Source organism: Gopherus flavomarginatus, chromosome 3 (genome assembly GCF_025201925.1).
Source record: "Gopherus flavomarginatus isolate rGopFla2 chromosome 3, rGopFla2.mat.asm, whole genome shotgun sequence".
Taxonomy (NCBI): Eukaryota; Metazoa; Chordata; order Testudines; family Testudinidae; genus Gopherus; species Gopherus flavomarginatus.
The window spans coordinates 84,579,516-84,867,873 of record NC_066619.1 but is presented as its reverse complement, the minus strand read 5'-3'; the positions used below and the strand labels follow the sequence as shown (position 1 = coordinate 84,867,873).

General features: G+C 41.8%; 3 protein-coding genes across 9 annotated transcripts; 1 reads left to right on the top strand and 2 right to left on the bottom strand.

The window, feature by feature from the left end:
- Nucleotides 1-12,194: 12,194 nt before the first annotated feature.
- Nucleotides 12,195-32,833, bottom strand: DIRAS2 (DIRAS family GTPase 2). Its single transcript, XM_050946001.1, has 2 exons — nucleotides 32,478-32,833; nucleotides 12,195-17,833 (listed from the first exon to the last, which is right to left on the bottom strand). Exon 2 carries the CDS (start codon nucleotides 17,790-17,792, stop codon nucleotides 17,193-17,195), a length of 600 nt encoding a protein of 199 aa, XP_050801958.1. The 5' UTR covers nucleotides 17,793-17,833; nucleotides 32,478-32,833; the 3' UTR covers nucleotides 12,195-17,192.
- A 108,403-nt stretch (nucleotides 32,834-141,236) lies between these two features.
- Nucleotides 141,237-238,749, top strand: SYK (spleen associated tyrosine kinase). 5 transcript variants are annotated; one of them, XR_007773391.1, is made up of 15 exons: nucleotides 141,237-141,755; nucleotides 176,445-176,897; nucleotides 177,849-178,009; nucleotides 190,402-190,540; nucleotides 191,865-191,946; nucleotides 192,657-192,709; nucleotides 200,125-200,193; nucleotides 211,206-211,293; nucleotides 212,723-212,900; nucleotides 215,404-215,613; nucleotides 216,036-216,225; nucleotides 218,281-218,421; nucleotides 218,893-219,005; nucleotides 231,546-231,791; nucleotides 238,214-238,749. XR_007773391.1 is itself a non-coding variant. In XM_050945787.1 (15 exons), the coding sequence occupies exons 3-15, from the start codon at nucleotides 176,484-176,486 to the stop codon at nucleotides 231,736-231,738; spliced, it is 2,031 nt and encodes a 676-aa protein (XP_050801744.1). In that variant the 5' UTR covers nucleotides 141,237-141,755; nucleotides 176,063-176,149; nucleotides 176,445-176,483; the 3' UTR covers nucleotides 231,739-232,000. The 5 variants fall into 5 exon arrangements, 4 of the variants coding, with proteins under 4 accessions (XP_050801744.1, XP_050801743.1, XP_050801747.1 ...); XM_050945787.1 differs by lacking the exon at nucleotides 238,214-238,749 and adding an exon at nucleotides 176,063-176,149 and having other exon boundaries at nucleotides 231,546-232,000; XM_050945786.1 differs by lacking the exon at nucleotides 238,214-238,749 and having other exon boundaries at nucleotides 231,546-232,000.
- On the bottom strand, nucleotides 233,832-268,229 carry LOC127047563 (tubulin polymerization-promoting protein family member 2-like). Of its 3 annotated transcripts, XM_050945979.1 has the most exons (8): nucleotides 268,155-268,229; nucleotides 261,418-261,588; nucleotides 258,712-258,810; nucleotides 255,057-255,152; nucleotides 239,974-240,065; nucleotides 235,395-237,344; nucleotides 235,059-235,212; nucleotides 233,832-234,669 (listed from the first exon to the last, which is right to left on the bottom strand). In XM_050945979.1, the coding sequence occupies exons 6-8, from the start codon at nucleotides 235,562-235,564 to the stop codon at nucleotides 234,487-234,489; spliced, it is 507 nt and encodes a 168-aa protein (XP_050801936.1). In that variant the 5' UTR covers nucleotides 235,565-237,344; nucleotides 239,974-240,065; nucleotides 255,057-255,152; nucleotides 258,712-258,810; nucleotides 261,418-261,588; nucleotides 268,155-268,229; the 3' UTR covers nucleotides 233,832-234,486. The 3 variants fall into 3 exon arrangements, with proteins under 3 accessions (XP_050801936.1, XP_050801937.1, XP_050801935.1); XM_050945980.1 differs by lacking the exons at nucleotides 255,057-255,152; nucleotides 258,712-258,810; nucleotides 268,155-268,229 and having other exon boundaries at nucleotides 261,418-261,659; XM_050945978.1 differs by lacking the exons at nucleotides 239,974-240,065; nucleotides 255,057-255,152; nucleotides 258,712-258,810; nucleotides 261,418-261,588; nucleotides 268,155-268,229 and adding an exon at nucleotides 245,262-245,618 and having other exon boundaries at nucleotides 235,395-235,571.
- Between the last annotated feature and the right edge of the window lie 20,129 nt (nucleotides 268,230-288,358).

The window sequence follows — 288,358 nt, the reverse complement described above, 5'->3', positions numbered from 1 at the left end:
TGTGAGCCTGATCAAAACCCCACTGAACTCAATGGGAGTCTTTTTGTTTATTTCAGTTGGCGTTGGCTTGGACCCTATTTCATCCAAACCAGACTGCTTATCTCTCTCTGGTATGACTCTGATTTACAACTCTGAAAATCACTCTGATTTACAACGTCACTCTAATAAATTATGGATTTTTTTCTAAATTCTCTTATGGAATTAACATTTATACTCTTGAAGCAAAGGCATGAATAGGAACATTTTTATTCTTACCCGCTACTTGCAGATAAAGGCAAAATTAATAGAAATGCCACCATTCCCTGCAGCTACCCTTTACCCCTGACTTGGATCCTACCTTTCTCATGCTGAGATGCAATTGAGTACTTTTGTCAGCTTAGTGCTGTCCCCACTGATCAAAGTTGAACAAGTCAATGAAAGCAAGGGGTGTATTTTTATGGTGTTGAATTACTGCTTCTCTAGGGACTGAAATGAAAACGCCAAATTTACTTTGCAGTCATGCAAGAAAAACTGGTCCTAAATACTCCAGCTTTCATATATCAAGGACCTCCTGTGTGAAAGTCATAATATAAAACCAACAACTGCAGAGTTTTGTGAAATAGAAAGAATCCGCTGTAAAACTGAGTTCTTTTTACACTGCAAATAATAATCAACCATCTTTGTCACATCTTACACATGATAAAAAGAACCTACGGCTCCCCTACAAAAGAGATTTCTTGAAAGAGGTTCTGTAACAATATTTATGTGCAGTGAGGAGACCCACACTCCTTGTCCTTGTGCTGTTAGTTTGTTTGTTTACAGTAGCTCCTAGAGGTCTCAACCAAGATTGGGGCTACATTTTGCTAGGTGCTATATGTTCACATAGCAACAGACTGTCCCTTCCCCAAATATAGGGGCAGCTGGTTGTTGGAGTTACTGGGGCTAAATCTTGCCAATAATGCCACTGCTGTGTAATGTGGCTGATGTACAGGTAAGGGCAGTACCACCTGTGGGCACCAGAAACTCTGGGCCAGGCTGAAACTGCTTTACCTCAGCAGGATGCAGTGCACCTGGCTGCCACCAGGGAGTCTTACTGAGAATGGAGCACATAAAGACTATTGTAGATGAGGGAAGGGGCAAGCAATACAGCAAGCAATACAAGCTTCCAGGGAACTAATTGAGATCTGAAGCAGAGTTACATGGCTGTCTGCACATGCTTCCTGCCCAAGCCCTAGAAAAGTTAAAATATAGGCAGCTCAGGATGTTCCTATTCAAATGCACTTTTTGTGTGCTATTAAATACATATTTTAATTACATTTCAAAGCATAAAATATATTCACAGGGGAAATGGTTGAGTAATACTGCCTATACAAATGACTGAGTTGCATATTTTCTGTTGAACTTCCAATTTTAATTGCCATTGAATGTGCTTTAGAACTATTTTAACATTAAATTCTCTTGCTGAAAGTTTTCTCTCTTAAACTAATTCAACTTGTAAGATCCAATAAAACAACATTGATTTCTAGCTTCTAAGGAATTGTAATTGAGTCTAAAGAAATGACACTGATAAAAGACAGTTATAAACATATATATATATATATATACCTCTCTTAAATCTGTTTAATTCATACTTTCTTGATGGTAATGGAATGCGCAGTTCTCTTTTTATTAAATAGTCTAACTTTGATGAAAAGCTTTGAGCAGCATTGTATAATTGGAACACCTTATTTGTCTAGGGCTGCAATAGCTTATTCATTGAAGGAAATGGAAATGCAGGATTATAGCAAAAAAGCAGCAGGCCCAGGGTATAAAATGAAGCTTGCACTCATGTTGGTTGCTTTTCACTCCAGCTTTCCAGTCTAGTAAAGTTTACCTGTTTTCCCCACACCCATTTTATCCCACTTTACTAATATATATCATTTACATCTTCTTTTGCTATCAGATTTTGATCCATTCTGTGCATCTCCAGGCTAAATCCATCACTGGTTTAAGTAGACATAACTCCACTAATTCTGTTTGTGGTACTGCTAAATGTGACTTATGTATGAAGAAAACCAACATTTCATCTAAGAAGATATGTTCCCTCTGTCCCTGTTGATTGTTTACCTGATAGATTCTTGTTCTTCATGTAATTTGTTCTTACTAGTAGCTACTACATCACTGCCATCACTGACAATTTTATTTGAAGCTGTCAGAGTTTCCATTACAAACTATATTTTTCATGTTTTTGTTATGACTGAGCCGTGAAAATTCACTGCAGGCTTAAATTCTTATTGTTGTTCCTCTTATTAACATCATGACATATAGAATCTGACTGAGAGGAAAGTTATGTACTTGTTTTCAAAGTAATCATCTTTTTGTTGTGTAAGAGCGGGTGAATTTTTGAAGATAATGCAAACAGAAACTATATTATGAATACCAAGAAATTAATTGGTTTTGTTCTTTCTACACTGGAAAAATGCAACACAATTATTTTATTTCTATTGTCTACATCATATTGTACACCCATCCTTGTAGGATGAAAATTTCATCTCTGTGCACAGACCAAGCATCTGTATCAGTTAAGTTCCACTTATGCCTTCAAAACAGGATCAGAGCCAAAATCAGATTTGAATTTTAAAGAAAGCAATTTGGAAAGCAATCAATGCCAAAGACAGTTATATAATCAGAAGGGATGGGGCTCTAAAACTGTTTAGTCCACCTTCCTCTCTTTGCAGGATTGTTCCCTATTGCATGTTTACTAGTGCTTGCTCCAATGTAGTTTGGAAGGTGCCAGTGATGGGCTTTCACTGCTTCCCTCTGGTATCTTTCATAACCTAATTTTTTTTGGTCAAGATAACAAAAAATTATGACATTCTGTTCAATTGTTTTTTCTTCTTTTATTTCATCCCTTTACTACAAGCTATGCCCCCTTGCACTACACTAAATAATTAATCTCCCTTCTCCCTGGTGAACATCCTTCCAGTAGTTGCAGACTGCTATCTTGTCATCCTGTAATACTTTGAATCTTTCCTATTAAATCAATTTTTTCTCCAGTTTGTCAACACTTTTTTGGTAAAGAGGTGCCCAGAACTGAATGCAGCTTCCCATACAGTTTAATGCAAGTCATACAGAAAGGTATTACTATTTTGCCGCTAAGGATATAGCTACACTGCAGTTCATGTGGTTATACCCAAGCTTTCTTTAATCTAGCTGTAATAAGAGGAGGGCCTGAGATATAAACCTTGGTATCAGAGGCCTCGTATGAGGTCTAAGGCCTGAACTAAAGTAATGGTCAAGACTTTGCTAACATAAAGCAAAGTTAAGCTGTGAGGCAGAGGCAGGTTCTGCTCATAGAAGCTGGCAAGGAAAGGGCTGATGCTGCAAAAAGAGACATAAGTAAAAGGTACTGAACGCTAGATATCAGAACATTTGGATACTTGCACATTCCACACAGATAACAAGGAACAGTCTGACCCATCCTAAAGACAGGGTCAAAAAGGTAATATGATGGATGGAGTTGTTTTGTTTGAACCAACACGTACAAGGTGAGAGGTGGCACCTTGCTACGTAGAGGGGTTGCACCTCAATATGTCAGGAGTGATGTGTAACTTGTTTGTATCTGTGTATAAGAATGCATCTGTGGGGCGGTGTCTTTGTCTGGCCTAGGGGGGCAGTGGAAAGTCCGACCACTGACTGACACAGTCCATTGTCAGGGAGCACATATGTACTAGCTAGCAGCACCTTAGCAGCACCTTGGATATCTAATTTGGGGAGCTGGAGACTGTGTTTCTCTTTGACAATAAATCTGGACTAGGTGCCTTTGTACTTTATCGGAGTCTGTGGTTGTTGGGGGTTCTCTTGGGGTCTGCTGTGCCAGTGATCTGCAGAGCTGAGGCAGCCCACAGAGGGAACACAAGCATGCAGCCGACTGATATCAACATTGAACAGAGCAGAGTACCACACCGGTGGCGTCTGACAACACTAGCCAGCTCAGGTTTCAGAGCAGTGAAGCTGTGGCAATGCAGACTTCCCCCTGAGTTCTACAAGGCCAACCAAAACCATGCGTAATTACTTAGATGACTACACTGCACTGATGCTGCTTTGGCTCCACTGCTCTGGTACCCAAGCTAGCTAGATGAAAGCTATTTCCCATATGTCTACAGGAGCTGCTGTCGCACTCCATGCTGCAGTTCCAATCTCAGTGACTGACACTTCTACTTAAACAGCCCCAAACTGCTTGGTCTCTCTTGCTGTCATATCACACTGCAAATTACTGTCTCTGTTGCTCCTAAGTCTCATTTAGCATTACATCTCCCCAGATTTCTCCCTCTCATTTAATAGCGAGCACTGGATTGAATGAAGAAGAGAGGAACTCCATTCTGTTGTGCTCCGCTGATGTTTTGAATATCTCTAGATTTGTATAATTTTTTTGTCCTCAGTGTATTCCTATCTTCTCCCAGATTATGGTTGTGTCATCCAAGTATTTCATCAGTGCACCATGTGCTTTCTTTTCTCAGTCACTAGGGTTCCATTATGGCTCTCTGGTCGAGGGATGCTCCTTCACTCCCCTCCTTATATAGCATCACCTGAGTAGGGCTCCCAGTAGCAATTATAATTGTTCAATGGCAGAGCAGACAATAACTGAGGAATGTGGGGGTGGGTGAAGAGAGTGCTGAAGGAGAACAATTGCTAAAGCTGTTCTGCAGGTGTAGTCTGCAGCCTTCCCATGCTGCTCTGTGCAGGGCATGGCCATGCTGTGAACTTTCATGTGTACTGTATTAACAAGTACATTGCACACAACCTCTTCTTCTGCCTCTCTGCTCTGCTATACTGGCAGCTTTTGGCCTCCCTGCTTTTCTCTCTTTCCCCTCCAAGAAGCAGAGAGGAAGTGATCCCAGGAATTTAGAGTACTTTTTAGTTAGGGGACAAGTGAGAAGGAAAGCAGCAGGCTCAGCTACTACATTGTTCACAGGAGGGCAGCGGGGAGGTGGTAGAGAGCTGTTGCACTCTTTGCAGGCTGGGAGGTTGTATTCCCTCTCACCATAAACCCCTCTTGTCAATAAAAAAGTAGCCGCTTAATCTGCTCCTCTCTCCAACTCCCCTCCTCTTGGAAAACAACCTTCAGCTCCTGGGCTGCTGAGCTCCTTTACTAGCATCTCTTGCTTCTTACAGAAGAAGGAGTCCAAGTTACTGAAGAGGGGGGAAGAGCATCACCAACAACCTCCACTGGGCAGTAGTACTGGAACTCTGTAGTTATGATGCAGTGGGTGACAGAACTCAGATGTTCCTCATTCTGCCATCTGTCACACATTTCAATAGCTTATTGAAAGGTACAGCTGTGCCCCTGCTGCACTCCAGCATGCAGGGTTGCTAGCTGGCTTCCCACTCCCACCCATTGTTCTCAGAGTAACCAAATAATTCCTTGTTTCTCCATGGGTGCATGGTGAGTACAGAAGCTTCTTATAGCCCCTCCTCCTCTGGCAGATCTGCACATGGTGGCTATAACTTAGCTCTTAACAATTGTATCTGAATTTAACCCTTAATAAGCCAGTGTAGAATCAACAATTGTTTTGTTGCGTCAAAGGGCTGAACTGATGACCTCATCAATTTGCAGAGGTGCCCCCAAGCATTCAACTCATAACATCTATGCATCCATTCAACATCCCCTCTCCTTCATTGCCAAGTCAGCTGGTGTTGGGGAAAGACATCCCAGGGAAATGGTGCCAGTAGTGTAAGGGGCCTACCATCAATCAAATATTGGCCCCTCCCCTGACCTGTCAGGCCCTGCTCACCTTTCACCCTAAGACCCACCCCTCTGTGTTATTACTTCCGGGGTCAAGATGGACACATGACCAGAAGCAAGGTGTTGGTATGTGACACCTCTAAGAACTCCTCCCACCATCCTCTACCAATTGGGAGGGGTTTAGGGTGACCAGATGTCCCAATATTTAACCCTGTGTCCCATGTTCCAATCAATGTACGATTGGGACACCATTTGTCCCGATATTCAGGTAAGGAGGCTAGAGGAGGGAGACGCTGACCCCATGGGTGCTCCAGGGCTGGAGCACTCACAGGGAAAAATTGCAGCCAACTTCTCCACTCCTTCCTCCTTCTCCCCCTCTCCCTGCAGCGTGCCGCATCCCTGCTCCTCCCCCCATCCCAGCACTTCCCACTTCCTAACAGCTATTTTGCAGCACTTAGCACTTTCCAGGAGGGACGGGGAGGAGCGAGGTTGTGGCGCGCTCAGGGGAGGAGGTGGAGAAGAGGCGGGTCAGAGATGGGGGAGGCGCAGGGGCAGGAAGAGGTGGAGGGTGGCGAGCACCCACTCAGCAGAGGGGAAGTCGGCACTGTAGGGGTGAGTGGTGGGCAGGGGGGTGAAGAGGTGAGCGGCAGGCGGGCGAGCAAGTGGGAAGGGAGATGAGCAGTGGCTAGGGGACTGAGGAGGTATGCAGCAAGCCAGCACCAGGCCAGGGGATGAGGAAGGACGTTGGCGGGGGGTGGAGTGGGGAGGGGGTGGGACCTGGGCCAGAGTGGGAGAGGAGCCTAAGAGGAACGGGGGTGGACTGTGGGTGGGGCTGATGGCACCCCAATGTGTCCTGACATTTTAGTGTGGTGATCTGGTCACCCTAGGTGGGTTTTCTCCAAGAGGATATTTGACCAATTGGGAGAAGTTCTGGGGTGGGGTGATCTGTTCAGAAGTAAGTCATCTCGTTCCAAGAATGTATGTTTTAGAAATTGTGGAAATGCTGAGAGGAAACATGGACTTCCCACCCCTGTGAGAACTTTGGAATTTGTTTTAGCTCTGAGGGCCTTCAGCCACCTGCAGAGAAATCAGTACAGAGGAGGAGGGAGTGGCCAAGGGGAGCCCTTTGCCCAGGCATTGATGGATACACCAGAACCTGACCCTGAAACACAACCACATGTAAGGAAAACCAATGAGCATGATGGGCTCTTGTCGTCCACCCCCTGGAGGAGGAAGGCAACTTCATCTTGTGGGAGTCATTGGCAGATAAGGTGAATGGAAAAGATGTTGCTCAGGTAAATGAATGATTAAGAAGTGGCAGTCGAGGATGAGGTGTAATGGGGTAGGAACCAAGCTGGAGTTGCTTAAATCTAAAAAAAACAGATGTGGACTTACAATTGTTTCTTCTCTGAAAATCTCTCGACAGCTCAGCTATGCCTACTGGTACCACCCCCAGATCTGAGCAAGCTGCAGTGCATGACCAGTTCCTTGCTGGTATAGTGACAGCCACAGAGTGATCATGGGAACAGGTACAAAATAAAGTTCTCAGTCAGCATGGGAAATAGGGCAGTTAGAAACAAATTTTAGCCCCCTTCCAGCCCCCCATCTCCTGCCTCTTAATTAATCAACTTCCCAGGAAAGAAATAACAATACTTTCAAAAGACCTAGTATTTTCAGCTACATTCACTATCTTATTTTTCTCTACCTTGCTCCTATGTAAGTTACTGATTTGAAGCAGACCAAGACTGGTCCCTTAAGGATAATTATGTCAGTTATGATGGGGATGTGAGGGGGGTGCCAATTCCATTCTTGTCTCTTTTGTAATTTCTAACAAGTTGATAATTGATGTCTCCAATTAGAATTGGAAGGTAGGCAGTTTTCATGTTGAATGTCGTCAAAGTTTTGTTGCTGTCAGACCACATGCATATATCTTTTGTCTGTTCAAAATTAAATAGATTCTATATAAATGGCTTATATAAATGGCTCCATGTGGATGGGTGCTTTACAGAAATAGCAATAAATAAATTGGGTAGCAGGCCATTTAAGAGATGTTGGGTCTAGCTGTGATTAGTCAGCTGCATCCGAGCTGAGGCCAAGGATCAGGTGAGAGCTTGAAGATTGCCTAGTCCTAATAAAAGACAACAAGTAAATCAGCTGAGTGGTGAGAATGAATTAACTAGCCCACCAACTTCTTCCTGAAAAGAAAAGGACTGAATCCTGTGGCTGGAGAGCCTGGTTTTTGTGCATGTGCAATGGCTTACAGTCCCCTTTTGTAATCATTTTTGTATGCTGACTATAACTCCCTGAGTAAATAACGCTTCCTCTTACTTATAGCACATATGATGTCATTTTCTTATCATCAGCAAACATTAGTGCAGTTTGGTCTGATGACTGACTATTGATTCCCCCCTCCCCCTTGAAAATAAAGTCAGCATCTTGATCTGCTCTCAGTGCTTCCTGAGGAAATAGTCATTGTAAGTAAAAATCTTTAACTGAGGGCATTGACCTTTTCTACTTATTTATTTATATCCTTTTACTGCTACCCAAGTCCCTGTCATATTATGGGCTGGTGGTTAGGAACCAGAGGGCTACTAGGGGCTAGATTTTAAAAGGTGCCTAGTACGATTTACAAAAAACCCTAAGCATGTTAAGCACCACTGAACTAGGCACTTATATACTTAAATACCGTTGAAAATCTCACTTTAGTTGACTAGCAGCAGGCATTGCACCAAATGAGGAAGGAAAGCGACAGTGGTGGCCAGTAATAGTGACAAAAAACTTGCAGGTTGCCTGTGCTGCTTCTGTCATTCTAATTATAGTGCTGGCTGGGGTGCTTTAAAGGCAAGGGTAGGAAAATGCTGAGCAGTGAGGTACTTAGGAGCTCATATAAAAGCTAGAGATAGAAGAGCAGGTGCAGCTGGAGCTCATGCATATGTTGTCGTGAATGGTATTGTGATATGATCTTAGTCTTTCTCAGGATAATCTAGCTGTGGATCATCTGTAGAGGAAGCCCCTCTCCTCCAGATCCTCCTATGTATGGACAAGAATATTTGCCACATCCTCTGCACTCAAAATGGCACTTTCAGTTCCTGACATCCAGTTTTTTCCAGTCAAACTGTGAAAATTATTTGGAATTATTTTTGTGTATCAGTTTTCTCTAATCTTTCATTCTGTGAAGTGCCAGCTGGTGAGGCGAAAGCTGTGCTGGGGAGGGGCGTATTAGACCTGTCCTGCAGCATCTGAATGAAGCCTAAATCTATCTTATTGGAAGACAAGAAATCTTTTTACTTCCACTTCTACTATGAGTTCTTCATTTGTTCATTATATGCAATGACGGACCAGTGCAAACACTTAATACAGCAGGGGCATGGTGATCTTTCAGAAAACCCTTTTGTACACAGGCTGGTATAGTTATCTGGCTGCACCCTTAAAAGCTTGCCATTTAGATATTGTGTTGATGGACTGGATAGATACATAGCTAATAAGGAGATGCTGATAAATACCTAATGTTAAGAATGATAGATAGTGACAAGAAAAAATAGAAAATTATGTATTAAATAAATGCACTTAACAGATTAGAAAATAGCATGCTTATGTATATGGAATGTCAGTGGGATACAGTTATGACAGCAATTAATTAAATGAGACATTTAAATATCAATGTTCATGCTGTTTGCAATGAGGATAGAGCATGGTGGATTGATTTAAAACAAAGCAATTTAAGTCACCAATTTTGATCACGATTTAAATCAACAAGCGGGAAATCTTGATTTAAATAATTGATTTTAAACGTGTTTTGTATTTGTACTTTTTAGTGTTTTCCTAAAAAGAGGTTGCTTCTCATTGGTTAGTAATGATTTAAACATGTTGATTTTGCCTTTATCCTAAATTTGGTGCTGCCCTTTGCTAACCAGAAGGAGACATTACAGCTACACACATTTATTTAAGCAATTATATAGCTTAACTCACATTTATCAAGATTCTTAATGTTTACATTTTTTGTGTTAGAAAATGGTGAATCTTGTATAGATGGTCATTAATGTTTTACTTGTGATTGGGGTCAAGATCTGTTTGGACAGAAATTCAAAATCAATTAGAAATGCGCAAACCAGCATTTTAAAGTTGTTAAATAAAATTACTATAAATGTGCCTAATACATAAGGAAAAAAGTTTAGCAAAATATATTTGGTATTTAAAGCTAACTAATTTACAAAGGAAGTATTAACTGTAGTTAATGAATTGAACTGATTGTTCCTGGTCAGCAAGTCATTCAAGATTTTAGAACTAGTAGATCTCATCCTCTCATATTCAGTTGTTAGTCATAGATTGGAAGAGGAAAATAAGCTTTCTTGTTTTTTCAACTCCCAAGAAGTTTCTTAACTTTGAGCCAGTCAGAGAACTGACTTAGTTGAATCAAATGAAATGAAGAAAATATTTTCTCTGCTTCCGCAGAAGAGGATACTGCTATTAAAATCTGGTGTCATTCTTCAAAAATTCTGGTTCCAGGCGATTAGCCAGTGACTTTTACAAGTTCAATGGTTTGACTTTCTTTAAAAAGTGGCAGGAAACATGTACTGCTTGCTTATTATTTTATATTTAATTTAAATAATAATACATTTAGCCCTTAACATAAGTTGGAAATTCCAAATTTAATTTTAAATATTTTTAAATGAACTTGTATTTCATTAGAACAAGGAGTACTTGTGGCACCTCAGAGACCAACCAGACAGTATGCAAAAGAATAAATGGACACAAATCAGACGTCAAGAATTTTAACATTCAAAAACCAGTTGAAGAACACTTCAACCTCCCTGATCACTAGAGACCTCAAAGTTGCAATACTCCAACAAAAAAACTTCAAAAACAGACTCCAATGAGAAACTGCAGAATTGGAATTAATTTGCAAACTGGAGACCATTAAATTAGGCTTGAATAAAGACTGGGAGTGGATGGGTCATTACACAAAATAAAACCTATTTCCCCATGCAAATTTTCCCCCTACTGTTACTCAGACCTTCTTGTCAACTGTTGGAAATGGGCCATCCTGATAATCACTACAAAAGTTTTTTTTTCTCCTGCTGATTATAGCCCATCTTAACTAATTACTCTTGTTATAGTTAGTATGGCAACACCCATTTTTTCATGTCCTCTGTGTATATATATCTTCCTACTGTATTTTTCCACTGCATGCATTCAGTGAAGTCAGTTTTAGCCCATGAAAGCTTGTGATCTAATAAATGTGTTAGTCTCCAAGGTGCCACAAGTACTCCTCATTCTTTTTGCTGATACAGACTAACATGACTACCACTCTGAAACTTGTATTTAATTGAAATTTTAAAATTGATTTTTTTAAATTCGATGTTATCCATCCTAGAGCAGTGTGTACTCACACAAGGAGTATATGGTTTGACAGGAAATTAGAGTGGTAAATGGTGACAGAAATGAGAGATTGGTAGGTATATGAAATATGGTTGCGCATCGAAACACTGTGGAACAAGCCTACTACATTGTGGGTGTTATCAGAAGCAGATATTAATAAGTAAGAATTTTAGAGATGATCCTTTCCTAAGGATAAAATCATTTTAGCTTCCTTTCAAAAGTAATTCACAGTGGTGTGATTTTTTCACCTTCAAAACTCAGCACTTGAACAACACATCAGCTGTGCATTTTTGTTTACTGTTTTAAAATTGACACCTACACTTTAATCCTTTTGTCTTTTGTGTACTAATGAACCCTTGTAAACAAACAAAATTCATATTTAAATAATAAATATCTCTCATGAGGTAACTTAAGTGTTGGACTTCAAAGCAAGCATATTACTCTAATAAATAAAATAAGAAAATGCTGCAAATGCACTGTACTGTAATTCATGCCACTAAAAAGTGATGTGGTTATATTTTCTTTGCCATGCCACGTTTCTTGGCACGGGGGGGGAGTACCATTACATAAGACTGGAGGAGTAATAGTAGCATCCATATTATATGTCTCAAAATTGCACACAGTCACTGGACATATGACTGATATTATGCAGGAAAGCCTTACGAGATGATTGAATGTAAAAAAGTTTCCAGAATTGCTCTGCTTTTAGATGGCCTGGAGAGTGGCTCATTGAAGTCCACACAACCTGATCGGGCTATATGTAGGAAGTTAGTTGCTTAGAAATTATAGATCTGTCATTGTAAGAGGGAAAACTTTGGAGCAAATACCAGAGGCAGAGGGAGTTTAGGACATGGGAAGAGAACAGGGAGGGAAGTAAGAGAGCAGTCACATGGTCATTGGCACCTAATGCACATAGAATAGTAGCCCTTATTCAGACATTTTCCAGAAGTCTGATTTGTACAGCTACAAATTTGGGGAAATTGCCAAATATTTGTATAAATCAATTTTGCATCAGGGAATTTTGCACTGCCCATTCTCAAGAAAAATTCATTCAAACTATGAATGAACCAAATCTATCAAAGTTAATAAAGAAGGCTATTTTCCAAGCATGTATTTGTAATTTAAAACTTTATTTTGTCTGGCTTATATTCAGAACATCACTGGAAACATAGAAACTTGTAGTTCAAATGACTTTATATTGGTAGTTTTGAATAAAATATATTAGACAATGAAATGGCAATAAATACATTTGGATGATAACTATATATCTTAATATCTCACATACATATATAAAATTCATGCTTTGTGAATAGTTGACTTGTTCATATCATGTTTTCACGGTGCTGAAATTCACTTTAGGTCTTACAGGTCTTGAATATGCTCAGGGTGGGTCTTATTGGACCAGCTTCTGTTGGAGTGATAGACAAGTATTTGAGATTACACAGAGCTCTTTTTCAGGTCTGGGAAAGGTACTCAAAGTGACAAAGCTAAATACAAGATGGAACAGATTGTTTAGCATAAGTAAACAACACACATTTAAAGGGACCATTCAAGGTGAAGTGGCCCATTAATCTCTCCAGCCATATGGGAAGGAGGGAGGAGGGTTAAAATGGGTTATAGATTGCTGTAATAAGCAATAAACCCCCTCCTACTGTACAACTCTAGTTGTCACCTACCACCTCACACTGGAATCCATATGAAGTATCATCAGACAGTTACATCCCATAGTCAATGGGGATCACATCCTGAAAGAAATCTTTCCTGAACCCACTCTTCTGGCCTTCAAAAAACCCTGCAACCTCTCCAAACTCATTATCAGAAGCAAGCTCCCTACAGACCAGGACACACCAACTCAAAGCAGCACCAGAACCTAATAGAACCTAAGCAAAACCTGTAGACAGCTATCCACTGTTACGATGATCAACACTCTCCACAACACACCTTTCAAGATCCATGGGTCCTACAAATATTTATCACAATATGTGGTGTACCTCATCCAGTGCACTAAGTGCCCCAATAACAACTATGTGGGTGAAACAAGACAATCACTATGCTGTAGAATGAACTCACATAGAAAAATGATAAAAGACAAAAACACCATAGCAACTGTGAGTGAACACTTTTCACAAATCGATCACTGTATATCTGACCTCTCAGTCTCATCCTCAAAGGAAATCTGCACAACTCCTTCAAAAGATGAGTCTGGGAGTTTAAATTTATAACTTTGCTAGATACCAAAAATCACAGACTAAGTAGAGACACTGCCTTCATGGCTTATTACAACAATCTATAACCTACTTAACCTTCTGCCCCCACTCCCACAGCTTTTTTTCTTTCCTACCTAAGACTGGAGGAGTGCTAAGGGGCCATTTTACCTTGAAGGGGTCCCTTGAAATGTATCTTTGCTACTTATGCTAAATAATCTTTTTCACCTTGTATATAGCTGGGTTATATTTCCCAAACCTGAAGAAGAGCTCTGTATAAGCTCGAAAGCTTATCGTTCTCACCAACAGAAATTTGTCCAATCAAAGATATTACTCACCCACCTTATCTCTCTAATATCCCGGGACCAACAAAGTTACAATACTGCATTCAATATGCTCTGTTGTTTATGTACATTTTCAGAGAGCTTCTGTATATTGGAATCACATTACAAAGGAAAACAGAAAATATAACAAAGCTATTTTCTCTTTATTTCCCCTATTATTTTTTTGGTTGTTTTATAAAGAAAAAGAACATCTGTATCAGTAATAGCAAAACAAATATTTTTGACCAACTCACAGATATGAAAATTCTAGTATAAACTGTAATGGCAATGCAAGATTATAAAATATGTTATTTTAGAGTCAGTGGTCCATGAATAATATTGCTTCTATACTATACTATGCTTTAATACATGCAAGTGCATGAAATAAATCATGGCTTATAATATTGTTGGAGAGGAATCAACTGGGAATCAAAGGAAATGATCCTTAAGCCTAACAGAAACAGGTTTTACTTGTTTTATTTCTACTCTCACTGCAGAACTGCTAATCTCTGGCTACGTCTTCACTACCCGCCGTATCGGCAGTTAGCAATCCATTTCTCGGGGATCGATATATCGCGTCTCATCTAGACGCGATATATCGATCCCCGAACACGCTCCTGTCGATTCCAGAACTCCACCAGAGTGAGCGGTGGTAGCGGAGTCGACAGCGGGAGCTGTGGACGTCAATCCCGCGCCATGAGGATGGTAGGTAATTCAATCTAAGATACTTCGACTTCAGCTACATTATTCACGTAGCTGAAGTTTTGTATCTTAGATCGATCCCCTCCCCTAGCGTAGACCAGCCCTCTGTTCGCCACTGAAGTCAAGGATGGTATTTGGTCCAATAATATTAATATGGTCATATCCTTTGATGAATAACTTCATCAAAGTAAAAGCAAGTAAGTAATATTGTAATAAGGCTCTTTGTCTTTAAGGTGATTTTTTAGTTTGTTTCTATACAGTTGTCATATAAATGTAGCATGCCAGAAAATGTTCTCAGACACAATAGTGCCTTTGACACATATTCACAATGTCTAATAGCATCAACTGGAGTTCAATTACCACACAGTTGAGCTCTGTCTATGGCCCATTTTTTAATTTGTTGCTGGCTGCAACAATATTTCTTAAACATAGTCATTCTTTTATTTTCCATTTTTGTTAATGAACTCCAAAATTAGGAAGATGAGAATCTTTAACCACTTAAACTATTGGCTTACAAACATAGTAAACATCTATGTAATTTCCACTAAATATACCACTGATAAATGCATCACATCACTGTTCTTCAAATACTGTTGTTTTTTTCAATAGCCTGTCTGAGAGAGAATCCACTCAGCAATATAAAACAATCCCAGAATCCTTTATATGTTTAGGAATTGTTTAAGATGGTCAATTGACTAGAGAAACCTGAATTTCATTTTAATGTTAATATGAAAAGGTGAAGGAAGAGTCTAAGCCTGTTATACTCACTCCAGTTTTCTCATTTCTTTTCCTTATTCAGTCATATGTGATTATTTTAAGGATTAAAAAGAAAAACTGGCTCAGTAGCTCCTAGAGCTTGGAATTAGCAGCAGAGTTACAATTCTCTAGATCTGTTGCAATTAAATCAGAGGGTGAAATCCTGGCCGCACTGAAGTCGGTGAGAGTTTTGCCATTGATTTTAGTGGAGCCAAGATTTTGCCTAGAGAGAATTACAACAGTTAAGTTCTCTCTTTGAGAAAAGCAGTGCTGGCAGCTAGCCTGCTACAATCCGTTTCTACCCATGCTATCCAGTAAGCGGTTGCATTTCTATTTGGAAGTTGGAAGGTAAACAATAAATCACTTTAAGAACAACAAGGTAATTATTTCTAAAGTGAATACTGCATTTAAACTGCTCTTATAAGACATTTATTATGTAACATGCATGCTAATTTTCCTAGTACCTGACTGCATTTTCCAATAATATGCTTTTGACATATACATTTGCGAAAAATATAGTGAACACTTTTTGTTTTAAAGCAGAAAGGTGCAAACTGTAGAATATACAATTTCATATCCTTTAAAAAAGTTAATGTGCTTTTTTTGTCTTTGTTTTGCTGTTAATTGGTAGGATATAGAGCAAATCATTCATGTTGTGTATTAAAAAAAAACTTCGGAGAGATTTCAAAATAACTCACATTAAATACACTTTTTCTCCATCTTGGACTGCAAAAAAGCAGTTTCTCTTGTATAAATAAATAAATAAATAAGGTCTTAAGCTGTTTTCTCTATTGTGAACCTAGTATTGCATTGTAACTCACTTTTTGACTGAACTGTTAATGTGCCAAATCCTGTCGTCTTTACTTAGGCAAGTCTTCTATTAATTCCACTAGAGACGGGGCCAATAAAAGTTTTCTCTAAGTAAAAACTGCCAGATATGGTTCCCTGAATAGTCTCAGTTGTTCAGACCACAAATTTATATAATAAATATACCCCCTTTTGCCAATTTAAAGGCAATAAATCTAATTGTTTACTGTATGTTTATCATAAGATGCAGGCAAAATTCTAATTCAGATGCAGTAATTATACAGAAGTTTGATTTGGCAAATCTGGAAATATGAGCAAAATCATTCTCCTCCGTCTCTCACACACCTGCCTGCAACTTCATAGACAATCTGTTCATTTACCAGTCATATTGTGCTCTTATCAGCAATGTTTGAACTGAATAATTTCTACAGAGGCCTTTGTAGAGGGAGTCCAGAGTATGTCTCCCTGGGGGAAAATGTTTCTGTATCTGCACACCGTATGATATAAACTGTCATGCTCCAAAGGCAAGTATTTGCTCTTTGGAAATATCTTGGGGCCAGAGGTACAAGCCATCCCTGGAAATGATGGTTTAGCTGGGCCCAGAGAGGAGGATCTCCAGCTGACCCGAGGAGATTTTCCTCCCTCCCCACCCTTCAGTTCAAACACTGCTCATCAGCATAATACTAAGGAGGGACATAATATGGTAAGAGGAGAGAATCAATATCACATTTAGCTGCATAACCCCTTTATTTCCCCCAAATGTACAATAGTTCATAAATTGGTAGCTCCAGGGTTATCTTCTTCTCCACACCCTCCAACCCTGAATAGTCAGCACGAAGACTTGTACGGAAAAATATTTGTGTTATCTCCAGTGTCCTTGAAGGCTATGATAAGTTATCCAACATGCATTTATACATTCTAGATTTCTTCACTGGCATTTCTTTCTCTTCTAAATCTGCATTATGTAGATACATCACCTTCCATTACAGTTATATGCAAACAGCATAAGTAATTGGCATCCAATCCTTCCATAGTGAAGGATATTGTTAATAAGGTATTAATTTGTTTTCTTCTATTTGCTTTAAAATTAGAAATCCTTTCCTATTTTTTTCATTCTTGGTTTTATTTTCTAACTATGATTTGAGTTTTTGGGAGGTTTTTTTCATAGCAAACAACAAACTCCTCTTTTAAAAAAAATCTATTGTATTTCTTTCATAACAGCTACTAATAAATAGGGTTTCACATGGTTCCTCATTGTCTATAGCTTTCACGTTGTGTTCTATGAGACTACATGGTTGCTTCATAACAGTGCAATTTTCACATGACCACACATTTGCCTTTCAGCTTCTCTTTCCTTTTCTGCTGTTTGCTTTTTTTACCATCAATTTGTAAACTTACAGTCCTGCGTTTCTCTAGGTTTAGCAGCTCTTGGAATAGCTCTTTCACATTATGGTTCAACTTGGCAGAAGTCTCCATAAAGGCACACTTCCACTTCTTGGCCATGGCTTCTCCGTCACTGCTCTCCACCTCTCGGTTTTGGTTTTCATCACTTTTATTCCCCACTAGCATAATTGGAATGCTTTCCACATCCCCTTTAATCTGACAGATTTGTTCATAGATGGGTTTGAGTTCCTCCAAGGACTGTCGGCTGGTGATTGAAAAAACCAAAATGAAAGCATGTCCTTTGGAAATAGACAGACGCTGCATGGCTGGAAACTGATGGCTCCCTGTAGTGTCGGTAATCTGCAAAGTACATATGCTCTTATCACAGCTGATCACCTGCCTGTAGGTGTCTTCAATGGTAGGAATGTAGCTCTCTTTGAAAGTGCCTTTCACGAACCTCAAGACCAAGGAACTTTTGCCAACTCCTCCAGCTCCAAACACCACCACCCTGTAATCATTGCTTTGCTCAGGCATGCTTTTCACTGTATGTAATGCTCAGCTAGGGGGAAAAAAACCTAGGAAGGAAAATGTAACAAAATATTAATACAGCTTTTCATGGGGAAGATGCTTTGTAACTTCTATGGTAAGAGACATGAGAAAATGACTGAAGTAATGGCATATTAATAATACATAATGACTCAAAAGGACTGATCATGGGTTATAGAGCAATTCATCTCAACACAGTTTCTAGATGACAACTCAGTGCAGGTTGATAATGGATGAAAATTACTGCTATTTTGTGCTTAACTGGTGGCCTTTGTAAATTGAATGCATAACTTTAAGTCCAGTTACTAGTGGGAAAATGTACATAGCCCAAAAAATACCCATCCATTTGACATCCTTGTTGACAGTCTGTCTACCAAGAGACTGAATTGGCTAGGGAGATGGTGCTACACTCTCACCCATAGAAGACATAGTTCAGGTCATTGTTGAAACATATTGATGGGGAGATCAGTATGTGCTAACTTATCCTTCTGCCCATGCTATACCTCTTCTATGGATAGAGAATTTGTTTCCAGTGTTGTACAATTCATACCTTTCAGAAGCAAAACTTAAAACTAATGGATAAGTGCTAATATTTCATTGGTAGCACTAAGTGTTTCATAGTCTGTCTTTGGGGGTTTTCACCACTTTGGTTTTATCTCAAAAATATTGTTTTATTTCCTAAATGAGCATGCTCATTTATAATTCAAGAGGGAAACTCTAGTTTTTTATTCTGATTTTTTTTATTGCACATTGTAATTTTTGCATGCTAATATTTGTCTACATTTACCAGAAAAGAGATTTCTGCGTCTTCATAGAACTTGGAAAAGAATCATATTGTGAAATCTATCAAAGGGATGATAATGCACGGTATACTTGGTAGTAATTTCTCTGTCAACCTTGAAGTTCAGCAGGTTCAGCAAGATTACCTGTCTCCAAAAATCTCTCCCTAAGCAATTAACTATGAATCTGGTCATAATAATAAATAATAAATAATAATAATAATAATAATGTATTCCATGTGTAAAGAGGTATCCAAGGTTCTGTTAACTAAGGTAGTTCCAGAATTAGAGAAAGTTTGGCTATAATCAGGGGTTTATCTAAGGGCTAAATCTTGCTGACTTTGGAACTGACACAGTACTCATTTATAAAAAATGGAAAAATTCCCATTCACTTCAATGGGTGTTTGTCAGGCCAGGAATGATACAAAACATCTCTGCATTTCAGTGAGACTTATGCAGGCATAAGGGCTGACAATTTGGACCTTAAAAGAGGAAGCAAAGAAGAAAGGAAAGCTAGTTCATAGTTTAATTGAGTTTAAGGCCAGAAAGGGACGCTTAGATCGTGTAGTCTGACATCCTGTGTATTAAAGGCCATTAAATTTCACCCAGTTACCTCTGTGAAGAGCCCAATAACTTGTTTGACTAAAGCATGTAATCCAGAAAGGCATGCCTCTAAGACATCAGGAGATGGAGAATTTGCTCCTTATTTCCAATTTGAATGTCTGGCTTCAGTTACCATCATTGGTTTTTGTTATCCCTTTGATCAAAAAATTGAAGAGCTCTTTTGGTACTTGGTATTTTCTCCCTTGAAAGTACTTAAACACTGTAGACAAGTCACCTCTCAGTCGTCTCTCTGATAAACTAAACAGATGGAGTGCCTTAAGCCTCTCACTGTCAGGTACTTTTTCCAGCTCTCAAATCATGTTTTAGTTTTTTTCACCCTCTCCAATTTTTCAACATCATTTTAAAAAATATATGCTGTTCTGGTATCCCCAGTATTCTAGTATTGGTCTCACCAACTTCACACACAGAGGTAAAATCGCCTCCCTATTCCTACTCTCTACTCCCTTGTTTATATATCAAAAGATTGCATTAGCCCTGTTTGCCACAGCATTGCATTGGGAGCTCATGTTGAATTGCTTGCCCACTCTGATCCATAACTCCTTTTCAGAGTCACAGCCTTCCTAGATACAGTCCCCCATTTTGTAGATCTGGCCTGCATTCTTTGTTCCTATATCACTGAGCCTATTACAGTCCCTCTGGAACACTAGAACCTTCACCCCCATTTGATGATGATTGGCAACTATTTTTCTGATATCTGTCAGCTATCCAGTTCTTAATACATTTAACATGTGCTTTATTGATATTTTATTGTTCCAATTTTTAAATCAGAATGTTGTGTGATCCTAAGTCAAATGTATTAAGAAAGTCTGTTTATTACATCTACACAATTACCTTTATTTACCAAATTTGTAATATCAAAGAATGAAAACACGTTTGTTTGAAAAGACCCATTTCTATAAAACCAGGTTGACTGGTATTAATTATATTCCTCTCCTTTAATTCTTTATTAGTCAAAATCCCGCATCAGCTCTTCCACTGATGTTAGACTAACAAGCCTTTAGGGATTCAAGACATCTTGTTTTCCCTTTTTTAATAGTGGCAAAATGATAGCACACTTCCAGTCCTCTGGTATTTCCCCATGTATTTTATTAAAAATTAACATCCGTGGGCCAGAGACCTCCTCAGCCAGTTCTTTTAGGACTCTGAGGTGCAAATTATCTGGGTCTGCTGATTTTTAAAATGTTTATCCTTAGTAGATGTTGTCATTTAACATCCTCCTTGGTTACTAATGGACTGGAAAGTACAAATGTGATCCAAGCACATTATCCTCCTCCTGCTTTCCAAATACAGAACAGAAATATTTATTGGACACTTCTTCTGTGTCTGGATCATTATTAACAGTTACACAATATCCATTTAGTAATGGACCTATACTATTTCTAAGATTTCTTGTGTTCCTAATATACTTTAAAAATCTCCTTATGTTCTTACTCCTGTTAGCTATGGATTTTTCCCTGATAAAAAAAAATTGGGTTTGTTTAGTCTGGAAAAGAGAAGACTGAGAGGGGACATAACAGTTTTCAAATACATAAAAGGTTGTTACAAGGAGGACAGAGAAAAATTATTATTCTTAACTGCTGAGGATAGGACAAGAAGCAATGGGCTTCAATTGCAGCAAGGGAGGTTTAGGTTGGACATTAGGAAAATCTTCCTAACTGTCAGGGTGCTTAAGCACTGGAATAAATTGCCAAGAAGATTGTGGAATCTTCAGCATTGGAGATTTTTAAGAGCAGGTTAGACAAACACCTGTCAGGGATGGTCTAGATAATACTTAGTCCTGCCTGGAGTGCAGGAGACTGGACTAGATAAGATCTCAAAGTCCCTTCCAGTCCCATGATTCTACGTCTTCATCTTATTTTATCAAATTATCTATACTTCATAACTTCTCATTTACATTGATTGCTATTCATTTCCCGTTTTTCTGTGTGTTATATATTGCTTTTTGATTTCTAATTACTGCCTTCACATTTCCACTGAACCAGGGTGGGCTTTCAGTCAATGTTGTCTTCTTTCTTGATTGTGGAATTGTGGATTTGGGGCCAGTTAGAACTCCTGTTTTCAATGTTCATTAATATTTTCCTCCTAATCAGTTTTTCTCATATTTTTCCTCAGCTTTGGGAAATTAGCCCTTTTGGAGCTATCTGTGTGTGTATACTATATAAAATGTGTGTGTTACTGGTTGGAAGTGTCCTCTGTTTGCCCATATTGAATGTAATCAGGTGATGATCACTGGGTCCTAGGCAACCATAAACTTCTAGTACAGTGATTAATTCACTTCCATTTTGTCATAATGAGTTTAGCCCTATTCATCAGTTTCCAAATAGAATTTTAGAGATGGAATTATATAAAAGGTGTGCTTAGTGAATAACTTTGCTTTCATAGTCTTTCTGATCTAAATGGAGACTAAAGAAGACAGAGAAATTTTGCCTCAGTGGTAGGACGGCTACAGAGTGGTTGCATGTTTGAGGAATAGGCAGCCCAGAAAGTACAAGATGATTACAAGGATTGTTCTTGACCATGAAATAAAATGTAAATTACACATTAGTCAGACATGCAGATACACTTGCTGAGACACAAATGCAGGTAGCTGAGAGAAATCAAAGACCATTCTGGGTATACACCTGTCATATTGAGTTGCATGCCTAAAACAAGCACATATGTCACTAACCGGGCAAGCACTTCTGCTTGCCAGCACCGTAATATTTTCAGAAGGTGGCACTTTCAGGGCCGGTGCAACCATTTAGGCAACCTAGGCGGTTGCCTAGGGTGCTGATATTTGGGGGGCGCCATTTTCTTCAGCAGCGACCGTGGTGGCCAGATCTTCGGCTGCCCCGGTCCCCGCTGGCATTTAGACAGAGCTGGGGCAGGGTAGCATGCCTGCAGCAAGTAAGGGAGAAGTGAAGCAGCCACAGTGTGCTTGGGGAGGGGGCAGGAGAAGTGAAGCAGTGAAGGCATGCTCGGGGTGCTTGTGCTCGTGTGTGGAGCAGGGGTGAGCTGGGGCAGTGAAAGGTGCCTCAGGGCAGAGATTGGGGAGTGGGAAGCTTGCGGCACCAATCATCTTAGGCGCCACAAGCCTGGGAGGTGGGAGAAGTGAAGCAGCGAAGGCATGCTCGGGGTGCTCGTGCGTGGAGCAGGGGTGAGCTGGGGCAGTGGGGGGTGCCTCAGGGCGGAGGGCGGGGAGCTGTCGCAAGGGAGGCGCCTCAGGTCAGAGAGGGGGAGCTGCCGTGGGGACAGCGCCTCAGGGTGGGGCCGCAGCAGGGGGCAGGGTGCAAGGTGGAAGTTTCGCCTAGGGCGCGAAACATCCTTGCACCTGCCATGGGCACTTCAGTGGATGTAAATAAGTAACCAGATTCTGCAAGCACTCTGCAAATGGAATTCTTATTGGCTTCTCCTGTTCTGTAGTCTGCACTCACATGAGTCATCCCATAGTCAATGAAGGCAAAGGTACTATTGACTCCTTTTTAGTGCCTAAGAATCTAAACCAAAGTAAACACCTACATTGGAGCACAAACATATGGGTGGATCTGAAGCGTGTGGCCTTTATCGTGCTAGTGAAAATAGATCTACATATTTGTGCACGTAATTGTATGCTTAATTGAACCTAACTGTACATTTATTATTTTAATGTAGCCATATCTGGATAGTGTCTTTTGGCTGCATTAATATCCCTTAGAAAAAAAGTCTAGCTGACAGGTTAAGACAGAAAGGTAAGGAAAAGATACAGCAAATGGCCAAAACGATCTTAAAGTGGACCTCACTTGTGAGCAGTCATAAGCAGAGGTTTTCATGACCATTTGGTTATTAAACAGGCAAAAATTGACCATATTTATCAGTGAACAAAAATTTCCATGACAAAAATGATATTTTTCTGCCCGTTTTCATGGCAAAACAGTGAATTTTTAAAAAATGTTGCTCCAGGTGGAAACACACTCTTAAAGGGAAAATGAAAATAGTTGGTTTTTTTCTTGTAACCCAAAGATTCCGTGCCTGTCAAAAGTATCTTTAATTCTAGTGGTGGATAAAAAAATGTTTTGTAAATATATGGAGCCTAATCCTCAGTAGGTTTAAAATTGTCATAGCACCACTGAAGTCAAACCACCACTCCACTGCCAATTCATACCAGCTGAGGGTCTGGCAGAGGGATTGTTCATGCCATTTTTATCAGCAGAAAGAATATCTTCACAGTGCTCATGGCAATGCAGTTGTATGTTAAAGCAGAAACTCAGCCAGGAGAAAATATTAACTCAAAATAACTTCTCATAGACTCATAGACTTCTGTCTTTCTTCAGAGCATTTAAGTACAATACAAAGCTACTAGCAAAGTCACATCAGGTTGAAACATGGTGTGTAGAGTGCAAGACCTAATGAAAGTAATTAAAATTCTCTCATACATTCAGTTAGCCTGAAAAAACAGAAAACAAAATTGTTGTCTGAGTGTTTTGTCATATTCAGCTCCTGCTTTGATTAGTTACTGTGGCAAATTGCCTTGTTTTTATAATTGTTTTTTGTTAATCCATATATTGATTTAAAGTTTTTCTCCATGATGGCAACTCCATGCTCTCCAGGATGCTATTGGACAATGAATGTTAAGGTCTTTAAAAAAGTCTCTTTTATTTATTATTAATATACCTTTGCAAAGTGTAGGTTTTGTATGTATTTGAACTGTTTTGGAGCTAACTTTCTTTATAGTAAGGGAGGGGAATCTCCTGGTGTCTGACATTAAGTGTAACAAAATCCTTCATGTGGTGATGTGAAGAGGGACTTCAAAGCTATGGTATGATTGTGCTTTGGTCAGATCATTTAAGTGGTGCAAAAAAATCATTAAGCCAATTGACCTGTGATTTCTCTGGGTTTTCTTAATGCCTGCTGTGCAATATAGAATTTAGAATGAAATATATTCCAGGAACCTCTTAACAGTATTGCTGTGCATTCTCTTTGCCTGCAGCTATTCTACCTTATGCTGTCAGATCTCACAAGCTAGTAAGCAGGATCAGCAAGAGGATTGAAAACCTCTAGATGCAGCAGGAAAGGGAACCGGTGACTTGTTAGGTGTCCTTTGAGCCAGTAGAGAATGACAGCATGGTGATAGGGGCACAATTTTTGGAGATGTCATCTTTCAGATCAGATGTAAAACAAAAACCCTGGTCATTAAAGATCCTCTGGTACTTTTCATAAGTACAGTTGTCAACCCCTATGTTCTCACCAATTCCAGCTTGAGTAATTACATTCTTCTGAGATATATTAATGCATGATTGGGATAACCACTGCAGCAGTGCTGATGTTTGGGTGGAAGGAGCATGTGGTTAGGCACCCTGGGAATGGGTGGATTAGTATCTTTAAAAAATGCATTAGGCTTTAGAGCTTTGCCATTGGTCAATATTTGTTCATTTGTCTTTTAAAAAGTGATAGGAGACCTCCCAAGCATATTTGTTTATGCAGGCACTCCTATGTATTTTTCAATGGGCTATGGAAAATACATAGGAGTGTTAGTGTTCAGCTAAATTAAAGCTAGAGAATTCTACATTATTATCTTTAAGAATAATGGGCATGTTGTTTGATCAACTAATACCAAATCTTCTTTGTGTGTCCCAGAATTTAACAGCCTTTGTTATTCTTGTTGGTGTATCATGGAGAGGGGGTAATGGTCAGATAGTTGGTGCCCACAAAGTATTGAGGTTCTATAAATAAAGAGAGAGTCTGTTCAAGTGATTTAGGTCCCAGGTCAGCAAAGCATTTAAGCAATTGCAAAAGTGCTTTTCTGCATAGATATGGAGATAAGTATGTGCTTACAAGTACTTTGTGAAATCAGAGCTATCACTTAGTCTGATTGAACATTGCTCCTGAATACTGGGTATAGGGCATGCATGTAGCAAAAAAGCTGTCGAGAGTGAAAAAAATATAATTAAAAAGAAAATCAGTGATTTTTGTCTAGGTCATTGGGTGCAGCAATTAAAAATTATGTGGTTATTTCTGAATATGCTGGGTCATGTTGACCGAATGGTGTTCTATTATTGGACACTGGAAAGATCATCATTAATTTGGGTTTAGAATTGCTTTGAAGTAGTCACTGGAAAAATACCAAGTGTGTGGGATGAGGAAGGGAGTTATTAATTGGAGCACTAATTGGGTGGAGGTTTGTAGACCTTTTGTTCAGGGACCATGAGCAAAAGCAGGATTAGGGTTGGTTAGGGTTCATGATGAAAGGTAGTTACAATCAAATTGACTAACTGGCTTGTGTGTGAATCCAGTCAGGTGGTAGTAGAATAATCTGGTTTCACAGTGCACAGCACTAGTTTCTATACAGGGAAATCAAAATGATAAGGCTCTGGGCCCAAACATTCCATTTTCTGTCTGGGATGCTCTCTTCAATAATTTTTGCTTAGTTTTTGAGAATAAGTGATGTCTTCTACTCCACATATTTTATAAGATGCACAAACTCAAACTACTCAGAAGGCTTACCTATGTTCTGAACTGCACACAATGCAAATTGAAAGGAAGGGGGTACAAAAGTTGCTTAAAGCTCACTTGTGAACTTTACTGATTTATGCGGCATTGGTCCTCCTGTATTAAATTAGAGAAGCCAAAGGGTTGATAACAGGCCTATGGGGTCACAACCACAGGTAGAAATATATGTATTTTGCAGGAGATTGGACTAGATGAGCATAATTGCTTTAAATAAAACCTATGAACTGGAGTGGCCACACACACTCTTGTTCAGTTACCACCCATCTTCCTTGCTCTGATACCAGCAGGAAAGGGGAGAGAATAAAGCCACCAGAGCATGTCTCTTGAACTGGGATGATCTTTTCAGGCTGGATACACTGGCTTTATAGCGGATTTCATCCACAATGCAAAATACAGAGGTAATTCTGTAATGAAGAATCTGTCCCAAAATTTGCAAATAAAACAGTGACTTTAATATTGAAAGTATGTTTTTTAGGAACAGGAGTCCTACACTGCTGTCTCAAAGACAAATGAGCATTTAAAGGAGGCAGATCCCAGCAGCTATATCATTCATTGATTACAGAAGCTATGCTCTGATTTTGCAAAGTAACTGGCATGTTTTCAATGAGCAGTCATTAATTTCTATGTTTTTCAAGGTTAAAATATCCACAGAACAACCAATTCTAATTCATGACATTTCTCCTGAGGTTAGTTTAGTTGTGTAGAAAAAAAAGTTTGCACCTGTATGATTAAAAAAAGGTTTAAATAATATTCCAAATTAGTGTCTTTAAAATTGTTTGAACACCTATGAAGTATTGTACAGAAGACATTTTCTGGGTGTGATCCCTCAGTAAAATGAAAAAATTGATATTGTTATAATAATAAAATCTTGACTAGTTATTAACCCAGGACAATGTCATTTGTGGTTATTGCTGTTACTTGTATTACCATAGCACCTAGGCGCCGCAGTCATGGACCAGGACCTCACTGTGTTAGGAGCTGTAAAACCACAGAACGAAAAGACAGTCCCTTCCCCAAAGAGCTTACAACCTAAGTGTAAGAAAAGAGACAACAAACGGAGAGAGATGGAAATACAAGGAAACAAAGATGATATTGGTCAGCATAATAGTCTGTGGTCTCAGCATACCAGCAGCCTATTTGTTGGCAATTTTTTATAGGCATTAAGGCAGAGGAGAGTTTTAAGGAGGGTTGGGAGGGAGGATAATGAGGTAGATTTATGGATGTTTATGGGGAGCACCTCCTAAGCATGAGGGGTAGTGTGAGAGAAAATATGAAGGTGATTGTTTGAAAGTGGGCAATAGAGGCTGGCCTTGTGGGCTGACCAGAGGTAGGAGTCAACATCTTGATGGTGAATCAGAGATGATTGGGGTGAGGCCATGCAGCGTCTTGAAAGTGAAGATAAGCAGCTTTTGGTTGATGTGATAGAGAAAAGGGAGCCAATGGAGGGATTCAAAGAGGACTGACATGGTCAAAGCAACAGGGTAGGAAAATGATTTTTGCTCCAACATTCTGGATGAATGGGAGTGGAGCAAGATAATGTTTGTCAAGGCCAAAGAGAAACATGTATCAGTAATTGAAACTCAAGATGATTATAGCCTGGAGAAGAGTTTTAGCTGTGTGGATGGATAGTAAAGGCCATATCTTAGAGATCTTATCCTGAAAGAATTGGCAAGATTTAGACACAGTCTGGATGTAAAGACCAAGAGAGAGGTCCAAGTCAAAGATGATATCCATGTTATGAGCATGAGACTTAAAGATAAGGACATGTTTAAGTGCTTTGTTAGATTGTGACCAGAGTGCACTGTGCATTGGAGGATTGAGCACTAGAGAACTGCATATGTAAATATGAATGGATTTCATAAAATGACAAAACCAAAAGGCAAACTAATATTATCCAGAATAATGAGTACCAGTCAAATATCTGTTTAACAAACCCCCATGTTAATTTTTAGTTTCTGAAGCTGGTAAATTTAAAAAAAAAAGATCTTTAATAGTTTTGGTTCTGAATTAGCAAGGTAGTTAAACTCAGGCTTCACTTTAACCACATGAGAAGTCCTATTGATTTAGTGGAATTACTCCTATTCTTAAAGTTACACACACATTTAAGTACCATGCTGAATCAGCACTTTAGTTCTTTAAACATTTAGGGCTAAATCCTGCTTGCCTTTCTCTCAGGAGTAGTTCCAATTAAACTGAAGTTGAGGTAAGTGAACAGGATTTGGCCCTTACAAAATCAAATACAATGCTGTTAAATTTATTTATATATGCCAGTCTGTCAAATCCTACAATCTTTATTCAGTCAGAGTAAGGACTGCAAGATTAGATTTTAGGCCCTGATCCTGCAAACACTTATGAGTATGTATAACTTTTCTGCATATAGACAAATTGACTAGTGTGAGACAAACACCAAATATTGTGAAACTCATGATAAAATCACAAGAATTAGCAACTATTTACTGTTTTATTTATATATATATATATACACTTCAGACTACTTTCTTTTCCTTAGAGGGAATAACAGAAAAACTACAAAAGTTTTGTTTATTCTAACTGCACAGTCCTTTAGTCTTGAATAGCTTAATTTTACTGTTATGACAAAAACCTATTGCTCCAAATCTTCAAAGGAAGCAGAATAGTTAGAGATAGGACTACAGGATTTGGCTCATTCTTATGAAAAACTATAACAATTTTTTTCTTCTATTGCTAGGAAGATAGTGATGACTATCATGAACACTCGGCCAGATTCTGATACCTTTACTCATGTTGAATAGAACCTTACTCCAGAATAGTCCCATTAAAGTCAATTATACTATCTGTGTAATAAAGTATTGGAACCTGGCCTATTGTCTTTAATATCTGAATTTCACAAGATAAAACCCCTTTACCAAACAATCAATGCAGTGATTTAAACTACATTTTGAAGCGGTTTGTAAAATAAGGATTTAATATAAGATCTGGGTATAGTTTGTGGACTGTTGTATAGCAATAATGGGTTTCTGAAGGGGTTTCTAATTGTTCATATAAATCTATTCTCTGCCAGACTGCAGGAGTGAACAGGCAAAGCTGAATTTGTTTTATAAGTTTATATTTTTCTTTACTTTAAAGTAAACACTTTCAACATTTATTTTCAAAACCCACAACTTTTCCTTTTGGCATCTCTTGAATTTCAGAGGACTGAAAACTATTTGTTTACTAAAAATAAAAGAATAATAAAATTCTGTTAGTTTAAACTTTGAGTAGTTTCTCTGTGTTTCAGGTAAATACTGTATATGTATGTTTCATTATATTTTTTCTCATTTCAGCCAATGTTACAAGAAAGAAGACACATGAATTAAGAGCAAAACAGTATCATTAAGACTAAATGAAAAGTAAATATAAATAAGTAAATTAAATACAATCAAACATACTTATATATAAAAAAAATTTTCCCAGTCATTTTCTGTTGAAGTTTTCAATGTTTAGTTGAAGAAATTTGGCAGATTTTAAGGAGACCATCTTTCTCCATTGGGGCTTATTTTTAATATAGCAATATTTCAGTTATCAGCTGTAGCCGATATTTGATTGTGGAAATTACCAATTTTTTCAAATAAGATAAAAACCTAGTTAGACTTGCCTGGAGAAGAAAAAGATACAACTACATTATTTTATTTTATTTATATCTCAACTGTGCATGACACTGAATTTTAAGTCAGAGTTACTGGACATTAAATGGAAGCACCTTGTACAACCCAGAAATGGATTTGCCTTTTGCATGCTGTTGCCTTGCTGCACAGCCATCTTAAAGCAGGAATACAAAAGGATGCAAGCATTTCAGTGCCACTGATCCAGTCTCAACCAGAAACTATCCCATTAGCTGCAATCACTATTAGGTAGGCAGCATTTCACTGCTTCAGGGTTTGGCAGCACTCCCACCCCTTAGGAAATCTGGGAGATTGATCTCTGTTACATCAGTTTTCCTCTGATGTTACATTCATTTGCTCCAGAGGAGCTGCTGATGACTTTCATTGTGTGAGAGGAAAATTAGAGTCTTCACGTCACTAGTATAAATCTCTTCTTCCTCATTTTAAGATGCTGATGAATTTTGCTCTTCTCTTTTTCTTTACATCCTGTTCAAGCGTTGTACAAGATCTGGGAAAGGGATTATTGTTTGGATTTTTTTTAATAATCTCAAACAGAAAATAGGTCAAGGTTCAATTTAGATTTAAAGACATGTTCTCACCTGGAAGTTCTTATTTGCTGTCTTTCCAGTAATTAGAGTAACATAATTTAATTGGTCCCTAGTTCCATGTGAAACTTTGATATAACCCCAGAAAAAAGCTGTTTGCTGATCCCATTTTTTTTCTTGCTAAGCTGAAACTGAAGATAACCAAATAAACTGAATTTGTTTTTTAAAAGGTGACATTTTGCTGTGGACAGGGTGCCTTTTACTAGAATGTGTCTTTAAAAAGAAAGAGGAAGAGGGGGAAAACGTCCACATTTCTAACATCATGTAACAGCCTTCAGAAATGCACAGTGGTTGTTTTTCCTCATGGATCTAGTCTGTAACATTGATGCTTGCTTGATTAAAGCACCATGAAAAGTATTAAAAGAAAAAAATCTGGAGAATCGAATAGCATGTCAATATACGGTAAAGGCAGTAAACTGTTGGACCAAATCTTCTGATGTGAGTGCAGTTCCGACTGAAGTGTGTAAATGCTGTGATGCACATATGCAAATTGGGGGTGAAGTGCACAAATGTGTACATTGATTTTAGAAGTTTTGCCCCTAATGCAAAAACATTCTTGGAGATGCACAGCAAAATACAACAAATACAGTATAATAAAATGATGCTCCTTTTGAATTATAAACACACACAATGAAGGGTCTTGTTAAAAATAAACTGGTGGGGAGCGAATAAATAGAGACCCTCAAATGATCATAGTAAAATCATATTTGAACAAGAAAATAGTGAGGTGCTTTTTAAAAGGGTGCTGGGAGGAAAACGAAAGAGACTTCAGTGGGGAATGCATTCCACATCATACCACAACAAAATTGTGATCATCTGCTATCTTTGCACACAATGGTGGGACCTTCAAAGGGTCAGATGTGTCTGAGCACAAATTGTTGTCACACAAAGCTCAATGAGCAGACTGGTCTTGAATGTATAGCCAGAGCCAATAGCAGCAAAAGCTTTAAAAACAAGCAGTACCAATTCATATTTGAATCCACTACTTTAAAGAATAGAAATGAAAAGAATGCAAGTGAGATGTAATATAATCATGGTAGTTCAAACTGGTGAGCAGTCATGCTACTGAACAAATTCCAAATGCTGGTGCATCTTTGAGAGGTCTTTCTTTGAAGAGATTATTACAGTGGCTGAGCCTCAGGGTCACAAAGGCATGCATTTCTGCTATTAGACCATCTTGGAATAAACAAAGTGCAGCAAAGCTGGGGGAAAATCACTTCGGTTCTTGGCTTTCAATGCAGAGGACATGATTAAAAGTGATACCAAGGTTCTTAATCTTTGTGGCCACACGCCTACACAAATAGGGACACAAAGAAGAGACCTCTTGCTATCAACAACATCTACTGAACAGTAAGACTTCTGTCTTCCTAGGGTTGAGGACAAAAATAGCTGGAAGTATCATTCAAATGCTTTTCCAGACTTTAGGATTCTATAGGGCAACAGATTTACAGCTGAACCACTGAAATTCTGTGGTTAGAAATGACCACATGCAATGGGAGATAGGATGGAATCTTGTAGTGTCACTCATTTAACAATCCTTAGCAATGACACATCTGTCAATCCCCAAGGACTGACTAATAAAATGCAGTAAATGTAACTGGAATCCTGGGTGGCAGTTCCCTACATCCCAGAAAAAGTCATCAATCAGTGACGAAACACCAAAATAGCCACTTGACCCAAATCTACGAACTGTAGGATCTATAAATACTTTTGATTCAGTGCAATCTGTAAACTCTGGCAAAAGTAGCCATAAAGATCAACCATAAAAGTTTCATTTATAGTGATATCTGTGTGTGTGTGTGTGCAGTGTGCATACATGGACTATATATATATATAGGCAAATAAATATTTACTTCATATAATTTGTGCGTGTGTGTGTGTTTAAAAAATACTTTTAAGAATATTACTTAAGTCTTGTTGCTCTGTCCTGAGCTTTCACACCATTGCGATTGTGTACTTCAGCATATACAACAGCCCACATCTTACAGAGGAAACAGCAATAAGACTAAAGTGAGCTGTTGAGTAAAAATAAAAAGAGTCAGCCTGCAACAGGAATACTCGCGAGTTGTCTAAAATTTAGTTCTATTACTTTAGAAAAAGAGAAAATCTTTTTATTATTTGATTCATACTCAACATTTCCCCCTCCTCGTTTCCATCATATATGGATAAATGTCTTCATCAATATCTTTTTAACCAATGGGTTGAATAAGTGTAAATGAGGGCAGAATTTAGCCCATCATATCTGAAAGAAAATCTTTTTAAAATGTTGTTACAAAGCTGTTACTGATATCCCAGTACACTAAGAAATCTTTTTCCACAGATGGCCAGTACTCTTGTCACCAGCTCTGGTCTTTTTTCCCCAACCATTACTTATAACATAACATGTCATCTGCATGAGACATACAGTTAGGACAAAATCTTGCAATCTTCACTCACGCAAAATTCCCATTGACTTCAGTGGGACTTTTGCCTGAGGAAGGACTGCTGGATTTGGCTAAGAAAAAAAAATTCACCTACTGTTAATACATAGCTAATGTTTCTTATACAATGCTGAGTAGAAAAATGATTTAAGAAGCTTACCTGAGAAGGAATACAACTCCGTCAAATGCTCTTCAGTTTTTGCCTGTCATTGTACCAGTAGTACAGCCTTTCTGTTGTGGGTTTTCTCCAAGAGAAAGCTGTCTGTTTTTAAATAAAGGAGCTGTAACTCAGCTGGCTGCTTCTCTCTTGTGTCTTGTTGGTTGTTGCTGTCTGATCCTTGTTCTGCTGCCTGTGCTCTTGTTGTTCTGGTCCTAGTCTAGTCTCTCTCTCTCTGGGTGCCTGGGACGTGGTTAATGCTTTTGTTGACTTGGTTGCAATCTCCCTCCAGACGCACACACATTCTCTGCTCTCAGAGATGAACTGACTTCAGCTTCTGCTGCTGCTGGTACCTAAATGGCGACTGCAAAGCTCATCTAAGCTTTTAAGTGCCACCTACTGAGTAACTGTGGAACATATATATGTTTTCAAGGGCTGGAATTTTCTGGTCACTTTACCAACTGCAATGTTATTTGTACAATTAGTCTTGCATTTCATTATTTTAGTTCCTCCAAACATTTAGTATTCTGTCATTTTAAAACTGTATGTATTCATTTGTGCACAAACACCTCCCTGTCTCTAAGTAGCTAAATATAGAGCAAGCACTTTCCTTTTAGCTTTATAAAGCTCGCCAAGCTATGCTTGGACTTGTCCTCAGCTGGTGTAAATCAGTGTAGCACAATTCAGGTCACGTGAGCTGTGCTGATCTACATCAGGTGAGGAACTGGCCACTTATGGCAAAGCTTTATTGGAAAAATGCAATAAAATAATTTATTGTAAATGAACCAAAATCACTTTTTGGTCTAATGAACTAACTCAGCCTTGCAAAATTCCACTCACCTGAAGCAAGTGAGGTTTTTTGCTTGTTTGTTATTGTGATTTTTGGGGGAAGAGTTAAATAGTTTCATTTTTCTTTATGAATAGTCACCATATTAAAATGAATGAATAGATTTTAGGCCTGCACTGGTAAATCTTCATGATTAGTTGTGAAAATCTGATCTAAAGGCTATCACTCTCTTTCACTTCTATACTAATAAAATGCCCATTTTAGCATTCAGAAGAGCTTTTTGTTCAGGGCCAAATCCCAGGATCCATTGCAAAAGCCACCAAAAAGCAGGCTGTCTGTGCAGTTTAGGGGGTACGAATCTCTCCATAACCGAGCGGCAGGGCTTGGAGCATCAGTATATTCTATCCCCAACCCTTCATTCAGAGCTTGTGATATGTAGGTGTGCAAAGTCTTTTAAGAACTGGCCCTGTGCCCATCCCTCCAATGAATGATGCCTGTGAATGCGCCGCTGTGAAGCACTGGTTCTGCAGGGTGCAGGTGGTGCTAAGTACACTGGAGCAGCCTTTCTGTGCTGTGTCTGCCCCTCACAATGGGTCTGCAGGTGTTTAGTTTTCAGGCCTTGCATGCCTGCTAAAGGGGGCAAGAGGTAAACATACTGTGGCTGCACTAGCTGGTCAGATGTTTGGAATTCAATGACACATTTATTTCATGAGGTTTTGTTTTGCTTAGTTTCAGCATGACTCCATGATTAATCTTAATGGGCACCAGCTGAACACAGATATGAAAGGTTTTTCCAGTAGATGTGTGTGTCATAGTAAAAATTTAACCAGATTATGATCATTTTAATGTGTCTAGAGGAAGCAATCTGCACCGGATATAAGGTTTGTACAGATAACTTCCTACCTCCTTCCCCCACCTGCTTCCCGACAAGAGATTGTGACTCTGAGCCCCTGTGGTATTAGAATAACCATCTCAGCAATAAGCACCCTTCCATACCTAAGTGTCGTACTCTAGGAGCTTTATAATACAGTGAGTCAACCTGGACTTTCAGTTCCACTGGTGCAATCCCACCACAGTTTGAGAGTGGAATTTGGTCCTGTATGATTGAATCAGACAGAGAATTGCACAGTACTTCTCCGGATTCAGCTTGGCTATTTCTATATTGGCATGCAGGCACAACCTGTAATAAATAATTTTCCAGCTTACATATCTGAATTGTGATCCTGCTGTCATTGAAATCAATGGGAATTTGGCCATTCACTTCAAAGGGAGAAAGAGCAGGAGCAGGCCCTTCATGAGCTCTGACTTTCTGTGAGTTTTTTGCACATTCAAACTTCATTCACGGCTTGGAGATTTAACTGTTGAACTAAGTTTCAGCGGATTTTTTTTCTAATCAGAGTCATTTGCTTTGAAGAAAATGTCCTTTTTTTTAGATTTCCATTCTTTTCAATTTATTTCATGTCCAAAATATTCCCTTGGTCAATGTGTGTGATTCTCCCCTACCCAAAAAACTAATCTTTCCTTTGGAGATGATTGATAAGTCCCTATACTGATATGCATGGGTTCTTGTCCTGGAATCCTTGCTCAGGCTACATCCCTATTGAAATTATTAGGAGATTTGCATGTATATACATAGGCCATTAATCTTTGTACTGAAAGGGATACCATGTGTGACAAGGTGTCCATCCCACACAAACCCTGAGTGTATTAATGTGGACCAGAAAGGGCCAATTAATTTTATATGATGCAGCTGGAGGGAAGCCAGGGATTGATAAGCACTAATTGCACATGGAACTCAGCTGGGGAAGGAGCTGGAATAGGGAATATAAAAGCCAGGAAGTGACAGCAGAAAGAGCTACTGGTACAAGAATATGTAGCTTAGGGCAGGAAAGAATATATAAGGAGAACAGATGAAAATGTAGTGCTTATAGGCAAAAATAAATTTATAACATTTATGATAGAATTGATTAATTGCGCTTTATGGACAAGGAAGATTATAAAAATAAAAATTCTAATGAAAGCAGCAGCAAAGTATTTGCATATAGGCAATCTCTCAATAGACCGCATTCAATGCAATTTTGAATGGACGTAATAGTGTTGTTTAAACATCATGATTCTAACAGCTTTTTGCTAGAATGCACATAGTTTAATAAGACATGGTCAGGAATTTAAAGAAAACTGTTTTTGAAATGGAAGACAAACTTGACATGATGTATGTACAAGAAACATGGTTAGTGAGAAAACGTAGTTTAGACTTCCAGGATATGATGAATCAGACGTGATAGAGAAATAACAAGAGGAGGAGGGCTCTGTATATTTATAAAGAAAAGGTCTTTGTTAAGTTGAAATAGATGTATAGAACTTAAGTGTTGAGTACAACATTGTTGAGATTCCTCTGCAGAATAATAGTACCTTTATACGAGTTTATATTGTTTACAACCCATGTGAAAAACTAGACAATCCAGAGTTGGAGGCGTTAGTTAAGGATGTCAAAGGCCCATGTATTATTTGTGAAGACTTTAATAACCATAATAAATTGTAGGGAAGCAGGAAAACTGATTCTAATGGCAAACAGTTCATTGGCATGCATAAGCTGGTAATGCTCAATAGTGGAGCACCTACTAGCTTTAATTAGGTGGATGGATGGAACCTTTTCATGTTTAGATCAGAGAATTGCAACAAGCAATACAGCAAGTAAATACAGCTGGGAAATCTATAAAGAAAATGGAATGGGAAATGATCACTTCTCTATGCTAATTACATATCATGGCCAAGGTAATGTTGAAAACACTGAAGGAATTCATACCTGGAGCCTTAGAAAAGCAACTGGGGACTCTTAAGACTAAGTGTGCTGAGTATCTAAGTACCAATTGCATAAGTGATAATTTAGAGGAATTTCATGATAATATAATAAAGGGAGTTGTAGCAGCAATCAACCTAGCTATAAGCAAGATGTCAAATTGCCACAAACTCAGAAATCCAGATTCCTCATGGAATTAATATCGTAAAGAAAGAAATAAGGTATACAAACAATCAAAAAGTACAGTGAATAGCAAGGATTTAATGAGCTATAAAAGATGAAAAGCAGTGGCACAAAGAATTATTTAAAAGGCAAAGAAAGAGTTGGAGGAAATATTGTGGGAAAATGGACAAAGATTTCAACACTTGAAATATATATAAACAAGTTAAAAGAATAAAATGGTATATGGAGTTAAAACAAATTTATATCTGGTCCTATAGTAAATGATAAGGTTGAAAACTCTAACTTAAGAAAAGCAGACATTTTAGCAAGAGTTCCAAAAAGATAGTAGTGACACAAATCAAAGTAAAGAGTTTTGTGAACAAAAAAAGTATGTTTGCTGAAGAAAACTGAGCCCTTACAGGAGTGGGTAGAATATAAGATGATGTACTGAATGAAAATTGCAGCATACAGGAACTCAGAAAGGCTATAGACAAAAGTAAAAATGTAGCCCAAGGTAAAGAGAGCATATGTAATGCAATGCTTAAGCTCCTACCAGCATTTTAATGAAATTATATGACAAAAGATAGGGAAAAGCATACTACTCACAGTATGGAAGCAAGCAGTGGATATACCAATAGGAAAACCTGGCAAATTATGTGTAAGATTTGATGCATATAGACTTATTACCCTCACACAATGTGTGGGCAAAATTATGGAAAGAATCATAAATGAGAGATAAGTAGCATAGTAGGAAAAATGAAATTATAAACTGTGTACCAAATGGTTTCAGGAAAGGAAGAGGCACAGTTGATCATATTGTAAGAGTAGAAAGAGAAATACAAAAATCCATGAGGAACAGAGAGTTTGATAGCTATCTTTTGGGATTTTGAAAAAGCATATATGTCATTGTATGGAAGGAAGGCTTGCTGTACAAACTAGCTGCAACTGAATAAGAGGAAGAATGTTCTGGTGTGTAAGAGACTTCTGAAGTGGTGGAACCATAAAAGACAGGGTGGGGGCAATTTTGTCTAATATTTATAAACTTACCAATGATACTCCAAGGGGGAGTGTTGTCAGCCCAAGCCTGTTTAACATGGTTAATGGTGCCCCAGAGAACATACGGGCCGGAACAGGTATTACCCTATTGCAGATGATCGGTATGCAGACCAATGCACTCAGGGGGAATTCAGAATGGGAAAATACTCAGGGATTGAAATTCTCACTGGCTAAAACAAAAGGAATTATCTTCACAAAAAGAAAGATTGGGAAAGAAAACAACTTATATCTTTATATAGAAAAAAGGCAGATAGTTCAAAATTTTACATTCTTAGGAATTGTGTTTAATAACAAACTATCTTAGAAGGGTCACATAGATAATATCAAGACTAAATGTAAAGATAGGATGAATCTACTTAAAAGTATTGCAGGAAGAACTGGAGTGCACAGAAGAACTTGTTGCTGATGCTGTATAGGACATCAATAAGATTAGCTATAAATTATGCATGCCAAGTCTTTAATTCAGCTTCTAAATCAACAATTATAAAATCAGAGCCAAACCAAGCCCAAGCTCTGCAAATCACATGTGGAATAAGTATTATGACACCATTTTGTGTGCTGCAGGTAGCAACTGGAGAAATGGCTAGAAATTTAAGGATGAAAGTGTTAGATTTAATCTTTTGGGCTATGGCTAATAGAAATGGTGAAGATGAGCACTATACAAGAATTGTTGGGAATTAAGTAAACAAGAAGTAACTGGGTGCCACGAATTCCTGCATGGTATCAGAGTCAACAGGTGGGTAAAATATTTGGGTGAAAATGAAGGACTGAAAGAAATTAAAATCTTTATTAATGGAAAATCAAACTATAGCTAGACAGTTGTCTCTCTAGTTGTGGATTTGGAATTATGTGATTAAATAAAGGGAAGAACAGGACCGTCAAATATGATTAAGATTTATGAGCTATACATGGCAAATAAGGTCAGCATTGTCAAAACTACACTGATGGCTCCAGAGATGATGACATAAGTAGAGTGGGAATGGCCTTTTGTATCCTTGAATTTGGAATTAAGAGATCTATGAAGCTATCTAATTTTGTGGTCATTATGACGGCTGAATTGATAGGCATACCACTGGCACTGACCTAGATAAGGTACGTCCAGCTGTGACTGCTATCCTATCTGACTCTTTATCAGGCATAACGGTAATCAGAAAGGGAGCCTCAGAAAGCCAGAATGACTTAATCAATGAAATACTGTTCTTAACTACAGAGATAGTACAATTAGGTGTCCAATACAGTAACAGTGTGGATTCCAGTGCATGTCAGGATACCAGGCAATGAAATGGCAGATGCAAAAAATGCCTTAAAAAATGAGGGTGCTGATGCAGAGATCCTTCTGAGTAAATAGAACTTAAGAAGCAATGGCAAGAACTTTGGACCAAGGTTCTATGAATTATGTCCTAAACTGGAGGATAATGGTATACGTAATACATATGAGAAAGGAAGTGAAGTGAACTATATTTAGAGTGCTAATAAGTCACTGTGACCTGAACAGTTACTTTTATTTACTAAATAAGCACAAAGATAGGTTGCATGACACATGAAAAGTCCAAGAAACAGTTGAGCAGCTGCTGTGGCAATGAAGGGAGCAAGATTCTTTATGAAAAATAGAGATGCCTTACAGTGAAAGTGTATAGCCTGAAAGTATTGATGAGAGTACTGGGAAGGTGGGGTTGCATTTAAATAGCATTACTTTGCTTTTTTAAGGATCCAGGACTGCATGAGAGAATATAGATTTTTACATAGGTGGTCATAGCATCACAGGCTGAGGAACTGTGTCATCCTATGATAGGAAAAGAAAAAGAAGAGGCTGCAGGAGGACATCTGCAGTCACGCCATAGAGGGAAAAGGAGTTGGCTAGACCAAGGAGGAGAGTAAGCCCTGGGGCCCTGTCTTGCATTAGGTAGTCTTACAAGAGAGCTAGAGCAGTGAATCAGATAGGGGAATGGAAGACACTCTGGGGGAAAACCCAGCAATAGGACAAAAGAGAGAGGTAGTGTAGGGAGGAGCTCAAGCAACAGCAGCAGGATCTGAGACTGAGCATACCTAGCTTCCTAGTCATAGGGTCCCAGGGCTGGAACCTGGAATAGCAGGAGGGCCTGGGTTGCCCTACCAGCAACAGTAAAAGTGGCCCAGGACCTGGAGACATGCAATAGAAGATAATCTGAGGAAGCATCCGGACAGTTTGTACAATGGGACTTTATTATCATGGAAGGGTGGAACTCTATAGTGACTTGGCCAGAGGGTCAAGTCATGAAGAGGGAGTGTCCCAATTCATGGAGGGAGAAAAGGGCCATAACATGAGCAACCAATAGCTAGGGGGGACCAGATGAGGTGACAGCTAATTTGCAGACCAAGACACAAGAAGGCACACCTGCAGTGAGTAGAACACCTGCATACTATGTGATAACATTTATCTATTGGTTCCTTGCAGGGGAGTAAGGAGCCACAGTGGGCCAAATTCTGCTCTCAGTCATACTCATGCAGTCCCACTGAATTTGGGGGAGGTTGCTGAGGTCTCTAGGAGGACAGAACTAGCTCAGTGTTTGTAAAGAACATTCAGAATCTCAGGCACACATCACCACATAATTAAAAATACTTCATTAGTATAAATGTCCTATAGCAAATGTCACAAACCTAAATCCTGGTCAGCAGCATACAAGCTGGTAGTCAGGATGGAGGGTAGGAATTCTCCCTCTAGTTTGTGGTGCAGGCTGGACTGGTCTGAATGGCTCCACATGCTCTTTGTGTGGACATGGAAGACCAGGTCTGCATAGCTGCAAAGAGAGCCTGTGTGCTCACAGTGTCTGGATTTGCTCCTTAATGCCTAACCTAAAGCCTTTTTAAAAATTTACTAAGACTATAGGAAAGGTGAAGGGAACAGCTGCCTTCTTCACTCTAGTGCACAGTGTGTGTGTGTTTTTTTTTAATTCATGCTTCATATAACACTGACCTAGTTCTGTTATTCATTTTAAAGAATACCCCAAAAGGCACCAAGCAATATTGCTGTGAAATTTTAAAATATGTACACGTACATCTCATTCATTTCCAGTTGACAGGGATGCTTTAGGAGGCAGAGACACAAAGCCCTGGAAGAATCTTACTATAAAAAGCTTCATACAGAGAGGAAGTCTTACACAATCTGTGTAATCACTGTGCTGCTGAAAGCATAAACATTATACTCCTGATTTAGAGAGAGATCTCAGGGAACAAGTGACCTGCTTAGAAAAATGTGGGCTGTCTAAAACCTGTGCACACATTTAGAGAGTCAAACATGCAAGGTCCTGGTAAAAGAGAGAACTTCTTGGTCAACACTGAATCCATGTTATGTGTACGCTATGTAAAAAATGAGCATATATCTCCAGCTATCTCTTGGGATCACAATAGATAGAGCTTGAAAACAACCATTAAATCATTTGTCTGCCTAGTAAGGACAAAATTCCCACATAGAAGAGGCATCAGATATCAAATTTTACATTCAGTTTTGTCTTGGGTGAGTGCATGAGGGAGAAGAATAGAGTACAGAAAGCTACACTGCCCTCACCAGCTCTATGCTGCTAGCCTAGCTCCTTAGGAGCTGACAGAGTTGCCATTGGTGCTCAGAGCACTAGTAAATACGTCGAGCGATACTCCACTGGGGCCTGATTTAAACCTATTGAAGTCAATAGAAATGCCCTATTGACTTGGAGGGGCTTTGAATCTGTCCCATGAGTTCCTAAGCAGGCTTCATTTTCTCCCCAATTCATTCCTGCTAATATTTAGTATCAGACTTTGGGGAGTGTGTACATTGTTCATTATTGCTATTGCTGTTTTACTTTATTATGTATCTGTATAGCTCACACAGAGTGTTAGACCCTTCACAGACAAGTAGGAAGATTGTAGCCCCGATTCTCTGGTCTGGCTAATCTGCCTTTGGCCCAGGGCCTAAGCAGATGTTGGGATTTTATGGCCCCTTTTTGGTTTGCCAGTTTTGAGGCTGGCCCATGTGCAAGAAATCATTATCTGCCATTTGTAAGGCATCTTTTTTCTGTCCTTTTTGTATTTGCATTTGCTGTGATTTGTGGAAAACAAAAGCCACTTAGAGCTTAATACTCTAAATCTCAAAAGTAAAATCATTATTAAGCAGATTATTAGCCATGCTGCAGCTGCCTTCTGCTGATACGGTAGCATAGGGCTGTCATAGCTTCTTTTATACTCCCCCCCATCCCTCCTTGACCATTGTAAGGAACATGCCTGAAAAAAAGAAAGCATCTCCAGGCCAACTCTGCACTCCAGTGGTCAATAGCTGTTGGAAAAATCTTTGGGTAGCCATCTACTGTAGAACAGTCCTGAGGCTGCCGTACTTTATACCATGGATCAGATGCACATGTGATCTGAAGAACTGTAGATGGGGTTGGTGCATGACCTGAGTAGAAGTTGACTTCTAATCCTTGCCTTTTGTCAGTTTTCCCATCTGTAAAACATGAATAATACCTGCTTTACAGGATTGTTTAGTCTGATCCTGCAAGGTGCTGAGTGATCTCAACTTTTTCTTAAGTGAACATAAGGTGAGGGACACACTTAGGCAACGTCGAGCATTTTGTCAATCAGGCGAGGAGTTTGTACTTTCTTTTTATTGTTTATACAGTGCTTTGAACATGTAAAGCCCTATGTAAGTGTGGAATATTAAGTCACTATTACTTCTACTTTAAAAAATGTCATTTTCTAAGATGTATTACTTTGATCTCAGATCAGACTGTATTATAATATATTAACATGCATTAGAACAGTGGATAGCTTATTATTTAAATACATTACACAACATCAGAGGTATTAAACCAGTCTGATTACAAATTCATACTTGGGTGTGTGTTGAGCTTTATAAAAAAGGCACTTGAAAAATGTATAAATGCCACAGAATGATGGACCAAATTCATCTTACGTATAACTCAGGGGAGCTAGATTGAGTTCTCCTTTGCATTAGCATTTACTCCAGAATAACTGTTGACTGGAGTTCCTGGGATAGATTTTATCCAGTGTGTTTTTATATGCAGTATAACAACCTGATTGACAACCAGATACTTGCCGAAATGCCAATGTCTCTTTGGAAGAGATAGACAGACATCATCTCTGTCAGAGAAATGGCACATTAATATGTCATTGATAAGCTTTTAAAAACTATTACTAATAAAGGTACAAGCTCTTTAATTCACCAACCATGCAACAACCAATTCTAACTCCCTTCCACTGAACAGTATCTTACTCTGCAAATAGTCCCATTGAAGTCAGAGGCTGTGCTCATGGAAGAAAGTACCACTCAACATGAATCGGGTTGTCAGAACCTGGTCCTAAATAAGTAGACTTACACATGGCATATTACCAGCAGGTACATTTTCAAAACAAAGTGGCTGTTCCTGAAAACTGACTATGTGTGCAACTCCCATGGAAATTAGAGGGAGTTAGTAGATCAGAGGGCTTAAAGGATCACATTCAAAATAACTGAGAATTTTCTCCTCCTGATCCAAATCTCATTGAAGTAAATGGAAAGACTACCTTTGATTTCAGTGGGCTTTCAATCAGGAGAAGAAAATTCTGTTACTTTATGCTACTCACACTACTTGCCCAGACCTGTAATATGACATTTGTGTTGCAGTTGTGACTGGTATGAATTGATGAAGACTAGTAATTGGAGAACTTGCTGGTTGATTGTTTCATTGACTGTACTGATTAGAACCAAAAACCTCCAAATTTTGGGACGGATCATATATGGGTCTTTAGGAAATGGGCAGGCACAAGGAGCATTTTTATCACTAATCTCCCACACAAGAGCTGGACAGAACCACAAGGCCTGATTCTGCACCATTAAGGGTTACAGGAACTTTGCTATTGAGTTCAGTGGAAGCAGGACTAGGGCTATCATCCACTCTTGAGTGTAGGGACTGCTCCCTGCTTGTACCTTCTGAGGCATTAGATACCATAAAGGTGATGAGGAAGAGACAGAGTCATGGCTCAATCATCACTACACTGGCCTGCAGAGCTGGCCAAATGCACAGGGGAGAGCTTGCTGCCTCCCTGAAGAGATGTGGCAGTGGGAATACTCCGCTTGTGGTAACTGTGCTGCCCTGTAGCCCAGTGTCTCATAGTGCACTTGTTGGGATGCTGAGGCTTTGCACAACCATCATCACAGGGTGATGGCTAAAAATCACAATAGAATCCTTTAGGTATATATGTAAGAGAATCAGCAGTTGGATTTCTATTTTGGCAAAACCCACATATTGTCTTTATTCCTAACCCTTGGTCAAATTTGTGACAATACAGAAATAAAATAAGGTATTTCTTGCTGAGCTTTGTATCCATTACATTTTACTGTGAAGTGAAGAGAAGTTTCTGAATAGAGCCTACTGCCATTTTTTTTTAACATACAGATTTCAGAACTTATAATAAACAGTAACCAAACCATATTATAAAGCAGCTCATTTTGTAAGGAGCCTACAAAGAATTGGTTTGTGTTCCTTTCATCTCCTGAGGTCTGCATTATTAAAGAAAGAAAAAAGATTGTTTGATATTAGTAGATTATTAGAAAGAGGCTATTTAAATTTGCTTACTTTGCTATAAGACCTGAACTTCACTGCTGTATGACACAGTGGCTCACCATAACTATATGGATATTGTAAATATCTGATCCATTAGGAGCCCTCTTTTACCAGTATTTCTTAATTTATACAAGCATTGGGCAATGGATGATATTTTGAAAACAGTAGAATAGAATAGGAGCAGGAGCAGGCTCCTAATTTGCAAACCAAATATTCTACATGAAAAGGCTTATGCAGCATTCAACAATTTATAAAGCATAGTTGCCTAGTAAGGCAAAAGTCTGAGAGAAGCCACACCAGTGGACTTTACACTGGAAGGTTAATTAACTTGAGGCCTGATCCAGGAAACACGTGGATAATAGCAAGCATATACGTAGTCGGCTTAATGAGACTACTTGTGTGAGCAAATCTGTGTGCATAAGTGTATTTGTGCATAAGGTGTTAGATGTTGGTAGAAAATAGAAGAAGCAAATTTCAGAGTTGAAGGTTCTAAAATGCTCTAGTTATTGTCATAATACAGTTTTTGTTTTTCTTTATCAGCTTTCTTCAACCATTTTACATCATGTTCATTCTTAAGATCATTTCTACAAAATGAGGCAGTCTGTTTTTAATTTGCTATTAAACAGAATCTCTGCAGAAGACGACCCTTGTCTCAAGGATGCTGTCCTATAGTTAATCAATGCCAAATAAGGTTCTGAGTTAGATTCTTTTGCTTTCTTCAGTAGCTTTATTACTTTTACGCTATTCTCTGCTAGACCATTTGACTCACTGTAATATGCTTGAACTACTAGTCTATTGCACATTTTTTGAATGTGCAAATATGCAAATTGTGGACGGCTGTCTGACATTACCACTGCAGGAATACCATGTCCAGTAGATATTGATTTAATGCATGCTAGTAAATGCTTTGCTGTGATATTTTCCATTAAAGCAATCTCTGCAAAGTGTGAGTAATAGTCTAAAATCAAAGCCTAATCTTTGCCAGTATAATAGAATAAATCAATAACAACGTTTATATCAGGCTTCTAAAGCTTCCTGATGTACCAGCATAGGTGCCTTTGCAGACTTAGTCTGGCATTTTTGCCATGTTTTACATTTCTTAACTGTTGTTTTCCATATCCTCATTCATTTGAGGTCAATTCAACCTATCTCTGATCCTTCTTTTGCATTTTTCAATTCCTAAATGTCCTTCATGAATTCTAATAAGCATGTCAGGCTGTAACACTTTGGGAACAATTGATCTTTTCCTGATAAGCAAAATGCCATCAATCACAGAAAGTTCTTTGCAATGAAAATATGGACTAGGTATATTTTGGTGTCCAGGCCAACCAACAGTTATAAGTTTGATCACTCTTTGCAATGTCTCACCTTGTGCTATGGCTGCTGCAAACGCATTGCAGGTTTTGTCAGAGACTGGGTAGTTTTTCTTTAATAGGTTCACAGGCAACTATATCAGATTCTGAATAATTTTCTGCTACAGTATTATGAAAAGCTATAGCCAGAATGTCCGCAACCTCTAAACCCCTTCCTGGTTTATATTCTGTTTGCAAATCCATATAACTTCAACTGAAAAAAAGTCTTTCTATTGAGGTGGATATTAAAGGCTTATGGCCTGTTTCAGCAATAACTGGTTGCCCATAGGCGAACACATGAAATTTCTTGCAACCATGCACCGAAGCTAAGCCTCCTACTCAATTTGTGCATATTGACAATCAGTTTTAGTGAGTGCCCTGCAAGCATATGCCACTGGTTTCCAGTGTTCATCATACATTTGTAGTAAAGTTGCCCCTATGTCTTCCTTTGAGGCATTTGTGGACAGCTTAGTCTGCCTCTTGCAATCATAAAATCTAAGACAGGAGCCCACTTAATTAGCTGTTTCAGGTTTTCAAATTCCTTGTGTAGATTGGCATCCCATGACTATTGATAATCTTTGTGCCAGAGTGCTCTAAGATTGCTGGTTTTAGCAGCCAAATTAGGTACAAACATCCCATAAATCTGATTATTCCTAAGAATCCGTGAACTCCTCCATTGACTACTGCGAGGTGAAGTGTTTGTAATTGTTTTAATTCTGTTGGGATTTATTTGGACTCCCTGTTCTGTAAGTTTTTCTCCCGGGTATGTGATATCTTGGTCTGCACATTTTCATTTCTGCTTTTTTTTTAAATTTTAATCTTGGCCCTATTCCTTTCTAATGCTCTCTGTAACCTGTAGTCATGTTCTTCTACTGTCCTTCCCCATATTAGAATGTTATCAAAATATCTTAGCTCCTTCTATATCTTCAACTATGTGTGGCACTATCCTATGATATACCTCTGGTGCAGATCTTAACCTGAATGGCAGTCTGGAAAAGCAGTATCTATCATATGGTGTATTAAAATTACATAAACTTGTGCTACTCATCTAAGGGGATTTACCAAAATTCTGCTGATGAATCCATCCAATGTGGAGAAATATTTAGCACCAGACATTTCTCCAAAAATTTCTTCCCTAGTGGACATGGGAAAATGTGCTCTTTTGACATATTTGTTTAGTTCTTTCAAGTCTAAGCATAACCTGAGGGTTCCATCTTTCTTTTCTACAATTGCTAATGACTAAACACATTCTGTAGGTGCTTCTACTTTCTTGATTATCTTTAGTGCCACTAATCTATCTAGTTTGTCTTTTGGGCTTTTTTCTCAAAGCTAAAGGAACATTCTTAGGACAGTTAGGCTCTGACAATTCACTTTGATATTCTGTTGGCAATAGTCCTATGACCTTATAGACATCCTGAAACTGCTCCTCAATACCTGAGTCCCCTTGTCCCTCTAATGAGTATAGTCTCTGTATAAACCTAGAGCTTGACCTGTTTTCAAGCCCAGTATAGGCATGGGTTTTTCTCCTGGCATAATTACAGAATTTTTATTTCAATCTTATCTTTTAACAGCAGCTTTAGTTTACATGTACCCAGAGTAGAAAGGAGCTCTCCACTGTGAGCCCTTAACTTTACCTATTGTCAGTCCACCCAGTTTTTTTCATTTTTTCATTCAAATATATTCTGCTACCACATTTGCTTGAAGTCTCAAAGGTCCCAAAAGTTCCATTCTTTTCCAATCATTTGGTACAGTTGCTTCATTTAAAGCTCCTTAACAAAATGCTAACACGGTTCTCCTCCTGCTACACAGCATGCATACATTGTTTCTTTTTGTCCACCTGCAGTTCCTAATTGCACAGTCTTGCAAAATGATTGAATTCATTGTACTTGTTGCAACATTGCCCAAAGGCTGGCTAATGCTGAAGTTAGTTTGCTTCCACATTGTGTGCAATTCTTTATGTTGTCCTCAACAAACTCCTTATTTGTAAACTCACTTTTTGCATTTCTGCTCTGCACTGCCTTTGTGCTTTCTCTTTGCATTCAGGGTTTGTGAGTCTGTCCATCAGAGCAGTGTCTTGTTTTCAATCCATAAGTATCAATCTATTCTAGATAACCTCTGCTGCTTGGCATATTCTTACTGCCTTGCCAGGTTCAAAGCTGAATCTTCCAACAGTCTTTTTCTAATCTTTGGATCTTGAAAACCCATCACAATTTGATCTCTGATTATTGAATCTGTGAGCTGTCCATTATTACATGTTTGATTCAGCAGTGTGAGAGCCGACATAAATTCTTCAAATGACCCTCCCCTCTGAGTTCTCCTGTGAAATTTGTATCTTTCAAAAGTTTCTTGTCTTTGGCATTTAGTAGTCTTCAAACTTCTGCATTACCATCTTTTAGCATGCCTTGCTCTGCCTGACAGCTGCATTCTGTAATAAACATCTACTGCTTCCTGCCCCACAGTAATTTTACAAAGATAGCTACCTTCTGCTTGTCTTCTTTTTCATCTAAGCCACTCACAGGCCGAATCTCTGTTCAAATGTCTTCCAGTTATCTGCTTCATTCCCAGATAACTTCAACTCCAGTGGAGCTCTCAGCTGCTCCCCTTTCCTTATCCCTGTTGTCTGTCCGCAATCACTCTTGTCAGTCTACTCCTGGCACCATGTAGTGTTTGGGAGTCTGCATAAGGAGACTCAGAATATATTGTTTATTATAGGTCCAGCTCAGCAGCTCAGAGTGATGTTACTGCCTAGGTGGCTGTATCTGAACTGCTCACAGCTTCCCCTAATGCAGGGGCAGGCAAACTTTTTGGTCTGAGAGCTACATCAAGTTTCGTTAATTGTATGGAGGGCTAGTTAGGGGATGGGGTGATGGCCCGGCCCCCACTTCCTATCTGCCCCCCTGGACTCCTGCCCCATCCAACCCCTTCCTCTCATTCCTGACTTGCCCCCCTAGGGACCCCGCCCCATCCAACCACCCCTTCTCTCTGTCCCCTGGCTGCCACCGGAACCCCTGCCCCTGACTGCCCCCTGCAGCCCCATCCAAATCCCCCTCCTTTCTGACTGCCCCCCCTCCTGGGGCCCCTATCCACACCCGTGCCCACTGACCACCACCTGAACCTCCCTGCCCTCTATCCAATCCCCCCTGCTCCCTGCCCGCTTACTGCGCAGCCTGAAGCATGGGTGGCTAGCGGCAATACAGCCACAACACCTTGCTGGAGCCAGCCATGCCGCTGCCGCCACCACCACCACCACCACCACCATGCAGCACAGAGACCGGGTCAGGCCGGGCTCTGCAGCTGCACTGCCCCAGGAGCTCATAGCCTTGCTGCCCAGAGCATTGAGACTCCCCAAATCCTGCCCCCTCAGCTTTTCAGTGAAACCACACCAATTCCATAGTAGGCAGGGAGGGCAGGATTTGATCTTGTGTGCAAATATGTTGCTACCAATCAACCCAGTTGCTGAATTAGGAATCTAATACAAAATTGCCTTAAAAACATGTCCTTCCCTTGTTCACTGTCATCCATTATAGTGCTGAAATCATCTACTTCACCCTCCACAGCCCATTTTGTCAACCTTTCACTTTATCTGTTCAACCCTCATCAGCAGTTTTGCAGACAGAGGTCTTATATCTCTCTGGCAGTGTTTTAACAAGTAGTGCTCCCTCACCTTGCCAAGAATAGCCCAGGATTTAACATTCTTTTGCTGCTGCTGTGAGAAACACTGACTCTCTTTTTTTAGCTGATTAACACTCACATTCTGCATTAGCAGACATGTTTTAAATAGCAGAACAGAATGCAATAACCAGCTGCATGCTTTTTTAGCAATACTGCTGACTCAGCTAGAATTTCCCCAGAGGCTCTTGGGATGCAAAGGTTAGAGTGGCAGCTCTGCCACTTTTCTGTGGGATGAACTGAACACTCTCCTCTCCCTCCCCTATGTCAGCCAATGAGTCTAGCTCTGCTTATCAATGTGAAGGCTAGGCAGATCGATATTCCAGCCTTGTTTGAGGAGGCTAGCACTAGCAATGGCAACAACCATCAGATATCCTTGCTTCCAGGGCCACAAGGAGTCTTTCCCCACCCATTGGAGCTCCTGTGAAGGGATCAACCACAATCTGGCCCAAAATGTGTTAACTGCAAATGTTACAGCTGATTAACAAGGACAAGCTGGTAAATAATTGATGGATAGGAAAAAGCCTGCCTGCTAACTATGGTAGGTCCCTTTTAGATCATATCTTGCTGCCATTTGTTTTTATGCAAATGTAACCCTTCTGCCCCTCTGAGTTGGCAGCAACAAGGGCCAGGTTCAGTATCCAGGGGTTCCGTTTTAATAACACCATGTATAACTGGCTCGAGCCCCCACCCAGTGACCTGGGACACTTACATACCACACCCTCCTGGGCGCCTCTAGGAGGCAATACTTCCCCTCTCGCAAGCACAGAGTCTGGGTGTAGCAAAATCCTTTTAATAAAGGAAGGAAACAATGCGGCATCCCACTGGAGAAACACCACAAACAGGATTATAACACAAACCATAAACAAAACCCACCTCCAAGTACATCTGGCAATGTCCTTTTCCCCTTAGGATCTTAAGTCCAATTACCCCAAAGTCCAACAACTCATAAGTCTCTGGTCAGTGCCACCCCAGAATTCAAGAGTTTATCTGCAGAGTTTTACTCCCCCAGCCTGGGTGGAAATGGGGGGGCAGTCCACACAGGATGTTAAGGGGCACCTTACGTGGGCCAGGGCCAACTGTTCCGCCTCTCCATGGAGTTCTGCTGCAGCCTTCACCACAACTCGCTCCACCACACCAGCTGGGCCGTTCCTCCAGCCGTCCCTGCAAACCGCTTCACTCCGCTCACTGTGCCATTGGCTGCTCCAACATGCTGCAAACTGCTCCGCTCTGCTAGCCGCTTAACGATAGGTCTTCAGGCTTCCCCACTGGTTAACACAGCACTCAGTACTTTCAGCTCTTCATAGGGGAGCCCTGGTGCTGGTGCACCATTGGCCCAACATGAATTCAACTCAGCAGTCTCTAGATGGATTCCTAATGGAATCAAAATTAGCTCTACTCTTTTTAACATTGGAGAGAGGAGGATGTGCAGTTGGTGTTCCAGGTCCTCAAAGGGGGCCCATACCATCAGATACACACACCAGTCCCCAACCTCTGTCCATTCATGGGGTTTTGGAACCCATGTCCCATGTTCAGCAAGTACCACTCAACTGAGGTTGAGTCATCTCTGTCACAAAGCAGTCCCACAGCTCCCCATTCACACAATCAGGGTGACAAACTTTTTTTTCTCCTGCCCCAATAACAGAGAAATTGGGGATCCCAGAGCTGTTAAAATAACTATCCCAGTCTGCTGTGGGCTTATGCTAAGTGGGGGGTGGATGCCAATGCAAATACTCGAAATCTCTTTCCACACTCTTACAATTCACCACCAGATGTCAGGGGAGCGCTCATCCTGACTCTGCTTACACAAAATTTCCATGTGCATCGCAATGGCAGGATAGAGCCCTTTGAGTGTATCTAAATCCCTGGTTTGTCAGTGTAACCCTTCAGCTATTGCCATTACAACATTTTTCATTCTGTTAAAGTCACTGATATTTTTTCTCTTTGGAGGCCTTTTCTGGCCACCTACAGCATTTAAAACCTTCAGCTCAGATGCTCCCTTCCATTCAGAAGTAAGAGAGATGAAGCATGTTAGTCACATAAAACAAAGAGGTGTCATCATGGAGGGAGAAGTCCTGATATGCCTTATTGCCTTTTCCTGAATTGTCACCTGCACCATCTAACATATTTTGGGCACTAATTATTTTATAGGCAGGCGATGCAGTTAAAACCTTCACTATGGTTGCAGAGATATTTTAGGCATATGGAATCTTTCTGAAAACATCAGAAGTCAATGCAAGTCCATTGCAACTCATAATCAACATATGCCAGCAGAGGTCAAACTTACTGACATTGCGAGCCACATACAACAATCTTAAGAAGTTTGAGAGCTGGGGCTCGGGGCTTTAGCCCTGTGGGGAGGGGTTTCAGGGCTTCAACCCCATGGGAAGCACCTTCCTGGGCTTAGCGCTCAGCCCCACTCCTGCTGAATTGTTGAGCTCCAGCAGGAACACCCTGTGGTGCTTAAGCCCTGAGACCCCCCTGCTCCCGGCAGAGGTGATGCATGGGGGGCATGTGGGGTCACATGCCACCCCCGAGAGTTTTGACAGGGTTTGCTGGCCCTGCTTGGTCACATAGTGCTGTCAAGTCCCTTCCCTGCATGGCAGCTGCTGGAGCCGGCAAGCTGGGAGCTTGGACGTGGGAATGGGCAGTGGCAAACAGCTGGGGAGCTGCAGGGAGGGGCCACTGAGGGTAAGGTGGGAGTGTACCTGAGGGAGTGTGACACCTTTAAATTATGCACTCTCCACGCTCCACGGGCACAAGTCATCTCTGGCAGAAGCCCTTAGCCCCACCACAGGGCAGAATCCCTGAGCTCCCCCTCCACCCCCCAGTCTAGTAGGTGAGAATGCAGGAGGCCTAGGGGGCTCCGCAAGTTGCACTTTAACTTTAAAAGAGATGCATGTGGCTCCTGAGCCACAGTTTGGCCACCCTGCGCTCTGTCCAGTGTGTCTATCCATCATGTAATTCACACAGCTTGATTTCCTGTTTTGCTGTCTCTCTGGCTGAGTCTAAAACAAATCATGTGCAATCAACAAACCTCTTATGGGCATTGATCTTCCTGAGAACATCAACTAGTCTCTCTAATTATGATATCTGAGCCACATACCAAAACTAAATGGCAATGCTCACAAAGGTGTCCTAACAAGCTAAGCGTGCAGCAATAAAAGGGTAGACTGTTTAGTGTGCTTTACACAATTCAAAGCCACTCAAGGGTGCTTTTATTTTTCTAAATGATTCTAGCAGACGTGCATGGAAAGCAATTTTCTGAAGGGCATTTTTAAGATAAGTATGGCTTCTTGTCAGCAGCAGCAGCACCTCTGTTTTGCATACGCATTTGGAAGAGGGTGGAAACCATCATTTACCCTTCTGAAAAAACATTCTGGGTAGATGACAATATCCATCTCTTTTTGGAATATTGCTCAAACTTTCATAGATTGTGGGCCAAAGTTGCAGGTACCCCATAAAGAGAAATTTATCACCAAATAATAATAATACCTCCTACATAGCACCTTTCATCAGTAGATTTCAAACTAAGGTAAGTGCCTGAATCCTCATTTTGCAAACTGAAGCACAAATGTGAAGTGACTGGCTCAAGGTCACCCAGCAGGCCAATGGCAGAGCCAGGAATAGAAGCCAGCTCTCCTGAATACTAGTCTAGCATTCTGGCCATGAGGCCACACTGCATAGCTATTCTCTATAACACTATAACTGCGGAACCTGGGGTGGGATTTTAAAAAGTACCTAAGTGACTTAAAGGCACAGGTCTCATTTAATCTCAATAGGATTTTTGCCTCTCAGTTACTTAGGATCAGATTTACAAAAGTATTCAGGTGCCTAAAAATGCAGATAGGCATCTAGCGGGATTTACAAAAACATAGATATTTTTGTAAGTCACAATAGGTTCTTATCTGTATCTTTAGACACCAGACTGCATTGAAAATCTGGCCCTGGACACTTATGAAAATCCCACCTTTATTGTCCACAATCATATTCTATTTTCATACATTCCAAGGCCAAAAGGAGCCATTGTGATCATCCAGTCAGATCTCCTGCATAACACAGGCCACAGAATGTCTCCAGAATAATTCCTAGAGCACATCTTAGAAAAACATCTGAACTTGATGTAAAAATTGTCAGTGACAGAGACACCATCAGGACCCTTGGTAAATTGTTCCAATGGTTAATAACTGTCACTACTAAGAAGTTATGCCTCACTTCCGGTCTGAATTTGTCTAGCTTCAGCCTTCAGACTTTGGATTGTGTTATACATTTCTCTGCTAGATTGAAGAGCCCATTATTAAATATTTGTTTACCATATAGGTACTTATAGACTGTACTCAACTCATTCCTCGACCTTCTCTTTGTTATACTCAAGGAGCTCAATCTATTTAGTTTATGAGTATCAGGCATGTTTTCTATCCCTGTAACCAGTCTTGTTGTCTCTTCACTGAACCCTCTCCACTCTGCCAACATCTTTCTTGAATTGTGACTGCAAAACTGGACACACCATTCCAGCAATGATTATACAGGTGCCAAATACAAAGGTAAAATCACCTCTCCACTCCTGCTCAAGATTCACTTTTTATGCATCCAGTGATTGTATTAGACCTTTTAGCTACAGCACTGAAGTGGGAACTTAGGATCAGCTGATTACTCACCCTATTTCCCAAATCTTTTTCAGTCACTGCATCCCTGAACACAGTCTCTCATCCTGTGAGTATGACCCACATTCTTTGTTCTTAGATGTATACATTCACATTTAACCATATTACAATGCAGATAGTTTGCTCGCAACCGGCTTACTAAGTGATCCAGATCACTCTTTATCAGTGACCTGCCCTCCTCATTATTTACCACTCCTCCAATTTTTATGTCATCTGCAAACTTCCTAAATGATGATTTTATGTTTTCTTCTATATCATTAATGAAAATGTTGAATAGGGCAGGGCCTAGAACTGACCCCTGTGGGATCCCCTAGAAACATACCCACTTAATGATGATTCCCCATTTACAGTTACATTTTGAGACTTGTCAATTAGCCATCTTTTAATCCATTTAACTCGTGTTGTGTTAACTTTATATCTTTCTAGTTTTTTAATCAAAATGTCATGCAGTATCAAGTCAAATGCCTTACAGTAGTCTGTTACATCAACACTATTATCTTTATCACCCAAATTTGATCTCTTTTTTTGGATGAGATTACAAGTTAATTTGACAGGTCTATTTTCCAGAAAGCCATGTTGATTGGCATTAATTACATTACCCTTGCTTAATTCTTTATTAATCAAGTCGTATATCAGCTGCTCTATTATCTTGCCAAGGACAGATATCAGACTGATATAATCACCAGGGTCATCTCTTTTAAAATCTTTGCACAACATTAGACTCATAGACTCATAGACTCATAGGTCAGAAGGGACCAATCTGATCATCTAGTCTGACCTCCTGCACAAGGCAGGCCACAGAACCCCACCCATCCAATTTTATAACAACCCCTATCCCAGGACCGAGTTATTGAAATCCTCAAAATGGTTTGAAGACCTCAAGCTGCAGAGACGCCACCAGCAAGCGACCCGTGCCCCACGCTGCAGGGGAAGGCGAAAAACCTCCAGGGCACCTGCCAATCCGCCCTGGAGGAAAATTCCTTCCCGACCCCAAATATGGCGATCAGCTAAACCCTGAGCATGTGGGCAAGAGTCACCAGCTAGCACCCAAGAAGGAATTCTCCGCACCAACTCAGTACCCATCGCATGCAACATCTCCCCGCAGACCATTGAGCAGACCTGTCTGGTGGTAATTCAAGATCAATTGCCCAAATTAACGATCCTATCATAACATCCCCTCCATATACTTATCAAGCTTTATCTTAAAGCCAGGAAAGTCTTTTGCCCCTACTACTTCCCTCGGAAGGCTATTCCAGAACTTCACTCCCCTAATGGTCAGAAACCTTCGTCTAATTTCAAGTCTAAACTTCCTAATATCCAGTTTATACCCATTCGTCCTCGTGTCTACATTAGTGCTAAACTTAAATAATTCCTCTCCCTCCCTAACGTTAACCCCCTTGATATATTTATATAGGGCGAGCATATCCCCCCTCAGCCTTCTTTTGGCCAGGCTAAACAAGCCAAGCTCTTTGAGTCTCCTTTCATAAGGCAGTTTTTTCCATTCCTCGGATCATCCTCGTAGCCCGTCTCTGAACCTGTTCCAGTTTGAATTCATCCTTCTTGAACATGGGACACCAGAACTGCACACAGTATTCCAGATGGGGTCTCACCAACGCCGTATACAACGGTACTAACACATCCTTATCCTTGCAGGAAATACCCCGCCTGATGCATCCCAAAATCGCATTTGCTTTTTTAACAGCCGTATCACATTGGCGACTCATAGTCATCCTGCTATCAACCAGTACCCCAAGGTCCTTCTCTTCCTCCGTCGCTTCCAACTGATGCGCCCCCAACGTATATCCAAAGTTCTTATTATTAATTCCTAAATGCATGACCTTACACTTTTCACTATTGTATTTCATCCTATTTCTATTACTCCAGTTTACAAGGTGGTTCAGATCTTCCTGAATAGTATCCCTGTCCTTCTCCGTGTTAGCAATACCCCCCAGCTTCGTGTCATCCGCAAACTTTATTAGCACATTCCCGCTCTTTGTGCCAAGGTCAGTAATAAAAAGGTTAAATAAGATCGGTCCCAAAACCGATCCTTGAGGGACTCCACTGGTGACCTCCTTCCAGTCCGACAGTTCACCTTTCAATACGACCCTCTGGAGTCTCCCCTTTAACCAGTTCCTTATCCACCTTACAACTTTCATATTCACTCCCAGCTTTTCCAATTTAACTAACAGCTCCGTGTGCAGAACCGTGTCGAACGCCTTACTGAAATCTAGGTAAATTATATCTACTGCATTTCCTTTATCTAAGTAATCCGTCACCTTCTCAAAGAAGGAGATCAGATTGGTTTGGCACGATCTACCTTTAGTAAATCCGTGTTGCAATTCGTCACAATTACCATTGACCTCTATGTCCTTAACTACTTTCTCCCTTAAAATTTTTTCCAAGACCTTACATACTACAGACGTCAAGCTAACAGGCCTATAATTACCCGGATCACTCTTATTCCCTTTCTTAAAAATAGGAACTACATTAGCAATCCTCCAGTCATACGGCACAACCCCCGCGTTTATCGATCGCCTAAAAATTCTCGCTAACGGGCTCGCAATTTCACGCGCCAGTTCCTTTAATATCCTCGGGTGGAGATTGTCCGGGCCCTCCGACTTCGTCCCATCGAGCTGTTCAAGTACAGCCTCTACCTCAGTTGCAGTAATATCCACTTCCATATCCACATTCCCGTTTATCATCCCTCCATCGTCGCAAGGTTCCTCACTAGTCTTATTAAAAACCGAGGCAAAGTACTTGTTTAGATGTTGGGCCATGCCTAGGTTATCCTTAACCTCCATTCCATCCTCAGTGTATAGCGGCCCCACTTCTTCTTTCTTTGTTTTCTTCCTATTTATGTGGCTGTAGAACCTTTTACTATTGGTTTTGATTCCCTTTGCAAGTTCCAGTTCAATGTGGCTTTTAGCCTTCCTCACTTTATTCCTACATGTTCTGACCTCAGCAAGGTAGCTTTCTTTACTGATCCTGCCTTCCTTCCACTCCCTGTAAGCTTTCTGCTTTTGTCTAATCCCCTCTCTGAGTTGCTTGCTCATCCAGTTTGGCCTACAACTCCTGCCCATGGTTCTTTTCCCCTTTCTCGGGATGCAGGCTTCCGACAGTCTCCGCAGCTGTGACTTAAAGTAATTCCAGGCCTCCTCCACATTTAAATCCACTAATTCCTCCGTCCAATCCACTTCCCTAACTAATTTCCTTAACTCTTCAAAATTAGCCCTCGAGAAGTCAAAAACCCTAATCGCAGATCTACATTTGTTTATCCTTCCATCTAGTTTGAACTGAATCAGCTCATGATCACTCGAACCAAGGTTGTCCCCTACCACCATTTCTTCTATGAGGTCCTCACTGCTCACCAACACCAAGTCTAAAATGGCATCCCCTCTTGTAGGTGCTTCAACTACTTGATGAAGAAATCCATCCGCTGTCACATCCAGAAAAATCTGACCCCTATTATTCGTGCAAGTACTCGTCCTCCAGTCTATATCCGGGAAGTTGAAGTCCCCCATAATCACACATTTCCCCTTTGTGTTTACTTCATTAAAGACATTAAAGAGGTCTCTATCCATATCCCAATCCGATCCCGGCGGTCTGTAGCACACCCCAAGCACTATCTCAGGGGAAGCTTTAGTTGCTTTTTTACCCAGCGTGATTTTTGCCCAGACGGACTCTGTCTTATCCATTCCATCGCATCTTATTTCACTACATTTAATTTCATCATTGATGTACAATGCTACTCCACCACCTTTGCCTTTCTTCTTGTCTTTTCTGAACAGCACATAGCCTTCAATACCCGTGCTCCAGTCATGAGTACTATTCCACCAGGTTTCGGTAATCCCTATAATATCCGGCTTCATTTCCTGCACAAGTAACTCCAGTTCCTCCATCTTGTTACCTAGGCTCCTCGCATTAGTGTACAAACCTTTTAATTTTCGGTGTTTGGTGTCAGTGACATTATTTCCCCCGTCGTGCACAAACTTTCTACCACTAGCATCACCCGTTACTCTGGTTTCTACTCCACTATTCCTCCTTGGATCAAATCTTGGGGCCGCAAGGGTATCCCCGCTCACTTTGTTTACTTCCCTCTCCAGGTTATATTCCGGCGTGGAGATCTCCCGAACATTTCCCAACCATCTCCCCCAACTTTCTAGTTTAAAGCCCTCTTGATGAGGTTGGCGAGCCTCCATCCTAGAATTCTATTTCCCTCCTTGCTGAGATGAAGTCCATCCTGAGCAAACAGTTGTCTATCCGTAAATGCTTCCGAGTGACTGTACATCCCAAAGCCCTCCTTATAACACCACTCCCTGAGCCATCTGTTGATCGCCATAATCTTGTCCCTCCTTCGTCGCCCCGCTCTAGGAACCGGCAGAATCCCACTGAAGATCACCTGAGCCTCGATGTCTTTAAGCCTCTTCCCCAGTCTGACATAGTCCTCCTTGATACAGTCCAGTGAGTAACTAGCCGTGTCGTTCGTTCCCACATGAAGGATAATCAACGGATTTTTTCCCGCTCCCGCTAAGATCGTATTCAGGCTCAAGTCCACATCCTGTATCTTAGCCCCCGGCAGACAGCACACTCTTCTGTTCTCCCGATCAGGTCTAGTTACAGGCCTGTCTACTCTTCTCAGTAAAGAGTCTCCAATCACGTAGACTTGCCTTTTCCTGGTGACAATGCGATTCTCTGGTCTATCCCCCACAGCAGCTGGCTGTGATTCCTCCTGATTTGTATTCGCCCTCACAATCCTCCTAGGGCTCGAACTTGATGTTGCCTCCACTGACTGCTCCCCTCCATCTGCAGGACTAGCTGCTTGCCTTTTCTTCCTTGCCGTTACTCCTTCAGCAGCCTGCTGTGTTCCATCTTCATTTCCCAACTCAGCAAACCTATTCCTGAGTTCTATTTGTCCATCGCTGGCCCGTCTTATCCTCTGTCTGGTTCTCCTAGTGACATGCTTCCACCGTCCACTTTCCTCACCCAGCAGTCCCTCCTCAGAGTCCTTAGGTCCTGCTTCTGTCCGCTCGCCTGAGCTTGTCCCCTGTGCCTCATCATGTCTGTGTTCCATCATCTGCTCAAATCCCCTTCTAAACTCAGCCAGAGTTTCCACTTGCATCTCCAGGACCCTTATCTTTTCCTCCAGCAGCTCTATCAGACGGCACTTCATGCAGATGAAACTCCTTTCAGGTGCTCCCTCTAGGACCATGTACATGCCGCAGCTGCCGCACCCAGTCATCCTCAGTGTGTCTGCACCTGCTGCCTCTGCCTCCATCGTAGCGCTGCAACTCTGTGCCTTGCAATCCACAGCTCACACCGCACCGCAAGCCACGGACAAGCGCAGGGCTGTCTCTTCCCTGGTCTGCCTTCCCGGTTCCTCTGCCTTGGTCTCCCCTGCAACCTCCCCCTGGAAACTCCCACTGAAACTCCCCTGTTAGCCGCTCTGTTCGCCGCCTCCTGTGCCGCTGCAGCTGACTGTCAACATTAACAGTCCAGTGAGCTCCTCAGCCAGCTCGTTTAAAATGTTTGGATGGTATTTGGGTCCTTTCTTTTTAGTGCTATCACACCTGTGCACTGAACCTCTATGGTGCACAGCTGGGACCACATAACTGAAAAAAATGTAAACCCTATAACCTTTATATTAAATAGGTGGTGGTGATGGGGCTGGGAAAGGAAGTTATAGGTGAGAAAGCTAACAGAGGTAAGTGAACAATATCAGACCTCTTATATGCAATTCATGCTATGGCTCTTGAGTACAAAATTTTTTTTCTTGATATACACTAAAAGTACATCAGCAATACAAAGTTGAGATACCCAGGAGCAGTTTATGAATACAGGTATCTTGGAGACACCCACACAGCTAGTTGCCTCACTCGTTTAAGCTGGAAACCAAGTTTTTCCATCTACTGTAGCATGTTAGGGATGTGATTGTAATAAAAATAGTTCCCAGTTTGAAATGTAATTGCCCCTTTGTGTTTAATTTGATTATCCATTGTTCATTTAAATTGCCCACTGTGTGGGCTGTGGGCTATATTATTGTTCAAACACAACTGGAATATATGCTATTTGCTTTTCCTACCTTATAATATCAAATAATGTAATTTTAAAAAGAAAATTTACTGAAAAAGACCCACTATACCACTAATGAAATACAGGCTAGTTACACTAAGGATACTGCAATTTTTACTACATAGTAAAATAGTAACATGTAACAACATGGATATTTTTATGGAGTTAAATGACCACTAGGAGGTGGATTGTAAGTACTAAGTTATTTCTTATAGATAACCAAACAGCCAGCTTGCTCAGTCAAGCTCACAATGTCACTGAAAGTTTTTCTTGAAAAATAATAGCTGGATTAAGTACCAGGTATCCTAAACTTTTGGTCATTAAGAATCCAAGTTGCAGTCATAACATAGATGTGAAAGGCTCTATATTCCCAGGTCCTGCCATTTTTACAATGTAAGACTTTAAAGCACTGTATTTGCTATGCCAAAAACCCCTTTATGCTGGTGTAAATTTGGCATAACTGCACTGGAACCAATGGAATTGCTCCAAAATTAAATGGTGATATCTGAGAGCAGAATTTGGCACACCGAGTCTACATAATTACTGCAAAATCATAAACATGTTAATCTAAACTATTCTTCTAGGGTCCAATTCTGCTCTTGTTTATACCCACATGCCATTGACTTCAAATACAACAGTACTTGGCGCACAGTGTAATAACACCAGTGATGAAGTGAAAATAAGAGCAGTTTTCCACCTTGTTGTTGTTCTAAGCATGAACTGAAGCACCAGCAGCTTTATTTAAGATGACAAAACTTTTATGCCTCAGTGAGACATTTTATTTCCAATCTTACAGAACATCCTAAAACTGTCTCACAGTCCACAGCTTCTGCTCTTTCCGGCACAGCTTTTGTACAGAAGGTAAGGCTGGAGACTTGGGGCCAATACTCAGCAGGTATAAATTGGCATAACTCCATTGAAGTCAAAGTTGGAGCTGGGCCAGTGCACACCAACTGAGAATCTGACCCTTTCTGTTTGCGTGTGTTTTCACTAAATGGGAGCATTCCAATCTATATAAAATGGACACAAATCAGACATCAAGAATTATAACATTCAAAAACCAGTTGGAGAACACTTCAATCTCCCTGGCCACTTGATTACAGACCTAAAAGTCGCAATATTACAACAAAAAAAAGTTCAGAAACAGACTCCAACAAGAGTTTGCTGAATTGGAGTTAAATTGCAGATTGGACACCATCAAATTAGGCTTGAATAAAGACTGGGAGTGGATGGGCCAGTACACAAAGTAAAACTATTTCCCCCCTCCGTACCCACAGTTCCTCACATGTCCTTGTCAATTTCTGGAAATGGGCCATTTTCATTACCACTACAAACATTTCTTTTTCTCTCCTGCTGATAATAGCTAAACTTAACTGATCACTTTCCTTATAGTGTGTATGGTAACACACATTGTTTCATGTTCTCTGTGTATATATATATCTTCCTACTGTATTTTCCACTGTATGCATCCAATGAAGTGGGCTGTAGCCCATGAAAGTTTATGCTCAAATAAATTTGTTAGTCTCTAAGGTGCCACAAGTACTCCTGTTCTTATTCCAATCTGTAAAGCTGTTGATTTCCTGCAACAAGGATGAGTGCTGGTATATTGCACCTGAATCAATTTTGTTGGCATAGGCAGAGAGAATTAACTTGCATTAACTGCTGCCACTTCATCCTTCTGCAAGTACATGATCTCACTAAATCTAACAAATATTCTTCCTCTGCTAAATTTGCTGAAGTTTCCCAGATAAACCTGACAACCCTATTCCATTTCTGTAGAGAAGTTAAATCTTTCCTTTTATAAAATACTCTTAGTATAACATGAATAACAAGAAGAACTATGCTGATGCATAAAAACTGGAAATAGGCAAAATGTTTGTTGAATTAAATGTTGAATGGGAAAAGAATGGCTGAAAAAGATGTGTTTAGAATTGTTTTCTAACCTGGCCTTGTTGCCTGTAGAGAATAATACAAGCTACACTACAGGAGTAGGAATGGTCGAAGATCCCTGCTGCTGTGATGCTGTACATTTTCCATTTCCAAGCAGCATAGGAGCAACTCAAGTCCCCTCACAGCCTGACTAGGGAAGTGATGCAATCCATGCATCAATTGTGCAGATACTTAGTCTATTTGTTAAGGGAGACATTCACCTAGCACCACAGAGCTGCAAAAAGCTCCCAGTTCAGTGGAGTTAGTGTGGGTATTTAGCACAGAGAGAAAGTAATTCTGGAGTAGGCATGCAGAAGGGTACTGGAACTCTTGCATTTATCGGAGCTGAGCTCTGTACCAGCTCCACGTGGAGAAAAAGTTTGAGGCATGCTGCAGAAGTATTGGGGGAATGTCTACATACACAGATGCAGTATCCACATGCTCTGATGAATAGGATAACCTGTTGCATCTCAGTGGCAGAAGCAGCAGCTGTGATGGAGCTGTATAATTCCTCTGGACCAGGTTTTTTAAAGACACATAGGTATTGCTGACTGAGTGGAGGAATATCTAACCTCTGGCTGGCCCATTGCTTAGTGGAATTTTAAGCCCTAAGTTAGGCAGCTCAGTGTCTCCTAGACCCCCTATAAAGAGCAGGGGGATAGTTAAGCACCTAAGAAAGGGATTTTCAGGAGCTGGCCAGCTGAGCTAGCCCGGAGTGAAATGCCCAGGTGAACCTGACTGATGGGCTGGAAATGGGCACCTTCCTCCACTCGGGATCCATAGCTATGACTACTCTCCTGGAGTTAGGCAGCCAGGCCAGGTCAGCCACTTAGGTACCCAATGCCTGAGCAGCCAAAACTATCATTCACTTCCTCGCTTAATACCGCTATTGTGCTTGGCCTACATTTCCCTGTGCCCCTGATTGTCTTTTGTGTGGATGTTGTGCATAGGTGCAGACTTCCTCTCTACCCTGGGGGTGCTCAACCCCTCTTTCCACCCCTTTTCCCAAGCCACCTACCCTTGCCCTGCGTCTTCCTGCTCTTGTCCTGCCTCTTCCCCACTTCTTTCTGGTCCCTCCCCAGAGTGTGCCCTGTCCCCATGGCAGGCAGGAAGTGCTGGGAAGGAGGGGAGGAGTTAATCAGTGGGCTGCCAGGAGGCAAGAGGTGTTGGTGGGAGAGGAGGAGCTTAGCTGCCAGTGGGTGCTAAGCACCCACTAATATTTTTTTGTGGGTGCTCCAGGGCTGAAGCACCCACAGAGTCGGTGCCTTGGATGCTGTGCCATTCCCCCATCACTATCCCCATCCTTGGTCTTTGTCCAGCCTCCTGCTGCAGAGTCTGAGAGATATCAGGTTTTAGGCATGCTCAGAGCATACCTACAGAATTGGGTTCTGCTAGCAAGATAGGGGGTTCTCCTTCCCAGTTTAAAAATTCTGCTTAGGAGACTTTTGAGTTTCAGCTTGAGCTATGGCTCTGAGCAGCTTGTTAACTATGGAGCATCAGCAGCATTTAGGCTGCTTTAAAAATGCCAATCAGTGGAAATGTAGGCACATTGTGGACTTAGGACATGGGTCCAAAGCACAGGATGTGGCATAAACTTCCCTGTGCACCTCATCTCTTTAGTGAAAAATATTACTCAAAAATAGCACAACAGATTTAGCATTTAGTTCGTCAAGCTGTTGCCCTTCCTTCCCAGATACAGACAGTTCAGAGTGAATCTGAGTGATTTTTATCTATCAAATAACAAAATTTCCTCAACCGGACTTGACCCTGTGGCTAAGTAAAGACAATAAAGTTACCCCTTTGCTTTCAATACAATCTTTGTTTTCCTTTTATTTAAAGGTAAAGTCTGGGCAGTTTTGCTGATTTTTTTGTGTGTGACGTTAGGTAGGTTTCATTGTACATCAAAGTTAATTATAGGTCAGTTCTACTGTACCTAAAGTAAAACTTGTACCAAGCCTTTCTGTAGTCTTCTGTCCAGATGCTCAGCTCCTTCCACCTTTTCTTCACAGTCTTTATTGCAAGCATTTTTAGTAAATAGAATGTACAGTTCTACTTCTAACAAAGGAGAAAAGCAACTATTTCTCATTGGTTGCTTTAGACCGTATTTCCTTTCTGGGAATCAGCTTTTTTGGAAATTCATCACAGAAAGCTAAGAGAATGCTGTTACCAGAATAGGTTTTCCTCTCATCTGGCCTACTAAGAATACTGCAGAGGGAAGTTCGTGCCACATCTGAGAAGTTGCCTTCTTAGAAGTGTGAAAAAAGAAACTTTTTTTGTCCGTTTCCTTTTCTGAAGCTTTTCACAGTTTAACTAGCCAATAATAGCAATCCAGAATGTCCTCTGTTGCTGCAGTTCTGAAATCCTAAAAAAACATCCTACCATATGGCAAGCCTAGGGGGAAATAAACTAAAATGAACTGACAAATTAGAAATGAAAACACTGATTCTCATTGCTTCCTCTAATTCTTCAAGGAAGGATTAGAGATAGAGAGCAACATTCAGAACAGGTGTAAGTCAATAAAACTCCATTGAAATCAATGGAATTCAAATGACTTACACGAGGAAAGAATTTGGCCCAAAGGTGACATTTCACAGATTCTTTTAAACTAGAACATAATCATTTGGGGTGATGTAGTGATTCTTTAGCCATAATTAACAGATAGAATTAGTAAGGAGAGTCTGGACCCATTACATATTACAGTCTCAGCAATCCTGGAAGATGTTCTCAAGTTAGACTCCCAAGTGTATATCAGAATAGCCTTCAGCTCTACTCTCTCTGACACTGTTATAAAAATCAAGCAGGTAAAAAAGCATATCAGGAAACTGACTTTAACCAAGAAAAGCGTGGAAATTCAGTGCTAGTGTTGAAGTCCCACTGTGGTGAGACTCAGTAACATCAGGATCTGCAAACTTGATAGTGTGTCTTTCACATCAAAAGTGATACAGTCATGCTTTGGTTTTATTTCTCATTTGTCTGAATTAGAAATAGAGACGTGCTATATTGGAATCTGTTAGTTTATTGCAGACAGTCAAAACAGGTTTGCCACTAATTCAAAAATAGTGCAGAGTTTTTGAGGTTTTTTTTTAAATCATTGGTGGCAATAAATTGAATCAGCCAGTTCATTTCTGTGTTAAGAATAATTATCTGACGTATGATTTTTGTTAGTTTCTTTTGACATACTGTGGCTTGTTTCAGTATAACTGTTCTTTCTTTTACTGTGTAAAGCACAAAATATGTGGCATGACAGAATACTTCAATATATATGGAGCAGAGCTGGAAATTCAAACTAAAATATACTGTACTATGACTCAATGTTTTGTTTTGTGTCTTGGCAGGTAATTGAGAGCAGAAGCAGCCGAGGAAAGTGGGTAGTTATTAAGCTAAGGGCAATGGGTAATTTGCTGCATACAGTCTTGTTTAAATCAAGTGGTTTATATCTATAAACAGTGTTGCAGTTCATGTTGTGAAAGCTACAAGCATAATTTACAAACAGAAAGATCTTTCGAACTTTGGGCCTTTGACTGTTTATTAATAATCTTACACATTTCAGGAAACATTCTGACACTACAATATCAACCAGGTATAGTGAGACTGTGACTATTGTTTTTGTTTTGGTGTTTTCATCCTATCCCTAGCATAGCTGAATGAACCTAATATTGTTTTCAGTGTTGTAGCCACAGGTCCCAGAATACCAGAAAGAGAAGGTGGGGGAGTTAATATCTTTTTTTGGACCAGCTTCTGGAAGGGGCAACCTTTCAAACTTTGCAGGCCTGAAGAAGAGCTCTATGAAGCTTGAAAGCTTGTCCCTTCCACCAACAAAAGTTGGTCCAATAAAAGATATCACCTGACCTACGGTGTCTCCCTAATGTTGTTGATACTCTGTTTCGCAATTGTCCCTTCATATGCTGCCTTATTATATAACACTCTGCCCTTGATCAACAAACTAGAAACCAGGACAGAACAAAGCAAACAAATTAGGCCTGCACCTCATTTATCTGTGGGAATAAGTTGCAGTTACAACAATTTTAAGGCCTGTTTATATTCTCAGAGTATTGTAAAGGGGCCTTATTTTGAATGAGAGTCATTTTCTTTCCACATGGATAACATGTAATCCCTGGAAAACACATGCAATTACTTCTAGGACCAAATTCTTCCTTCACTTCTGCCAATTAACCCCTGTTGAATGATCCAAAGTTATTCAGGGTGGAGCCTGTCCAATTTTCCTGCTTGTATATGGGTACATATCGACAGAAATGTACATGAACATGAATTCATGTACGTATGAATTAAGTGCAGATGGGTTTCTGCTCTAAAGGACAAGGCAGAGGGGCTGAAAGGCAGCTGAAATCATTGAAGCCAAAGTAGAGCTAGCAGGTGCTTCCAGCTGCACAGGAACATTAGCCTAAAGGTAAGATCTAATAGTGGAAACACTATTAGATGGGCTAAAAGACCTAATTATTCATCTTTATCTCTAGATTCTCTTCAGTTATTGTCTGGGTTGCCTAGCTGTAATTGAAGACAGAATTTAACCCAATGGGATTATGCTAGACCAGAAATCAGTGATTTGCCACATAGATTTACTTTTGTGTTAGTGATTTTTAATGTTTTTCAAATATGGGAGAATAATTTCACATATGCCTTTGCCCTTTTACAGATTTATTTACTTTATGTTTAAAAATAATCTCAAGGCCCTCCCCCATCAAATCTTATAAAACAAGGATATTTACTGAGATACCAATAAATGTGACAGAACTGTATTGCCCCAAAACAGTTAATTTAGAATTTGTGGGAGTGACTATCTTTTATTATTGCAGCTATCCAAAGCATGATATTGAGCTGCTAATAATTAGCACTTCACATACTCAAAGCTATGTACAATCACTAACTTCTTAATCTTCACAGCCTCCCTATCCCCTTTTTTAAATTCAAGGGAAACTGAGACAGTTCAATGAAGGGATTTAGCCAACACTCCTAATGCCTTGTTTATTCATTGAATGCATACTGACTCTTGGCTCTTTGAGAACCTCAAACATAATAATGATCACTGAGGCTGTGTTAACTACTGGTTCCACATCAGTGCTGCGTATCTCTGTACTGTGTTTTTGCATATTCAATTCCCACAGGTCAGTCAGCAAAAAAGCAAAATTTTGAAAGGCTGGTTCATCCTTTTGAAAGGCTGGTTGAAAATTATCAAGAAAATACAATTAGCACAGATCCTACAGCCTTTTTATCCTGTTAGAGTACGATGATGCAGTGGATAAAAATACCTTGCAAAGCTTTTTAGGCTTAAAACAGTGTAACAAAATTGATATAATTAAATTTTAACCAAGTCACTTATTGCCAACCATGTACTACTGAAATCTGGTCACATGAGAGTGCTTTTAGGAACTGAAACCTACATAAACTAACAGAGATGTTTAATTTCCTGATGGTCTGTAAATCTGTTTGCCAAAAAGAGCTGTACATAAATCGAACATATTCAAGCTATGTCTAAGTATTTTTAGGATCAAAGGAAAGCAGAGATCATGGCCTCATAATCATGCTATATTGAAACGTAGTATTGAGTGCTATAGGATGGATTGCTCTAGGGCTGAACAGCTCTAGATGTACATGGCCTGGAAGAGCATAGGATGTCATAATTAACTCTGAAGAAGGTGCTGATTTTTAATTTAAAACTTTTAAATAAATTTAAATAAAACTAATTTATTTGCATGGCAAACTTTCATACAAAACATATCTTTTGAACATAAATATTAGTAAATCTAAAGGCATATGGCATTTTACATTTAAAACAATGCTATACCATGAAGAATGACTCCTTAAAAGTAGTATTGTGGGGCTGCTTCTCGGTGACTGCAGGCCACACTAATTTGCTCAGTTTACCAGAAAGACACTTTTTCCTAGTAGTCAGCCTTGAAAAGTCAGGTAGGAATTGGGAAATCAAACTGTGCTCTTTCCTGCACTTATTTTATTACCAGTAGCCTGCCTCAGCTGAGATGTATTATCTGTATACTTCTAGACTTGAAAAACTGTTGTTAACATGTATCAGATACCCTCCTCATCCCATATTAAATCAACCTTGTCTTGCTGGTTGTAATTAAACTGGACAAATTAGTGACAGGGATATTTTGTTGCATAAGAAAAGGATTATGTGGTACTGAAAATGTATTAAGGTGGCAAAACAAAATTCAGCAATTACAATTTTACGGATTAATTTACCTTCTATTTTCTAAACATTCTTCTTATCTCTTAATCATAAAATATTCTTCTGATTATTGTACAATAATGAAGATTAGCAGTCTCCATTATCAAGTACATAACCAGGGATGAATGAGATATACAAAACACCATCCTTGAACTAAATGTTGAAGAGTTTAAAATCCAGATCAAGACATGAAAAATTAGCACTTTTGCAACAGTTCCTTTTACACACAAAAAAATCAAGCTGACAAAGTGTCAGATCTGAAGATATTAATCACCACTCTTTGTCAGAGTCTTTCGTTTTCAAAACCACTTTGTTATATTTATACAATAAAAGGTCAACTGTAATCTGGTAAAAATACAACCAGTTTTGTTCAGATGCCAAAGTGTATCCTTCTAAAATGTTAAAGAACAGTCATTAATATGTGATGGAACAAGCCAATCTTTAGCTCACCTGCTTCTTAGTCAATCTTAAAGGGAAAGAGCAGAAGTGAAATCTGCAAAAGGAATGAAAGTAGCTTTAATTATTTCCATATATCATGGAGGCCTGCTGTTGCTATTAGTATTTAATACTTCTATTATGATAATGCCCAGAGCCCAGAATAGCCATTATTATATTTGATGCTGTACAGAGAGGTAAACATTCCCCAAAAGAGATAGTATCTAAAAAGCTATATTTTGTTCTGAAATGGTGTATTTAGCAGCAAGATGGATTTCTGAAAGTCACACTCCAGTTACCAAAGCTGATGGTGTCTGGTTCCTGGTTAGAAAACTAGCTAATCACAAAATTTTTGCATCTGCAACAAAAGTTTAATATAACTGACATCCAGCTCATTTGAACCCATCTGTACACCACCAGAGGATTTCTTTGCGTCAGGTGAATCCCCAGCTACTCCTTGGATGGGGCATAAAGAAATCTAGCTTATATATGTGTCCAATCACATAATTCATTTTCAACCTAGACCTCTGGTTCCAAGAATTATTCACTTTTCCTGTTTCCCATGGTGTTTGAGTTCTCTAATGCAGCTTTCCCTGCTGATTCTATGGCTATTATTAAAATGCAAACAATAGGTAAGTGGCATCACTCGGAGAGGTTTCTGAGATCTCATCAGTGGCTCTTAGAATTGTTATTCACACTTCATTATCCATCACTAGGCTATTCATTTAAACCTCGTCTACCCCTCAGGGATCATGCCTGGCCATGACTTGACAGATATCAAATATTAGACCCCTATCTGCATTTATCAGTGCTAGAGCTTTACAGTGCCTGCCTGGCTGTTAAGGTCCACATAGGTTGCAGATGTGAATGACACAAGGGGTGGAATTCAAGTTTTCATAAGAAATCAGAAGTTGGTATCACTGCTTTTCCAGGGCTCTAATCCGTTGAAGGAGGACCTCAAAAAGGAAAACCAAAGTGCTTTCATAGTCCCCAAAACTTTTCATCCTAGAGGCACTGAATGCAGACCCATTCTTCAGTACACAGCTCTGTTAATAACTCTTCAACATTCTCTTTTTTTCTTCAGTGGAAAGGGAGCATAGAACATTGAACCCTCAGCACTAGTTCAGCTTTCCAGCAGAAAGAAGGAAATGTTAATGAACCTCGCTTCCTCAATGATTATTAGCTGTATGGGGAAATGTAGTTTGTAAAGGCATTTCTCTGTTTTCGACCTCCAGATCAGTAGCCTTGAGTGATTCCAATCCTATGGTTCTATGATTTTTAGAGGAAGTTCTGTTGCTCCTATTTCTCTGCTCTTCTTGCTGGATCAGTCCCAGTGAGTCTGCAATTCATTGTTCCAATGAATGTGGTGATATCCCAGGAGACTACGCTATATTCAGTGGCATACCTTCAGAGAGGGCTGCCTCTGACTAATGTTCAATTCCTGGTCCTGCTTTTGCCTAGGCCTTGGACTCAAATGTATTTAGAGGACAAGCACAAAGATGAATGTGTGTGTTTTTGTATCACACTTATGCCTGATGGCACAGATATACAGCACAGCAGAAGTTGTGGAGGCTGTGAAATAGTGCTCTGATCTTCCCTCAATGAACTGAATGAGCCAAATGCTTTACTCAGTTACATAAGTAGAATTTGCTCATTCTGTAGGGATTGCATTACATCAGAACAACCAGCTAACCACTCTGGTGGAAGTTGCATTGCTGACCTTTACATATGAATGCTCTCTATATTATCAAAACAAATTGTTTTAATCACTTTTCATGACATCTATTTTGTGAAGTTCAAATGGATTAATTTTGTATCAAACCATGATGTCGACGTTTCAATCAAAATTGTTTTAAAAATCAAGGAGAACACACTATTTATCTTGAATTTCAATTAGACTTATACAGTAGGTGCTGCAAAGAGCTTTATTACCTCAGATTTCAGAGAAAAATTGAGAGTTTGTTCTCTAATTAAGTTTAGCGTTAAGAAATTACTTTTATTAATGGCTGGCTTGTTTGTTTACACTGCTGAAAGGTGGAGTTATTTATCCATGAGGTCTTAAAATAATTGGAATGAATGAAACAGCTGAAAAATATGTTTTAGTAGTCAATGAATCATAGGCCTCTCTGAATTTGAAGGCATTGAATTACCATTTATGTTTCAATGTAGTTAGATAGTAGTTATCAAAAAAAAGTTCACATTTCTCTCTCCTTTTATATTTGGCTGAATTTGGGTATTTGGGGTATTTCCTGCTGTTAGAATAGTAAAGTTGTGAAATAAAATAAAAAAACCCAGCACACTTCAACAGGAAAGTAGCAACTGGAAACAGAAGGGAAAGACTGGCCATATGGCAACCCTAGACTCCTACCGATGGTAAGAAGTGAGCGTAACATGTAGGACTGTGAGTGCCAGTGAGTACAGCAGTGTGCAAGCGGTTTTGCTAATATAGCTTATGTTGCTCACGGAACTGGTGTAAGCTATACTGGCAAAAGCACTTTTTCTGCTGGTATAAGTTGTATCTCCAGTAAGGATTGCTGGTATAGCCAAGTGTAGTGATATTGGTAAAATTTATCTAGTGTAGACCTGGACTAAGTGGAGCAACATACACCAATAGTTAGGTAAGCTGTGAGATGGTACATATACACCCTTTATGCATGGTGCAGCCCCAAGAGAGGTTCAATCTGCCTGAGGCACAGTGTCCTCAGTGCTCCTGAAGCAATGAAGTTCCACACTTCCCATCACACAGTGCAATGGCATATGTTCCACAATCTAGATCTGAGCAAATACTGAACAGTAGAGAGGTAAATATTAGAGGATTTTTTTTTCAGTGGCACCAACTATATGAACATTTTTCGCCTGATCCCAGTAGACACCATAGGTTTTGTACATAACTTTCTGTACTTCCATATTACATAGTCCTAGAAACATATATTTTGCTGTCACTTGTGTATGAAGCAGACAGTGAGTAAATATGATGGGGAGTGTTAGGAACCTTTGTGGTACAATACTATTATGTTTTATAAGTGTGCTTGCTTGTCGTCTATTGTCTGGCCATTGTTGCATAGCTGTTGAAAGAGCACTTGTTAAGCATGTGTAGACATGCAAAAACTGCACCCCTAAAATCTTGGGGGTTTTTCCAGCAGTGTAACCAAAGTCCCTATGACAACTGTTAAATCATTAGAGCTGGTCAGGAACCAGAATTTTCATGCTGCAGGAATTTTGACATTTGAAATATTTTTTTCATTATGAATCAAAACAAAAAGCTGAAATTTCAAAATTTCCCATGATATAAAATATCTGAAAAATTTTGATTGGGGACTATGGAAATGTTTCATTTCAGCAGTGCTGATCAACACAGTCGTTTCAATTAATTTCATTTTGCCTATTATATTGAAATATTAATTTTAAGATTACATTATATTTATATATTGTATTTATGTACCTATAATATATACGGCATCTCATTTAATGCAATATGAAAGTCAAAACAAAATGAATTGAACCAACAGTATTAAAATTAATTTTTGACATTGTTGTAACAAAATGTTTTGACTCTTGCCCATCTAAAAATATTGTCATAATCCATGTTCCCGCAAAACATTTCAATTTTGATGAAACTGTATTTTCGACAGGAAGCAGTTCTATTAACAATTTTTCAACAAGCTCTATTAATAATGCCATGATTATATAGGTGTTATTTTGCACCCTCATGTGCACTTTGGAAACTTAGCCCTTAGTTCCATTTCCCTTCCTCCCACTGAGAGAGAGGAGTTCCAGAGTACATTAGACCCCCTTCCCTATCACACTTCTTGGGATAAAAGAAAGGATTTAACAACAAGGCAATGTTACAATGGATTGATATTACATCAGGATTTGACAAGATGATTACTTTGTGCCCGTGTGCTGTTCCATCTAATTATAAAAGGGCTTTTAACTGTTGGGGAGTAAGTATCAATGAGACAGAGCTCTTCAGAAATCCTCTATTTTGTGATTCTGAAATAACTGTGTTGTTGAGTAAGCCTGACTTGAACTTCCTTGATTAGGAAAAACTTGATGAAAATTAGAATGCAAATCCATTTAAATCAACATCTACATGATGACACTCATCTACAGTAATTGTCTAGGATTAATCATTTAATAATATTTCTAAATTACCACCAATGAAACTCTTATTCTTTCTTTTATTTTATAGTGGAGATGTGCAAAATATGTTGATTCTGAGTAAATTAACCTTGGATGCCTTTATTTGCTCATGTCAAGAAGGTAAGTGTCTGTAACTAAATCAATAACAGTCAGGGCTCCTGTGATGAGGTATATAAACCCCACACTGGGATACCAGGGCCCAGGTGGCTCTGCCCTGCTGCACCTGCAGAGCCTATGCCAGCTGGAGGAAGAGCTTAAAAGGGAGTAAGACAGCTGAGAAGAGGGCAGACAAGATAGTAGCAGAGACTTATATTGGGAGTTCCTGAATAAGGATCCAGCTAGACTCCTGGCTGCATTGGAGAGGGCTACAAGTAGGGTGACCAGACAGCAAATGTGAAAAATCGGGAATGGGGGTGGGGGGTAATAGGAGCCTATATAGGAAAAAAACCCAAAAGTCGGGACTGTCCCTATAAAATCAGGACATCTGGTCACCTTAGCTATAAGCAGCAGCTAACCCAAACCCTAGAGGAGGAACTATCCCTTCCCTAGAACTAGGGAACCATTCACTCCATCTTTTGGTGGATCATTTGTGAGATTTCTGATCAGACCCTGGACTGGGTGGTAAATGGTAGAAAGTGGCTTGGGAGGCAGCCCTGAAGAGCCTGTAGGTATCTGAAATTGCTGCATCTTGGAGGACCCTAGACCAGAGCTCACTGGTGAGGTTGGGCCTGGGCTCTTCTCTGAATTCCCCCATTCTGCAAAGGGTGCACAAATTCCTTCCCTCCTGGAGCTAAGTGGAACAGATACACTGTGAGAGGTTAGGACGCACAGCCCATAGAGATCTTGACATGGGCTGAAGACTTTTGTGGGGAATATTGGACTTACATATATATTTTTGGACTCCCTTATTCCTGTGCCCTCAGAAGGGGGAAGACTGAACTGGTGACTTGGCCAGAGAGCCAAATCAGTATCTACTGAAAAGGAGATCACCATTGCACTGGAGTGACCACCAGCAAGGGACGCTAGAGATGGCGGAGAATCATGACCCACGTACCTAACCAGTATGTGGTACCATTGTTAAGCACAGCCTGGCACAGCTCCAATTAATATTTCCTTCAAAATTTTCTTATATCAACAACCTTCTTGACAAAAGTTTTTCGATAAATTGAAACAGATTAGGCACTGGTTAGAGTTAGATGAAGGCAAATAATATCAAAACAGATACTTGAAGCCATAGACTACAGTAGTTGCTCATGTGTTTATTTTGGAATATACTATGCATACAGATAAAGGAAAATGAACTGTATAGATTCAAATAAATAGTTTGGTTTAGATAAATAGAACATCTGACCCTCTGCTCCTTTTCAATGTAGTAGTTAATAATTGGTATAGTATGTGGAGAGGGGGGAAAAGGTCAGATTAGAGTTTAAGGAGAAGAGACAGTATGAATGATCAGATTGTTTTTGTACACAACATCAGGGACCTAATGAAGATACTTGAATAGACAGGAGAGACATGAAATTTGGACTCTGGCTCCAAATTGCAGATGCAGCAGTTAAAACAGACAGGGAAGATGAGGACAGTCAGGAGTTACAAAGGGGATTCTGGCTGGTGAGAGAAGGGGAATAACAATAATGGAATTTCTTGCTGGCTTTCCCTAGTGCAGATCTTCTATTATATTTTAGGCTCATTTTTTATTGTAAACCAAATGTGCACTTGTTCTCCACCCACAAAACTCCTTGTGTGATTTTTGTTGCTCACGAAAATCAAAAACTAGTTGCATGGCCTGGTGCATAAGCTATCCCCACACAGCTCTGCCAGTACATCGCAGTCCCAATTACAACACCTCCTCTGTGCCTATCCTGAGCCTCTTGAGCAGAAACTGTTAGTCATGCCATATTGCGTGGGGAATTCGTGATCTGAGAAAACAAAGCTATAAACTAGAATGAGATGATCAAATGCATTTTCACTTATGAGCTATAATGAGCTCCAAACTGAGGACTTTAGAAGTGCAAAACTAGTGTGTGAATATACTGCCCTGCCTGGAGTCTCTTACATCTTTTATTTTTGGCTACTTAAAAAGCTTGTTGATATCTTGCCATCAATTTATTTCAAGAGCTCAGCTCTCAAGTGAGTTATGAGTCCTCTACTCCACTCAGGTGGCAAAAGTAGCTGTAATCTATACACATATTCCCAGCAGAGAATTCCTCAGGCAGAACTCTCTGCCTAGGGTAACTATGTTAGATCTCACACCCACCAGTGTAGGGATATGTTGAGGAGATGATGGTGGGGAGTTCTGCTATGGCAATCCTCCACTCTCACGACAAGGACCATCTGTCAGTGGCAAAAATTAGAGTTGCTGGGCAAGTCTAAGAGGAGACTTGAGTATGAGAGAGTTGTAACCTGCTCCTTTATTGTCCTCCTTCATCTCCCTGATAGCTGACTGGAGTTCTGGTGCAAGATAGGATCTGGACTAACATAGCTAAAACTGAACAATCTGTTTGTCTGATCTATTTAGGTACGTATAAAGCCCTCTTCAACTTGGTATCTGAGTGTCTGAGATTCCAACTTCCTCCACTCCCTCATTCTCTCTCACTATAGCTACCTTCACCACCATCAACTCTGTCTCTCAAGTCTGTACAGATCTTTGATTTCTCCCTCCTCCTTTGTTTCTCACATCCAGATTGAGGATCCTATTGCGTCTTACCCACAACATCTCCAAAATCTGATCTTTTCACTACTCCACATCAGCAAAAATTCTCATCCAATGCCCTTATCATTTCACATCTTGAAAATTGCAGCCTCTTCAGACCATTCAAAATGTTGCCATTAAGATCTTGTTGTTTTGCCCCTTGATCTGACAACCTTTGAATTACAGCATCTTTGCTGTGTCAAGTTTAAGCTTCCCCTCAATTTCAAGGCCTTACATAATTACTCCCCCTCCCATTATTATTTGGATTACTTATGTCTCTGTTGTGCAAGACACAAATAAGAGAAATGGACCCTCAAAGACTTTTCAGTCTAAGAAATCTTACTCTTAGCTGACTTTGGTTTTTTGCGTTGCCCCTTTGGAACTGCTGGTGGAGCAGAAGGAATATTCTTGATAACTATTAATGATGGGACACTAGATGGGGAGGACTTTGAGTTACTACATAGAATTCTTTCCCAGTTGTCTGGCTGGTGGGTCTTGCCCACGTGCTCAGGGTCTAACTGATCACCATATTTGAGGTCACGAAGAAATTTCCCCCCAGGTCAGATTGGCAAAGATCCTGGGGGTTTTTTGTTTTGGTTTTTTGGTTTTTGGTTTTTTGTTTTGCATTCCTCTGCAGCAAGGAGCACAGGTCACTTGCAGCTTTAAACTAGTGTATATAGTGGATTCTCTGTTACTTGAAGTCTTTAATGACTTAGCCAGAGGTTATGAATCAATTACAACAGTGGGTGGGCAAGGTGCTGTGAGCACCAACAGAAACAGTAATAATACAAGAGGAATGGTAAAAATAAAAACCTGGGAAACATTGGGAGAACTGTGGGTGTAACTCAGGCTGAATCCTATGGGGAGATAGGAGAGGCTATAAATGTGAATTGCTCACAGCCAGTTATGCTGCACTTTCTGTCACTTAAATTTACTGACAGATGGCTTATGAAGGTTTTTCAAAATAAAAGTGCCCTCTGATATTGTGATATTGTGTTTGCAGTTGCAAGTTAAAAGGCCCATTCACCCTCAGTTGCTCAGGTCCAGAGCCAATGAGTAAGGCTAGCTGTGCATTCTTGCTATACATATTTAGTTAGAAATTATTCTGTGTGTACTCCTGTACTTAAGACTTCAACCTTGGGTATCGGGACCCGTTCCTTTCTTCCAGCTGTAGTAAAAATCTCCTAAAGTACTGGATAAGAGTACAAGTGGGTAAGAACATATCAGGTGCCAGGTACCATTGAATGTAAAGTCTGTAATGCTTTAGTACTGGCCTTTAATATTATGTGACAACAGGTACTCTACAAGGTGAAACTGGAAGAGTTCATTGATATTTTGAATGCTAAACGGTCATCAGACTTTGAATATGACTCTAATTCAGCAGTATGGCTTCACTGTTACAATATGGTTGCAGTTCTTTAAAATCAAGGTACAGTAAGTTTCAGAGAAAGAACTCTGCAGAACTACTGTGATAAACTCTGATAAAAGTAACATACTGCCTATGAAAAAGACAAAGATTTATTTGATTTGTACATTGAAATATTTTTATAAGAAATGGTTATTAAAAACTGTTTGACAGCATTGCACAGCTTGTACATTGAAATGAACAGTATGTGGCTTGTATTTCAGAAGCTGAGACAACCCAAAAGCTCATTCCAGGTGAAATCAGCAAAAGCAGAGAATCATAACTATTTTGCTAATCTGTATTTTATATTTCCTACAATACACCATGCCATCTGCTGGAAAAAGAAAATAAAGGAGCATGGAATTGCACTACCCTCTACAGGACATAGAGGGTAAATCAAAATGCACACAGTTTTATGACCATGAACTATCCATTTTCTAACAATATGGTAAAGCCAAAAGTTAGGTAAAACTCAATGGAAATTCACTTTATGTAAAATTGTGGCATTTAGCCCAATATCTTTGTAGTGATGTCATAAGAGTTTAAAATAAAATACAAAACCAAAGGTATACATTGAAAATTGCTAAAGCAGTTTTTGGTGGATTTTAAGTAGAAATTTTTGTTTGTCAAAATAAACAAATAGCCAACTCATACATACAGTAATAGGCATGAACTGAAGTCTAATGGCTATGTATACCAATCTGGGGAGAGGGCCTAGGGGCTAGGCTACAGAGGCAGAGCCCTGGTTGGAGTGGGGCCTGTAGCCTAGTGGCCCAGGCTGCCATAATCCAGTCCTGCCTTGAACAGCATTTGCAGAGCTTAGCTGATGGATACAGAAATAGTACTAGCTGGGCTGCTACCAAAAATCAGTATTGAGAGACCTCAGAGAGCAATTCTCAAGGCTGCCTCTTAAAGGGAAAGTTCCCCTCCAGACTTATGGAGACTGCTGGAAGTGACACTAGGTGATGGAAGTATAGTCTTTAATAGTGGGACTCTCAGCCATCCTTAAAGGGGCAATAGATTTCAGCTGGAGATATCATTAACCCATAGTGAGACCACAAAAGGTCAGAAGTGGATAAGCCCAGTGACACAAGATTGGTGCTCAGAAAGGTTGTGGCTAATGGGTCTTCTGTAGGAGAGTTTCCAAAAGCACAGATTCATGGTGCTATCAGAAACAGCTGTCAAAGGAGAACCCCAGTTGGAAGCAGACATCACCAGAATACCAGATGTCCTCCCAAATTTGGCCTGTAAGGCCAGAAACACACATGCATATATGTACTCACTCTTACAGGTGATTAGGCTTTGATAAGTAGCAGGCGTTAGAAGTAATAGTTTATAAACTTGACAGGAAATTATGCTGTTGGGGTGAACAACTGACACAAGCTGTGTAGCTTAAACTTTCTAAGATGAAGATGTTGGTTAGCAATAGATAATGGGATTTTCTTGGCTTTCAGACAGTCACCTTTCCAAGTTCATCCATTCATCTCTCAGCTGGAAGAAACATACAAACTGGGGAGGCTATAGGGATAGGTATATGGGGCGGGAGAAGGGAAAGAAATTTTTGCATTGAATGATGATGTTGGCTGTGCTTCATCTGTATGATCTTGTAGAATTCCATAAGTATTTGAAGCATCATCCACCTATATTTGTTGCAATTGCTGTGTCGATATACAGCACTTGTAATTGACAATTACAGGCTGAGTTGCCTAAACGTCTACCATATGGCAAGATGTGACTGTTTCAGAATTTCTTGTTTGTACAGATTAGCTTTATCTTATTTTGTCCAAACTGTTTCTTTCTCAGTCCCAGCTGCCACATTTGATTGATAAAATAATAGCTTATAGAGGTTTACTGAGGAGAACTGCACTACTGTGTCATAAAAGCTCTCAGCCTTATTGGCATTTCTGAGGCAATCTTGTTCATACTAGAGCATATTTACAGAATGATCTGCTGCAGTGAGAGGACAGCTATCATCTGTCGGAGCCTCTTGTAATCATCCTATAGAACAAGTGGAAGTGTCAGCAGGGTGTTCTAGTCTGAAAGGGAATCCTGCTTATCACATATCAGAGGGGTAGCTGTGTTAGTCTGGATCTGTAGAAAGCAACAATGAGTCCTGTGGCACCTTAAAGACTAACCGATGTATTGGAGCATAAGCTTTTGTGGGTGAATACCCACTTTGTCAGATGCATGTAATGGAAATTTCCAGAGGCAGGTATAAATATGCAGGCAAGAATCAGTCTGGAGATATCTAGGTTAGTTCAATCAGGGAGGGTGAGGCCCTCCTCTAGCAGTTGAGGTGTGAACACCAAGGGAGGAGAAACTGCTTTTATAGTTGGCTAGCCATTCACAGTCTTTGTTTAATCCTTAGCTGATGGTGTCAAATTTGCAAATGAACTGAAGCTAACCAGTTTCTCTTTGAATTCTGGTCCTGAAGTTTTTTTGCTGTAAGATGACTACCTTTACATCTGCTATTGTGTGGCCAGGAAGGTTGAAATGTTCTTCTACAGGTTTTTGTATATTGCCATTCCTAATCTCTGACTTGTGTCCATTTATCCTCTTATGTAGGGACTGTCCAGTTTGGTCGATGTACATAGCAGAGGGGCATTGCTGGCACATGAGGGCATATATAACATTGGTGGACGTGCAGGTGAATGAACTAGTGACGATGTAGCTGATCTGGTTAGGTCCTGTGATGGTGTCGCTGGTGTAGATATGTGGGCAGAATTGGCATCGGGGTTTGTTGCATGGATTGGTTCCTGAGTTAGAGTTGTTATGGTGCTATGTGTGGTTGCTGGTGAGAATATGCTTAAGGTTGGCAGGTTGTCTGTGGGCGAGGACTGGCCTGCCACCCAAGGTCTGTGAAAGCGAGGGATCGTTGTCCAGGATGGGTTGTAGATCACTGATGATGCATTGGAGAGGTTTAAGCTGAGGACTGTAGGTGATGGTCAGTGGAGTTCTGTTGGTTTCTTTCTTGGGCTTGTCTTGTAGCAGGAGGCTTCTGGGTACATGTCTGACTCTGTTGATTTGTTTCCTTATTTTCTCGTGTGGGTATCGTAGTTTTGAGAATGCTTGGTGAAGATCTTGTAGGTGTTGGTCTCTGTTTGTGGGGTTGGAGCAAATGCGGTTGTACCTCAGTGCTTGGCTGTAGACGATTGATCATGTGATGTGTCCAGGGTGAACGCTGGAGGCATGATGGTAAGCATAGCAGTCGGTGGGTTTATGGTATAGGGTGTTTTTAACTTGACCATCACTTATTTGTACTATGGTGTCTAGGAAGTGGACCTCCTATGTAGATTGGTCCAGGCTGAAGTTGATGGTGGGATGGAAGCTGTTGAAATCATGGTGGAATTCTCCCAGAGTTTCCTTCCCATGGGTCCAGATAATGAAGATGTCATCAATGTAGCATAGGTAGAGACGGGACATGAGTGGATGAGAGCTGAGGAAGCGTTGTTCCAGGTCAGCCATAAAAATGTTGGCATATTGTGGGGCCATGTGGGTGCCCATGGTTGTGCCACTGGTGTGGAGGTATATATTGTCACCAAATTTGAAATAACTGTGCATGAGGATAAAGTCACAGACCTCAGCAACAAGTTGTGCTGTGTCATCATCAGGGATACTGTTCCTGACAGCTTATATTCCACCTGTGTGTAGGATGTTTGTGTAGAGAGGCTCCACATCCATGGTGGCTAGGATGGTGTTCTCTGGAAAATCACCAATGCGTTGTAGTTTTCTCAGGAAATCAGTGGTGTCACAGAGATAGCTGGGAGTGCTGGTGGCATAGGGTCTGAGTAGAGAGACCACATATCTGGATAGTGCTTCAGTGAGTGCCAATTCCAGAGATGATGAGGCATCCAGGATTTCCAGGTTTGTGGATCTTGGGTAGTAGATAGAATAACTCCAGTCAGGGCTCTAAGGGTGTGTTGATTTGTTCCTGTGTTAGTGTGGAGAGTGTCCTGAGTAGATGGTGCAGTTTCTTAGTATATTCCTCAGTGAGATCTGAAGAAAGTGACCTGTAGAATTTGGTATTGGAGAGTTGTCTGGCAGTCTCCTTCTGGTAGTTAGACCTGTTCATGATGACAACAACACCTCCTTTGTCAGTCTTTTTTATTATAATGTCAGGGTTGTGTATGAGGCTGTGGATGGCATTGCGTTCTGCACAACTTAAGTTATGAGGCAAGCAATATTGTTTTCCCCAATTTCTGCCTGTGCATGTCAGCGGAAGCATTTTATGCATAGGTCCAGACTGTCATTTTGACCCTCAGTAGGAGTCCATGTGGAGTTCTTCTTCTTGTGCTGTTGGTGCAAGGGTAACTGTTTACCACTGCACTGTTCAGTGTTATCTTGAAAGTATTCTTTGAGTCAGAGGCTTATCACAGCAGTTGACTATGTGAGCTTCTACACTTTCCAGATTAATGAATGTTTGTGTAGGTGACTATTGTACCCTGTCATTCTGTGTTGACTAAATGCAAACCTCTTTTAGCAAATACAAAGGAAAGGAGAGCACGGTGTTCTGTCCAATCTTCCCTCTGCTGTTTCAAGACATTTTCCCTGAGCTTCTCTCTGAATAAACTCAGACTACAAAAAATACATAAAATGTGTATGACTATATTGGTCATGAATGGTGCTAGGCTGACAGTCCCAGAGAATTAAGTCTTCCATTTATTCACAGATCAGTACAGCATGGGCTATGACAAATTTAAGTTTCTCGGTACTGTTTCTCATGCCAGCCCATTTCTGAGGTCAAAATAATTCAGTCCCAATGCCCCTCAGTCTTTGGTCTCTCTGCTGAGACTGTCAAGAAAGGTACCAACTAAAACCGATTGAGGAGGTTTTGGCTTTCATTTTGTAGATACTCGGCCATTGGTAAATGGACAAAGAACTCCACATAAGCCATCAAACAGCAATCAGATAGTACCAGTGTTTTGCCATCCACCCATTTAGGCTGAATTTGAACAAATGTCCTAGGGATGTTGGCCTCCTTTTCAAGTTTAGACATGTCTATGTTTTAGCAGTACATACAAATCAATGAGACACTAAATCAGTATAATCAAAATGTTTCTTACCCACGTTTACTTGATATATATGTACATTATCTCTTGTAGCTTGAATTTCTGGGAGTGAATTGTTCATATAACGGTATGCAACTGAATCACTTTGGTGCTAGCACTGTTTTTATTTGGCATCAAGTAGATGAAGAAAGAAGGTGCACTGACTGCTTAAGCACATTCTTACAAGAGCTGTGGAAGGGCACCCCTTCTGCCTTGCCGAACTTAGCGCTCCCTCTTCTGATCTGGACAAGGCCTGGGGTAAATCAGCCCCCTACTCTGGAGTGTCTGTCTTCCCTCTTCGTGGTTTGTTTCTCAGAGCCTTCTCAGTAGGCCTTGGGGCGGGACTGAGGAGTGCTCCTCTGCCAAACAAAGGGGAAAAGTCTATAACACATTGAAACAAAAGGGGATTACATTTCCCTGGACCCACACTGGGGCACGTGTGGTCCTGTCACTGGCCCCAGGGTGTCAGTCCTTCCCCTAAACAGGCACTGGGTTTTGGGTGTCTTCCCTATGGTGTGGAGTCTCTCACGCCGGAGAAAACCTATCTCTCTGCTGCCTCTAGCCTTGCAGCAGTTTGTCTCTCACCATCTCACCAGGAGAGAGAGTTTAACAGGTTTCAGGCAGCCCTTAATTGGACTCAGGTGTCCCTAATTGACCTGAAGTAACCCCTTCTCAGCTTGTAGGAAAATGGGCCTTTAGCATTCTAGGGCTAACATACCTGTTTTCCCAACGCCTCCTGCAGCCGTCTGGCCTGACTTTGTCACAGAGGAAATAGGTTACAAAATGTGTGAACAGAGACTGCTCCAGGCCCCAGCATGCCAAGCATGTGCTTGGGGCGGCAAGCCGCAGGGGGCACTTTGCCGGCGCCGCCACGGTGGCAGGCAGGCTGCCTTTGGCGGCTTGCCTGCAGAGGGTCCGCTGGTCCCGCGGCTTTGGTGGACCTCCCTCAGGTGTGCCTGTGGGCTGTCCGCTGAAGCTGCGGGACCAGCAGACCCTCTGTAGGCAAGCCACCAAAGGCAGCCTGCCTGCCGTGCTTGGGGCAGCAAAATGCCTAGAGCCACCCCTGTGTGTGAATGAAAGAAATTACTGTAATAATTTATCTCACTTTTCAACTCTGGCACTTTCTACTCTTATTCTCATCCTTGAATATTTTAGGGGGCAGAGGGGAGAACAAGAAATGGAACAAAACAATTTTAAGTGGAGTTGGTAGTGCTACACAGAGTCATGGTTGCCTGACACTTTTAATTATAAGACTTGGTTGTCAGTTATTTAAAACTTTACTAAACTGTAATCATTCAGGCTGAATTTTTCCATGCCCAGTGTCTGCCTCACACTGTCATTTTAAAGAAATATATATAATTTAAGCTTCAGCTAAAATGGTTTGCCCATTCCCAAAAACGATATTAGGCAAAAATGTTTTGCCAGTCTGAGACGGTGAAGGAAAACTTTTATAACCTTTCATTCATGAGCTCAGGTGCCATCGTGCTTTGGAACAAAACCTTGAAACTCTGCAGAGTGTTTGCCCTTGTGTCAGTGGTGTGCTGTTTTCTGTGAAAATTTCCCCCCAGATTTGGATTCTAAAAGAACCCCTCAGTTGGCACATGCTCAGTAGAGATTTGTTAGACTTAAGCAGCAAAACTCGCTATGCCACCTGTGCTGAGCATACTCCATCTCAGGACTGCAGAGGCTGAGCAGGACTTGTTGCAACTGCTGGTCCAGGTTGCTGTGCTGCCAGACGCCAGAGTTGAGAGTGGGAAACTATCTGCCCTGTGGTCTCCAGATGCTGTGAAGAGGCAGTTTGGAGGATCTGAGTTTTAGAAAAGATAGCTCAAACAATAGAGGGAGATAGCAGAGAGAGTAAATTGGAACAAAGAACCTGTGGAGAAGACTGGGACAGGGTGGGCAAGGACACTGAGGGTAGATCTACATTTAAAATGCTGCAGCTATGCCACTGTAAATACTTTGATTTTAATAAGGTTTTTGACACAGTCCCACATGACATTCTCTTAAACTAGGGAAATGTGGTCTAAAAAATTATTATAAGGTGGATGCATAACTGGTTGAAAGACCATACTCAAAGAGTAGTCACCAATGGTTTTTTGTCAAAATGGGAAGGTGTATTTAGTGGGATCCCACAAGGGTTTGTTCTGGGTATGGTATTAGTCAACATTTTCATTAATGACTTGGATAATGGAATATAGAGTATGTTTATAAAATTTGACACCAAGCAGGGAGAGGTTGCAAGCAGATTAGAGGACAGAATTCCTCCAATTCAAAATGATCTTGAGAAACTGGACACTTTTTGGTCTAAATTCAAGATGATATTCAATAAAGACGAGTGCAAAATACTTCACTTAGGAAGGAAGGATTGGAATCCCAGTCACTGGAGGTTTTAAACAAAAGGTTAGACAAACTCCTGTCAGGGAAGTTCTAGTTTGGTCCTGCTTCAGTGCAGGGGGCTGGACTTGATGACTTCTTGAGGTCCCTTCCAGCCCTCCATGTCTATGATCACATACTTTTTTTCATGATCCCCTGGCTTCTTCAGTGCACGGGATCTATAGAGCTCACTTACTGAATAGCCATTCAATATTTTATTTTCTGATCATTCAATGTGTGGCCTTATTTACTGACCATCATCCAGATCCTGCTCTGAAGACAGAATTAACTTCTTCAGGACTTCTTTCTAACAGTTCACATCTGTGCTATCTGTGTGCTCCACAAACATTAATTTATTTTCACAACACTCCTGCAAGATGAGGGGAAATCATTATCTGCATTCGATTAGACTGGGAACTGAGGCACTGAGAGATGGTGTCCACTACTTTTGGGTGTCCAATCTGAGATCACTAAGATCCTTTTTTTGGCGTACTTAGCATTATATAGCACTTGCTGTGTTCAAAGTATAAATCCCATTAACGTCAGTGGCAGTTGTAAGTGCTCAGCACATCTGCAAATCCTGCTGGAGCATCTCAAGTAGGGCATCCAGAAAATGAACACACAATGACCACTGTTGTGTATTTGGTTGTCGTGGTAATAGCACCCTGTTGCTATGGCAACTGAGTTAGATTATATGGGGATAACCCAGACAGTTTGGGCTGGTTTTGGTTAGTTCAGTGCATGGAAATAAATGGCTGCTTTTAAGGTTCACAACTATCTCTCAAGTGATTTCTTCCTAAAACTACTGCCCCCAAGGATACAACAAAGTGGTGATGAGGAAGGGAGTCCTGTGCTGCCCCAGCAACAGAAGGAAGTAGAAGTCAAGGTACAAAAAAACAAAAACAAAAAAATCTTTTTGCTGTTGGAAGGGAGTGAGAACTGGCATGTTTGCACTGACTGTGAAACCTGAAACTAAAACCATGGCTACACTTACAGGGCCACTGGAACCTTTTGAGGAGACTATAGTGCAGTGGCATGTGTATACTCAGCGTTTTGAGCTTTTTGTTATTGCAAATGACATTACAGAAGAAAAGAAGATGCCAATATTCTTAAGTGTTGTAGGAGCTAAGACCTACTCCCTGCTACGCAGCTTACTACACCCTGATAAGCCAGAGACCAAATCTTACAGTGACATTTTGGAAATCCTGGGGTCCCATTTTTCTCCAAAACCATTGGTAATTGCTGGATATAGGTTCCACAAAAGAGACCAAAAAGAAGATGAAACAATTGTACAATTTGTAGCAACTTTAAAAAGGCTAGCAGAACACTGTGAATTTAAGGAGATGTTAAATGATGCCCTTCATGATAGGTTAGTGTGTGGCCTGCACAGTGAAGCTATATGGAAGTGCCTATTGACAGAGGCTCAGCTTACCTTACCAAAGGCTGTAGATATTGCAGTTGTCATGGAACTGGCTACAAAGGAACTGCAATACATCCGTGCATCCCCTAGGGTGCATAAGTTGTCACAAGAACCTACCCACAAAACTCTGGGGAGTCAGGAATGTTACCGCTGTGATAAGCCAGGTCACCATGCATCAGAATGCTGGTGTAAGGACCTGGTGTGTCAACACTGTGGCAAAAAAGGACACATTGAGTGTGCCTGTAAACAAAAGAAAAAGAGGCCTGTGGTCTGGCCAACCAAAAAGGGAAACCTGCATACCCTAGAGCAGACCCAGGATGATCAAGGTGACACCTCATTGCAAGAAGTGCCACTCCACTTTTTGTCTTTGGCAGTGGGCCCACATGAATATTGGGTAACCTCGTTGTTGAACGGCAAATCTATACGCATGGAACTGGACACCAGTGCAGCCATCTCACTGATCTCCAAGACTGTTTATAAAGAAAAGCTACAGAATCTTCCACTTAAAGCAACAAAAACTGTTCTGAAGACCTACACTGGATAAGCTGTGCCCATGTTTGGCACTATTGATGTTAAGGTGGAGCTGAATGGACAGGCTGCTAAATTGCCACTGTTTGTGATGAGAGGTAATTATCCAGCCTTAATGGGTAGGTCTTGCCTTAGAAAGATTCAGCTGAACTGGGCAGAAGTGCACTGAATGACTAAAGAAGAAACCAGTCTGACCATTATACTAAGGAGACATGCTGCTGGTTTGGGAGAGGATCTGGGAAATATGAAGGGAATCACTGTGACATTGAACATTAAACCTGACAGTCAACCAAAGTATCTGAAAGCCCGAACTGTGCCATATTCCATCAGGTAGAAAGTTGAAGCAGACCTGGAGCTCCTGGTCACCAATGGAGTACTAATACCAGTTACCCATAGCCCATGGGCGACTCTTATCATTCCAATAGTGAAAAAAGATGTCTCCCTCTGGATTTGTGATTATTTTTAAGGTCACTGTCAACCCGGTGTTGTGTGCAGAGCAATACTTGCTTCTCTGCATTGATGACCTCTTCATAGGCCTGGCTGGGGAACAAAAGTTCAGTAAGATTGATCTGAATCAAGCATATTTACAGATGTACATTGATGAAAAGTCCCAAGAGTTGTTGACTATTGTGATGCATAAGGGGCTTTATCGATACTGTCGCCTATCCTTCGGAATAACATCTGCTCCTGCCCTGTTCCAGAGGGCTATGGACCAGATCTTGTGTGGCTTGCCAGGATTTCAATGCTATTTGGATGACATCCTAGTCACTGGAAGGAATGAGGAGGATCACTTCAAGAATTTAGAGGCTACCTTACAAAGACTGGAAGAGTATGGCCTATGAGTCCGCAAAGACAAGTGTGAATTCTTTCAGCCCTCTGAATATTTGGGAGACATCATTGATGCTACAGGTCTTCATAAGGTTCCTGCAAAAGTTAAGACTATTGTGGAGGCTCCCCCACCTTGAAATGTTAGCTAGCTTCGCTCATTTCTAGGTCTATTGAACTATTATGGAAAGTTCATCTCACAGTTAGCCACACTGCTAAAACCACTTCACGAACTCCTTGGGCAGAACAAGACCTGGAAGTGGACTGAAGCCTGTGATGTTGCATTTAACAAAGATAAGGATGCATTGCTAAATTCTGAAGTTCTGACGCACTTTGATCCATCCTTACCCCTATAAGTGGCCTCTGATGCCTCCCCTTATGGAGTAGGAGCAGTCATGTCACACATTATGCCTTCGGGAGAAGAGAGACCTATTGCTTTTGCTTCACGCACTCTGAGAAAAGCAGAAACTAACTATGCCCAAGTCGAACGTGGGGCATTGGGAATCATTTTTGGAATTCAGAAGTTTCATCATTACTTGTTCAGGCAGAAGTTTACTCTTCTCACAGACCATCGACCTCTGGCTTCAATTTTTGGACCCCACACAGGCATTTCCCCCACTAGCTGCTAGTCATATGCAACGTTGGGCATTGTTGCTTTCAGCGCACACGTATGAAATCAAATATCAGAAATCCACTCTGCACGGCAATGCGGATGGTCTCTCAAGGTTGCCTTTGCCAGTCAAACATCAAGATACTGCCCAGAAATAAATCTTTCTCTTTGGACAGGTAGAGAATACACCCATCATCACTACTCAGATAAAGAAGGCAACTCATATTGACCCAGTATTGTCCCAAGTTATGGACCTGATGATGCATGGAAAATCTCGACAAACCTCTCTGGTCTCACTCTATCTTGTTACCTACATGTCCAGTAGGACAGAGTTATCGATCCAATCTGGTTGTTTGTTGTGGGGAAGACATGTCATTACCCCACCACCACTGAGATCACAGATGTTAGAACAGTTACATTCCGGTCACTGTGGAATAGTGCACATGAAGGAAATTACATGAAGCTATTTTTGGTGGCCTGGATTGGACAGTGCTATTGAAGAGAAAGCAAGAGCTTGTATGTCATATCAGGGTGTCAGGAATGCACCCCAGTGGGCGCTCCTACTCCCATGGGACTGGCCTGAAAACCCATGGCAACGTATTCATGTTGACTTTGCTGGCCCCCTTGAAGGAAGCATGTTCTTAGTGGTGGTAGATCCCATTCTAAATGGCCAGAAGTCTCTAATGCAGTCCACTACTGCAGAGAGTACTATCCAAAAACTACGGGGACTCTTGAGTCGTTTCGGTCTGCCAGAACAACTTGTGAGTGACAATGGACTGCAGTTTGTCTCTCAGGAGTTTCAAAACTTTATGAAGGCAAATGGGATACACCACATCACTTCAGCACCACATCATCCATCCACCAATGGATTAGCTGAAAGATTTGTGCAGACAATGAAACAAGCTTTGATATCGGCAAGGAGACAATTATCCATTCAAAAGCATCTGGACACCTTCTTACTAAGCTACAGAAACACACCTCATGCTACAACCAAGACATCTCCAGCCTTTTTAATGATGGGATGACAGCTGTGCACTTGCTTTGATCTGCTGAAACTTTCTGAACCCAGACAAATTGTGCAATGTCAGCAGCAATATCAAGTCATCAGGCATGCACTCAGAACAAAAGACCAAACCTTTAGCCTGGGACAGTCAGTTTTGGCTCGGAATTATATTTCTGGAGCTAAATGGGTCCCTTCCATGGTCATCGCTCAAACATGACCTGTTTCCTACACAGTCCAGACTGCAGAGAATCTGACCTGGCAACGACATGTAGATCAGCTGTTGCCAGGTCATACCAGTCCTCAGGACATATTTCCGTTGAGTTGTCTGACTTCAGCATTTCTGGCAAGACACCGAATCAAGACTCACCTGTTCCTGACTGTTATCTTCCATTACTGCTGGCGTCTGAGATACTCCCTTGCCCAGAATGAGCTGATACCACCTCCTCATCCATTCACGCTACAAACCCTGAGCCCATTGTCAAGCCTGCGCCCAAGAGGATAGACCGGAGAATTGCACCGTCACCGGGAAAAAGCAGGTCTACGTGATTGGGAACTCCTTACTGAGAAGAATAGGCAGGCCTGTAATTAGAGCTGATCCAGAGAACAGAAGGGTATGCTGTGTGCCGGGTGCTAAGATATGGTATGTAGACCTGAGGCTGAAAAGGATCCCAATGGGAACGGGAAAGAATCCGCTGATTGTCCTTCATGTGGGAATGAATGATATGGCTAGATTCTCGCTGGAATGTATCAAGGGAGACTATGCCAGGTTGGGGAAGACGCTTAAGGAAATCGAGGCTCAGGTGATCTTCAGCGGGATTCTGCCTGTTCCTAGAGAACGGCTACAAAGGTGTGACAAGATGATGGCAATCAACAGATGGCTCAGGCAGTGGTTCTATATGGAGGGCTTTGGAATGTATGGCCACTGGGAAGCATTCATGGACAGAGGACTGTTTTCTCTTGGGATGGACTTCACCTGAGTAAGGAGGGAAATAGACTTCTAGGATGGAGGCTGGCACAACTGATTAAGAGAGCTTTAAACTAGGAATTTGGGGGAGATAGTTGGGAGATGTCCAGGTAATCTCCATGTCGGAATTTAACATTGAGAGGAAAGAAAACAAAGTAAGTAAGGATACAGTTCTGGGTAGGAGAATGGACATAAGGAGGAAGAGTAGTGTAGATACCAATCTAATAGGTGATACTAGTGGTAGAATGTCTTTTCCTAATTGGGTAAAGAATGTCAGTGAAGCCAAGTGGCAAAAATTAAGATGTTTATACACTAATGTGAGAAGCCTAGGTAACAAAATGGAGGAACTAGAGCTATTGGTGCAGGAAGTGAAACCAGACATTATAGGGATAACAGAAACATGGTGGAATAGTAGTCATGACTGGAGTACAGGTATTGAATGGTATGTGCTGTTTAGGACAGACAGAAATAAAGGCAAAAGTAGTGGAGTAGCATTGTGTATCAATGATAAGGTAGATTGTAAAGAAATAAGAAGCGATGGAATGGATAAGACAGTCTGTCTGGGTAAAAATCACATTGGGAAAGAAAGCTACTAGAGCCTCCCCTGAGATAGTGCTTGGGGTGTGCTACAGACCACCGGGGATCCGATTTGGATATGGATAGAGACCTCTTTAATATTTTTAATGAAGTAAACACTAATGGGAATTGTGTGATCATGGGGAGACTTTAACTTCCCAGATATAGACTGAAGGACAAGTGCTAGTAATAATAATAGGGCTCAGATCTTTCTGGATGCGATAGCAAGTAGTTGAAGAACCAACAAGAGGGGATGCCATTTTAGATTTGGTTTTGGTGAGTAGTGAGGACCTCATAGAAGAAATGGTTGTAGGGGACAACCTTGGTTCGAGTGATCATAAGCTAATTCAGTTCAAACTAGATGGAAGGATAAACAAAAATAGATCTGGGACTAGGGTTTTTTATTTCAAAAGGGAAAACTTTAAAGAATTAAGGAAATTAATTAGGGAAGTGGATTGGATTGAAGAACATGTGGATCTAAAGGCAGAGAAGGCCTGGAATTACTTCAAGTCAAAGTTGCAGAAACTATCAGAAGCCTGCATCCCAAGAAAGGGGGAAAAATTCATAGGCAGGAGTTGTAGACCAAGCAGGATGAGCAAGCATCTCAGAGAGGTGATTAAGAAAAAGCAGAAAGCCTACAAGGAATGGATAATGGGAGTGATCAGCAAGGAAAGCTACCTTATTGAGGTCAGAACATGTAGGGATAAAGTGAGAAAGGCCAAAAGCCATGTAGAGTTGGACCTTGCAAAGGGAATTAAAACCAATAGTAAGAGGTTCTATAGCCATATAAATAAGAAAACAAAGAAAGAAGTGGGACTGCTAAACCCTGAGGATGGAGTGGATGTTAAGGATAATCTAGGCATGGCCCAATGTCTAAACAAATACTTTGGCTCAATCTTTAATGAGGCTAACGAGGAGCTTAGGGATAATGGTAGGATGACAAATGGGAATGAGAATATGGAGGTAGATATTACCACATCTGAGGTAGAAGCCAAACTCAAACAGCTTAATGGGATGAAATCGGAGGGCCTAGATAATCTTCATCCAAGAATATTAAAGGAACTGGCACATGAAATTGCAAGTCCATTAGCAAGAATTTTTAATGAATCAGTAAACTCAGAGGTTGTACAGTACGACTGGAGAATTGCTAATATAGTTCCTATTTTTAAGAAAGGCAAAAAAAAGTGATCTGGGTAACTATAGGCCTGTTAGTTTGACATCTGTAGTATGTGAGGTCTTGGAAAAAATTTTGAAGGCAAAAGAAGATAAGGACATTGAGGTCAATGGTAATTGGGACAAAATACAACATGGTTTTACAAAAGGTAGATCGTGCCAAACCAACCTGATCTCCTTCTTTGAGAAGGTAACAGATTTTTTTAACAAAGGAAATGCAGTGGATCTAATTTACCTCGATTTCAGTAAGGCATTTGATATGGTTCCACATGTGGAATTATTAGTTAAATTGGAGAAGTTGGGGATCAATATGAAAATTGAAAGGTGGATAAGGAACTGGTTAAAAGGGAGACTACAGCGGATCATACTGAAAGGTGAACTGTCAGGCTGGAAGGAGGTTACTAGTGGAGTTCCTCAGAGATCAGTTTTGGGACCAATCTTATTTAATCTTTATATTACTGACCTTGGCACAAAAAATGGGAATGTGCTAATAAAGTCTGCGGATGACACAAAGCTGGGAGGTATTGCTAACACAGAGAAGGACTGGGATGTCATACAGGAAGATCTGGATGACTTTGTAAACTGGAGTAATAATAATAGGAGGAAATGTAATAGTGAAAAGTGCAAGGTCATGCATTTAGGGATTAATAACAAGAATTTTGGTTATAAATTGGGGACACATCAGTTGGAAGTAACAGAGACGGAGAAGGACCTCGGAGTATTGGTTGATCACAGGATGACTATGAACTGCCAATGTGATATGGCCATTAAAAAAGCTAATGCGGTTTTGGGATGCATCAGTCGAGGTATTTCCAGTAAAGATAAGGAGGTGTTAGTACTGTTATACATGGCACTGGTGACACCTCATCAAGGTGTGCAGTTCTGGTCCCCCATATTTAAGAAGGATGAATTCAAACTGGAACAGGTACAGAGAAGGGCTACTAAGATGATCCGAAGAATGGAAAACCTGTCTTATGAAAGGAGACTCAAAGAGCTTGGCTTGGTTAGCCTAACCAAAAGAAGGCTGAGGGGAGATATGATTGCCCTCTATAAATATATCAGAGGAATAAATACCAGGGAGGGAGGGGAATTATTTAAGCTCAGTACCAATGTGGACACAAGAACAAATGGATATAAACTGGCCATCAGGAAGTTTAGACTTGAAATTAGATGAAGGTTTCTAACTATCAGAGGAGTGAAGTCTGGAACAGCCTTCCAAGGGGAGAAGTGGGGGCAAAAGACACTTGGCTTCAAGAGTAAGCTTGATAAGTTTATGGAGGGGATGTTATGATGGGATAGCCTAATTTTGGCAATTAATTCACCTTTGATTATTAGCAGGTAAATATGCCTAATGCTCTGTGATGAGATGTGAGTTACTACAGAGAATTCTTTCCTGGTTCTGGCTGGTGAGTCTTACCCACATGCTCAGGGTTTAACTGATCGCCATATTTGGGGTCAGGAAGGAATTTTCCTCCAGGGAAGACTGGCAGAGGCCCTGGGGGTTTTTTGTCTTCCTCTGTAGCATGGGGCCCGGGTCACTTGCTGGAGGATTCTCTGCACCTTGAGGTCTTCAAACCATGACTTGAAAACTTCAATAACTCAGACATAGGTTAGGGGTTTGTTACAGGAGTGGGTGGGTGAGATTTTGTGGCCTGCATTGTGCAGGAGGTCAGACTAGATGATCATAATGGTCCCTTCTGACCTTTAAGTCTATGAGTCTATTACTGCTGGCGGCTGAGATACCCCCCCCTTGCCCAGAACCAGCTGATGCCACATCCTCACCCATTCACGCTACAAACCCTGAGCCCATTGTCAGTCCTGCGCCCAAAGTACTTTCAGGTGCAACAACACCAGAAATTCACGGTAATCCACCTAGAGACAGAAGACCTCCTCAATGGCTGGATCTTTAGCTAGAGCGAACCCATAGTTATGGGGCAGAATAATCCCTGGAGTTTAGCTGGGAATGGAGACAGTCTACCCTCCTTCTCTAGTTTAGTGTTTGTTTTAATTAGGGGATGTTCTTATTAAGGGGGGAGGAATATGTTGTGTATTTGGTTATTGTAGTAGTAGCACCTTGTTGTTGCTATGGCAACTGAGTTAGCTTATTAGAGGATAGCCCAGTTTTGGCTGGTTTTGATTACTTCAGTGCATGGAAATAAATTGCTGCTTTTAAGGTTCACAGCTCTCTGTGTCTCAAGTGATTTCTTCCTAAAACTACTGCCCCCAAGGATACAACAACCACCTGTGAAAAGTTTGGGTTAAGTGACTTGTCTAGCATCACATAGGAAATAGAGAGAGGATCAAGTTGTCCAGTGTGTCATTCAACAGGGTCTGGGGAGCAGGAGCTGTGGGAGGGCACTTTTGGGGGCCCCGCAGTCCCAGAGTGGCCCGGGGGATTAGTGGGGGGCCGGGAGCAGCCTGCTCTGCTTCCCTTGGCCCAGCCCCATCCGTGTCACTCAGGGGAGGGGGCTTGGTGGAAGGGATCCCTCCCTGCACTTACCAGCAGCAGCAGAAGCAGAGCAGCTCGGCCCCAGCCTGCCCCACTCTGCCAGCTCCCAGATGCAGTGCTCCGCTTCCCGCCATAGGTGAGTACGGGGAGGCATCCTTTCCTCAACCTCCCCACAGTGACCTGCGGCAGGAAGCAGAGCGATGCGGCCCCATCCCACTCCTCTTTCCTTGCCCCGGCCCCAATTGTGTTGTTGGGGGGCGGCTGGGGAAAGGTCCTGCACTCACCTGCCCGGTGGGAAGTGGAGCACCACAGCTGGTAGCTGGCAGAGTAGAGCTGGCTGGGGCTGGGCTGCAGGGCTGCCCAGAGGATTCAGGGGGCTGGGGCAAAGCAATTTTGGGGGCCCCTTCCATAAAAAAGTTGCAATACTATAGAATACTATATTCTCATGGCAAGCCTTGTAAGGCCCAGGGCCTGGGGCAAATTGCCCCACTTGCTCCCCCCTCTGGGCAGCCCTGCTGGGCTGCTCAGCTTCCCACCACTGGTGAGTGCGGGGAGGTTGGGGAAAAGACGCTCTCTGCACTCACTGGCAGCGGGTAGCAAAGCAGCCCAGCTCCAGCCAGCTCCATTCCACCAGCTCCCAGCTGTGGTGCTCCACTTCCTGTCACAGGTGAGTGCAAGACCAATCCCCAGCTGCCCCCCAGCGACACAGCTGGGACAAGGGCAAGGAAAGCGAAGTGGGCTGGGGCAGCGCTGCCTGCCTGAGATACCCGTCTCCTTAATGCTCCTCCCCTCCCACAGTGGACAGCTGGGTTGCTCATCTCACCAGGTGGGCTCCCCAGGCTCTCCCTAGGCTGGCTGGCTTCCCAAGCACTCTCCTTGCAGTTATTCCTTATACATTCTTCTAGTTTTAAAAGACAGTGAATAAATTGGGTAAAAATAAAGCAATTTTGCTGCAAATTTTGTAGCGTACATTAGCATGGGTTCTTAATATAAAACAATTAAATTAAAAAAAATATATTTGCAGTTGGGTCTGCAGTGAACATGAAACTGCTTTGGAGCTGAATAAATGTACAGTGTGCACTGCTGTTAATCCTGAGAATGTAACAATCTGTTCACACTAGCATACTATGTTCTAGGGGTGAATGGTGCATCTTGCTTGCAGTTCTATCCTAAAATCCTGCAGATGCAAATTATTTTATTCTTCAGCATCTGTTTATTAACCTTTTCTTTTTTGGTCTCTAAATTTCATATTCTTTTAATTACTTTGAAAGCTACAGAATGGACGAGTAAGAGAATATAATCTAGGACAATGGGGTCAGTTTGCAGTATTATAAATATAACCTTTTGAAATTCAGAGCAGTCTATTCTCCTTTAGATATGAGGGGGGACATCAGAGTTAGTGAGTCTGTAGCTATGTAGTCTAGTTGTTAGAACACTGAACAGTGTGTTAAAAATGGGCTCTAGGCTTGTCAAAACCTGGCTGTGAGACCTTGGACAAGTGACTTACGCTAGCAGTTTTAAAGGACCCTAATGGAGTTAGGCACCCAACTCATTTTTAAATCATGAGATTTGGGCACCTAGACCCAAATTAAGAGGTATTCAAGTGCCTAGAGATTCATGTAAGTGCCTCGTGGGATTTTCAAACACACCTAGGCACTTAAGTCTGAGTTAGGCACTTGAAAATTCTACTATGTACCTAAATACTTCTAAAAATATAGCATCTAGTTCCCTTAAACTCCTTTGAAAAGCCCTGCCTCTCTGCTTCTGTTTCCCTAATTCTAAAATGAGAATAATAAAAATAACACTTACACACCTTTGTAGAGCCCTTTCAGATAAAAAGCACTATGTGAATGAAAAGTGTCATTACTAAGCACAGAATGTAACAACACTTCCCCATGTTAGGGACCAAACTAAAAAATGCAAATCTAGATTTTTAAATAACCCCAAAGTCCAGGGCTGTTCACGTTCATCTTTAATTTGTGTGTATGTATCACCCTTTTATTAACAAAAACAAGTGTTGAAGCATTTCTGTCTAAACCCCTTTGGAGGTTCTCGCTCTCTCTTGCAGGTTTGCAGCAGTGCTGTGCTGAGGACATAAGCACACAGGAAAGGATATCCTCACATGTGGTTAAGCTAGCTGGACATACCATAGACTGTGTTACTTCCTTTCTCATCAGGGCCTTCTGCAGCCATATAACTCTTTTAAACCTAGACTGATATTTTCTCTTGGACTCGCTTAATCCCTTTTATTGCTTATCTGTGCCAACAAACCACAAACTGCATCTTTTGATGCATGTCCCTTTATCATACACAGCAAAGAAAGCAGTTCTGTGTGTCTGAGGTACTTGTATGATCCTCATGATTAAGCACCTCATAATCTTCAATGTATTTACCTCACAACTCCCTGTGAAGTAGGAAAGTAGTAGTATCCTCATTTTATAGAGGAGGAACTGAAACACAGAAACTAAATGAATTGCTCAAGATCACACAGGAAATCTGTGGTGGACCAGAGAATTTAATGTGGGTCACCTGAGTCCCAATCTAGCATCCTAACCACCATCATTCCTCCCTGTTTCAAAATACTAGGGCTTCATCACTGAGTGAAACAATAGCAGCAGAAGAAGAATGCCATTGCTGAGAATGAAAGAGGAATGAAGGAGGAAAGGGATTCAATGTTTGTTCCTTTCCCTTCCAGCACAGTGCTGCATGTTATATTTCAGCAGGTCAGATTGCCAGTGGATGGCAGATGTCATTTGCCCATTCATATTGCAATCAACTACTGTCCCAGTCTGAAAGGGCAAAACCTGATATTCCTTATGGTACCATTAATGTTGGTTATCATTTGACTAACAGAGAGAGTTAGAGAGAGCCCTTCCTTCTGAGGTCTAGTGCTGTATTTCATATCTGAACAACTTGTTCTTACTGAAAGCAGCACAGTTAATTTTTTTAATATTTCTTATAGAAACAAGAGCTAGCATTATTGTCCTGTTACAGGTAGTAGAGATGGCTGTTCTAATCTCCTATATTACAGTCAAAGGCTCCATGGAAATCAGGAGAAACCCCACTGAAGTCACAGTAGCTACACTTGTATAAAACCAATGTAAGTGAGATCAGAATCAGGCCTATTTTTGTTTCCTATTCAATGGGCACATTAGTGGAGCTATGAGACTTGCAGCAGTTTTGGTTCTTAGGGAGTTAAGGAGATGTTTTATGCATGGGTTTGCACCTCCTTTGAGTGAAACTCTTCTGCAGTTTCAGATTTTAGTCAATTTCCCCAGCACTCATGCAGCGAATAAAGAAAAATTTCACCCAGTACCTGACTCCAGTTCAAGGTTCACTCAGTATTTTTTAACTTTGTTGTATTTGGGTCATGTTTTGAGCTTGAAATGACTCTTTCCTAGCTCCACTCTGGAGCCCTGTAGAGATAGAGCAAGAGTTAAAGATGTGCAAAGTTTTCTCCATTGCTATTTATAACCACACAAGCAAGCCAAGACTAATCTCTAGTGCTAAAGAAAAAGGAAAAGCACCATCTTTCTAACTCCAGCTCTCTCTCTTTCATATGCACCAAACAGTTGAGTTGGCTGGATATACAGGGGAAATAATTCCTCCCAAAGCTCCCCTACCTACTGCCAACAGCAACCTATGCCTTGAAGGCACACAGCCCTAAATGATTTAGTCTGATAAAAGCTTAAAGTGTGTGCATGGAAATGACAGAGAAAAGCATGTTATAATTTACCATTTTTCTGTCCTCCTGTCTTTCTCTCTCACTTGCTTTTATGGTGCGGAAGAAAAAGCAAGCAGTGAAATGAACTAAAATTTCAGAGGATAGTAACATTTGACTGGAATTAAAGTTTGGCCTTCTTTAAAACATCTCTTTAAAAAAAGACACACTGTACACATTGTCCCTTTGGGAAGAATCTCAGTGACTCATCAAATATGACTAAATGAATGACTCTGTATAATCAGCATACACACCAGAACAGGCTTCTGACAGATTAACAAAGTACATTTTTCTGCCCCTCCCACAAATTGTAGGCATGTGTGGATTCGTACAATATTTAATGGTAGGGGAAACCCAACAAACCAGTTCCAGTGAAACATTATTATTGATACCACTCTCATCTCCTCTCATTCATCTTCTTTAAAACTTAAACAGTTCTAATCTTTTCATTGCTTCCAAGTCTCTAATCATTTTTGTTACCAATCTTTGAACGTCTGCTGTTTCTACAACTTTTTTTCTTTTAGAGATAGTCACCAGATCTGAAAACAGTATTTGCAGTGAAGATATATTGTTGAATTATATAATGGGGCTAGTACTATTTTCAGTGTTATTTTTTTCTCATTCTTCATGCATCCTAACAGTTTGCTTGCTTGACTTCTGATGCTTATTGAGTAAAAGTTTTCATTGGGCAGTCCACAATCACACCTAGGTTTCTTTCCTCAGTGGTAACGCTAAATTTAGATCCCTGCAATATGCATGAGTAGTTGAAATGGTTTCTTACAAAGTGTACTATCTGGCAATTGTCAACAGAACATTTCTAATGTCATTAATAGAGGAGAGTGGCCTAGTGTTCAGCACACTGGACTGGGACCCAGGGGCCTGAGTTCTATTTCTGGCTCTGCCACTGGCCCACTGGGTGACATTGGGCAAGTCACTTCACCTCTCCATGTCTCAATTTCCCCATCTGTAAAGTGAGGATAATGATACTGACCTCCTTTGTAAAACAATTTGATTTCTATTGATGAAAAACTAAGCATTATTTTTATCATGATACAAATTCAACTCTGTTAGGTCCTTCTCATTCTCCTTGCAGTCTTCTGCAATTCTGATAATTCAAAATAACTTCGTTTCATCTGCAGATTTGTCACTTTATTGTTCATGCTTGTTTTTCAAGCACTGAAATGTACCTTATACAACACCAGTTCTAGGAAGTAGAAAACTGGCTTAACCAGCCCCTTGAGGATTGTCCTAGCATAGGGGAATTCCCAAATGGAATAGGGCCAAGAAAATTAGCTCTATGCCACCTCCTTGCCATGCCCTAACATAAGAGGAATGACTGAGAGAAAAGGGGCATGGCTGGAATGCCTCTGTACTCAGGTAATCCCCAGTTAGTGGAATGGTTTCTTGGTCCCCAAGGCTGCTCTACATTGTTCTGTGAGACCAGACCAGCCACCAGGAGTCTGAGGATCAGGAAGCCTTCACAGCTCCTATTCTAAACAGGGCTAGGTGCAGCATAGGGACCTGAGAATCTTGCCCCCAGTATGTTGGAAAAACCCACTGTTTACCTTGTGACCTGTTGAAAACTGATTATTTAATCTTTATTTTCTGTTTTTTAACCAACTTCTAATCAATGACTCCATAACTGCTTAGTTTTCTTAATAGCTTCTTGTTAGGGGCTTTGTCACAGACTTTTAAAGTCCAAGTATCTACTAGTTCCCCTTTATGTACATTTTTTTAAAATTCTAATAGATTAGAGGCAGATAAACTCTGCTTGTTTGTCTTTATCATATCTTGTTTCTTCCTATTATTTCACTCATTAATCTCAATATGCACCATATTTTGATCTTGTTTCAAATAGTCTTATAATTGCTAGGAGTCAAACTGACAACTAGAAATAGGGATAGTGGACAAGCAGAGAAATAAAATAGGGACTGGCCCAAACTTTTGCCCCAACTTTGAACAAACCTACTCCTGACACTTTCTAAGATCAATAAGGTTTGGATAAATATACTTGAAGTTAGTCAAGAATGTTGTATGTTTTAAATTATCATAATTGTATGCAGTCAAAATAATGTAAACATACACTTAGCATTAGTTCTGAACCCTTTCTATTCTATCTTGGTAAGTAAAAAATATGGGATTTTCAATCACGTTATACAGCAAGCGAGATTGCCTCTGATGTGTTTTCCTCCACACTATCAATTCACATCAGCAAATCTATATATATCCAAAGCAAGCATAATGCTAAAAAAGTTTGTGGATGACAAAGCTGGGAGGTATTGCCAGTACAGAGAAGGACAGGGATATCACACAGGAAGATCTGGATGACCTTGTAAACTGGAGTAATAGTAACAAGATGAAATGTAATAGTGAAAAGTGCAAGGTCATGCATTTAGGGATTAATAACAAGAATTTTTGTTATAAGCTGGAGACGCATCAGTTGGAAGTAACAGAGGAGAAGGACCTCGGAGTATTGGTTGATCACAGGATGACTATGAGCCGCCAATGTGATATGACCGTGAAAAAAGCTATGTGATCTTGGGATGCATCAGGGGAGGTATTTCCAGTAGAGATGAGGAGGTATTATACAAGGCACTGGTGAGACCTCATCTAGAATACTGTGTGTGGTTCTGGTCTCCCATGTTTAAGAAGGATGAATTCAAACTGGAACAAGTACAGAGAAGGGCTGCTAGGATGATCCGAGGAATGGAAAACCTGTCTTATGAAAGGAGACTCAAAGAGCTTGGCTAACCAAAAGAAGGATGAGGGGAGATATGATTGCCCTCTATAAATATATCAGAGGAATAAGTACCAGGGAGGGAGGGGAATTATTTAAGCTCAGTACCAATGTGGACAAAGAACAAATGGATATAAACTGGCCATCAGGAAGTTTAGACTTGAAATTAGATGAAGGTTTCTAACTATCAGAGGAGTGAAGTCTGGAACAGCCTTCCAAGGGGAGAAGTGGGGGCAAAAGACATATCTGGCTTCAAGACTAAGCTTGATAAGTTTATGGAGGGGATATTATGATGGGATAGCCTAATTTTGGCAATTAATTGGTCTTTGACTATTAGCAGTAAATATGCCCAATGGCCTGCGATGGGATGTTAGATGGAGTGGGATCTGAGTTATTACAGAGAATTCTTTCCTGGGTGTCTGGCTGGTGAGTCTTGCATGCTCAGGGTTTAGCTGATCGCCATATTTGGGGTCGTGAAGGAATTTTCCTCCAGGGCACATTGGCAGAGACCCTGGAGGGTTTTCACCTTCCTCTGCAGCGTGGGGCACAGGTCACTTGCTGGAGGATTCTCTGCACCTTGAAGTCTTTAAATGATTTGAGGACTTCAAAAGCTCAGACATAGATTAGGGTTTTGATACAAGAGTGGGTGAGTGAGATTCTGTGGCCTGCATTGTGCAGGAGGTCTAACTAGATGATCATAATGGTTCCATCTGATCTTAAAGTCTATGATTCTATAATCAACAGGCTTTCACACTGATACAGTTAAATTGCCTATCTATCTTAGCAGGCTGGGGAATCATTTTTTGTTTTTCCTCACTTTAATTCTTGTTTAACAGCATTTCATTTTCCTTTTAGACTGTCACCATTGTGGCCCCTTCACATCCAGCTATATGTAGATGAAATCCCAATAGCAACATAAAAAGTTAGTACTTGTACTGTATGAAATCTCTTAGGGCCTGATACTTATTTACAGTTAGACTCTTTTATACTGCTCAGGCAGCATAAAGAAACCTTAGTGTAAATGAGAATCCATTCATTACTCTTTGCTGCTTGTGATCTAAGTCCAAAACTCAGTTTATTCTGACTCTAATACAGCACACTTGTTTTTGTGCAACAATGTCCCTTTCAGGCTATCAGCTTTTAATTTTCTCCAATGTTGTTTACTGTTGTTGTACTAGCAGTGACTTACTGCTTCTTTTGGTAGTTAATAACTCTCAACTGCCATATATATAGAACAGGATGTGATGGAATTCAATACATTTTATTTAAATTTTCTTTTCCTTATCAAAATGAGTCGCTTCTCTCTTCCTCTGTAACCTCAATGGAGCACAATCCTGCTGACATTTACTACTGGCATACAGCTTCCTCCCATGAGTTGTTTCTTTGACTTAAATGGGGCTAGTCACCACAATAAGTGCTACACCAGATATTTTCACGTTCAAAATGAAATATTTCAAGGTTTCATTTAAAAAATTACCTAATCTCTTCTTTAAAATTCTTCATAAAAAAAAAAGACACCCCAAACCAAATTGTCTTGTTTCAGGTTGAACAACAATAGCTTTATCTCACCCAAAACAAACTTTTTGGTTTTGCCAGAAAGCCAAAAAATAAATTATTTGCACAGCTCTAATGAAAGGGCAGGAGAGTGTTGAGGGTGGAGGAAGCCCCTGTACTTGAGCAGCAGAAAGGAGCTGAGGAGATAAATGAGGAGCAGCCCTTTAATGGGAGGAGGGGGAGATGTCCAAAGGAAGCCCTGCTTGTGTGCAGTAGCAGCTCCTAGGGAAGCACAGGAAACTCAGTTTGGAGTAGGAGAAGCCATGGGGAGCAGCAGCAGAGCCACCGGGGGGGGGAGGAGTGGAAAATTTTGCCCCAGGCACCGTAGGGGCCCCCACGAGTTTTTTGGGGCCCCCAGAGGGGGGTCCTTCACTTGCTCCAGGAGCTCCAGAAAACTCTCGCGGGGCCCGGGCCTCCGGAACTTCTTCTACTCTGAGTCTGCCGCAGCGGGGGGTCCTTCCGCTCCGGGGTGGAAGGACCCCTCGCCGGTGAATTACCGCCAAAGCGGGGGGCCCCCGCCGCCAAAGACCCCAGGCCCCCTGTATCCTTTGGACGGTGCTGAGGGAGGGTGCACTTGACCCAGCTATCAGCAGGGCCTCCCAGAGGATTCCGGGGGCCTGGGGCCGTCGGCGGCAGGCGATACTAGTGGACCTCCTGCAGGCGTGCCTGCGGAGGGTCCGCTGGTCCCGCGGCTCCGGTGGAGCATCCGCAGGCATGCCCGCGGGACCGGCAAGCGGCAGGGCGCCCCCTGCGAGGCGAAATGTCTAGAGCTGGCCCTGTTTGGCGGCGGGGGGGCCCCACTGCGGGTCTTCGGGGCACTTCGGCAGTGAGTCTTGGAACGGAAGGGCCCCCCGCTGCCGAATTACCGCCGAAGACCAGGTTGCACTTCAGTGGCAGGTCCCGCTTCGGCGGTAATTCACTGGTGAGGGGTCCTTCCGCCCTGGAGTGGAAGGACCCCCCCGCCGGCAAAGACCGGGAGCGGAAGAAGCTCCAGGGCCTGGCCCCGCAAGAGTTTTCCGGGCCCCCTGGAGCGAGTGAAGGACCCCGCTCCAGGGGCCCCGAAAAACTCGTGGGGGTCCCTGCGGAGCCTGGGGCCTGGGGCAAATTGCCCCTCTTGCCCCCCCCCGGGCTGCCCTGGCTATCAGGAGCTATACTGTCTGGCACACAAGAATGAATTTAGTCTAGACTGAGCACATACAAAGGAGTCAGCTGCGGGGAAGGAGAGAACATGCAAATCTGCTGGGAATGCATATGCGCACACACTTAAAGCGGGGAAGATTGCTTGTAAATATATTGTGGAGACGTGCTGGATACATGGAATTGTAATTGATTTTAGGTTGGAGGGTGTGAATGCAGGCTAATCTGATTTTGCAGGGGCATAGATAGGCTGGTTACAAATGCGTTTAATTGGTGTGTTTTTGGCAGGGCATGCAAACTTGACTGGTAGGGAAAGAACATCAAACTAGCCTCTCCTTACATAACCATCTTCTGCACCAACCATCCACAACTACCGGTGTTGGGAAAAAATAATCTAGTAAAGGGTGAAGAGGAAAAGGGGGTAGAGATCCGTGTGGTCTGTTACAGTGGAAAGACTAATTATTACACTGTTCATATTTTTTTCATATGGAAGACCAGTGAACTTGAGATTCATCAGTGTATTTAAGTGTGTTCCGAACTTCAGTGAGATGGGTCTCATGCTTAAGTACTTTCTGGAATTGGAGTTTTAAGGATGAACAATTACAGAGTTGGAGTTGGTTTGGTTTGGGGTTTGTTTTTGTTTATATAGGTGTTTAATAGAAATCACTACTGTTGGAGGCTCTCATTTTGCATGATATAATATTTTATTTATAAGCAATATATACCTATGATGTCATAAATAAGAATAAACAAATAGTAGACTGACATAAATATAGTGTAACAATACAGTAAAATGATCTGAATATATTTCCACAATGCACAAATAGAATAAATAGTAGCAACAGCTTTTAAAATTCCACTGCATCTCATTTTACATCATGTATAAAATATTAATTTATTTCAGTATTTTTTAAAAGGTTGGTATTTTAATATCTACACTTCTTTGTGAGTTTGTCCTATAGCTGAAAACTTTCTAATTCCACTTGGATTCTCTTGCCAGCACTGAACTGCTTCTCTGCTAGGAAATAATTGATATCTCTTCACTTTCATCCCGGTGAGCTGAAAGTCCTTTCTTCCTTCCTGGTTAGAGAGTCCCACCTTCCATCATTGCAACAAAACATGTCTCCAGATGCCCAGCTGGCTGATGAGTCTATGTTGGACTCTCTGAATGGAACTCCCGTCTCAGGTAGTTTGGGAGAGATTTTTGCAAAAGCAGCAGGAAATATGTTGGAAGATTTCTTGGATTGTCAGCGACACTCAGAACTTGAGAACCTGTTGGTGCCACCTGAAATCTCTCTTTGTTCTGACATTAGAGAAAAATTATCCACACTTCTTTGTTTGAAAGCTGTTCCAGTTCACATGTATTATGCTCTTTAACTGTGGTTATACTGCATGTTACAGTTCAGAGGTGAGATTTGATCAGAGAAGAATCAGAGGGATAGCCGTGTTAGTCTGGATCTGTAAAAGCAGCAAAGAAGCCTGTGGCACCTTATAGACTAACAGACATTTTGGACCATGAGCTTTCGTGCGTGAATACCACGATCAGAGAAGTGTTGAACCATAGAAATATATAGCAAAGACATAATGTCAACAATGTTTAAGGTCCAACCCTTTCTTTTAAAATTCTTAATTGTCTTGTAACTATTTTGCATCAATATCCTTCATTTTTCATTTTAAACACTAAGTAAATGAACAGAATATTATCACATAAAATGTACTTTATGCAGTTGGAATTCCATAATAGAGTGAATGTATTGCATAATACGTCAAGCCTTATGGAGTGTTAGATATGACTGTAGGAAGAATCAACAGAGAGGAGGGATTCCACTGCATCCTCCTGGTTTAACTTCAGTAGTTGCAGCATCCAGAGCTGAAATGAAATAGGAAATAGTTGAAACACAAAGGGAAAAAAATATAATTTCTATTGAATTGATCTCAATAAATTAAATGAAAATATCTTTTCCACACATAAGCTTGCAAGTCATTTAGTATGTAAATATTTTTAAAAGTCTCTAGGAAACTTCTGAAACCTTGGAATACTAGAAATAGTTCTCATGGGGACAGATTAATTAATAGCATTGATGATAATCATAGAAAAACACTACATATGTCAAAGTTAGAGTACTTTTTGGTGTGTTAGGGCGGAAAGTATCATTATCTGTTGATCAAAATGCTGGTGAGGTGCCTGAGGATTCCACATATGTGTACTTTGTTGCTTTTTACAGATCCAGACTAACATGTCTACCCCTCTGATATAAAATATCCAGCTGTAAAAATTATACTAATGTTAGGTTATTATCTCCAGGGAAAAGCTTGGTACTGTACCTTAGTTACTAAGGCTTCTAGTGAGTTTGTCAATCAGTACAAAACATCTGGGTATTTCCATGCGAATGGTCTCGCAGGCACACAGGCTGTATTGCTTTTCTTTCAGGAAAGCATCTATCCCCTGAAAGTATTGTTTCACTCTCCGACTGGTGTGCTGGAGGTCCTCACTTTGTGGGTTGATTAAATCTTTCTCTATCTATGCTCTCAAACATGCCTCCAGCCGCTGAATTTGCTGGTAAAGTCCATTTTGGAACCTGACTATAGAAGTCCCATCCCAGGTACTTTGAGTGAGGTTTTTGCTAAAGATGTTGAAGATCTCTTGGAGGATCTCTTGGATTGCCACCTTGGCATTCTCCTTCTGGAACAGTGGGAGTTGGGAAACTTCCTGGGTGGGCTTGAAACTGCCCTTTCATGTATTCATTGTGAGGGGAAATTTCCACTCATTTTCTTCTGAAGCTCCAAGCTCTCTTTGTTCACTTTATTCTGCTGGAAGAGATTTCAGTGGAGAAGAGCAGTATGAGGCAAACATGCAGCAAACACCTGGAGGTCATGATGATGTCTATACAGTCCTTTTCTTTGTGTGGAACCTTGTGCCTGGAGTTTGTTGAGGGTCCTATGTAGATTGTTGTGTCTTTCCTTCATGTCTCTGAATTTAAGTATTTGGTTGGAGAATGTTTCTTTGATCATTTTCTGTTTACAATATTTTCCTTCTTGGAGGTTTCAGAGTTTTTCTTTCTGTTTTTCTTGCTGTTTTCTAGTTTTTACTACGTTTTCTCCTTTTTTGTGAAAGTGACCACCTGTGACAGTACACAACCCTGTTAACTCATGTTGGATCCACACACATAAAGCCTTTTTATCATACATTAATTTTTTTAATTTAAGAAGACCATCCACAATTCCAAAATGGTACGGAAAAGACCTCCAGTTCATCAGCCAGTGCACTTCTTATTCATAAACTCCTTCATATAAGAGACAGAAATCATTTAGAAATATTTAAAGGTTGCTAGACATGGAGGAAGTAAATATGGGAGGAAAGGGTTAGTCCTGCCAAAAATATTGGCAAATCTCAACTTTAATCATTTCTTCCAATTTAGAAGGCACATTTAAAATGTAGACAGCACAAACCATCTGTATTTTCCTTCTGTGAAACCACAGGAGCTAGAATGCTCTGAGAAAATGAAACCTTAACTCATTGTTTATTTCCAGGTCTTTATGTACATACTGTAGCTGTATCAGAGGGGTAGCCGTGTTAGTCTGGATCTGTAAAAGCAGCAAAGAATCCTGTGGCACCTTATAGACTAACAGACGTTTTGCAGCATGAGCTTTCGTGGGTGAATACCCACTTCGTCAGATGCATGTAGCGGAAATTTCCAGGGGCAGGTATATATATGCAGGCAAGCTAGAGATAATGAGGTTAGTTCAGTCAGGGAGGATGAGGCCCTGTTCTAGCAGCTGAGGTGTGAAAACCAAGGGAGGAGAAACTGGTTTTGTAGTTGGCAAGCCATTCACAGTCTTTGTTTAATCCTGAGCTGATGGTGTCAAATTTGCAGATGAACTGAAGCTCAGCAGTTTCTCTTTGAAGTCTGGTCCTGAAGTTTTTTTGCTGCAGGATGGCTACCTTAAGGTCTGCTATAGTGTGGCCAGGGAGGTTGAAGTGTTCTCCTACAGGTTTTTGTATATTGCCATTCCTAATATCTGATTTGTGTCCATTTATCCTTTTCTGTAGCGACTGTCCAGTTTGGCCGATGTACATAGCAGAGGGGTATTGCTGGCATATGAGGGCGTACATTGGTGGACGTGCAGGTGAATGAACCGGTGATGGTATGGCTGATCTGGTTAGGTCCTGTGATGGTGTCGCTGGTGTAGATATGTGGGCAGAGTTGGCATCGAGGTTTGTTGCATGGATTGGTTCCTGAGCTAGAGTTCCTATGGTGCGGTATGCTGTTACTGGTGAGAATATGTTTCAGGTAGGCAGGTTACCTGTGGGCGAGGACTGGCCTGCCACCCAAGGCCTGTGAAAGTGTGGGATCGTTGTCCAGGATGGGTTGTAGATCCCTGATGATATGTTGGAGGGGTTTTAGCTGGGGACTGTATGTGATGGCCAGTGGAGTCCTGTTGATGTCTTTCTTGGGTTTGTCTTGCAGTAGGAGGCTTCTGGGTACACGTCTGGCTCTGTTGATCTGTTTCCTTATTTCCTCGTGCGGGTATTGTAGTTTTGAGAATGCTTGGTGGAGATTTTGTGGGTGTTGGTCTCTGTCTGAGGGGTTAGAGCAGATGCGATTGTACCTCAGTGCTTGGCTGTAGACAATGGATTGTGTGATGTGCCCGGGATGGAAGCTGGAGGCATGAAGGCATGAACCTACCGACTGCTATGCCTATCTTCATGCCTCCAGCTTCCATCCCGGGCACATCACACAATCCATTGTCTACAGCCAAGCACTGAGGTACAATCTCATCAGCCATACCATCACCGGTTCATTCACCTGCACGTCCACCAATGTAATATATGCCATTATATGCCAGCAATGCCCCTCTGCTATGTACATCGGCCAAACTGGACTGTCACTACGGAAAAGGATAAACGGACACAAATCAGATATTAGGAATGGCAGTATACAAAAACCTGTAGGAGAACACTTCAACCTCCCTGGCCACACTATAGCAGACCTTAAGGTGGCCATCCTGCAGCAATTTCCCCCCTCAGCAGGTCATCCAAGTTTGGGAAATATAGAAAAACCATGATGCTACTACTGGCAGGATGGCTGTAATGGAACCACACTGATAGGGACCAGAAGGCATGTCTGACTAGGCCCTAGAAGTAATGCAGCCACTCAGGTGCTCTGTGTGGAAAGATTTTGTGTTCTGTGCCGAAACCATCGCATCATCTATTTTTATGATGAAAGCGTGGCAAACTATTTCCTCCTGCCTGCTAGTGAGATGATAAGGGTGAGCTTAAGTGGGGATGTATTAGTTGTGTTTTCCTCCCTTTTTATCTACCTTTAGTTGGCTTTCCCACAAGAAGACCTAAAGTCATAGATGACGGATAACATCACTTAGCTCATAAGTACATTAAAAGATTCTTCTACATAGCACAGCTTAAAAACAATGTGATGGAATGATTGTCAGAAGGTTCTCCTCTGCACTCTAGGGGTAATGAAGAAGTTAGACTTTGAAGAAGAGTTTGTATGGCTCCCAGGTGCAATATGACTAGGTCAAGGCCCCACTCCAGCCACTCCCCATAATTGAGGTTCCGTTTCAGCATGTAGCTTTGGATATTCGCAGAGGAAAGCTCTACATACTGACTTGCTTGGCCGCAAAGCCAGAGCTATTGCTGCCTCTGACCAACAGTTTCATAAAGATGTGTTCAGCTATTGAGGGTCTAATCCTCCCAGAAGAAATGGAACATTTTCATGGTGTGATGTTCTGTACCTCCACCACTCAGGCAGTGCAGCTCCCCTCCCACTCTTAGAGCCATAACTGAGTCTCATATGTATATATTTGTTATAACATTGCATTGGCAATGAAGCATGCATTGAAGCATCACTTTATATTGCACATGCTACATTATACATGTACATTATACTTAAGATCATATTTCCTTTTGTAAAGATGTAACCACCTTATGTAAAATTGAGCAAAATGCTTAAAACAGTTCAGGCACATTATGTGAGGAAAATATACACACTGAAAATGTGTTGCAGTTACAGAAGTCTTTCCCAGGCCTATGTCCTTCAGTCCTGCATCTCAGGATATAGGATACTCTAGATCTGCTATAAGCTGTACAATTATACAATGTAAATAGATGAAGTGGTCTTGCTTTTCTTGGGCAAGACCTCATAAGATCAGATGACATGTTCTTCAATTTTGCTCAGTTTTGCTGTGTAAAAGAATGGAAGCTGGCACCTCCTAGAGTAGAAAACCTCCTAAACATTTTAGAAACTAATTAACCACTATATTAAGTCACACGTGCTGCCCTACCCTCTGTTTATAAACAAAAGCAGAATATAAGCAGAATAGCTGTACTGTGCTGAGAGCAGGGTATGTGCTGGGAAGTCTCTATGCCCCTTGGACTCTTTCGTGCCTTTCTCTGCAACAGAATGGAGGGCTGCAGGTATAGCCACTAGGCAGGTCTGTGCTGCAGTAGGTGACCACAAATGTATGAGGTGTACAGGAACCCCATTTGTCTGTACCACAAGAGCACCAGTGCAGCTATTCCATGCCAACCCAGCAGGCTAAGGGGTAAAAGTTTTTTTAGCTTTGTTGAGTGGTGGCACCATTTGGCCCCATGTGTTCTGTATTTCTTGCCTCATTTTCTTGCTAAGGATATTTGCATACCATAATCTTCCCCTTTCTCTGACCTCCTAACTTCCATAGCAAGTTGTTTCTGATGTCATAACCAGTGGTGATATGTGGTAGATAAGCAGCAGTAGATGAACTTAAGATGTACAGTGTTTAGCAGGTTTTCAAGCTTAAGAAAAAAGCTTGTGTTGATTTGTTTTTAATCCTTATTTACAACCTTTTACCAAAATTTTCAAATGTATTTGAACACATTGGATTAGAATGAACAATCCTGGATCCTTGGATAATTAGGGTAGTTTAATGACTAATAGCAATGGAAACCAAGTGCTTCACCTAACAAAAGCAATAACTTGGGAGTTATCAGGACTAGGCAGATACAGGGCCAGAATAAGGTGTAGTGATCCTTTCCCCAAGTACAGTGTATATATATAGTGCTCAAGATAATGTTAAAAGATGCAGTCCAGATACCCCACACTACTACATTGCCCAAGGAAATGTGGTTCACAAACAAGGGGGCAAAGCTATGCACTAGCTAATGCATTCCAAGTTGCTAATACATAGTCGTCATCTTCTGCATAGAATGTATGTGTGTGGCCATGAACCAAATGCTGCTTGTTTGACTAATGGCAAAATTGTCAATTCCATATCCATGCCATCTTATTTTATCCTTTTGTCTGACCACTTTTCCTTGCCTAACTCTAAAGCAAAGGTCAAGCGAGTGCATGCTAGCTGTTCTGAAGCACCAAGGCAAATCAGTTTGATGTCAAAACTGCAAAACCAATATGGAGTGAGGCTAACTCAGATAGGATCCCATAGTTTATTGCATTTGATAATGTGCTACACAGGATTGAAAATGGTGGTATATTACACTATAATACAAACAAGTAGCATCATGGTTTTTCTTTATTTCCCAAACTTGGATGACCTGCTGAGGGGGGAAATTGCTCTAATGAAAACACTAGAGATTAGCATATAAAATGTAGACACTTTACTCTGACAGAATGGGCAAGAAAAATATTAGCCCAGCCAAAGCATAGAAGCAACCTGATGTAACCTCTCTTCAGGCAGGCCATCTTAACTCTTCACTTTTACATACTATCTTCAGAGGCTTTATGTAAACTCCCCATCAGTAATGACTAAACTGGGAAAAAGCATAAGATAGAAAAAACAGATGTAGATCATCCAAATAGACTGTTGTTGCCATATTCTGTTGGCATCTATAGGAAACCAAGAAAGTCAGCAAGCCCAGGGGTGGCACCAACTCTTTTCATGAAAAAAAAAATCCCATTTTTAGACCTGCTCATAAGATTTTGGCTACTTTATAACTGGACCCGGAGGAAGCACACCTACTGATTTTTGGATTTGTTTTCGATTCTTAATCGTGGAGGAAATTCATATCCCACCTGTCAAAAAACACAGAAAGTGAAATACATATTTTTCCTGTGGTGGTTTCTTTTCACAATTTTTAGTGTCTTTTTTCTTCATGTTCATCCCTGTATATTTATACAAGGCGCCCAGTTTACTGTTCCACCATTTTTGTTTTGGGGAGGATGTTTTCTCCATTCCACTTGACACTATAATGTTTATTGTCCTGCTATATGGGGAGATTTCAGATTTCAGAATCGGTAAAGTACCTTAAACCACTATTGCTTATTGCTAAGAGCAGCCAAGTCAGCAGGCCATAAAGTAGCCATGCAACAGCCTTAGCTTGACCAAGGCAGGAGGGAAGGGGGATTTGGGTGCCACAGAAAGGGCAGCTTGAACTTGTGTCCTTCCTGATAAGAATTGTGTTGAAGTTGCTGGTACATGCATTTTAGAAGAGTAGGATGTGCCCTCAGGAATGTCTATTAGGACCTCAAGGCTGCAAACCCTGGGAAAAACCCACACCTGGTTAATCAGTAATCAGAAGAAAACCTCTTGCTTGACCACTGAAACTGCTTGCTTAACAAATTTTCTTTAAGGAACATGTCATTGTGTTACTAATGTATAAAATAAGGGGAAAAGTTTGAGGTAGTGGGACTCTTCAGGATGGGACTCTCCCTCTGGATGCATCTTATGTTCCCCACCGGCAGACGGGCTGCTGCTTAGCTTTAAGTGAAAGCACTCTTGTGTTGTCCTGGTTCTGCCAGCTATCTATTGGTCGGACGGCTGTGTCCCCCTAGATTTATTTCCTGACACCACCTCACACAGAGTAAAAGTTACCAAGAGTTTTGGGTTGAAAGAACCCTGGGTAACACTGCCCCCATCATAAAAACTGTTTCACAAAGCTAGAGATTTTCTAAAATGCCAAACACTGTTGGGCTGTCCAGTCCATAAATACCTTTTAGAAAATAACAGATCTTCAAACTAGGTCTAAATAATTATCTTCTGTATTTTCCTTACACCTACTGTTCATCTAACAATTATGGCACCACAATAAAATTCATGGCATATTTCCCACATCATTTCTTCTCTTTTTCCTCTCTCTTGGTCTGTGTCAAGCTTGCCTGTACTTTTTCTTTATGGACAGCTTCATCTCCCTGTTAGACCAAAACTGTGCTAGATAACCTGTAAGGGCCATCAAATAAACCCCTTTAATTCTAATTTCCCTGGAGGGACTTTCCAACCTTGGGGAACTTTTTGGCTAAAAGACAAGCTCATCTTGACCTATATTCATCTGAACGTCTGACAACGTGGCAACCCTTCAACACAACTCCTTACACAAAAGAACAATTTCATACTTAGCGGGGTGATTGTTTTCAATTACTGGACTGTGTATTCATGCTGGTGATGGTCAAATGCACAGATATTTACTGCATGTATGCGACTGACATTTGCAAAATAATAAAATGTTAAACTATCTTCTATGTTGAAATGTTATGACTTTCAAAAAGATATGCTAAATATATGAATCAGAATGCATCAATTCTCCCCATGTACAAATCTGTATGGTGTAAATCTGCTCCTTGAACACCTGTCAGATACTTCTTTGTATAATGTATGAGAAAATGTAAGTGCACTGATATGACACACAGGCTCACAACACAGACTGACGTACAAGCAGAAGGACATAAATAGACAAGGCAGAGATGCTATAGTTGTTACCTAAACACAAAAACTTACATACGGTAAAGAACCACCACAGGGTATTCAAAGGTGATTCCAAGTCACAGGAGTGACGTTTTTCATGCTCAAACTCACAGAGTAAAACATACTCTTCAGTCTAGATTTGTTTTCATTCAGGTCAAGGAAAAACATCAAAGAAAGGGCTTAACCCTGAGAGACACTAACTGCTTCCTGCAAGGTCCTGAGCACCCTGATCTCCCACTGAACTAGTGGGTGCTCAGCACATCTCAGAATTGGGCCCAAAGACTGAACAAATAGAAATTTTCCACGACAGAGAAAACACAGTGACTGTAACATGCTGCATCTTAAGGACAAGATGGCAGCTGCATTAGACAGGGAGAAAATCTACTTTTAAAAGTGTAGTATTTAGAAACAGCCTTTAATTTACATTGCTAAGTGTAGAAAGAATAGTTAGACATAATAGGCAAGATTCTGCCCCCTCTACTCACACTGAGTAATACCTCACTCTCCTAACTCTGATTTCAATGGGGGTTGCTTGTGGGGTATTGTACAAGTCAACATAAGGGTGGCAGAGTCTGGCCCAACGTGAGAACAATGGGCCAGTTCCTCAGCTCATGGAATGCAGCATGGCACCATTGGCTGGCCCAATATCATTAGAAGAATCAGGAGTAGAAGTCAGTTACAGAGATTGGTGTAAGAGGGTCAGAGCCAGAGCCTGACAATAAAATTCATATATATATATGGAGAGAGAGAGAGAGAGATCAACAGTCAGAGATCATCCAGAGCTCTGAGATAATAATAGAGAGCCCCTGACTAAGCCAGCCCTGATTACAGAATGGGCTCCACCTGAGAGAAATTAGGTGATTTCAGGTTTAACTACTGAGTGGGCCCAGCTGAGGAAGGGCTGGAGGAAAGAAAATGCTGGGAGTCAGAAGATGCCTGCAGGGTTTTGGGTGAACAAGGAGGCACCTGGGATAACCAGGGAACAGATCTGGAGACCTAGAAGGGAAGGAAAGAGGTGAGGAAGGAAGGAAATAGCGCAGGAAAAACTGCAATATGGGTAAAGGATTTGATGTAGCTGTGCAGTACAGGGCCCTGGGCTGTAACCCAGAATTGAGATTGGGACTGGATTCCCCTACCAGCCCCAAGGAAGTGGTGTACAAGGGTAGCTGAGCCCAGCAAGGGTGCTACAGGCTGAATGTGACCTTGCTGAAGAAGAGCTGTGGAGAGGGTGGAAGCTTTTTATTTCTGTTAGTTTTGGTCTTTAGTTTGGATAGCTGACCCTGGAAGGAATGGGTTAAAGACTGTGCCCTGGCTAGAGGGATGAATTATCTGAAAGAAACCACCACAGCCCCAGAGTGATAACTGACAAGGGCTGCTACCCCACAAGGAAACTGTGATGCCATGCCTGGCCATGAAGAAGTGCACTGTGGTGAGTAAACCCTGTTACTATGCTTTTTTCTTACTTTACTTTAACTGCAGCATGTCTGAAACAACTATATTTTTGTAGTTTTCCTTGTCCACTGTCTCTTTTTCTACATCTCATGGCAAGCGCTGTATCTCAGCCCTAGTCTACATCCAGCTCCTACTTCCTTCCAAGGCGGTCTCACTGATGATAGCACCTTTGGCAAACAGTAAATGACTGACTGTCCTTGGCCACTTTGATATTGTGTAAGTACATGTGCTGCCAGACCCCTATCTGCAGAAGGGGTTCTTTCAGCAGCAAATTAATATGAAGTGATTTACTTTTGTCCATATTGGATCCAAGGTAAAGGGAGTGGGGGGAATAACTGCAGGTTCCACTTACATTTGAAATTTTTATTTCCATATTCCAAAAGTCCTTTGGAAGAAATTTTCATACAAAGTGAAATCAAAGATTGCCTACTTGAAATTTCTTTTTTGGATGGGATAAGTATTGCTGGTAAGATTTGAATTTACTTAGCTCCTGGCCTAGCCCAAATGTGGTGTCTTTTTTTATATTTTTTTATTCTACATAGATTGTGCTGCCTTGGAACAACAAATAAACTCCAAACTAGAAAAGGCACATTCTGTGCATTAAGGGCTGGCTTCCTCTCCCCTTTACTTTCATTGAGCAATACTTATTTTCCACAAGTCGTCCCCCTGACTTCAGTGGGAAACTTTACAAATAAGATACTAAAAGTGTGTGCTGTAGCAGCATTGATCCCTTGTTGCCATGTTTTCAAGAACTCAATTCCCATTTGGGTGCTTTAATGAAGTGGCCAGACTTTCAAAAGTGCTCCATACCTGCCTGCTCCCACCATTGTAGCCATTTGAAAATCTGATGCTAAATATTTGTCAGTGCCCTAATTATGTTCGTCAAAGGCAGACAGAAGTGGGATCTTTTATGGTAGAACAGTTCTGAGACATAGCTCAGGGTAATAGAACAGACTTGATGCTGCAATTCAGCTAATTAAAATGATTTTAGTCATTTTTTGAACTACATTTCCCAGGATTATTTCAGCCTAAGAGCAGAACTCTTCCTCTTCCCAGGTATAAATGCCAAGCCCTGGAAAGTCTTGATAGAGGGTCTTAAACAGCATAGTGTAGAGACCATCCAACCAGGTACGCATATATGTCTAAATGACTCCAATTCATTAGCCCCAATTTAGCTACTCCCTCCAAAAACTGTGTACTTTAAATTTTCCTGTAATTGTATGCTTTCTTAAATATTCCTTTTTTTTACCAGTTCACTACCAGTTTGAGGTCATGACCTGCATGGTTCAGGATTGCTTGTGTGTTTGTCACTCTCAACATGCTGGATAGCAAAAAGAAGGAAGGGGGTGGGGGTGAAGCAGAACATATCCATGCAGACATCAGTTCATTTCTATGCATGCATGTGCCTATTCCATACACCCACGGGAACCTGAGATCACCTGACTCATTTGCTCACTGGCATAACAAGCTGTGATTCCCCAAACGAGAAAATAAACCCAAATAAAGGATCATATCCCCCCCCCCATCTAATTCACAAAATAGAAGCACTAGGTAATTGTGCAACTGGTGCTATGTCCAGCTGCTGCAGAGTATGTATCTACCCTAGCCATGAGTAAAACCACCATCCCCATAGTACTTTATATAGGTGGCCAATGCCATTATTAAAAAAACAAAACTAAGAAGAATTGTTCATTGCTGTATAGAAATGAGCCCTATGGAGTGCATTGTGTATTTATGGAATGGAACACATTTTGAGGTTTGACCCATTGTCCTCTGTTGGGAGCAGGCCTTCAAGGATATCCTAGCATTTTATTTTGTAAAATATATGGGCTCTTCCTGATCTCCAGCAGAGGGATGCTCCTCAGACAAGGGATCTCAGCTCCAGAGGGAAGTGTAGCTTGACCAGTGGGTTGTTGTTTTTTCCCCTCCAAGCTCTGTCAGTCGTATTCTTTTGTGTGGATTGGTATGTTCTTGAAGGGTTGCACAGAGCCCCTGATCCAGCTCCCATTATTGGAGCTTTATAGATTATGGCTAGGACCTCAAAGCAAATCCTGCACTGCGGAGACACTGCAGTGCATTGAACATGGCCTAATAAGCTGTTGCCAAGGTAATGCTGTCAGGAGTAGTTCCAGCATGCTGTACCAGTTGAAGCTTCATCTAGATTGGGCTGATTGAGGAAGTAGAGCGGATGGTAAAGGCATGTATTGCTGCAGCCAGGACTTCATCTGGGATGGGCAGCGGGATTGTTTCCTGCTTCTGTTATGCATACCTGGAAGTATAAAACAAATCAGTTTCTTTACTGATTGTTTTCCCCTCAATTTAACATACACATGATAACTTGTTGTAGGGAGTTAGGACAACTCACCTTGATGGTGTCCCTTCTTGGCATGCAAATATTTTATTTATAAAGGTAGATATTTTTGTTACTGACCTTCTGGGAAGGACTAATGGACAGGCAGTAGATACTGAAAAGGTGGAGCCAGTATTTCAAAGTCAGTAAATAAATTACCTATCTGCTTCAGAAGTACATTTTAGTTTCCTCTTTGAGTGCTAGTTAACAGATCTTTAATGGCCAAACCTCAGCATTTGCACAAAGTCTTATGCAAATCCAGAAACTACATGTAACTGACCAATTTGCCATGCACATAAATCTGCCTACAAATGTGGAGGAAGCCTTTAAGGAGGCCTGTTAAACATTTGGCCCTGAGATTCATACAAGAAAGGTAGAAATGTAAAAGTTGTTCCACTTATTTGTAGCAGAGTGCTTCTGTAATGTCCATGTCCAGCATACTTTCATGTGCCTTTATGATGACAGTTAAGGGACTGGGTAAATCTGTTTTAAATTGCAAAATCTGTTGGATAGAGGGATGGTGTCCATAGCCTCTTGTCAAGGTTCCTTCCCCACTCTGAACTTTAGGGTACAGATGTGGGGACCTGCATGGACACTTCTAAGCTTAATTACCAGCTTAGGTCTGGTATCGCTGCCACCATCCAGATCCTCTGTCTGGAACACCCCCTTTCCTCCCAAAACCTTCCCCTCCCAGGGTAGCCTTGAAAAACTTCCCCAATTCCCTGGTGAACACAGATCCAAACCCCTTGGATCTTAAAACACGGAGAAATTAACCATCCCCCCTCCTTTCTCCCACCAACTCCTGGTGGATCCAGATCCAACCCCCTTGGATCTAAAAACAAGGAAAAATCAATCAGGTATTAAGAAAAAGGCTTTTAATTAAAGAAAGGAAAGGTAAAGGAAAGCCTCTGGGAGAGTTTAGCATACCAGCTGCTCACAGACAACAGATTCAAAGCACAAAGGATGTTCCCTTGGGCAAAACCTTAGTACACCAATGAAAATATCCAAATACCCAATTTGATTCAACTTCTAATTGCACAAGACAGGTTACAAAGAGATAAACATAAACCTATTTATCCCTTTCTAAAACTTACTACTCTGATAAGAGGCTGGTTCCTTGATCTTTTTCACTCCGGCTGAATTTGAGACTCTAAACAAAGGAAAACTTCCCTCCTTCCTTTTGAAACATCTTGTTCCTCCATTGGTTCATCTGGTCAGGTGTCAGCTAGGCTAGGTGAACTTCTTAACCCTTTACAGGTAAAAGAGGCATTAACCCTTAACTATCTGTTTATGACACCTCTGTTTGCCTGAAGCTGGGAATAGGCAATAGGGATAGATTACGTGATGATTACCTATTCTCTTCATTTCCTCTGAGGCACCTGGCCATTAGCCACTGTTGGAAGACAGGATACTGGGCTAGATGGACCTCTGGTCTGACCCAGTATGGCCATTCTTATGCTGAATAAGTTTCATAAAGATGTGTTCAGCTATTGAGGCTCTTATTGTCCCACAAGAAATGTAACATTTTCATGGACTCTCTGTCCGCAAGGGTTTCACTACATAGTTTGCCTTATTCAGCTGCTTGATGACCTTAAAGGGTCCATCCCAGGCAGCCCATAATTTGCTCTTTCTGACAGGAATGAGAACTGTCACCTGGTCCCTGGTAGCATAGGAGAGGGCACCTATTTGCTTCCCATGGGCCTAGGGTAAATTCTCCCTGGCCAAGTCCATGAGCTCAGTGAGCTTTTCCAGGAAAGTGAGTACATTATTCCACCTCTGATTTTCCATCAGGGGAGGCCTTCCCCTCCCATTCGTCCCTCAGCAAGTGCAGAGGTGCCCTCACTCTCCTCCCATACAGCAACTCAAAAGGAGAGTATCAGAGGGATAGCCGTGTCAGTCTGGATCTCTAAAAGCAGCAAAGAATCCTGTGGCACCTTACAGACTAACAGACATTTTGGAGCATGAGCTTTCGTGGGTGAATACCCACTTCGTCAGATGCATGTAGTGGAAATTTCCAGGGGCAGGTATATGTATGCAGGTAAGCTAGAGATAATGAGGTTAGTTCAATCAGGGAGGATGAGGCCCTGTTCTAGCAGCTGAGGTGTGAAAACCAAGGGAGGAGAAACTGGTTTTGTAGTTGGCAAGCCATTCACAGTCTTTGTTTAATCCTGAGCTGATGGTGTCAAATTTGCAGATGAACTGAAGCTCAGCAGTTTCTCTTTGAAGTCTGGTCCTGAAGTTTTTTTGCTGCAGGATGGCCACCTTAAGGTCTGCTATAGTGTGGCCAGGGAGGTTGAAGTGTTCTCCTACAGGTTTTTGTATACTGCCATTCCTAATATCTGATTTGTGTCCGTATATCCTTTTCCATAGCGACTGTCCAGTTTGGCCGATGTACATAGCAGAGGGGTATTGCTGGCATATATTACATTGGTGGACGTGCAGGTGAATGAACCGGTGATGGTATGGCTGATCTGGTTAGGTTCTGTGATGGTGTCGCTGGTGTAGATATGTGGGCAGAGTTGGCATCGAGGTTTGTTGCATGGATTGGTTCCTGAGCTAGAGTTCCTATGGTGCGGTGTGCAGTTACTGGTGAGAATATGTTTCAGGTTGGCAGGTGCCTTTGGGCGAGGACTGGCCTGCCACCCAAGGCCTGTGAAAGTGTGGGATCATTGTCCAGGATGGGTTGTAGATCCCTGATGATACGTTGGAGGGGTTTTAGCTGGGGACTGTATGTGATGGCCAGTGGAGTCCTGTTGGTTTCTTTCTTGGGTTTGTCTTGCAGTAGGAGGCTTCTGGGTACACGTCTGGCTCTGTTGATCTGTTTCCTTATTTCCTCGTGTGGGTATTGTAGTTTTGAGAATGCTTGGTGGAGATTTTGTGGGTGTTGGTCTCTGTCTGAGGGGTTAGAGCAGATGCGATTGTACCTCAGTGCTTGGCTGTAGACAATGGATTGTGTGATGTGCCCGGGATGGAAGCTGGAGGCATGAAGGTAGGCATAGCGGTCGGTAGGTTTTCGGTATAGGGTTGGTGTTAATGTGACCATCACTTATTTGCACCGTGGTGTCCAGGAAGTGGACCTCCTGTGTAGATTGGTCCAGGCTGAGGTTGATGGTGGGGTGGAAGCTGTTGAAATCGTGGTGGAATTTTTCCAGAGTCTCCTTCCCATGGGTCCAGATGATGAAGATGTCATCAATGTAGCATAGGTAGAGAAGGGGCGTGAGTGGACGAGATCCGAGAAAGCATTGTTCCAGGTCGGCCATAAAAATATTGGCATATTGTGGGGCCATGCGGGTGCCCATAGCGGTGCCACTGATCTGGAGATATATATATATTTATCCGCCGACTGCCATTATGAACGCAAATACACATTCTTTGAATGGGTCCAACTAAAATTCGAAACTGATCGACAGACAACTGATGTAGCCAATAGCATTATGATGTATCATAATGACTTCACGGTTTTGTCAGTAAAACCGACATGGATTGTGGAATAGCATCAATAAATGTCACTTACCTAGTTATACCTTACATTTTTTTGCCACTTTTAGGGGCCCCCTTCCTTGCGGGGCCCCCTCCGGTCGGAGGGTACGGAGGGAGCTCGCTACGCCTCTGGGTGGGGTAAATACTTGTCCCAGCCCTGTGGGTGCTGGTTCCTAAAGGTTTCCAGCATCATCATTAGGGTTCATTGAATCTCTTCACCAGCCCGTTGGACTGAGGGTGATATGCTTGAAGTCCAGGTGTGTCAGACTCCATGCTTCTCCCACAAGCACTGGAGCAGAGTTGACATGAAATTGGAGCCCTGGTCTGTAAGGACCTCCTTGGGGAACCCCACTCTGCTGAATAGAGGACAAGGCTGTAGCCTTAGGACAGTGAGTAGCAAAATCTACCACCACCAGAATGTATTCTTTCCCTGTCCGACTTGCTTTGCTGAGGGGGCCACCTTCTGGAAAGGCTCTTCTATGATGTGCTGGGGCCCCAAAGCTGCTTTCCCCTTGTTCCAGGCTTTCCCCACCCTCTGGACGGCATCAAACATCCTGGGCCAGTTAAAGTTCTGTAGCAGCCTCTGCCTGCTGTGCTGGATTTCCTGGTGTCCCGAGAGAGGGAGATTGTGGGCCAGGTACAGTAGCCTGTGGCAGTACTTCTGGGGGACCACTAGCTGTCTCCTGATCCCCCCACGGTTCCACTTCTCCTTGGGAAGCCCATTCCCGGTACAGGAATCCCTTCTCCCTATGACATTATTGACATGAGCTGGGACCGTATAGATCGTTGTTGCAACCAAAGTCCTGTAGTGGCACCAAATCTTATATAAAGGGGGTCAAATAGGGTATCTAAGACAAAGTTATGGTTTGCTGGTTATGCTATCTGTATATGTGTATCATTTTTGTGGTTGAAGTTATGAATATTGGCTCTATACTGTCTGTATTTCAAACATCTGTTATGCTTCTGGGTGACACTCCAGACAATTTGGTGTCAGCTCTGCCTAGCCTGCTTGATGGCCCATTAAGGACGATCAGCTATATAAGTGACCCACTGAGAGAAGGCAGATATGCCTTGTGATTCAAAAAAGTATGCAGGGACTTGTCCATGTGACTCCAAACTCCATTTTGCTGTAATTCTCCACAGTAAGAACAAAGCGGTGTTCTTACACCTGGAAAAGACTATATAAAAGGCGGCTGTCTTATCTCCATCTTGTCTTCAGTCCTGCTTCTTACCTCTGGAGGGACTTTGCTACAAACAGAAGCTCTAAACAAAGGACTGATGACCTATCCCAGCTGGGGATGTACTCCAGAGACTTGATTTGAACCTGCACTTTATTCTATCACTGCTGCAAGCCTGAACCAAGAACTTTGCCATTACTGTATGTAATTGATTCCATTTAACCAATTCTATCTCTCATCTATATCTTTTTCCTTTTATGAATAATCCTTTAAATTTTAGATTCTAAAGGATTGGCAACAGCATGATTTGTGGGTAAGATCTGATTTTGTATATTGATATGGGTCTGGGGGTTGGTCCTTTGGGATCAAGAGGACTTTTTTTTCTTTCTGGGGTGTTGGTTTTCATAACCATTTGTCCCCATAAAAAGTGGCACTGGTGGTGGTACTGGGAAACTGGAGTGTCTAAGGGAATTGCTTGTGTGACTTGTGGTTAGCCAGTGGGGTAAAACCAAAGTCCTCTCTGTCAGGCTGGTTGGGTTTGCCTTAGAGGTAGAAAACCCCCAGCCTTGGGCTGTAACTGCCCTGTTTTAAGCAGTTTGTCCTGAATTGGCACTCTCAGTTGGGTCTCGCTAGAACCAGCATCGTAACACTCGCACAGGAATCTTTCCCAGCAGCCTTCCCCCAGGAGTTTTGCCATGCTGTGGCCAGCAAGTTCCCTTAGCTTCTCTCAGAAGGGATCCTTCTGCAGCTCAGCCTGGAATTCAGCGGCTGGGAAAGGAATGGGGACCTGCTCCCTCTCAGTGGCTGGGTCTGAGGCCGCAGACCCACCAAGTCCTGTCCCTGGTGACTCCTTTCCCACCAGGGTAGGGACCTGTACCCCCAGCAGGGCATTGCCCCTGGTGTCAGGGCAGAGTGCCCTTCACTGGCTCTGGCTACAGGAGATGACTATGGCGCTCTGGGGGCTGCCAGGTCACCCCCCATCAGCCCCTCAGTTGGGAATTGATGGTGCAGCCTCACATCCTTTGGGCGTCTCCTTGACCCCTCATTTCAGATGTACCCTTGCCATGGGTACCTTAACTGGAGGTCCGCACATGGCTGTCAGGGTTAGGTAGGTGTTGGGCACCACTTGGTTTGGGGCCACCACCTCAGGCCGGCCAGCATCACTTCAGCACCCGTGTCCCACTACCCAGTGACCTGCATTCCATCCACTTCCAGGGAAATGAGGCACTTGCTCCTCACAGGAGGCCCCACACCCACCCTGTACACTGAGAACTTTTGAATCCAGAGCATTGAGCCTCCCTGAGGAGCTGGCCTGGGAGACTTCTCTCTCTTGGGCCATTGCTAAACTGCCAGCCCCTCCTGCCTGGGGAGCCAACCCCTCCTCTGGCCGGATTACCACCAATTAACCCTATGAGGGCTCGGTTTGCTCATCCTGTCCCTGAGCTTTTGGCACCAGGCCCATCCGTGGCCCCTCTGCTCACAGTAATTACATCTCAGGTCCTGTCGGTCCCCTGAGGCCAGTCGGTCAGCTCTGGTATTGGCTGTGCCTCTCGGAAGGGATTTATCTGACAATCCCTTGAGGAAAGCCCCTGGGTGATCCCCTTTCTGCACCAATATGGGCCTGTCCCCCTGGGATTCCATTCCGTATCCCGACCTGCTGTCTACAAACTCATCAGCCAGCAGCCCTGTGTGGCGCAGGTCCTTCAGCCTCTTGTCCACAAACCACATCCTCAGGTGAGTGGGACAGAGTTCATATAGTCGCTCCAGCCCCATTAGTTGAATCATGTCTTCCTGGTCTGGGCTCTGGCCCCAGCCCCATTCACCCACTTGCGGGTGTATTTCCCACATCCGCGTGGCTAGTTCCAGATAGGTCTTCCCCTGGGTCTTCTGCACACTCAGGAACCTTTTCCTGTACACCTTGGGGGTCAGCTCAAACTTGCGCAACAGGGCTTGTTTGAACAGCTCATAGTCCCCTGCTTCCACCTCATCCATCTGGCTGAACATCTCTGTGGCTTTGGGACTCAGTAAAGCGGTGAGATGCCAAAGCCTGTCTGCAATGTGCACCAGGCTGACCCTGCAGGCCTTCTCAAAGGCAGGGAGGAAGGCATCTGTATCATCACCTTCCCTAAACTGAGGCAACCAACTCAGCTCCACCAACGGGGAACTCAGTCAGGAAGATCCCCTGCTGGTCGGGTAGGTGAATTCTGGGGCTGCCTAACTTCTCCCAGCCTCTCTTGTGGCCCCAGCTGACTCAGGAGCTGGCCCCTTAGAGCGATAATTCTCTTCCAACTGGGCAATTAGCTGAGCCCTGGTGAATTTTTCAATGCGCAGCCCTCTCTCTCTCCATGCTGTTCCTAACAGGTCATGGACTTACAAGCCTGTGCGCTCTCAGCTCCCCACAAGCCCTGGGAGGAACCCCTTCAGTGCGACAGCCCTTCTTGGGGGTCCACTCTCGGGGGTTAAGCTGCACCTCTCGGAGCCTTCAGCATGCACATCTCTTGCTAAACCTCCTTTGTTCTACTGCTCCCCAGTCACTTACTGCAGGATGCTCTGTCCACGGGCCTTTGCGGCCAGCGGCGGGCCCGGCCCGCCAATGGCCGCAAAAAATCATTAATATGTTAGCTGATATCAACAGCTGATTTATTTTTCTTTTCTTTTAATTTCTCAGCTCTTCTCCAGAGCGGGAGGGAAAGGGCTTGAGGGTATCCTACGGGAAGGTATTCCGAATTGTGCCTTCTGGGCTCTCACAGGCGTTCTGCACTTGAGTGGTGGCAGCATTTACCAATCCAAGGTCAAACTGCCAGAGTGGGGAATCAGCCTTGACGTGGTTGCAGAGCAGTGGGATCATTTTGAACCAGAAGCACAGAGCTCAAGATTTTCAAAGGACACATTTTTTCCTTTTGGTAGCCTGCAAAGCCAGGGAGTCTTTTTTTTTCTTTTCCTTTCTTTTCCTCCTGGGTGGGAGCAGACATGCAGAGGGTTCAGCCTGCAAAGCCAGGGAGTCCAACAAGCAGTTTATTTTGTTTTAGATTTTTTTTTTCAGAAGAATTCAGTATTGTTCCTGGTTAGTAACTGACTGACAGGGGCCTGAATTTTAAGGGGAGAGGGGGAAGTTGATAAGCCTAATTCAAATGGCCTATTCCTAGTCTCATCATTAACATGAAATTTTGTTTGTGATGTACATCCAAGAATGAAGTTAGTCTGGACGCACATACAGGTAATGAGATGGGGTCGGAGGGATCACAAACCTGATAAAAAATGCATGTGAGCACAGGCTTCATATTGAGGGGCAGTGTATTGTGGGTAGGTGCTGGATACATACGCTCTTCCCCCATCAAAATCAAATCAGGTTTGTATGTGAGTGCACACAAACCAGATTGATGGGGTATGGGCAGGCTAATTGCAAACTAATTTAATTGGGGCATGTTAAGGGCTGCATGCAATCTGGATTATTAGGGAGGAGGGCACCAATCTAGCCTCTTCCAACACAACCATCTCCTACATTACACATCCACAACAAGAAGTCTTTTGAGGGGAAATGTAACCTGATGAAAGAGAGAGGAAGAAAAGGAGGCCCCGTTCAGGTGTGGTGTGTGGTCTGTTTGAATGGAAAGTCTAATTATCATTCAGTAATTTATTTTTAATATGGAAGTACTGCAAACTGGGACACTTAGTCATCAATGTATTTATATATGTTCCCAACTGGAAGCACTAACATCAGTGGACTGGGTCATATACTTTGTTAGTCACATGCATATGTACTCTGTGGAACTGGGGCTTTAAGGCTGAACAATTACAGATTTTTTTCTGTTCTCTTTCTTCATTCATTCATTTATTCATTCATTTATTTTTTTGGTTAAATAGGTATTTAATACAAACCACTACCAGTATAGGTTGCCATTTTGTATAAAATAATACTTTATTTATAAATAATAAATATCTTTGTAAAATACATAAATAAGAGCAATAAATAAATTGACTTCCATAAATACCCTGTTACAAATAAATAGTAGCAACATCTCTTAAAATTCCACTGCATCTCATTTCACCTGCTGTATAAAATATCAATAGATTTCAGATAGTACTTCCAAATACTTTGGTTTCCAAACTTCTTTGAGTTTGTCCTATAATTGAAAATTTTCTAATTCCACTTGGATTCTCTTGCCAGCACTGAGGCTGAACTGCTTCTCTGTTAGGAAATAATTGCTATCTCTTCATTTTCATCCTCATAAGCTCTAGGTTATAGAATATCAGGGTTGGAAGGGACCTCAGGAGGTCATCTAGTCCAACCCCCTACTCAAAGGTGGACTAATCCCCAGACAGATTTTTGCCCCAGATCCCTAAATGGCCCCCTCAAGAATTGAGCTCATAATGCTGGGTTTAACAGGCCAATGTTCAAACCACTAAACTATCCTTCCCCCCAGGACCTTTCTTCCTGGTCAGAGAATCCCATTTCCTATCATCGCAACCAAACATGTTTCCAGATGCCCAACTTGCTGATGAGTCTAGGTTGGAATCTCTGAATGAAAGTCCCACTTCAGGTAGCTTAGGAGAGATTTTTTGCAAAAGTAGCAGGAAATGTTTCATAAGATTTTCTTGATTGTCACCTGGGCATTTTCCTTCAGGGACACTCAGGGCTTGAGAATCTCTTGGGACCACCCAAAATCTCTCTCTTCATTCTAACATTATAGCATTTTTCTTTGGAAGTTGTTCTGGTTCACATTTGTTCTGCTGTTATACTGCATGTTAGGGTTCAGAGATGAGATTCGATCAGAGAAGAGTTGAAGCACATACATATACAGCAAACATATAATGTCAGCAATGTTAAAGGACCAATCCTTTCTTTTAAAATTCTTAATTTTTTTAAAATTGTCGTAACTTTTTTGCATCGATATCCTTCATTCATAATGGTTTTCAAGTACATAAAAGGTTACTGCAAGGAGGTAGGAGGGATAAAAATTGTTCTCCTTAACCTCTGAGGACAGGACAAGAAGCAAAGGACCTAAATTGGAGGAGGGGTGGTTTAGACTAGATATTAGGACAATCTTCCTAACTGTCAGGGTGGTAAAGCACTGGAATAAATTGCAGAAGGAGGTTGTGGAATCTCCGTCATTGGAGATTTTTAAAAGTAGGTTAGATAATATTTAGTCCTGCCATGAGGGGACTGGACTAGATCTCTTGAGGTCCCTTCCAGTCCTCTGATTCTATGATTTTGCATTTTAAACACTGAGTAAATGAACAGAATATTATCACATAAAATGTAATTTGTGCAGTTGGAATTTCATAATAGGGAGTCAATTGCATAATACAAGGTCAAGCATTATGGAGTGTTACAAGTCACTGGGAATAATCAGCAGAGAGGAGGGATTCCACTGCATCCTTCTGTTTTAACCTCAGTAGTTGCAGCATCTGGAGCTGAAATGAAATGGGAACTGGTTGAAACACAAAAGGGAAAAAAACAATTTCCATTGTATTAATCTCAATTACTTAAATGAAAATATTTCTTCACATCAGAATCTCATAAGTCTTTTAGTATGTTGTTCATATTTTTTATAAATGGATCGAGGAAGCTTCCCAAGCCTTGGAATACAAGATATAGTTCTCATGAGGACAGATGAATGAACAGAGAAATGATAATCCTAGAAATACACTACATATGTAACTGTCAGAGTACTTGGGCAGAGGTGCGAGGGGGAATATCACTACCTGATGACCAAAGTGCTGGTGAGGTAAATAAGGATTCCAGATGTGTACTTTGTTGCATGGTCTGCCAATTACCTATTGCATAACAGCACCTAATAGGTAGGAGATTGTGAAGATATACAAAAATAAATAATAGTAGAAACACAGAAAAATAAATCCATGTCCTTGAAAATCCATTTCTAGTACAGGACAAGAAGAGCCTAAAGCTGCTGCTATGGAAATCAGTTGCTATTTGGCCACTGATCCTATAGAAGAAGGATCAGGTCCTATATAAGCAGAGGTATAAAATATCCACTATCTCTGTTCAGCTGTATAATTGACACTAATGTTAACAGCCAAGCTCCATCCTCTTTAGAATCCCCTTCAAGTAGCTGAAGGTTGCTTTCAAATCCCCTCTCACTCTTCTCTTCTGCAGACTAAACAAGCCCCATTCCCTCAGCCTCTCCTCGTAAGTCATGTGCTCCAGCCCCCTGATCAATTTTGTTGCTCTCTGTGGGACTCTCCAATTTGTCCATACACTTTCTGTAGTGAGGGGCCCAAACTGGATGCAGTACTCCAGATGTGGCCTCACCAGTGCCGAATAGAAGGGAATAATACTTCCCTCAATCTGCTGGCAATGCTCCTACTAATGCAGCCCAACATGCCATTAGACTTCTTGGCAACAAGAGCACACTGACTCATATCCAGCTTCTTGTCCACTATAATCCCCAGGTCCTTTTCTGCAGAACTGCTGCTTAGTCAGTCAGTTCCCAGCCTGTGGTGGTGCATTGGATTCTTCTGTCCTAAGGGCAGGACTCTGCACTTGTCCTTATTGAACCTCATCAGATTTCTTTTGGCTCAATCCTCCAATTTGTTCAGGTTACTCTGGACCCTATCCTTACCCTCCAGCATATCTGCCTTTCCCTGCCAGCTTAATGTTATCTGCAAACTTGCTGAGGGTGCAATCCATCCCATCTTCCGGATCACTAATAAAGATGTTGAACAAAACCAAAGTCCTGCTTTGTATTTTTATCAGGCATGTCCCTTTGGTTGTAATAATTCAAAGAATTTTTTTTAAATCAGAATCCCTGTTCACCAGTTTTACTGGTTCCTTCTCTTTTAACTTTTGCTTTCCCCTTGGCGTAGGCAGGGAAACCCTTCTCCTTTGTTTAAACCTTTTCATTTCCTGTGGTCACGTTTCATTTTCTGGTTCTCTTTCCCTAGCACAGACTGTGCTGGATTTTTCTATCATGTCAGGAAAATGTGTTTTCATTCAAAAAGAGAACTATTTTCACTGGCATTAGAAAGGAAAAATCACGTGAAGAAATCATGAAAACATTTCTGTGTATATTAATTTCGTTAGTGCCTCCCAACTATTCCTGCACTTTTTGTAAAAAATTTCAGATTTTTGCATCAGCTACATGAACATTTCTGTAAAGCAGAGAAAGTAGACTTACCAGAGCCCCCAGATTGCCATGGGCTATGCTTCCCAATTTCTGGTTACTTTCCAGGAGTGTTGGGGATGTGTATTCCACACCAGGGTGAAGTCTAGGGGAAGATGCTGAGGAGAGGGAAATAAGTCGTGTGAATATGATGGCAGGCTAAGGTAACAAAGTAAGCACAGAAGCCAAATCATCTTTTTCAGTAAATCTGTATGATAAGACACCCTCCCACACACTCTGCCCACGGCCCCACCTCCACCTGCCCACTTCCCACAAGCTTCCACCCCTGCCCCGCCTCTTCCTGCCTATGCTTCTCCCCAGGTCCTGCCCTCACTCCTTCCCCAGACCCCTGCCCTGCCCCTTCCCATCCTCACACCACCCCTTCTCTGCCTCTTCCCAACCACTTCTGCTCCTCCCCCTTCCCAGCACCTCCTGCACACCATGGAACAGCTGATTGTGGTGGGTGGGAGGTGTTGGGAGGGAGAGGGAGGAACTGATCAGCAGGGCTGCTGGCAGATGGGAGGCACAGGGGGAAAGGGAGGGAGCTGGCTGCCGATGCGTGCTAAGCACCCACAATTTTTTTTTTCAGCCCTGGAGCACCTATGGAGCTGGCGCCTATGGTAACAGCAATTCAGGGGTGCTGGAACAATTTTTATAGTGGGGGATGCTGAAAGCCATTGAACAAAAGTGTGAACCCCATATATGATGGAAACCATGCATTCGCTTCCTAATATTACTTCAAGCTGGGCACCCCAGTGCCCCTACTTCCAGCTCCCCTGCAGCATGTATGCAAACAGCTAGTCTATTGTTTGAGGAAAGTTAATTACAAAGTGCTCAGGGCCTGCTGCAGAGGATCCGTGCAGGGATAGAGCCATCTACATGTGACTCTTACCTGTTCCACATGGAAGCGAGATGAGGGGCCAGTGAGTAAGATGCTTTTGAACATACTTCCCTCTTGGGTTGTTCTTCATACAGTTACGATCCACGTGGGGGGCTTTTAGCAAGCAGACACACATTGGGCTCTGGCAGTTAGTTCGCAAGGTCAGCGGCACAAAAATTACGATATGTGGAAAGACCTTGTGTTCCATACAGAAACCAGAGCCTCATCTGTTTCTCTGATGAAGGCCGGAGATAAGCATGTCACTATTTCCTCCCGCTGACCAACGGAAGTCATCAAATGACTCCGTAAAGAAATAAATTGATTCTTCCATGTAGCACAGCTTAAAAACAGTGTGATGGAACGATTGTCAGGAGGTTCCCCTCTGCACCGTAGAGGTAATGAATTCAACAGACTTTGACGAAGAACTTGTATGGCTCCCACATGCTCTGTTACTGCCACATACCACCAGAGAAAGGGATACATTTTGGAGGTTGTAAACCAATCCGTTTATAATCCTAGACTTGTTTATACAGTCTATTTTATTTTTTTTTGCTCTCATTTTCATGTCATTGTGTTTTATCAGTATAACCTGTAGGCTTCAGCTCCACCAAAGAATGAATGAAGGCAGAGAGACTTGAGCAGGAAAGATCTACTACCACTGATAGGCACAGCTACTGAAAAAGCCTACACCATAAGAAAGAATAGGCATTTATTTGAAGAGTTAACTCCTTGTACATGCCTCTAAACCAGCAGGTCCCAAATTGAGGTTCATGTATCAGTGGTGGCACATGAAGGACCTGATGTTGGTCTTCAGTGAACTGGCTGATCCCACATTCCTAGTACTGAAATTACTATAAATGCATTCCTAGTACTACTTTTCTTTGTAAGCATTTGCTGTACCTGGCACGAAGGTGTTACCTGATCTCGATTAGGTGGGGAAATGGTCCACAGAACAATTTTTGTAAGATTAGGCCCACATCATAAACTGTTTTAGAATCACAGAGGAAAGACAAGCAAAGGCTTCTGCAGTGGCACCATCTATTGAGTTTGAATGTACAGAGGCTCCTATTAGCAACTCCGTATTTTCGGCTGCATGATAAAAGGGATTTCCAGTAGGGAATATGTTCTTATTTTTTCCCTAAAGACAGATTGACAATCATTGTGAGAATTCACACACAATTTGTTTTTATATTATTTGAACATTTACTGTAGTGGCTGTTTGATTTCTTTTAAAAGCTTTTAAATAAGAAATTGCTGGATTTAGTGTCTGGCTTAAATTTGTCCTAGGCAGTGCTAGGATTGCCCAGTAGCGCTTCAGAATACTATCTACGTACCCAGATTTGGCAGAGAGGTAGATCCTCACTAGGCCTTGTCATGGTACAATTCCCCACTTTGAACCTTAGCGTCCAAAAGATGGGGTACAAGCATGAATTCCTCTAAGCTCAATTACCAGCTTAGAACCTGTAGCGCTGCCACCAACCAGGAATTCCAGTGCCTGGTACACTCTGGTCCCCACAAAACCTTGCCCAGGGACCCCCAAGACCCAGACCCTCTGGATCTTAACACAAGGAAAGTAAACCCTTTCCCTCACCGTTGCCTCTCCCAGGCTTCCCCTCCCTGGGTTACCCCGGAAGATCACTGTGTGATTCAAACTCCTTGAATCACAAAACGGAGAGGACAATTCACCTTCCTCCCTCCTTCTCTTTCCCCCTCCCAGACTCTTCCTGAGAGAAAGTAATCCTGGCACAGAGAGAAATCAGCCTCTCTCTCCCTCTTCCCTCCTTTCTCCCCACCAATTCCCTGGTGAATCCAGACCCAGTCCCCTGGGGTCTCACCAGAATAAAAAAAAAACAAACAATCAGGTTCTTAAACAAGAAACTCTTTTAATTAAAGAAAGAAAAAAACAGTAAAAGTTATCTTTGTAAATTTAAAATGTAATAGGTACAGGGTCTTTCAGCTATAGACACTGGGAACACTCTCCCAGCCTAAGTATACAAGTACAAATTAAAATCTTTTCAGCAAAATACCAATTTGAACTCCTTTCAGCCAAATACACATTTGAACTTCTTCCAACCAAATACACATTTGCAAATAAAGAAAACAACCATAAGCCTAACTCGCTTTATCTACCTAGTACTTACTAGTCTGAACTTATAAGAGCCTGTATTGGAGAGAAACTTGGTTGCACGTCTGATCCCTCTGAGCCCCCAGAGTGAACAACAACCAAAACTAACAGCACAGCACAAAAACTTCCCTCCCTCAAGATTTGAAAGTATCCTGTCCTCTGATTGGTCCTCTGGTCAGGTGACAGCCAGGCTTACTGAACTTGTTAACCCTCTACAGTCAGAGATATAAAGTACTTCTGTGCTATTAACTCTTACTTATCTGTTTATGACACGCTCCCCAAATCGCTGACAGTGTGGAACCACACTGGCAGTGATTTCTCCCTAGAACTCTAGAATAAACAGATTAATAAACACATGCACCCTTGCATATGCTACTAATTATGTACAACTACAAGATTCTTCACATTGCAAGGACAATTTTTAACCAGTTAATTCTGGGAAACTTTCACGAGAGAGTGCATCAGCTACTTTGTTTGAAGCTCCTGAAATGTGTTGAACTTCAAAATCAAAATCTTGGAGAGCTAGACTCCATCGAAGCAGTTTTTTGTTGTTTCCCTTGGCAGTATGAAGCCATTTTAGCGCAGCATGGTCGGTCTGAAGCTGGAACCGCCGTCCCCAAACATAGGGGCGCAGTTTTTCCAGGGCGTACACAATGGCATAGCACTCCTTTTCACTGACTGACCAGTGACTTTCCCTCTCAGACAGTTTTTTGCTGAGGAATATGACAGGATGGAAGTTGTGATCCAGTCCTTCCTGCATGAGAACTGCTCCCACACCACACTCAGATGCGTCAGTGGTCACCAGGAATGGTCTGTCAAAGTCCGGGGCCCTTAGCACAGGGTCAGACATGAGCGTTGCCTTAAGCTGGGTAAAGGCCTTCTGACACTCATCAGTCCACTTAACTGCATTTGGTTGGGTCTTTTTGGTCAGGTCGGTCAGTGGGGCAGTGATTTGGCTGTAGTGTGGTACAAATCGCCTGTAATACCCAGCCAAGCCTAAGAAGGATTGGACCTGTTTTTTGGACTTTGGGACAGGCCACTTTTGGATAGCCTCCACCTTGGCCTGTAGGGGGTTTATGGTTCCTCAACCCACCTGGTGTCCCAGGTAAGTCTATTTTGGCCTATTTGACATTTTTTGGCCTTAACAGTTAGTCCTGCCTGCCTGATGCGTTCAAAGACCTTTTCCAAGTGTTCTAGGTGTTCGGGCCATGATTCCGAAAAAATGGCCACATCATCGAGGTAAGCAACGGCATATTCTCCCAGTCCTGCTAGTAGACCATCTACCAGCCTGGAAGGTGGCAGGTGCATTTCGCAGCCCGAAAGGAAGCACATTAAATTCATACACCCCTGCGTGGGTGATGAATGCTGACTTTTCCTTGGCAGGTTCATCTAACGGTACTTGCCAGTACCCCTTGGTTAAGTCTATTGTAGATATGAATTGGGCACGTCCCAACTTTTCCAATAGCTCATTGGTGCGTGGCATTGGATAGTTGTCTGGACGAGTTACCGCATTTAGCTTACGGTAGTCCACGCAAAAGCGTATTTCCCCATCTGGTTTGGGTACCAGAACCACTGGAGATGCCCATGCACTGGTAGATGAGCGGATTATACCTATCTGTAGCATGTTTCGGATCTCCCATTCTATAGCAGCTTGGGCATGAGGAGACACCCGGTAGGATGGGGTTCTAACTGGGTGAGCATTACCTGTGTCAATGGAGTGGTATGCCCGTTCAGTCCGTCCTGGGGTGGCTGAGAACAATGGGGCAAAGCTAGTGCACAGCTCCTTGATCTGTTGCCACTGCAGATGTTCCAGGATTGTGGAGAGGTTCACCTCTTCCACGCCACCGTCACTTTTCCCCTCGTAGTAGACACCGTCAGGCCACTCAGCATCATCTCCTTCCGGGGCTGTAAACTGACAAACCTGTAAGTCTCTGGAATAAAAGGGCTTGAGAGAATTAAAGTGGTACACTCTGGGCTTTAGGGAGGAATTGGGAAATGCTATGAGGTAGTTAACAGCTCCCAGGAGCTCTTGGACCTTGAATGGCCCTTCCCATGATGCTTCCATCTTATGGGCCTGTTGTGCCTTCAAGACCATAACCTGGTCTCCTACCTTGAAGGAACGTTCTCTGGTATGTCTATCATACCAGGCCTTTTGCTCTTTTTGAGCATCCTTTAGGTTTTCTTTAGCAAGGGCTAAAGAGTGTCGGAGGGTGTTTTGTAGGTTGCTTACAAAATCCAGAATGTTAGTTCCTGGAGAGGGTGTAAACCCCTCCCATTGCTGCTTCACCAACTGTAATGGCCCTTTAACCTCGTGGCCATACACAAGCTCAAATGGTGAGAACCCTAAACTGGGATGTGGTACAGCCCTGTAGGCAAACAGCAACTGCTGCAACACTAGGTCCCAGTCATTGGAATGTTCATTCACAAATTTATGTATCATGGCCCCCAAAGTTCCATTAAACCTCTCCACCAGGCCATTGGTTTGATGGTGGTACGGGGTGGCAACCAAGTGATTCACCCCATGAGTTTCCCACAGTTCTTTCATGGTCCCTGCAAGAAAATTTGTCCCTGAATCCGTAAGGATATCGGAGGGCCAACCTACCCTGGCAAAAATGTCTATTAGGACACAGTTTTAGCCCTAGTGTTGCCTAGAGCTGCTGCTCCCGGCCATCGGATAGCAAAGTCCACGAAAGTCATTATGTACTGCTTTCCTCTGGGGGTCTTTTTTGGGAAAAGACCCAGAATATCCACAGCTACTTGCTGAAATGGGACCTTTATTATGGGGAGTGGTTGGAGAGGGGCCTTGACCTGGTCTTGGGGCTTTCCCACTCTTTGGCATACCTCACAAGACTGGACGTACTTGGCAACATCCTTGCCCATCCCCTCCCAGTGGAAGGACTTCCCCAGTCTGTCTTTGGTTCTGTTCACCCCAGCATGGCCACTGGGATGATCATGGGCTAAGCTTAAGAGCTTCCCTCAGTACTTAGTTGGAACCACCAACTGTTTTTGCGGATGCCAGTCTTCCCAGTGTCCACCAGAAAGAGTCTCCTTATATAAAAGCCCTTGTTCTATAACAAACCGGGATCGGTTAGAAGAGCTGAGAGGTGGTGGGGCGCTCCGTGCCACCGCCCAAGCTTTCTGAAGGCTGTCATCTGCTTCCTGCTCAGTCTGGAACTGTTTCCTGGAGGCTGGAGACACCAGTTCTTCCTTAGACTGTGGACTTGGGCTTGGTCCTTCAGGAAGCAATGTAGGTGATGGGGTTGTTTTTGTGGCTGGTGAACCGCTCTCCGCTGGTGCACCAGGTGGTATTTCAGGCTCTGGCTGAGCCTCTTGGGTATGGTGGTCTGCTGCTTCTGCCAGTTCAGGCTCATTGACGCCCTCTGGCGTTGGGGTTGAAGATGCTTTTGCAAGCGCTGGTGTCAGTGCTGGCAATGGTTCTGGTGCTGGTTGCGTTTCCAGGTCCGGGTCTGGGATTGGAGGTACTGTGGCTGTTTCAGTCGTTGGCAGGGGATCCGGGTCCACTACCTCTGTCTGCGTCTCTGCGAACACAGACGGGGCCCCTATGGATGGCTCAGGAACAGGGATGGGTCTGGAAGCTTGCCTGGCTTGGCTGCGTGTAACCATTCCCACACTCTTGGCCCAGTTTACCTGGTTGGCCAAGTCTTCCCCCAGTAGCATGGGGATGGGATAATTGTCGTAGACTGCAAAAGTCCACATTCCTGACCAGCCTTTGTACTGGACAGGCAGTTCAGCTGTGGGCAAGTCTACACCTTGTGACATGAAGGGGTAAATTGTCACTTGGGCCTTTGGGTTGATGAATTTGGGGTCCACTAAGGATTGGTGGATAGCTGAGACTTGTGCCCCCGTGTCTCTCCATGCGATAACCTTCTTTCCGCCCACTCTCAAAATTTCCTTTTGCTCCGAGGGTATTTGAGAGGCATCTGGGCCTGGGGATCTTTGGTGTGATGGTGGTGTAATGAACTGCATTCAGTTGGGGTTCTCGGGGCAGTTGGCCTTTATATGTCTCAGTTCATTACACTTAAAGCATCGCCCAGCTGACTGGTCACTGAGCCGAGGTGGGTTACTGGAGATTGGTGAGGTGAGAGAATAGGGCGTTGGCGGCTTTCCTTGGGTTGTAGGTGGGGGTCCTGGGTTGCCCTCGGTGATAGGGTTTATTGTCTGTGTACCCCCTGGGGTAGTCGCTCCCCTTGACAGTAGCTTTTTTCTTTTCTGCCACTTCCATCCATTTGGCTCCAATCTCCCCCGCCTCAGTTACCGTTTTGGGCTTCCCATCTAGGATGTACCTTTCTATTTCTTCAGGAACACCATCTAAGAACTGCTCCATTTGTATCAGGAGGTGCAGCTAGTCCATATTGTTAACCTTTGTTCCTGATATCCAGGCTTCATAATTCTTTGCAATGTGGTAGGCGTGTCGGGGGAATGACACATCTGGTTTCCATTTTAGGGCTCTGAACCACCGACAGGCATGTTCAGGTGTTATCCCCATTCTGTATCTGGCCTTGGTTTGAAAAAGTTTATAATAGTTCATTTTCTCCTTAGGCATTTCAGCTGCCACCTCTGCTAAGGGTCCACTGAGCAGTGGCCTCAATTCTACCATGTACTGGTCTTCAGAGATGCTGTACCCAAGGCAGGCTCTTTCAAAATTTTCTAAGAAGGCCTCAGTGTCATCACCTGCCTTGTAAGTGGGAAATTTCTTGTGCTGTGGAACAATTATTGGCGAAGGGTTGTTAGGATTGGCTGGGTTCTGTTGCTTAGCCTTTTCTAATTCCAGGGCCTGCCGGTGGGTTTCCCTCAGGAATTCCAACTCTCTCCTGTGGGCAGCCTCCTTTTCTCTTTCTCTTAGCTCCATCTCTTTTTGTTTTATTTCTTGTTCTTGGTTTTTTTTTTTTTTTCCATTTCTCATTGGTGGGCTGCCTGTTTGATCTGTTCTGTATCCAGTTTTGCCTTGGAAGTCATGGTTCCTGTTTTCTTGGGTTGGGGGGCCCTCTGTTGGTTTACTGTCTGAATTACTGTTCCTCTGTTGCTAAGCAACGGAGGCTTTCTAACAAGCTTTCCCGAATAAAATATTTTGAATCTATAAGAGCCTGTATCGGAGAGATTGGAGAGAAACCTGGTTGCACATCTGATCCCTCTGAGCCCCCAGAGTGAACAACAACCAAAACTAACAGCACAGCACAAAAACTTCCCTCCCTCAAGATTTGAAAGTATCCTGTCCTCTGATTGGTCCTCTGGTCAGGTGACAGCCAGGCTTACTGAACTTGTTAACCCTTTACAGTCAAAGAGATATAAAGTACTTCTGTGCTATTAACTCTTACTTATCTGTTTATGACAGGCCTGGTCTAATGGCCAGGGCTGGCTGCAGGCACCAGCCCTTCAAGCATGTGCTTGGGGCAGCACTTTCTAAGGAGCGACACTCCACCCTCCCTTTTTTATTTTTATTTTTTATTTTTTTTGCTTGGGGTGACATTGCCGGGAGCCGGCCCTAGTGCAGCCACTCGCCCTGTCAGTGCGCCAGCCGGGATCCACACCCGCTGCCCAGCCCGGCAGCATCCTGCACAGCCCACTCAGGGAAACGCTGCGCCGCTCTGGGGAGACTCAGAGCGGCAGCGGCAGCAGGACCCCTCCTCCCTCCCTGCATCCAGGGCCCCGCCTCCCTCCCTCCCCGGCTCCTTACACATTCCGGGAGTCCCTCTCACCGAGCCTGGGTTGCGGTGGTGGCAAAAGGGGCTCCCAGACTGTGTGAGGAGCCAGGGAGGGAGGGAGGCGGGATCCCCTGGAGTCAGGGCCGCCCGGGGGGGAGCAAGTGGGGCCATTTTCCCCAGGCCCTGCAAGAGCCCCCACGAGTATGTCGGAGGCTCCCCCCCACCTCTGTATTTCCCCCATCCCCCGGTGTCTCAGCTGGTAAGAGGGCAGGAACTCAGGCCCCACTGGAGACACCACAGTGCTGCAGTGCTGTCCAGGAGAGGGGGTAAGCGGCATGGTAAGGGGCCGGGGCAGAGCTGGGCACCCCCCAACCCCATCCCCCCCAGCTCCGCCCCCCAGCTCCGAGCCCAGCCCCTCTGAGCCGGGCACTCCCTGACTCCATCCCCCCCACAGCCCTGATCCCCAGCTCTGAGACCAGCCCCTCTGAGCCGGACACCACCCGAACCCATCCTCCTCACAGCCCTGACCCCAGCTCCGAGCCCAGCCCCTCTGAGCCGGGCACCCCTCCAACCCCATCCTCTCCACAGCCCTGAGCCCAGACCCTGTGAGCCGGGCACCCCCCAACCCAGAGCCCAGCTCCCCACCCAGCCCTAGGCAACAACAGCACCACCCCCAGGCAGCTCATTAGCAGCAGCCATCACCATCACCCAGCAACAGCCCATTATGTAATTGCAAATGTATACATACCATAAAAGCATTTAATGTTTTTAAATAATGTATGTAGTGTGTTTTCAAATTATTACAAATTAATTTTTGAATGTATTTCACTAGTTATTTTTTACATTTCCAAATGTTGCTATAGTATTGCAACTTTTTTTTATGGAAGGGGCCCCTGAAATTGCTTTATCCCAGGCCCCCTGAATCCTCTGCACGGCCCTGAGCAGCAGCAACTCCAGAAGAAATGGGAAGAACAGAAGACCAGCTCAAGACAATGCTAGAAGTGGGGTCTGGGCAAATGAGGACACTGATGCTACTCCCATTATACTTGTATGTATTGAAGACAGGTTCTCTTCTCTAAAAAGCTCCACATTCTTGGCCAGGCTTATGTGGCTTCAGCGCTCAAGGTAGTGAATGAGGCTCAGCTTGCTGTGAGTTATCTCAAAGTGAAGAGCTGAGCAGGTGTTCTCTGAACTGTCTCAGCATTCCTATGGGGGTGTCTCCCAAGCTAGGGCCCACTGCTGTCATAAGTGGTACAGCCTGAAGGAATCAGCCCTGAGAGCTATGGTCTAATTGGATCAGATTGCAAGAACAGAGGATTTTGGGGACTTCCTCCTGCAGATGAAATCTAATGAGAAATACAAACGAATTACTGATTATGTTATACTGGTGTCCCCTTTGTGCATTCACATTGAACTAGTTGGTCACAGATTCCTAACCTCTATCAAATACTTTCAGAAGCACCATGCATATTGTGTTTTCTTTAGCCAGCTAGGCACTTTTCACAAAGACAAATGATTTGAATTGACTGATAGCTGGCATCCTTTGCACAGAGTATAATAGTACATAGTAGAAAGAGTTTGTTGGTTAACAAATTTGAAGATTTTCCACTCCACCCATGAAAAAGTCAATATATTTGTGTCTGAGGTACATCTTTACATTTATTTGCATTAAGTCTCATGTGAAATGCTAACAATGATTTTAAAAAATCGAAGGGGGGAAAAATGTAGACAGCCTCATAGAATTAAAATTTCCTTTGCTTGAATCTTCCTATATTGCTCATACATAACCTGGGATCATGCTGTACCATATATTTCAATGGGGATTTCTGCTTAAAAGCTAATGGTACAATATGCCCCCTGATCTTGATAATGGTTTTCAAAAGCCATTTTAACCAGATTATGCTTCATTCACAGAGGGAGGGTGGGACTGTGCCATTCAAAGTTACGATCAGGTTTTTTTAAATGGTTTCTTGGAATAGCTTTATTTATTTATTTATTTATTTTATTGGTATAGTTTAGGCAGAGCCTATGGGTAATGGGCCTACATCACAGTGAGTGCCAGAAGATTGCCCAATAGGAAAGAACCAGAAGCAGTGGTATACTGTTCAGATAAATACCTTAATTAGTATAGTTAGGACTGGAGTGGGCAAACTTTTTGGCCTGAGGGCTGCATCGGGTTTTGGAAATTGTATGGAGGGCTGGTTAGAGGAGGGGGTCATGGCCCAGCCCCTATCTGCCCCCCCCCGGACTCCTGCCCCATCCAACCATCCCTTCTCCCTGTCCCCTGACAGCCCCTGGAACCCCTGCCCTTGACTTTCACCTGCTGCCCCATCCAACCCCTCCTCCTTCCTAGCTGCCCCCATTCATTCAACTCCCTATTCCCCCCCCAATCACCCCGCCCCCTATCCACACCCCTGACCACCACCCCAAACTCCCCTGCCTCTATCCAACCCTCCCTGCCCCCTTACCGTGATGCCTGGAGCACCAGTGGCTGGCGGTGCTACAGTCATGCTGCCACCACCACGCAGCTCAGAGCACCGGATCAGGGCGTGGCTCTGCAGCTGCGCTGCCCCAGGAGCTCACAGCCCTGCCACCTAGAGCATTGTGCCTGCAGCGGGGTGAGCTGAGGCTATGGGGGAGGAGGAACAGCGGGGGAGGGGCTGGGGGCTAGCCTCCCAGGCCAGGAGCTCGGGGGTCATGAAGGGTGGTCCCGTGGGCTGGATGTGGCCCACCCCTGAGTTAGGAGATGCCAGAATTTAGAACTTTCAGGCTCGAAGGTTTGTAAGGTTTTTCTTCCATGTTGTGATAAGAAAAGAGTAAGTAGATTCCTATATAGAAAATAAGAATCTGTTCCCTCACTAGCAAGTGTGAAAGGTTGAAGAAACCTCTGAGCTTCCCAAGTAGCTTTCACCAGCAAGAAGGTTACTGTTAGAGAGTGATCTGAATAGCCTAGTTAAATGATCGCCACTAAATGCAAGGTAATACATCTGGGAAACAAGGAATGCAGGCTACACTTTCAGGCGGGGAGGTTGTCTTGGAAAGCAGTGACTCGGAGAAGGACTTTGGGAGTCATTGTATACAATGCCTGAGCATGAACTCAGTATAATACTAATGCAATCTTTAGATGTATAAAAAGGGGGATGAAGTAGGGAAATGATCTTGCTCTGTATACAGCATTGGTAAATCACTACTGAAAAACTGTGTCCAGTTCTGGTACTCCCATTTCAGGAAGGATATGGAAACACTGTAGAGAGTTCAAAGGAAGGCCACAAAAGAGATCTAAAGGTTGGAAATCAAGCCTCACATTACAAATTTTGAAGAGTTCAACCTATTCAGCTTATCACAGAGAAGGTTGAGAGGTGACTTAATCAATGTGTCTAGGCACTTACACATAAAACATATCTGATAGTGGGTGTGCTTTATTCTTGTTGACAAAGGCGTAACAAATTCAAGGCCTAGAAGCTGAAGTTAGACAAATTCAGCGTTGAAATAAGGTACAATTTCTTAGCTCTGCGGATAATTAAACATTGGCATAGCTCACCCAAAGAGGTGATGGACTCACCATTGCTTGGAGTTCTCAACACAAGAGTAGACAGTTTTAAAAGATATGATTTAATTCAGTTCCGCAATACCATTGCTTAGTCAGTTATTCCCCATTTGGGATTTTTATTTTCTTAGTGCAGTACTTTGAACTTGTCTTTATTAAATTTCATTGATTTCAGACCAATTCTCCAATGTATCAAGGTCACTTTGAATTCTAATCTTGCAAAATATTTGCAATTCCTCCTACCTTTGTCATTTTCAAATTTTTATAAGTGTACTCCATTTCATTATTAATGCAAATATTGAATAGTAACAAACAGCCCCCAATGTACCCCATAATTACTCTTTGGGTACACTTTTCCAAATAGTTGTGCACTCATGTTATAATAATTTCATGTAGACCACATACAACACACACTGAATATGAATCAACAACATGATGCAGTTGCATAAAAGGCTAAAATCATTCTGGGATGTCAGAATAGGAGTGTCATTTGTAAGACCCAGGAGGTAATTGTTCCACTCTACTTGGCACTAGTGAAGCCTCAGCTGGAGTATCATATCCTGTTTTTGGCACCACACCACACCTTCAGAAAGCTGTGAACACTCTGGAGAGAGTCCAGAGGAAAGTAACAAAAAGAATAAGAGGTTTGGAAAACAGGAAAGACTGAAAGAATAGGGCATGTTTCTTCTAGAGTAGAAGAGGTTGGGGATGGACACCTGCTGAGAATCTTCAGATAGGTTAAGGGCAGTTATGAAGAGGCTGGTTATCAACTGCTTTCCATGCCCACTGAAGGTAAGATGAGGGAATGGGCTGGATGTCCAGTAAAAGAGAGTTAGATTTGACATTAGGGAACACTTTCTAAGGATAAGGCTAGGTAAGCACAGGAAAAGGTTATCTCAGGAGATGGTGGAATCCCTCTCACTGGAGGTTTCTAAGAACAAGTTAGACAGCTGTCAGGGATAGTCTAGGTTTATTTGGCCTTGCCTCAGCCAAGGGGGCTGGACTTTATAACCTCTCCAAGTCACTTCCAGTCATTTTTTAAATTTTTTTTTCCTATGAAACCCAATGTGGGCGGGTTCCCTTGAACTCTTTTGGACCAGAAAGGAAAGTGGGAAGGATTATTTTGCACATCCCTAATGAAACTGGCCTGGGGGAAAGGCAAGAGTGAGAGGTGTGGAATTGTGGGAAGTGTTTCACAGGGACGGATCAGAGGCTGCAGACAGGAAAGGGAGAAGAAGACAGCTGCGGCAAAGCCACCCGACGCCGAGCTGGTGCATCCTGGCTGGGGAAGCCGGTGGCCTCCCTGAACTTGTCAAGGCTGTTAAGCAAATGAAGGGGGGAGCAGCTGCGGTCCTGCCCAATAAGGAAGTGTGTGAGCTGAAACCAGGCTAGGAGGAAGTAGCCGAGGCTGCCGCAGAAAATGAGGAAGCGAAGGTTTCGCTGAACGCAGGTTCGGGAGGCAGCGCGCTGGAGCCGAGCCGGGACCCCCGCAGTAGGGCAACAGCGGCTGCTGCCTCCGCCCCTCCCCGCTGCTCCTGGGCTGGGGGTGTCCCCCTAGGGGACCCGCCCCGCTGAGGTGTGGACGCTCCGGCAGCCTCGCCGGAGGGCTCAGCCGCAGCTTGCCTCGCTCAGCCGGGGAAGGGCGCCGCACCCGGGGAGGTTTCCCTCCCCTTGGCCAGGATCCCCGCGGATTGACAGCCCGCGGCGCTCCCCGTTCGCCGTGCCTAGGTAAGCGCTGCTGGCTGCGGCAGGTGAGGGAGCCCTGGGCGGGACGCGCTGGCAGGGGCACGCTCGGGAGTCCGGTTGGCTCCGACAGCAAAGACAGGCTTGTCCCTTTTGTGGCCCTGCAGCTAGACCGCCACTAGCTGATCTGAGGGCGGGGAAGCTTCGCGGCTAGGCTGGGCTGCAATTGTCAGTAACCCCTTAGCAAAGGGACACGTACGGGATGAGCAAACCCAGCGCACGGATCGGTTTCTTCCGCCTTCGCTTTCAAGGTGTTTTTTAACTAACTGCCCGTCGCATCTCCTTACACCCTTTCGATACAGCTTGGGAGGTTATTTTGCCCCGTTCCAAGCACGTTGGGTTGCATCAAGTAACAGCATTTAGTAGAGAGGGGCCGCAGGTTGCAAAATTCAGTCATGCCCCCCAGCCCCTCGCGCACCAACGTCTGAGGTGTTCAAATCTGCAGTTTTGTTTGCGCTCATCCCTAAAATAACATTTAAATTTCCTTCACACCTAAAAGCCAAGTTTGCCCAACTAGGTTTCTTTGTCACATCTCCTGCTTATTTTTTATGTATAATTTTGAAAAACAGTGGAGTAAATGATACAGGGAAAAATACCAGGCAAATCAAAAATACAAATTAGGCAGTCAAATAAAATTATTACTGACACTTTTAAAAAAAAATACTTAATAAATTCGTAAGGAAACAAATTAACACCAAAAAGCAATATAAGGAGGCATATGCCACAAAACTGCTTACTATGAAAACAAATGAAATGTACCAGTTTGAAAGCAAACAAAAAAAACTCTGTAAATTACAGCTGTCTTTAAAATCAACACAAACCAGTATTTAAGTACATGAGCATAGTTAGATACATGAATGTAAAAATGATTTGTTCATTAAACATAAAAAACAATGCTCACGGTTTGCATGGGATGAAGTTACAGGGATGCTAAATACAATATATTAATTCAGGGTTTTAAAGCCTAACAATTTTTTTTGGTCAAATGTCTTTGATTTTTTTCCAAGAAAAAAATTGCAGAATATTATTAGACACACTGAAATGAGTTGGATGCAGTCACCACTTTTTATTTCAGTTTTACACAAGTGAAACTCCATTGACTTTAATAGAGTCACAGTAACATAAAACTTGAGGAGTATAGCAAGTGGTATGTCAGGCCAATTTTGGGGCCAATCCAGCATTTCTTTCTTAGGCACGAATACTACTGACTTCAGTGGATCAGGATCAAGCCCAAAATCACATTTGCTAATTTGGTTTAATTATAAGGTAACTTTGGAAAGCATCTCCCTCTTTTGACAATCTTTTTCCCATAATTCAACAAGCCATTTACATTTTCACTCATAATTTTTGTTAATATCCTTTATTTTGGGCTTTGTCTTGCAAGCCATCCATGTACAAAGTATTTTAATGTGCTGGACCTTTGGACCCAAATGTGAAGTCTGATCCACATGCATTGACCCTGCACAGATCTGATAAGAAGATCAGGGCCATTAACTGTTACAGCCTGAGAGCACTCAGAGTGGGTACTTTTACAGGAACTATGACGCTTTCCTTTCTCAGCCATTCGTTAAGCTTAAGCTTCCTTATTTCTGCATTTATCAGTCTTGAAACATGAGTGTTTTTATTTTCTGACAGTTTTTTTGTGGAGAGGAAGGTTAGGAGGAAGGCCTCATCTTGAATAGATAAAACAACTTGGAATAAATGGTCTTTAAACCATTTTAGGAAGATCATAATGACTAAACTAATTAATATTTGCTCTTATTTTCATGTTCAGTTGAAGAAATCATTAAAATCCATAATTATATTTTATAAAGCTTTCAGGTTTTGTTTCTACTAAAAATATTAAAGCCCAGCAAAATCAAAGATGTAAATTTTACTCAGTTACATTTCTATTTTTAAGTCAACATGGTTGTACTAATGTAACTGAGAGCAGAATTTGATCTAAAGTTGGTGGGGGAGTTATTTTTGGAAGCAGTTAATAGGTGTCTTTTTAAAAGTACTAGGAGCCAAAAAAAAAAAAAGCTTACGAGCGGTACGAACGTTATAATGTTTTTAACTTTAGTGACTACACTATAACGGCACTGATGCATTTGATTCCTTTTTTCTCTTTGCATTTGCTATGTAAGTGTCTACTCTTGCTCCCAGTATAGTCAATGGTAAAACTGCTGTTGAAGTCAGAGGATGCAAGTTTTAGAATTTTTTTTAAGGCAAATAAAATTGTTCTTTTCCCTTCCAAATGCTGATATGATATACTGCATTGAGATGAAACTTGGCAATGATATTCATGTTGTATGAGTCTGATGCTGTTTGAGAATATTTGTTAATTTTGATTTTTGTAAGTATGCCTAATTAGTTGATCTACAGACTGATTCAAAACCTAATAAAGTTATTAGAAAGACTCCCACTGTTGTCACTGGGCTTTGGATCAGGCCCTAGATGCAGAGGAACACAGGGAGTGACTAAGCCAAATACTTCCTCCATTTGCACTCGTTTAAATTCAGAGTAACCCCAGTGAAGTAAAGAAAATTAATCTAGCTACTATCGTAACTGAGAGAGCAAAATTTGGCCCTTAGAAAATATGTGACTGTTAATGGTATATTATAGATCAATTTCCCTCATTTGAGTGAAGTAACTTCGCTAATAGCAATGGAATATTCCATATTTACACACTGGTGTAACTGAGCAAAGAACTGAGCCCTGCATAATTAATTAGCCAAGGGTTTCAATGAGGCTTCTCAAGTACTTTGTGAATTGGGGCCAAAGTGCTTAAAACCTCTCAGGATCAGGCCCTAGAAACTTATCTCATCAGGTCTAGCTCAAATGATCATTTATTCAGTTTTGCCCTGATCCTGTAATATCTTATCAGTGTGAGTTGTTGATCCCATGTAAGTCAATGGATCTAGTTGTGTGAGTAAAGACTTCTCGCACATGGACGAGCGTTTGCAGAGTCAAGTCCTTTAGTTGTAAACTGAAAAATATTGTAATAAGAAAAGATATTTCACATTACAACTCCTATTTTCATTTGAAATAGCAAGAACCTCTTTTAAAAAGTCTCACCTTACAGTTATTGAAAATCCTCTCTTCTCTTTTGGAATATGAGTAGTCCCACTGATTACTCCCATAAGTAAAGACAAATTTATGTGATTAAGCTTTGCAGGATCAGACCCTGCACGATATCTACATAGTGGAACACTTGAGGAATACCCTGAGCAATTATTACTGGCTTTGTTAGTATTATAATTTTGGAAATGCAAATAGATATTTTGTTGTAAAGGTATAGTTAAAATTACTGAAATAAAATGTGGAAGTTAAGCTTCCAACAACATTAACTTGCTCATATTATGTATGTTTTTATTATTTACACCTTACAACACAAAGAAGATATGCATTTAATGAGGGGAGAAAAGCAAAGACAAAATACTGTGTGTACTTTATAGCTGAATTAATGTTATGCTTGGACCTCTCATTTTTGCATTCCCAGACTTTTTCTAATTTTAAGTGAGCAATTGCAACAATTCATTATCGTGATGTTTTAACCTTAGTGGAAACTAAAATTCGCCTTCTTGGGGGTAAATCCACTAAGAGTATATGAGGCATTCTTGTTGCAGGGAGATGCAAGTTATGCTTCTTTAGGGCAGAGAGATCAATCCAGATCTCACTATAATATTATGGAGAAATATACATACATTTGATACAAAATATCACCTACTGCAGTGGAATGAAGTTACATTATAAAGTTGTTAGCTTTTCTTTTGATTATTGTTCACATTCCAAAGTTAAAAATAGGCTATAACTTCCTGTCCATATAGTCAAATTGACTAGATGAGCGCTGCAAAAAAGCATAGAGAAGAAAAAGCGTTTTAACTTTATGGTTTGCATTTTTGTGTAACTGCACGTGATTTCATTTGGCTTGCATTTTACCGCTGTATGTTTGTATCCTTTTGCAAAGCAGTGAGATTTGTACTATTGCAATATGAAAATTCAGCCTGTTGTAGTGAAGCAGCTCTTAGATTGGTAATGCAGCTTACCCTGTCACAAACCCCCAGTGTGGGTGGAGATAGGTTGGGGAAGCAGGTGCAATAATGGCAGGAAGTGTAAGAATAAAAAGTGTACCAGGGAAATAAGTATTATAGAATTGTACAAATACTTAAGGATTATAAAGCACAGAAGCATTTCCTAAACCTTTAAAAAAACTGCATTAAAACCTTTGCCTCACAGTACAGATTCATCACAATTAGCAGTGCTTTCTTTCCTCCACACATACACATTCTTTTTTAATCCCCTTGGTTACATGTTGTTTTAAGTTGCTGGGGTAAGTGAGATAAGACTACGATCAAGATCCATATTCTGACCTCATCTACACAGTCGTTTGGAAGTCAGTGGAGTTCCTCTCCACTTAAAATTATGTAACTGAAAGCAGATTCAGACTTTAAGGTAGTTAATTTAAAATTACACCACTGAGTAAAGAAATCAGATTCTGCTCTCATTTACACACATTTAAATCAAGAGGGACTCCATTGACTTTGATGAAATTACTGTGGAAAATGATGTCACAGAGGAAAACTGCGGGGCTGCCCAGAGGATTCAGGGTGCCTGGGGCAAAGCAATTTCAGGAGCCCCTTCCATAAAAAAAAAAGTTGCAATACTATAGAATACTATATTCTCGTGGGGGCCCCTGTGGCACCCAAGGCAAATTGCCCCACTTCCCCCCGCCCCCGGCAGCCCTGGGAAAAATACATATTTAAAAACCTTCCGCATCTTGGCACAAACCCAGTTTTGAGAGAACTTCTTTTCAAGTCACCTTTACAATGTATCACTAGTTCTCAGCATCAGCTAGTGCTAAAAGGCACTAAAGCTCATAAAAGGGTTGGACAAATATTTTCCGCCAAAACTCTTTTTGGATTGAAAACTAGGGGTTTTTAAAAAGCAGGAAAAAATCATGGACAATATCTGCTTTCCTTTAAAATTTGTTTTTGTTTTTGTTTTTAATTGAAAAGCTGAAATTAGTCTGCCAAAACACGAACATGGTTTGTGGTTTCAGAAGTGTGTGGCCAAATATTTGCTGCTTGCTGTGTTTGTTTAAAGAGACAATAAAAAAATTCTGCTTGAAAAAAAATTCAAAACTTTTGAACCACCTCAGCTTGTGACCAAACGCCTGAGCCCATCCAGTCCAGAGATTTTTCCAGGTTTCTGATACTCTGCTGACTTCCTTGACTCATATCTGTCTCCATAACTTTTTAAAGCTCAAGTGCTTCATTTAGCTTAGAACACAAGAACGGCCATGCTGGGTCAGACCAAATGTCCATCCAGCCCAGTATCCTGTCTACCGACAGTGGCCCATGCCAAGTGCCCCAGAAGGAATGAACCTAACAGGTAATGATCAAATGATCTCTCTCCTGCCATCTATCTCCACCCTCTGACAAACAGAGGCTAGGGACACCATTCCTTACCCATCCTGGCTAATAGCCATTAATAGACTTAACCTCCATGAGTGTATCTGTTTCCTAGAGACTGGCTCAATGGGGTCCCTCACAAACTGGAGACAGTTACTGTGGGTTTGTCTTTAGTATAGCTTATGTACATACTCCATGAACTGAGCATTTGAGCTTGTTCCAGAATCTGGGACGAGCTTATGTTGTGAAAACTGAAATGCTCAAAATAGCACATGCATGTGAATGGACACAGGGTGCTAAAATTAAATTAACCCAGGGTTTCTCAAACTGGGGGTCAGGACCCCTTTGGTGGTCACAAGATGTCAGCCTCCACCTCAAACCCTGCTTTGCCTCCAGCATTTATAATAGTGTTAAATATATTAATAGGTGTTTTTAATTTATAAGGAGGGTCACACTCAGAGGTTTGTTATGTGAAAGGGGTCACCAGTACAAAAGTTTGAGAACCACTGAATTAACCCCTCTGGAGCCTTGGGGAATCCAGGGGATGGGAGGATGGTCTCCCTTGGTAGGATTGGGAAGGAGGTAGGCGGTGTAGGATATTGCTATTCTCATGTGACCCCCCCCCCCCCCAAAGGAAAAGATAACAGCTTGGCTCTTTGTGTTAAATAGCTGTCTACAAGCCTCAAACTGCTGAATGAACTTTAGCGTAGGGAAGGCTTTGCCTCCCCAAACAGGGCCTGGCCCTGCCCCCAATCTGACCCCCATCCACTTCCTGCCCCCCAACTGCCCCCCTCAGAATCCCCAACCCATCCTGCTCCTTGTCCCCTCACCACCACCCCTAGACTCCTCAACCACCACCTCAGGACCCCACCCCTCCCCGTGTTCCCTGACTGCCCCAACCCCTATCCACCCCCACCCCCCGCCGAGTCCTGACAAACCCCTGGAATGTCCATGATCCAACCCCCCATTCCCCATCCCCTGACCACTCTCCCAGAACCTCTGCCCACTCCCTGTGCCCTGACTGTCCCCGTGGACTCCCTGCCCCTTATCCAACCCCCCTGGCCCCGGCCCCCTGCCATGCTGCTTACCCCTGCCTCCCAGTGCTCCTGGATCCTCAGCTCACCGCATCCAGGAGCAGCCCTGCCCCCTTACCATGCAGCTCCAAGCGGGGAGGAGCTCAGTCTCTGCCTGAGCCATGCTGCTTTAGCTCTGTCCAGGGCTTCTCCTGAACGCGGTGCACTGAGGCGCCGGGGGATGGGGGAAAGCAGAGGCGGGGCTTGGGCTGGAGCATTCACGTGGGGGCCCCTGCAGGGCCTGGGGCAAATTGCCCCACTTGCCCCCCCCCCCAGGCAGCCCTGGGAAACTGACTCTCTAGAGTTACTTTTAATTTAAATTAGTGAATTGAGAGTAGAATTTGGCACAAAGTACAGATGGTTTTTCAAAGTTGTACTATATTCTGATATAGCAACATTTAAATTAAAAATCCAGTGTGGGAGTTTTATCTGTAAAGATCAGGAAAATGTGCAGTAGTTTGATTTGCACTCACCAGTGCAGGTACAGGATCTTCGAGCTCTTGTGCATTTCAGTACTCCCACTTTTGAAAATGTGGCCCTTGATCATTGGTGTGTGAACTGAGACCGTTTATTTCACTCAATTAAAAGGATGATTTTGATATGGTGGGAAGAACTTTTGAATAGAAAATCTCCTCCAACATCTAAGCCTTGTTACATATGATACATTTCGAAGAAGATAACAGGCAATTAATGCAGTATGTGCTTGAGTTAAAAGGAGAAATTTTACTGCACATCAAAGCAGATATGTGAATTCAATAGGATGCCTTTTGCTAGGAGGTCTGTAAAACAGATAGCAGCATGTGGCAATTATTTTTGTAAATCAGATAACTAGGTTAGCTTTCTTTTAGATCAAGGGAATGTCTAATACATTGACAGGAAATATGTCATTTTTATCCAAACTATGACCAATTGTTGTTTAAAATAGAGTCCTGGTCTGAGGTTGTCAGGGTGGCAGGAAGCCATATATGGATAAAGTGATTGGTAAAGAGAGAACTTTTGGAGTGGCAGGTAAATCTTTTATTCTCAGTTCTGATGGGGGCTTTGTGTATCGTGCAATGCCTGGGTAAACTGGACTTGATGAGTGGACAGAAAGAAGAGTAACGGTCTGATGGACATAAAAATCCCCACAGAAGTGATACAGAAAAATGTGCCAAAAGAGGAGGGCACAGTTTCCACTATAGTATCCACTGGATACTTTTGTGTGTAGCAGCAACAGTAGGCATGAATGCTGTTTAGTAGAGGCATCCCATGCCCAACAAAAGGCAAATGGCCATAACATCAGTACTCTAGAAGCAAATTTCTATATTGACTTTTTTCTGGCAAGTGTCAAGCTGCACTGACAGTGAAGTCAGCAAGTAACCAGACCTGGTGTTCCAGCAACTCTCATTGACCTCAGGGGCAGGCAACCAAAAGAACTATTATAAGCCCAGGAGAAAAAAAAAGCAAGAGACCAGTCAATCAGTGGTGAAGATGTTCTGAGTGGCATGGATTAGAGGATGAGGAAACAAGAGCAGCTTGGAAAACAAGAGCAACTGATATCATAGATATTAGCGAATATTTTAGAAGCTATAGGGATATGGAGATCTAACGGGTGTCAGGTAATCATAATACTCTGATCCAGATCCAGCAGCTAGGATATAATGAACCTCAGTGGTACCAGTATTAGTCATTCTTCCATACCTGATGTAGTGGGCACTGTACAGTCATTTACATTCAGATCACTTTGCAATACAATAGCTAATATTGCTGAAAAGTCAGCACAAGAGAACATTTTTGGCTACCAAATATTTTCCCAATCTGGCTGCAGCTTTTAGCAACAGCAATACAAAAACTAGAGACAAATTGCCCATTGGCCCAGAACACTTTGGGGCCAGGTGCATCCTCTTTCTGTCGAGACTGAGAAAGGGGCCTTTATCAAGAGAAATTTTCCTCCCATTGTGAGACTATTTTTGATTTGCCTCATAAAGTAAAGCAAATAAATTTCAGCAGTTTTAGCTGAGCTTTTTGTTCTGTGGATACAGAATAGTGTCTGGAGGACACAAAGCTAGATCTTCTCTAGAATAGCTTAGACTAGTGGCACACTGAAGTATTAGGAGTGGTTAGAAGCCTTTTATTCCACAACATGTCCTTCAGATCTGTGTCCTGGTTGGTTGAAGGCCAGCCAGGAAGAACTGGCTCCACTGTTGGAGGAAAGTGTAAATGCCTCTTTTAGGGAGGCGGGTTGCTAGCTTCTCTTACGGAAGCCATTATGTGGGCTTTGCTTAAGAAACCAATCCTTAACGTTCACAATCTGACTGTTAGCCAGTATAACATCCTCTATTAGCAACATTTTTATTATTTTTTTTTCTTTGGCTCTTTCTTGGTGGAACCTTTTTCTTTGGGTCTGAACTTGTCTGCCAGCATGACTGTCTGCATGGACATAGGGGAACTGTAAATCACATCCTTCTAAACCAGTGAGGGTTAATCTCACCTGTTTCCTGTTGATACCTTAATCTTAGAAAAATTAGACTAACTCAGTATACTTCAGCAAAGTTTACCAGGAACATTGATGGAGAAGCTTTTCAGTGTACTTTAATCCTTTCTGTCCTAGGATATGAGAAGGCAGACTAATTTGTTTGTCAAAGTCCTATTTTAGTTTTGCATTTACTTTTAAATAAAATACTGCAAATTGTGTTTATCAGTATAGATTTTGTGTCCAGTGACATCTGTCTGAATGACGAAAGGGCCTGATTCTACCACTTGTATTTGCATTGAGTTGCATCTTAGTCGAATATGACTATTCACAGAGCAAGGTAATTCTCAGTGTAAGAACAGTAAAATGGGCCCAAAATGAGTAAAGTGCCCATTTAAATGCCTGTCTAGTTTAGTATTAATCTCACTTGATGTGGTCTGAGAGACTACCCAAAGAAGAAAAATACACTTTAGAAAATAGTTTAACAGCAAGTTTCAGTGCAATGAATGAAATAGTGTGTGATTTAAGCCTTCTGATTTTAAGAATACATGGTTATGGTGGTTGATAATAGCTCTTTATTTAAGGTGAACACTATTATTTATGTTTAAAGTTTTTAGAACTGAATTTAAGTCTGAGATGTTCAAAGCTGAGTAGGGGAATGGGAGTCAAAATTCTTTAGGCAACTTTGAACATTTCAGCCTGAAACTACTAGTTTAAAAGATTCTGTGAAACCCTCTGCTGGGCCAGATAGGACAGTGTATTCTTATAAGGAATGCGATTGTTATTCCAACCAAATTTTTCTAAATGACCCTTGTAGCACTGAATAATTTTAAATGATTCACCACTAATTTTGCCCTTGGCCTACATTTAAATAAGGTGGTGCATGCATGTCACCCACTGTGATACCCTTCCACAATTCTTTTTCAAGTAAGCAGATGTTCAGCTTTTGCTGGAGCACCTCTCATTTTGAGGGAGGGCTTGTATTTTCTCCCATCTCCTGTTTTGTTTCTGGTGAGATCCCCCTTTCTAGGAAGCCTTAGCTTCCAGAGTTGATACATTTGAGTTCAGAGGGGTAGCCAGTCTCCTGGAGCCCATGCCAGAATGTCATAAATGGGGATGAGTCAAACCCAGTGTTTGAAGGGATGGTGTGCATACATATCCAAATTTAGGGCCTGTGCCTGGAAGATGCTGAGTCAATCCTGAATGAGGTCAAGCAGCCACAACACCAGTTGCAATCTGTGGGAGTTAAGGATGCATATCACTGTAAGGAGGTGCTCAGCATTGTGGCTATTTCTTTTGTTTGGGAATCAGGCTGAAAATCTCTGGGCAAGATTAGCCTTTCTGGAAATTGAGTGTTCCTCTCCCACAGCATTCCAGTACTTCAGATTCTTCTCCTGCATGAACCCAGGAAGCACAGGGGTACATCAAACACTTTTATTTAAAGTTAACCTCAATAAAAGATTGGGGTGTAAGTTTGATTTGTATTTTATCCTTACTGGTTTGTCATAATGGCCTCGGGATTACAATCCTGATCTCATCTAAAAGGAGAATAAGCTGCGTCACTGACATATTTACTGCCATTGCATCACTGATACTGAAAATATCCAGGGCATTGGATAGACAGTTATGGTTATTTTTAGTGTTTCTCCTTGCAAATGTACTGAGAAAGTTCTTGTTTAATTCCTAAACTGCTTTTCCCAATTCTGCAAGTTCATTTCACAGTTCACCCTGCTCTGCTGTAATGGCTTCTTTTTGTTTCTCTGTTTCTATGTTTCTCAGCTATGTTGTTTTATTTTCACTGTTTATGTGTTAGCATTTCTCTTTACTTGTATCTCTTTTCAGTTGCTGCTTTTTTTCTTTTCTGTGCTACTGTACTTTATATTTTTGATAAATTGTGCCTAAACATAAGGCATAGAAAACAGCAGAGGACAAACTTCACTTTATACCAAAGTATGACCAGAAATCAAGTGGGTTCAAACATGGCAAACCAGGCATCATTAAGCATACTAGAAGGGGTGCAAAGAGGCCATACAACAGCCAGAGAATCCAGGATAAAATCTAGTCAGCAAGATTTCTTCCTGAGGGTTCTCAGGGAGCACACACCAGTGGGGCAGTGACCCCACTCTTGAGAATGTTGCAGCATACTTCCTTCTCTACATGTAGATGGCTCTGCTGGACAGTGCAATGATGCAACTGTGGTTCTACCTCTTTTTCAAGCGACCAGTGGGCACAGGGGCATGAGAATGGAGAAGGGACTATGCTTCCCCATGGAATTCTGATTAGCCCCTTAATAAGCTGCAGAAAAGCTCCTTGTATTGTCTCTTCCTATCATGTGCAACTTCATCTGGGCTATATCTGGTCCACACAAAGTAATACACGTTGGAAAACATAATCCCAACTATACATATAAAATGATGGAGTCTAAATTAGCTGTTACCACTCAAGAAAGAGATCTTGGAGTCACTGTAAATAATTCTCTGAAAACATCCAGTCAGTGTGATGGGGCAGTAAAAAAGCGAATAGAATGTTGGGAATCATTAAGAAAGAGATAGCTAATAAGACAGAAAACATCATATTGCCTCTGTATAGATTCATGGTACACCCACATCTTGAATATGTGTGCAGATGTGGTCACCCCATCTCAAAAAAAATATATTGAAATTGGAAAAGTTCAGAAAAGGGCAACAAAAATGATTAGGGGTATGGAATGGCTGCTGTATGTGTAGAAATTAATAAGACTGGGACTCTTCCACTTGGAATAGAGATGACTAAGGGAGGATATGGAGAGATCTATAAAATCATGACTGGTGTGGAGAAGGTAAATAAGGAAGTGCTGTTTACTCCTTCTCATAACACAAGAACTGGGGGCCACCAAATGAAATTAATAGGCAGCAGGTTTAAAATAAACAAGAGTCTCTTTTTTCACACAATGCATAGTCAACCTGTGGAACTCCATGCCAGAGGATGTTGTGAAGGCCAAGACTAAAGCAGGGTTCAAAAAAGAACTAGATAAACCTGTGGAGGATAGCTCTATCAATAGCTATTAGCCAGGCTTTGCAGGAATGGTGTCCCTAGCCTGTTTGCCAGAAGCTGGGAATGGGCGACTAAGGATGGATCACTTGGTGATTACTTGTCCTGTTCATTCCCTCTGGGGCACCTGGCTTTGGTCACTGTTGGAAGACAGGATACTGGGCTAGATGGACCTTTGGTCTGACCCAGTATGGCCATTCTTATGTTTTTATGTTCATATTGTTTTTGTACAGTTCTCTATAGTGTTCTGCCTCCAAGTACTTGCTGTATCATAGAATTAAGTGTATTAAACTAAACTTGGCTTGAAAAGTTCTCTCTGGGACTATAGTATGTTACAGAGGTCAGCAGCCTTTCAGAATTGATGTGTGCCGAATCTTCATTTATTCACTCTAATTTAAGGTTTCACGTGCCAGTAATACATTTTAACATTTTTAGAAGATCTCTGTCTATAATATATAACTAAACTATTGTTGTATGTAAAGTAAATAAGGCTTTTAAAATGTTTAAGAAGCTTCATTTAAAATTAAATTTAAACGCAGAGCTCCCTGGACCCATGGCCAGGACCCGGGCAGTGTGAGTGCCACTGAAAATCAGCTCGTGTGCCAAAGATGGCACACGTGCCATAGGTTGCCTACCCTTGGTATATTATATATTCATATTCAGCCTTGGGCAAACATTTATGTCTTTGTTATTTAAAATCTTAAAATATGAATTTATGGCACAAATGCTCACTATGGGTTTAAATGAGGTTTTCAATCAGACCCAGTCTGTCTGAACTTGCCCTTTTTGAAGTCAGTGGTAGCTCTGCCTATGATTTTGACCAGAGCAAAATTAGGCCCATAATTGTATATATGTTCTCAGACTTTACAATATGCATGTAATTATGGTCATTACATTATATAGTATTATTATTCAGTGTATGAAATTAACAATTTTAGAAAACTTTTTTTTTCTACAGTGGAACTGAATTCATAACAAAAAATGGACACAAGGTAACATAAAAATCCTTGCTTGCATATACTGTAATTTAGTTCAATAATTCTTTAAGCATTAAAGGTTGGCTGTTGGTGCCATGAACTGATTATATAACTGTGCTCCCCAATACAGGCTTTGTCAGTATTGTCAGCTTGATAATAGAATAAGAGTTAATAAACATTATTACTATTCTGTAATTGTGAACACACATCAGTTGGAGTCAATAGGAGTTCTGTGTGTGCAAGTAGAGGCAGATCCTGTTCCTTTTCCACCCCATTTACTCAAGCTGTGCACTGGGTCTAGTATCAAACCCATTACACATCTCTGTGGTGCTGGCATGTTTGGTATACTTGTTTAGTTGTCAGTGCACAGGAAAATCTCATTCATGTGCAAGTATTGAGGAGTAGCCAGTCTACAGGACAGTCCACCAGAAATAACTCAAATGATTTGAATTCAGCATTAGCAAATCCCCATTAAATCCTAATTTTTGAAGCTGACAGAGAGTGGGTACCATGCATTGAAAATCAGTTTGCCTATAAGGGATCATCCTTCTATCCAAATGATACAATTTGTGTCACAGATGAAATGTTTGACTTCATAGAGGGCATCTTTCTGCCAGAGGCACTGGCTGCTTCATGGCAGCATAAGTATTCTCTAGGCAGGTGGCAAAAGGATGATTTAATAACCACTAAATATGTGATTTGTTTTTAAAAAGGCAGAAGTAATATTTTAAACTAAATGTAAAAGGAAATGTAGGTCCCTACTCCCGCCCCACTGAAAAAAGATATAATCAAGGGGACACTCATGTGAGGCACAAATGCCAGGCAATTTTTCAATAACTTATTTTACTTAAAGAACCTGATTAGGATGACATGATTTTCAAACCAACACCTGTCAAAGGGTTGTGGGAGATGGGAAGAGTCCAACAGTCATGGTCTTGTTGGGGAGGTGAAGATTCAAGTAGAAGAATTTTGGGATCAAAGGGGTGGGGGAGGTTCTGCTCCTCTCTCTCCTCTCCCCAGCCTCAGCACAGAAGCACTAGGAGTGGCACTGAAGCAGCTTTATAAATGTCAAAACCAGTCCCATTTTTTATAACCCAAACTGGGATGCCAGGAGAGCTCTTAAAAAAAAGATGGGAAATTCTTGTTTTTTTCAAGGTATCTACTCACCCTATTGGTGAGAGGGTCAGTGCTGACAACTCTTCTGATATCTGCTATTTCTTTTTAAATTTCCATCTCCTGGAGTCATCTGATTGCATGAGAATCTCAACTTTCACTTAAAATAAAAAGGAAGTTTCTGGCCCACATGCTTGCAGAGAAAAGTTTAACAATGTGAACCCAAAAGGCTCAAAGACCAGAAGGCAAAAACAAAAGAAACCATTTTCTTTAACATATCATTATTTTTAAGCCAATTTCAAGGTTACCTTAAACCCGTTCCTGCCTGCTCTCAATGATGTCCATGGCAAAGGTCCCATTGTTATCAATAAAGAGGAGCTTTGGGTCCAAGATATAACTAGTGGTTCTAAGATAGGGTGACCAGATGTCCTGATTTTTTTTTATAAGGACAGTCCCAATACTTGGGGGTTTTTCTTATATAGGCTCCTTTAACCCCTCACCCCCGTCTCGATTTTTCACACTTGCTGTCTGGTAACCTTGTTCAAAGGTCTCCTTCTGTATAAGAGTCAGCATATGGTATGTCCTGTTCTCCGATCAAAACTTAATTAAATTGGAGTTATGTTTAAGATTCCACATCAGTATCTTACCTGATTTTTTTTAAAGGCTTATAGAAACATTTACAGCTTAGAAACAACCACAAGAAAACCAGGCAATTCAAAGTTAAGGGCAAATGTAATGAAACTCAGCTACTTTAAAATGTGAAAATGCACAGGAAGGGTACCTCACAAAAAAAATGGAGGCAGAGTAAGTGTTGAGGCAAAATGGAACTTGCTGTAAGGGTTATCGATAGACTTCCAGAATGTAACAATCAGAGGTGCAAAGGACAACATGCTGTGCAATAAGGAAAGATTTTGGTACCAAAGAAAGGAGTATCTTAGAGTTTGAAGTACAATCAAAGGCAGAGACAAATAAAGAGTAATTAGACATTTGCAATAGAAGTTAAGCGATACTGGAGTCAGAAACAACAGCATAGTACTTAAAGTGATCAAAGAGGATGGAAGTGGTCGGGAGCTATGTTGGGTCAAGAGTAAGATCTCTATCTACCACCTAATAAAGGCAGCTTTATTGCCAGTGAGAGCAAGGAAACCAGACTTTGGGCGGGCGGGGTGGGGGGAGGGGTGACAGTGACTGCAGGCTATGAGGTGAGTGGAGAAGCGTTGGGTGAAGTCTGCAAACATACTGCCTTAGGCTTTCATACATAATGCTGTCAGCCCTCCAAGGAAAGCCCAGTGTACGAAATGTATTGTGGATCCTATGGAGGTCACTCTTTCCCCTGAATCAGTACTGAACTATGTTCCAGCATGATGTTAAGGGGCATTGTGAGGAAGTGCCATCTGTTGGATGAGATATAAAATCAAACTCTTGACCACTTGTGATCATTAAGGATCCCAGGGATTTTGTGTAATGAATAGAAAAATTAGTTTGCATGGCTGAGTTTCAATTACTCTCCTGAACTGTATGTTATTAAACAGGTACTATGTTCTTCAACTTCTGGATAATTGCCCCTTTTTCGTTTCCTTGGGCTTATTGTAAATAAAACCTCACTTTTACAGTAGACAATGAAAACAATGGGAATCCTGAATGAAATTAACAATATAATCTAAATGCCTAGGCACAAAAAAGTTACTAGCAATCATATGTCATGTGTCAAAAATATAAAGATGAGAAATGAGAATTGACTTACTGATATTTGAAATCCATCATACTTGTTAAAAATACTGTAAAAATGTAAGTTTTTGCTTTCAAAGTGGAAAAAAATAAGTATGGATTTATAGCACCTCTGTAACTACCGCAATTTACAACAAATTTACAACAGCATCAAAGGTAGTATTAAAAAATTCTATGGACTAGATATTAACCTCAATCCACACACAACTCACAGATACAGATATCTAATGGCTAGAAATATTTGGACATTATTATCCTTGTGTGTTATACATATTATATTGCGGGTGCTCCCTTGCATACTAATCTTATTACACTTTTTCTGTCTATGGATCAAGGGCAGTTTATGGACTTTAATGCATTAACCAGGTTGTTCTGATGTGAGGCCAGAGTGATGTGTAATACACTGTATATTTCATCTTGGTCCAGATCCTCAGCTGGTGTCCGCTGACATAGTTTTATTGATTTCAACAGATGCGGATCTGGCTCCTTTTACTTACAAATAGCAAAGTGCTATCACTTCTTGTTTTTAATCTGTCACATCAGTTCACTACAGAATAGAGGCTGATGCAGAGCAGGTGTGAAACTTGCACAGCTGGATCGGCTAGTCTTAAAACTGCCACCAAGTATATATTCTCCTTTAGAAGCACGCTTAACTCCTTTTAGGATTAATGGATATTGTATAAGGAGAAAATATACATCTAGTTGTTAGACCAAAAATTGGAGTACTGTTTGCAGATTAGCTAATTTTGCTTGAAAGAATATTAACTAGGCCAAAATCCTACATATACTGACTTATCATTTAGAGTACAAAGGAATTCCTCAAAATCAGTATCTAATTCATTTGGAAGAGCAATATTGGAGGCAGTTGTGCATAAAATATTTCAGAAAAAAATTGTACACTAATGCTGTTCAAATTTCTCTTAAATATATAATCAGATAATTGTGAAAGTTTAAAGGTGTAAAAGATCTATTGAATGATGTTTTTGCTAAGTAGGCTTGTCCCTGTCAGCATATATTCATTTTGTCCAGTCTAATTTTAAATGTTCCTAACTATAAGGGTTACCAATACTTCCTTGGAAGACCATTGCAGCATGCTACATCTTGTTAGTAGAAAGTTGTGGTTTTTATTTTTTATTTAATGATATTCAGCCTACATCTTCCTTTTTCTTAATTTCATCCTGTTACTCCCAGCTGTATCCTTGTGCATTACACTAAATTCCTCTACACCCTTGTTTTTCACACTATTCCAATATTTACAGACTTTATCAAGCACACCCCCACTTTATTGCCAGTTAGCCATGTTTTTAATATTCCCTCACAATTCAGTTCCTTTACTCTGAGATTATGGTTGCAAGAGCAGACTAACTTGCTATTCCCAGGTTTCTTTCAGCATTATTGTTTCTTCTCCTTACTGATTTTCATATTATTTGTATTCTGGTAGCATCTATAGGTGCCAGACCTGTTGTGCTGGATACTATATAAACGTATCACAAAAAGGTGGTCCCTAAGTAGAAGAGGCAATAGGTGGACATAATGGGGAGGGAATGCCGACAGAGCTCCCCTACAACTTCTTCCAAATTACTCTTATCAGTGACTGTAATTAATGTGTCACTAAACTCTAGTATAATTTATGTTTTGTATTTCTGCTTTTTGGATGTGTATATGATCTCAGTCTGTGTGGAAAGACCTGCTTCCCTGATGTTATGCTGTTTACCATATGGCAGGGGTACGCAGCACTGACTGCCTTACTGGCAACTCTGCCAGCCACATGTGGTAGTACCTAATTTGCTTATATATTTACATATTTTTTAAAAAAAAAAGAAAATTAAGCCAACCTTAATATTTGCATATACATCTATCTTCTTTGCTAGATTATTGTCACAGTTACAGGGCAAGGTGGATCTTGGACTCCTTTGCTGTCCCTCTTAAGCACAGACCTCTGGTAACAGGCTTCAATTCCTTCACCTCTCATCCTGTGATTCAATCTCTTAGACTGGATCTTAGGGCTGCAGTCTTCTATTTCCCAACTCTGTTAACCTGACAGATCTAACTGTATTTGGCAGCTGCAAGAAATTTTCTTGCAGAGCCTGTGACCAGCAGCTGATTAAAGTGACTCACAATAGCTTTTTCAAAATCAGTGTATTGTTTGTTCACCCAAACAATATGACAAGCGAGCAAAGACTTAAAATAATGAAAGGCCTATAAGCCTGGGTCTTTTCCTTTCCTTGCACATTTTGGTAAGTGCCACTTAGCCCAGGTACCCCCACTTCTGGGCTGAAGGTGCGGGGGGCAGACTGCCCTGCTGCAGTTTCTCTATCCTAGGCCTGGTCTACACTACGCGTTTAAACCGAATTTAGCAGCGTTAAACCGATTTAACCTTGCACCCGTCCACTCAACGAGGCCCTTAATATCGTTATAAAGGGCTCTTTAGACCAGTTTCTGTACTCCTCCCTGACAAGAGGAGTAGCGCTGAAATTGGTATTGCCATGTCGGATTAGGGTTAGTGTGGCCGCAAATCGACGGTATTGGCCTCCGGGCGGTATCCCACAGTGAACCATTGTGACCGCTCTGGAAAGCAATCTGAACTTGAATGCACTGGCCAGGTAGACAGGAAAAGCCCCGCAAACTTTTGAATTTCATTTCCTGTTTGCCCAGCGTGGAGCTCCGGTCAGCCCAGGTGGCGATGCAGTCCCAAATCCAAAAAGAGCTCCAGCATGGACCGTACGGGAGATACTGGATCTGATTGCTGTATGGCGAGACAAATCTGTTCTATCAGAGCTCTGTTACAGAAGACGAAATGACAAAGCATTTGAAAAAATCTCCAGGCTTTGATAGACAGAGGCCACAGCAGGGACTCAGCACAGTGCAGCGTGACAAGTGTAACGGAAAGCCAAAGAATCAAATGGATGCGCGTGGAGGGAGGGAGGGGGTACTGACAACTCCAGCTATCCCACAGTACCCGCAGTCTCCGAAAAGCATTTGCTTTCTTGGCTGAGCTCCCAATGCCTGGAGGGTCAGAAACATTGTCGCCAGTAGTTCAGGGAATATGTCATCAATTTCCTCCCCCCCTCAAAGAAAAGGGGAAAAAATTGTTTCTCTCCACTTTTCAGTGTCACTGTATGTCTACTGGATGCTTCTGGTAGATGGGGTGCTGCAGCGCTAAACAGCAGCATCCTCTCCCCTTCCTTCCCCGGTGGCAGATGGTACAGTACAAAATGACTGATAGCCATCCTCGTCATCATCCTGTGAGTGGTCCTGGCTGGCCTCGGTGAGGTCGGCCCGGGGTGCCTGGGTAAAAATGGGAATGCCTCCCTGTCTTTCCTGGCAGACAGTACAAAATGCTGGGTAACCGTCCTCATCATAGCAGCTGGAGCCCGAGTTCCATCAGCCCCACCCCCTCCTTTCGTGTCTAAAGAAAAGATTCTGTACTCCCTGGACTATCATAGCAGCGAGAGGCTACCTCCCCGTCATTTTGTCTCGCTAAAAAGTCAGTGTGTGTTATTTCTGCATTCTTTATTACTTCATCACACAAATGGAGGGACACTGTCACGGTAGCCCAGGAGGGGTGTGGGAGGAGGGAAGCAATGGGTGGGGTTGTTGCAAGGAACCCCATAGAATGGCATGCAGCTCATCATTTCTGCAGGATCTCTGGGGCTCTGACACAGAGCAGCTGTGCTCTCTGGCTCTCTAGTAGACTTGCCCCATATTCTAGGCAGGACTGACTCTATTTTTAGACAAAACATAAAGAAGGGAACGACCCGGGTAGTCATTCCCATTTTTGTCCATGCGCCCCCAGCCGACCTCAGCGAGGCCAGCCAGGAGCACTCATGACAGCAGCAGACGGTACAAAATGCTTGATAACCATCATCGCCAATTTCCAATTGCAAACGGTACAAAATGATTGAAAACCGTCATCTCATCGCCAATTTACAATGGCAGACAGTGCAATAGGGATGGTAACCATCTCTGCTACCTTGCAAAGTCAAATGAATGCTGCTGTGTAGCACTGCAATACCGCCTCTGTCAGCAGCATCCAGGACACATACGGTGACAGTGACAAAAGGCAAAACAGGCTCCATGCTTGCCATGCTATGGCTTCTGCCAGGGCAATCCAGGGAAAAAGGGCGCGAAATGATTGTCTGCCGTTGCTTTCACGGAGGAAGGATTGAGTGATGACATTTACCCAGAATCACCCGCGACACTGTTTTTGCCCCATCATGCATTGGGATCTCAACCCAGAATTCCAATGGGCGAGGGAGACTGCGGGAACTATGGGATAGCTACCCACAGTGCAACGCTCCAGAAATCGACGCTAGCCTCGGTACGTGGACGCACACCGCCGAAATAATGTGATTAGTGTGGCCGCGTGCACTCAACTTCATACAATCTGTTTTACAAAACCGGTTTATGTAAAATCGGAATAATCCCGTAGTGTAGACATACCCCTAGTGTCTCTCTTGCACTATCTGCCCCAAGTAGCTGCTGCTCACTTACAAGGTTCTCCCCCTCCCAGGCAGAGGTTTTTACAGTTCTGTTTCCTTTGGATCTTAGGCCCAGCCTGGAAACATCAGCCTGCTAATCTTAAGGGAGCAAGGCCCCGGGTGGGTAAGCACTTTCCAATTAATAGCCCACTCATTTTGTTCTTAAGGACCTTTGAATTATTTTTCCTGCTTCATCCCCTTCCCCCCCCAATATCTTTTTTTATAATCATTGTTTTGTTTCCCAAGAGGCCAGTACTGGCCAGTCTAGTCACACATTCCAATAGCTAGTGCAGAATCAGATGGAGTTATCTTAACAGCTAAATCACACATTTTATGAAATTGTTACAGATTAACTCTGTTGTCCGCAATAATCGATACTGCTTGTTGTCTGAGTGACCGTGAGTAAAACACCTCACTTGATAGCTTGGTTCTCACTGTGCTGTTTCATAGGTAGGGCAGTTTAGGGGTCAAGCACTGCAGCTAGCTCTAAAGTCACACGTTATGTGTTCCTGCCCTCTGTTATGGTACTTTTTTTTTTTCCTCCTTCTCACTTTGGCCCAAATACTTTCCCCTGTGAAAAGGCTAAGGATAGGATTGTGAGATGCTTACTCATGGTGAGTAGTGCCTAATGCCATGAGTAGACCATTGAAATAAATGGGACTACTTGTGGATAAAAGGTACTACTCCATGTGAGTAAGAGTGCCAGAATCCATCCCTAAGTAAATGGGCTTTGCACAGTATAGTTCCCTGGGGACTGGGGAAGACAGATCTTCCCTGGCTCTCGTCCACATTTGCCTGTGCACGGAGTTCTGGTCTGGTGTATCTACATTGTTATGCATCCCCTGGCCATTCCCTCACACCGCTCCTAGCCTGTCCTGGCATTGCCCATTACCCCCACTCTACACTAGTCTGGATAGAATCTTGGTAGGGTGCCAAGCAATGATTTCAAGGGAAACACACTGTGCTCCTACAGTGGTTTAGGAGGAGGGGTGAGATTTGTGCCATAATCAACTTCTTAATGGATTGTTGATCCTACCACTGTGTTTGAATCCCAGAAAGAAAGGCAAGTCAGTTATGTAGGAAACCACTATACAAAGAACAAATCCAGAGAGAGAAATTGTCTAGACTGAGCTTTGCATGTGCATTTTTGTACTGGTGCATATCTATACACCATTATATCAAACGTTTAAAAATTGTCACTTGACCTGAATATTCCTAACAATTCTTGAAGAAGAATTCAGGCAAACTGAAGAAACTCTTACTGAACTCTATCAAAGTTACTATATGACCTTGCAAACTCATGTCTAATTTGTGATTCTCTGCTATAGTTATGAATAAATGGATTATAAATATTAAAGAGGCCTATAAGGATTCTTGCTGTTATTTCTGTTATGACTGAGAAATCTTCAGCTTTTGTTTAATGGAGCTTCTTATTTTTGTGTACTTTAATAATCTTTTTCATCTTCTAAAAAATTAACAACTAATGCTATGTTCCTGAGGTCAGTTCTAGTATTCTGTCTTCAGCCATTCACAGTGCAGCTGTGCAGAGTATGTAGCTGTCTCTTGGTTAAACTATGTGGCTTTTGAGTGTCCACCAGCTGCAGTGAGAAATGGAAAGGTCTGTGAGATAAACATCTAAATGCAGAAAAGCAATGCACTGGTGACGTTATGAGAGTAACCAGTCAAATCCCAATAGGGTATTTCACAGACACTGTTATAAGAAACTTCCTGTTTCAAATATTATCTACATTAAACTTATGCATTTACTCATATAGAAAGCCTGTCCAGAATATAATTTTCATGGTTTTCAGTGCTATCCAGGTTGTAGAAGATTAAGGATACTGGATTCACACTGGACCAACTTATTCAGGGGAAATATTAGTTAGCTGGAGAGAAGTGGCTGTAGAGCTGCCTGAGAGAACAAGAGCTCATGTGAATGAGCTCCTTGTGGCTTGTATTTTTCACCTCTTGACCTGTGAGTGGCCTGTCTTCCTCATTCTGTGACCATGAAATCCTTGGGAGTTTCCACAGATCTGAGTCATAATTGAATGGGGAGACAGATCGTCACATCTTGGCCTAAAGAATGGGGAGACAGATCATCACATCTTGGCCTAAAGAATGAGACATAATTTTTACCTGGGAAGAGGGTTCTCCCTGCCCCAATCTCATTTGCACAGTATTAATATTCCTCATTCTTTCCTGGCTATGCTTCTGGATGGAGCTGTCACTGAGGAGATCTAGAGCAGACCCTCATCTGATATAAATTGGCATAACTCTATTAAAGTCAGTGGAGCTATATGAATATTCAGTAGCTGAGAATCTGGCCTGTAATCCTGTAATCCTGTGGTAATTAGTACTGAGGGAGATGGCAGGGGCACTGCCCCTTGGGGAGTCCTGTGCCACAAATGAGGATAGTTCTGCACAGTGCCTACTTTCTCTAGCCATTCAATGACTGGCTCTTGCACAGGTACACAAAGCTGGGGGGAAGGCTTCTTGTACCCTCTCTTCTCCTTGTACACCTGCACTGGGCCAGTCACAGTCTGATCCTAAGTATTCACTGGGAGGTTGCAAGAAGAAAGACAAACCAAAGAAGATTCAGTGCATCCTTCAACACCATTCCCCTGAGCTCAGTTATCTCTGTTGCCATATGATATTTGAGCCAGCTGGAATTCATGACTCTGTGCTGGGAATGGGGCTGCCACAGACCCTTTTATAATACTTAATGTGCGTGATAAAAATGCTATGTAAGGGCTAGGTAATATTATTCCCAGGTCAGTGCCCAGGCAGAAGTACCCCTTCAGAAGTAGCATATAGCTGCATAGCCCAAGAGCTTCTGCTCTCCAGTAGATGAGAAGCCTGTTTGACGGCTCTTGTGAGTTGCTCTCCTTCCCGACCAAGGCGAAGAATGTTTCCTTTCTCACCTCCTTTGAAAGATGCTTCTTGATGGAATGATATAGATTTAAAAATAACTTCAAATATTCCCTCCATCCCTGCAAAAAATCCAACAAGCTAGCAAAGTCTTGTTTCGTTTGTAGGTGTAGCAGAAGAGATGAGTCCTGGTTCTGAACTTACCATATATACTTGTTCATAAGGTGAATTTTTTTAGTAAAAAAGGGAAGCACCAGAGAAAGGGGTCGGCTTATGAACAGGATATAGAGAGGGAGAGATGGGACCAGGGCCACCCAGAGGATTCAGGGGGCCTGGGGCAAAGCGGGGGATCTGCGGTGCTTGTACTCATCTGGCGGCGGTCCAGGTTTTTGACGGCGGGGGCCCTTCACTCACTTCGCGTCTTTGGCAGCACTGAAGGGCCCCCCCGATGCCGAAATGCTGCCGAAGCCAGGGCTTGTGTGGCCTGGGGCAAACTGCCTCACTTGCTTCCCCCTCCCCCGGGTGGCCTTAGGTGGGACACAGCCCCTCCTGCCAACAGAGGGGGCAATGAGAGGCAATACAGCCAGCAGAGCCAGAAGGGAAGAGACAGGGCCAGTCTCTCCGCTTCTGGCCATGCTGCTCTCCCTCCAGCCTCCAAAGCAGCTGCAGCTCTGGGGATGGCATGCTGCAGCTGTGCCGCTCGTCCCTGCCCCCCAGAGCAGGCTGTGGCCATGCCGCCCAGCTTGCCCACTGGAACATGCTGCAGCTGCGCTGTCCAGCCTGCCGGAGCAGCTCCAGCCAGGCCAGGGACATCCTCCCCAGATAAGGTGGGAAGGGATAGGATGGGGAGAGTGTGGGGGTCCTGGACTAGGGATGGGGTCATGTGGGGGGTGGTTACAGGAGTTACTCGCCTGACTCCCAGCTCCTTCCCCCGCAAAAAAATTTCCCCACCAGTTGCTGTCCCGGTCCGTCAGGGTAAGCAGCTGGTGCACTGGGACACTTTTGTTTACGTAGGTTTACCTCCGTGCCTGCGGGTGCTCGAGGTAAACAAACCATCTTGGCCCACCAGCGGCTTATCCTGATGGCCCGGAAGCCAAAGTTTGCTGACCCCTGAATTATAGGGTCAGCTTATGAAAGGGTTATAAAAATTTTCCATTTTTACTTATCCATCTTGGGAGGGTCAGCTTATAAATGAACCGGCTTTTGATCAAGTATATACGTCAGTTTCCTTTCGGTTCATACTTTTTCCCCTTCATTTGAATTCCAACTAAGTCTTTTGTTTTATCTCGGGCTTTAACCATACTGGTGAAAGTGACTTGGAGAATCTCCCATTCTTGAATTTTTATGTTTAAAATGCACCTTTTACTAAATTGTATTAAACGCACGTACTTCATTTTCTAAAAAGAAACCAATTCAGTGACTAATTTGGAGTAGGAACTATACTGTGATTGTACAGCCAATCACTTCTTTTGCCCACAACAGTTCTCATCCTCCCAGCATATAGCATCTTCACTGAAAGGAGATCTCTCTTTTATCAGATACTAAAATCAGACAGGTAAGATCTGACTAAATCCTTGGAAAAATTACCGGAGTTGAATTTTCATAGAGATGGGGTTTCATAAATTCAGAATACTGACTCCTATTTATAGCTAAAAGTATTATGAGCTAAGAAATGTCAGTAACTGAAGTACTGCAGCACTAATAGATTTGTTTATTAATCCTGTGTGTTATCTGAAATTTCTGATGGATACCAAGAAAATACTGCCTTTATTTTTATTTAATTTTAGAACACCTTTATTGATTTTAAAACAGTAACATGGTCATGGCAAATGCAGAATAAGTAAAACAAGCTGCAGTTACTTTCATCAAATAATTCTGTCACTATTCTGTATCTATGGCAATTATATGAGAGAATAAATAACAGATATTTGCTGTGTTCTGGATGTGTTTTAGTAGCCAGGCGACATTTGGACATGTTTAGCTTTTCCTGAGCCACTGTGAAAATTATCACTTAGATGTGCCTATGTGAAATCCACTGCTTTGGGATTACATGTTTTTAGTTTTTCTTGAACCTCATCTGACAGAACTGGTTTAACTAGGTTTATATTTCTTGAAGCTTACTTGGAGTTTTCAGGTCCATATGAACACAGGAATTCCAAATGAATCTTCCAGTGAAACATGTCAGTTTAGTAAGAGAGTATATGTGGGGGGCTCGGCCCCAGAATAAAGTAAAGAGCGTTTCACGAATAGTAGCAGAACAAAAGGACCATTTCCGAGTGCTTGTGGAAATAAGCGCGCTGCCTGCTCTATACTTAGAGATATTTCTTATGCCAGTAGATCGCCACAAGGCAGATGGCTGATAGTGTCTGCTGGATCGAAAAGTCCAGGCAGATTGAGAGAAGGTTCTTGATCTGCCCATGTCTTTAATAATGTTCCCCAAACCTTAGTGAATTTCAAGGTCATGTGAAATCCCAAACCATGTATGTTTCAGCTGGCTTGTTGTTTCAAAGAGAGAGTTCTTGCCTTCCTTTTTGACCCTTGGCTTTGGTTCCTAATGCCCACTCTACCACTAGACTAGACTGCTCACATCCCAGTCAGCTGACACTCTAGCCCAGGGGTCAGCAACCTTTCAGAAGTGGTGTGCTAAGTCTTCATTTATTCACTCTAAGTTAAGGTTTCATGTGCCAGTAATACATTTTAATGTTTTTAGAAGGCGTCTTTCTATAAGTGTATAATATAACTAAACTGTTGTTGTATGTAAAGTGAATAAGGTTTTTAAAATGTTTAAGAAGCTTCATTTAAAATTTAAATTAAAATGCAGAGCCCCCCGGACTGGTGGCCAGGACCAGGGCAGTGTGAGTGCCACTGAAAATCACCTTGCGTGCCTCCTTCGGCACGCGTGCCATCGGTTGCCTACCCCTGCTCTAGCCACTCAGTTGAAACTCCTTTTGTCTTAGATGAGGCTGTGTGATTTATCTAGCCTTAATTAGTTAATTGAAGGGTGAGTTCAGAGCAACCGAGAGGTCCCCCATTCTTCCAGTCATTAGTACCTCTCAGTTTAACAGTACAAGGCAGCAAAAGGAAACTAGGGCTTTCGGGGTGGGCTGTAACTTGAGAACCCCTTGGTGAAATTACCCAAAATTTGGAAGTCTAGCACTCCCCCATGAGGCACATCAAATTTCATAGCAGTCTGGTTAAGCATTTGAATTTTAGAGCACTTGCAAGAGTTGGCTTTAAAGCATATAAAGCGGTGGGAATGGAAACCCTCTAGCTGTTTTTCTGTGTTGGTACAGGTGCAATATAAAAGAAATGTATATTTTCTTAAATACTGTTTTCAGCTGTAATAATTTGTCAACTTTATACAAAAGTGGAATTGCACAAAATTAATGAAAGTTACAACACATATTACCTACTTGTATTTGGAAGCTCTGTTGAGGAAGGTTTTACACACATGGTCTGGTATGTTTTCTTGTCATACAGAAAACCATGTTCTGAAATGAAAGAATGCAGAAATAAAGCTGTGCACAGGAAGATGCAGCCTTAAATGCTGATTATGCTCTGTGGTATCCTTTCCCTCTCAATTGTTTTACCTTCTACAAAGTTATATATTCATTAATCTTTTAATAACTTGCATTCCAAATCTTTTAAGAATGATGTATTTAAACAGCTAGTACAATGATATGTAATTTAATTGCCCACAGTAGTAGATGAAATTCTTTGCAGCTTGTTTCACATATCATTTTGCTTGGTTTTGATTATGTTGACATAATCCCCTATGTTGCCTGAGAGATTTCTTTAAAAGTCTTGAACTTTTGTTTGAATTATAAAGCTGATGAATGTGGGCCTTCATTTCCTTCTGATGAGCAGACATGATACCAGTCCTTACAGTCAATTAAATTACTTTTCCCCTTCTTTGCAAAAGAAAAGACAAGAAAAGGAGGCATCTATCTCCTTCTTAATTAATTGTTTTTTTTATATTCACTTGTATACAGTGGTGATATCTGTTTACTGCAAAATATTAAGCAGCATTTCCTCTGGTTCTTGTTTCTTAGACTCAAAGTACTCAATAGAAATGCAGTGTGTATAATGATTTTTCTTTGCAGTAGAGAGAAGTTAAATTGGATGAATAAGAGTTTATTTTGTTGAAAACCCAGGACTGAGCATGAGTAGTTCCAGGACCCAGCCAGGGATGCTGGAACCATTTGTATAGTGGGGGTGCCGAGAGCCATTGAACCAAACTGTAAACCCTGTATATGATGGAAACCATTTCAAGCCACAGGGTGCAGAAGCACCCCCTGCACCTCTAGTTCCAGCAACCACCAAATGGCCCAGTATACCATCTGGCCTGATCTACAGATGCACATGTGCTCCTGGGCATGTTTGCGGGACTGACTCCATTGGGAGTTGCTCTTGTTCCCCTGATCCAGCAAAGCACTTATACAAAAACTTACCATTAAGCATGGGATTAATCCCATTTACAGTACTTTGGTTTTCCTCTTTTGCTTAAAGTTGAGTATGTGCATATATGCTTTGCAGGGTCATGGTCATGCAGTGACTGGAGAGTTGAGCCATAGTTTGTATGAGTATATAGTGGTATTTCATTTAGCTTGTATTGGGATGAAACTGAAAGTGTGACATTTTGTATCTGAAACTAATACTGTGGTTCAAAAAGTGATATAAAGACTAGTTTGAATGTTTAATTGGAAAACTTCATTACATTTCAATAAGGTACATTATGACATATACAACATAAATGGTTGAGTGTATTCAAGTTACACCATAAGATACATTTTATAAGTTTATCAGCAGCTAATTTTAGATTTTTGGAGGGCAGGTGTTAATAAATCCTTCATTCCTATTCTAAGATGTATGGCCCCAGTTCGGCAAAGTATACAAACAAGTTCTTAAGTCCATCTCTCTTCATCAAAGCGCTTCAGCACATGCTCTAGTCTTCTTAACGGGACTTAAGCACATGCCTGAAGTTAATGACCTACATATGTGCTTTGCTGAATAGAGATGGCATAATGCTGAATAGAGATGGCTGAAGAAGGGCCTTGAGAATTAAGTGAGCTGCTGTATTCTGCAACTGTTGTAGACCCTTTTATCAATTTCAAGCAAAACCCGGTTAGGAACACATGACAATAGCCTACCCTGGATAAAATAGAGAGATAAATGACTGGTGAGATATGTATCACAAAGAAGCAGGTGGGCCTTCTGGTTAAGAAATATAAAGCAATAAGCATTCTTGACCGTTATTGCATCACTGGCCTCCATTATGAGAGAGGTAGTCAAGGGTGACCCGCAAATTCAGGCAGTCTCAAAAGTAACAGCTGTACTTCCTGAATAATAAGCATGTAGAAGCCACCAGCTAGATTCTCAAAATATTTTCTTCTACCGACAAGCAGCACCTCTATCTTGTTTGAGTTGAGTCTTAACTAGTTGTTTCTCATTCAGCTAATAAAATGTCTAGATAGATGGTCCATAATAGATTTATTTAAAAAGAAGCTAATGGTGTTGTGTGTCATCAGCACTGAAGGGAGAACAGACAGCAGCAAATTTATATTTTTAGTGATAATTAAAGTAACAGTTGCTTAAGCGTTTGTTGAACAAAGTTCCAAGATATTTTTCTTCTTTTTCCTTTAGTAGAAAATTGCTTTTACAAATTGTATGGTATGTTCTTTGGTTGCATAATTAATTTAAAGAAGATATATATCTATTATGGACCATATATATATATATATATATATATATATATATATATATATATATATATAAAAATAGGTATAAAAACATACTTGCTAGACAAAAAAATTTTGGGGACTTTGATACCATAAATCCCATAAATCTATTCAGGCTGCTAAAATAAAAGCCATAATTTATATCCATTGTTTTTATTGGCTTTTTTTTTTGGTTTTAATCATTCTAGAATCTTGTTCTTTATGAAGATCATGCTACATTGCCGTATCGAGATACGGCATATTGAATTTACATTTAGTACTGATTTTCACTGAGACTTAGGCTTCTAAATCACTTAGGCGTTCTTGGAAATTTTGGCTCTGTGACTGCTGCACAATTAATGTGACTGACTTCAGAATTCTTTACTACTTTTTAAGAGTAAAATGAGAGTTTTCTGAAACTTTCTTTTCATTAGGTTTCTGAATTAACAGCAGCATAGAAACTTGACATCATCATAGTGGCAGGCAGCCTTGACTTCTGTAGCCATTGGATCATGCCCTTAATTAACCAGGAAGCTCAGCATTGTCCATTCCCAAGCTAGGGTATTTTTTTGTTCTTTTCAAGCATGATGCTACTGGAAATGGTGCTGTCATGCATGCATATAAGATGAGGCAAAGACACTGGAAACAAGGTTTATGTATATTTGAGCTTGGAAATAAATCCTTATAAAATATACTAGAGTATTCTACTTTGTTTGTCCCCAAACTCTACAGCTGGCAATAATGTTACTGCAGTGTTTTGAGTTATCACTGCAGAACACCACACCATTCTTAACAAGGGAATCACATGGGCTTATTTTGGTTAGTCTTCTGATTTGTGAATGCTTGGAGTTAGCAGTACCACTATTTGGCAGTGGGGCAGTGCCATGTCAGATTCTGCTACATCACCACTCTGTCCGTTTCTCAGCTAACCACTGAGCAGCAGTGCTTTGTGAAGGGACTGAGGGTTTTGGAGAACGGGATGGGGATCAGGGCTGGGGCAAGGGGTTGGGGCATGGGAAGAAGCTCAAGTTTGCAAGCTCTGAGCGACGCTTATTTCAAGCGGCTCCCAGAAGCAGTAGCATGTCCCTTCTCCAGCTCCTATGCGTGGAGTGGCCCTGAGCCTGCTAGAGCGCCGGAGTCGGACCATGCCGCTGCTTCCACATGGTGTGGCCCCCTGACCTGGCACCCCCAGCTGGAGCTCACAGGCCGGCTTAAAACGACTCATGGGCCGGATCCAACCCATGGGCCATAGTTTGCCGACCCCTGCCCTAGGTCCTTGAACGATTGCCTCTTGTCCTACCTAACAGCCTGCTAATTATGCTCTGCTTATTTTGATGCCTGTAGGCAGAGACAAGGTCACTCAAGGGTCTTTGGCTGAACCAGCTCTTGGAAGAGTCCATTGCTGGCTGCTTTACCTCTGTTAGTTCTATTTAGTTAAGTAGACTTATAGCTGACACCTTCTGGGGGCACTTCCCTTTTGTTTTTCTCATTCCTCTGACAAGTCTGTAACTCACTGTTTTGGTAGTGTGGTGTGTTTTTGATGCTATTAGTCTTCTTTATATTTAGTTTAATCATATAAACAGTTGAAATAAATATTATAAGCAGGGGTTATTCCTGGAAACTCTTGTTAGTGCTAATGGAAATTACAACCCCTAAGTGCAAATGGGTGTTCATCCAATTTTTCAGTTTAGAGCATTTTTAGTGTAAAATAGTTATAGCTTTGTTTTAGATAATTATTTTTAAGAAATGAAAATTTGCCCTTCAACCCTCCTATATAGTTATAAATCCTAGTGTGTTTATTCTAACACAGAATTCTTTATAACAAGCAAATAATGGATTATATACGTGTTTGGCTTATATTTGTCTGCTGTAGCCTGTTATAACTAAAACAACTATGTCTGTGGATCGGAAACCACTTGAGACAATCTGGTGCCCCAGCAGTTCGGAGCCATCCCCAGTCCACAGCGCCTATATTGTGCGATAGGGTGCGATGACAGCTACAGCAGTCACCAGCAGTGTGGGAGGTTGGGGGTGGAGGGTGTCTGGGAAAAGCAGGGGGTGCCTGGTGGATGCTTGCAGGAGACTGGGGGGATTGTGTGGGAGGTGGGGGTATTTGGAGGAAGCACATGGTGCGTGGGAGGGGGGTTGTGTGGGAGGTGGAGAAGCAGAGTTACCTCTGATTCATTCTCCCCTCCTCCCCCCGCTCACATCCCTGTCAGGAGCAGGTACCAGGTGCCCAGCTGCCCTTGTCTCATAGCTGCTGAGCCCAGAAAAATTGGAGGCACTTCCCCATTGCTGCTTCCCGCCCTCAAATCTAGCACTTCGCAGTGTGTGTGTGCAGGGGCCTTTCCAGTTTGTCTGACATGAACAGACTACACCACTGCAGTTCCAGGAGGATCTACATGGGGCCTTTAAAGCACTATGTGTTAAGGTGTTCTGTAATTCATATTTCCATAGACCGGTTTGTGGCACCCCGTAAAATCACTTCTCCCAGAAATCTGCTGCCTGAGGCAGCTGCCTAGTTTGCCTATAGCTAGAGTGGTCTCTGCTGTAGATAGCAAGAAAGAAACCTTCATATACTTTAAAGCACAAGATAAAATTCAAATTTACTTTTGCTCTATTTTATTTACCCTACATTTCCTTTCATTTTTTCATCCTAATTTGTTTTATTTTTCCATGTTGTATATATCATGTTTCCCAGAACATAAATGTATTTTAATAACTGCACAGTGAATTCAGAAAGCAGGCTCTGCCATTGGTTTAATGAACCTGAAGTATAACAAATACAGCAAGAGTGGGAAGCAAATATATTGTTGAAATGACAAATCACATAAGAAGATCAACTTAAGCATCTATTAACCTAAATGTCTGTTTACTGAATGCATTATATGAGAGTGACTTCACATATTGACTGTTAGGAGCTTTGGGTCTATCATTAGATGCCCAATGGATTCAATTCATTTGAAGAAAAGCTTTCATAGTTTTCATCTTGTGCAGACAGTCTTAGCCTTGTGAATAGTTATTTTGTATGGAATCAATGTTCGATATCCCTTATACATCACCATTTATTTTGGTCTTAACTGAATTCTCAATTTTCATTGGTGATTTTATGCCATTTTAATTTTTTTTAATTCTTTCATATTTAATGCATAAAAACTGTATTAATAGATTAAGATTGAGAACATAAACGTCCAGACACCAGGCTGTTCAGAAGTGTAGGGAACCTGCCAGCACTGTGGGTGACCAAAAATCCCATGCAAGGTTTAAGTAGAGGTGTGTAGCAAGTGATTCTCTTAAACTCCAGGTAGTAAATACTGTGCTGCATGTCACTATGGCCACGTCCAGACTAGGAGAGGAAAATCGATCTTAGATACGCAACTTCAGCTACGTGAATAACGTAGCTGAAGTCGAATTTCTAAGATCGAGTTACTCACCCGTCCAGACGGCGCGGGATCGATATCCGCGGCTCTCCGTGTCGATTCCGGAACTCTGTTCGGGTTGATGGAGTTCCGGAATCGATGTAAGCGCGCTCGGGGATCGATACATCGCATCCAGACTAGACGTGATATATCGATCCCCGAGCAATCGATTTTAACCTACCGATACAGCGGGTTAGTCTGGACGTGGGCTATGCTGTGTGGGGTTACAGTAGCTCTATAGCTCCAGCGTGCCCCTTTCCTGGCACAAAGTGAAGACAAGATTCACATAGCAACAGATCTCCTGGCCCTAGTCCCAGGCCCAATCCCATATGTGTCCTGAACCCTGTTATGCAAGGGCTGCAGACCCCCTGTAAAGACTCCCTAGAATCCTATCCCTTCCCTTTGACACTGAAACCATACTAGTTCTGCTGCTGGGGATCCTGCACAGCAACAGAGTTAGGAATCACTCTTCTCTGAGTTCTAGTCTACATGTAAAAATTACAATGACCTACCTACATCACTCAGGACGGTGAAAAATTTTGACACGTAGGTCAACCTAATCCCCCGGTATATATGTGGCTAGGTCAACAGGAGAGTTCATCCATCAGCCTAGCTACTGTCTCTTGGAGAATTGGATCAACTAAATTGACAGAAAAACACTTTCTGTGGTGTAGATGTAGGAAGCACCTATAACAGCTTCATGTGGCACTATAACAGCACAGCTTCAGGGATGTGGTTGTGATGTTGTAGTGGCTGTACTATAGACACGGCCTAAAGAAAAGGATGTACAGCATTCATGCAGCATGCTATCACCAGTAAATTATAACCATTTCATTTCACAACTGGTTTTTTTATACTTAACAAAACATCCCTTCTTCACTGAGGTTGTAGTCTCTAAACAAAATCATTTTCTTATTAATGAATGTGGGAAAATATGTGGGAAACATTTTCTTAATAAGTTCCTCTCTTCATGCCTGGTTATCTCAGAAGCAGCCACACTACATTTCTATATCTTACATTTGGGTTGAAAATAAGTATATAAAAATTAGCTGAAAGGATATATATTATCTGAAAATTGTAAGCACCTGAAAATAGGAACTTGGATGAAAGAGTCTCATGAAATCATAACCACAGCTGCAGTGCTATAAAAAGACATGTTTGGTCATGTCATATATAGTCTACTGCTAGTTTAAAAAGTGCAACACTTAGTTTGTGGTCCCTTATAGTGGAACAAAGTGGAAGTGAAAAGTGGGAGGTGTCTTTCTGCATCTGTAATCTTGAATATTCTTCTGTAGATGTCACAGTCCAGTAGGATCCACAGATGGTATCTTTGAACTGGCCAGAAATAACCTGGCACAGCAGGGTCCAAAATAATGCAATAGGCTGGTCTACCTTAGTCTATAAAATCCACTGCTTATTTGTAGACAGACTAGTAAAGCTATAAAACAGCATCCCAGTGTAAATACTGTGGATTAAACATGGAGTCAAATTCTCAGTTGGTGTACGTTTGTCAGCATTACTCCATCAACTTCAGCATGGCCCATTGTTTCTACTTCTAACAAACACTAGCTTTTTAAAACTGAAACATTGTATCAAGTGAATACTATTAATGAATTGTTTAAACAGCAAGAACCAAAATCTGCCCTCAGTTACATGCATAAACACCAGTTTAAAACTATGGGGGCGTCTCACAAATATGTCTGAAGGCAGAATTTGGTCCTTTGTTATTATGAGTGTCCTTTGGCTTATTTTAAGAAAAAATTATTACTGCTTTAATTTAAAAAAATATCATGATTCTGTCAATACAGATTTGAAGTATTTGCATTTGATGTGCAAAAGGAAAACAGTTATTCAAATATAACATCTGTATGTTGCTATATATAAACATAAGTTATCCCCCATATTCAGTAATCTTGTACTCTAAAACTCAAAGTGCTCAGCTTTCTTTCAGATGATGAGTTCATGATGCATGTGCAAGACTTAGTAGTTTCAATGTAGTAATTTTATTAAAATATATACACAAATGGCATCCTTCATGCAGGTTCAGAGGCCAGACAAAATTGTTCGGAGGGCCTAGCCACTCCCAGGACACGCATTGCATACGTGGACTTCATGCCATTGGTCAAGGGTATGTTCTGCCATCATCCCATATACAGATTGCCCTTTGAGTTCGATGGGAGGTTTGCATGAAATATTGCAGGAAATATCCTTGTGCCTTTTTGGTCCAAAAAATGGTAATCTCATGTCTGTGTAGTACAGTGACAAAACAGTTAGGACCCCATCCTGCTCCTGTTGAAGCCAATGGCAAAACTCCCTTTGACTTAAATGGGGAAGGATTATTAGAAAATTCCTCAAAGTGTTGTCTTTTGTCTTTTTCCAGTGGATGCTTATTTTTCCTTCCTTCCTTTATTTTTTTATTATAGGTACAAAACCTTAGTCCTTGCTGATCAAAAGGAAAAGCCATGGCCACCAACATGGCTAACAATGCTAACCATCTGCCCTACTTTTTTGGCAATATTACACGTGAAGAAGCAGAAGATTACCTGCTGCAAGGAGGGCTGAGTGATGGACTATATCTGTTGCGCCAGAGTCGAAACTACCTTGGTGGCTTTGCTTTGTCCCTGGCACATGGAAGGAAGGTTCATCATTACACAATTGAAAGAGAGCTGAGTGGCTCTTATGCCATTGCAGGAGGGAAGTCACATATGAGTCCTGCTGAACTCATTAACTATCACTCAGAAGAAGCTGATGGTCTTATTTGTCTACTGAGGAGACCTTACAACCGGCCACCAGGTGTTGAGCCAAAAACAGGACCATTTGAGGATTTAAAAGAGAACCTTATCAGGGAATATGTCAAACAAACTTGGAACCTACAGGTAAATGCAATCCCATTTCTGCAATACAGATGCTTCACTCTGAATTTTTAAAAAGTCAGTATTATATGGGTTCCAACCCAGCCTTTTTTTTCCAGTACATTGTATTAACTTGGCCATAAATGTATTTTTTCCTGAAATGTGGCAGTTTATCATTTATTTTTTAAGTGTTATAAGACCAAGTCTCTCATTGCATCTCTCTACACCAATCAGGATTGAAAACAAACCAAAAAATAGGTAATAGTTAACTGTTAAACAAACACACTTTTTTTTTTTAAAGGAAAGTTGTTGTATACAGAGTGTATGTTTATGCTTGGCGTGCAAGTTATTTTGTGTTGCATCCTACCCTCCTGGCCTGCTTTCTTTGTATGTCTGTTTAGATTGTATGCAATTTAGAACAGGAACTTGTCTTCCTACATGGCTGTGAGTTTAAGCACAGCATTTTTATACCAAAAGCCTTAGTCTGTTGGTCTGTGAAATCCCATTTGAACCAGTATAGGCAAGCCACCCTAAGGGGCAGTACACCACTAGACTTGTTGACAGGTTCAGTGACTAGCCTTAATCATGTGGCATGCCCCACAGTTTTAGTTTCTAGGGGAGCTGTGATAACTCTCCACCTACTGGAGTTCCAAAGAACTACTAACCCAAAATGATACATAAACCATTCATAAACATATACAACACAGTGTCCCAAAGATACCTTATCACAAACATAAACCCCAGATATCTGAATTTCAGAGTGTCTGTCTGAATTTAGTTTCTGCCCTAGGAGTCCAAAACTTTTATAGTAATCTAATTAATTTTATCTAAAACTTTGATTATCCACAGAGTTTGGATGTGTCTCTCACAGTAATGGCATTTACTATAATGTTGTGTGTGTTGAGTTTTGTTTTGTTTTTTGCACTGTAACAGAAAACAGTATAACTGACCTTCTGTGCTTTGCCCACTCTGCAGGGTAATGCCCTCGAACAAGCTATTATTAGTCAAAAACCACAGCTGGAGAAGCTGATTGCCACTACTGCCCATGAGAAGATGCCTTGGTTCCATGGGAAGATCTCTAGGGAAGAATCAGAGCACCGTGTTCTTTTAGGGATAAGGACCAATGGAAAATTTTTGTGAGTACTTTCATCTTCAGCACTGGTAGTTGCCACCATGATTGCTGCAACTTTTCCATAACTAAATCATGAATGAGACTGTGAGAAAGGAGTTGGATCATTCACTGTGGGAAAGCCCAGTGCAGTGTGACATTCATTGCTACTAACCATTCCAAAGCTAAGCAGATGTCTTCGAGATTAGTTTTTCCCCTTTACTCAAATTAAAATATAGAGTGAAAGCAGGGATCATGTTTTGTTCAAGCAGACATTGAGGTTAAATCTGTATGAAGCAGCAGAGGAATTCAGAGTGCCAAAAAATTCCATTCAGCTTTATATTATGAGTGAAGGTATAGTATTGAATGTGATATCAAAGAAATACAAAATACTAGTAAACAACGTTAACATTTAGTATCCATAATTATTTGTTTTTCAAAGAGGCAATAACAATACTTTGTTCTGCAACTAAGTAGGAGCAAGAATGTAATTAAATAATGCTACTTTTACTTTATCGTTCCATTCTGTGTCTACTTCTCTATCCACTCATATGACTCCTCTACTGTTTACCTGATCACAAACAAGACATTTTGGATAATGATTAATCAGAGCCAGTTTATCAAGAGAAGAGGTGAGCTGAAAATTTTCCGGTGGGACAGTTTTCTCTTGGAAAATGCTAATTTGACTCAATCAAAACATTTTGTGGGTTGAAGTCAATCCGGAATTACAAATTGTTCTGGTGCCTCAGAAAATGCATTTTCGGATTAATTTACTATTCATCAAACAAACTTTGTCTAGCTGTAGTCACAGTTCCCTCCTTGCTCTGCTCCTGGACCAATGCAGCTATACACTGTAAACTAGACAAAGGGCAAAGTGACAATCTAGCCCTGAGTCATTTTCCTGGTTCCTGTAATAATTTCCCCAATATGTGTTTTCCACGGTAGAAGTTGAGAAATAAACCACTGCTTTATTAAACAGGAACTCCAAAACTTCTGAGAATGATAGAAAGGAAACAAAGCTTCAGGTTACAGGTCACACACATCACATAAATACTCCTTACCAAACAACAGTGTATAGCAATGTGCATTATAAGATTCTACCATGTAGTTATAGACCATGTACTGTAAGCACTTCTTTCTGTGACAGTAGCTGCTCTGAAACAGATTACATGGTTTTTTCTCTTGCTGGTACAGACAAGACAAACTTGGCAGCTATATGAAATGTAGAATTTCTGTGCCTTCTCAATAGGCGTTATCATCTTTTTCCTGCTATTTCTTGGAATTACCTTCATATGTGGTCTGAGTTAAGATATGCAACTGAGCATCTCCAACAGCCTGCTTGTGGAAGCTGTCTTTGTTTTCTGTAATCTGTACACACATCATGGAAGCAGCTTCCAAAGCAGAAGAAGCCTAACAACAAACAGAAGAAGGTGCAAGAGCTGTCCTTCCTGAAACACATCTTTGTCTTCTGTGGAGATAAGTGCTTTCTGGTCACTGTGAACATCTGCTATTCCCAGTAGGTGTTGGGCAGTTATGGCTTCAGCTTGTCTGAGATGATTCTCAGCGGCTTTATGGAAGAACCTGAACTCAGTACACAGCTTAGTGTAACGGGGTTCACTGACCACTCTGGCGCCTCCTACCGTCTATCATGTGAATTAGCTCTGCATGTCAGTTCACCCTCTTCAGGTGGTGCCTCGCCCCTGTCACTCCTGCTCTAGGACCCACGTCTCTCCAAAGTCCGCAGCCATGCCACACACTGTGCTTCCCCCCATTCTGGGGGACCTGCAGTCCACTGTTCAGCCACTTCCCTTAGTGGCTACTGCAGTGAATTGTCTGGCCACTTCCTCATGGCCCCAGTATCCTTTTTGCCTTTGCCTCAAGGCCTTGGCCTGCAAACCCCAGCAGCCAGCCAGGAGCTGTCTCTCGCTCCCTGGGTCCCTGCTTGCAGCACTGCACTGTCCAGGGTACTGACAGTTCTCTCAGCCCTCCAGAGACAGTCCTTCCTCCTTGGGCTCCCAGCAGAGAACTGTCTTCCTCTGCCCTGCAGCTCCCTTTTTATATAGGCCTGCTTGCCCCTGATTGGCTGCCTCCTGCATGGCCTCCCTAGGGCTCTATTAATCCCTTAGAGCCCAGAGTGGGGCAGGCACCCCATTACACTTAGCAAGGAGGAAGTTGACTTGGTATAGCAGAGACCTGAAGTCAACATGAAATTAGAAGAGAAGGAGGTTGAAAAAAGCTAGGGTTTGGTAGAAGTAAAGTATGTCAAGGGTTTCCAGCACACTATCCCATTCAGTAGTAGGCTTGAGTCACTTGCTGTCATCTGATTTCTCAAACCATTCTGGCCTTCCCTTTAAAAAATAAAGTAGCTAAGACTGGAGGATTCCTAGTGCTGCTGCATGCTCTTTTGCAATTGTCTCTAGAGCTTATTCACTCAAGAAATCTGCCCGAGTCCTGACCAACTTTGCACTTTCTACATCTCTTGATTCAGTGTCCAATAACAGAGTCTGAGTCTGAATAAACACCTAAAATCCCTTCAGGAGTATCTCATGGGAGGACTGGTGTTATCAAACCTGGAAAGTTTTCATTGCTATGAAATATGAAGATGATCAAGAAAGACGACTTTTAAAGGGCTCCCCTTAGTATTGAGGAATGACAGGTGAGAGAAGGCTCTCCTATCCCGTTTAAATTCAGAAGATTATAGATACCACCAGAACTCAAGTACTCTGCCCCCAGAACAAGCAGATAGCTGTGGGTAGTTTGGGTTAGGAATTCTGAAAGGTCATTTTATGCTCCTATCTGTTCAGAAAATGTAATCACATTTACTGCAGGCTTTGTCTTCAGAAGCTGAGTGGAAGAAGATTCTTATGCTCTAGAAAGGAAACAGTCTGTCCAGTGATTTTGTTGCTGGAGTAGTTTAGTGCTTCTCTGGTTCTTTGTGTTTATTTTGCAGTCAAGATTCCTGCTTCCTTGATGGACAGAACAGAATTAACCATGGCGGGAAAATTCCCTAGCAGAGGAGACCTCCTCTCACAGGTCTGCTCTTCTTCTTTACCTTGGTACACTGTGATCTAATGGCAGAACACGGAGTAGTGCTGGTTCAGAGATGAGGGTTTTTTGAAAGAGTTTGCTGTCTGTCATACAGAGGATTGCACTTGACTTCCCTTGCCTATTCCTGGATTAGCAATACCTTTTCCAGTGAGACATTCTGAACGCGGCTGGATGTGTATTCCTGCTTCTCCCAGAATGTTCATTTTTTTTTACTTGTCTGGTTTCTAAAAAGGTCTCTGAATCAAGTTGGTGCGAGTCCACCTCAGCCATTTCATCTATACATGATCCCATCAAGACAGAGAAATGATTCTCCTCCCTATATTCAAAAGCTTTTTTGGCCTCTTCTTTTGAGGAGACCTAGGCATTGACCATTGGTTCTTCAGTAGACCCTACCATTGGTTTTCCAGGTGTTGGTAGAACCCATTCAAAGCTTTAGGAGCCATATCTTTAGAAACTGTAGGTACCTAAGGCCTGATCTACACTGTGGGGGAGGGGGCAGGGATCGATCTAAGTTATGCAACTTCAGCGACGTGAATAACGGCGGTCCATTTATCACATCTTCACTAGACGCGATAAATCGACCCCAGCTGGATCAATTGCTCCGGAGGTAAGTGTAGACATGCCTTGAGAGTGATACATAAGAACTTCTTTCTCTTTAGGGAGAATTTTTAAGTTACTGTCAATGTAGCTTGCAGAATGGGGGAAGATGTGTCCTACTAATTTCTTATCTTCAGTTCTGAGGTTTGGTGGGGCGGGGGAGGGTTCCCCTGCATCCTCTACCCCAAGGCAATCCATTTAGTGTCAATTAACCTCTTGTTTTAAATGTTATGTTGCAATGTCTCTTTGCAGCAGAGATGAGTGAGATCAGAAATTTTACATAAATCATGCTTGTAGTTTATTAAAAAAAAAAGTTAACAATTTTTTTGAGATTATAACAAGGGAAAGAAGGCTACTAGTGGATTAAGGATTATTTCCCATTACCTTAAGGCCAGGCCACGCAGCTACATCCAGAATTGTGAAGTCCCACATAAGTACAGTGATTTCATTGGCTCAGTGAATAGGAGGTTCTGCCTCTGGAATTTGTAAAGTGGCATCTCTGAGGTGTTTTCACATGCACTTTTAGGTTATGTCTACACTAGAGACTTTACAGTAGCACCTCTCTCATGAGCTGCTGTAAGGTCTCCCACGTAGTCGCTCTGTGCCAACGGGAGAGAGCTCTCTCACTTCGATATAATTAAACAACCCACAATGAGCAGCGGTAGCTATGTCAGTGTGAGATGCTCTCCCGCTGACGTAGTGCTGTCAACACCAGTGCTTTGGTCAGTGTAATTTATGTTGCTCGGGGGGGAAGGGGGGATGTTTTTCACATCCATGACTGACAAAAGTGCTAGTATAGACATAGCCTTAGTTGGCTTTGTCATTCCCTTCTGAAACTTATTGGCCATTAGGTGCTCCAAATGCCGTAAGACATACTTACCTTCTTTGGCTCATTGCTTGTAACAGCCACTGTCTATAAATTCTGTTACTGGATAGGATGGTGGAAGAGAACTATAAGAAACAGAATCACTAGTGAATAATTTTCTGATGCTTAAGTGATATTTATGTGCAGTAAAATAGTTTCACTAAAAGTGGTAATTTCTGGCAACTTGCTGTGAATTTTTTCTGTGAGATTCTTCATGATTTGAAATCCTCCCTGACTGATCTGCCTGTTCTAAAAAAGAAACTGAGTTAGGTATGTAATGTGATGTATGTCACTAGAAAACTGTTTCATTACCCCCTCAGCTTCATGCAGATCATTTTTCAGTTCCTAACAGCGTGGCTGGTTGTGTCAGCACTTTGCCCCAGATGCAGAGAGATGTAGTTTCTACTCCTAGATGATGTATCAGCAGGGGGTCGAAGATCAAATCATTTTTTTTCATTTATCGCAGAAATAGCCATGCCAGCTAGCATTTTTAAGAATTAGAGAAAACATGTTCTCCATTTCAGAACATGGAAACATATATGTTTTCTTTGCGATAAAAGAGGTCTGGGAAATGTTGCACCCCCATCACCACCCCAACAGGTGGCATTCATTACATGAGCAGAAGAATAGACTGAGAGATTGTTGTAAAACACTTGTCAACTTTCTTATTATTTCATTTCTTCTCTCTGCATGGCTCTAAAATTTTATTTGAAGTCTGTGAATTTTCCAATAAACTTTCTTTTTGGGTGCATAATATTAGAATGTGATTATGAGCAATGATTATTACAAATACAGGTTTGTGCATGGGCTCAGTAAATTCCCATTAAGAAATAAAATAAACATTTGCCAACAATTACAAACCAGCCATATCTAAAATGCCAGTTTTCTCCTGCACTTCAAATGGGATATAACTGTGATATCTGTTTGTTTGTTGCTGCTGTTGTTAGTATTGGCCAGAAGTGCTTAATTCGTGGTTTGGCAGTTCATAGCCCTGGTACCTCTGGGCTTTCCGCGTCAGTTATGAATGTACAAAAATTGCTTGTGCTCCAGCACCTAATTAAGCAATGGTAGCCAGCATACACCTGACTTTGAATTTGTAAATTTAGTTTTATAAGCATGTGTTTAGAAGATAAATTCCTGCAAGATATAAAGTCTTGATTTAGAAATTTAGCCATACACCTTCAAATCTTGCAGTTTGAAATGAGATGTATAGTTTCTAACACATTTATAAACTTTACATTCAGCATTAGATACAAACACATACAGCTTCTCTAATTACTTGTAATTACATACGATCATGTACATGTTATCAGAAGGCTCACAGCCACATATAGTTTGTATATAACTTGAACACGCATGCAGAAGTACCAGGAAGGAACCAAAACATAATTTTAATATCACAAGGAGGCCTACAGTACCTGTTGTTGAGCTTGCCAAGGCCGAGCAAAGCTAGTCTAGTCCATTAAAGGGACTAATGGCCTCCTGTCCAGCATTATTTGATGTGATATCACTCCTGATGACTCTAAATGCTTTTCTAATGTACTGGAACAATTGATGCAGTGGGAATCTAGTCTCAGAAGTCTGCTTTTCTTTTTAAATACTGCCTGACCAAACTACATGGTGCTGAATTGCGTAATGCACATCTGCATTATTTTTATTAGCTCTGTATCTATAAATAGGACTGGGAACTGCTGACATAGGCTATCATGAAAATAAAAATAGCTGTGATACTTTAATTAAGGAACTGGAAAATTCTATCCAACTATTCCACTGATAAAGGTATTACAGGATCATGTTAATTGTTGACTGTGGGCCAGATAGCCCCTTCTGTTATGTGGCCTAGGGGTAGGACAGACATACATATGAGCATGAAAAGGGGATGAGTAACTACACTATGTGTTTCCTCCTCTCTTCTCACTTTCCACCAGAGTTACTAGCAGCCCTTTTTTGGCTACACTTCCATGGGTGTTAGACCCAGTGGAAAGTAGGGAGGGCTTGTCCCCACCAATATTTAACTGGGGAGGAGGGACTTTCCTCCCCCCCAAAATTACCAGCCCCTTTTAGTGCTAAATATAGCCTTCAAAAATGTAAATGGATTGCTAGGGTTGGAGGTTGGTGTTAGTGATGTTTTTTTTTCCTACAAATTATAGCTTCACATGATTGTTCTTTAGGGGTCTGCAAAGACCCAGCAAGTACCCCAGTATTTTGAGAAGGCCTCTGTTCAATTCACAGTTGGGGAGGGCTGTGATTCTTCAAGCATCCTTGAGTTCCACAGCATTCCAAAACCAAGCCTTTTGCCACTAACTTCTTCCAAACTTCCCCAATGGTAGAATGTCATGAATTTTCCACATTACATTTACAACATTTTTTTCCTCAACAGGATTGTTTGTTTATACAGAGGGGATAATTTGGCTTTGTTTGGAAGCAAAAGGTGCTGAGATAAAATCAAGATTGTTATCCAAGAAAATATTTAAATGAGCCTACAGAATTTACATTTATCCTTGAAACAGCTATCAATTGTCACTTAACATTACAGTTGTAAGGACCTAAGAAACCCAAGGGACAGACGGAGTGGAAGAATTTCGACCAATGGAATGAATACATTCTGTTTTCACTGCACCACTCAATACTTAATTTTCAGTTGTGAATTCATTGTAACCTGGGTGTTTAAAATATAATTAATATAAGAACCAAAACATTTGGACACCAGTCTGGTTCCACCTATTATTGCTATCTATGGGAGTTGACTTCAGTAGGAATAGGAGCCGTGTTTTGTTTCTAGGCATTAACTGTTATATTTTACTTCTGTGGGTGTATGCAAGTGTTGGGATGGAGGAGCAGGTAGTATTCTACTACTGGTTTCTTTATTAGATCTATTGATTTAAAAAAATGTTTTAAAATATACAATGTCCACAGAAAACCATTTGGACAAGGGATTTATTATTGTTTCCTTTGAATTTCTACATGGAAATCTATTGGAGATTCATAAATGGTGTGGTATTGTACAGCAGTTACAACACACAGTCTAATCAGTTGCTTTGTTTTTGCAGTTCTCAGAATTACTAAACAAAAATGTCTGTGTATGCAAAATAATGTAGGTGAACCCCAAATCCAACATGGCAACACTGAAACTGTATCATCCTGCCAGTATCACCCTGTCACAATGAGAGCTGTGAAAAACTTGTGGATTTCACTTATGGCACCTTTCAGAAAATGTTTTCATTTTCAATTTAGGTAGTTTTGTCTTCATTAGTTTCACTTTAATTTTTAAGTTTATTCAAATTCCATGGGCAAAGGAGACACATTAAGTGGTGAATTTTATTAAGTGCTAAGCAGTATATACTTATCAAGAGTTCCTTAGGATTAGCTTAACCTAGAAAACCATGATCAGTTTCACAGGTTACCATTTCAAAACCAAAATGAAATTGTGAAACCCAGCTTGTAAGAACACTTCCCACTGTCTTGCAAATGCAGCGAGTATTTAGTTTTGAGATGTGACAACAGGTTTGAAGGCCATCTGAAAGTGTGCAGGCTCTTAATTGCATCATAGTGCTAGCATTGCAGATCACAATGCTATGTGATGTAGTAACAATGGGTGTGAACTAATGTTTTTTTATTTGATTCGTTAAATTCAAATAGGATTTGTTTAAGCTTGTTCATGGGTTGTTCTGAACTGCTCATTCAGCCATATTGCATGCAAAGTTATATTTGTTGGTTAAAATTTAAATGTACAGAACATAAATATGATTGGAACACTGACTTGCAGAAATGGGAAATAGAATAAGATATTTTTTTCTGAAACCAGAATAGCTTGCCTATCACTTTAAAAGAAACCTGAACCATATTGTTTGTGGTTTTTCTTAACATACAGGTACTTAGCACGCTGACTTCCTGTACTGACTGACCAGTCGAGCAGCAAGGTTTCTGCTAAAATGGAGAATGACTTGCAGTTTGTTGTCCTGTGTATTGCTCTTAATAATTAAAAGAACTAGAAATACATGTTCAGAATGGAGGGCATTGTCTCCAAAATAGATATGCAATTTTGCATTACATTCCATTGCATTCAGAAAGTAACTTGCACCATATTAGGAAATATAATCTGTTATCTCTCAATAACATGGAAAGCAATTGTGTATCCAGTACATTGATCTGCTCTACAGAGGCTGACGTTTTACATGCGCAGAGATTATTACTGTTAATGAGTTACCTTCATACATCCTCTCAGGACCAGACATCAACGAGAGAGTAGACTCCGATTACAGTAAATTTTGTAAGGATCACAGATGTAAAGAAAAATTTTCTGAAGTAGGATACATCTCTTCAGGGCCCGACATGTGCCTCTTTCTTAGTCTCCTGTCCTGGCTCACACTTCGCTGCTTCTACATGAAATGCAGGCAGAGATTAAAAAGACAGAATCACAAAACTGTGGCTCAGGCATTTCAGTGTGCTGAACAAACTCATCCATATAGATGCCACTGGAAACTTGGTATTTTCTGTCCAGGCATGAGGAGGAGAGAAAGGTACTGGGACTCCTACCTGCCGAGAGATGGTGGATGAGAGGAAAGGAGAGACTCCTTTCCTCTCACTCATCTTACATGTCGGAGAAGAGGGGAAACAAACACACACATCAGGAACCAGGAAGGTTCCCCTCCTTCACAGCAGCCAGGAAATGAGGAAAGCATTACAAAGCCCAGTGTAGTTACAGGAACATGACTTAATTGTGTATTAGTAAATACAACACCAACAAAAGCATCTCAGTACCATGTCTGGGTTTCGTGCCATATATTTACCTCTAAGTTACTTGAGAAACTATTTGCCAATGATTAAGGATAAGATTATGTCACGGAGGTCACAACACCCATGCTTTCTGTGACTTTCAGAGACCTCTGTGACATTTTCTGCTTCAGCCCCAGGATGGAGGGACTGGGGCTGTCAGGTGGTGGGGACCTGGAGCTCTTAGCTGCCATTGGCTTTGGGGAGACCTGTAGCTCCCACTGGTCATGGTGGAGCCTCAGAGCTGTTAGCTGCAGCGGCCTTGAAAGCTGCTGGACCCATCCTACTTCCACTGAGGCTTGGGCTTCAGTCATCATCTCCCCTCCCCCTCCCCAATCAGCCCATTATTTTTAGTAAAAGACACAGACAGGTCACAGGCTTCTGTGAATTTTTGTTTATTACCCACAACCTGTCTGTGACTTTTATTAAAAATAACGATGATGAAATCTTAACCTTAACAATGATTCAACTTTTCAGTTCTTTAATACTGTGACCTACCATTGTGTAAATACTAGTAGCTCATTTCAATATAATTTAAACTCTGAAAGCTGTTTGACATATAGACCTGGCTGAGAAAATTTTTCCTGCCCATGAAAAATTTTGAATTTCAAGGGTGGGGAGGTGGACAACCAAAAAACCGTTTGTCTCTAATTCAGAGAAAAAGGTCAAAACACTGAAATTTTTCACAGGTGAGAGAACCAAAAATGGAATTTTTTAGCATGTTTTCTTGGCTGTCTGACTCATCATACAGGCAATTGCGCTGGGAGTTGGGCCACTTGCGTGAGTCGGGCAGCCTGGCCAACCAAGGATCCTAGGGAGCCTGGCAGTCTGACAAATGGTCTGCTAAGGAGCTCAGGAAGGCATGTGGATGACCTGACAGGAAACCAGGCAGGTTTCAGTCTAAAGTTTAGTCAAAATTGACACATCCCTTCAGAATGTTTCAATGTAGTTGAAGCTGCATTTTCCAGTGGGAAGACATTACATCAGAAAACATGTAGACCAATTCAGTTGACCAGCCTCCTACCAGCTGTGTTTGAACCTCGGGCCTCTGGATCTAAAATCAAAAGTCTACTTTTGCTGCTAAAGGACCAATGTGACAGCATAAAGGCAGTAGCATGCTCAAACCATTTCCTGGGGTCAGCCACTGAAGGGAAACAAACCTATACTGGGATAATGTGACTACAACACATAATATAGTTTTAAAATCAGTACTACTGAATGCAGGCACTTCATATATTGTTTTCAGACCTCCTGATTGGCCAGTATCCTGAATGAATGTGAATAGTACGCATTTTTCTTGCATTACATTTCATGGTCTACTAGATAACTTTTGATTTTCCTTATCTTACCAATGAAGATAATGGGGAGAGAACATGGATCATCTTCATAATCTAATATTATGTAAAATAAATAAGAATTGGATGTGAATTCCAAGCACTTAAGGGCACAGAACCAAGATTTGTCTTTTTGCCACAGGTCCATTAAGATGATTACTCTGTCTGGGGCAGTAACCAGAAAGAGAGACACCTCTACCCCGATATAACACGACCCAATATAACATGAATTCGGATATAATGCGGTAAAGCAGTGCTCGGGGGCGGAGGCGGGGGGCAGGGCTGCGCACTCTGGCAGATCAAAGCAAGTTCAATATAATGTGGTTTCACCTGTAAGATTTTTTTGGCTCCCGAGGACAGCATTATATTGGGGTAGAGGTGTACTTCAGAGAGAGAAAATAATTGCTTGTGTGCATAGCCAATAGTGCAATGCTTTATGTATCCACTGCAGACCTTGCACCTTGAAGCATAAGATCTAATTTGCTTAACAAATATTAACATAATTAATACAATTCGACTGCCTTGTAAAATCCTGCTACGTTGCTTGAACATGACTTAGAGTTAAGGTTAAGATTTTGTCACAGTTATTTTTAATACAGACAGGTCACAGGCAGTAAACAAAAATTCACAGAACCTCCTGACCCATCTGTGACTTTTACTAAAAATTAAGGGGAGGTGTGATGGGCAGGTGACAACTGAAGCTCGAACACCACTGTATAGGAGGGGGTCCAGCAGCCACGGCTGAGCTCTGGGGCTCCCTCGTCACCTGCAGCAGCAGACAGCTCTGGGACACTCCTGCCAGCCACGGTGGCTCATAGCTCGGGGGTCCCCATCCTGAGGCTGAAGTGGAAAATGTCACAGATGTCTCTGAAAGTCATGGAATCCATGACCTCCATGACATAATTTTATCCTTACATATAGTAGTAAACACCGCAAGCTAATTCAATGTTTCTCTTTTTATTTATGCTTATCTTAACCTGCTATTAATTTCAGATATCCCGCCCCCACCCCCGATCTTTATATTAGGATATAGGATAAAAGAGTGAATAATCAGTTTTCACTGTATCTGCCTATCTGTTAATGTCCACTTTATTTAAGGTACCAGAGAGATGTAATTACAACTGTAATGTACAAGAGCCCTGTCTCTGACTTCAGCCCTGCAATGCACAAAAGTGCATGCATTCAGAGCCCTTGACTCACTGAGGGCAGATATACACTACTGCTTAATTTGATCTAGCTTCTTATGCTCGGAGGTGTGAAAAGGACACTCCTTCTAAGCAAGGCAAGTTACAATGACCCAAGTGCTGTCCACACCAGTGTTAAGTCGGTGGGAGACACCCACCCACTGACATAGCTTCCACCTCTTGCAGCGGTGGAGTAATTATCCTGACAGGAAAGCACTCTCCTGTTGCCATAGAGCATCTTCACCAGAAGCGCTACAGCAGCCAGCTGCATCGGTGCAGCTGTGCTGATGTAGTGCTTCTAGTGTAGCCCTACCCATAGTATGCATGTTGTGCAGAACACAGGATTCTGCTGCTCCCTAGAAAATAGCTCCACATGTCGGAACTTCCTTCCCCTGGCCCCCGCCCCAGGAAAATGATAAAACAAACCTCAGAAAATTGCATTTTATAAAATTTACACTAAAAGTACATGAGGGTTTTCAAGGGAAGGCTTCAAAAGCTGGGATGCAGTTTTAGCCCTATTTCCTTGTGGAAAGCTTGTAGAAAATACGATTTTTTTTTCAAAATACAGATGCTTGCTACTAGTTGAGAATAATCTTTGATATTTCTCCTGTCATTTCAGAATCAGGGAAAGGGACAACAATGGATCCTATGCTCTCTGTCTGCTCAGTGAAGGAAAAGTACTGCATTATCGTATTGACAGAGACAAGACAGGAAAGCTCTCTATACCAGATGGAAAAAAGTTTGACACCCTCTGGCAGGTCTGTTAAGTTAATCAGTTGGACAACTCTCATTATGTTTTTATAGCACCAAATAAGGCAGTTTCTGTTTTACTTTACAACACATCCGCAATCTTTAGCTAATTGGTCACATAATTCTAACTTAATTTTTAGTGATTTTCATCCTTTAGGGGAAAAGGGGGAAGTATCTTTTATTATAGAAAGCTATGTAAGTGGTACAGTTTTTGATAGTTTTTTTTAAATATGTTGGCTTAATTTAAAATTTCTCTAGTTATTGTTATTTAAAGAATTGTACATTTCCTTGAATGAAAAGGCATTTTCATTTGTAAAAGCAAGATTAAATGATAGCTCTATGGCATTTCTGTAACATCCCTTGTGACAAGCAAAAGACAGAACTCTGGTGTGGTAACCACAGAGGGAATAGTTTAGGATGCTAGGCACACACAGTCCTCTTTAGCTCTGTGACTGTCTAGCTGGCAAACTGAGAAATATAGCCTGCTCAGCATTACCAGACCGTCTAAATCCTGGCTCAGATTATGTAATCATGGAATGGATTGCTGATTATACTGTAGTCTGTAATAAAGATGAGGCACTGCAAAGAATAAATGTGGGTAAATTGAAAACACTAAAGGAAATGAAACAGTAACAGATTTCTGCTGCCACCTATTGTTTAAAATTATATTAACACAAATTGTTATAACTGTATGTATATAATGTAAGTCTATAGTTGTATATAATAATTCTTAGCCTTTCCCTTAACTATGCATGTCCTTCCTGCTTAATGCGAAGCTGACAAAAATGCTGATTTATTAGTGTTCTCTACTGTTGATGAGGAGAGCTGTATGGGCAAAGGAAATTCTTCCACCACAGGCAGATACTGGTGGGAGGCAGGATTTGCCTGTGATCCTAGAGCTGTGTAAAATAAGTGTGCGTGCGCGCACACACTCTTCTCCGCCCATAATGAATATGTACTATAGATGCTGTACAATGACTCAATGTGTTCTCTGAACAGAGCTGCAAATTCTGCCTGCATACCCCACCCCACCCCACCCCAGACAGTAAAATGACTGTGATTCCACAGTCTGTGTACAGGTAAAGCCAACCAAAAATGCAAAGGCCAGTTCTAATAACAATACATGGCTTATTATTAACATCACAGTAGTGTTTACAGACCCAGGCATACAGTGAGAGGCAGTGCCTGCCCTGAAGCGTGTGGGCATGACAGACACAGAGTAGGACAGGAAGCAGAGGCACAGAAAGGTGAAATGACTTGTCAAGAACACACAGCCAGTATTATTGCCCAATATCACTTTCCGACATTCTCTCTTCTTTTTTGTCCTATTAGTTAGTTGAGCATTATTCATACAAACCAGATGGGCTGCAAAGGGTCCTCACAATTCCATGTGCACGACTTGGCTCAGAAAATGGTAAGTGATTCAGATGACTGTAAAACTCTAATGTTCCTGCTAAAGATAAGAAGAGGTGTGTGCATTTTCTTCATCAGAGGAATAGGAACATGCAGAGTATTCTAAAGAATTGCTCTGGGTAGTGTGAGAAGGTGTAGGGGGATTCTATATTAGATAGAGCCATATTTTTGCCTCCAGTGATTGCCAGTCTTGATGGCAATTAGTCCTTTGCTATCCTCAAATATTTTAATTCTTCTTGGGATGGTTTTCTTTCTCAGGCAGTGAAGTATTGTCTGCAAGCTTTTCAAGGCCAGTAGGCCTGGCAAGTATTCTATCTAGTCCAGAAAGAAGTTCTGAGCCAGGTTCTAAGGCTGGTTTATATAAAAACAAGGGATAAAAGTCTCAACAGGTCGTAAAAATGGCTTTTTCTTCACTTGAAAATTAGTTCGCATAAGAATACAATATTGTAGCATTGTGATAACTAACATGGCATTGAACATGACTTATCAGTCAGTGTAGCCGGTGATTGTTGTGTTTAATATCTTGTCAATTGATCATGAATAAAACCTACTGGAACCATAGTATGTAAAATCTGTAGTTTGATAAGAGCCCATCCACCTGGTTTTTTTGGTTGTTTTTTTTTTTTTTCACTACTGTATTCCCCACTCCTGGTAAGAATGGCAGCAATCTGTATGCTTAGAAAGTAATTCTTACGTTTGATTCCCTTATAGCTAACATTATTTTTGACACTCGTCCACCTCCACTTCCCGGAATCCATCCTAAGGTAAGAGTAAGCAGTAGCAGCAATGCTTATGTTTAAGAAAAGCAAGTGAGATCCTTAGTATTTCTTAGCATTTCAGGAACTTTAATGAATGCATGCCACTGCAGTAGTGAGTTAATTTTCTTATGATTGCTGTATATAGACAGTACATGGAAAGGTACATTACCCCGGTTTGAAATATTCTAGCTTATTCCTTTAATCAGTTTTTGCTCAGTTATATGCAGCATATAATTCTTTGGGCTTATTTTATAGGCACAAGATTAAAAAATTATGATCTATCACATGCAAAAAGCTACACTATGGCAATGTTATGGGCCATATCCTGCACTAACTATAACAACAGGGGGGAGCTGAGATACTGTACAGTGCATCTTCTGTCTCAGGAATCTGCTGGCTAAAACAGAATCACTTTGCTGAACGAATACAAACTATTTCCACGGTTAACATTTGTTGCTGACCTCAGGTTTTTAAAGGCCTGATCCAACATGCGCTGAAATCAGTGTTGGGCTACAGCTGACTGGGAGGCTAGAAGCACCCTCGTTTGATCACAGACCATGCACCATTTAGGATGTGGTTTGCAGACAGAGATGACAGCCAGGCCCATGCGCTGGGCTGTCTGGAAATATTCTGCCCTGCTGCTTCTGCAAAAGATGAAGAGGCAGTAAAAGATTATCTAGACTTCCTTCCTTTTTTCGCATCACTGCTTCAGGGGGCACAATTTGGCCCCAAACTTGAAATTTTAATTATACAAAGCACAAGAAATTCAGAATTGAGGTTCACACCAAACAGAACTTCTCTGCTTGCCCATATGGACTGCAAAAGAGTCTTTAATTACATGATCACCAAGCATATGCAATCATATCACTTGTTAAATATTAGGAAAATACAGAGATACTTTCAGAGGCACAAATGGCACCTATCTGCCACAAGTTTTTAAAAATATCTACAATGTGAATCTTGTATCTGTAACACCTATACATGTTTTAGACTCAGATTTAGGATTCCAGTTAGGGAAACATCAGATACAGAAAAACAATACAGGGAGAGTCTGAAATTGTTGTACTGTAGGGAAACATTTTTTTCTGGGATAGAAAGAGAGAGCCGATGTACCCAAACTAAGACTGTTTTAGGCCTGCAGGGGCCCATACCAGCTAGAGCCTGATAAATGGGCAGTAGTTAGGTAGACTGTTCTGGCTCTCCATGAGTGACGATCAGTTAAAAACTAAATGTCACATAGACACAATACATGAGCCTGTGGTGAAGTGTGGGCTGGTGATATCATTTAGGTAAACAATAGCACAGTACCCTATGTTCAGCCTTTTAGTGTTTGATAAGTAGCAACAGAACATGAAAGGCAGTGGTGCCAGAGAGAAAATGTAATATTTAAAATAATGTAATACCTTTGCCAAGCAAAGCACAAAATGTGACAATAACATTGCTGCCTGCATGCATGCATGTACACAGGCTGTGTGAATACTCACGCTGGCCTCAGGGACAACTCTGACTTTGTCACACGCTAAGGGCCAAGTCATGGACCAGCTCGCACAACCCATTTAGAGGGGTGACTGCGCCACAGCCATTATTGGAGCCTTGCAGGGTCAGAGGAGATCCACGTAGTAATTTAAAAAAAAACAAAATAAACACTTTTTAAACCTGTATGTCTTCACTTTGATCACAAGCTTTGGGTGAGATCCTGGCCCCATTGAAATCAGTGGGAGTTTTGCTATTGACTTCAATGGAGCCAGGACTTCACCCAGTGGTTTTTAAAGAAGAAAAATTCCTGGCTCTCAAAAGTGCTGCTTCCCTGCTCTGCCAGCCCAGATTTGCTCTAGCTTTTGTGCTGGTGGTATGATTGCTCAAGCTAATGACTGTAGCCTGCCATCCATTCCCTTCATCACAAAACACATCTACCTCTTACTGCAATGGTAGATTGTTCAAGTGGCATTTTCCACAGAGAAATAACCCCAGGAAATACTTTCATGAGAGTGAGAGAGATTTTTGTGAGAATACTGTCCCAATCTGCTATATCATCAAATATCTGGATTTGGGCCAAGATTTCAAAAAGTGACCAATAATTTTGGATGCTTGAATGTTTGGGTGCCAACTGAAGACACCTTAATATGGCCTGATTTTCAGAGGGTAGGAGGCCAGTGCTTTCTGAAAATCAGGCCTCTTTGACATATGCACCCAAAACCATTAACCGTTTTTGAAAATCTTGGTCTTGAGGTTTGGCTCCATACAACATATGTGTAACTAAAATTAAATTCAAATGTGAAGTTTAAACATGTCAGCGGTACACAAGTCACCTTATTTCCACAACCTTAATGGAGGCAGAACATTAAAATTCAGCTTAAGCAAGAACAGAAAATACTACCTATATGCTTGCAAGTGTATAAAGGAAAGGTAAACACTTGAAGCTCTATAAAGTGTTAGTTTATAGAAAAAATGTAGTTCTATTTTTTTATTCTATTAGCTGAATAATAGGTTAAGTTGACCAATGTTGTGCGATCATGTAATGAAAGAACACAGGCCAAACCCTTCTCTCCGCTTCATCAGTGAAATTGCAGTGCAGCTCTAATTCTAGTTGTATCATTATAATTTAACGTTATTTATATCTCCATAGTTGTTCATGATTCTTTGCATACTAATGACCTGGTCCTGCAAACACTTAAAAGTGTGTTTTTACTCATGAATAGTCCCATTGAGTTTAAAAGGCCTGTTCACATGAGTAGAATTATACACATTCTTAGTGTTTTCAGGACTGGGGCTCAAAACACTAAAACTTCAAGGGACTTATAGATATAGACCTGAGTCTTCTGCCATGGAAGTAAATAGAAATTTTGCTATTGACCTCATTTGAAACAGTTTTGAGCCCTTTCTTAGACGTATGGTAGAACAGCAAGGAAGGTTGGGAAGAACAAAGGGTTCAATGAGAAGTGTTATGTGCATACCATGTTAGTTCCTTTTCTAAAATTATTGCCATAAGGAGAATATATTCTCAGTAATATATAATTTATAGACTTTTCTGTAATTAACATCTGAACATTGGCATTGCATTAACAGAGTTCCTTTTATGTTATTTCTTTGCCTTTTAATATAAAGGGAAAAAATAGAAAATTACATGGAATCCTATTATCTACAGAGCTCAAAAGGTTTACTTACCATAACTGAATTCCACATGGGCATCCTAGTGGAGAAACAGTAACTCTTAAACTGTTCAGCTGACCACTTATGCAGCAGTTCTGATATACAGAGTTTAATTAAAAACTACTTCAAACTGCACAGATAGAAATGCATACTCAAAAGAATAAATAACAACTGCAAACACTGATGTAGACCATGTAGAATCTGCAATTAACTATCTACTTGATTCCAATATACCATTTTCATAGCATGCTAGGTCTGTTCTAAGATCAGAGTTTTCAGAAATCCTGGAGCATTATATCCCTTTAATTTTACAAAACTGGGTAGCAAAGAGCTCCTCCCCTTACCTGCCTCTTCTTTTTTAACTATGGCAGCCAAATCCACTCCCCTCCTCCCACAGACCGGATTCTTCCTGCCTGCCAGCCAGCATACAGCCCAAGTCCTTCCTCACCAGCCAGAGAGCCAACAGGGTCTCCTCACCTAAGCAGATTTGCCTCTGCTTCTCCACCTTCTCTCATACTCCTTATTCCATATAGTTCTGCCTTCCTCTCCCTGTCCTGCTCCAACAAGCTCCTATCACCAGCCTATCTTTGTCCTGGCACCCTTCTTCCTACCCTACCCTGTTACTGCTGCTTCCCTTAGTCCCTGGTCTCTTTTTACTCCTCATCTGGCCCCGTGTTACTACTCATCCCCTCAACCTTCTTCTTCTTCCCCCACTTACTATTCTGATCCACCTTTACCCCTATGCATAATCATGCCCGCCATGCCAGTAGCCCTTCTCGGTTGCTGTCACTTTCCCACTCCTCACTCTGGTCTTGAATTCTCTAGATACAAAAGCCAGCAATGAGGAAGTTACCAAAAGGAGTGGTATCTTTTGTGTGAGAGATGTATTTAATCATGAAGTAGAACAGGGAGGTTTGGATCTGAAAATAGCTGGGCAGCCAACTGAGCTGTAGAAGAAGCTGACATTTTTCTTTCCATGATACTCCTATTTTAAACCTGCAAGCACATTTTTCTTTGGCCCATATCTTTAAATAACAACACTAGCCTCTACTTTGAAAGAGAGAAAGCTACGTAGAATGCAGGACTCAATTTAGCATAGATACCAATGGTGACCTATAAAACAAAACGGAGGTGCTCAGAGCAGGAGATTTAATGTGCTACAAGAGAATATTACCTGGAGAGACCCCTATCTAGTGCCCGCTATTCCACAAAAAACATTCACAGTCAATATACATATCTGTACGGAATTCTTCCTAAATACATGCATCAGTGACTGCCCTAAACATGATTCTACGGTCAGAGATATCATCCTTTGCTTCTTAGACTTGGCTATTGCCTGAGCTAGGCTGATTAGAGGTAGAGTGAGAAAAACTTTTCAACGGAAACTATAGGCAGAACCCAGCCAAAAACACTTAATGAATTTGTGTCCATTTTGCTAAATGTTTTGTTTTGACGTTTTCAAATTAAATACTTTGACTTTTCAATTTTTAAATGACTTTTCATGTTGTTTGAAAAAAAAATAAAAAGGAAAAGAACTCATTTGATCCAAAATGAAGTTCATTTTAGATCAAACAAAATGTTTAATTTGACACAAAATGATTTTTTTAACTTTTTGACTTGCCGAAAACTTCCAAAAAATTGTTTTCATGTTAACTTGAAAAAATAAATGTATTGCCAATGAACAAAAAAAAAATCTATTATTCAGATATTTCTGATTAAGAGGCTCCAGCTTGTCTTGGAAAAGGCACCCAGAAATAAAGTTGTGTAGAATGTATGGAGATAGATAACCAGTGCAGGAAGAAGATGGAATAGCCATTGCTGTGTTCACAAGACAAGCCTCCAGTAGTCCCAATATTTCTTAGCTCATGAGAGTGAAGATCACAATTGATGGTTTCAGAGAAGCTACTTGTGTTTATAGTTCATCCTCTGGAGCATCAATGACTAACAGAGCAGTAGGATCTCCTGTAACGTTATCACTAGGCCACCAGACAAGATGTCAAAATCCAGTCCTCTCTTCTGCCACTGAGGTCTCCTTTGCAATGAAACCAGAGCAGAAAGGGGAGACAGGGTGTTGGAAGGCTGTACAAGAGGTACATGTACCACACCGAGCATGAAGCCCTGCTCATCATCCCCATATATAGCAGTACTCCACTGAAGAGTTGGGCAGGGTAGGAACATTTCCTTCCCATCATATAAAGGGACCCTAAGTAAACTTCTTCAGCCACTGGCTCTACCACCTTGGGGATGATTCCTTCACCCTGAGCATCTTCCCAAAACCTTGATCAAGGATTTAGACCAGGAGATGAGTTTAGGATTTGAGCCTGAGATCAGTCACTACCAATACAGAGAAGCAACAAGTCTGGAGCATCCAAATTTCAGCAACGGTCATCTGTCCAAGTATTGTTATATTTATATAGTAGTTATCATGCACTAGACGTGTAAGTTCTAGGCCCAAACCTAATTAGTTTTTAAATTTTTATGAGTGCCAGCTTATTTAGACTGGTACTGCCATCCTTCTTCAACTTCTACAAAATATTCATCTTGGGATGCATTTTTATGTCTGCAGTACTATCATGTGAGTTAGTTGTTATTAACTCTAAAGCCTTACAAACTGCTGCATGGGTATCGGGTCAAAAGTTAAGGAGTGACTGTTACAGGAAAAGTATGATGAACAGCACTCACCCTACACAAAAACTCTAACCGCTTTAGAAGATATGTTCATTTGTTGCAGGATAACTAGAAAGTTCCCAAAGGTTTTTGGTCCCATATGGAAAGAGAACATTGTCAGATTAAGGAAAATAACTGATGTAATATGCAATTTTAAAACTCTTGGAACTTTGGAATTTCAATCCTAAAATTTGTCTCACACCATACAGCACCCATTCCTGAAATAGGAATATGTACATGTAGGCCGAGTTTGATGTTTTAAAACAAAGCTGCTTTTTTTAGTTGTCTGAAAGCAAATGATCCTTTTAAAAAGAAACCTTTGGTGGAAATACAGCTGAGAGGCTCTTTTTAAATAATAAAATAACTCAAAATTAATTATCTGAAAAGTTCAAAACCTTCAACCTCAAAAGTAAGTTCTGAGACTGTTTTACATGACTGAAAAGGGGAGTCAAAGTACCATATCAACTGTAAGTGCATAATTGTTAGGACAACACAATACTACTTCAAACATTTAAATGTGTGCTCTTTGTCCCTGTTTAGCCCTAAATGACTTTCTCTAAGAAATAATCAGTCACATAAGGCTAATCAGCTCTCATAACATATTTGCCAAACAACATACACCTCTACCCTGATATAACGCGAGCCGATATAACATGAATTTGGATATAACGGGGTAAAGCAGCATTCCTGGGGGCAGGGCTGCGCACTCCGGTGGATCAAAGCAAGTTCAATATAATGCGGTTTCACCTATAATGCGGTAAGATTTTTTGGCTCCCGTGGACAGCGTTATATCAAGGTAGCGGTGTCTTTGCTTTTGTTTTCAATGAATTTATATAGACAAGACTGCATTTGTGGAAATCAAAATCTATTGGTTTGTTGTTTTTTTCCCCCCAAAATACTGTTTTGAGTTCAATTCAGCTTATGTAGCTTTTTTTTTTTTAAATAACCATCGTATGTTAATTCTAAAACCAAGGTGTGCTTCAAATTGCTAGACATATTAACCTTAATACATTATAAGTGGAGTATTATTTGTTTCACATTGGTAAATCCTGCTTATTTAGGGAATAAGAATTTCATAGTAGTAGTGGAAGAGGTTTACTGTGTGAATGACTGGGAGAAAAGCCTAGTTGTTTTTGATTTGTAACTGTAATCAATTTTGCCTTATGTATTTCTGCAAACTTTGGTGCATTTTCCAACTTCGGAAATTCTATACAATACTAAGGACTAAATTTTGCTGTACATGCATGGAACCTCACTAAAATTAGTGGGATTGCAAGAGTGTAACTGGAAGCAGAATTTATCCCAGTGATGCTAGTCAACATGTAACAGTTGTTTTTCTCCTTTATGTTGGGATATAATGATTTCTAAAGGAGAGATTTGGAAGGGGAGGGAGTGATATGGAAGATCTGTTGGAGATTTTACATGTTACTTTTGCGTACTTTTTGATTCAGCATAATAATTTAAAAGTATACTTAGACACAGAGTAGAGAAAATACCAGGAATGTTTTGGAAGGTGGTTCTTGTAAAAGTACATCTGTTTATAAATTACCATTAGATATTTTCCTGACACATTTACTGTTCCTCTTTGACATTATGGTTTCTAGACTTGGTCAACAGGTGGAATTATCTCAAGACTCAAATCGTACACCTTTCCAAAGCCTGGCAGCAAAAAGGTGCATAATACAGTCTTTGTAGGTTTTTGAATGAGTGAAAAGACTTACCCACACTTGGCTAACTTCACTTCTTTTCCGGCTTGCTGATACTAAGCATGTGTCTGGCTACTAACAATTTAGTCATGTAAATTTGATAATCTTTTTGCTTCTAATCCTTGTTTTATCTAATCACAAATCATATGCACAAATGTGGTCTTGGTTAATTGAATCACACCAATGCCTGATCCTTAGCAACGGTAAAAGATTGTTTTTGTGTTTTTAGATAACTTAATTCCTCACATCCAGAAATGTTAGCACTGTTTTCAGTATGCCTGAGATACAATACAAGGGAGATACTTTAGAAAATAATGAATTATACTAGTACACAATTATATTTCTAATGTAAACAATTACTAGCCATCAGAAAATTGGCTTGCTTTATGTATTAGTGAATACATTTAGGGTCAAATATTCAAACAACCACTAAAATTCTTCTGCAGAACTTATGTGCACAGATCATGTCATTATGTCTTGGGGTTGATCATGCATTGTGCAAGTGCAGTGTTGCAAGAATAAGAACAATAAGTAGGTACGGGGGTCTGGAGAACTCAGTCTTGCATTAAAGAGAATACTCCTGCATGGCCAATAAATTATCGCTGCAAAGTGATAGGTATAGAAGCAAATTCTCAAGCACATTCATAATGGCTTCATTGCATATTGAGAATAACACTTATGTCTTTTCTTTCACCCACGCCTCACCCTTTTTTTACGCTATGTTCTTGAGAGTAAAGAAGCACACACTAAAGATGCTTGAGATTTACTCTTGGTCAATGTGGAGAACTATGCTTAGTGCTTACCTTATTTGTCATGCTGGAGCACGAACAGCCTTTGCTCTCTGCTGGGCACCATGTGAGGACTTGCAGAAGAAGGCCTTGTTGTAGATGCCCCATTTGTATGCACATGTACTTGTTTGTGTGCACAATACTTATGGACACAGATTTTTAAAGCCCATTTGAAAGGTTGCCCATGAGGAGGAGTGTAAGGGTGTGTGTTGGGTTTTTTTTTAATTACACTGTTGTTGGTTAATAAGTTCCTTGGGGTCTGAATTCTTGCCAGGCATAGATGGGGGGGAAAAGCCATCTTGGTCACTGCTAGTATTACTAATCATCACTAATCATCTTCTTCTTCAAAATAGACCTCAGATTGTGCTCCCACATCACTAAAAACAGCCTCTGTAAGAGAAGTTATAATGTTTCACAAATCTTCCAGTTGCTTCCCCAAATTTAATAATATCCCACAAATCTTCTCCAGATGGAGCCTCAGCAAGCTTACCTTCCCCTAGACTTCAATCTCTGGTAGACACAGACAAGTGTTTGACTACATGCACTGGATCAGAGGGACCTAGAGGTGGATTGTCAGCATGCTGGCAATGCCATTTATCCTCAGTACTTGCCACCCACTTCTCATCCACCTCCCCAGTAAGCTCAGAGTATGTCTACACTACGGGATTATTCTGATTTTACAGAAACCGGTTTTGTAAAACCAATGGTATAAAGTCGAGTGCACGCGGCCACACTAAGCACATTAATTCGGCTGTGTGTGTCCATGTATCGAGGCTAGCGTCGATTTCCGGAGCGTTGCACTGTGGGTAGCTATTCTGTAGCTATCCCATAGTTCCCGCAGTCTCCTCCACCCCTTGGAATTCTGGGTTGAGATCCCAGTGCCTGATGGGGCAAAAAACATTGTCGTGGGTGTTTCTGGGTACAGCCTCACCCCTCCCTCCGTGAAAGCAGCAGACAACTGTTTCGCGCCTTTTTTCCTGGGTGAACTGTGCAAACGCCATAGCGCAGCAAGCATGGACTCTACTCAGATCAAGACCGCAATCGTGGATATTGTAAACACCTCACGCGTTCTCGTGCAGTCTATGCTGAACCAGGATCTGCAAAGCCAGGCGAGGAGGAGGCAGCTACGGCAGAGCGGCAACGAGAGTGATGAGGACATGGACACAGAATTCTCTCAAACCGTGGGCCCCTGTGCTTTGGAGATTCTGCTGGTAATGGGGCAGGTTCTAGCCATTGAATGCCGATTTTGTGCCTGGGAAACAAGCACAGACTGGTGGGACCGCATAGTTTTGCAGGTTTGGGATGATTCGCAGTGGCTACGAAACTTTTGCGTGCGTAAGGGCACTTTCATGGAACTTGGTGACTTGCTTTCCCCTGCCCTGAAACGCCAGAATACCAAGATGAGAGCAGCCCTCACAGTTGAGAAGCGAGTGGCAATAGCCCTCTGGAAACTTGCAACGCCATACAGCTACCGGTCAGTCGGGAATCAGTTTGGAGTGGGAAAATCTACTGTGGGGGCTGCTGTGATGCAAGTAGCCAAAGCAATCCCTAAGCTGCTGCTACGAAAGGTTGTGACTCTGGGAAATGTGCATGTCATAGTGGATGGCTTTGCTGCAATGGGATTCCCTAACTGTGATGGGGCGATAGATGGAACCCATATCCCTATCTTGGCACTGGAGCACCAGGGCACCCAGTACGTAAACTGCAAGGGGTACTTTTCAATGGTGCTGCAAGCACTGGTGGATCACAAGGGACGTTTCACCAACATCTACGTGGGATGGCCAGGAAGGGTTCATGATGCTCGCGTCTTCAAGAACACTCCTCTGTTTAAATGGCTGCAGCAAGGGAATTATTTCCCAGACCAGAAAATAACAGTTGAGGATGTTGAAATGCCTGTAGTTATCCTGGGGGACCCAGCCTACCCCTTGATGCATGGCTCATGAAGCCATACACAGGCAGCCTGGACAGTAGTCAGGAGCTGTTCAACTACAGGCTGAGCAAGTGCAGAATGGTGGTAGAATGTGCATTTGGCCGTTAGAAGGCGTGCTGGCGCACATTAGTGACTCTCTCAGACCTCAGCCAAATCAATGTCCCCACTGTTATTGCTGCTTGCTGTGTGCTCCACAATCTCTGTGAGAGTAAGGGGGAGACCTTTATGACGGGGTGGGAGGCTGAGGCAAATCACCTGGCCACTGATTATGCGCAACCAGACACCAGGGCGATTAGAAGAGCACACCACGAAGCGGTGCGCATCAGAGAAGCTTTGAAAACGAGTTTCATCACGGGCCAGGGTATGGTGTGACTGTTGTGTTTGTTCCCCCTTGATGAATGCCACCCCCCTTGATTGACTCATTCCCTGTAAGCAACCCACCCTCCCCCTTCGATTACAGCTTGCTTAAGGAAATAAAGTCACCATTGTTTAAAAATCATGTATTCTTTATTAAAAAGTCATTATAAAAAGAGGGAGAGAACTGACACGGTATCTCGGGTGTGGTTTGGGAGGAGGATAGGAGGGAAGGAAAAGGCCACTAAAAATATTTCAAAGTAATGACAGCCTTGTGGTTGGGCTGTCCACGGGGGTGGAATGGGCGGGTGCACGAAGCCTTCCCCCACGCGTTCTTACGCGTCTGGGTGAGGAAGATGTGGAACATGGCGAGTGGTGAGGGTGGTTACACAGGGCCTGCAGCGGCACTCTGTGACCCTGCTGCTGTTCCTGAAGCTCCACCAGACGTCGGAGGATGTCAGTTTGATCACGCAGCAGCCCCAGGGTGCAATCCGCCACCGCTGATCTTCCTGTCTACACCTCTGATCTTCCTGCCACCACCTCTCATCTCGAGCGTCTCTCCTCTCCTCACGTTGGTCCCTCCTGTCCTCACGTTCACTGGCATCTTTCCTGTAATTTGATACCACGTCCTTCCACTCATTCAGATGAGCTCTTTCCTTGCGGGTTACTTCCATGATTTCCAAGAACATTTTGTCTCGCGTCTTTTTTTTCCACCACCTTATCTGAGATAGCCTTCGGGATGGAGTAGGGAGAGAAGTATTTAAAAAGATACATTTTACAGAACAATGGTTATACTCTTTCACAGTGAACAACACTATTCACCTTACATAGCACATGTGATTTCACTACAAGGTCGCATTTTGCATCTTAATATTGAGTGCCTGCGGCTCTGGTGTTAGAGATCTCACAGACGCAGGTCCGGGCAGCAGAATTCAGCTTGCATGCAGCCATGATAAGCCATTGTCTTTCGGCTTCTGCAGCCTTCATATACACAGTGCCCTCCTTTCCCAAATACCAAGCAAATCCCGTTCAGTGCTGCTTCTTTCCAGTTAACATGCAGCAGCAGAAACAACCCCCCGATCCAAATCTCTGGGATGATCGCTTTACCCCTCCCCACACTGTGTGGCTGGTATCATGGAAGATCACTGCTAATCACCCTCCCTTCCTCCCCCACCGTGTGGCTGGTAGCAGAGAAGATCCCTGCTAGCCAAACACGAAAAAGCTCAGCGCCATTACCCCCGTCCCCTCCCCCTCTTGGCTACCTGCAAGAAATGATTTCTTTTAAGCAACAGTCAAACAGCCCAGTAGGAATGGCCATCTCTGTCCCCTTAATTAAATTCCTGAATTTCAACCAGGTTACCATGAACAATATCACTCTCCTGGGGATAACACAGCAAGATAAAGAACGGATGTTGTTTGAATGCCTGCAATCACCGGGACCATACGCAGCTAGGCTTTGTCATGCAATGATACTAGATTATATTCGCTACATGCATGGCGTGGTCAAGTGTCCTACCATGGTGGACGGAATAAGGCTTTTGGAGTACCTCCAGGAGAGCTTCATGGAGATGTCCCTTGAGGATTTCCGCTCCATCCCCAGACATCCAATAACTGTACTGGCTGCGAATGCATCCCAAGTCCTCAGGGCAAATCAATCATTAAAAAAACGCTTGCTTTTAAACCATGTTTTATATTTACAAAGGTACACTCACCAGAGGTCGCTTCCATGGCTTCATTGTCTGGGCTACTGGCTTGGGAGGGCTGGGAGGGTAATTCCGTCTGAGTGAGAAAAAGCTCCTGGTTGTTGGGGAGAACGGAGTGCTGTGTGCTCTCTGCAAGCTCGTCCTCCTCTTCCCCATCCACAGAATCCTCAGCCATGGCTGAGATTACCACCCCAACCTCGGAATCCACGGCCAGGGGTGGGGTAGCAGTGGCGGACCCTGCTAGAATTGCATGCAGCTCAACGTAGAAGTGGCATGTTTTCGGTCCTGCCCCGGACCTTCCGTTTGCTTCTTTGGTTTTCTGGTAGGCTTGTCTGAGCTCCTTAACTTTCATGCGGCACTGCACTGAGTCCCTGGTGTGGCCTTTCTCCATCATAGCCTTGGAAATTTTTTCAAATGTTTTTTCATTTCGTCTTTTGGAACAGAGTTCTGTTAGCACAGAATCCTCTCCCCATATAGCGATCAGATCCAGTACCTACTGTGCGGTCCATGCTGGAGCTCTGTTTTGATTCTCAGGAAACTGCATTGTTACCTGTGCTGATGAGCTCTGTGTGGTAACCTGTGCTGGTGAGCTCTCTATGCTGGCCAAACAGGAAATGAAATTCAAAAGTTTGAGAGACTTTTCCTGTCTACCTAGCCAGTGCATCTGAGTTCAGATTGCTGTCCAGAGCGGTCACAGTGGTGCACTGTGGGATACCGCCCAGAGGCCAATACCCTCGATTTGCGGCCACACTAACCCTAATCCAATATGGCAATACCGATTTCAGTGCTACTCCTCTCGTCAGAGAGGAGTACAGAAACCAGTTTAAAGAGCCCTTTATATCGATATAAAGGGCCTCGTTGTGTGGACGAGTGCAGAGTTAAATCGGTTTAACTCTGCTAAAATCGGTATAAACGCGTAGTGTAGACCAGGCCTCACTTGCACACAGGATCACAGGGGATGTAGAATGGAACTCTGCAAAGAGCACCATCAAGATATAACAGTAGTTGCTGGACATCACCGGGTCTATAAGCACTCAGCAACAAAAGATTTTTAGCCAACCACTAGCATCCTTATCTGTTCCTTCTTCAGCAATCAATACACCTTCTAATCAGCGGTATTGCAGACAGATTATGCTACCATCATTGATTCCTGACTTTCATTTTAGGTGAATATCAACCATCCTAACCAATGCATTAATTGTGTTTCATAAGACAAAGTATTGTTGTATTATCTTATATTTCATAGAAAAGTCTGTGTCCAAGAATTTAAGAAAGAGATATTCAAAGGCAGAAATGGGAGTTAGATGCACCAAACTCCTGTTGGCTTTAAGTGGAAGTTAGGCATATAACTCTCATTTCTGCCTTAGAAAATTTCTCCTTGAAAAATTTCCTTCAACATGTAGTCCCTTAAGAGGCTAAAGACATTCTTGTTTTGCCACATTTATTCTTTCAGAACTAAACTTCTAGCACCAGTGGCTGGCTAATACACAACAGTTCAGGATTTCTTCTCACTCCTTCAGAAACAAATGTGTGTGTGGTTATCAGGCAGGATCTTGCCAGTTTACAGATTGACAGCCCAGAATCAAACTACCTTGTGAGATTTGGGATGAAAATGTGGACTGTTCCAGGGAAACTACAACTCTGTTCACTGTGGCAATATAATACATGTTAAATTACAGACGGAGAAAACCTCTCCACTGAAATACCTGCCTTTCAATGCTATTATATATTTACTAGTGTTTTCTCTAGTCTATTGTTAAAAGTTCTAAGTGATAGTGCTTCCACTACTTCCCTTGGAAGACTGTTTCCCCAGTGGGATACATCTATTGTGAGAAAGCTTTTCCCTCTTGCTAAATTTTCCTTTCTCAGTTTCATGCCATCACAACTGGTGATTCCAGTAAGAACCAGCATTTGATGGAAGATTATGGAATCCTAGTGGTATGATCATACAATGATCTCCAGAAACTGCCACATGGCAGCTTCAACCATATTAATTACTGTACTCCAGTCTCTCTCATGCACTTTGACAGTGGAAGGTAAATATTGTGGGGGAAAATGGGGTAGAATTAAATAAGACTTCTGTTGTCTTCAAAGGGTGCAGAACATAGGCCCAAATGTGCAAAGTGCGTGGCTCTCAAGTTAGTGCTAGTAAAGGCAGCCTTGTCTTGTGACACATATGGATTGCAGAATCACATTTTGAGAGGTTGTTGTGCAGCAAAATAATGTCTGGTGGCTGCAGTATAGCATCAAAGCAAATAGTCTGTACTTTTGTGTGGCTGTTGTGAAGACAACTGCAGTCCTGGAGAGCAGTTTTTGTTGTTTTATGCACGTATTTGTAAGGAAAGCCTGACATTTTTAGGAAATGGGAGGTAGCTTCTGAAACCTGATTTGATAGCCATTTAACATTACATGTCTGAGTACTCAATAAAAATGCAAGTTTTAAGATGATGCAAAATTACAACTCATGCTCAAAAATTAACATACTGAGCTGGAGGTCAAAATTTTTATTTCGACTTCATTAATTAGGAAGATTATTATTTCTCCTTAATTACATCCAGAAGTTTCTAGATTGTGCATTTTAAAAAGTTAAAAAATGGATCGTTTGATTTTATATCTTAATGTCAAACCAAAATGTTTCCTGGTAGCTTCTTCGGTGCCTCAAAATAGACAGTTCAAACATTCATTTCGAGTCAAGTTTAGACAAAGGAAGTCCAAGTCACCTGGCAAAAAAGAAAATTTAAATCAACTAGTGCCATCTAGTGGGGGCTAACATGTCTTAGACGTGTCTGGTGCTTGCTTAACTAGTAAGGTCTGAGTGCTAACCTGTTGGTGTTTGGGTTATGAATATTAGTAAGTGAAAGAGGCAGAATACTTCCATACATAAATTTAGATCAGGTACAAATCGAATATCTTACTAATTATCAAAATGCAAAAATAATTACTTTTTAATCTTTCATAATTTTACCTCTTTATGATTCAGGCTCCAGGTTTGTATTACTATCAAGCAATTATTTGGCTCATAGTTTCAATTAGCAAGTTCCAGTCCACTAGAAATTCTGAGCTTATCATTTTTAAGCCCTTTCCCCATTTATATCACATTTCTCCTGAGCCTCTGTTCGAGGAAGAAAAATTGTGCATAAAATCTTTGCTCATCTAAAAAGCAAAGAGGTCTGCTGAATTTAGCAGCAGCAATAACTCCCTGTTATGCAAACACAATAATTGTACAAGCTCTAGAGAACATTCAGCCAATCATATAAAGAAGTAAAATGAGACTGCCATACTGCATTGGTTATCTGGGAGCTACAGCTATGGCAAAAGGGCTTTACTTAATCATGACTATAGAAAAGATTTCCTGCAACGGCTTTTAAAGTAAGCATCAGGAAACGTTTCAAGGCATTGAGTTCACAACTTCCCATGCTTAGCACAGTCGTACAAATCCAAGTACTTTTGGTGTAGCGCTGGGCACCCTCAACTCCCTCTGAACAACTTCCAACTGTAAGTTGCAGTCATGTGACAATGGCAACCTCACCCAAGGTAGTCTGCAGCCTATAGTCCCCAGACAATTTCACCAGACCCACACATCTTTGAGTAAATGTTTTATTTGCTGTGCTAAGTAACAATTCCTAGTGTAAGCAGGACAAAAAGGAGCTATTTTTAAAATGCCTCTGTTTCTCTGAAATTGAAGAGCCCACCTCTGCTATGCATTTCAGAACTCCTTGCTTCCAACTTTGCTGCAAATGCTGCACTGCCAAAAGAAGAAACATCCTTCCCAAGCAGCCTCTCAACAACTTTACTGGGCAATGGCCCCTTTTTTTCAATCCTTCTCTTCCATGCCTCTTTTGACTGGATCATTTATAGCCTGTTGTAACTGACAGTAAAAGGAATACTAGAAGAAATTAGGACTGACCTTCTGTGCTCTGACACTCTATCCCTAAATCAGCCAAACAGCCTCTCTCCAATCTCTTTCACTTCACCGTTCCCCTACATCTCCCATTGCTCATCTATCGTCTGATCTTTTTTTTTTTTTTAAACCTTCCTTTCAACCTCTTTTCTTCCCCCTTCATCACATCATTTCATTTCTTCCTCCTGGCTTCCCCATCTTCTTCTTCCTAGCCTCCCATCTCCCTTCCTCTTCTCCCTTAAAAATGGGGCATACTGCTTTCCCTCATGGTCAGTCTCCTCCCCTAGCTCCTGCTGCCATGAATGAGCTCCTACAGCACAATCTTTTAGGTGAACAGTTGAAATGAGAACCCAGTAAATCATATTCTATTTACTTTTTAATTTTGTTCCTCTTTTCTCTTTGTGGAATGTCTAATATTAACTCTCTCCTTTTGCTTTGCTGAATTTGTGGTCAGGATGCTTTTAGTAAAACTCCATGACCTAGATAAAAACGTGACCCCCATAAAGTGAAGTAACATATGCCAAGGAAACATAGGCCTTAATTCCTAGGTCTGGAAGGACTCACTCGCCCTAGGACCCAAAGTTAGGATTGGAGAAGAGAGACAAATGTGGTTTTGTAGTATCTTCGTGGCTTCACAATTCTGGAGCTGACCAAGGGCCAGTTTGGCCCCTGGAATATGTCAGAGCAGCCTCAGGAATGCTCTAATTTGTTCCTGTTTGCATATAGTCCTAAGGGGACTCTCCAGCCACCTGGACAAACCAGACTGTGAAATGTTCTGGGCATTTCTGATGTAGCCTACCATGCCCCAATACCACAGCTGTGCGGGGAATATAGACCTACTATGCCGGTACAGTGGCGCAAATGGACCATGGTAGACCTGAGGAGATCAAGCTAACCCATTATTTGGAGCTTCCTCTACAAGTTTATATAGTAAAACCTTTTCTGTATACCCGATTGGGCAAAATTATTTCTTTAGGTTTTGGTTGGCAATACCTCCTGAACGATGGCTGCTTTTCTTATGAAATGCTATTACTGAGAGGTATAAAAGGTAGTGTACCAGTTAATGGATCTGAACTGCTTAGTATTTCTGAAGTTCTGTTTATCCTAACTTGAAAACTATGGCTGTTTTGTTTGTGCCATCAAAAATAAAAGTTGCAGGTATAAAGAGAGCTTTTAAAAACAGTAATATATTCCAATATGTATAAAACATGCCATCTACTGTTTTTCAAGTACAATATATTTGTTATATATTGGATCCTTGCAAACATTTCTTGGTGTCTGAGTATCAATAGCTGTATAACTCACTTCTGAGAATGTGAATTCCATTGGTTGGCTTATACCATTCAAAGCCATCTTTCATATTATTGCTGCAACATCAGCTATGATCTTTTCAGAGAATAGAAGAAATCTAGGGCTCAGCTGCAAGGTAACTGGTTGTAGCTCCTGGATCCTGAAGCTGGTTCTATAACAGTTCTAGAATAGATTTAGAGCAGTTTGGGGATTTATCTAATCTAGGTTGACTGCCAATGGCCCTAAAGGGGCCATCTACCAGCCAAGGATCACTGGAACACACTTCACACCAGCCATATTCCCTCCTAGCCCTAGCACTCCCCTACAGCAAAGTTTGCAGTGGGGGTGGCATAACTGGCTCCACATCTGCTGGAGATTTCCCCCATCCTGGAGAGGTAGAGTGAATTTCTGACCCCTTTGTGCAATGAGACAAGCACAAAGGGGACTGAGTAGGGCATAGAATCTGGCCCATAATTTTTGATTCCCTAAGAGTATTAAAATCATCCCTATCTATCTTTGTTTTCCTCAAAATAGTGGAATTGAAGCCATTTCTACAATATGTGCATTGACAATAGATAGATATATTTTTTGTGCTCAGAATTTCTGTATGGCCTGGGTTTGGAGAGACTTAATTAGGGGGTAAAAAAATTAAAAGAAAAATATTGAGGACTTCCAGTGTTACACTGAAATAGGATTTGAAAACTGCATGTAAATTAAAATGACCACAGGATAAGATTTGTGCATAAACCATTAAAGTTAATTCTCTCAGAATCAATGCTCTGAAATATTTGCAGTAACTTGTTCTGCTTTAGCAGCATATGTTTTATTTGGCCTGCATATTTACTCAAGCAATAACCTGAAGAATGAGAGAAGCTTGGTTTGACCCCTTTCTTACTCTCTAATTCTCCACCTACATCTTTCTAGCATTCATTATGCCATAATCTCCTGAAAAAAAATGCTTTCAAAGGCACCATTTCTTAAGCAAACTGAAAAATTCTATTTGTGTGCTGCAGTTTCATCCATCCATTCCCCATGATGATTCAGCATCTTTTAATCCTTATGTGCTGCAGAGGACGAGAGCTCTAATGGGAGCTGAACAAGGTAGGCAGAGATGTTATGACAATACCAAAATCTTTACCTCTCCCTGCCAATAGTAATCACTACCAAGCCCAGACATACAGCAGATCCTTCCTTCTTCTCTCCCGTTCCCATGGCTCCTTGACACATAGTCTGAGGTTGCATGGAACCCCACTGCATTCTCCACTCTCTTCCCGTGAGCAGCAACACATTGACACAGCATCCTGGTCAGAGGAGTTGGTATAATATGAATAACAGCTTGTGGGTGCTTTAGTGATAGCTTGTTTTCCCTCTTTGGGCATTAACAGCCCAGGGCTCAGTGCTGACATAATGCCCTTTACATATGGATAAGAGCTCTGACAGATAATTCAGTGTTTGTTCAGTAACAGCATTGCTGTCAACTTTTAAAGTTTGTGAACATTTCAACAAATGTAGACATTTCAAACCATTTAAAAATGATTACTACTTATGGGCTAGATTCTACCACATGCATCTTCAGGCATGTCAGATGGATGAAGAGGGGCTCTGCAGCATCTGGAACCTGAGGAAAGTTTCCCCAGCAGTGCTTCTGCACATGCCTGCTGTACCACCCTTGAAAAAGAGTGCAGAATATTATACACACGCACATACACTCCTAAAGTTTGAGACCTTTGGTTGTAGAGGTGCAAGTGGTCGCCTAATTTTATTTCCAGAATCTTCATCACCAGTCATGATGTAAAAGAAGGAAAAAACCCAGCTTGGACTTTCGGATGCCAGGTTGATTAGGGCTGGCAGTTAGTAAAATATCATGTTTCTTTTAAACAGAGAAAATTAGATCTGGAAATCATTCTGACAAACACAGAAGTGCATGATGCCAGTTTTACCAGAAAAGCACTGTTTTTTTTAAGTTGATGACTGTGTATATTTATGTAGAATGGAAAGGGTAACGGCATACAAATAAGATGTCACTGTATAAATGAACTTTTTCCCAAGATTATGCAATCTATCAGAATATGAGCCCAGGCTAACATTTACGATGACACATACAGCAGAGTACTTCCACAAGGAAATTCTTCACTTATTTGTAACATTCTATTTATATTTCAAGTATACAAAGCTATAAAAAAAAAAATTGCACATCAGTGTGCCCACAAGGACAGTGCAGGTAGTGATGACAAATGCTACACTTTCTGCTGCTGGTGGTAGTAGAAAGGAAAATAAGTTGATAAAAAGATGAGGTAGATTACCATTCTTACCCCCAATGCGCCCCCTAATGTGAGAAGTGCCATGTGTGTATGAAGCTATCAGGAGCTGGGCTTTTTTTTAAGCAAATACTCATACATCTAAACCAAAGGTATGAGTGACAATTCTGATCACCTACACTGTGAATACAGTAGGTGTGAAAGCACGAACTACAATAAGTAACAGACATACTAGCTGTAATTTGGTGACTTGTTCATTGGTTTAAATGCAGGAGATCAGAGGGATGCCTTGCCCATGGACACAGAAGTCTATGAAAGTCCATATGCAGATCCAGAGGAGATAAAACCAAAAAATGTCTCACTAGACAGAAAAATGCTGTCTCTGGAAGAAGGAGAACTTGGCTCTGGTAACTTTGGTACTGTAAAGAAAGGGCTCTATATGATGAAAAAGTAAGTTTTTACTACCATTTCATTTAGTGTGACAAAATGTTTTACATACAGTAACTGAGGGTGCAATTCACACACATTTCTCTCTCTGTGTCCAAATATCTAAGCTTCATGTACTCCCCCGGGGGGTGCGGTCATGGTATTGCCACCTCATTTCTGTGTTGCTTTCAGAGCGGGGCAGCTGGAGAGTGGCAGCTCTTGGCTGGGCACCCAACTCTGAAGGCAGCACCACTGTCAGCAGCAGCACAGAAGTGAGGTGGCATGGTATGGGGGGAGGGTTCATTGCTTTTTGTGAGGGGCCAGGGCTGGTCTTATGGGTGGACAATGTGGGTGACCACCCATGGTGCCATGGTCAGGTGAGTGACATAGTCACTGCACGCACACACATACAGCCAGCGCAAGGTCCCTTTAACCCCCATGTGCTGGGCTCAGAGCCATGGAGGGGCAGGGCTGGGGGATCTCCCACTTTGTGCCAGGCTCCAGCTGCTAGTCCTAGCTGGGCTGGGCAGGGACAGTACTTCCTTTTCCCTTGCACAGGCTGCTCCTGGGGCCAGGTCAGACCCAACTCCAGGAAGCTCCATGGCTGCTAGCTGGGAGCCCAGCTCTGAAGGCAGCGCTGCCACCAGCAGCAGTGCAGAAACAAGGGTGACAGTACCACCACCCCCCACAGTAGCCTTGCAACTGCCCCCCATGACCCTCTTTTGGATTGGGACCAGTGTTTCCTCTAATTTTTCCCACTCATGTGCGGAATGAATTTTGTTATGTGCACCAATATGGAGGGGATGTGTGACACATGTAACACATCCCTTCCATATTGGTGTATATAACAACATTCATGTGGTGGGGAGTGGGGCCGACGGGTTTGGAGTTTGGGAGGGGGCTCAGGGCTGGGGCAGAGAGTTGGGTGCAGGGGTCTGAGGGCTCCAGCTGGGGGTGTGGGCTCTGGGGTAGGGCTGGGGATGAAGGGTTTGGGATGGAGGAGGGTGCACTGGAGCTATGTTGGGGAGAGAGGACTCCCCTCAGTTCTCTTTCCCTGCAGCAGCACCTGGGCTGCTGGGGAGAGGCATTTCTCCCTGCTGCAGCAGCTCTGGGGCTGGAGCCACATGATAGGTGCCTCTCCCCTGCAGGCCAGGTTGGGGCTGGGTTCAGGCCAGGAAGGGATGTCTCAGCAGTCCAAGCTGGGGCTGGGAGAGGGGTGCCATGGCAGATTGGGGACTGGGCTAGGTTTGGGGCAGAGGAGGGGTGCCCCTCCCCCAGCCAGAGCAGGTCCCCGGACAGGTTCTCTGCACACCTGCGGAGCACTAAGAAGGCTACTGCGCAGATTACAGGGAACTTAGGTCAGGCCCATAATGATTACAACACTGTGAAATTTCAGATTTAAATATCTGGAACTGTGAAATTTATGATTTTTAAAATCCTATGATCATAAAATTTACCAAAATGGACCGTGAATTTGTTGGGCCCAAATTATGACCGTTTACCACTGTTCTCCAGACAATGACTTTCCCATTCAATTGCACGTGCTGTAAGTTACAGCAGCCTTCCCTGACTGCCCTGTCTGCCACTGTGCTGACTAGAGTCTCTGGAGCGCTACATACTCCTGTCTTGCCCTCAGCACACCAGTCCGTCCCACCCACCCACCCACACACACAGGACCGGCGCTAGGGTTTCTCGCGCCGTAGGCACACGGCCATGTCGCCACCCCCCGCGCTGATCCTGCGGCTCCAGTGGAGCTGTCGTAATCATTCCTGCGGAGGGTCCGCTGGTCCGCGGCTCCAGTGGAGCTGCCGCACTGGTGCCTGCGGGCGGTCCACCAGAGTTGCGCGAGCAGCCGACCATCCGCAGGCACGACTGCGGCATCTCCACCAGAGCCACAGACCAGCGGACCCTCTGCAGGTATGCCTGCGGCAGGTCAACCGGAGCCACCTTCCCCCGCCCCCCGGCAAAATGCTGCCCCCCCGAATAATCCTGGTTCCCTAGGCGATTGCTTAGGCTGCCTAAATGGTAGCGCTGGCCCTGCACCCACAACACCATATCAACATTCCCTTTTACCAGGGCTTCTGAAGTGGTCTTTGGAAGGCAGCCTTATAGCTATTTTCCATGTGCCTGCATCAGGGAAATCCTCCCCCAGCCAGACACAGGGCTTTCAGGGCCCCTTCATGCTGCTTCAGGCCTTTTATCCAATGTAAAGGGGCGAGAGTGGGAATGAGGATCTTGCAGTTGTTTATAAGACCCTTCTCTTGGATGTGTGTGCATTTTTCCTATGATTCCTTCAATTCTATCTTTCATTCAGCTGTCTTCACCCATTGTAAGAGATACTCTTGTTACACTTCTTTGCCTTTCAGTGCCAAAAATAATTCAAAAGTCCCAATTGTATCACTTCTAATCTCCACTATAAACCTAGAAGTGTCAAAGTCAGTATACGATAACACTTGAGAAAATTGTGTGTATGTGCAAGTTAGAATTTTTGTTACAAGTAATTCCACAACTAGACTTTCTTTTATAGGGGTGCCAAGCCAGTAGCTGTAAAAATTCTTAAGAATGAGAATAATGATCCAGCCATAAAGGATGAATTACTGAGAGAAGCCAACGTAATGCAGCAACTGGATAACCCATACATTGTCAGAATGATAGGCATATGTGAAGCTGAGTCCTGGATGTTAGTGATGGAGATGGCGGAACTTGGACCATTAAATAAATTTTTACAGAAAAACCGGTATGTTGGCTTTGAGTACATTTTATACGGTTTTGTCAAAAAAGGAAACGAGATTGGTATGTTCTTTTTAAAAAAAAATTGAATACTAATGAAAAGGGCTCCTTTCTTAAATCTACAGTGTGGAAGGCTACTGTAAGACTCCTATGTATCAAACATTTTCTGATGAAAGTGCCACATTTTTGAATAAAAGAAACATTTCCAAATGCCCCACTATCAATGGCTTGTTAATCTGAGCATACAACTCTTATATTTGTTCAGGAGCCACTTCTGTCATCAGTACTAATTAAAGCTTATTAAAACATAAATGAACATGACGACCCATATGATGCGAGGAAGGTCATTTAATGAATTTGTACAGTAGCTCCATTAAAAGTAATGAAAATGAACTACTGACCTCTTACAGACCCAATTATGACTTTCAGACATGTCAAGGACAAGAATATAACAGAGCTGGTGCATCAGGTTTCCATGGGGATGAAGTACTTGGAAGAAAACAATTTTGTACACAGGGATTTGGCTGCAAGAAATGTGTTGCTGGTCACCCAACATTATGCCAAAATTAGTGACTTTGGACTTTCCAAAGCTCTTGCTTCTGATGAGAATTATTACAAGGTAAGATTAGTACAAGGTATATGACTTTGATAGTGATGTGATTTTTTTTTTAATGGAATGATTTTCAGCTAAAGTTGAAATACAGAACATATTTTATTATTTTATTAAAAGAAAGGAATGGCCTTACTGAAATGGATAGAGCTGGTTGGGGGGGAAAAAAATCCATAGAAATTTTTTTGGTTTGGGCCTAAAGGCAAAAACTTTTCAGATTTTATTTTTTGATTACAAGTCAAAGTTTTCCATGGAAAGCAGACACTTTCCTTGTTTCTTTTGTTTAGTCAAAAGCCCAATTTACTGTTGAAAAACAGTTTCAACTAAAAATGTTTGACCAGCCCTAGAAATGGACTCTGCTACAGAATAGTGTCAATCCATTTTCATATATTTTGCACCCAAACTCTTTCAACATCATCAACCAAAACTAAACCTAACACTGTCCATATTATTGACATATGATGATTCATTTTGGGTGGGGGTTGAATGAAAACAGTTTGGTCAAATGATGGCTAAATAAATCCTTCTTTAGAGGGACCATTCAGTTCAGTTTTAAGTGAATTATACAGCCTGCATCCAAAGGAAAGGAAATGACTACCAAGTTTCATAAAAATATAACAGTCCATGGGTCTCTAGGGAGACCTTTGGGCCCATCATGTCTTCTTTTAATTCCCTTATCTTTTGTTCTGATTTTTGCTCCCCTTGTTCCCAACACAAAAAGGTTTTATTGTTTTTAAGCTGGCCTGTTGGATCTCATTTTAGCCCTAGACATTCTGCTCTTCAGGAAATACAACACCCCTGTGGAAGCATTTTCAGATGAACTTATGATACCAACTTCTCCTCATGCCTTTCACTGCTCTGTCTTCCTTGTCAAAATGTCTGCAGGGCTAGGTGACTAGCCAGATATGCATGTAAGGCCTTGCAATTCAAGTCATTCCTTGTCCCTGCCCTCTCCTCCTCTTCCTCCTACTCAGTTGATTTATCATCATAGGTAAGTTAGAGGCCAACGTGCAGGAAGTCAGGTGTTTCTCTCACATGAGCAGTAGTGTTAAGAAAAGTGTGAGGATGCTCATTACGATTGGTGTTGGGGAGCCACAAACAGTAGAAATATGTTTTTAATTACAGTTAAAATGTTTGGGATCAGGATAAGCTCTTTAAAAGCACAATTTGTCTCCAGTGAAGAGAGGACCTTAATTGAGGGCATGTCTACACTACCCCACTACATTGACATAATTACTCGACCTCTGCCAGAGGCCACCATAGCAAGGTGTGGACAGCACTTTAAGCCAATGTAACTTATGTCACTCAAGTGTGTCATTTTCACACCCCTGAGTGACTTAAGTTACATGGACTTATGCAGTAGTATAGACAGCCCTGAAGAGTCGATGACAAAGTTGCATTCCTCTTTCCCATGAAAAGCAGAGTGGAGTTTCACAGTGACATTGCCTTGTGATAACTTGGTATTGCCACAGAATAGTGTTAAGAAACAATCAGATTGCAACTCAGTATCAGATTGCAATACTATCAGTCCCTATGCTGTTTTGAGGCAAAAGGGAATCTCTGCTTGAGGCCAAGTTCTGCCTTGAAGCAAGTATGAGCCTCAGGTTAATTGAGTATGTCTCAGGTTGTGCGAATGAAACTTGATATGAAAACCTTTATTTTTAAAAGAGTGACAGAAGGATTGAATGTTTAAATAAAAGAACAGCATGCAGTAGATGCCATTAAAAACACGACCAAAAATCATTTGCAGGTAAATTTACCTTTACTGTGGTATTCATGGTATTCCTGTGCTAGAACATAGAGTGTGGAATACTGTGAATAGCACAGTAACAACTCCATGGATGCTACTACAAAATGTCTCTTTTATAGCAAATATGCCATCTTGTGTGTGTGTGTGTGTGTGTGTGTGTGTGTGTGTGTGTGTGTGTGTGTGTGTGTGTGTGTGTATAAAATCAGTTTGATGGCATTGATTTACATTTCTTCAGTTAACATGGCGTATTTGAATTTTGATGAGAACTATAATTGTTTCCACTGCCTGCTTTTTCTTTTGTGACTCATTTTTAGGCACAAAGTCATGGGAAATGGCCAGTCAAGTGGTATGCTCCAGAATGTATGAACTTCTACAAATTTTCTAGCAAGAGTGATGTTTGGAGCTTTGGAGTTCTAATGTGGGAAGCATTTTCCTATGGGCAAAAGCCATATAAGGTCAGTATTTTTTTTTCAATTATGTTTTTGTTAAAGTTAGTGAAAAGTAATGACCTCACACATGTATATGTGCAGGTGCACGCGCACACACATATCTGATAGATCCATTCTTCTGCAATAAATGAGTCTCCCATGCCAGGGCAATTCCCAGCTACCCATTTGTGGAAGCTCGATGAAGCACATGGGCTATAGTGTGCAGGGTCGCCCAGAGGACTCAGGGGATCTAAGGCAAAGCAATTTCGGGGGTCCCTTCCAGAAAAAAAAGTTGCAATACTATAGAATACTATATTCTTGTGGGGGCCCCTGCAGGACCCAGGGCCTGGCGCAAATTGCCCCAGTCCCCACCCTCCCTGCCCTAGGCGGTCCTGATAGTGTGACTCAGAAGTTTGATGTGTCTACACCTCTCATATGCTAAGTGACAGCACGGGTGATGTACTCTATCTGCAACTGAGGCTTTATCGTTCTGTTTAGGGAATGAAAGGAAGTGAAGTTGCCCAGATGATTGAAAGAGGAGAGCGAATGGAATCTCCTGAGGCTTGTCCAACTGAGGTCTATGACTTAATGAAACTGTGTTGGACATACAAGTAAGTATAATGTGACATTTTATCTCCTGTTGATATTTCTTAGGCAGACTAGCTAATATGGAGAAAGAAAACAAGAGACATTTGAAAACACATACTTTCAGCTGATGTTTTAATTAGAAACAATAAGCTGTAATCTTCAGGCAGTCCATCATGTTTTCAGATAACCACAAGTTGCTGTGGAAGTATATGCATTTACCCTCTATCTATCAAACAAAAAATATATCCAATTTCAAATGTGATATTTTCCACACTGATTAAACAAGAATAAGGCCTAAAAATGTTCTGGCCAAAAAATAGGGTTTCATCAAAATCAAAATTGTTCACAGGAAAATGTCACTTTTGATCATATTTTTAACAATTTTTTTTGTTCCATTTCAATTTTTGAAAACAAGAAAATTTCTAACTATCAGATATTTTCCCAGCCCCTCCCCCCCGACCACCTGAATGCAATAGAATAAGAGATGTCTAGATTTTTTTCTGTATTTTATTTCCCCTCCTCTATCTTTTCAAAACACCCTCAACTTTGGAAAAGTTATTAAGAGGCAAAAAGAAAAAAAATTAACTCTTTTAAGACTGAAGTTTTGAAAAGTTACAGAATGGCTGAGTTAGTTTCATTTTTCCACTCTATAGTTTTTCCAAAGTTGAAGAAATTTAGAAAATTTAAAGCATAAAAACTCACCCTGACCTGGACATTCCTTTTATTGCACTGTGTGATAAATATTCAAAAATTTAACATTTGAAATATTTTTACTTTGGAAAAAAAAAATTTTTAAGTTCTTCATTTAGAACTCTGTGAAGTGGAAACAACTTGCAAAACATTTCAAATTTTGATTTTTTTTCCTCCCCATATTTTGTCTACCTCCTATAAAATAAATATCAGACTCTGTGTGGACTACAGTGGCTATGCAGTCTTTTGGAGTCTTCGAATTTAAACTCAAATTATTTAAATTTATGCTTTTAATGCTTCAAAATCAGCCAAGGTGAGAAGGCGGGTTCCTAAACAACTTCTACAAATTCAGTGTTCCCGCAAGACAATACAAAAATCATATTGTATGCATCACAGGTACATTTCAAAAAGATAGTCTTCTACAAATGAAAGCAATGGGCCAAACTCTGCTTTCAGTTACATTGGCATAAACTAGGAGAAGTTCCTTTCAGTTTACATCAGTAAATAATTGAAAGCAGAATTTAGTGGATGGTATGTCATGGTGGGAACACAGTCTTTGTGAGCTCAGTGCTTCTGGAAATAACAACAAACATAATGAGCTTCACAGAAATATAGATTCTTTCTTATAATAAGCCTGACTTTCTTCCCTGATTAATTCAGTGAATGCCATAAACAGTTGTTGATCACATCAGAATCACTTCTGTCAGGATTAATTGCAAAGTCTTAAACATTTAATTATGACATAATAGAATAAATATATTATGAGAGAGCTGATTATTATATCCGTGAAATAAATGTACTGGGGAAAATGCTAAGGACAATGCACCTGTGCTTGAAAAGGAATTCTATAGCCATATGAAGTAAATTGATCCGTGTATAATGTAAATTTCACAAGGACATGTTCTCATTTTAATCAGTTGCCTGAATTAATAGTGGGTAAAAGGAACACATTCTAGCCACATATCCAGGACCATTCTCAGAGATGATCAGAAGCAGTTCCAGGGCTGTGGTCATAGCTCTCATTATGAGTCAGATGGTGCACTGTGTGGATTATCTTCCACACCTTACATCTGAAATAGATGAGGTAGAAGGTTAAGGGGAGAAAGTTTTATCATTTCATGCACAGGTGTATCAATGACTCTGGCTACATATAGTAATAGGTAATATATTGCATTGTCTACGTGATGGATTAGTTGATCTGGATGTACTTTAGTGTGACAATCACCATTTGGTGTTCTCTCTGGTGGTAATTCTAATAAAATAATCTTGGCCATTTACATGAACCGTCAGCAAAGTCTAGAGCTATAAGGAGATGGAACAGTGGTCCAAAGGCCATTCCTTTCACAGCTTTCCAATTGCTGTACAGTCATATCTCTCTTCCTCTTACAGGGTTGATGAGCGACCTGGATTTTCTGCTGTTGAGCTCAGACTACGTAACTACTATTATGACATTTCACATTAACAATGTGGATACTATGGAACTTATGCGCACTTTGGTCTGCTGCAAGCCCCCTTCTGAAAATGAAAGCCAAAAGTTTTAGCTTTAGAAAACATCATGACTTCAGTTTGGTACTGCTGAAGCTCTTTATGTTGTCAAAGTTCAAAGCAAAGCCCTTTGTAATAGATGCCTTTACTTGCTTTCAGTGCAATTTCCGGCCCATACATATCTTTTAAAAAACAGACATTGCTACACTGTGTGCAGCAAAGACAGCACAAAAGAGCTTTAGAATTCTACTAAATTAAGTTTGTTTTATTTTACATACAGCCTTCTTGTCTGTAGAGGGAGGAGTGTGTATTGCAAATTCTATTTTGTCTCTTTCATCACTCTTCCTCTGATGCCTATATCTGAATATAGAGCCAGCATAAAAGCCTTGCTACTAATTTTCTCACTACTGGTATTTACCCTAAAAATTGCTCAGAAGTTCCTAAGCTGAAATCCTCTCAAAGTTAAAAGCCCTACACTCCCCTGCAGTAATGCAAGTAGAGAGGAAACAGAATTTGTGAATCCCTGCCATGTGACAAGGAAGCATCAATTCCCCTCTGAATTATCCTCTTTCCTCTGCCCCCACCTCTTTTTATTCAGGACTCCCCAGCTTGTCTAGGGGCATAGTTATATATGCAGGAGGAGTTCTTGGGGCATACTCCATTCTAGAAGATGGGGTAACAATGCCTCAGTTAATGTTGCTCAGTATTAAACTTATTGTCTGTGCCTGCATTAGCTGAGAGAGCATTGGGTGGCCAATGGAAGCATTTCCTTTTCTGTCTTACCTTTGTCCTCTTCCTCCAACGTCTTAACAGATTCCCTATGTTGTATGCCAAACAGTCACCACCCCCTCTTTCAAATACCTCCTTTTCCACAACACCCATCCATCCAACTTCCACAGTTTCCAAGGCCAGAAGGGACCATAGTGATCATCTAGTCAGAGCTCCAACACAGGCCATACAACTTCCCCAAAATTCCTAGAGCATACCTTTTACAAGATCCGGTCTTGATTTAAACATTGTCAGTGATTAGAGGATCCACCATGACCATTGGTAAAGTGTTCCCATGGCTAATTACTCCTGCTGTCAAAAAATGACATCTTATTTCCATTCTGAATTTGTCTATCTTTAACTTCCAGCCATTAGATTGTTTTACACCTTCCTCTGCTGGATTGAGAAGCCCATTATTAAATATTTGTTCCCCATCTAGATACTTAATCGAGTCACCTCTTAACCTTCTCTTTGTTAAACTAAATAGATTGAGCTAGAAGGCATATTTTGTATCCTTAAATCATTCTCATGGCTCTTCTCTGACCCCTCTTCAATTTATCAATATACTTCTTGAATTGTAGGTACCAGCACTCTTAATATTTTATAACAACATTGCATAAAAAGGGAGCTCAAAAGACATTTGAAGTGCAACCAGTTTTTCACTTCTCACTCTGCAGGAATTAGAGCATCCCCACCCCCAATCCCTTTATCCCAAGGGATGCATCTGCCTCAATTTCATTATCTTTGCCATTCCCATAATGTTAGTGTGTGTGATACCATTATAGCTTTCATCTTGCATTAGATTGTAAACCCTTCAGGAAGAAGTCTTTGTCTTTCTGTTCGTTTGCAATGCCCCAAACTATCTCTGGCACTGTATAAAGATGATAAATCATAGAGTTCCCGTCATTGTTCCCTATTATATACTTTTCTCCAGTCTCATTTTAAATATTCCAAATTTATCCTGATATGTAGCCTAAGTTTTCATAACATTTCTTAATTACAGCACCATACTCCAATATTAATTTTGAGCCCTGTATTCAATCCTAAATAATTCTTGGTGTTTACACCTTCCAAATATATGTAGACTATTCTTATAAGATAACTAGTTCCCAAAATTAATTTATTGGCATGTACATAAATTGGTACACATTTTATTTTTACAGGAAATACGGGTATGTAAAGGTACTGAAGAATATTGTTTAAGGCTTGATATATTTATTTCTATGTCTTTTCAGAACATATATATTTTACCATAAAATTAACTGGGTATTTTAAAATTTAGTTTAGATGATATTTTTGTCCTTTGAAAAAGAAATTGGTTAAACGGTGCCAATGTTTCAAACATAGAAGAGGGTTATAGGAGTTTGGTTTCCATTGTGACATATTTGTAGGTCCTGCAGATCTAGTGTAAGAAAATTTGTTTCTTTTTACTAAATTAAGGATAAATGGCCTACATCTTCAAAAGTGACTAGTTATTTTTCAATGCCTTAGTTTTGAGGTGTCCAATGGAAGACATTGTAAAGGTTCCTGATATTTAGAGACACTCAAAACCATGAGCTGCTTTTGAAAATGAAGACCATTTATCTTTATCCAAGTGGGACCAATGTGTAAATTGGTTGGTTTGAAAAGCTAGATATCTCAGCATCTGTTTGTCTGCATGGCCACATTGTCCAGAAGTTGCCGCTGTTTGATTTTTGAGCACTCACTTTTGCACAGAAAATTTAGAATCTCCATGTGTGGTAATCCACCTGTTCATGTAAATTGGATGTAAATCAAAAACAAGTGAGATTTAAGTATAAATCCCATCACCAAGCAAGTGCTATAATTCCACATGCTCTTGGACCTTCTGAGAGCATGGCCTAATGTGACAAGGCTTGGAAGGATCAACCTCCTCCAATTTCTTTTTTTAAACATTTTTAAAAGTGAAGAAAGATCCTGATTAGTAGTATTTTATTGTTTTTTAGCTTTGCCATAAAAGCCTACAGTGTATGAATACAAAGTTTTATGACCTAAATGAATATATTATTAAACTGAAATTAAAGGTATTATTTTGTAAAAGGTTTGGTTGTAATAAGAATCTTTTTAAAAAATATATTTGACTGTGATAGAAAACAGGTAATAAAAATAATTATAACCATTATTGATACAAGGTAGAGAATATGTGTTTGTCAAATTACTGTGATTGTTTATTTTGAGCCAGATTGTCATTCCCTTAGTCAGGCCTGGTCTACACCTGCACTCTGAGAGACATAATTAGGTCAACCTAACCCCCACTGTACATGCTGATAGGTTACTGGAGGAATTCTTCCTTGCACTTAGTTACCACCTCTCGGAGAGATGTATTTATTACACTGATGGAAAAGTATAATCTCTAAGATTATGATTTATGTAAAGCATTCGATATCATGTCAGTGACCATCTGTTTTAATCACTTGCATCTTTTTACTTAGTTGTATTCTGCTCCCACTCACTCATCCCTCTTCATTGCTTACTTAAAGAAACTGAAAAGAACCAGTGTGTAGGTAAACTGTAAATATATCGAGAAATACACCAACTGAAGATTTTTTTTTAAAACTAGGAACCAAAAATAATACCCATAAATTTCATGAACTAAAATAATTACAACTAGAACTGGTAACAGGTGCAGACTAAACATCTGAAACTATCTCTCTATTTTTAAATGTTCAATAATTATATTCCTCAATCTGTTAGTCATTTAGAATTGTGCTGATCCAGCTGTAAGAAACACATCTTGCCAGCAGATGGCAGTGATTGAATAGATTTAATCCTCTTAATACTCTCTTATTCTCTAAATACTTTTACCTTTTATTTTCTGTAACTACCTTTAATTTAATTTGCATTTTCACTTTGATTATACATTTAGAAAAAAGTAAGTAATTAAATAAATCCATCACTTCCCCTACCATTTGAGTGCAGCCAACTCTGGGATAAAACATGACAGTTGTTGGAGCACACAGTAACACACTGCACACGTTAGAGCAAGAAGAAAAGAATATTGTAACTAAGTGAATGAGAGTGGAAATCTTAGGCTTGCTGTATGTAATTTCCTGCAATAAATTTTGTCCAGGAAAATGCACCTCTAATTCTTGCAAAAAGTATCGTGGGCTATTTTAATGACCATAGCAAAGGAAAGCATCTCAGGGAATCCTGTGGCACGTTATAGACTAACAGACGTTTTGGAGCATGAGCTTTCGTGGGTGAATGCATGCATCCGACGAAGTGGGTATTCACCCACAAAAGCTCATGCTCCAAAACATCTGTTAGTCTATAAGGTGCCACAGGATTCTTTGCTGCTTTTACAGATCCAGACTAACACGGCTACCCCTCTGATACTTGACACCTCAGGGAGTACAGCCAGCCTTCAGAGCTTGAGTACTGACTCAGAAGGATGCATGCCACCTATCAAATCAATACCTCCATGCCTGGAGCATCCAGTCATTCCATGAAAGTCTCCTATCCCATCGAAGCACTACTGAATGTTGCTTCGCTCATGAATTTTAACAAAACTGGCACGTCAGTCTCGGGTAGCGTAGCTTGCCTCTAGAAACATAAATGAAAGTAACGGTATTAAATAACATTCTATCAATTTTAGCATAGCTATCTCAGGTTAGGGTAATTAGTTATAGCAATCACCCACATTTCCCCTGAGCCTTAGCCCTACCTATTAGTTGAGGTGAATAGCAGCTAGATACCTTAACATACACAGAAATATTCACTGAGCCTAGTCATTGCCTTTTTTGAATGGCTGAGAGATTCACCTTTTCCTTCAGTCACCTCAGCTTTTCCACAGAGTGCCACACCTTGATGGACCATCACACTCATAGCTCTCATTTCCATGAACTCCTTTACAGCCAGCAGGTATAAATATACCGATACAAAGACTGCCCATCATATTAATTGCTTTACATTGCCATACGAACATCCCTCTGGGCCAGAGGAATGCCCTGAGGGAGAGGATGCAGCACTAGCCTCCCAGTGCTTCTGCTCAGCGCCAGATGCTGGGGAAGGGGCATGAAAGAGGTGTTGCAATGGCTGCCTTCCCCTTTTCAAAACAAAGATTCAAAAGCACAGCAATCATTTGGCACACAGACAAAAACTACAATATTAGGAGTGCAGTTGCTTCTTTGAAGACATGACTGCACTACTGTGAGTGAACATAAATGGTTTTCTTTTCCACATTTGGAATAAAATATTGCTGGTTTGTGCAATATTTGTTCTCTACAACAGCAATATCACTAAAACCATTATGCTCATGCTAAGCGGAAAATCTGGTAAAAGGAAACTTTTTTCAATTGTGCCCACCATGTATTTGAAATGTTGGCCAAAAAAAAACCAAACCCCCAAAACCTTGCCCTTCTATTTTGCCCTCTTGTATTTAGCAACCACTTTTTTAAAAAATGAAGTTCAAATGGATATGTCTCTGGTTCTTCTTCTTTTGTTTGTGTGCCGGTTTTATCAATGCCACCAGGATGCAGGGCAGTTCTAGCAAACCCATTTGTTGTGCTCTTCCTGCAGGCTCTGCAGAGACAAGCCAGAAACACTATGCAGCCTACAAAACAATGGCTATTGTGTTTTGATTTTTTATTTCTTGGAGAAGCAAGAAAGTGAGGGGTAGGAATGGGTTTATGAGCGACAGCGATGTATTACAGAAACAGAGCATCATTTAAGCTTTCCCTTATTCCCTTGCAGATTATAACAATTGTAAAACAGGGCACATGGAGCATGCCTGGTGTGGGTCAGAGCTGAGAGTGCCAAACTCAGGGTGGACTGATAAAGCAGGCCAGTCACACCCCCAAAGCAGGTGGCTTATTCTATAATTAGCTTTACCAAACCAGTAACAACATGAGCTTCTATAGCACAACACTGGATAACATGAAGCCAAAACAGTCCCCTTAGGTAATCCAGCCCTTATTAACACCAAGGCACCTGGTCTTTATGATGAAAGGTTACTGAAAAACAGATTCCTCATCTATAAAGTTCTTCCAATCCCAGAGGATCAGACACTTCCCCAGGTCAAGATATAGCTCAGATCCCAAAACTACGCTTGTATCCAATCCTTTAGCACCTAAAAACTAAAGGTTTAATAATATAAAAATAAAAGAAGAGTTATTAAATGGTTAAGGAGTCACATACATTACCATTTGATTTTCAGAGTTTGCAGGTCAGGATAATATCACTGATGTAAAATCTTCTAACTTTTTATAGTGCTTCCTGTCTTACCCGAGTACTTAATTGGGTTTTCAGATCCCAGTTCTACTTTATTACTCCACTCCTTGATATCTGAGTAGTTAGGCACATGCCTTGTTTGCTGGATATCAGGTAGGGGTTCTGCACACTGCGATACACAGCTACTGTATGACACTTGGCAAAGTAATTGTAAAAACCCGGGCCAAACAAGATATTGTATATTGCATGGCTGCTCCTGTCTTTTTAGAATGCTAGTCCAGCTCCTTTTTCTTTAGACATTCAATTGTAGGCTCTGCTCTTGCTGTGCTATTGCAGAACCCTGTGTGGCTCAGGTACTGTTTTTAAATTCTTCAATAGACCATGACTCTGTCCATCCACTCACAGAAAGTGAAAGGGCTTAGACACTATGGATTGTAAGTCTGGCATTCTTGACGCATTCATAGATTTTGCATATATTGAGCGGGTAGAACAAGTACTGATTCTTCTTAGTGATACAGTGCTGCATAATTTAGGTTAAAGGATGAAGTATTGAGTAAGTCATGTTTCAGAAAGTCACCCTCAGTTGTCTGATTGTATCCACTTTAATGCAAAACAGAACTTGCAGTACACAATTTCAAAGCTCACAATTTGTTCCCAAAGCTCCCACAGCTGCTTCTGTGCCAGCCTTTTTTTTTTTTTTTTTTTGCAATTCTTTAGTTACATCTAAACTGTTCCTTTAAAAAATCTGACTATTTTATACCTGTATATTTAAATTCCTAGCTGTTCAGTTTGTTCAGCAGATACTTTATTACAGTATATATTGTATACAATGCATGCAGGCTGTAAAGTAATCCTGAAATCAAGCCTCTGATTTATATTTCTGGAAATCTAATAGCTGATCTGAACTCTATCTGTTACGTACTTGCTGTATTCAGCAGAAGTGGGGGGAAAGTTAAATGTTTTCTATAGGAGTCAAAATGAGTAGTTTTCTTCTGCTTTGAGACATAAGAAGATGCTGTTTCTTATGATCAGCTTTTTTATTCACAAGTTTATTCAGGGCCTTGAGGGCCATTGCCACTGTAAACCGAGACAAAAAGAGACATTTTCTGTGACGTGTGGAAGAAAGAATGAAATCTTAGTTACCAACAATACTAGAATATGAATATTATTCCCAGAAAGCTGGGGTTTTTGAGGGGAGGCAGGGAGTTCTGCAAGAGCAGAGTTTTTGCACGGCCATCTTTTAAGAAATCCTAATGAGCTGGAACACCTGGGGTTCTAGTGTTGCTCTTTTCCCTGGGCGTTAGTAGAATTTTGTCCAAATCGTTTTACCAGTCCAGCTGGTAAAAGGTCTGTGTAATGCTTGAAGGGTCTCTATCACTTTGGAAGAGTGACAGTTCACAGGCAGGGCACAATTATGCCAGAGCTCCCCTCTGTAGTTCCTGAAAGGATATCCTCACAGACAAGGCTCCTCTTAGTTTTCGGCATGGTCTGCTCCACCACAATGGGAGAGGAGAGCACAAACTGAGGGGTTGTTTGTCAAGGCCCCCATGCATAGAACCCGCTGCGGGAGTTGCAGGATGGTGTACTCACACACAGTTCTCTGCTTGTGTGTGAGGCGGGGGTTGAGGCCTCTCTCCTCCTGGATGGCTCTCAGCCCATTGAAAGAAAGGGAGCTCTGGGCTGCAAAGGAAGGAGGCCTCAGCCTTCCCAACGAGCACTGAGGGCATGCCCTATGGGGATGGCTCCTACCGTTACCACCCAGAATGGGGCAATGGTCCTGCAGCTCTGAGTCACGTTGACTCCCGAACAGTACAATATCAGGCAAGCAGAGCTGTTTCAGGAAGCAAATAAGAGTGCCAACAAGGAGGAATAAGTAGCTATGAAATATACTGGTTGCAGTTGCCTGCTACCTGTATAAACAAAACACAGCTTTGCCCTGGAAAACAGAGTGACAAGAGAATGTTCTATGGTTGGTTCCTCTGGTGCAATAGCTGTTTTGGATAATGTCCTATCTTAATGTACATGTACTTTGCTTGCAGTTTTGTACAGGACATAACGTACTAAAACAAGCAGCAGTGAAGACAGAGGCTGTGTGTTGACTAGTCAGAGTTCTGCCATAAAATGCAAGGATGAGGCTTGTATTTTCCTCCATATGTTCTTAGTTTATTTCCCCTACTATTTTGAAATATTGTTTGTGTTTCTTGCTTCTCCAAGAAAAATACGTGGGTCTGCTCCTCTTTGCACTCAGGGATCTCAAAGCACTTTACAACAAAGTAACTTAACTACATAAGTTGGGATTATATTGAATAATTAATGCTTCTGCAGTGGCTGAAAATGTAACTGACAAGTATTTAATATATTTAAACATATACAATATTTAAAATTCATATTATATTTGTAGACAAATACTATGTAAAGATGGAGTTAAGGGTGAGAGTATATAAATTATAAGTTCCTGGGTAAGAGCTGATTTTTGTTCTGTTTGTGAAGGGTCCAGCACGAGATCCTGTGACGAGGGATGCTACAGTAATACGAATGAATAATAATAATAGGTATCAGTCACAGAGGCTGAAATCTATTACAGAGATGTGGCAATTATTCCCAAACCAAACATCATAAACCTGTGAAGTTCCGAGTTAAGCTTTGACATTAAAAGATATATCCAAATGTGTTAAGGTATAGAAACATAGTGGAATAGAGGGCAGAGAGCAATGGCAATCTCAGGGGAAATCCTCCCCTCAAACCCTTCAGGCCCCCACTGCCTCCCTAATTGAAGTTTTTACCCCCTCTCCTCACATCCAAGGCACCTCCCCCCAGTTTAGGAAGGGAAGTCAGATGGGGACAGAGTCAACTGTCCTGCCAGAGGGTGAATATGGGTAATGAAGGAGGATATTCAAGGGAGGTTGGTACATGCTGTATCCCATGCCTTAGCTGAAGTATTTTAAGCCTCCAGAGCTGCCTGCATTGAGGGACAGGAAAAAATTGCAATAAGCCTCCCTTGTACGCTGGTCATGCCTTGTCTCATGAGCTGGGTTGCGAAGGGGCACTATGTAGGTGGGCATGCCACCATACCCTGGCTGTGCCCTGTTACCACAAGGGGGCATTGTGAAGCTGCAGCTGCCATTCTTATTACCTTGGTAGTGCTCAATCTGTCAAACCTCATACCAGGGAGCACTGTGCTGCATGCGTTACTCCCCTCCCTACCCACTCGTGTTGCTTCTCCCCAGACAGACACTAGGGGGTGCTGGGATTCCTTGGCTGCATCACTTCATACCCTGGTCAGCCCTGCATTTCTAGATTACTGCTAGGGAGTTCTGTGTTGCTGGGGCAGCTGCTCTTCATAGCCCAGCTGTGATTTAGCTCTCCCTCATAGACAAGGGGTAGCATAGGCCGGGGAAGGCTGTGCCTCCCCAAACAGCCTGGTGTGGCTCCACCCACACTCTACCCCACCCCCATGCTCCCTCCTGCCTGCTTCAGTTCCCTGCCTGCTCTTCTATGGCTGAGAGACTGGGGCCCGTGCACACAAGGCTCAAGGCTGGGCAGGTGCTGCCCATCCAGCACTCTGGAGTTTGGGGTGCTCCCACCTGGCCATGTGTTCTGGACTCCAGCAGGGGAGGGGCCTTGCACGGAGGCGGAGGGACCTGGGGCTAGCTTCCCCCAAAGGTGCATTCACTAGCCGCCCATATGCTCCCTTCTTGTTCTATGGCACTGGTTCTCAAACTGTGGGTCAGGACCCAAAGCAAGGCACAACCAAGTTTGAATGGAGTCACTAAGGGCGGGTAGGGCTCAGGTTATAGGCCCCTGTGTGAGACTGAAGTACTTGGTCTTTGGCTGTCCCCCACCACCCCCCGCTCAAGGCCACAGGACTTGGAAGGGCTCAGGCTTCAGTTTCCCCCCTACTGGGGTCATGTAGTAATTTTTGTTGTCAGAAAGGAATTGTGATGCAATGAAGTTTGAGAACCCTTGTTCTATGGAATGCATAAGTATGTGTAGGGGAGGAATGCAGTCATAATCTAAATAGACACAATAGACTAAGGGCCAGTTTTTCTGCTCAATTACTGATGTGTAAATGTGGAGTAACGAGACTCACGTTAATGGAGTTACTCCACATTTACACTGGCATTACTGAGCTTGAATTTGGTCTATTGGGTAGGAGAAAATAAGATTAGTCCAATTTTATACATGAGGAAACTGAGGCAGAAAGCTGAAGTGATTTGCTTGAGGTCATACAGGAAGTGTGTGGCAGAACAGCTAAAGGAGTCCTGACTTATTCTCTTGGTTATCATGTAAGAGCCCACTCTCCATAAACAGCTGAGTCTTAACTCCTGGCATCCTGCCTGTTCTAACTACTAAATCACACCAAAGGGTGGAATCAGGACTACCCCTCCATGTTTCATAAGCCCTATCAACCCCTCCCCTCTCTTTCCTCTTAGAACAGAACCCAGCTGTATTGACAACCCAGCTCAACAGCTCCTCCCATTGGCTTTCTGCAGCACTCCAGAGCTGGCTACATTCCTGCTCCCTCCATACCCAGTGGGAGCTTTGATAAACATAAGCCTGAAAATAGAGCTGAGGAGTCCACCAGACAGCAGCCAAAAACAGCATAGTGTCAGGATCCTGCATTGAGCTGGCCTGGACCTGTTCATGTTTGGGTGGGACGCCTCCAGTCCCACATCCAGGTATTTACCAGCTGTCCTGCCCCTGGAAATCCTAGATTTGGGAGTAGGGTTGCCAACTTTCTAATTGTAGAAACTCAGACATCCTTGCCCTGCCCCTTGTCCCAAGGCCCCGCCCATTCTCCAAGGCCCTGCCCCAGATCACACAATTCCCCCTCCCTCCATTGCTTGCTCTCACACACACACCCCTCCCCCGCTCACTTTCACCATGCTGGGGCAGGGGGAGGTGAGGGCTTTGACTGAGGGTGCAGACTCTGGGGATGAGGGGTTTGGGGCCTGACGGGTGGGGGTTGAGGGTCTGGACTGGGGCTTAGGAGTTGGGAGTGTGGGAGGAGATTGGGGGTGCAGGAGGGGGCTCCAGGATGGGGCCAAGGGTGGGAAGGGGTTTTGGGCTGGGGCAGGGGTATGGGAGGGGGTGTGGCGTATAGGCTGTGGGTGGCTCTGGCTGGGTGGCTTTGGGGAAGCCCTTACATAGCAGCCACACCAGCACTGCTCTGGCATTTCCCAGCGCTCAGAGGTTGCACTCTCTGCCATGAATCCTGGACGCACGGCTTGGCCAGTGCACCAAGGACACAAGTTTATCCTGTTCTCCGGAATGGGGGCGGGGGGAAATGGGGAACAAATTCCCCACAAGTGCCACACACACATAGCCCACTGCTGCCCCTGGCTTGCTGCATCCCCCAGTGTAGACAAATCACAGCAGCTCTAGGGAGAAGGCTGCTGCAGGTCCCCCCCTCACCACCATTTGCAGTGAGCCCCAGCCCCTCACCTTTTGTCCCCCAAGTCTGGCCACTCACTGGGATCACCACACCCAGCTGCTGCCCAACTCTTGTTGGATCCATTCACAGGGAGAGCAGCCCAACTTTACCCCCATGCTTCTGTGCAGCCCACTGGGGAGGAGACTGACAAGTCCACAGCCCCTTAGCTGCTGGTTGCATGGTCCTGAGACAAGCCTGGAGCAGCAGGCCCCAGGTGCAGGCTACGGGACAGCCACTGGCAGCTCACCCTGGGCCCCTACCCTCACTCCAGCTTCATGTAATCTGTGGGGAGCCGGGCTGGCTCCTCTTTCTGCTCCTGCTGGCCAGGGAGCATTCATCATGGCGGGGAGGGGGCCACCATGGCAGCTACTGTCTTTCCCAGCCCCTCCACTGGGATCCATCCCCCCTGCCCACCAGGGCTCACACTGCTCCTAGGCTCCACAGAGATAGCTGCTGCAGGCCCCCACCACATCAGACTTTTAACAGCCTGGGCAGCAGTGCTGACTGGAGCTACCAGAGTCCCTTTTTTGATCAGACACCAGGCACCCCTATTTGGGAGTCAAACACACACACTATTCCTGAGGGAATTCTGTGCCAAAAAAAAAAAAATTCTGCACACAATATTTTTAAATTCTGCATATTTTATTTGTCTATGAATAAATGTGCAGGCTCCAGCATTGCAGTGGGGTGAGAGATCACCTTGTAGCTTCCCCCAATACAGAGTTGGCGGTGAGGCTGCACCCAACATTGATAAAGTGCAAGGGCCAGGCCTGTCCTAGAAACACCCCAGGGCCCTGCCCCCCCGCTCCATGCCAGGTGCACCAAGATAGCAAGTAAAAGGAACAGAGTCTCATATGCACACCCAGCCCTGGCCCTTGATTCAGGTATAGGCAGGCAGGCTCAGCCCGGATCCAAGTGTAATGAGGCTTAGTGTGAGGGAAGCCAGATGAGAGGGTTCTGTGTGGGGAAATCTGGATGTGGGTTGCCTGGACGGGGTCTGTGTGTGTGGAGGGGGGGTCCAGATGCACATGGGCTGTTGGGCAGTTCCAGGTGCAGGGAGATAGGACTCTGTAGCAGGGTCCAGGTGAAGGTGGTTGGGGCTCAGTGGGGGTGGGGAGTCTGGATTTAGGGAAGATAGGGCTCAGCAGGGGTGGGACTGGGTGTGGGGGGGGCCTTAGTGGGGGAGCCTGGTGCAAGGGAGGCTCATTGGGATGGGAGGGTCAAGTGCAGGGGGCTCAGCTGTGGGGGGGATGGTCTGGGTGCAGGGGTGGGCTCCGGATGCAGGGAATGAGGCTCGGCGGGGTGGGGGTTTGGGTGTAGAGGGGTTCAGTGGGGAGGATGTGGGTATGGGCTGGATGCATGGGGGTTGGACAGATGGGGGAGCAGCTCCCTGTACAGTGACCTCTCCCCCATGGCTGAGGAACGATGTGGGGCAGACAGTGGAGGGGAGGGTGCAGAGCTTTCTGCAACCAGGGGAAGGTTGCTGGGGGTGGATCTGACCCAGCCCCAACCCAGCTGCCCTGTGAAGGGAAGAGGAAGTCCCATCCTCCTCCAACCCAGCCGGAACTAGCAGCTGAGCTCAGCACAGGGTAGGAACCTTCAGCCAGGTCATCCCCAGCTTCCCCCACCCCTACAGTAATTTCTCTCTCTGCCCATTGTTCCGGGTGCCCGAACGGACACACTTGTGGTGCTGGGGAGGGGCACGTGACTATTCAAGACTTCCCTTTGCTTCCTTGTGAGAAGTCATTTTTTCTGCAGAGAAGCAAAGACATCTGTAGGGGACATGAATTCTGTGTGCATGGAGTGGCGCGGTATTCCCCCAGAAATAACACACACACACGCGCGCGCCAAGGTGCAAAGAGCATGAGATGTTTAATGGCCTCACTCCTAGGTTACAGGAGAGGACAGGGTGTAGGGCTCCCTAAGGTGCTGTGTCAGCTCTAGTGTGTCTTGTCATAGGTGCCAGCTCCCTTGTAGGCCCCAACATAGCCACTGCCATCGGTCACGTCTTCACGGCCAGCTATCCCTTTCCCCTTGCCGCTCTCATCAAACCGTTCCTTGTGGGAGCCTGTGTATTTGCTGGTGTCTGTCAGTCTATCAACCCCACCAGCTGTGGTGGTTTTCTGTAAGAGACGGGGCCCAGTAAAAGTCAGCAGAATTGAAGGTGGAGTTCACAATAGTTTCAGGTCTATCCCAAAGGGTGGGGCCTGTGTGGGGGTTGTACTGGGCTCATTCCTGCCTCAGGGCGATATAATATCTCCATGAAGCTCATATTAGGTTAGTTCCTGCCCTGAGTGGGGTGTTATCTCGCTATGGTGGGATGACTCACATTATGCTCATTCTTTCCCTGAGTGAAGCGGGATCTTGGGCACGTGGAAGGGAAGATGAGTTCTCATAACAAGTTCATTCCTGCCCCAAGTGGGGTCTGTACAGATGGCAGGGAGCTCTGGTGCTGGAGTAGGGAAGTGAGGGGTGCCAGATTTGGGACACCTTAGGGAGAGCTGGTACTCACCGTTACACCCACGTTGGCTGGTTCCTTGCCCTCCATCAGTGCATATACAGCCTGCAGGGCCTCCTCAGGAGACTTGCCCTTGAACCGCTTGCCACACAGCTCCTTCATGGCCTGCTGGAACTCAGCAAAGTTGATGGTGCGAGCACCTTTGGTCCTGCAGTGAGAGGGGAACAGACATGGGAAGTTACTGCAGATCCCTGACCCAGTGGTGGCAGCAAAAAGTCCAGAACATCCCTACTGCATTCATCACACTGGGGAACCAGCTCTCCTCCCCTCTTTGTTTTCCCCTCCCTTCCCTTATCTGTTGCTCCCATCTCTTCTCCATTGCCCACGCACTTGACTTTGTTGAACACAATATCGACATCGGTGCTGGTCACGGCCTTCCCGTCCATCACACCACAATCTTTCAACATCTTGGAGAAGTTCTTGCCCGTCATATCATTGCCAGTGGCAGCCGTGTCACCGTACGTGGCAAATTTACCGAAGGCTTTCTCCAACTCTGACATCCTTGGGCTAGGGAAAGAGAGAAACTGTTAGGATGGGCCTCCCCACCAAGACATCATCACCTACAACCCCTTCACCCTGAGACTATGTTGCTGGAATCATAATGATATTAGCACAAATACAACTGGAATTTAGGAGTAGGGTGTCTGAGGAGAGAAGAGAAATGAGTGGGGGTTAGAGTTGGGATTTCGGGAGAGGCTATATATCAGTCTTATTCTATTAAAATGTATAGAAATTGGGCACCTAAAACCTCTGGACAGCTTTGGAAACCAAATCCATAGTCAGAGCTCCAGTATCACACAAAACTTGGGATTCCACCCAAAGATTCCTGCATGGTCTGCTTTCTCCACCTCCGCATCCCCCTACCCCCTCCAGTGAATGACATTGGGAGGTCAGACTATTGCTACCTATTTAGGCCCCTAGTACCATAGTATCTGAGCCTCACACATCCCTGAATTTAGCCTCTGAGGGAGGGAATTATTCCCATTTTATAGATGAGGAACTAAGGGATGGAGAAATGAAGTCTGAGATTTTGAAAGCTGTCTAAGCAATTAGGACATCCAATTCCCATTAAAATTAAATGGAGACTGGTTTTCAAATTCCCTTAAGCAGATCTGAAAATCCTAGTTTAAGTTTTTGGCTGAACTTAGAATAAAACCCAAATCAATCAAACTCTCCCTCTCACTAACTCCCCAGATATAGCTCTTTAGCCTCTTCTGACCCTTTGTCAATATTCCATTAATTGTCAGTTGATTCAGATTCAGGACTATTGTATTTAGGCTTGAGAGAGAAAATGTATGAACCATGCCAGGATTTTCAAAGCAGTACAAGGGAGTTGGGCAAACCAATTCTGTTGATTTTTAAAGGTATTTGAGTGTCTAATCCCCTTAGGCTTCTTGGAAATTTCCATCATGTCCTTCACCCACTGGTTCTGTCCTTCAAGTTGCTTCAGAGCTGATAGGGTTTTTAAAGTACTCCCAATGCTTCTGGAACTCTAAAGGAAGAACCAGATTGCTCACCTGCATAAATCCAGAGGCACTCATCTGAAATCCCAATGTAGTGTCTCTGGATTTAGTCCAAGGAATTACTAAAATCAGAATCGATCCCTTCCCCTCTAATATTGACTCCTTATCCAGACGCTGGGCTAACCTGTGTGTGCAGATATTCCTGGCCCTTTGTCTTCTTGTTGCGTGTTTCTCCTGGGAGGAGGTCAAATACTTTAAGCCCACAGCACCAAAGACTGGGGATTCAGGCTGAGCCACCTATTGTAACCTCATCAGTTTCTTGTGATGTCATCACTTGCCCCACCCACCAGAGCGCTGACATCAGTGTCACAGGGAGAAAGCTAAAAGCAGTGATGGTATCTGGGGAGTTGGGTTGAAGAGTGAGAAATTTTTGTACCCTACTATACGTTATTTTACAACATTATTTGGGGGAAAATAAGGAAACGGATTCCCCACCCAGGAGCATCGTCTAATGCCAAAACACTTGGAATGAAAACCTGGCTCCACTGAAGTCAACAGAAAAACTCCCATTGTCTTCAGTGGAGCCAGCATGTCCCCCTCGCATACTTTGTCTTCTAATCTCAAACTCACCATAACTCATTCCTAAACACACAGAGGATCTTATCACTGCTCTTCACAGCCCAAACAGTTGGTAGAAATCAATCAAAAGGTGATTTTCCTTGCTTTTCTGCCTCTAGTACTTACTGTCCTAGAAAAAGTTGGATGAATTTCCAGAACTGCAACTTTGTAGAATAAAGCAGCTCTCTGAGCTGAAAGACTAAAAACAAGAGAAAGATTTTTGCTCTTCTCAAGTCACATGGACGTATGACTCATTTCGCCCAGCTATGCATTGTGTTTTATTCCTACTAATGTTAATGGAAATCATTGGTGTGTAACAAAAGGAGAATCAATCCATTAAAGTTTATTCTACTCTGAAAAAGGAATTTATACTAAAACTGTGAAAATAATTTTTTTGGTTCATTGGCAATTTTGAAAAGTAAACCAAAAAAAAGGTTCTGTACACCTCAGCATGCATGTGCAGAACTGGCAGTTTCTAGATAAGTATTTCTGATAAATTTAGTCCATGTTTATGTAGCATAACATGGGGACTTTGTTATTAAAAAACATATAAGTTTAACTTTCTGGCTCGTAAGGAATATTACGAGGCATAAACTATGCTCCTCTAAAATGGAAAAGGCCAGACAGCTCACTCAACAACATAAATGTTTCCTATCTCAGCCATGACCACCACTAGCACAATGTACACTGTGTCAAGCAATAAAAATACTCCTCACTGTCACTTATGTGGAAACAGTTTTTTAAAAAATATTCCATTAGTGGGAGCCTCGCACTCACACATGAGAGTAGAATGTGTGGAGTTGTTTTAGCTCTTACAACTGAAAGCTGTATCTATTTTTTCCTCGGCTCAGAGATCTGAAAACTCACAGATAAGACCCACTTCTTAGTAAGAATAAACTGTGAGATGTTTTTGAGATTCAAGTGCGGCTTCAGGGAGTTTCACAAATCCACCTGACTTCGGTATTATTATTTATTAGGATTACAATAGTGCTCAGAGGCCACAATCAGGACTGGGGTTCCACCATGTTGAGCATTGTATTCCCTGGGTGTTTGATTTTATCTTTCCAGCAACGTTAACTGAACTGTTTGAAACCTTGTACAACCAGAAAGCTTCCTATTGGCTAAACAACAGAGGAGGCACAATGGGTAAGTAAATTAACTATAATTTACACAGAGGAAATGCCTGATCTTGTTCCCAGTGAAGCCAATGGTAAAACCCATACTGATTCCAGTGGTGCAGGATCAGGTCTTAAATTGAAACAAGTCTAACCTCCTATGTAACACTGAGCGGAGATTTTCACCCACTTTACCCTGTATTGAGCCCAATTACTTGTCACTGATTAACACACATTTTGCAGAAAGAGATCCAGTCTTGCTTTGAAGATATCAAGAGGTAGAGAACCCATCATTCCCCTTGGTAGTTTGTCCAGTAGTTAATCACCCCTCCTGTTAAAAGATTATTTTTTATTTGAATTTGTCTGACTTTAGCTTCCAGCCATTGATTTTTGATTTTGTTTTCTTTGATAGACCTTTCTCTGCTAGATTAGATTAATGAGCTCTTTAGTTCCTTGTATTTTCTCCCTACTAAGTTACTTACACACAGCAATCAAGCAAGCTCTTATTCTTCTTTTTGATAAACTATGTAGATTGAGCTCCTCAAATCTCTCAATGTAAGGCATTTTTTTCAACCCTGAAACCATTTTTGTGCCTCTTTTCTGCGTCCGCTCCAATTTTTCAATATCATTTTTAAAACGTGAATGCCAGAACAGGTCACAGTATTCCAGTATTGGTCTCACCTCTCTGCTCCTATTCACTCTTTCCGTGTTTATACGTCCAAGGATCACATTAGCTCTTTTTGTCACAGCGTCACACTGGGAACTCATGTTCTGGTGTTTGTCCGCTATAAGCCTAAAATCCTTTTTGGAATCACTGCTTTCCAAGATACAGTTGCCCACTCTGTAGGTATGGCCTGCATTCTTCGTTCCTAAATGTATAACTTTGCATTTGGCTGTATTAAAACTAATTTTGTTTGACTAGGCCCAGCTTACCAAGCAATCCAAATTGCTCTGTATAACTGCCCTCCTCTCCTCATTATTTACCACTCCCCCAATCTTTGTGTCATCTGTAAATTTTTGTCAGCATTGGTTTTATATTTACTTCCACCTCATTGATCAAAATGTTGACTAGTACCAATCCCTGCAGAATTCCACCAGCAACACACCCAACTTAATGATGACTCTGCATTTACAACTATTTTTCATGCCTGTCAGTCAGTCTGTTCTTAATTCATTTAACATGGAGGACCTAGCTGTAAAGAGCATCTTTTCTTGTCTAAAGTAGACAGATCACATGGCAGAATAGTTTTCAAAATGTTCCAGGCACATTGCTTCAATGAAGTTACAGCATATCCAGGGCTTTCAACAAAGTCTATACAAGAGATTGCCAAATTTGGCACCATGTAACTAGTTAAGTATTGAGCTGCTACCAGTCTCTTACAAACTCAGTTTAGTGAGGTTTGAGATGAGACTCTCATGTGGACAGACACTGAAGACACCAGGGTGAGAACAAGTTAATGCTCTATTTCTGCCACTGAGAAGAGTCACAAAAAAGCCCTCGTTTGAGGGATTTTTAAAGAAGTCCCACAAGGTCCACATCTCCGCTTTCCAAAACTAAAGGACAATTTTTTTCAAAAATTCACAAATTATGAATTATGAAGGATGTAGAAGTTGCCCAAATCTTCAGCCCTACGTAAGAGGCTGAATCTGCACTAGTAAAACACTTAGCTACTAAATGAACAGAATAATTCAGGATTCTGTTCAAACACTTACATAGTTATTCAGGAAAGTTGGAGGACAGCTTTGATATTGTTGTGGGGATTCTTAATAATCTATTTAAAGGAGACCCACACATTTTGTAGAGCCTAAAAAAGAAAAAAGTTAGGGCACTTACAATGCTAAAATAATGCATACCGGTTATACAGAACACCAGAAATTCAGGAAAAGAGAAAGATTAAAGTATCAAACTCTTTACTAGGCAAGAAGAATGTTTTTCTGCTGTAATGAATAAATTAACTCCAAATTACTATGTAGCTTTGATATTTTATGAATTATAATCATAATCCTCTGTTTTCACTTGCAGCTGTTTATAGCATACATTCTTTTTTAGTGCCACGATCACAGAAATTGTTTGAATGAAGGCATTAACACACTGACAATCCCAAGAACTGTATTAAACATTTGAAATCAATCAAAATGAGCTGTTCAAATTACAGATGGACCAAAAATCAAAAGGTCAGATCCAAACACCTGTGAACTATCGAGAAGTCTGAAATCATGATGCAGATGTGGATGTAGGTTGTGTGTCTTGAGCCTGTATCTTGTTGAAGTCAACAGTATTCTATTTTGAGGTTGAACCTTAGACTTTTTGAACTCTCATCAGAAACTCCAGTTACATAGTGTTTTATTTTTAATCGAAGTGCAGTACAGTGGAATAATATGCTGTTCTCTTTTGAAAGTCAATGATCATATCTGCCTAGCTAAACAAATATACTATGTTTGATGCAAATGTATAGGAGTAAAAGCAAGATCCTGAGTAGGGCATAATTACCCATTTTTATAGGAAAGCATTTACAGAGTTTTAGGAAGAAAAAATCCTAGTCTTAGAAACATGACAAACAGCTTGTCAGAAATTAAGATAAGGCAAAATAGATTAAACACTTAGCTGCTCCTAATATTATTTTATTTTATGGTTTTACAATTTAATTCTCATAATGAATTTTCCATTTATGTTACAGAAAATGAATCTTTTCTCAGGCTCAGAGGTTAGATTTTAATTCAATGGGGAAATTTATCATCACCGGGTTTGTAGTCCCTAAACATATGGGATTATAATTACAGTGTTTTAGTGGAAATCTTAAATCTGAGCATACTTCATGAGCCAATCCCCAGGTGAAACTCTTACGTACAGTCTTTCCTGGTGCTCTTTCTGGAGCAGCTGGCTCGGGGGTCAGCTGCTCAGGTGGCCCCAGGACAGCCACACCCACCACTGCTGGAGCAGCCCTGGGGACAGCCATATCTAGGGCCACCCGTGGGGGGGGAGGGAAGTGGAGCAATTTGCCCCAGACCCCGGGCCCCACAGGGGCCCCGTGAGCCCTGGCCCGGCGGAGGGTCAGGTCTTCAGCGGCATTTCGGTGGCAGGGGGCCCTTCAGTGCTACGAAAGCACGGAGCGACTGAAGGGCCCCCCCGCCACCAAAGACCCGGAACGCCACCTGGTGAGTACAAGTGCCGCAGCTCCCCCGCTTTGCCCCAGGCCCCCTGAATCCTCTGGGCGGCCCTGGCCATACCACTCTCTGCTCCCATGGCCCCGGCAACGGTCCCCATGCAGCCAACCACAGCAGCTGCAGTCCGTGGCCCCAGGCAGCAGTCCCTGGCCGGCTGGATCAGCCGCAGTCCACTGGCCCCAGCTGCGGTCCACGGGTGGCCAGCTGGAGCAGCCGCTGACTGTGGCCCCAATCAGCGGTCCCTTGCCAGCCAGCAGCTGATGCTGCTGGCCCCGGATACCCCCCCTTGTGGGGTCCTCCCATGCTCCCCCAGCATTTCCCCTCCCCCCCAAATTGAATCAAAGGTATTTTTTTAGTATAAGTCATGAACAGGTCATGAGCCGTGAATTTTTATTTATTTCCCATGACCTGTCCCTGACTTTTACTAAAAATACCCGTAGCCTTATTTATAAACTGTAAAAAATATTTGATGATCCCAGTAGAAAGAGGAGTGCAAATATTAATTATTCAAGCTTCCACCTGGTGAACCAGTGTGCCTAAAAACAATCAATATTCATTAAATATGAATCAAGGTCCAATGAAAAATAATTCACAAAAGATTCCAGTGGCCAGGGTCTGTAAAGTGTGCTCTTAGTACCAATAAATGAAAAACATTAGACGTGTTTAACAGTATCAGAAAGTTAGACTTCTCTGCTCAAAAAGGAGCCAGATGATCTGTGAGTGCTGGAATGAAGGCTAAAGTTAACTACAGGCTGTGTGAAGATATATTTGCATTTTTTTTGTTTGTTTCATAGACATCAATGTCAACAAGGAACTGCCTTGTACTCTTATTATGGAACATGACCAAAATAAAACAATAATCAGTTTTCACTGCACAGTTCTTAATTCTGAACACTTAAATGAAGTTCCCTTTTATTCTTCCTATTATTTTTGGCAGTGATAGTTTTACTATGATACGCCCTAAAGGCCCTAATGAAGATCAGGATCTCATTGTGCTGGACAGAAACAGAAACGTAGTAAGTGAAATTGTTCTTAAGAACCTTGGTTTTACAATTTCTCAAACTGTGTAGACTCTATAATACTTCTCAAAGTGTCTTCTCTGCTCTTGTCTAAATGCAGCCCGGAGGTCTCGGGACTTACAAACTGAGCCTAGGATTAGCAGCCCTCATGTACTTATCAACACTCCTTATACTGCTTCCTTCTCTTCCTACTCACTTGAACAGAATACTGATTTTGGTTTGCACTGGTTATATTGGGGAGCAGGAAGAATTCTTTTTCCCAGGAACCTGTCCACAAGGGAAAAAAAGGTAAAAGTTTCTTTCCGGCTAAGAGGCCCATAGTAAATATTTTGTAGTTGGATGATAGATCCTTAAGACACAGGATGAGGAGGCGGGACAATATCTGCACCCTGCATCTCTGTTGTTTTGAATGGGATAGCGTGGGCATAAGTCAGAGTCAAACTTGGTCTACGGTGTCTAATCAATATGCTGACCATTAACTACTCAAGTGCTAAGTGGACATGCCTTTTGTTGAAAATCTACTGAGGTACAAAGAAACTATTAAATAATTCCAGACTGGCCTTCACAAGGCTGTAGCTAACCTCTTTAGAAAGATGGCATACAATAATGTATCACAGTAATAAAAAAACATGCTATGATGTTAGCAATATTCATCCCTAGTATAATCCTGCTTCCCTGGAGCTGCATCAGGAATGAATTTAGCTCCTGAAGTCTGTTTTCTTGTTTTGATATAGTGACCTTATATTAGCTCCCTCAATAATCAAAACTGCAGTTGCCTCAGACTTGATTTGATGAAATCATCTGGTAATGAGTGATTTGGTTTGGACTTGTTTCAGCAAGTCCAGCCATGTGCATGTTGTTCCAACAGCATTCTTCTGTATGCACAAGACCCTTGGCAGTTTTTCAAGACTAATCTAAAAGAAGCATATCTTAAACTCTTCATGCCGTTTGTACTGTACTTACCGTACTAGTACAGACACTGATGTTTTATCAGCAGCCATTGAAGCTTGATTTTCATGTACAAGAAATATTATGTTAATACTGTTTTAATGCTTACATTCTTATTTACCAAAACAAGCATTTTAACAAATATGATATGAGGTAAAAATTACAGAAGTGCCTAAGGAGCCCAGGTCCAATTGACTTTCAGTGGGATTTTGAAGTTTACCCACAGTAAAGCAGTTTAGACTCAACACATAAGCCCATGGAAAATGTAGATGCTTTCAAGCTTTCGGAGACCTATCTGTAGTGTGAACAGGTTGCCACCCAATGTCCTTACAGGCAAATGTGCAGGACCCCAACAGAGATACACCCACATGACATGAAACTGGTCCTTAATGTCCCTTTTATAGCTAGTGTTTTTTCTCCTTTACCCATTGACTGGACTGACATGTTTGAACTCTGAAGAATGTTATTTCGAGCTTCTTAAGATGTATTTCAAATCTGTTAACTTTTCCTCTCTATTCTATGGAACAACAACAACATTCTCTAATGTCAATGCATAAAGATCAAGGCTCAATTAATATATGAAAACAGAGCTTTGACCTTGCTTAGGTAGCTATTAAACAATGTTATTGTAAAAGTTTATATCTGCAGTCTGTATTATATTATCCTTGTGCTATATCATCTCATCTCGCACTCCATGAAAAGTAAAAATAACTACTTACAACATCCCAGTTAATAAGCCTTGAGCGTAGCATGGCTTAGACAACACAAGGCGATTTAGCTCGCATTTTAGAACTCCCTGTCTGCAGCATGTAGACTCCTTGTACTGTGTGTAGGAAATAATATTACTTTGTTCACAATTTGTTGTGAGTTCTAAAAGCAGAAGTAATGCTCATTTAGTCATTAGGGGGATTTTAAAACACAAATATCTTTCCATCAAGAAATATCAATGAAACAACAAAACAGAGATATTGTTGTTTCCATCAGTGGTAGGAAAAATCATGACCCATTTGAAAATAAACTGTGTTTTGCAAATGAAAAGGCTGCAGCTGCCATCAAATAGAGACTGGGACTGTAAACATTTCAGAAACAGAGAGAGACATGAATAAGCACAGAGTCTGAAATTCTCCCACCTGTAGGGGGACCTAATGGTGAAGCAAACTGGTGGGCAAATGGAGGGTACCTTGCATTGCTACTACCATTCCGCATGGGGACTGTGTATTAGCAGAGGGCTTCAGTCTTCACAGCTATCAATCCAGCACCTTCTATGAATATCACATGCACTGAAAATTCTTTATAAAAATCACTAAAGGGGAAGACAAGAAGGAAATCATTGTCTCACTGCTGCCTCTGGGCACCTGTCTGTTTGTTGAATCCAATTCTTGTCTCTCATTGTATTCTTAAATTGTAAGCTCCCTGGGGCAGAGTCTTTTCATTATGTGTACACAGCCCCTAGCAAAATGTGGGCCACATCTTGGCTGGGGCCTCAGAGCAATGATATTAATAAACTAATAATAATAATAATAATAATTTCCAAAAACTTGATTACTGATATAGATACAGCTGGATTATGCAACCATCTACCCCTGTGCATAGGATTGAGGCCAATATTAAATGTATTGCAGTATCACAATCAGCTCTACTTTACCCAACCTCACAGCCGACAGCCTAGCAGGAGCAGGTGGTGGGATCTTTGCAGCAGAGTGAGAAGTTAGAGCACACCAATGAGATATTAATTTACATTAATAGCCAAATTCGCCCCCAGATTGCCCAAGAATATGGGGAGATGCCAAGATATGATAAAATCCCCTCTACTCCCCTGCCCCCCCCCACTCCTGAACCAAGTACAACTCAGACAAAATTGAAACTCACCCCTGGTTTGAGATGTCCTGAGAGAAAAGAGCTTGCGATCTGTGTAATACTCTCTGTTTAAGGTTGGCTGGAGGAAGGCAGTTAAAAAAAACTACGCACTTCCACAGACAGGGAGCCAAATCAGCTCCAACTGGAATTTGGCCCAGGGAAAGAGATGAGTTTAACCACATGGAGAAAGATTAGCAGAGTTCTGGAAACATAAGAGCAAGAGAGGAAGATGGGAGGAAATAAGCCTTGTATCCCGTGGAGTCATTTATACTTTGTGCAGTCTAATTTGCACCTATGTAAATGACATCATATGGTGCAAGGCAGTGGCGACTGAGACCCTAGGCAACAGAGATCAGTCCTGAAATTCAGATAAAAGGAGATGAAATATAGTAAGCAGAATGGAAAGCGTTGTCCACATTAGGAGCAGAATATTTCTTGAACAGCCAGGGTCTAATACATTTTCACTGACCCTGTGAATAAGGATTTTTCTGTGCATTTGAGGATAATTGGTAGCATGATTTGGACAGAAAGGTGCTCAGAGTTCCTAGGAAATCCATGTTAGTCTAACACAGTCCTGCTCCCAGCAAAGACAAGACAAAGAGGCATAAGATTAGAAACAGGGCAGTGAAGAGAAAAAAGGAAAGTTAAAGAGAATCAGCAGTGTTCTAGCTCCAAGAAATCTGTCCAGCTCAGGGGGCTGAATCTTTGCTATCCCTTCTTATCTCCTCGTTATTTCATGACATACAATGCAAACTACTCTGCTTAATTTTACAAATTCTTCCTGGCCAGATCCTCAGAGGATGAAAATCAGCACAGCTACACAAAATTAGGAACACGGACCCAAATTTTTAAAAGTTTAACATTAAAAGGGGTCAGGGAACCACACATCCTCTTCCTTTCTCATTCTTACAAATAGGCATTTTGCTGCACCATGAAGAGAGGTTTACTGGACACAAGCCACAGCTCATTCTGGATATTTCCACAAGCCCAGCTAAGCGGAACAGTCCCATCACTGTCACGTCAGAGAGAACTCACAATATTTTATGCAACTATTTTTGTGGTGGAATTGAATGGCCTGGTATCTGGGACATCTGCCGGAAGCAAGACACCCTTTGTGGGAGTCTACACAACTCAGCTGGCCTCACTCTGCCGGTTGCTGAAGCCACAGCCTGGGACTGCTTTACAGGTCTGGTTAAGGGGGGTGGAAAAAAACCAAAACCCAGCTTGTTTAAAGCTGATATCAATCAAGCCCTGTGTTTCCATCTTAGGTGAATCGTGTGCAAAAACAGAGAACCTGAGGTGAAATATATATATATATATATACACACACACACACACACACACGCGCACACACACACATATATATATATATATATATATCCCTATTTTTGTGAAAGGAACAGGTGTGAACCCATGCTTGTGGTACAAAATGCTCAGGACCTCACCACCTGCTACTCCTAATTATAGGGGAATGCTGGTTTTATTAGCAGAAATACACACACGTGCTCTATATGAGCACAACGGTTCAACTGTCAATTTCAGCTGCTGGTTCCTTCATGGAAACAGGATATAAACTTCTCTGCCCCTGAATTATCTTTTGCTTCTTTGACACTTGGATTTTTAGTATCAATTTTCAAGATAAATAATTCAGTATTTAGAGCCACTTATTACCTTTGATGCAGGCTTTCAGTCCTCTTTAGCATCAATGGGAGTGTCAGGGTATGGCTGGAGGGCAGCAGATTTTAGGGGTAGGGTTATATCAAGTCCTCCATCCTGAATTAAATTAAAAACCTCATTGTGGTGCTAACATCATCTCCTAATTGGTAAGAGAAAACACCTGGCATTTGGGGAAAACAGGACTTCTTTTCCACACACAGCCATTTTATAAAACTGCACATGGTTTGAAAGCATAAAAATGTATATAAGCTGGGGTCAAGATTTATAAATGGGTCCAGATCCTTCTTGCTTTATTCATGGTACACACTCAAACTAGATGTCATTGGGACTATTTGTATGAATAAAGGGCAGCAGAAGTTAGCCTCAAGCTATATGGGTACTTATGAATGCATAAACACTATCGATATTAATGGGAGATATGTACACACGTGGAAGACAGAATAGCTCTGAAAATTTTAATGCTCTAGAATATTTTTTCCCCGAAGAATTTCAGAAATCTCAGTACAAAAGAATTGCACTTGATGAATACCTCTGGCTTGTATAATGCATGGCAGACTAGATGATCATAATGGTCCCTTCCAGACTTAAAAATCTATGGAAGAACCTCTTTAAACTGTATTAATGAAGGGAAGGCTCATTGCAAGTGATCAAATGTTGTGGTTTACTAACTATACAAACAAATAATCACTAAGCCCTCCTTCCCCTCAACCAGTGAGGATTTGTACACTCTGCAGCTTAGTGAGCACTGGAAATGGGAAGGAGTTCCAGTACTTATGGCCTATTATTAATACCCTGGTCGTGTTCCAAGACATTATTGAGTGCCACAGGTGGTGACTTGGTGCTCTCCTATTGGCATAAGATTAAGCACACTGCCTCTTTCCCTGGCACAGCAGCAGAATATCATCAGTTTGGTCTTTGCCAATCTCTAAATCCAAAAACACATTCTAAATTCTGATTTAGATACTAAATAGTTTTCTTGGATCCAAATTCTCTCATGTGTATGAAGCTGGCAGAGCCCTCTGCTTCATCACATGTGCAAAAAGTGCCCACAACAGTAAACCCCTGACAGGATGGGCAGTAACATCTAGAATTCCCCTTCAGCTTCCACTACAAGGACTAATATCTGTTGATGCTAGAGGCTCTGAGTCGGCAGGTGATATACTCAGCCTCTCCAGTCTTCACAGCTGGCACAGCAGGGGCAGGGATGAGCTGCTCAGATGGCATCAGTAAAAGAGCTCTCCAAGCATCACCCAACTCTGCCAGCAAGCCAGCTAGAGTAAACACACAGGTAGCCCGGGAATGACTGATGCCTGGCTTGTGAGCCTTCAGGGTGGGATTTTCAAAAGTGACAGCCTAACTGAATTCAATGGTAAAACTCCATTGACAGCAGACTTAGGCCAACACTGAGCACTTTTGAAAATCCCATCCTGAAAGATAAAATGATTAAGGTACTAGAATGAAGTGCTACCCACCTGACTACTTGGAAAACATTTGGTATGTCTAATCACTCCACATGACAGTCCGATGCCACAATTCCTGTGAAGTGCATCATTCTCAGAAGTAACATTTTTGGGAGGCGTCTGTATGGTATTTCCATGGAATGATAGGAATCAGCATGGTCCACCGAATGACGGGGCAGGCAGGAGTGGAAACAAAAACAATCACTCCGGCCATCAGGCCTTCAAACATTCAGAGGCAAGCTCATTTTTCTGAGTACGTTCAGTTTGTCCCTCATTCCACTTAAATACATGTATAAAGGCCAAGGGGCAGATTCTCCGCTGGTGTAGACTGTTAAAGCTCCACTTTTTCAGTTGAGACAATTTTGGCCCCAAGTACCTCCATGCCTAGTTTCTTTATTCTTTTATACAAATATGTTTAAACAAAAGTAAGACTAAATCATTAGAAAAAACCCTCTCATGCCGCATTGGTCTCCTCTGGAGAGAGATTTCAATGGATGATTTCACAAGGATGTTATGGCTATGTGAATAGGCCTCAGCAAGTCCCTATAATGTGTCTTCAGCGAAGCGTGATATCAGTCAGTACCATACTTCCTATAAGGATACAGAATGATAATATTTTTAGATACTATGAGTGAAAAACACTGCTCTTAAAATAGGTCAGTCCAGGTATTCAGATAAAAAATTATTTGGATTTGATACAATTGGAACAAAAATATTCTGATACAGATAGATTTAGCCACAAGAAATGGAATTAGCAAAAAAATCCCTAGCAACTCACACAGGTGCTGTTGAACTCTTACCTACAAAACAATGGAACAGTAATATAATATATACAGCACGTCTCTTGCCAGTGTTCTAGTCACCTTACTTAAAAACACAGCCTTAAAAGATTTCAGATCATTACAGTCATGGAAAAATCATATCCAAATATAAAACTAAATCACAACAGCTGAAAACTAAATCACTTATTACTTAAAAAATAACCTGAAAAATGATTCTCTTTGAAAAGTAAAGGGCCAGCTCCTCAGGTATATGCACTGATATCATGATGCACAAAAATGTGCCTGCAGGCAGGGGCAGTAATGCATGTAATCTCTGCATCTGTGGATTTGGAATGGCAGGGCAGCAGAAATATCTAAGAGCCATACAGACCTGTATTCACTTATATAGTGCTGGTATAACCTGAGGCTTCTGAAGCAGGGAGGTCTGAATCAAACTGACCTCTCTGTCATGAGCATTTATACTGTTGCTTCAATGCAGGGGAATCCTGCCATCCGCTGCTGGCTCCATCACAGATCTCCCACTGAAGGAATTCTTCCCATACCTTCTATCTTCACTGGCAGAGTGAAAAAGAGAGGCCTGAGAAAAGGGACCCTGCCACATTTACTATAGGGCCTATATTGTTAATACTTATGCGTCTGTATAACTCTGCTATTTTGAGCGGGCTCATTGAAGTTAACACGTCTGCTCACATGAGCAAACTTCTGCCTGTGCTTAAGTGTTTACAAGATCAGTTATATTTTTCTTGCTTTTAAACTGAATAAGTCAATCTCCTGCAGTGCACAATATTTCCCATGAACTGAAGGGTAGAAGTGTAAAACTACAGAAATGTTGCAACTGCAGCAACCATTCCAGCCATGTGCACACAGACAGATTTCCTGGTGCTTCCTTCAAACTCTTCCCCCTCATGCAACCTGTACTCCTCCCTCCAAATTCCATGCAAGTTGCTACACTCTGGAAATACAAATACTTCATCCAGAGGAACAAGGCTGCACTGTAGTGAATAAGCCCTTCACCACCATGCCATGCCACTCCCAAATCCCAGGCAACAGTTTCAGATGTCAGCATAATGCACTGCTGCCATGTTACTTTGCAAACTACAGTGACCTTGTGTTAAATTATCTTTAATTTGCTATTGAGGATATCAGACATTTTCCAAATGTAATCAGTGCTGTCTTCAAAAGAGTGAAATTAATTAGGCTCACCATTGATGTAAGAAGTTTTCTAATTAACCTACTGTGTTGCATGATAAAACACCTTTCACATTCAGTTCCTGCCACACTTGCTCAATAGGACACAGACAGCATTTTAAACTGTTAGAGTAAGGTAAAGACATCAAATGGCTCATTATAATAATGACAGTTGAATTGGAGATCTCTGCCTAATAGCATTAGCCACACCACTCAAAACAACAAATACATGAAGGAACAGCATAATGTCTGGTCTAGGAAAATATTTCTTTTTAAATAATGTTGCCTATTTACTGAGCAGAGGCAGAAATTGAAGGCCTCAAGATCAGTTTCCTGTTTGGAAGAGAAATCAATGATGTGAAGTCACGTAGTTTCTTAATGTCATTTGTTAATTTACAAATGTGCACAAATCCTTTTCCCTGGAATGGAGTGATAGATTGTGCCTGGGAAATTTCCTTCTTGGAGAAGCTTAGGCCAGATCTACACTACAGACTTATATCGGTATAAATATGTTTCTCGAGGATGTGAAAAATACACCCCCTAAGCAACATAGTTATACACCAGGGATCGTCAACCTTTGGCACGCAACCCGCCAGGTAAGCACCTTCCCTGTCCACAGGTTTGGCCGATCGCAGCTCCCACTGGCCGCAGCTCGCCATAGACATGGCTACCGCCTCTTGGGGAAGTGGATTAACTACACCCACTGTGCCTTTGGCAAGCCCTTTGGCAAGCCACCTCTGCCCTGTCCCCGGAAGCAGTTATCTTGCACCTCTGTCTCTGCCTTCCACAAGCCCCACTACTTAACACACAGTGTCCTCTTTCTTATTCAGTCCCCTGAGTTTTACACAAGGGAAACCCTGAGGGCTGATCTACACAGACCAGTTATATCAGCATAGTTGTGTCTCTGAGGAGTGTGAAAAACCCACACCCTTGGGGAGCATAGTTAAACTGACCTACATTTCTATGTAGACAGCTCTAGGTCGATGGAAGAATTCTTCTGTTGACCTAGCTACCGCCTGTTGGCATAGGAACCCCTCCTGTTGGCATAGGTAGTGTCTACACTGAAGCACTATAGCATTGCTGCAGTGCCACTGTAGCATTTTAAATGTAGACATACATGTAGTCTTAGTCCAAGGCTACTCATGGAGATGATAATCTGGAAAGGTCAGCCTGGACATATATCCTCCCTTAATGAAACTGCTCTACAACCAAAGGAATCTCAGAGCTTCAGCTGCCATACCAAGGAGAGTGATTTAATCTACCTAATATCCTTAATAACTCTGGATGTGGCTACTCATAGGGTCTTTAATTATGTCTGTGGGGAGTTCAGCATTTAATACTTATACATCAATGATCCCAATGGTTTAAACCATAAGCACTTTTCCATAACAGTAATTCAGAAGTATACTTGGTTTCAAAACAATTGAGAAAATAAGTTTCTTCCTTATTGTTATGTAGAGAACGAGAGAAACAAGGCTAATTTGTGCACATTTTTAAAGATCTTTTTGATACTTTACCACAGATGTTTGTAACATTAAAAAAAGATCAGATAATTTTGCTCTCAGTTACACTAATGCAAATCCAAAGCAATTTAGCTGAAGTCAGTGGAATTACTCTGGATTTATATCAGTGTTAATGAGGGTTGAAATTTTCCCTTTATTTCTGATTCTTTTAAATTTTGTTCTGCAAAAAATCTATGGCTGGAAACTATACCAGAAATGATATTACCTGCCTATTAAGTAATCTTAAAAAAAAAAACAGTAACCTATGTGGTTGAAGTTTAATGGTATTATGCACTGAAGCAGCTGTTACATCAAACCACCAGAAATTTATTGGAAGTCTTTGTCCCCTTCCATGAGCCTGTGTGGTTTGTCTGCGGCCAGCCTTAGTAACTTAGACTTGAATAGTTGCAGATGGGCTTCAGGGCTGCTTGTAGGAGAAGATTAGCCCTTGTGATAGGAGGATTCCAGCCATATACTGTTGAGGAAGGGATTACTGGTGCACTTAGTTCAGACTGTTTGGGTCAGCAAATCCTTTAAAAAATTTTACCTGGAAGGGTAGGAGAAGGAGAAATAATGCTAGGGAACTGATAATTTTTACAGTGCCTTACTAGATTCCTCTGTGCACATACATACCAGTTACATTTTTCCACCCATCTATTTGCAGCAGTAGACAAAACAGAGCTCACCTCATGTGAACCATACATCACCTCAACAATGCATTTCAGGCTAGTACTGCGGTCAGCATGTGGTTATTTCAATTTAGAATTCCTCCTCTCTATTATTTACAAATTCTTTTTCTCATTAAATCTTCCGTTTGTGGCTCTGCTCTCCCTTCATTACAAACAAAAGAAACAGCTAGTTCTCCTTCCTGCTGTGGTATTTGTAACTGACGACAATTAACGCCTTTTTGGAACACACTTTGTTCATATCCAAAACTGTAAATACCACATGGAATGAAGATACAGGTTTTGCTTTTCATGCTGCTTTAGGGCCTATTTGAGTTCACATTTTGTGGTCAGAAAGAAATCAGAAAGTAAGAAGATTATCCAGCTAATATTGATATGGACAGCCTAAGCCTTCCCAGTGGCCAAAGTGAACAGTTCATTCTTAAACTGGAGGATTTAATAGAAAGCAACATTTGAAAGAGAAATGAATCTTTTCACCCCTTTCTAAAACAATGTTATTTTGAAAGTAAGATTAACCAATGAATAAGTTCTGTACTACAAACAACATACCTAGGGAAGCAATGTGATATAACATAAGGGACACCTCATGAGGAGTCAGAAGACCTGGCTGTGCTACTGGCTTGGTATGTAACCTTGGGCAAACTACCTCACCTCTGTTCCTCAGTTTCACCATTGGGACCATAATGGTCACCCACTTTTGTCACGTGCTTTGAGATCTCTGGATGAAAAGGGCTGGATGAGGGTTAAGCATTATTTTAGATATATCACTTTAGTGTTCGAGTGTTAGCTAAACAGTCCAATTCTACACATAGCTTTGTCAATGTAGTTCAGTTTTGACCTCTGTAATACTCCTTTAACTTCTTTCCTGAGTAGACTGCCAGTCCTAAACCTAGTTTCTGTGCATTAATGTTGGAACTCAGGTTTTATGCAGGTTTAATATTTACCTGAAAACCAAACATGGTCACAACTGGACTCTCTAGCACAACTGTAGGAGAAATGCTTTTCACTGGACTGCATTTGTCACTATTTGTAAAGCTAGAATGTTGGAAGGAACAGTAAAGGTAGAATTTGCACAGGTTTACATGTTGCTGCATGAACTCCATCTTACATCATGTGTTACCTGTATAAATGAAGTGATGTGTGTGTGTGTGCGTGCATATTATCCTATATGATATGACTAAAGCCATTAGTGTGTCCTCAAGAAAATTATATATTCTGCTGTGTATTGACTCAGACGAGTTATGCTGCAGAGCAAAAAGATCCCAGGACTGAAATTAATCCTTTTCATTAGTTAGGTACATATTGTGAGTGTCTCAACTACACATTCCTGGTTTCTGAGCTAAGAATTGGATGAGAATTGCATTTAATCTTTGACGCAGGAAACCACTTTAATTAACATTAGAGTAAATAAATTGTTCTAAAACCTGAATATATAGGGTGTGGCACTGATCTTTCTGACAGAGAACAGCTACAATAAGCATGTGACTTTGCAATTCCTAACAGACACGGGGTTTTCTGCTTTTCAGGGATTTTATGATGGTCACTCAGCTTCCTTTGAGGACCATTGAAATGCAGCATGCACTCATTCCTGGCTAAAGTGCTGCATATAGGTTACACACAGTAATGTGAATCACTTGAGGAGCTAGGATGGAATGCAAACTGGAGGGAGGAGGAAAATGAAGAATCAGAGATGGAGGGATTCTAGGGGCAGTGGTTCCCAAACTTTTTTCTAAGGCAACCCACCAACCTCAGTGTGTCTTTTTTGTGAGCCACCATTACATATATGCACCCTCCACCCCAACACCGCAACCCTCATCCCTGCTCAGTGCAGAGGGCAGGTTCTGAGGGGGAGGAGCTCTGGAGAGCAAGTCCACCCTGCACTCACGCCACAACAGCATCTCCTGTCCTGCAGCTCTGGGCCCTTCTCCCCACGCCAGGCATTCCAACCTGATGCAAGGGGTCACAGCATCACTCAGGGCAGGCCCAGCCACTCCTCTGTCATGATGGAGGGGGGCAAGGCTGAATTTAACTGAGTTGCCTGGTGACCCGGCGCATGGACTTGCAATGCCACTTGCTCAGATTTGGTGGAAAGGCAGCCATGCCAATCCTGAGTGACACTGTGACCCTGCACACCAGGTCACAACACTCAGAGCAGGAATGATAGGACATGCCACTGCAGGGTACTTTCATGGAAGGCTTGCTCTCTACCCCCACCCCCTGCCATGGGGCATCCCCTCTGCACTGGGCCAGGAGAATTGTATTTATGTGCGACCAGGGTTCAGATTCATCAGGCCCTGGATGTGGTAACCTATCTAGAAACTTCCCGTGACCCACTGGTGGGTTGGGACCCACCATATGGAAACAGCTGTTCTAGGGTCTTCAAATAAAAAACAGCACTTGAAGGAAAAGAGAAGGTCTTTAATATACCACCTCAGTCTGTCTGCATCATGAGGTTGGTAGACTGGTGGAATGAACAACCCTGAAGAGCTGGTTCAGAACACGATGGACTTACTTTTATCTGGGCGCATGCTTCTAGTAATTATCCACAGTATGAGTCTGAGGGCAAACAGGAGATTAATATGTGAAGCATTTCCCTTTACTATCATACCTGCATATAAGAGATAGGAAAAAATTAGTCCTGATCCTCCTTGGACTAGAACACATTTGATTTCTTCACAATCACAATAACACCCTAGAATTGTAATGGTCTTTGTGGCAGAAAGCCCGGAGAAGGAACACAGAGAGCTAATCTTCAACATCCCACACAAAAAGAGTGTCGGTAGTAAGGTACATACCCGACAGGGAGCAACACTGTGAGTGAGAGAAAAAGACGAAGAGCTACAGTATTTGTAGAGAGGCACCACTCAAATTACTGGTGTAAACTAAGGGAGGAATTGCAACATATACAAATAAATATGCATACAAATTAGCACTGTACAACTTAATTTATACCAGTGATGCTTTCAATAACTAAATATTTAGTGCTAGATTCTGCCACCCTTACATGCACAGAGGAGTATCTTGCTGCATGAGTAGGGACATTAGTAATGAGCTATTGCAATAGGTCACTAGTTCAAATTTGATCCAGAATTCTAGGGAGCCATGGTGAAAATGATCTGGGGCCAATTTGAACTAGTGACCTATGATGGCTTCTCTTAGGGTACGTACATGCTACAGGACTATTCCGATTTTACATAAACCGGTTTTGTAAAACAGATTGTATAAAGTCGAGTGCACGCAGCCACACAAAGCACAATAATTCAGCGGTGTACGTCCATGTACTGAGGCTAGCGTCGATTTCTGGAGCGTTGCACTGTGGGTAGCTATCCCATAGCTATCCCATAGTTCCCGCAGTCTCCCCTGCCCATTGGAATTCTGGGTTGAGATCCCAATGCATTATGGGGCAAAAACAGTGTCGCGGGTGATTCTGGGTAAATGTCATCTCTCATTCCTTCCTCCGGGAAAGCAACGGCAGACAATCATTTTGTGCCCTTTTTCCCTGGATTGCCCTGGCAGACGCCATAGCATGGCAACCATGGAGCCCCTTTTGCCTTTTGTCACTGTCACCGTATGTGTACTGGATGCCACTGACAGAGACTGTACTGCAGTGCTACACAGCAGCATTCATTTGCCTTTGCAAGATAGCAGAGACGGTTACCATCCCTATTGTACCGTCTGCCGTGCCATTGTAAATTGGCGATGAGATGACGGTTATCAGTCGTTCTGTACAATCTGCTGTTGTCATGGGTGCTCCTGGCTGGCCTTCGCTGAGGTCGGCCGGGGGCGCAAAGACAAAAATGGGAATGACTTCCCGGGTCATTCCCTCCTTTATGTTTTATCTAAAAATAGAATCAGTCCTGCCTAGAATATGGGGCAAGTGTACTAGAGAACCAGTGTACCAGAGAACCAGAGAGCACAGCCGCTCTGTGTCAGATCCCGCAGAAATGATGAGCGGCATGCCATTCTAGGGGGTGCCCTGCAAAAATCTCACCCTTTGCTTCCCTTCTCCCCCAACCCTCCTGGGCTACTGTTGCAGTGTCCCCCCATTTGTGTGATGAAGTAATAAAGAATGCAGGAATAAGAAACACTGACTTTTTAGTGAGATAAAATGAGGGGGAGGCAGCTTCCAGCTGCTATGATAGTCCAGGCAGTACAGAATCTTCTCTTTAGACATGAAATGGGGGTGCTGATGGAGCTCAGGCCCAGTTGCTATGATGAAGATGGTTACCAGCCGTTCCGTACCATCTGCCGGAAATGACCGGGAATCATTCGTATTTTTACCCAGGCATCCCCGGCCGACCTTACTGAGGCCAGCCAGGAGCACTCACAGAATGATGAGGACGGCTATCAGTCAATTTGTACTGTACCGTCTGCCACCGGGGAGGGGAGGGGAGAGGATGCTGCTGTTCAGTGCCATAGCATAGCGTCTACCAGTAGCATGCAGTAGACGTATGGTGACATTGAAAAAAGGCGAGAAAAGATTTTTTTCCCTTTTCTTTCACTGTGGGGCAGGGGGTAAATTGACGAGATATACCCTGAACCACCTCGGACAATGTGTTTGACCCAACAGGCATTGGGAGCTCAGCCAAGAATGCAAATGCTTTTTGGAGACTGCAGGGACTGTGGGATAGCTGGAGTCCTCAGTACCCCCTCTTTCCCTCCGTGAGCGTCCATTTGATCTTTGGCTTTCCGTTACACTTGTCACACAGCACTGTGCTGTGGTCTCTGTCTATCATAGCCTGGAGATTTTTTTCAAATGCTTTGTCATTTCATCTTCTGTAACAGAATTGTGATAGAACAGATTTGTCTCCCCATACAGCGATCAGATCCAGTATCTCCTGTACGATCCATGCTGGAGCTCTTTTTGGATTTGGGACTGCATCGCCACCCGTGCTGATCAGAGCTCCACACTGGGCAAACAGGAAATGAAATTCAAAAGTTCGCGGGGCTTTTCCTGTCTACCTGGCCAGTGCATCCGAGTTCAGATTGCTTTCCAGAGCGGTCACAATGGTGCACTGTGGGATACCGCCTGGAGGCCAATACCGTCGATTTGCGGCCACACTAAACCTAATCCAACATGGCAATACCGATTTCAGCACTACTCCTCTCATCGGGGAGGAGTACAGAAACTAGTTTAAAGAGCCCTTTATATCGATATAAAGGGCCTCGTTGTGTGGATGAGTGCAGGGTTAAATCAGTTTAATGCTGCTAAATTCAGTTTAAACGCGTAGTGTAGACCAGGCCTTAGACCTTCCTAATGCATATTAGTATCTAGGCATCAAAATTGGAAACTGGAGGTGAAATTCTGTCCCCACTGAAATCAGTGGGAGTTTTGTGTAGCCAGGATTTCACCCCAGGGATAGGAGGAGGTGGGAGAAGGATCCACACTTTTAACATGTGTAGTCTATTACCCCTCCCTCAATACAACCATAAGTTGCTCCTTCATAGCACCCATTTCTATGGCCTGTATAAAGTATAATGCTGTTCCTAATCACAAGAACACATGCTGGAAAAGAGATGGGGATGGGGTTTTAAACAGGCATCTGAGAAGAGACAGAATTAAGTATGCTCCTCAGCATGTAAGCAAGGGGATTAGCTACATGTTCCCTTTGGCCTTCATCCTCTTACCAGTCAGGAGTAACTCAGTAGTTACACAGTAGTACTGTCATTTATCCTGGGCTGGGCTGCCCTGATCGCTCTGCCTTGCTCATCCCATTTCCCCACAAGTACATGTGCAACGCTGGTGTTATGCAAGAACATACGCATAGTGCATGTGGATACACTCACACTGATTAGCTACACTGTTCCAAAAACCCTCTGTTTTCCCAAGTACTAAGCATCAATTAAATATTTAGATCCTTTAAAAAGCAATTAAATTTTACTGTCAAGTAATTTGCAAATCCAAACAGCAAATGTACAAAAAATAATTAGCATAGTAAGAAATCAGTTATTTCTAAGCTCATAAGCCCTTTTAATTAAAATCACAATATTTTTAATTGCCAAAGGGGATATTTTGTTTATAATAGAGAACATTTCTAAGTTTTAATTTAAGTTTCACTCTGATATTGTGATAATTGAGAATTGCCCTCCAGGGGGCAACAGCATCCACCAAACAAAATAATGGGCTTCCCATCTCCACCAAAGGATTATCATGCATGAAAACATACCCTCCTGGAATACAGGCAAGGAAAATGAACCTACATCAGCTCTGACAGCTCAGTTACTACTCCTGAGAACACACACTGAGAGAAGCATTGGCATTCATTCTGAAAGGAGAATTATTTAAATAATCTATTTCAAATAATTGTACTCATACAAACAATACATCACTTCTAATCTAGCATATACAATTGCTGCACGTTGTAAACCTTTAGACATATCAGGTTTTTATAATCTAATAAATATCTTAAAATTGTACCTTGTTCATGGCTAAATGTACTACAAACTCATCCAGCAACATCTAAATGATTTAAGAATACTACTTAATTGGGGGAATGGATGACTCAAAGTCATGGCAATGGGTATAGAGCCCCCCACAACTAGCTTGCCAGTATGAAGTTGTCCAGGTGTAAAAACATAAAATGTGCACACATGATGTAGGCATTTTTGGAAATAGGACTTGTTTAGTGACCTTGGGGAAATGAGTTTTTGGTCTTGATCCAGTTTTGAATGGATAAGTGTCCTCACTTTTGCCACAGTGGAAAATCCTATAAGTGAAGCTAGTTATTATTAATTATTATTATGAAATATTTGTATGACAATTACACCCAGGGGTCTCAGGCAGAATCAGGGTCTCATTACCCTGAAGATGCAGTTGCCTATCACAAAGAGTCTAAAATCTAAAAAAGATGAGTGACACAAAAAAGGATTGGAAATACTATCAAATATATACAATTGCATATAGATACACATTTGGAATTTAAAAAAAAATCTTAGTATAGTTAAAATAATGTGCCAACTTTCCTTCATTAGCGCCACAGTCTATCCATCTTTAATTGGCTGTTTTGTTTAATATTCAGCAAGGCAGGTGTGGATTCTGAGGAGAGATTTGAGATTAAGGATGGTAGTTGAAGCTATACACATGGATGAGATCAGATAGGGTACAAAGGAAGGAGAAGAGGAGTTAAGGATGGCACCCTGTGGAATTGCCCAGGAGAAAGGAAGTGAGGAGAAGAAACAGTCTGAGAGGTAGAAGCAGGGGCATAGCCACAGGAGGGCCTTGAGGGGCTGTGGCCCACCCACTTAGCATCCATGCCCAGCTCCCCAGCCCCAGCTCTGCTCTGGCCCCAGTGCTTGCCCCACTCCGCCCACCTGCCCACACTCTTTCTGGATAGTAGGGTTGGGGCATGGAGGCTTGTCCCACTACACATGCCCAGGAAGCGGGGCATGGGAGTTTGCTCCAGTCCACCCACCTGGTGCTCCTGCCAGGGCTGGGCGGGCTGAGTGGGGCAAGCCCCCATGGCCCAACTCCATACCCTGGCTGGAGTACCAGGAGGGCAGAGCAAGTGAGGATGCGGGAGTGCCAATTTTTTCTGGGGCCCCAGGTTGGCCCAGTGGCTAATCCACCACTGGGAGGAGGGTGAGTGAGTGGATGGATGGTGGCGGTAGAGGAGATCTTAAAAAAAGGTAGGCCCGCTGCCTGGGGGAGCCAGGCCTGGCATTGGGCAGGGCAGTGGGATCTGGAAGGGAGCCAGGAGCCATGCACGCTGGAGAGCAGCATGTCCTCCCAGAGCTGGGTGCATGCCTGGGGCCCCAAGGAGCCCCTGGCAAGAGGGTCTATCCATCGCCCCCACAAGGCTGGTTGCAGGGTGTGGGGGGAGGCCAGCCCTCTATCCTTCCTGCCTTCCCATAATTGTCCACCTATCTGAAGTTGAAGCCCAACCAAATATCCCATCCTGGCTATGCCATTGGGTAGAAGAAGATCCAAGAGACAATGAAGTCAAGGAAGCCAAGGATTGAATCTTTTCAGAAACTTAACTGTGCTCGTCTCTCTAAATGTAGTCCATGCAGAACCAGACTGAGGCACACTGGAATCAAAATCATATAGGCCACTTATTTTGAGAAATGTTCTACTCTGCTAAATCATGCCTGATTATTTTTATTCCAGTTCATTAAATTGTTAGCAGGTTAAGTTCTCTGGATCCAGAGATGATAAATAGACTGGTCAAGTTTTCATAAAAAGAAATATTTTGGAATCAAATATTAAAGAACTGGCTTGTAGCATTTTTGAACTTCTATACCCTAAGAATAAAACAGTCTTTAATAAATTATATGAATTGCTGAAACCTACTTAATTAGATTATTAAGAAACAAGATAAAGTCACAGTCAGCAACTGATTGCTATATTTAGGAATACAACTCAGTAGAATTTTGGAAAGGATAATGGAAACAAATCGTCTGAAATTGAATGTATTGAGAAATACATATTTGGGATTAGCTAAAACTTTGAGGTAGCTTTTCAGCACCAATTTAAGCTACTTGAGTTGGACGCTGAGAATATCATTTGCTATAAACAACAGGGACTGATTTAGCTCTGTCCTGTCCTGTGGTGCATGTCTGCATATATCACACATCAGATGTCATAACAGCATGAATTCTTCTTGCCTCAAAGTGGACCGTTAATGTGGGTTTTCCATCTGATGTTCATCAATAGAACATGTCCAATCAACTGTGCAGCTTGTTTAAGTGATTCTCTGCTGAATCTATTACAGTGGAAGATTTGTTGAAACTTCAGAGCCCTGTCTCCTCCAGAGCTGTTCAGTTATATAAATGTTTATAAATTCGTATTCTTAACTGTATTTAATCCTTATTATTCATACCTCCTTATTCAATAATAATACTATTGTTTCATGTGGTAGTAGAAAATGTCTTACCTGATCATTTCCTTCTGGGTGTGTCTCCTCTTCATAGAATCAAGAAGCATCTGAAATCTGTTTCTTAGCAACCTTCTTCAGAAGGCCAGACCCTTTTCTTCAGCTCCCTGGTGAGAGCTTCCAAAGCTGCACTCATGAGCTCTTCAGACACAGCTGTTCATTATCTTCCATCTTTATGGATAGAAACAATGGGAACATGTCAGGTTTTCACAGCCTTAGATATTAAGTTGGATATTAGGAAAAACTTTTTCACTAGGAGGTTGGTGAAGTACTGGAATGGGTTACCTAGGGAGGTGATGGAATCTCCTTCTTTAGAGGTTTTTAAGGCCCAGCTTGACAAAGCTTTGGCTGAGATGATTTAGTTGGGAATTGGTCCTGCTTTGGGCAGGGGATTGGACTAGATGGCCTCCTGAGGGCTCTTCCAACCCTGATATTCTTAAATATATTAATAATTGTGATATCATTAAAATGATAAATCGTAGAAGATGACATAAAATTTGTTGAAGAATTTATGGATTGCGTCTGCAAGACAAATGCATCTGAAGTACAGAATACTGGATGATATTGACAACTACTTATTGACTGCAGTTTTGCTACAGATTAATGATGGTGATGGGCAAATCTCAGAAGTTTTGAAGGTTTACTTTGGCAAAAGAATCCCAAAGTTTAGTTACTTCTCTGAATCTACAGGGACCCATCTCACCTGGGGTGCACAAAGTTAACATGCTGCCTCATCCAATCACTAATGCATGTTGATGCAATTGTTTTCAGATATCTACTGATCAGTTCCACACATCAATTAAACTATGTGTTGCATATTTGCAAATAATGTATGTGTTTTACATGTTGCATGAATTATAGCAAGAAACTGACCCCTTTCAAATGCTACAGTTCACACACAAAGAAAATATATGACACTGGAGCACAAATATGAAACATACATGTCCTTTCCACATAGTTCTGGAACGCTACAATAGTTCATACTTCCTACCATGAACACCATTCTGATCTCCAGCGCTCACCTAAATTAAAGATGAGTTGCACATGTTTTAAAAGTAAGCATTTTACAAAACACTAAATCTTAGTAAACCTGACTCATCTAGTGAATTTATAGCAGGGCAGGAAACCAATCTGAACTGAATAAAGGACTCTCCACAGGAAATTTATGCTAGTAAAGGTCCAGTCACCCATTGCCTCCTGTAAAAAGGCTTTAAGATAGACAATACGCTGCTCATTAAAGAGACCAAGTGTGCATTTCATTGTTTGTATAGTCATTAAAATGCACTGCACTCAATCTGTTCCCTGGCACTTCTCCCCATTAAGTGAGTGTGCCATTTACCAGCTGATTAGTTCATCTAGATATAACTATATTCCACTAGAAATGTCAAAATTCTGCATATGTCTTTCAACGTACTTTGTTAACTAACACATTTACACCCCCTCTGAGTAGCTGCACCGCTCAGCATGCTCAAAAGTAGTTTTTTAGGTACTCATCCCAGTCTAACTCCAAGTTTTCATAGATTCCACGGCCAAAAGGGACCATTTGGGATCCTCTAGCTGGACCTCCCTTGTCACACAGGCCATAAGACCTCCCACAAAAAACTTATCAAACATATCTTTCGGTTTTTCTGTTCCAGTGGTACAAGGAGGACTTAAAGGGACATCTGGGATTCCTCTGCCATAGGAGAATCCCCCAAGTAAAGCTTGCACAATGCCTCCAACTCCCCAGCCACCTCTATGTAGTGTGGGTGTTGGGGCAGGCAGAGACATGGGTTTGTGTGGCTGTAATGCACTACACTTCAGCAGTCCTGAATGGCTGAAATGGCTCCTAAGGGGCTGTTACAAATCAGAGTAACTTAAAGTAGCCCTGTGGGTGCTAGAGGCTGCCTGCAAGGTTGGGGACAGAAAAGTCCCAGCGGAGTTTTAGAGCACCTGAGGATTCAGCTCTTAGCATCATCTGATTTTCAGTGAATGGTAAAGATTAGAAATATATTAATGTAAAATCTTCCTACTTATAATAGCACTTCTGTACTTTGCCTTAATAGAAAACACACATCTGTGTGTGGCTTGGGGAGAAGCAAACATGATAAACGTGTCCTTTCTAATTAGGTAGCATAGCTGAAAACAATCATCACAGGGGTAGCCGTATTAGTCTGTACCATCTTTTCATGTGTTGTATATTTATACCTGCTTATTGTATTTTTCACTCCATGCATCGTGGATTATAGCCCACGAAAGCTTATGCCCAAATAAATTGGTTAGTCTCTAAGGTGCCACAAGGACTCCTTGTTGTTTTAATCATTATACTGTGTCTGCTTCCATATACTAGTCCTACTCCCACTAAACATCCAGTCCTACTCCCACTAAAGTCCCTGACAAAACTCTCACTGGGTTGACTAGAAGCAGAAGCAAGGCCAAAGTGAATAGGTGAAGTACATCCAGGTGACCTGGTAGGATGCCTCGTGATACACATCTGCTGTGCTCTTGGTCCAGTAAACGATACTTCCTCACCCACCTTCTGCTGGGATAATATCAGGTTACATCATCCCATCACTTGACATGATGTAACACAGTAATACACACTATAAACAGATGCTGTGCCAATCAGTCAAAGGAAACACCATCTTGTTTGGAAAACAGATGGCTGGTCATAGTTACATGTGTACTTGCACCTACAGAGAGGACAGCAGATATTTCACAACTGGAAGATCTCCAGAGATTGATATTGACTTGTAGTGGGACATTAATTACAAGTCTGTCACTGTCACTCTCCAACTACAAAAACAGTTTCTCCTCGCTTGGTGTTCACACCTCAACTGCTAGAAGAGGGCCTCATCCTCCATGACTGAACTAACCTCGTTATCTCTAGACTGATTCTTGCCCGCATTTTTATATCTGCCTCTGGAAATTTCCACCACATGCATCTGATGTAGGGGCGACTCTATGTATTTTGCCATCTCAAGCACAGCAGTCACGCAGCTTTCGGCAGTGCACCTGCGGGCAGTCTGCTGGTAATGCGGATTCGGCGGCATGCCTGCAGGAGGTCCCATGATCCTGTGCCTCCGGAGTACCCGCCGCCGAATTGCCACCGAACCTCCCGCAGAGCATGCCACCGAAGGCAGCCTGACTGCCGCCCTCATGGCAACCAGCAGGCCGCCCCTCCACCCCCGCAGCTTGCCGCCCCAGGTAAGCACTTGGAGCACTAGTGCCTGGAGCCGCCCCTGATCTGAAGAAGTGGGTATTCACCCACGAATGTGCATGCTCTAATATATCTGTTAGTCTATAAGGTGCCACAGGACTCTTTGTCACTCTAACAGCATTTACTTTCTCTGTGATGTCCCTTTCAAAATTACAGATCTTTGTGATCAAGTATTAATTTCCTCCACTTACAGTGTTTCTGACCCCAAGCCATAAGAGGAGGTTTTTGAGGTGTTATTTGGCTCTCAAATACAGCAGAAGAACACTTGGTGGCACTCATTCAGCATCATTTTTGCCTTCCCACCCCCACCATTGCAGCTTCTGTGAAATCTGAGAAGTAGTTTTTAGTTGATGGTTCCAGATAGCTGAGACATATAAATCATTCTCCTTAAATTAAATTAATGCCAGTACTTTGTCACTGTGGACCAAATCCTGAAGTCTCTACTCAGCTTTCAATCAACCCTTATTCAAGTCAGCTTAAACAGAAGGAATTTTGCCACTGTATTGTTTGAGTTAAAGCTGAGTAAGGACTTCAGAATTTGGCCATATAATAATAATATAGTAAAGTAATATTTGGCTAGCACTTGCAAACTGTGTAGAACAACATTAAACATTTCTATGCATAAAATGCTTTGAATATTGCAACTGGTATTTCACCCAGCCCCTTCCATCACTGCATTTGATGGTTTTGTTGCCCTCCCTCAGTTCCACCCTCCACACTTCTCTTTGCCTAGACTCCATCCTGTCTTGACCACAGTTGCAACATGAACCCTGATGCTGAAGGTATTGAGATCAACACCCAAAGTTTCACACCACCAATGGCCATATTTCCTAAATAATGGTTATATCCCAACCAACATCATGCATCTCAGAATGCTTCTCCCTACCCAGGAATACCACACCCTGATAAAAGGATAGGATAGCAAGTAAACACCATGGCACTGCTCACAATGGAACAATTGAAAAGGAGGTAGAGAGTTGTGCATCATCAATATACTGAGGCTATCCCAAGCTATGCCTGTGGGTGACTTCCCTTTGTGGGCTTGTATGCATATTGAACTATGAGGAAAACAAATGGGATTCAGCATCCTACAGGTATTAGATGAGCATTTGCCCATAAACTACTCCAAAACCCCTCTTATTCCAGGAATGAGTAAAGCTACTCCTGAACTAAGACCCTCACCAAGGACCACAGCTTCATCACGTCAGAGACTGTTGAAAGAGCTGATCCTTACAAGCAGGACACCATCACATTAGCCAGGCATGATAGGATGTCATTAGCTAGTCTAAAATCTGATTGAAGAGGGTGGGGGGTTTAAAGCTCAAGTCAAGATGTCCCTGGAACTCTTCATTTATTATACTCTCAGTATAACACATATTGCACAAAACAAGGATGTTTGAAACAGATCAGTAGCTAGTAGTAGGTGTTCATATTGAGAAAAGGTTTTAAGAAATTGAGCCCAGCTAAGCATAGAAGGCATCCTGCCTTCAGAAAACTGACCCACAAGTGATCTGAGGTCACATCACTTCATGTAATTTTGTCACTGTGTAGATCGCCACTGGCTCTGCATCTATTAAGCATTTATTCCTTTCTCAATAGTTATTCCTCTTGTTCATCTTAAAAATCTTCACCAGCTGCACCATTGGAGCTTGTAAGTTCTTTGAACCAAGTAAACATTTAGCTGGCTGCGTATTTGACTAGCTATGCCTGCGTGCACTCTGCACCTATGTTTAGATGTAAACTCATAGACTTAAGGAAATGTTCTACTGCAGATGTTCACTATACTGTTTTAAGATAGCCAATTACTTTTCAAACCAAACGATGGCAGTGGTTCGCCAAGAGACGGTGGCCTATGCCCAAACCAGGTTTCAAACTTCAGAGGTTTTTGCAGTCTAAAAAAGTGGGGTCTAAATATTTTTAAATGGGGAACGTTGGGAGGTTGATTTTTTTTCTCTCTTGTCAAATGCTAAAATGGCTGAAAGGTTTTTTTCTCCAACCTTGTAATAACAACTAGCTTTAGGCAGAGACACAGCAAAGAAAATTTTAGCAAAACTGTGAATGTCTTGGAAAGTTAAAAAAGTGTGTGACAGCAGCCTTTCCAATAATGGAAATTGTTTTATGACCTTGAATATAGAGAGTGCTATAAAGCACCTGCTACAAAGCAATAGAAAGAAAAGAGACAAATATAATGTATTGAAAGGCACAATGTATATTTTACTACAACTATGGAGACACATATTATGAAAATGTGCTTTTCATATCAACAGAATACACAGTATACACCGGTATTGTACACAGTTCACTTGCAATAATCAAATAACCTTTCACAAAAAAGGACTAGACAATGAGTCATGAATGGCAATGCCTCAAGGAACAGCTTTGATGAGCTTTCCGCACACAAGAAGGTGGAGTCATTTTGCACATGAGCTCCCACTGTCATCAGCTCCGCTTGTACAAAGAATTTAAATTACATCATGCTTTATTGTGGACATTATTAATTTTGCTAAAGATTAATGACTGAGGGATGATGACTAGACGCAAACCAATACAATCATAGCTTAGAATGGAAAAAAAGGTTTTCTGAATATTAAGGAGGCAGGTAATTGCAATGAGCTCCCCAATAGATGGCACTGCTGGGATAAGTTATTTTGTGACCCAGTGTGCAAATCAGCTCTGAGAACAGACTGTTAGGGTATACCTTGTATATAGTTATAGACTTCACCATCAGAATTCTGGCATTTTCCAGACTCTCAGCCAAACAAATACTTGGTGAGATATACACAGCTTATGTCTCCACAATTTCCAAAGGGTTAAAAAGGGCTTAACCTGGAGCATAGGAGGCATTTGAGCAATATTTGGGGAAAGTGCTGAAACGTAGGTCAGGTGCCACAAGTGTAGCCAGACGGGCTACTGGAAGGGGGAAATCAGCTGTTCTAGGCATTGTAAGTTTAGGCAGTTGCTAAGTAATTAGGAGCCCTAAGCCTTCAAACAGAGTAAACCCTCTTACTGTAACTTAACAAGTCTTTCTGATCATTTGCTCTTGTCATTAGTGACATAGCAGTTACAATTTGATAGATCTAGCTCTCTATACACATCTGGACTTTTACACAGCACACTCAAGAAGCTGGAAAAACAGGCACTTAAAATGACAAATGAAGCACAGTTTAAAGCCCTGCATGCACTACAACTTTAAACTGGTTTTATAACCAGCTCATGACGTGGTTGGCTTACACACAGTTCATGTCAACAAACACAGTTAATAGCAGGTTAATAACTGTGGCCATCAGCCATGTGCATAGGCTGGCACATGGGTATCTTCCTTTAACCAGTCAAGCACAAGGCAAGGCCAGCTCAAACACATTTGGCACTAGTTTAATTGGGGCTTCCCTCCAAAGCAGCATTCAGTGTCCCCAATGCAGGACACATGGGGAAAGCCAGAAAGCAAAAAGAGGGGATCCAGAGACCTTTCCCACCTCAGACACCCTGCAACAAGTTTCACAGCCTGTCTAAGTCAGATCTAAATTTTGGGATCTCTTACTTCTGCTTGTAAAGCTAATTTGGCCAGTCCTCCTTCCTCCGATCTCTCTGTGCAGTAGAAAATCCCAGTATGTTTTGCCCCAGCTGCTGCTTGCTGTGTTTGTTTTCTACACACTATCTCATCTTCTGAAACCCTGTGGGATTGCTGTCCAGATTACCCCCGAACACACTTACATAAACATGATTAGACAGTGTGGCAAGTGCAGATGTGTAAACATGACTGACACATGGGTGTGTTTTGCAAAAAGCTTCTGTTTGGACACAACTTAATCATGTTGCAATGAAGTCAGATGAGTGTGTCATTAACTGGTTACAAAACCACAGCTGTACGGGCAGGGCATGAATTGAGTTTTTAAATGTTATTTGTATAAAGTTCAAAAGCTCTATAAATTGTTTTGGACGAGAGTCCCAGCTTTCCTTGAATAACCAGAGAGAGCGAACCCTGGGGGACACATTTTGGAACATTGATACTTCTATTGTGCCTTCAAATTACGTGTCTGCACCCACTAGGATTGATACTAGAGTGGCCACTCATGCATCTCCAGAATACCGGACATTCCAGTTCATCTGCGAAAAGTGTGTATGCACCCCCATCTTTGTGACCCCGCCCCTGCCAGTGTGACTTTTTATGCACAATGTATGCAAGATCACACCACAGGAGGAAGCCACTATGAAGCGTACCCTGTCCTGTCCTCTCCAGCATGAGGATGCAAGGTCAAATCCTGGGGGATGCCATTTTGAAGAGCACCCCACCCCACCACTAACAGCATGACCTCACATGCATGGTCGTGCCAGCGGAGGCAGGGCGGTGCACTCTTCAAAATGGTGTCCTCCATCTGATACCATATAAAATCACATCTGGTTTTGTCTCAGTATCAGACGGGGGACAAATCTTAGAAAAGCAGGACTTGTCCCATTTAAAACCAGATGAATGGCCTGCCTAGCTGACACACAACTCACTAACAGAATTACCAAATGGAACTTAGTACACAGGGCAAGCCAAATCACATTGGTCTATTTTTGTTCTAGTCTATTTAGCTTCTTATATTATGCTCCATACTTCAGTATCTGAGCACTTTCTAGTAGTGCATTAGGCAACATGATAACATTTACAGTGTGACAACTCAATCACATTTACAATGTGCAATCAGAATAAAGCCAATCACATTTACAATGTACAATCAGAATAAAGCCATATCTATATCTATATCTATATATATCTATATATATAGAGAGTTGATGCTTTAATAGGGCCAGTTTCACAAGTCTGCAAACAATTATGAGCCATATCAGCTGGGAGGAATTATAAATGGGAATAATTTAAGAACATCTTACTCAAGGCTGAAAAAGTTACCATCCCACAATTAAGGAAAATGCCATAGGGGTTAAAAAAAATGGACCTGGTTTAGAGGGGAAGTAAAGACAGCTAAAATAAACAAATCAATAAAACATATAAAGGGAAATTTGATAGAAAATTGATAAGGGAAGCAAAGGGACACAAGGAGACTTCTGTGGCCTGCAGATTTAAGGACGATAAGAAAGAGTTTTAAAAATATATTAGGATAAAAAGAATCCTGACAGTGGTATTGGTCCATTACAAACTGGAAATGGTAGAATTATCAATAATAATGCACAAAAGGCAGAAATGCTTAATAGAAATTTCTGTTGTGTATTTGGGGGAAAAAACAGATGATACAATCTCACCATATGGCGATGATTACAGATTTTCCATTCCATTAGTATCTCTAGAGAATGTTAAGCAGAAGCTACTAAAGTTAGACATTTTAAATCAGCAAGTCTAGATAATTTGCATCAAGAGTTTTAAAAGAGCTGTCTGAGGAGCTCATTAATGTCGATTTCCATTATGTCTTGGAACACTGGGCATGTTCAATAAGAATGGAAGAAAGCTAATGTTATGTCACTTTTTGAAAAAGGATAAATGTGATGACTTAGGTCATTATAGGCCTGTCAAGCCTGCTATCAATCCTGGGCAAGATAGTGGACTTCCTGATATATGATTGGCTTAATAAAGAAGTAAAGGAGTGTAATGTAAGGAATGGAAATCAATATGGGTTTATGAAAAATAGACTTCTGTCAAACTAATGATTTCTTTTTTGATGAAATTGCAAGTTTAGTTGATAGAGGTGATGCTGTAACAGACTTAGATTTGTAAGCCATTTGACTTGATACTGCATGCCATTTTAATTAAAAAACTAGAACAAAATACACATTAAATGGACTAAAAACTGGCTAACTGATAGGCCTCAAAATGTAACTATAAATGGGGAATCACAATGGAGCGGCTGTGTTGTCATGCAGTACCACAGGGATCAGTTCTTGGCCCAAAGCCATTTAATATTTGTATCAATTACCTGGAAGAAAACATAAAATCATCACTGATAAATTTTGCAGATGACACAAAAATTGGGGGATTGATAAATAATGAAGAGGACACGGACCACAAGGTAAACTGAGCACAAACAAACAATACGTGTTTTAATATGGCTAAATGTAAATTTATACAGCTAGGAACAAAGCATGTAGGCAATACTTACAGGACAGGGGACTCTATCCTGGTAAACAGTGACTCTGAAAAATATTTGGGGGTCCTGGTGGATAATCAGCTGAGCATGAGCTCCCTAATTCTGTGGCCAAAAGAGGTAATATGATCCTGGGATGCATAAACAGTAGAATCTCCAGTATGAGTAGAGATGTTATTTTACCTCTGTATTTGCACTGGTGTAATCACTGCTGGAATACTATGTCCAGTTCTGGTGCCCACAAATGAAAAAGGATGTTGATAAATTGGAGAGGGTTCAGAGAAGAGCCACGAGAATGATTAAAGGCTTAGAAAAAATGATAAACTCCAAGAGCTCAATTTAGCTTAACAAAGAGAAGGTTAAGGAGTGGCTTGATTATAGTCTATAAGCATCTTCCTATGGAACAAATATTTAATAACGAGCTCCTCAATCTAGCAGAGAAATATGTAACATGATCTAATGGCTGGAAGCTCAATCTAGACAAATTCCAACTGGAAATAAGGCATACATTTTTTGAAGAGAGAGAAAGCAAGAGTAATTAACCACTGGAACAATTTACCAAGGGTTGTGGTGGATTCTCTCTCACTGACAATTTTTAAATCAAGTTTGGATGTTTTTCTAAAAGTTCTGTTCTGGAATTACTTTGAGTCAGTTCCATGGCCTGTATTACAGAGAAGGTCTGGCTAGATGATCACAGTGGTCCCTTTTAGCCTTGGAATATATGAAACTACACAACATCTGTCACATGTTCCCTCATCTTCTCCTCAGGGGGAAAAGTGCGTAATGGAGTGTCTTGTTTTGGAACTTTTAAAACAATTATACACACGCACACCTTGATATATGTTTATGTTGGAGAAGTCAAGGTCAAAGAAATGCGCCTTGCACTTTGAACAGAAGGTGGTGAGGTTTGTGATAGTCCTTTAGTTCCTAAGGGCGTTCATTCCATAGTCTCAGACTAGCCCTCAATAAAGTCCCGCCTCCTGCACAGATGAGCTTTACCTTTATTGTAGAGATTTCTATTGGGACAGAGAAGCAAAGTTGTCAACCACAGCTTCCATCTCAGAGCTTTTATCCATCTTTAGCTATCCTGGGAGGGCCTGTCATGTTAAACCATGCCTCCCTCCTGCCCCCCATCCCCCCTGACAAGATAACATTTATAGACAAGGCCCATATTTTCTTGTGTTCACCAGTCTCTAGTGGGTGAGCTATGGGAAGGCATCTTTATCAATCCATTTTATACAACTGAATTATTAGGATCCTCCCTCTTCATGTTAAACTCTCTTTCTACCTACTTAGAAAACTTAGAGGAGCCAACATATTGTTGGTGCAGGGAGGGAAAAGATACAGTTTCCCACACTGTTAACTCCCTTCATAATCTCTTGTCTAATTCCATTCAGACACACCTGTACTTGATATATTGCTTTTTCATCCTCCGTAAGCCATTAGCAGGAGAGTAGAAATGTATTTTGACATGTACTTAAAAAGGCCTCTCTCTCTCTCCCCTTCCTCTTTAGAAGCATTTTTGACACTAAATTTTCCAAATTGGTAAGGTTCAAAGAAGGGGCTTTTATAAAAAAATGAAATCAATTACTTATCTCCATTGAAAATTATTTTCAAAGCAAGCACTTTTCACTTTAGCCTGATTAAATACCAAGGAATTAACACCTCGTATGCATAACAAAAGGGTCACACATTCACCAGCAACCGAGAAAATCACCTAGCAATGGCAAAACATAAGCGTATGGAAGAGGATTGTGCCCAAACAATGGGAGGATTATGAGAAAAGAAACTTCCACATCTAGCAAAGGGAAACTGCATTCTATCCATGGTGCAATCTCTGGATGTATTATAGCACCATATGTCTAGCTGTCTCTATTAATACTGCAGCAGGGTAACTATTCCTGTCCCCATCTCTATTAAGAGAAGTACCCTCCTCCTTCTCCATCATCTCCATATCATATTTGTGAAATGTGGGAGAAGGGAAAGGACAGAGGTCTCCCATCTCTTTTGGCTTGCTGAACTTCAATGGAGTAGTCAACCAGGGAGATAATTAAAGGGCGATCCCTCCTCCCCCTCCACACCTTTAAAAAAGGCTTCTCTAGCCAGTTGTCAATCAAGCAGAGTCTGGATTCATTAGTATTCCAGACACACTGCAAAGATTCGCTTTTCCTGATTATTTGAGGAGGAGATGGGCTGAAGGCATTTTATTGAGATGTATATTGTAGAGTGGATTTTATTTATAAGTTGGTATTTATTAGATCCAGATGTTCATTGTGTGACATTATCAAATGCAAGTGATGTAAAATCACCCTGCTTATAAAGTGGATGTGCATTGTGCCAGGTTTTACCAATCAAATTACTAACTGTGTTAGCGAGACAAGGTAATATCTTTTATTGGACGAACTTCTGTAAGAGAGAGGGACAAGCTTTTGCGCCACACAGAGCTCTTCTTCAGGTCCAGGGAAGGTATGCCGAGCTTCACAACTAAATGCAAGATGGAACAGATTGTTTAGCATAAGTAGCTAGAATCTATGCTAAGGGAACATTCATGGTAGAGTGTGTCAGTATCATTACAGCACTAATGGGAATACTCAGCTTTGCTCCATTATCTGTAGTTTGATGGCCACTGGTTCTAGGTGGCATTGCCTGGAAAGATTCCATGTGGAAGAAAATACATGATAAACCTGATTCCCATGATACCTCAAGACACTGTTTCACAGTATTGAAATAATGGTGCTTAAACAGCAATAATGTTATTTTAATTTGTAATGGAACCCAGAAGTCAGTCAGTAGCACACATTTGCTTGTTCAAAAATGAAACATTTCTCTCTGCTCTAATGAATTTAAATAAGATGCTTCACTCTCTAACAGCTAGTTCAGGAAGTGTCAGGGATTGGGAGGCTAAGATAAAGGACTAGTGTGCACTGACAATGATAAAATAGGGAGAATCCACCACAAAAGATAACAACATTAGCACACAGTCAGATTACACAAATGTTGGCATAGGAGATGCTTCAGGGAGGTGAGCGAGGACTCTTTCTGAAGTCAGTTAGGAGAATAAGTACCCAAGGCCAACTACTTGCTGTCAAAATAGCAAAAACAGAGGAAAAAAGTATTTTAGCACACCAGCTATTTTAAACCCACTGAAAAAAACCAGTTTCTTATAGCTGTAAGTATGCATAGCTCCATTAGCTAGTCGTATCACTGGCCATCATCACATACTGTGTGGTGTAAAGTTTACTGCAGTGTTTCCTCACGTAACTGGTTGGCTGACACAATGTTCATGATCACCTGATGTAAGTTCCAGTGCAAATGTTTTCGATATTGCTATTGCACCAGCATCGGAGGGCAAAATATTTTGAGTTTTTCTACTCTGCTTTAATATCTTTCTGGAAGGCACCAACATGAAATGCTCCATACACATCCAGCATTGAAAGAAATGGTTTCTTCTAAAACAAAGACACATCTGTCACTGCTATACACTATATGGGTTTCCACAGTCTGCAGAGCGCAAAAAAGCACTTTCTGAAAGCAGTTTAAGTTGAGGGAGGCAGTAAAAGAACAGCATGAAGCACTCTATACAATGTCAACAGTAATTAACAGAGCGTTTTAAAGTCTGCCAATGCTTCCCACCAGAAGGCACTGTTAGGTGCTGGTTATGAACTTTCTGACTTTACATTCCCAAGCCCCTGACTTCTAGTGCCATATGCATACGATTTTAACTCATGGGCTATAAATAATTCTCTTAAATTATGGACTTTAAGAAACATTTTCCCTCAGTGTCATTTGCTATCAACAGAAAAATGGAAGGGGGAGAGAAAAGAAGCACAGGAGGTGAAGTGAAGCATAGATGCAGGAAGTCTGGGTTCTGCTACAGACTTGCTGGGTTACAACAGGCAAATCCCACATGTCTTGATTTTCGGGGGTGGTGAGCATCCGCTGTTCCCATTGACTTCAGCAGAGTGGTTGGCGCTTAGCATCCCTGAAAAAACACAACATTAAGCTCTATGCCTCAGCTTCCCCATGGGTGAAATGGCAATAGCTTGCCTCCTTATCCCACTGGGGTATTCTGAAACTTTATGCATGCTTGCAAAGCTATTTGAAACCCTATTATGGAAGAGACTGTAGGAGTGCCCCCGGGATTAGCTGATGACATTTTCCCTTCCTCTTCTGTCCACAAAACCCAAGGGTGAATTCAGCCCACTACATATGACGCTGCACTGCTAGGGATCTTCACTCTAAGGATCTCAGACAGCTTTATAAGCATTAATGAATTAGATCTACCAATATTCCTGTGAAGCAGGAAAATATTGTTCTCTCCTTTTCACAGGTGGCAAAACTGTAGCCTTTTCTACAGCAGAGAAATCTCCACTGATTGTTCCCTCTCAACTGATTGAAAAGCACCTTGAGCCAAAGTACTTCAAATGGTTCTTAGGAGACAACAACTGGAGCAACTTATCATTGAAATGTGTAGGGTTAAGCCTGGAGTCTCAGTTAGCTGAGTGTCAGTGGCTTGCATGCAAATGCAGAAGCAGCGCACTGGCAATCAGTGCACTGCCAACGCTGATAGCTCCTTCTGCCAGTGAATTTCCTTCATTCACTAGCTAAGAGATCCCTCTCTGCTGCCCACATCCCCAACAACATTCCCCCTCAGCCCACAAATCCCCCACATTCTCCCACTAGCTATGCCCCCACCTACATTATCCCACCTTAGAAATTCCTTCTTCTGCAGCTCTGCAGGCCCTTGGCTAGTGATCAAGGAGGGCCACTACCCATCTGAACTGGTGTAAGGTGACTGGCCCTATGGCATATGCAAGGGCAAACCTTACATGAGCTGGGGTTTTTAGTGCATATGCCATCAGTCATTTGTACTTAATCTATGCAAAATAACTGCTAGAAGCACAAATGATTGAGTGTTGTTGTATAGACAAGGCTGGAGGCACAAAGCAGTTAAATGACTAGCCCAGTATGCCAATGGCAGAGGTCTGAATAGAACTCTGGAGTCCTATCTCTAGACCACATTATGGTCACCTTTTAACAGCAGAGAGTAAAACCCCTCTGTGAAGATATATGTCATCACGGAAATTATTCTTGAGTCACAGGCTGCCCATTATCACATCACAGCACGATCAAACAAAAAGAAAACGATGAGCACTAAGAGAAAAAGAATGGTTACTTTGTGTCATTTACTTCTATGGTCTGCTAGACAAAGCCACAAAGGGCAAACATTTTTTTCAGGCAGATGCCCTTTACCCAGACATCAAACGCTGCTTATGGGTGTCTGTCACAGATATCTTCCTATCAAAAGCTTTGCATTTGTTAGATGTTTGTCTGGATTTTCCATTACAAAGTTCAAGATGATCAAACTGGGCCACACCAGACTAGCAGCAGAAGCAAGCCAAAGTAGCCAAAATCCAAAATGGTTTTAGTGAAACTAATCCAACAGGTTAACGTGACCCCTGACTAACACAAAGGAAAAGTAGAGTTACTGCAGCATCAGCAGACATCACAAAGGAAGGAACCACAGATCACTTTGAGGCAGCGCAGCTCTGATACCACTGAACTGTAGGAAAACCAGGGTTAGGAGGTGTGTGCAGTCCCTAGTGGATTTTACTGTTTTTAAAAGTTACGTTTCCCAAGAACAAGGCATGTAGGAGAACACCTTTTCATCTTTACTATTCATTCACAGCATCCTGTGAAGCTATTTTTACATGTATACAAAATGTGTTTCCACATAAACATATTTTAGAAAGATCCAAAGGAGCAAGGACAATAATGAAAAACGCCTGGAAGTTAATACACTTAGCATCCTGTTACATACCCGCACTCCTAGAGCAATGTCCATAATGTGGTCACATATTTTTTTCCCTCTGTGCACCACATTTGGGACCCAACGCCCAAAGTACCCTGGCTGGTCTCCTCATTGCCTGAGACATTTTCCTTTCTAGGGCCACAAGCAAGTTCCATGGCCGGGGACTAGGAAAGTGATTCCAGTATCTACCAAGGCCACAGTCCATGATAAGGAGAGAGATACCTGCACTGAGAGTTAGGCTAACTTTCTGTAGAGGTTATCTGATTCTCTTACTCATAGGGAGAGGGAAGCCAAAGATTATGTTGTAGGGGTAGGTCAGCTTTCCAGAGCTCTCCAGCACTAACATTTGGGAGCATCCAAGTCCCCCAGGAATGATATCACCATCTCTTCTATTTGAGCTGGCATGGAACATCCCATAGGAGCTCGGGGCCTTGTGATTTCAGTAAGTCCAAATATTTCCCTTTAGTCACATTCTATCATGAGACAGGGAGATTTAACATAACCCTATACTCAACAATGGAAACAGATGATAGGTGGAACGGGTATATCCTTCCTGGATTCTGAATGGGCATCCTTGTCCTTTATGGTTCCTCCTTAGTGTCCTAAAGTGTCTTCATTCTTCATTGTGGTGGCTCTTCCATCTGTCCAAACAGGGTCTCGTCATGATGGGTTTCTTGTGTGACTGAGTCTCCAGATTCTCATCCAGTAATTGCATGGCCTTTACCAGTGTATTCTGCTAGTGTTGGCATACCCAAGTCTGCACCCTCCCAGGCAGACTTTCCAAGTATTGTTCCAACATCAGTATGTCCATTAGTTCCTCTACTGTCTCAGTCTTGAGTTTGAGCCTATAAATTGCCCAGTCTATCAGGCCCCAACAAAGGAATGTAGTACATACCCAAAGACCTTTCAAAACCTCCACCAGTACTACTTCTCACACCATTAATCAGTCCAAACTAACAATATCCTCACTTAGGTCCCAATTCAGGGCTGTCAAATGGGTAACTCAGGATACCACATCTCACTGAGCTGCAGTAGCTGCCTGCATGAAAACAATCAAGTAAAACTATGGCTCATTTTCCAGTTCTATGTGGATAGGAAACAGCCACATAGAGAGTTTGCTAGAAAATTTCTGAGTCTCTAAAAACTGTTGCTCCTCCTTTTTCATATATTGCAATAAGCCTAGTCAGCAACAGTCTGGGTTTGATGCTGCTGTTGTGTCTGCTATCCCATTCTAATTTCAGGACCAATTCAGTTTTACCCACTTTGTGCAGAAAGTGTTCAGTCCTACCTCAACATCATCTGTAAGCAGGTAGAGTTCTACTTGCTGTTAACACAGTATGCATACAGGCTAGCTTTCAGATTTACCCCTTCCAGTGTTTGTCTTTGTTGCTAATTTTAAAACACAGCAAACCCCCTCTCCTGACAAAACTTCTCCTGAATCTGACTGTCCTATTTCCTTTCAGGCCCTTCTATTCATGCCCCTACATCCCTCTGTCTCTGCCTCAAGAGAACTCACACACTTTCACATTCTTGGGTTTGAGCTAATAGGACCAATTTAATCTGATATCAGGTTGAATCAGAAAAGAGCTCTGTATCTCTATGCAGTGCCCTAAAATCTAACTCCCTACAGGTAGTTACACTAATATTTAATTATAACTCCGAAGAGATGTTTTCCACAGTGAGGAAGTCACTGTTATACAGGTTTTACAATTTAACATTGAACATTTAGTACAATGTATAGCCCAAACCACTCTTTGCCCCTAGACAGTGATGAATATTAAACACATGGTTTCTATCCTCCACTGTAATGATTCTGACCTGCACGTTACAGAAATAGGGAAACTCAGCACAAACTGTCCTTATTTTACCTGGGGAAAGCAAAAGGATTTTTAACCATCTTTTTCCCAGAGATTCCAAAAGGACAGATCAAGAGAGCTGGAAAGAATGTGTGGCATGCTGGGAAAATTAGCTTATCCCATCATAAGATCATTAAACTCTGCCTGGATTTTTTCTGAAAGTTTTTTGTCAGTTTTGTTTTTTATCTTTTCCACATAATCTGATTGTTAGTTGGCATAGTTTCAGAAAGAACTTTCACATTTAAGAGTGTTACAGTTGTGACTGAAATAAGAGCTTGTTATGCTCAGAAAACCCCTTGGCAAAGTGCCTTTCTGATGATAGAAAATCCCACTCATTACAGAAGTAACAGTAATGGGAAACTAGTGCAAAGGAGAAAAAGAAAAAAAAATACATAAACATTTCATGCTGGATGTTTTTTCCCTGTGGAACAATATGGCCTTTTGGACCTGTGATGTTACCCTGGTCTTTAAGTAATGTAGCTCTGGTCTACACTAAAGTGGTACAGCCACTGAGTGTGTCTGGTGAAGACATTCTAAGCTGATGGGAGAGAGCTCACCCGTCGATTTAATTACTCCACCTCCGTGAGAGGCGGTAGCTATGTCACATCAATTTGTCTACACTGGAATTTAGGTTGGCATAACTTACATCATTCAGGGTGTGTGAATTATTCACCCCGAGTGACGTAAGTTATACTAAAGTAAGTGGTAGTGCATCCAAGCCCCTAATCTCCAAACAAATGAGCGTGAAAAGATTTGAAGAAAATATGTTTATAATTAATTATAGAGATTGGAAGAAACCCAACAATGAAAGCAATTCTTGTTTTCTAACCTGGAGAACAAGCTTTCTATAAAACACACACAAGGAAATAAATTACCACGTAATGTAGCAAAGCAATGAAGTGAAACAGGATACACATCCTATACTTGAAAAAGTTTCAGCATTTCAGCTATTCTCAGCCAAGACACAAGCTATCTAATACAGATATATTTGGGATGTAATGTCACAGTAAATCTGTTAAGATTCATAGATTCCACAGCCAGAAGGGACCATTGTGATCATCTAGTCTGACCTCCAGAAAACTTCCCCAAAATAATTCCTAGACCCCTGCCATTTGATTGTTATAACTGATAGTGTGTGCTTCCAAAACAGGCCTTCTTGTTTCCATAGCTATTACTGAATGGAAACATCTATCTCATTTGTATTATCTTTCTAGTCTCTTATAAGTCAGCAGTTGCATAATCTTACCATATCAAACCTAATCTTTTTTTAGAACTGGATACTTAAATTGCATAGGTACTTTTTAAAGTATGTTGGTTTTGCACTTTCACTTCTAGTTCTCTGACTTAGCCTTTAGGTTAGATATGGGGGTAGGAGGCAGAGTGGAAGTGTGGTTTGAGTTTTATAGAAAACAAAGTAGGGGTGGTTTACATTCAGGTCCATTTTTTTTCTGAACCCTAAAAGTTAAAGCCTGGGCGATTTGGATAAATGGTTACCATTTTTGGCCCACGTTTATATAAAATATGAGGCAGGGGTTTAAGAAACTAAAACCAGGATGGTTTCAATATAGGTCTCCAAACAAAAGATTTCAGAGGATTCAAATACATAGTTCCAGTTTTTCCTCATTCTATTTCTGGCTAGTTTTTATCCTACCTATTCTGTGATTTTCTATTCTCAGACATTCTTTGCTTCCCTGTGTTTTCAATGGATCTTAAAATTAAATTAGATTAGTTTTACTTCCTTGTTTGCAAACAAAGGTCCAAAGTCCCATACCCATGTGTAGGTCAACTCCCAGGCTTAGTCAATGAAGTTAGTCTACATCTGTGTATATGTACTACTTTACACTTATGTACCTGCGATCAGAATCAGAACCCCTGGCTTCATTTCTCTTTGCGAAGACACAAATGGTCCTCGGTGGAATAAATTCTGAACTCAGACTGGTGTGTAGCTATTTGATTTTAATGGATTTCTTCTGGATTTATGACAGCGTAACTAAAAACAGAATTTGGCCCACAGTCTCTCTCTCGCTCTCTCTTTCTATATAAACAGTCTTCATGGTCAAAATATGGAACTTCGTCAAGAGGCAAGTTGCAATCTGCAAGCTGGCAGCAAAACTTCTTAAAATTACTGCAAACTTTGTTTCCATTGTGTATGTCCATACTGGCAAAATGCTTGTTTGTTTTTCCTCAGGCAGCAGTCATTTGTGCAGTACAGTGCAGCCACTCAGCAGATATACGTTTGAGAAGGTCATTTTTATTCAAGTAACTATGTACTGGAAACCTAAACAAACAAACAAATGAATTCAATGTGTCAGTGGGCCCACTCTTCCATCCATGCCAAGTATGAATTCTATAGCACTTGTCATTTCAGTTAGAGGAAAGAGTCAAACTATGAGTATCTCAGTTGGAAGAAAGAGGATATTGCATTTTCTTTTTAATGGGGAAGACATGGAATGCTGCTGCTTTATAATGACCGAACACATCCTTGAACTTCAAGTTATTCAAAGGCAAGATAGAAAATGGACACAACAAAAGCAACTCTGAATATTAGGTTCACTTATGCACTTCATACTCAGGCAAAATGCCTATTAATTACACTGGGAGTTTTGCATGAGTAGGGCATGCAGGATCAGGCCATTATTTTGTGCAAGATAGAAATTCATAACTATTTAGAGTGTGCCTCATTACTTTTCATAAAGTAGAGTATGATATATGCTGCGCTCGACCGCGATATTACAGGGTAATAAAGTGTGTTATTAATTTTGCAGGTTTGTAATGTAAAAAGTTACAAAACAAGTCACTTTTGTGAAGTACTTGTCTTTTACGCTTATTAGATTGCAATCCAGTGATGACTGAACATGATATTTAAACAGTGGTGATTTGCCAATGAGTTACATGATCAACAAGAACTGTTAATGTTTTTTTTATTCTAAACCTTCTCAAAATGTCAAGTGTTCTTGTCAGCTGCGTGGAAGAGTCATAAAAGTAACTTTTGAAGATGCTGTTGATGAGTTATGCTGGGAAACAGTATATAGACATTAAATCATATTCACAATATGTTCTAATCTCTCACTGATGCAAAAGGATTTTGCACTTAACTCACATTCCCATTAATGGCAGTGCAGTGTAGCCTGAGTTTTTCCTTTCATAAAAGACACTGGACGCTCTTAGTTAACACCAAATCCTACCCACTTCTTGCATCTATTCAGGTCCTAAGAAAATAAAAATATAGGACACACCAAGGGCATCTCTCTCTACGACCCTGGTCCTGGTGATTCTGTCACAGTCCTCATAATAGCAGCATTTTTAAAATCTTCTCTGTGCAATTCCAGGGAGCTCCTTCTATAGAAGTTCACTATATGGTCCCTTATGGGTTAATTCAGAGGAAGGATGGTACCATGGTTAAGGCATTGGTCTAGGACTCTAGAGATGTGGATTCAATTCTCTGGCCACTACAGAATTTCTGTGTGACCTTAGGTAAGTCACTTAGTGACTCTGTTCTCCATCTGCAAGATGAGGATAATAGTGCTTCTCTGCCTCACAGGGGTGTTGCGAGGATAGCCACATTAAAAAGTCAGAGGTTTTAGAAGTACCTAAGACATAGACTTACCTAAGACAGAGCAAGAGCCACCACCCAAGCAAACCCTGTTGTTTAATCCCTTCTGGTCCTGGTCCACTAGCAGTAGATACAGGGGGTAGGTAAAGTGTTGTTGGCCCAGAAGGATCCTTTCTGAAACTCTATGATCCAGTACACCCAATCACAGGAGTTTGTCTTTGTCCAGCTTGTCTTTGTCCATCCCTCCATGAATGCAAGTCAGCACCACACCGTTCCGTTTTGTTACAAGCACGTTCTTTCCATTTCTGGCCACAATGTTTTGTCATGGGATTGGCCCAGCATGTTTTTGAGTTACCCAGCGGTCGCTTGTGGTCTCTGGGATACAGTGACCAATAGGGGTTGTCCAGCTAGTGTCTTGCTTGTGGACTAAGTGACCCACCCACCTCTGCTTTGCATCATATATTGCCTGCACCACATCGGTCACCTCTGTACGCCTTCTGATCTTCTCATTTGATATATGATCACAGGAGTTTAGGCACATAAATCTCCCATGCTTACTGTACACATGTAAATATAACCCTAGAGACTCCATTTTTCACTCAGTCTTTCCTCAAGCTGCTATTTAAATCGATGGGTGCTTGTTAATGGGAGTAAAACTGGAATTAGAACTCAGAGCTAGATCATACCTCTATATAAAAATGGGCAGGAAACACCACAAGGCTCTTCACAGAGTTTCTTCTCCATTCTTCCTTTGATACAGTGGGCTTTCTGTCCCACATCCTGTGGAAGAATGTAGTGTTCCACCCCACAAACACTACAGACCTCAGGCATCCACAAGGAAACACAGGGCCATCCTTGTGAAAGCCCTGTGACTCCTCAGTAGAACTGTGCTCCATGCTGGACTCACATTTCCAGGAACTCCGGGGTCATAGGTGCTCTCATGTGCAGAGGGGCTCAAGGGAAAGTCAGTGCACCTGCTGACTGTATTTACTTTCCTTCCTGACTTCCACTGGGTGTGGGACAGAAGGTTGAGGAAAGACATGGAAAATGCACATGCTTCTCGTTGGTCTGCACATTCTGTCTTTAGTTTTTTTACTCCTCCACTCCACTCATATGGGCCCCTGGACCCACTAGGGACCAAGAGAAAAGAAAAAGCTGCCACAATGGCAGCTGTCCCCATTTCTGTGCAGAGCAAGAGAGGTCCATGTGAAGATCCAAAAAGCATGAACAGGCCCTGTGTAAGTTATTTAGGATACAGCTTCTAATGAAACAATCATAGAATATCAGAGTTGGAAGGGACCTCAGGAGGTCATCTAGTCCAACCTGCTGCTAAAAGCAGGACCAATCCTCAGACAGATTTTTACCCCAGATCCCTAAATGGCTCCCTCAAGGATTGAGCTCACAATCCTGGGTTTAGCAGGCCAAGGGTCAAACCACTGAGTTAATCCTGCCCCTGCCTGAAATATGTATTTTCTCTTAGAAAGAAACTAAGTTTTGCCCTGAACAACACTGCAGTACACATCGAAATATAGACTTCATAATTCAAAATAAACTCAGATCAAAACTCCAGATCCAAACACTCCTAAATTCTGGGGAGGGATGTGAAAAACCAGATCCAGAGCCAGTCTTGAAATCTGCAAATGCATCTTCCCTATCATGGTACTAGGCTGAATCAGGACCTTGGCTTAAAACCCCCCAGGAACTTTAAAATATTAACAATCCAGATCTGGAACTGAACTTTGCTGCTTAGATGTATCTCTAATCAGAACAGATTAGGTCCGATTCTGTAGCATGCCTCCAGGAGGACCTTGCACCTCTGAGCTGCTCTAAGAGCTTCAACAGCTGCGTTGTATTTCATAGGGCAGCTTTCACCCCTGAACCACCTTGCCATGTGTCCTATCCCACGACTTGTGAGGGGGGTAGTGCAGAGCAACTTATGGTGACCTTGGTGGGGGAATTCTCCTCTCTCACTACCTGCACTTCTTTTATGAGGGGCTGGAGTGGGGAACAGAATCTGTCACAGTACATATGCAGAACTATGTACTGCAAATGCAAATGCTCTAGACACAAACGTTCGATGATGTAAGGAGAAAAGATAACACTGTGTGATCACACCGAATTTTAATTTCTAAATCCTACTGATTTCATTTTTTCCAGGCATCATCATTTTTATTTTATTTTATTTATTTATTTTCTGGTGTAACACTATTAACTTCAGTGGATTTACTTCTGATTTATACAAGTATGAACAGAGCAGGAAAAAAAACCTATCTTTGCAACATGATTGTCCTGTGTCAGCCTTCCCACTCACACAGGCTCCACTCTCCTGTGACCAGTGGCATCAAGCCATTTGGTTGAGCCCATTTACAAAAGTGAAATATGCTGTGCTGGTGGTGTGCATTAGGCTGCTGAAAGCTACAGTCAGAAGACAAGAACCTAATACTGAAGTCTTACGAGATAACACCCCCACTGATGTCATGGTCCAAGCATTACAGCTACAGTCTTAGGCCAGAAGAGCAAGATAAGGCTTCCACCAGAGCCTATTAAAATATCTTTCTTAACTAATGAGCAAAGTTTTTCCCTCAAAGAGTTTCCCAAAGATCCCTGTGTTAAATACTGGATCTTTTGAGACATGTGGCAATGTGGTTGTTTGCCAGAGATCCGAATTTGACAGTTTCAGCACACATCACAAGATCCATCCTTATAAAGAAACACATTTGAGCCAAAAATGTCTGCATGCCTCTATGCACTACCAGCAGAACTACTACTAAAGGCTCCCCGTTCACAAACAAAGATCTGGTTGTGGGAGTGGTTTGTATATCTACACCTTAGACATATACGGGGCTAAATTCATCCTTCAGTTATACCACCAGCAATCCAGAGTAACTCCATGGACACATCGATTTGGCCACAGTTTGGCCAAGAGGATATGTGCCAGAGTGTTCACAAAGATGAGCTTTATACATAACTGCACTTCAAGGATATTCTGCAAACAAGCATAAAAATCTGGCTGCTGTGTGAGATCTGATGTCTATTTTTAGTATATGTAATTTTTTTCTACATCTTTTCACGTGATCTGTAGCAAATATTACTGCGGGTATTGTTTCCATTAAGTAAGTCTTTCAAAATTTGATTACTTTCAAGTAGCTAACAACTCCTTTGAAATCAGTTAGCAACACTGGTAGCTGCTCCAGAGCAAAGAATCAATGTCCAAACTATTTACTGTTATTTAATCTAAACATAAAGACAGTTACACAAATATAGCAAATATTTTTATAAACATTGGAAGAACCAGTAAGCCACCAATATTTTCTGTGCTTCAAGGTCATTATGTATATTTGATGACTTCTGCTTTTGTAAACATGATGTGCATTATTTGGTTTAAAACCAAATGTGCCATCAGTTAGTTATGATACTTTCTAGAATTGCAATTTCATTTACAGACATAAATAAATACAGCATATGGATTGACAGACATACAAGGATATGCAGCATCTAGGTTAACCCACATCCAAGAGTACACAGTGTGTGGATTAAGCATAAGTGAAACAGTTAGAGCTGCCACATCCAGGTTAATGAGATGCTTTTAGGTTCCCAGTCCATCATCACTGCTTCTGGCTTCTTGTGTAAATGGGGCAATGGAGCCAGTTAGTGAGGTTGCTTAGCAGCATACTGTACAGCAGATCATGGTCACCATGAACATTTGCCCCTCCTGTCAGCCACACCTCACTAATGCTATCCAGACCATAATAATTTTTGGCAGTTTGGATCTTCAACTAATTAACCAGAGGGATTGAAATAATCCTTTAAAGCATCAAAACAAAGCAGCATCTCTCTACCATCATAATAGGGTTCACAAATTTCATGAATGACCAAGCCACTTACCCCACAAAAAGAAAACCCAACAACACGACATGTTAGCTGACTTGAGCGGAGTTATTTCCTTTGACTGAGGACAGGCCAGAAGCAAGAAGCTTCTCCAATGATGAAGAAGAATAATACTTACTTAGCATTCATACCTTTATCTTCAGATACTTTAATTAATCCTCACACACGCTGTGGCAGAGAGAATAAGTAACTTGGCCAAAGCTGCAGAAGACGTTAATGTCAAAACTGGGATTAAAATTCAGGAATGTCTAGCTCCCAATTCCATGCTGAGACTACACCTCTCTGTTTATAATGGTAACAACTACCTGTCACATGCCAATCACATTTGGTGCTTTTAAAGGACTCAGCGCTGCTCCCACTGAAGTCAATGCCCCAAATCTGTTAACTCCAGCAGGAGCACAATGGGGCCTAGATGCCCTGAGAGGGACCCAGTTTTCCCTGAAGAAACCCAGTGAGAACATGGTTGCTATTCAAAGTCATAATTACCACCTGCAATTTAAGTAACTGATTTGACTTATCAGGGAAATGTGCACATGAGAGGAAGGATGGCTCTGCATTTAGGCACTGGAAGGCATGGATTCAGTTCCTTGTTTTGCCACAATCATTCTGCATAACTTTGGGCAAGACATATCATTGCTCTGCACCTCAGCTCCATGTTGGTAATACCTCCCATATCTCACCCTTTGGTAGCCTGAGAAACAGGGACGGTCTCTCTGTGTATGCACAGTGTTTAGCACAATGGGCTTCAACTGGGGCTTGTATACACTATAGTAATACAAACAAAATAAAATTGTGGCAGCTAGCATAAAACTGATGTCTGGAAGAGGCCATCTTGTAACCTACAATTATCTGGGTTGTTAATAAAGTCCAAGCACCTAGCAGTTAATAATGTGGTCAATTGAGTCATAATGTAAACTAAAATAAATATTACAGTTTAATAGTATTTTTAATGTAAATGCAAACTTTAAAAAATAAGACATGAAGATAATTATCAATTTCAGCTGTTGCCTGACTGACTAGTTCCTGGAGATTTTGTCATGCAGGGCCCAGTTTTCAAAAGACAGCACAGTGCAAATGCAGAAATCCACAGCTGTACCTAATGGGCAGTTGTGCATTACAATTGGGGATGTGCGTGTTTAACTTAACATATATGTGCTATTACCCAGTTTCTATGTGAAAAGTCTGGGATTGTTTATCTATTTTACCATACATAAACTAAAAGATAGACAGGGTTAATGGCCTAGTTTGCAAAGGGGCTGATCACAGGCAGCTCTCATTTACTTCATCTGGGTATGAAAAACAAGCCCTAAGTGACTTGCCCAAGCTCATATGGTGAGTCACTGTCAGTGCAAGGAAGGCAACCCAGAAGTTCTCCCAGTTCCTGAGTCCAAACACTAAATACACTCACCTGTACAACAGGCTGACCCCTCCCTTATTCTACCTTTATGTAATTTACTCATAAAGTTAAAAAAAAAATAGGCCATACAAACAGCTCCATCATCTTTAATGAATAGCAAATAATGCCAAGTAGGGCAAGTAAACATGTGTGAAGCACCACTTGTACACCCAGTAACTTGCATGTGTGTCACAGATGGTTTTATTGAAGAGCCAAAAAAAAGAGTTAGAGAGAGAGAGTAAAAAAAAAAAAAAAAAAAGTTACAATCCAGATGAAAAGAGGCAAAAAGAATTTTGTGGTATAAGAAATCAAAAGAAAAATACAAAGCCATTCCCTTTCCTTGATAACATATAGACTAATTTCTACATAAATAGAAATAACAGCTCTTTGAAATGGCAATGATTTGCTTGGAAAACATTCATTAAAAACGTCCTGCAATTATTGACTGTATCATTATTTCTTCGCAACATCTGAGTCTTGATGCATCTTGTGTTTTCCATGAAAAGCAAGGTATTGTTTCAGGGCAGAGGAGGAGCCAAGGACACTATATTTGAAATATGTGCTTGGTGACATGAAACTGATTGCCCAAAGGAATCAGGATAAATATATTTGTGTTATTGTACACGTGAGTAGCTTGAATCATGTACTGCTCTCTCTCTTGGTTTGGATTATGCAGCTTGCCTGGGCAGTCATCCAAAAGATTCACATTAAATTCTAGCTATATTCAGCACAAAAGTCATCTAGCATCAGAGGATCAAAGTTACATCAACCAACAAGCACTAAGGAATTGATAAGCCGCTAAAATTAGGTCATCTCCTAGCAGCTGCTTTTGATGGATGAAGTGGAATTTAGCCTCAGGTTTTCTATTTAAAGATCTGTTACAGCATCTTTTCCTGCAGCTACAATGAGAACACAACAAAGTATAAAGCTTCTGATTAAATGTTTAATCATTTCTATTTACTCTTCTGATTGTGCCTGCCATGCCACAGATTTACAGCACTCTGTATTTACAGTTTTGCTAAACATTTTAAACCCACACTGCAATATTTAGAAAGCTTTAAATTCCTAACAGCAAAGGCTAACAGAGGATATTTTTCTTCTAGTTGGAGTAAATTTTGCAAATGTTTACTTATTTTAAAGGAGTATATTGGCAAATAATG

Excerpts from the sequence above, each read along its gene's own strand:
- DIRAS2 (XM_050946001.1), bottom strand. The coding sequence starts at position 17,792 with ATGCCTGAGCAAAGCAATGATTACAGGGTGGTGGTGTTTGGAGCTGGA.
- SYK (XM_050945786.1), top strand. The coding sequence starts at position 176,484 with ATGGCCACCAACATGGCTAACAATGCTAACCATCTGCCCTACTTTTTT. Across the intron at positions 191,947-192,656 it reads ACGACTTGGCTCAGAAAATG|CTAACATTATTTTTGACACT; the intron begins GTAAGTGATTCA and ends ATTCCCTTATAG. Across the intron at positions 192,710-200,124 it reads TTCCCGGAATCCATCCTAAG|ACTTGGTCAACAGGTGGAAT; the intron begins GTAAGAGTAAGC and ends TATGGTTTCTAG.
- LOC127047563 (XM_050945978.1), bottom strand. The coding sequence starts at position 245,431 with ATGTGGTTAAACTCATCTCTTTCCCTGGGCCAAATTCCAGTTGGAGCT. Across the intron at positions 235,572-245,261 it reads CAGGACATCTCAAACCAGGG|CCCAAGGATGTCAGAGTTGG; the intron begins GTGAGTTTCAAT and ends CTCTTTCCCTAG. Across the intron at positions 234,670-235,058 it reads CAGCCAACGTGGGTGTAACG|AAAACCACCACAGCTGGTGG; the intron begins GTGAGTACCAGC and ends CGTCTCTTACAG.